Raw genomic sequence first — 265,310 nt, forward strand, 5'->3', positions numbered from 1 at the left:
GAAAAAAAACTGGGTTTATTGTTTGGATTTGGTGACACTGTACCCAGCTCAGAGACTGGCCTTACGCCATTTGAAATTTTGTATGGCAGGCCCTACAGAATACCAGAGTTACAGAAAATAGCTGGGCCTGATAGTGACGATGAGGGATTAGTTGATTATATGAGACGTGTGTTGTCCCCCATAAGAATGTCATACACGCTAACACGATACCAGACTCTCCTATTTCTGTGCAGGGCCCTGAGCACTACAGCTGAAGGGAACTAACATAAAAAAGTTCCAGATTCCCTCTGTCCCTTGTTGAACTGAACTGAGACTGTGAACTGTCACCTTCAGCTCCTAAGCCCAGACAAACTGAACCTTTTGAACCGCGTTATATATATATATATATATATATATATATACAGTGGTCCCTCGCTATAACGCGGTTCACCTTTCGTGGCCTCGCTATTTCACGGATTTTTTTTTTGGCCAATTTTGCATGTTTTTGTTTTTACAGTGCATTGTGTCCCGCGGCCTCATCAAGCAGGCCGGTCACGACACTGCGAAGGGAGAGCACGTGCATTGTGTTCTGCGTGTCTGTTTATAAGAATCTTCTCGCCCAGAAGAAAAAAGAGCGCCAACAACTACCCATAACTGTGTTCTTCACTCGGAAAAAGACACCTGCAGCGAGGTGTGAGTCAGTGGAAAAAGACGTGACAGCGCAGCGGCGCCAGGACGAAGAGGCGCGATAAATACTGATCAGTCACTATTAATAATTTCTTATGTGTCCAACCTCGTACGTTGATCGTTAAAATTAAATTTGTTAGTTCTAAAAGCCATCATAATTATTTATAGGAAAATGTTCTATTTTTATTTCTCAAACAAATGTTTGGGCCTGAAAACAGGTTGGTCTTATTTTTCTACTCAGGTTTGAACTTTGAGAGTGTTTACACACGAGAGAAAAGTGAGAAAATGTTCATGCCTGATTGAGAAAAGTGTATAAAGTGTGTAGTGAGGGGTTTTACAGCTTTAAAACGTCTATAATAATTGTAAAAAATAACGCTGGCCACTTTGCGGATTTCGCATACCGCGGGCTATTTTTAGAATGTAACTCCCGCGATAAACGAGGGACCACTGTATATCATATATATCAATGATTTATGTAAAGTCTTGGATCTGTTTAGAGCAGTCCTCTTTGCAGATGATATGAACTTATTTTGTTCCAGAGATAATTTGCAACAATTATTAGATGATCTGGGATCAGAGATGATAAAGTTGGTTCGATTCGATATGAACAAACTGTCACTAAATTGGTCTAAAACTAAAATAATGTTATTTGGAAACCATTAAGAATAATTCATAATGCAGGTTATCGGTATCATACCAATCCACTGTTTATTAAATCAAAGATTTTAAAGCACCATGATTTCATTTAAGACTGTTCAATTGATGTATAAAGTCAAAAAATAAGCATGTACCTCTCAGAATTCAAGGATATTTTATGCAAAGAGAAGGAATATATAATTTAAGGGGTTTGTATCTTTTTAAAGTTGCGGGTGCAAGGATGACCAGGAAATGCTCCTATGTCTCTGTTTGTGGCCAAACAAATTTGAATAAGCTACCTGAGAAACTCCAACGATGTCCAAATATCAATCAGTTTAAATATTTATATAAAGAAATGGTGTTTGACGGGTATGTATCTGATGGAAACCGCTGAATTGTGTTGTGTGTTGAATGTGCTTCATCTAAATTCTTACTATTGTATGTACTGGGGTAACTAGAATGATATAGGAGCTATTCATACTCTGACGTTATTGAGGAGCACTGTGAGTATAGACTTTATTACGAACGGTAGCTGGACCTCATGGCTCTTCTTTGGATTGTGGTATCACATCCTGCTACAACTACCCCATTGTTGTTTTTTTTTTTATTTACTACGCGTTATGATTTGTTGTATGATTCCTCTTGCTTGATCAATGGATCAACGGATGATTTCCACCACAGTTGATGGCTTATTGCTGGACCGTTACTATGTTATGTTATTGCTATCGGAGGCTGAATTATGTCACCCCATCCCAACAGGGAAAACTGGTGGTTAAGTACACTGTAAGCTTTTTTATGTTTCTACAATGATGATGTTGTGAGTGTAGACATTAAAATTCGATAAACAGGGAGGAAGAATGACAGGGTTTTCTCTATATTGTCAATATATATTGTCAAATATTAATGTCTTTACTTTAATGTACTCTCTGTGATCGTGTCTTTGATTCTGTTCTCTATTTTTCATATATACATGTATGCATGTGTGACAGTTCATGCACCATTATTCCTTTAAATAATTACTCATTGTCAAAGCAATCACTGTTCAAGTGATCATTAAAACTGCCACACGAGAAAGTGAGCAGATGATCTTTGGCTTAGTCAGTGTGCAGACTGTTTTGCTAGAATGTGCAGACTGTTTTGCTAGGGTCATGTTTTTGCTAAGCGCAGATGTGCACCTTTAATTAATGGTTCAGTCTTGAGGAAAGAGCATTGTAACCAGAACACCAGTTCAGGGCTGGACATTATTATGGGAAGCTTAGGAGACTGAGGGCTCAAAGCCATAACAGTTTTCATATCAATGTGAGACCAGACTGTGTCTTTCCATTGTTTTGTGATATTGTCACTCCTATATGCTGTATGTAACTATATTCAATAAAAAGGAGAAGCAAATGGGCAGGGCCTTCAGAGCAGATGACAGTTCTTTCTGGAGGAGCTCCTCGTTTGTCCTCTCCTGATCAGGAAAAGAAATTCAGTGTCTCTTGCGTGATCATTTTGTCTGTGTTTGTGTGTGTGTGTAAACTGGGTTGTTCTTTCCAGGTCCAACTCCGAAAAACTCTGACAATATTAAATTGAATACACCACAAAGACAAGATATTTAATGTTCAAACTGGTAAACTTTGTTGTTTTTGTGCAAATATTTCCTCATTTTGAAATGATGCCTGCAACATGTTTCAAAGACATTGGGACGGGGCAACAAAAGATTGGGAAAGTTGATGAATGCTCAGAGAACACCTGTTTGGAAACAGGTGAGTGTCATGATTGGGTATAAAAGGAGCATCCCCAAAAGGCTGAGCTGTTCACAAGCAAAGATGGAGCGAGGACCACCACTTTGTGAACAACTGCATGAAAAATAGTCCAACAGTTTAAGAACAATGTTTCTCAAAGTTCAATTGCAAGGAATTTAGGGATTCCATCATCTACAGTCCATAATATAATCAGAAGATTCAGAGAATCTGGAGAACTTTCTACATGTAAGCGACAAGGTCGATTGTGACAAGGTCGATTGTGAAATTGTATAAAGGATCTTACCGCGTGGTCTCAGAAACACTTCAGAAAACCATTGCCAGTTAACACAGTTTGTTGGTACATCTACAAGTGCAAGTTAAAACTCTACCATGCAAAGTGAAAGCCATACATCAACAACATCCAGAAACGCCGCCGCCTTCTCTGGGCCCGAGCTCATTTGAAATGGACAGACGCAAAGTGGAAAAGTGTACTGTGGTCTGATGAGCCCACATTTCAAATTGTTTTTGGAAATCATGGACGTCGTGTCCTCTGGACAAAAGAGGAAAAAGACCATCCAGATTGTTACCAGTGCAAAGTTCAAAAGCCAGCATCTGTGATGGTATCGGGGTGTGTTAATGTCCATGGCATGGGCAACTTACAACCCCTGGCAAAAATTATGGAATCACCGGCCTCGGAGGATGTTCATTCAGTTGTTTAATTTTGTAGAAAAAAAGCAGATCACAGACATGACACAAAACTAAAGTCATTTCAAATGGCAACTTTCTGGCTTTAAGAAACACTATAAGAAATCAGGAAAAAAATTGTGGCAGTCAGTAACGGTTACTTTTTTAGACCAAGCAGAGGGAAAAAAATATGGACTCACTCAATTCTGAGGAAAAAATTATGGAATCATGAAAAACAAAAGAATCAATTCAATCAATTTTTTTTATATAGCGCCAAATCACAACAAACAGTTGCCCCAAGGCGCTTTATATTGTAAGGCAAGGCCATACAATAATTATGTAAAACCCCAACGGTCAAAACGACCCCCTGTGAGCAAGCACTTGGCTACAGTGGGAAGGAAAAACTCCCTTTTAACAGGAAGAAACCTCCAGCAGAACCAGGCTCAGGGAGGGGCAGTCTTCTGCTGGGACTGGTTGGGGCTGAGGGAGAGAACCAGGAAAAAGACATGCTGTGGAGGGGAGCAGAGATCGATCACTAATGATTAAATGCAGAGTGGTGCATACAGAGCAAAAAGAGAAAGAAACAGTGCATCATGGGAACCCCCCAGCAGTCTACGTCTATAGCAGCATAACTAAGGGATGGTTCAGGGTCACCTGATCCAGCCCTAACTATAAGCTTTAGCAAAAGGAAAGTTTTAAGCCTAATCTTAAAAGTAGAGAGGGTGTCTGTCTCCCTGATCTGAATTGGGAGCTGGTTCCACAGGAGAGGAGCCTGAAAGCTGAAGGCTCTGCCTCCCATTCTACTCTTACAAACCCTAGGAACTACAAGTAAGCCTGCAGTCTGAGAGCGAAGCGCTCTATTGGGGTGATATGGTACTACGAGGTCCCTAAGATAAGATGGGACCTGATTATTCAAAACTTATAAGTAAGAAGAAGAATTTTAAATTCTATTCTAGAATTAACAGGAAGCCAATGAAGAGAGGCCAATATGGGTGAGATATGCTCTCTCCTTCTAGTCCCCGTCAGTACTCTAGCTGCAGCATTTTGAATTAACTGAAGGCTTTTTAGGGAACTTTTAGGACAACCTGATAATAATGAATTACAATAGTCCAGCCTAGAGGAAATAAATGCATGAATTAGTTTTTCAGCATCACTCTGAGACAAGACCTTTCTGATTTTAGAGATATTGCGTAAATGCAAAAAAGCAGTCCTACATATTTGTTTAATATGCGCTTTGAATGACATATCCTGATCAAAAATGACTCCAAGATTTCTCACAGTATTACTAGAGGTCAGGGTAATGCCATCCAGAGTAAGGATCTGGTTAGACACCATGTTTCTAAGATTTGTGGGCCAAGTACAATAACTTCAGCTTTATCTGAGTTTAAAAGCAGGAAATTAGAGGTCATCCATGTCTTTATGTCTGTAAGACAATCCTGCAGTTTAGCCAATTGGTGTGTGTCCTCTGGCTTCATGGATAGACAAAGCTGGGTATCATCTGCGTAACAATGAAAATTTAAGCAATACCGTCTAATAATACTGCCTAAGGGAAGCATGTATAAAGTGAATAAAATTGGTCCTAGCACAGAACCTTGTGGAACTCCATAATTAACTTTAGTCTGTGAAGAAGATTCCCCATTTACATGAACAAATTGTAATCTATTAGACAAATATGATTCAACCACCGCAGCGCAGTGCCTTTAATACCTATGGCATGCTCTAATCTCTGTAATAAAATTTTATGGTCAACAGTATCAAAAGCAGCACTGAGGTCCAACAGAACAAGCACAGAGACGAGTCCACTGTCCGAGGCCATAAGAAGATCATTTGTAACCTTCACTAATGCTGTTTCTGTACTAACGCTCCAACACATCACTAGTATTTTGTTGCACCACCTCTGGCTTTTATAACAGCTTGCAGTCTCTGAGGCATGGACTTAATGAGTGACAAACAGTACTCTTCATCAATCTGGCTCCAACTTTCTCTGATTGCTGTTGCCAGATCAGCTTTGCAGGTTGGAGCCTTGTCATGGACCATTTTCTTCAACTTCCACCAAAGATTTTGAATTGGATTAAGATCCGAACTATTTGCAGGCCATGACATTGACCCTATGTGTCTTTTTGCAAGGAATGTTTTCACAGTTTTTGCTCTATGGCAAGATGCATTATCATCTTGAAAAATGATTTCATCATCCCCAAACATCCTTTCAATTGATGGGATAAGAAAAGTGTCCAAAATATCAACGTAAACTTGTGCATTTATTGATGATGTAATGACAGCCATCTCCCCAGTGCCTTTACCTGACATGCAGCCCCATATCATCAATGACTGTGGAAATTTACATGTTCTCTTCAGGCAGTCATCTTTATAAATCTCATTGGAACGGCACCAAACAAAAGTTCCAGCATCATCACCTTGCCCAATGCAGATTCGAGATTCATCACTGAATATGACTTTCATCCACTCATCCACAGTCCACGATTGCTTTTCCTTAGCCCATTGTAACCTTGTTTTTTTCTGTTTAGGCGTTAATGATGGCTTTCATTTAGCTTTTCTGTATGTAAATCCCATTTCCTTTAGGCGGTTTCTTACAGTTCGCTCACAGATGTTGACTCCAGTTTCCTCCCATTCGTTCCTCATTTGTTTTGTTGTGCATTTTCGATTTTTGAGACATATTGCTTTAAGTTTTCTGTCTTGATGCTTTGATGTCTTCCTTGGTCTACCAGTATGTTTGCCTTTAACAACCTTCCCATGTTGTTTGTATTTGGTCCAGAGTTTAGACACAGCTGACTGTGAACAACCAGCATCTTTTGCAACATTGCGTGATGATTTACCCTCTTTTAAGAGTTTGATAATCCTCTCCTTTGTTTCAATTGACATCTCTCGTGTTGGAGCCATGATTCATGTCAGTCCACTTGGTGCAACAGCTCTACAAGGTGTGATCACTCCGTTTTAGATGCAGACTAACGAGCAGATCTGATTTGATGCAGGTGTTAGTTTTGGGGATGAAAATTTACAGGGTGATTCCATAATTTATTCCTCAGAATTGAGTGAGTCCATATTTTTTTCCCTCTGCTTGGTCTAAAAAAGTAACCGTTACTGACTGCCACAATTTTTTTTCCTGATTTCTTAAAGTGTTTCTTAAAGCCAGAAAGTTGCCATTTGAAATGACTTTAGTTTTGTGTCATGTCTGTGATCTGCTTTTTTCTACAAAATTAAACAACTGAATGAACATCCTCCGAGGCCGGTGATTCCATAATTATAGCCAAGGGTTGTACACATCTGTGATGGCACCATCAATGCTGGAAGGTACATCCAGATTTTGGAGCATCCAAGCAACGTCTTTTTCAGAGACGTCCTTGCTTATTTCAGCAAGACTGTTGTGTGGGCCGCTGAAGAGGAGGTACTGCTGGCCCACCACCACCAGATGGCGCCCTGCTTGAAGTGCGGGCTTCAAGCACGAGAGGGCGTCATAGCAACCAGGAGTGACAGCTGTCACCCGTCATCAGCACCAGCTTTCACTCATCCACATCACATCACCACCACCATAAAGGCCGGACTGCAACTCCACCTCCCCGCTGAGAAATCAGCTACCTTGGAGGTAATTTTCTCTGCTGAACAAAACATTGAGTAATAGTCTGAACTTCTTTGCAGCCGTTTTCCTGTGGTGTTTGCCTTATCTGTGGGATTGGCGTTTGGTGTGATCAGTGATGGCTTTGCTTCACACTCCAACCAGATAAGTGGTTAGACAGGAGCTGCATGAGTGTATGATTGGAGGTGGAGGTGCTCCCTCCCATAAGAACACAGACGGTGGAATTACTGAGTGTGCAAACTCACACTCATCAAAACTGTTTCTGTTCTCTGCCAGCAGTACCCGGTCTGACAGCTGAAGACGGTGGCCACCTGGGGCTCCAGGACTTGGCGGCTCCGGTGTTCTTCAGATCCGTTGGCGGTGAGGGCCGTGTGGGATCCGGCTCAGTTCAGGACGGACGTCTTCTATCCTCAAGCCTGCCCACACATCACTCAACATTTAATTGTCTGTGGTACCAAAACTGTATTTGTCTGTATTCCATTGTGCACTTCACAACATTAAATTGTTACTGTTTGGCTTATCCATTGTCCGTTCATTTAACGCCCCCTGTTGTGGGTCCGTGTTCCTACACCTTCACAACAAAGACAATGCCAAGCCACATTCTGCACGTGTTACAACAGCGTAGCTTCGTAGTAAAACAGTACGGGTACTAGTCTGGCCTGCCTGCAGTCCAGACCTGTCACCCATTGAAAAAGTGTGGCACATTATGAAGCGCAAAATACAATGACAGAGACCCCGGACTGTTGAACAACTAAAGTAGTACACCAAGCAAGATGTACGACTAGAAGGAAAGGTGATGTAACACAGTGTTAAACATACCACTTTTTTGAAACGTGTTGCAGCCATCCATTTCAAAATGAACAAATATTTGCACAAAAACAACAAAGTTTATCAGTTTGAACATTAAATATCTTGTCTTTGTGGTGTGTTCAAATGAATATAGGTTGAAGAGGATTTGCAAACTATTGTATTCTGTTTTATTTACATTTTACACAACGCCCCAACTTCATTGCCATTGGAGTTGTAAAAACAGACCCACAAATTACACAAAATACACATTACAGTCCATGAACTTCATTATCATTTTGCAGTAATATTTTGTCTGTATATTTTATTTTGTAACATTGTTAAATGTAAAGAGTGTCACCTCGGTGGAGTGTTCAGTTTGAAATTTATACTCTTGTGTTTCTGACTTCTCTCTTTTGGTTTGTGACAGAAAATGATTCCAGAATTCATGAGAGCAGCTTCATGTTACAAAGAGGGTGTCACATAATCTTAAAGTCATAAAGGATCATTTCTGATCAAATAAATTCAGTTCCAGTGGAGCAAATAAAAAGATGAAACATTGTTATTTATAATTTAAGAGAGAAAATGTGTAAATGAGTCATTTAGTTCTACTTGATTCATGAAGAACAGAGAAGATTCATGATCTGTTGTGAAAATTCATTCAATCGAAAAAACTGGAAGAGCACTCAGACAGCACATACTGTAATACACCAGAAAATAACAAACCAACTTTTATTGTTTTTATGTGTCTGTATTCTTTTTTCAATGTTTTTAATTCTTACTCACTTTATAACCTCTGATCCTGAAAAATAAACCTTTATGATGAGCAGATTAATCTGATGTCCTTAAAAAATATGATTGGATTAAACTGTTGAGGTCCAGTCAGACTGGAGGTTACCGGTGGTCACAACCCGGTTATGATCTCCCTGACACAGGTTCAGTCAAAATGTTTCAGGTGTGCACCCCTGAGCAAGCTGTTTCAAACTACTTTCCACCATCTTGGTTGATTTTGTTCAAGTGAGCTGCAAGCTGACATCATGCTGCCTTTCTTTACTCTGATTGGCAGTCACTGTGTTCTTCCCAGCATCCTCGCGGTGATCAGTGGGAGCCCCCATGGGATCTCTGGCATCACGACCAAATGTAGATCATGGTGTCTTATTGCATGAATTTCTCTCCTTCAGGGAGTGGAATTCGACATTGTTCCCAGACAGCGTGAAGAAAGGAAATAAAATAAAGGAATAAAATTATAGTGGTGCCAAAGAATTTTTTTATGACTTAAATCTTTAAAATCCCAGAGATCTGTAACACCTGTAACAGAAGAATGAAAATCCAAGTTTTGAAGGTCCTGCTCCTTCTTGTCTCATTGTACAGTTGTCAGACTTGGGTGATAACCAGTGACTTAAGATGACAACTCATTGTCCTTGGTACAAGATCCTTGGGTACTGCTGGAGTGATGATGCATCAGTCGAGCAGTTACTGATAGAGACTCAGATGAGAAGCATCACTGACATCAAGAGGGAACATCAGCTACAACATTTTAGCCACGTGGCACTTTTCTCTGAATATAAAGCATCAAACAGATACCTCAGTGTTGAAGACCCAGCGATGAGAAGACAATGGACACGCCCACATGTCACCTCACATGCAGTTTCCCAACCCTTTGGACCCAAAGTACTGCACATTTTGCATTTCTCCCTGTCATCACTCCATAAAATTAGACAAATCAGGAATATTCCATTGTTCAGCCACCTGGTGATTGGCTGAACACACCTTGGTGAGCTGGTCTGAGTAGATCGGGGACAAGTGGAAAAACATGCAGTCCTCTGGGTCCTGAGAACCAGTACTGGAAACACCTCTTAAGAGAGGTGGGAAATGACCAGTTCTCTGCCTGGGTGGTTGCGATCCAGGATTTAGGATGGCCCTGCAGTCTGATGTGGTGGCATGTGGCACCAGTGCATGCTTCCAGACCCAATTAAAATTAAAAGAAAAAGAGCATCACAGGATGTGGACAGGGTGAAACATGCTTTCTGTAAGTCACATTTTGAAAAATAATCTTCTTCATATGGGATCATTTGGTCTTTCTTTGCATCATAAGATGAACTGTTTCTCCACAAAGAGTGAGACAGCACAATTGATGCAACTTGTGATGGACGTGCACCAGTGCACGCTCGTAGACAACATTTGTACTGGACCATGGATCAGGATAGAATCAAGCAGCAGGATCACAGTAACTGAAGCTTTTATTTGAAAATGTGCAGAAAGGTGAAACGTTTGTCATTCTTCCTGCTGGTTGGGTTCAGTTTAGTAGTTTGTGGAGTTGGAGGCTTCTGAAGCTGAATCCTGGGGACCCAGTCCATGTGGAGCAGATGGGTCAGCTGTGCAGGAAATTGTCTGACTGCAGGATTTTCACACAGAAGGACAGAAAAAAACATCGTTGGTCACATGTTTGAGAGTGATTGAATGGCATCACACAAAATAACATGGTCAATGCTTAGACCACGAAAAGTAGCAGAAATGTTTGGACAGGATCCTGTTCATAATCTGTTAATCAAACAAAATTTTGGTTAAAAATAAACTTTTACTAGAGATATAGTTAGAACAGTCTACTCAAACAGTAGTTGAGCAAAAATTCTGTATGAATCAGCCTGAATGCTGATATATTACTCTATCAATAACATAATTCAGTGTTTCTGTTATGTGTCGGACGCGGGCGGAGGACCGGCCAGCGTTTGAAGGACCCAGTATAAAATAAGCAGAGCACGGTACAAAGGATAACAGAATTTAATAACATAACAGTGAGTGCTGAATTACAAACAAATAAGTGTGCGGTCTGGCGAGGTGGAAAGACGGTGCGCTCCCAGCAGCACAAACGGTCCGGAGCCAGAACAGTTCGGACCCAAGGACCCCGCCGACACCCCCCAGGTGGCCGCGACCAACCGAGTCTGTGAAAGAAGAAACCATCATGTGAGTCCACCACTCCACACACAGAGAGACCACTCAAAGGTGTACATAAACAGCAAACACTTCCTGGCTTAATCACCAATCAGCTTCCCACCCTGCAGGCATGGAACACCCAGTTCAATTCTCCACTGCAGTGGAAGCTGATTAAACGACTAACATAACAGCTCAATATAATAAGGTGTGAGGGACACCACATTTACTGACTGTACTCATGTTAGTCACAAAACCTAAAGCACCTCAGGAAGTGTGCTGACGAGCGTGAGACCTCACCCCCTCCTCTTTCACAGACCATGGCATCAAACCTGGTACGGTCTCTGCATCCATGATGATGAGATGGCTCTCTAGACGACGATCTCACCCATCTGGTCACAAGGTCGAGTCTCTGGCAAATACACACTGTGTACTCCAGACTTAAATGCAACCATGCCCCAATCCATAAAGATGCACCACAGCTGTGAGTCCTGACGAGCTGCACATGACAAGCTTCAGGTGATCAGGGTGAGGTCCTGATAACTCAGCCACACAGCCACTCAGTCCTGAACGCATGCCACCTGGAAGGAAAAACAAAAGACAGAAACAAAAAGCAGCCAGGCACCCCAGCCATACAACAGTTTCAGTGTATTAAAATTTTATAATTGCATGCCTAAAAATAACAGCCACATGGGGTGTGCAGCCGGTACATTCTGAGTGCTGGTGTCACCAATGGAACAGTCTCTCCCAAGAATCGGTCCCCCTTGCCTGCACTGCACATGTTTCATCAGCCGCGGTTCACGGATTATCACCTTGTTTCTGTTTAAAACTGCACTCCAGTCATCATCTATCTCAGCGACAGATATCTGAAGCTTTTGGACAAGAGTCATTTCCACATAAATTCAGCATTATTTCATCAGAAAAATAGAGGAAGCGATGAGCGTGCTGCAGCTACACGAGCTACTAAGTGATGCATTCACTGCGCGTCAGTCATTTCAATGCGTCACCAAGTATCATCTTGTTTCTGCTTATAATGGCCTTGTTTCTGCTTAAAACTGCCTTTAGAATGATATAAGAGGTTTTACCTTGTCATCTGATCATTAATAATCCCATTAATCCATTTGATTGCTTTGTGTGAAGAGACTCTGTCTCAGAGCTCTGAAATGATGCATGTACAGCGGAGGCAGGGCAGATCAGTTTTTAGGGGTGGACCGCTCAGTCTGCGACACCGGTCCGAAGCCTGGATAAATGAGTAAGTTGTGTCAGGAAGGGCATCCGGTGTAAAACAAGCTAACCCAACTTTGCGAAGTACAAATCGAATTTCCATACCGGATCAGTCGAGGCCTGGGTTAACAATGACCACCACCTGTGCCATTACCCAACAGGGTGCTGGCAGAAGTTGGGCTACTGCTGGGTAAAGAGGAAGAGTTGGAAAACATGTCCAGAGACATCGGGAGAAGAGGAAGACTAAAAGGCTGGAAGTGAGAGTAGACTTGGAATGTTGGCAGTTTGACTGATAAAAGGAGAAAATTGGCTGATATGATGGAAAGGAGGAAGGTAGACATATTGTGTGTGAAAGAGACCAAGGGGAAGGGAAGTAAGAGCAGGAGCATAGGCGGTAGGTTCAAGTTGTGTCATGGTGTAGATAGGAAGAGAAATGGTGTTGGGGTGCTTTTAAAGGAAGAATATGTTAAGAGTGTGTTGTAGGTTAAGTGAGTCTCTGACAGGGTGGTGAGTGTGAAGTTGAAAATTGAAGGGGTGATGATGAATATCATCAGTGCATATGCCCCACAGGTAGGTTGTGAGATGAAGGAGAAAGAAGATTTCTGGAGTGAGTTAAATGAGGTGGTGGAGAGTGTGCCCAAGCATGAAAGAGTGGTGATAGGAACGGATTTCAATGGGCATGTTGGTGAAGGGAACAGAGGTGATGAGGAAGTTATGGGTAGATATGGTTTCAAGGACAGGAATGTGGAAGAACAGATGGTAGTTGATTTTTGGCAAAAAGGTTGGACATGGCTGTGGTGAATGCCTAATTTAAGAAAAGGGAGGAGCACAGGGTGGAGAAAGAGTGGAGAAAAATGCACTCAGGTAGATAGAAGCTAAAAGAAATTGGAGACTGTAAGGTGGTGGCAGGGGAGAGTGTAGCTAGACAGCATAGGGTGGTGGTTTGTAAGATGACTTTAAAGGTGAAGAAGAGGAAGAGAGTCAGACCTCAACAAAGGATAAGATGGTGGAAGCTGAAGGAGGAAGACTTAGGCTGGGCTTACACTGTGTGAGTTTTGGCCCTTTTTCAGCCGATTTTTCACTCTTGTGAGAATTTTTTGGATCGTGCTGAGTTTCAGCTTAATCGTGCATCCTGCGTCATGCAGTCTACATGGAGTAATGAGCTGCGTTCAACATCTCACGACCACCTCCTGATCGGGAATCGTATGGTCGGATGAAAATCAAGCCTGTTTGATATTTTAGTCTGCCGTTGTGACTCGTGAGGGTTCCGCAATGTTGAAGCAGTGCTATTAGCGTCTAAGCGCTGATTACCTATCAGCGCACACATTGAGTGGAATCAGGTGGGGGAGACTGAACGTCTATGCGCACGCGCGCACACACACAGCAGACAACAACAGGATTTACGACAGATGTGTAAGTTGCCCATGCCATGCGCATTAACACACCCCGATACCATCACAGATGCTGGCTTTTGAACTTTGCACTGGTAACAATCTGGATGGTCTTTTTCCTCTTTTGTCCAGAGGACACGACGTCCATGATTTCCAAAACAATTTGAAATGTGGACTCATCACACCATAGCACACTTTCCACTTTGCGTCTGTCCATTTCAAATGAGGGCGGGCCTAGAGAAGGTGGCAGCGTTTCTGGATGTTGTTGATGTTTGGGTTTCGCTTTGCATGGTAGAGCTTTAACTTGCACTTGTAGATGTTTTGACGAACTGTGTTAACTGACAATGTTTTTTTGAAGTGTTCCTGAGCCCACGTGGTAAGATCCTTTGCACAATGACGTCGGTTTTTAATGCATTGCCACCTGAGGGATCGAAGGTCACGGGCATTCAATGTTGGTTTTCGACCTTGCCGCTTACGTGTTGAAAGTTCTCCAGATTTTCTGAATCTTCTGATTATATTATGGACTGTAGATGATGGAATCCATAAATTCTTTGCAATTGAACGTTGAGAAACATTGTTCTTAAACTGCTGGATTTTTTTCCACGCAGTTGTTCACAAAGTGGTGATATTTGCACAAAAACAATAATGTCTATCAGTTTGAACATTAAATATCTTGTCTTTGTGGTGTATTCAATTGAATATAGGTTGAAAAGGATTTGCAAATCATTGTATTCTGTTTTTATTTACATTTCACACCACGCCCCAATTTCATTGGAGCTGGGGTTGTATTCTGTTCTCTGCTGCACTATTCTCCTCTTGCAAATTTTTGTTCCTGATAACCAACCATGCAGTGGGAATGACGATAATACCTGGATTTAATCATTTCAATACATTTATATTTTATTTACTAACAGCTGGCAACAGGGACACTTGATATCAAGGACAGACAAGGGTTATGAAACTGGTGATGTCAACCGCACAACCTCCATCATCTCTTGATGTATCTCAGATTTTGACCTTCAAAAGTGTCAAAATTTGAATTTATTTGGTAACATTTTTGAGTTAAACCTTGGAGACCTTTAAATTGATAAGGATTTTTTTTGATGTTATTACTATGTTATTGGTAATAGATGGGGGAAATATGACATGGACTTGTAGTTTATTTGTCACTGTAGTAGCTGACAATAATATACTGCTGTTTCATGCAGGGGGGAAGGTAGTTTGGAGTCAAATTCACTTTAAAAACTGACAAATTAATGAGAGGGCATACTTTTATCAAATTTAATAAGCTTTCCTGAGGACTAATATGATAGCTGTAGAATTGTGTGTTGAGAAGGTGAATTATCCGCGGTGGTTTATATTATTTCAGAGCAGCGGTGGCGGGGCACAGCTCGGTTTTTGGCCCAGGACAGGACAGGCTGCACCAGGCTAAAGGCTAAAGGAGCTCAGCCTGTAATCCCCGGATGAGACCATCATGGCTGCCGTTCGCTGAGCTGTCAAGCTCTCCACAAAAGAAAAGGTAAAAACCGAGAGGAACACTCAAATTACCCAACTTTTACTCCCCGTTCGGACCTTTCGGTGCGTGTATCTGCAGTAACAACTCGATGCAAGCTAAAAACGGGGGCTCTGGTTTTAACTTTGTGGCGGCGCGTTTTAGTCTTCAAGTTATTTCGCCTCCTTTGTAAAGCGCTTGTGCGTCACGTTAATTCAAATCATTCAAACGCTATTTCAGACGGCGTTTCCAGCAGCTGGTTAATAAGCCTCTACAAACTTGCTCGTGTGGTTTTACGAGAAGGAGAAAACGCTCAAATGCGATAAACCGCGGCATAGTTTGACCTTTAACTTCCCAGTTCCCGAGGCGTTTTGCTGCTACTAAACCCGTCTCATCACTTTGTTATGGGCAAGTCAAACTGCACAATGGCCGCACGATTCGGCGGTTAATCCGTGAAAAAGTCGAATTCCACTCTGTTTATTGACGATGTACTCGGTTTGAGAACATTTTTTGAAAAGTTCGTCGTCCTCCATAGTGGCAAAAGTTAGTAGGTTGTCAGCAGAGGTTTAGCAGTTTCTCTGCACCTGGTGCATGATAAGAAGCTCAGCTGCTTGTTTTTGTAGATGACTATGAAGAATGAATGTACATGCAGAAGTAATCTGAAACATCCAGCAACAGGTGGACCAGTGCACAGTGGAACTGTGAATGTGTGTGCTTTACTGTGAAATAAGCAGACAGCAGTCATGCCTTAAACTTTCACAGCAACACCAAATGTAGTTTAAACTGTGCAGGGATCATTAATCACTCAGTTTAGATTGGGTAGATATGTAGAAATCAGTCGGTAGAAAATAGTGATCAAATCTGTCTGTTGAAGTCAAAATTGGCTGATTCCTGTCATCAAAATTATCAGCAGAACTGCACTATGTTTTACATCCCCAGATCAGAAAATGCTGGGACAACTTGGAAAGTGCAAATTAAAAAACTAAACCATGCAAAATATACACCTGTCCCTGCTTTTAAAGCCTGCAGCACATTAAAGTCCAAAATTTGAGACGGGAGCAGTTTATTCAAAATATTAGGATAAAATCACTTTTACTGTTTTCTTGAGGAGTCAGGAGATGGAGACAGGAACATCAAAACCGTACATTACAAACATTACATTACAAATTGTAATGGTACTGTATAGCCGTGGTCACAACCCGCCGTACTTGCACGTGCGTGCAGTCTTCCTGCAAAAACGTGGGCTATATTTGGAGATCCATACGTCGTAAGTACTGCCTCAGTACAAATTTAGGAGCACGCAGACACATGCAGACACGCCGTAGAGGTTTTAGTGCATGCAGAACTTTCGCTGCGGTCAGGCTGCGGATTCACCAGCAGTACAGATGACGCACGTTGTGAATACTGCTTCAGTACGGATTCAAAGCAGCACATTTTCATTCAATTACTATTGAATTAACCAAATCCTTACGGAGGCAGTAGGCTACTCACCACATACTATGGAATTAAATTGTAGGTATCAGATCTTGAAGATTATGATACACATATATAAATTAGAATTAAGTTGACATTTAAAAAGCTGGTAATCAAGTGTGTAGTGACTATATTCCTCTATCAGTGTTTCACACCTTGTGTGACTTTTCACTAACAGGCTGGACATGCTCATACATTGCCGACACCGAAAAACACCTGCCGCTCCGGTCCCGCTCATAACACACACATCAAAAAAAAAGCCAACCCCACACACAGACACTGCTTTATTGTCAACTGTCTTTATCGTTACACTCCTACAGACGTGCGTTGAACGTACTCCCTCCCTCCTCTTGCTACTGTCTCCATACGTTTTCACAAAAACGTAGTGGCCGTGCCATCCACAGAAAATGTATGGCGAAAAAAAAAACGCACGGTGGGTTGTGACCGGCGCTTATGGTAAATCTGTGTCAAATAATCAGTTCTCAATTATTGAGTGACCATGCTGGATGGAGACTAGCGAGGGAAGCCACCAAGACACCCGTGATAGCTCTGAAAGAATTCTAGGCTTCTGTGCATGTGAGTAGAAAAATTGGGAATGGTGCAACATTTTTCTGTTGCATCCCTATTCATAGCTTCATGTTGAGGTGGAGTAGGGAAGGATTGTAAAAACAGGAAATCGGAGCTAGGCTCAGGTTTCCCATCTGCCTTCTGGCAAGCTACATCATGTTTTGCATGTTCTTAAGAAAAGCTTCCACAGCTTCATTGTGAAGCTTTATAACTTATGATGCATCAGACATAAGTTCCAGTATGCACAGTTTCTATAATCACAACCACAGAAGCCTGTAAATCCTTCAGAGTTGTCTGGGTGCCTTGGTGGCTTCCCTCATTAGTCTCCTTGCAGCATGGTCACTCCATTTTTAAGAACTGACTAGTAGACATAGATTTAATTCAGCCACTACCATACTATTTGTATTTCTTAATGATTGATATAAATTAAGTCTAAGACATAGTCAGTGACTTGGAAAATGTTCATGTGCTCAAAAAAAAAAGATGCAAAAGTAATTATTTAATCCTTAGATAAAGAATAAATTGCCCCCATCCCAATCTTTGTTGGAATGTGTTGTGGGCCTTAAATGCGGGAACGGACACTAATTAACAAACAAAATGAAGCTGACCACACAAAACATGAAATATTTTGATTCACGTGGTCTGTAATGAAATAGAACACAAAGTAAATGTAAAAATCACTTCTTTTTTTAAATTTGCATTTTCTATATCATCCCACCACAGTGAAGTTAGTTGGATGTTGAACATTTGGATATTTGTTGTTTTCATTCAGCGCTCGTGGCAGGCAGCCTCGGGGCTGCCAGTAAATTTAAATTACTGTCTGAATTACACGGTTGTTTTTTTTTTTTTCTTCAATAGCTTGTATGCCAGATGACCTAGATACCCCAAATCAGTGCATGATGGTTCTGAGATGTGGAACCAATCAGGCACACCTCAAGTTAAAATATTTCTCTGCACTGTCTATTTTATATTAATATTTAAAAAAAATCCTTTGCTTTTCTATAGAAAAGTCAATTTTTCTTCAGTAGCTTCCATATAATGCGACCTAGAGACTCCAAATTAATGCAGGATGGTGCAGGGAAGTCTGTTAAATTGTGGTTTGCCTGATTAGTCCCACATAGCAGAACCATCTTGCATGGATTTGGGGTCGCTTAGGAACTATTACATGGAAGCTATTGAAGAAAAAATGACTTTTCCATAGAAAACCAAGGGATTTTTTTTTTCAAATATTAATATAAAATGGAAGATGCAGAAAAACCTTTTAAGTTGAGGTGTGTCTGATTAGTCCCCAAAACCATTCTGCATGGATTTGGGGGTCTATGGGCCCCATTATTTGGAAGCTACTGAAGAAAAAAAAAAAGACTTTTCTATGGAAAAGCAAAGGATTTTTTTAAAATATCAATATAAAATAGAACTACAAAGATGCTCAAATGACCTGCAATTCATGAAGGGAAATTTTAGGTAATGTTAGTTTGGAGGTTGATGATTATATAAAGAAGTGCAGGTTGTTGAGGGACAAATTGTCCAGAAAAGAAAAGCAGCAGTGGTAATGCAGGCGGAAAGAAAGTCCCTTGCCTTGTTCTTCACGTTGTGCCCTGGACTATTTCGGTGGTAAATCGCATTGTGACACCCACCAACACGATGGAGAACTTCAAAAAGGTCATGCCCATGTCAGTGTGATTGTGTAGCCACAGAATTATGGAGTTGTAGAAGCAGAAACCTCCCTTTATTAGCAAAGCAAGTGCACGCGACTCCAAAAAAAGACTTTGGGTGAAAGTTAAGATAAAACTGTCAATATAATGTGAAGAACCGCACTCTCAAGCTTATTCACCTAAATTTTTATCTTTATTGATCTGTGTCTACTGCAGAAACCCGTTTCGGCCCTAAGATGTCATCAGTATGTGACGCTAAAAGTGTGTCACACACCCCCTAACCCGTTTCAGCCCTATAATGGCCCAGTCACATGGCACACGATGATTCCTCAACAAAGGGGAAAAAGTAAAAAAATGTCACATTCCGTTGCGAAAAGGTGGACGAAAAAGCTTTATCACGGAATAGCCTGCGAAGCAAGAGCGCAAAAGGGACGAAAGAGGAACTAAGCAAAACTGAAGCTAACGATCTCGACGCTTTAAATGAAACGCGCCTGGAGCCACAGCTGGAGCAGTGTGTGTCTGCATCTCTGAGTTCCAGGACTCTGTGCTGGGATGGAGCTCATAGCACCTGAGTCCTGGAGAAACTGCAAACAGAAGCTGTGGAGATCTGTGTGCATGTTGGTGGACCCACCTGGTCTGGTTCCTCGTCCAGAGCAAAAGAGGGATCATCTCCTTTGTCATCAAAATCCTCACTGTCTGTCGACACACTGCGCACTCCGTCTTGCTCCAATTAATAAAAAACAAACAAAAAACCCAAGAAACTCTGGTGTGGCGTGGTCACTGCTCTATCACTGTATTACTTTACTATGCTATATATATATATATATTGATTTATAACAGAAAACTGTCCAAACAGGGAATAAATATAAGTGTAAAGATGATTGAATATATCGGAGCAGTTAAATTGGTCAGTCCATGTGAATGCGCATTGACTCCCCATGTGCAGTTATTTCCACCAGCTGCAGCTGATCCACAGTGTGAATTCTGCCTTCCAGAACAGCTCTTTATATAATCATTTGAATCATCTACCTGTTGCCACATGTACATAAGGGCTGGATTGTCATTTCTACATTCATATTGATATATTTAATAAAAAATAATAACCGCACGCAGGAGCTGCTGCTGCCACTGCGTTCAAGTACCGTTGGAAAATACACAACTTTTTTGTTGTTTCAAATTCAGCAGTTGCTTGTGGCAAAATAATTAATTGTATCCACACAAAATAATTAATTCTTCCCTATATAAGGTGCCTGAGCCCAGTGAAGCTGACCCCCCCCACCCAGATAAAAAAATCCAAGCAAACAGGCTGAGTTTGCCCTGTAATTTCCGACAGTACATGAACTCAGCAGCAGCCTCAGCGCTCACAAACCAGTTTCTGCACTGTGTGAAAACATTCAGCTAGCTGGTCGAACAAAGTCAAACTAAACAATGTTACAAAAACTAAACAAACGGTTAAAAAACGTTGAGAACGACAGCAAAACGAAGCATGAGCGAGTTGAGGTTTTCGTTGCACTTCGTTCAAATTTTTCAACAGTTTAAAAATCCTGACGAAGCGCCAGCTGCACGAAGGTTAAACAATGTCAACGAAAGTCCAGATTTCTTGTTTTGTTCGGGCTTTGTTGCCCTTCATTAAGTGCTGTGTGACTGGGCCATGAGCTGTCATCAATGTGTGATGCTGAAAGTGTGTCACACACTGATGACAACTTAGGGCCGAAACGCATTTGCGCAGTAGACACGGATCAATAAAGATAAAATATTTATGAGAATAAGCTTGAGGATGTGGTTCTTCACATAATACATGTATTGCAACATGCTTATGCGTCGGCAGCAGCGAAAGGCCCTGTCACACCTTGACCATTTAGCCAGCGTATGCTGACCATATTAAAACTGCTGGCATACACTGGTGTACATCTAATATGTTATGAGTAAGTTTTTTTTTTTTTTTTATAAGTTAAGAGCATGTTGAAGCTTGCAGATATAAGTCGAAATACGCTGAGCACCTCAAAAAATTTTGGGCATGCTGAAAATTTTCAACGCATGCCAGCGTGTGACAAAAGTCCAGCACACATGGGACTTAAGTTGTATGTAAGTTATGCGATTGTTGGCACATGTTTCTCGTAATTTACTCATAAGTCTATATATGTCTGTTAATGCTGTCCGTTGATTGGCTGAAAGCTGTAGTCCTCTTGCTGACAGACTTTCATTTCTACCTATTCGTTTCAGTGGGATTCAGTGTGTTTGTCTATATGTGGTTCTGCGATAAACTGGCAGCCTGTCCAGGGTGTACCCCCCCCTTCGCCCAATAACTGATAGGCTTCAGCTCCCACGTGACCCTTAACTGGAATAAACCGGGTATAGAAAATGAATGAATAATTTTTGTGTATATTTCAGTTTCACTGTCCGATACTGTGCTGTTGCACATCCCTGTATGTATGTATTAGGGGAGGTGATGGTCTAGTGGTTAAGACGTTGGACTTGAGACCAGAAGATCCTCGGTTCAAATCCAAGCCTGACTGGAAAATCACTAAGGGCCCTTGGGCAAGGTCTTTAATCCCCTATTGCTGCCGGTGTGGAGTGAGTGCCTTGTATGGCAGCACCCTAACATCGGGGTGAATGTGAGGCATTATTTGTAAAGCGGTTTGAGCTTCTGATGCAGATGGAAAAGTGCTATATAAATGCAGTCCATTTACCATTTACCTTCACGTTGTTTCAACAATCATTAAGAACTACAAACGGTATGGTACAGTTTTTTAAAATCTGTCTGTCTGTAAATGCATAGCATGTCCATAGCTGTAAATAGCTGTAATTTTAAAATAGTTCTTGCAATGTTTTTGTTAAAGCACACATTTGGCGTCTTGATTGTTTCATTTTAACTCCCCTGTGTTGTACAGAGGCAAAATTCTAAAAGCAATGACACTGTCCAAATACTTACGAATGTGACTGTATTTCTTTTGTTATCAAAGCTTAGTGAGCTTTTGATAATATGAGGTAAAATTAAAGCATTTGGGGGTACCTCTGTGTCCGTATTTTCCGGAGTATGCCTCTGTTGATGGTGTTTTTTTTTTTTGCTAGTTTGGGGGACCCTGTGACATATACTTCTGTGTAATTTATAAGCCATAATAAGAAAAATCACAGGTTCATTAAAAATAATAATTATACAACCCCAATTCCAATGACGTTGGGACATTGTGTGAAATGTAAATAAAAACAGAATTCAGTGATTTGCAAATGCTCTTCAACCTGTATTCAATTGAATACACTACAAAGACGACAAGATATCTAATGTTCAAACTGATAAACTTTATTGTTTTTGTGCAAATATTTGCTCATTTTAAAATGGATGCCTGCAACATGTTTCAAAAAAGCTGGGAAAGCAGTATGTTTACCACTGTGTTACATCACCTTTCCTTCTAACAACACTCAATAAGCGTTTGGGAACTGAGGACACTAATTGTGAGTGTCATGATTGGGTATAAAAGGAGCATCCCCAAAAGGCTCAGTCGTTCACAAGCAAAGATGAGGCGAGAGGATCACCACTTTGTGAACAACTGTGTGGGAAAAAATAGTCCAAAAGTTTAAGAACAATGCTTCTCAACATTCAATTGCAAGGAATTTAGGGATTCCATCATCTACAGTCCATAATATAATCAGAAGATTCAGAGAATCTGGAGAACTTTCTACACGTAAAAGGCAAGGCCAAAAACCAACATTGAATGCCTGTGACCTTCGATCCCTCAGGCAGCACTGCATTAAAAACCAACATCATTGTGTAAAGGATCTTACCGCGTGGACTCAGGAACACTTCAGAAAACCATTGTCAGTTAACACAGTTTGTCGCTACATCTACAAGTGCAAGTTAAAACTCTATCATGCAAAGCGAAAGCCATATATCAACATCCAGAAACACGGCCGCCTTCTCTGGGCCTGAGTTCATTTGAAATGGACCGACGGAAAGTGGAAAAGTGTGCTGTGTTCTGATGAGTCCACATTTTAAGTTGTTTTTGGAAATCATGGACATCATGTCCTCTGGACAAAAGAGGGAAAAGACCATCCAGATTGTTACCAGCGCAAAGTTCAAAAGCCAGCATCTGTGATGGTATGGGGGTGTATTAGTGCCCATGGCATGGGCAACTTACACATCTGTGATGACACCATCAATGCTGAAAGGTACATCCAGGTTTTGGAGCAACACATGCTGCCATCCAAGCAACATCTTTTTCAGGGACGTCCCTGTTTATTTCAGCAAGACAATGCCAAGCCACATTCTGCACGTGTTACAACAGCATGGCTTCGTAGTAAAAGAGTGCGGGTACTAGACTGGCCTTCCTGCAGTCCAGACCTGTCACCCATTGAAAATGTGTGGCGCATTATGAAGCACAAAATACGACAACAGAGACCCCGGACTGTTGAACAAGTTAAGTCGTACATCAAGCAAGAATGGGAAAGAATTCCACCTACAAAGCTTCAACAATTAGTGTTCTCAGTTCCAAAACACTTATTGAGTGTTGTTAGAAGGAAAGGTGATGTAACACAGTGGTAAACATACCACTGTCCCAGCTTTTTTGAAACGTGTTGCAGCCATCCATTTCAAAATGAATAAATATTTGCACAAAAACAATAAAGTTTATCAGTTTGAACATTAAATATCTTGTCTTTGTGGTGTATTCAATTGAATAGAGGTCGAAGAGGATTAGCAAATCATTGTATTCTGTTTTATTTACATTTTATACAACGTCCCATCTTCATTGGAGTTGGGGTTATAACAAACAAACCCACAAATTACACAAAATACACATTACAGTGCATCAACTTCATTATCATTTTGCAGTAATATTTTGTCTGTATATTTTATTTTGAAACATTGTTTTGATATATGCATTCTGTTGTGTGTAGCCCTTGCCGCACTCCTGCCTTTTTTTTTGTGTGTGTTGTGGAAATGCTCTCTGTTCTCAAAACTAGAGCCCGACTGATATATCAGCCAGCCGATATAAGCCCTTTCCAAAGTACTCACTATCGGCCGAAATCTTGCAGATAGAACGTCGATAATTTCTCATAAACAAAACAGTTACTGAAATAATGTTTGTGTCGGCAATGTAAAATGTCCCTGCACCATTTGTCCAGTAGATGGAGTTCTGACTCCATTCAACTGAGAGCTGCTTACACCCCTGCTTAAATGTGTTTATCACCAGCCCCCATAGTTCGCCGTCACACTGCACTGATTGGCTGACAAAAGCATACAAGTAAGTTTATAAGGATGTTGTTTGTAAAAACTTTGCGATTACATTCACCCCACATTTCTCCCATTTCAGTTCAACTCAGTTTGATTAACTCAGTTTATGTAGTAATATGTCAAATGTGCTTCATTGCATCGGTCACGCTTTTTTTTTTAAGCCCACGTTGTGTAGACCTTATTTCCAGCATGAAAAACTTTTGTTTTTCATGCTGGAAATGCTAAGAGGTTGAAACATTCAGATTACTGCCGTTCGCCATTAACCCTCTGGGGACGGCTGGGACCAAGCTTTACTAAATTGTAAATAACTTTTTATTGATATGAGATAGAAACATACTTTTTTTTTGTTTTGCTGAAAAGTTAACTCCGCGGACTTTCAATCCACCATCGGCCATCTTGGTACTCCTCATAGAAGATGTGTGATGACATGCGCAATGTGAGTGTCCAATTGGAATTGGTTCTCCGTCACATGGTTTTCCAAAATCCAGTCGTACAGCAGATTTACCTCACATGATATGACAAAGATCATTTTCAGGAGTGATATCTTACTAGTTGGCCCATTTGAATAGCCCCCTAACTGCTCCAATTGCATTTTTGCATTTTTTGAACTTGAAAATTCTTCTCGGTTATAAAGTTAATCAATATGAGGACAAAGCTTCAGCTTTTAGCTCAAACCTTTTTTTTGTTAAGGGTCCAAACATTTTATTCATAAAAAAAATATATATATATATATCGGCTGATTTATCGGCTAACGGCAAATCAGCTAATTTATCGATTTTCGGCATTTTTTTCCAAATATCGTTATCGGCATCGGCCTCAAAAAAATCCCTATTGGTCGGGCTCTACTCAAAACTAAAGCAAATGGCACTCAGGTTTGCAGATGTACAGCGGGACACACTGCTTCTTTGTCAAATCAGATGGAGAGCAGGGGGTCTTAGCCCCCAATCCAAGTAAAGGTCCATGATACAAACCTGTAGGTATCGATCATATACCATGTTCCATATGTGGAGTCAATAGGATAAAACTTAAATCAGGGAGAGAGTTTTTGGATCTTTTGGTTGAGGGTGACCTGTTACAGAGGTCTTAATGAAGATCTAAAATTTAGTCATTTTGTCTGAAGACTGTTTGTGGTGTATGTATGTTATACTTCAGTGTATGAATTCTGTGCATGTTGGGTGGGGTATTTATTTGTCATTGTAACAAAGTCCGTCCGATTTATTTTTTTAATTAATCTTTTTTTTTTTTTTTTGGACAAAATTTAACACTGTTTCAGGCTGCAATTAGCAGATTGCTTTGCTGAATGTCTGCACCTGCTGCTAAACTCATATTAAAACCTGACTTGATTCAGCTGTTGTATGCCACATCATGTGGTCAACTGTTTCTGTTTTGGATTGTTTTATTCAGTTGATGAGACTGCTCTTTTGGACATGCTGAGAGTTTGTGAGATCCTCAAGAAGTTACTGGGCATCATAGCCAACCTACACAGATACTGTGAGTGCTCTGTGGAGTGGAAGCAGAGACTCTTGAGTTTTTCCCAGTAGAGACATTCACTTATCTTGACAGTGAAAAACGTGTCTGGGTCCTCGTCTTTTGAGATCGAGAGACGCCTGGAAAGAGCTTATGACCAGTGACCTCATAGAGGCGTTTGTTGATGCTGATATTTTTGCAGGAGAATGAAGGTCCGAGTCTTTAGGCTCCTGGTGCTGCCTGTCTTGCTGTGTGGTTGTGAGACTTGGATGCTAACCAGTGAGCCAAGGTGAGGACTGGATGTCTTTGGTACTTTGCCTCTCTGGGTACTGCTGGAATGCCTTTGTATCAAATGAGCAGTTACTATGAGAGACTGAGATGAGGAGTATCATTTGCATTGTGAGGGAGCAGCAGGTTTGAACTTTTGGCCATGTGGCACATTTCTCTGCATGATCCAGCACACAGGTGTCTGACTGCAGAGGTAGCTGGAGAAGGCTGAGGGATGCCCACATTTCACCTGGGTAGCTGACTATTTTCCAAATGTAGCAATGGACCTGTTGTCTGCCTGGGTGATTGCTATCGAGGACCCAACGTAGTTCCGTGGTGTTGTAGATGTGATGAAGTGCAGCACCACACATGCTCCCAGACGACTTGAATGCTCAAAGTGACAACACCATTTTGTGCGCTTCCCGTCCCATCTCACACACACACACACACACACACACACACACACACACACACACACACACACACACACACACACACACACACACACACACACACACACACACACACACACACACACAGTAGCAGACCACTTGCACAGATCAACAGGCTGTTCTGACCACAGCCGCCGAGCATATGGAAGAGGGAGACGGCTCCACTGCTGCTCAGTTCTCCGCCTTGACCCACCACACATTTAGTTCACAGCCGCGGTCTCAACGTTTAAACACACAAGTTAAGACTCAACCCCATTCTTAATTTCTGCAATCTGGCTGCAATTCCTGTAAGTCCATAATCATCAGTGCTTAGTTTGATCTGCAGAAAAATCTTTTGTTGTCTGACGTTATTGCTTTTCTTTGAAAAGGGATAGATGGATGGTTGTAACAGAGGTGACATCAGGTAGTTCAGATTATCTCTGCAGTATGTTGCACCATCTGCTGGATGAAAGTGATACTACAGGACCACCTAAATCCCACCAGTAGTTGATTTTCAATTGTATCAATATCATAAAACTAAATATTGTATTGATTTTCCCACCCGACTCCTAAGGTTTAAAGATAACTGACGCAAACAGTTATCTTTGAGAGGGCATAAGATGCTACTGTTTAGCATTTTTGTTGATAAATTTATTGTATTATTCATTCATTCATTCATTCATTTTCTTCCACTTATCCGTGTTCGGGTAATGCTGGTAGAAGATCAAGCAGCTTATTTATTAATATTCTGAATTGTGTAGTTATTGATACAACAAATTATCTTAGCTCTTGTTTAAATGAGTATTTGTATTCTCAAAAATTGTAACTTGTGTTTACTCATTTTGCCACTTTATAGACTAAATGTTTGTTAATGGTGTATCATTGTCATTACTGTCAGTTGAATGCCTTTGCCATTCGATGTTTCAACCTGGTCTCACGGCAAGTTGTGATTCAGCAGCAGGAAATATACATTAATCCAGTGATTCTCAGCCGGGCTGCCGTGATCGATCGTCAGGGGTGCTATGGGCAATTATCAAATATCACCATTATCGGGTGTATGTGCTGTAATAGTGTGGCAGATGGTGTAATGCTCTTTTATTCCAGTAGATGGCAGCAAAGCACGCAGTAGCGCTGAGCCATGTGCCGACAAGGAGGCGTGATCGCCATTTTAATTCCGGGCAAGTTAGTGATTTGTGTGCATAGAAGTTCACTTAGTCTCGTCAAGAAACAGGTGGAATATGCCGGAAAGCTGCGCATGTTGGCAAAGTCACAAACGGAGGAACAAGGGAGACAATATTTCCTTCCTTAAGTAAGTGGTTTTGGTTATTGTTGTCACTTTGACCGTGATATTTGGATGATAAACAGCTGTATGTCTCCTGCCGTATCTGTGTCGCCTGATGACACGGATCATTAATTTCACTTATGTCTAGTTGATATTTTCCACTGCTAGACCAATGTCTAGTTAAAATTCTTGTCGTTAGTGACTAAAAATTGTTCGACAAGACTGGGGTGTTTTTTTTTTTGCACCTTTAAAATAATGAGATTAATGACCCGCACTGTGCTGCCACACACACAGAGATGTGCACACACACACCGCTGACTTCATGAATGAAACTCGGTCATTAAAGGATAATTGTGTAAAAATATAATATATATAAATGTATTGTAATGGTTTTAGGAGCCGCACTGCGTTGAACACAGCAGCAGCTCAGCCGAGCAGCGCAGCTTATCAGCGCAGATCCGTGTAACTTTCAACACTAATATTTGAGAATGTGTGGGTGTCAGAGTAAGTTTAATACTTTCTTGACATAATTTAATGTAATATAATTTTACTGGCTCAATATCGTATATACGTATTTTGCGAGCATTTTTCTGAGTCTGTTCAGTCGCGAATCTCCATTGAAAATGCATTAACTTCCGGGTACTTCGTCAATATTTTGCCCAGTTAGGAGACGTCATGTCGCTGTTCATGAAGGGACGTTTTCGTTTAGTGTGCAGCATTTGGAGTGCGCTCTCTAGTTCTTATATACAGCTCCATGACTATAGTATACTATGTTACGTCATATCTGTACCCCACGTGTTGCTAACGCACCGTGTAGAGACAGTCGAGTTAGTGGTGCGTGACACGTGACACATGACAGTGGTGTGCCGCAGGATTTTGTAAATATAAAAAGGGTGCCGCGGCTCAAAAAAGGTTGAAGATCACTGCATTAATCTATTAGTTGGTGATATTGTGATGAAAAGTGCCTCATTTTTGTCACGGCAGCACAAATTCATTCTAATTCATTCTGTGATGGTTAAGGTTATAGTTGGGGGGTAGGAGTAGGGTTAGGAATAGTGAGTTAAAAAAAAGACCCCGTCACGAAAATTTGACTCATTTTGTCATGGGAGCACAAAAAAAAAAAAAAAAAAAGAAACGTGAGACTGGGCTGGGTGTTTCGCAGTTGTGACATTTCTCGCCATCTGGCGGTCCGTGACTCACACGAGAGATCGTTTCAGCAGAAACCCACCTCGTGAAGTGTGGACAACAAGACATCGGAGCACAGCAGAAGTTTATCATTCCTCCTCTAGATAACCTTCTCAACTTGAGAGAATGTGTCATCATCATAATCGCTCGTGAACTCGCTGAATCAGCGCCATTCACATCCTCGCTTTGCCGTTGTTTACATGCGCTGTGAGACAGCGAAACTCTGCTGGCACCGCGGTGTATTCTGGGAAGTGTAGGCGGCCGCCAGGGGCATTATGGGAAATGACGAAACACTGAATTGTCAGTGTCATTTCAAGCCTGTGTCATATGGAATTGAAAAGTTTCAGCTGCTTTTCTGTGACATTTTACAACATGGACAAATGTTACACTCTTGACATGAACAACAGCTAACTTTTTTCCACAAGTCACAGAAAATGCCTTGGAGTTAATTTCTTTCTGTTATTTAGAAATACAAACAGTATGTTACTGTGTAGTAAATCTGTCCGGAGTTGACAGTTCACTGAAACTGAGTGACTGTGCAAGAAGGCGACTACTGAGGTAAAATGTCAAGATACCCAGACAACTCTAAAGAAGTTACAGGCTTCTGTGGCTGTGATTGAAGAAACACCATGGTGCAATTTGTTTTTGTTTGTTGCATCACCAGTTCTGCAGCTTCATGGTAGAGTGAAATAGAGGATTTTCTTAAAAGAAGGTGAGAAATGTCAGATGCATTGGGAGACGTGAGCCCAGATTTCTTTTCTTGTATTAAAATCCTTTTTTGCTTCAGTAACTGGTGATGTAACTGTTAAAAGTTGCACTGGCTCCAGTTTCTCTAATCACAATCACAGAAGTCTATAACACCTTCAGAGTTTTCATGGGTGTCTTGATGACTTCCCTCCGTTGTCTCCTTCTTGCACAGTCACTGTTTTTGAGATCTGCCATTTTCAGAGAGATGTACCAATTCCATAGGGAACTGTAAGCTTTGTGTATGTGATTTATTTATGAAATGGTTTATGTATCCATCCACTGACTGGCGGTGACAGTGATGATTTCTATTTAAAATAATCCTTTATATTTAGTTTGTTCAATTTCTTATGGGCTCTAATGGAGGGACTTTGGATTTAAAATAGCCTTAACTCCTAAATAGTTAATACAGTAGTGTTGTCAAACTCTTTGAGTTAAGGGTCAAATTGTACACTACATGTACATCTTAATTTGATTCACTACAACGCCTTTGGGCTGTTTCGAGTGAAATGACAAATATTGTCCCGATCCAGTCACTTCAGGACCTGACTGTATATGATGTGTTTGTCCTCCGCCCGTCTGCATTCAGCGAAGAACATTAATTGGGTCAGAGGCAGTGGTGGGCACAGCTAACCAAAAAGTTAGCTTTGACAGCCCAGGGTTCTCCCCAGACAATGGAACAACTGCGCCATGCCGTTATACTGCCATCTAACGCTGCTATAGTGTAGTGTCATCTCATGAAGTTTTAGCGGGAGCCTTGGTGGGAATCCATCGGCTTGCAAACGTGCTTTTGCAGGAAATTTCACACGAACAACTTCAGCTCTTTATTTTATCCTGTACACATCCAGATGACACAAACCATGTCAAAATGCAAACATTACACGAAGCCAGATGATCATAGGACAATCTCTGTATTTTTTGTTTCATCTTGGCGGGACCACAACCCGTACGGGGTGCAGCAATCGCTGCGCCATCTGGGGAGGAGGCACGCTGGCTCCGAGTGTACGGAGGTGGGTGAACAGCCGACTCGATCAGTGCTGTCTGCTGTGGGATCGATCAGATCAGCGGCTAAGAATGATGCTGCCTCTGTGAAGATAATGGCAGAACGGAATTCGAAATTGTTCAGGTACTGAAGAATTTCGAATTCACTTTGAGATTTTGGGGCTGGATATCGGCATGCATTATTTCCATTCTTCTATGTTTTAAAGGACATGTCGCACTGAAATCATAACATTTCTCAGTGTTTCCAGCAGCGTTTCTTAGAAGAAAACGTCTAAACGCATACTTGAATGCTGCTAACGTTAAAAATGGAACCACAGATTAATTACAAAGTTTACATAGTGTGATATCGTGTTAGGATGACTCATTTTTTTTAAGTGATAACTGTTAATTTTGATGCAGTCACGGAAAAAAGAGTAGCCGCTTTCCAGTGTGCAAAAACTTAGTGCACGTGTGGACATTGCGAGAGTGCGATGCGTGCTGCTCTGTTATAGAACAGTATCACGTCAAGACAGACTCTCAAAGTAAAATAAAGATAAACCCTACCAGCTCCAGTGAGAAGAAGAAGAAAGAAAAACCTGAACAGTCGTCCACTTGTGATTTCCAAAGTCCGCTCCATCAAAAAAACAGTGTCGTGGAGACATACCATTTTTCAAAACTTTAATTTTCCTGATGTTGCATTTGAACTTTTACCCATAGTTCACTTTTTTGAAATTTATTTCATTGTATCATGAGAAAACCTCCCGCACCTAGCACCACATCACTTTAAAAAAATACGAGTTTACACAATACTATTTAAAATAATGTAACAAGAAAATAATTAAGAAGTATCAAGAAATAACAAGAAAATATATACAAAAAAAAAAATTGTCTGCAATTTGATGGTAAGAAAATTGACAATAAGGAGTACCAAGTTGTGTGCTTGAAAAATGACAGAAGAACATTACAACCTGGCATTTTGGCAAGTGACAGTGGAACTGCTGCAGACATATATATACCACTACAGGACCTGCTTGATGAGTACAGTGTATGGAACAGTATTCAGATGATCATCTCTGACACAACAGTCGGTACTGGTCGCAAAAATGGTGTTGTAGCCAGGTTTCAGAGAACATTTCGAGACAAGGGATTCAATGAACCTCAATACATCAGCTGCCAACACCACATTCTTGATCTTGTTCTGTGACATGTGTTAGATTTCTTTTTTTCTATATGGTCACGGTCACCTAACATTAACTGCGAGTTTATTGATGAGATTTCGGAACAGTATGATGATTTGCAAAATGCATACATGGGCACAGAAGGGATATCAGAGTATGAGAACCTTTGCTGGAGAGATGATTTTAAATTCCTTTTTGAGCTTTGTGAAGCATACAAGTTTTACAAAACACAGGAAAAATGGTCTCGCATCATATGGCACAAGCTGCCATCGCTTCACAGGGCCAGGTGGAACTCACGAGGAATTTTTGCACTTATTGCATTTTTCCTTCTTCCAAATTGACAAGAACAGCTGAGGGTAACTTGTGATTTCATTGAAACTACATGGTCGCGGGCCTGGTTTGCTAACCAACACTATTCAGAGACGGATTATGAAGTCCTGCTGTCAGCAATATGCAAACTTAAGTGTCCCAAAGCTATGAAATGCTTCTTTACTCACTGGAAAAAGGAACCATCTACTTGCAAAACAGACAAATATCTTAACAGCAAATTTATTAACACTAATACACAAATCTGAAACACTATTAAAAACACTACAAATCAGTGCTTAATTTGTAAAGTGGGAGGTCCCAGAGCGCAGAGGATGGGTGGCTCCGGTGCAGAAAAAAAAAGGGGGGGGGGGGGGCTTGCGAACAACGCTGTGCGCCACACCGAAAATAAATTGGGCATGTATTGAAATCCGGATAGAGTACAAATTCCTCAGTGGTCCCTCGTTTATCGCGGGAGTTACGTTCTCCGCGTTCACACCGGGCGCGACGCGAGCGACTGCAGCCACAGGTTGCCATGTAATTCCTATGTAAGGACGTGTTTTGGCCCCAAACCGCGCAGCGCGACGCGAGTGAAGCAATTTTGAGCGTTTTGCATGTTTGTAGCGCGATATTGCGTCACGTCATGCTGTGTTGCCCTCCTCCCCAAGTTGAAAAATCTGAACTTTTTCGTCTCGTCGCGCCGCGATGACCAATCAGGGACTGAATATGTAGTGACGTGGAGATGTCTGGAGTTTGACTGAAGATGTGAACATGTCCTGTCTCTGGTAGCAGCCTGTGAGCAGGACTTATGTCTCTTTTGTCCTTTATTTCACAATCATGACAGTTTTTGGAGCGAGCAGCAGCCCCACAGCAGCGGGGAGCGGAGTTTCTTTTTCTTTTCTTTTTTTTACGTGTGCACGTGAGGGAATCATCCATGGAGATTATTTTACTTATTAACTACACAGATGTATAATAAAGCAAATGGTGACTGGTTTCTAAAGACAATCATGACAGAGTTTTTGGAGCGAGCAGCAGCCCCACAGTAGCGGGGAGAGGAGTTTCTTTTTCTTTTTTTTTTACGTGCGCGCGCGAGGGTCCATGGAGATTATTTTACTTATTAACTACACAGATGTATAATAAAGCAAATGGTGACTGGTTTCTAAAGACAATTATGACAGAGTTTTTGGGGGAAGAGCGAGCTGCAGCAAGAAGTGGAGTTTCTTTTTTTTTTTAATTGTTTACATGTGCGCGCATGAACGGGACAGTTGGTCCTCAAACTGGGTCCCGCAGAGGCGGAAGGACCGCTGAAAGCAGCTGTCATCCAGATGCAGCTCCTGCAGCAAATAATGATACTCTCTGTATTGGGAGCTTTTCACAACAGCTCGCTCCGTGTGATCAAGGTCCGTCATGATGACTTTACGCCGAGCGGAATGGAAGCTCCTCCTATTTGATGACGCGCCGGGGCGAATTTTCGCAGCGAAAGTCCACCCAAGCAGAGCGACACACCGGGCGAAGGAGGCGCATCTGTCGCCACACGACCCCCGCGAATTTGTAGCGTCTGATCGCGCCCGGTGTGAACGCGGTGGAAATCCGTGAAGTAGCGCTATTTTTTACACTTATTATAGATGTTTTAAGGCTGTAAAACTCCTCACTACACACTTTTCTCAAACAGGTATTAACATTTTCTCACTTTTCTCTCGTGTAAACACTCTTTTTTCTTCTGTGCGAGAAGATTATAAACAGACACACGCAGAACACAATGCGCGTGCTCTCCCTTCACTCACTGCCTCCGGGGGTACGGATGCGGGACCCGCAAAGAATCCAAGTCCTCTCTCGGTGGCCACGGAGCTCTGCGGCTACGGTCAACATCCGGATCAAAACAGCGAGCGTAGCCTCTGGACCTGTTGCCAGATTTGGCGCAATTCCGCACAGCAGACAGGAGGGCGGTGATATTTTGTTAGTTAAGAGTGGTGGCGGATCACGGATCCAGTATAAATAGCTGGCGGAGCGCGCGTCCGAGGTTCCGGAGCGCGCGTCCGAGGTTCCGGAGCGCGCGTCCGAGGTTCCGGAGCGCGCGTCCGAGGTTCCGGAGCGCGCGTCCGAGGTTCCGGAGCGCGCGTCCGAGGTTCCGGAGCGCGCGTCCGAGGTTCCGGAGCGCGCGTCCGAGGTTCCGGAGCGCGCGTCCGAGGTTCCGGAGCGCGCGTCCGAGGTTCCGGAGCGCGCGTCCGAGGTTCCGGAGCGCGCGTCCGAGGTTCCGGAGCGCGCGCCAGCTTGCTCCCCCTCAAATTAAGCTCTGCTACAAATGCTATATGTACTCATTTTCCTCATGTGTATTGTATGTAAGACTGACATGTTATAATAAAGAGTGTTTGAGCTGCGAGGTGTTTTAATGTGAAATATGAAACTGTCTTAGGTGCGGGAGGTTTTTTCAAGATCTGGCAAAACCAAAGTCATTTTTGTGAGTTTTAGGTAAAAGTTTATCATTTATAACCCCAGGCTAATAAATTTGTGATTTGTCATAACCCTAGCGTGCACGGTCATGGCTGGATAAAATAGTGTCCAGCGACAAAAACAGTAGCGTCACTAGGGCTGCAGCTATCAATTATTTTAGTAATCGAGTAGTCTATCGATTATTCTGCCGATTAATCAAGTAATCGAATAAAAAGTATTATTGCTTTTTAAAACATTAACAGTCTAGGGCTCTCCCTAAGCAATGGCACAGTGTCGCTGCGTAGGGATGGGTATTGATAAGATTTTATCGATATCGATGCCATTATCAATTCTGCTTATCGATCCGATTCCTTATCGATAGCTCTTGTGAATTTTGTACTAAAAGTAGGCTTTACAGATTTTCTATGTATTTCATTGAGTCTTAAAGTAAATAAATATGAAATTGGTCACTGTATCCTTGATCTCTGGACATAAATAAAAATAAACAAAATGGTGTTTTGTTATAAATTCAGACTGGATTCTATCGTTCTAACTTGACTCGTCAGCGAGCCGTGCAGCGTTTGGAGCTGTGTGAACAGAACAGAGGATGATTCTCATTTCTTTCTCGCAGCAAGACACGAGTCCCAGTTAGTAACTTTAATCTGCACAAAAGTGACTCACGATTGACATATTCAGGGAGGAAAGTGGTGAAAAACAAAAAAAGCTGAAACCCAAAATTACCCCCCAACACCACCTGCACGAAAATGTTTCAATTCTTGAAGCTCTGAAATGCAATCTGGGACTATTCCAGACGATAAACTGGAGTGAGTGCAGCATCCATTTAGGTGAGAAAAAACACAACTTTCCTTATTCAAATTCATTCCAGTAGTATTCTGCTCTTACTAGGATGCAGCAGTTTTCTAACTTGGCAGATAGTTCTGGAGGAAATCACTGAAGAAATTAACAAATTGAAAATATGGTTTGACTGAAACAAAATGGCATTAAACTTAAATAAGACAGGGACGAAATGGAGGTGTAACAGTCACTAGGTGTTCACAGGAATAATTTATTACCTCCGCCAAGGAGGTTATGTTTTCGGTCGCGTTTGTTTGTATGTTTGTCAGCAGAATATCTCAAAAGGTTTTGAACGGATTTTGATGAAATTTTGTGGAGTGGTTGGAAATGACAAGAGGAACAAGTGATTAAATTTTAGTGGTGATCCGGATCACGATCTGGATCCCGATGCTAACACGTTAGCATATCTATGGCCTTTTCAATGTTAAAAGTTAGCATTAAGCAGTTGCAGCTGTCATCACGTTCGGGTGCATTTGTTTTCAAATTGTAATATTTCTTAAATTTATTTTTGTTTATATATTAATAATCTAATGATTATTATATACAATTTTAGAGAAAGAGACAAAGAAATAGATCACTGTGCCAAGGAGGGAATTTCTTTAGGGTCAGTGACCCTATGGCCTTGTTTAGAGAAGTGTTTCATAAATGTTAAAAAATTCATATATTTGCAGTTTAGTTGAATTGAATTTTGTCTTTTATTTGTTTTTGTCTATAAGCACATGCAATATCAATAACAGTGCTCAGATGACAGTAGCTTCTGGGAAAGGTGCAAGTTGCAGTAAACTGTGATGCCAAGCGCTAAGGATACATGCTATCCAGTCACAGCAGATGAAACGTTTTTACTACTGAGCAAACATCATTGTTAGACTTTTTTTAGGTTCAATGATTCCACGGCGTGTAGATGTTATGGCGTCAGTGACCCCATGGCCTTGGCGGAGGTTTGCACTCTCTGAGTGCTTCTAGTTTCTGTATGTATGTATTTATTTATTTATGTTCATTGTTAGTTGCTTTTATATTTTCTGTTGTGTTTCTATTCAGGTTGTTTTTGTCTCTTTCTCTAAAGTTGTATATAATAATTATTAGATTATTAATATATAAACAAAAATAAATTTAAGAAATATTACAATTTGAAAACAAATGCACCCGAACGTGATGACAGCTGCAACTGCTTAATGCTAACTTTTAACATTGAAAATATCATAGACATGCTAACGCGTTAGCATCGCTCCCGTTTTTAAGTTATAAAATACATCTGTCAACTGTTTCAGAAGACCATAACAGGTCGGTTTAACATAGAAAAGGTAAATAATACTCACAGACGTATGCTCTTTGGGGTTTTAGCAGGGGAAAATTAAGCGAAAGAAAGAAAGAATAAACGAAGCAATAGATCGAAGCATTGCTTCAATCTGCGAACCACTGCTTCGATTGGTTCAAGGTTCAAAGCAAAGCCACGCTGCAGAAAAGTTGATTACGGACCCGCTGCAGGGTCTGTAATCAATGTAGAGAAATTATCATTTTCCTGACAAACACCCCCCAAAAAAGCGGCCACTCTGAAGGACCAATAACAGAATCGTTAAGCACAAACCTTATTGATGTCGGTGGATCGAATCATTTCTTAACGATACCCGAAAGGAACCGGTTCTCGATACCCATCCCTATCGCTGCGTCATCACGGAGATTGTCAAATTTAGTGTGTCCCTTTGTGTTTTCTTGAGTAATTATTTATTTTTTCACATCTTTACAAGTTTTGGATCTTTCCTGGTGTCAGGGGCTCAGCCAAAGTTTTGACATTTTGCTGAAATGGTGATGGGTTGTGGCTGCCTGTTTTTTGTTTTCTCCAACTTGAAAATTTTAACCATTTTTATTTCTTTATTTTTTTTTAAGGTTGGTGGACTGGGTCCCTGCGTGAATTTCCTTTTAACAGTTTTTCTCTGCGATTCAACCAATGCATTTCATTTTCAGCTGGAGGATGAACATGCAAGCCTCTCTGGTTTTTTTACTAGGCAGGTTATATTTTGCCGGATACGGCAAACACGCACCTAGTGATATTTGACCAGATCTCCTTGCTGATTGGCTAGTTCAAATGACATCTTCATATAGTTTATTTCAACATGGCGGCGCCCTCGGCAAAGTTAAACTGGATGATATTTCGCCGTATGCGATGCCGGCAAAACAGTGCGGGTTTCACTGTTTTGCCAGCCGTCTAAATTTATTCACGACGGAACGGCCGCAGTCGGGCGGGAACTTAAAGGAGATCGTGTTTAAGATTTCCAAATTTCACATTCATGATAGTAGCTCGATATTGGTGATTTTCACTATTGAAATTGGCATATTTTACCATTCACTATTTTCAGGGGTGGCTTGATCGAAGGTTTTGCAGACATGACACTGACAGAGAAAAAAACAGGATAAACACACATGCCGACGTGGACTTCTGCATTTTCGTTTTTATTCTGTCTTGAATTTGCAGGTTTTGTTTATCATCCCCACCCTACACAGAAAATTACCAAGACTGCAAAAATGATTTCCACCGTGCCCGAAATTATTTCCACCATGTGGTCAAAAGCGCCGGTGAACATAATTTTGGGCATGATGGTGGAAATAATTTTTGCCACACGGTGGAAATAATTTCAGGCACGGCTATGCCACCTTTTTGAGCTGCTTATGATAACTCTGAATCTCAAGGACAAGGTGAGATTTTCACAGTGAATGCCCCCAGCCTGGTGATGTTGTGACTTGGGAATTCAAAATTTTTAAATTGAAAATGATGCAGATGAAATGTGTATAAAAAAAAAAAAAAAAAAAAAAAAAGTAGAATCTCTCACATTTTAAAGATTTTTTCTGTACATTCTTTTTTCTTTCAAATAAGATTGTTGCACATTCATAACATACAGTGTGTCACTGAAAAGCAAACATTTTAGATTAATTTAACTAATCAACAATTCAGCACAGAATCAGACCAGAAACAGTACTAAACGATTTTCATTTTTGTCTTAGGGCTTCAGGACCCCCCAGTCAGGGGTCAAATTAGTACGTGCATGTGCTGGTTTGTGCACGTATTAGTCGAGCGATGTGCGTAATTTTATACTGCATTAGCACTGGTGCAGGTAACTTTATCCAAGTTCTATCAACTATAAGCACCAGTAGACTGAACCACTAAACGAATAAATAAGGAGAAAAACAATTTCCAGTGTGTTGTCTTCATCTTCCCTGCGCTTTATGACTCTCACACATGGAGCGAGTTGCTGTGCTCTATTTGTTGTGGAAAGCTGACAAACATCTCCAGCGGTGCTGTCCCTGGGTTCACAACATCCTCATGAGGCGCTCCCAATTCAGGGACTTTCATTATTTGCTGCAGGAGCTGCAGCAAATAGCTGGAGCTGCAGGAGCTCTAGTTTGAGGACCTCCTGTCCCATTCGCGCGCGCACATGTAAACAAATCAAATCAATTTTATTTATATAGCGCCAAATCACAACAAACAGTTGCCCCAAGGCGCTTTATATTGTAAGGCAAAGCCATACAATAATTACGGAAAAACCCCAACGGTCAAAATGACCCCCTGTGAGCAAGTACTTGGCGACAGTGGGAAGGAAAAACTCCCTTTTAACAGGAAGAAACCTCCAGCAGAACCAGGCTCAGGGAGGGGCAGTCTTCTGCTGGGACTGGTTGGGGCTGAGGGAGAGAACCAGGAAAAAGACATGCTGTGGAAGGGAGCAGAGATCAATCACTAATGATTAAATGCAGAATGGTGCATACAGAGCAAAAGGAGAAACACTCAGTGCATCATGGGAACCCCCCAGCAGTCTAAGTCTATAGCAGCATAACTAAGGGATGGTTCAGGGTCACCTGATCCAGCCCTAACTATAAGCTTTAGCAAAAAGGAAAGTTTTAAGCCTAATCTTAAAAGTAGAGAGGGTGTCTGTCTTCCTAATCCGAATTGGGAGCTGGTTCCACAGTAGAGGAGCCTGAAAGCTGAAGGCTCTGCCTCCCATTCTACTCTTAAAAACCCTAGGAACTACAAGTAAGCCTGCAGTCTGAGAGCGAAGAATTAACAGGGAGCCAATGAAGAGAGGCCAATATGGGTGAAATATGCTCTCTCCTTCTAGTCCCCGTCAGTACTCTAGCTGCAGCATTTTGAACTAACTGAAGGCTTTTCAGGGAACTTTTAGGACAACCTGATAATAATGAATTACAATAGTCCAGCCTAGAGGAAATAAATGCATGAATTAGTTTTTCAGCATCACTCTGAAACAAGACCTTTCTAATTTTAGAGATATTGCGCAAATGCAAAAAAGCAGTCCTACATATTTGTTTAATATGCGCATTGAATGACATATCCTGATCAAAAATTACTCCAAGATTTCTCACAGTATTACTAGAGGTCAGGGTAATGCCATCCAGAGTAAGGATCTGGTTAGACACCATGTTTCTAAGATTTGTGGGGCCAAGTACAATAACTTCAGTTTTATCTGAGTTTAAAAGCAGGAAATTAGAGGTCATCCATGTCTTTATGTCTGTAAGACAATCCTGCAGTTTAGCTAATTGGTGTGTGTCCTCTGGCTTCATGGATAGATAAAGCTGGATATCATCTGCGTAACAATGAAAATTTAAGCAATGCTGTCTAATAATACTGCCTAAGGGAAGCATGTATAAAGTGAATAAAATTGGTCCTAGCACAGAACCTTGTGGAACTCCATAATTAACCTTAGTCTGTGAAGAAGATTCCCCATTTACATGAACAAAATAAATATGATTCAAACCACCGCAGCGCAGTGCCTTTAATACCTATGGCATGCTCTAATCTCTGTAATAAAATTTTATGGTCAACAGTATCAAAAGCAGCACTGAGGTCTAACAGAACAAGCACAGAGATGAGTCCACTGTCTGAGGCCATAAGAAGATCATTTGTAACCTTCACTAATGCTGTTTCTGTACTATGATGAATTCTAAATCCTGACTGAAACTCTTCAAATAGACCATTCCTCTGCAGATGATCAGTTAGCTGAGGTTTCTTCCTGTTAAAAGGGAGTTTTTCCTTCCCACTGTCGCCAAGTGCTTGCTCACAGGGGGTCGTTTTGACCGTTGGGGTTTTTACGTAATTATTGTATGGCTTTGCCTTACAATGTAGAGCGCCTTGGGGCAACTATTTGTTGTGATTTGGCGCTATATAAATAAAATTGATTTGATTTGATTTTACAACTACCCTTTCAAGAATTTTTGAGAGAAAAGGAAGGTTGGAGATTGGCCTATAATTAGCTAAGATAGCTAGGTCAAGTGATGGCTTTTTAAGTAATGTTTTAATTACTGCCACCTTAAAAGCCTGTGGTACATAGCCAACTAATAAAGATAGAGTGATCATATTTAAGATTGAAGCATTAATTAATGGTAGGGCTTCCTTGAGCAGCCTGGTAGGAATGGGGTCTAATAGACATGTTGATGGTTTGGAGGAAGTAACTAATGAAAATAACTCAGAACAATTGGAGAGAAAGAGTCTAACCAAATACCGGCATCACTGAAAGCAGCCCAAGAGAACGATATGTCTTTGGGATGGTTATGAGTAATTTTTGTCTAATAGTTAAAATTTATTAGCAAAGAAAGTCATGAAGTCATTACTAGTTAAAGGAATACTCGGCTCAATAGAGCTCTGACTCTTTGTCAGCCTGGCTACAGTGCTGAAAAGAAACCTGGGGTTGTTCTTATTTTCTTCAATTAGTGATGAGTAGTAAGATGTCCTAGCTTTACAGAGGGCTTTTTTATAGAGCAACAGACTCTTTTTCCAGGCTAAGTGAAGATCTAAATTAGTGAGACGCCATTTCCTCTCCAACTTACGGGTTATCTGCTTTAAGCTGCGAGTTTGTGAGTTATACCACGGAGTCAGGCACTTCTGATTTAAGGCTCTCTTTTTCAGAGGAGCTACAGCATCCAAAGTTGTCCTCAATGAGGATATAAAACTATTGACAAGATAATCTATCTCACTCACAGAGTTTAGGTAGCTACTCTGTGAGTGAGATAGCCCTGTGTTGGTGTATGGCATTGGAGAACATAAAGAAGGAATCATATCCTTAAACCTAGTTACAGCGCTTTCTGAAAGACTTCTACTGTAATGAAACTTACTCCCCACTGCTGGGTAAATGTAAATGTTATTAAGAAATGATCAAACAGAAGGGGGTTTTCAGGGAATACTGTTAAGTCTTCAATTTCCATACCATAAGTCAGAACAAGATCTAAGGTATGATTAAAGTGGTGGGTGGACTCATTTACATTTTGAGCAAAGCCAGTCGAGTCTAACAGTAGATTAAATGCAGTCAGCATCTGTGTGGATGTTAAAATCGGCCACTATAATTATCTTATCTGAGCTAAGCACTAAGTCAGACAAAAGGTCCGAAAATTCACAGAGAAACTCACAGTAACGACCAGGTGGACGATAGATAACAACAAATAAAACTGGTTTTTGGGACTTCCAATTTGGATGGACAAGACTAAGAGTCAAGCTTTCAAATGAATTAAAGCTCTATCTGGGTTTTTGATTAATTAATAAGCTGGAGTGGAAGATTGCTGCTAATCCTCCGCCTCGGCCCGTGCTACGAGTGTTCTGGCAGTTAGTGTGACTCGGTGTTGTTGACTCATTTAAACTAACATATTCATCCTGCTGTAACCAGGTTTCTGTAAGGCAGAATAAATCAATATGTTGATCAATTATTATATCATTTACTAACAGGGACTTAGAAGAGAGAGATCTAATGTTTAATAGACCACATTTAACTGTTTTAGTCTGTGGTGCAGTTGAAGGTGCTATATTATTTTTTCTTTTGAATTTTATGCTTAAATATATTTTTACTGGTTATTGGTGGTCTGGGAGCAGGCACCGTCTCTACGGGGATGGGGTAATGAGGGGATGGCAGGGGGAGAGAAGCTGCAGAGAGGTGTGTAAGACTACAGCTCTGCTTCCTGGTCCCAACCCTGGATAGTCACGGTTTGGAGGATTTAAGAAAATTGTCCAGATTTCTAGAAATGAGACCTGCTCCATCCAAAGTGGGATGGACGCCGTCTCTCCTAACAAGACCAGGTTTTCCCCAGAAGCTTTGCCAATTATCTATGAAGCCCACCTCATTTTTTGGACACCACTCAGACAGCCAGCAATTCAAGCAGAACATGCGGCTAAACATGTCCGATTGGGGAGGGGCCCAGAGAAAACTACAGAGTCCGACATTGTTTTTGCAAAGTTACACACCGATTCAATGTTAATTTTAGTGACCTCCGATTGGCGTAACCGGGTGTCATTACTGCCGACGTGAATTACAATCTTACCAAATTTACGCTTAGCCTTAGCCAGCAGTTTCAAATTTCCTTCAGTGTCGCCTGCTCTGGTCCCCGGAAGACAATTGACTATGGTTGCTGGTGTTTCTAACTTCACATTTCTCAAAACAGAGTCGCCAATAACCAGAGTTTGTTCCTCGGCGGGTGTGTCGCCGAGTGGGGAAAAACGGTTAGAGATGTGAACGGGTTGGCGGTGTACAACAAAGAAAAGAAAAAAACAAAAAACTGGATGCCGCTGCGGTTCCTTGCTCTCTCTCCCCTCAAACTCTGTCATCATTGTGTTATAAACCAGTCACCATTTGTTTTTATTATAAATCTGTGTAGTTAATAAAATTATCTTTACGGACAATTAGTTGCGCGCGCACGTGAAAAAAAAAAAAAACTGGCTTCCGCTGCGATTCCTTACTTAACCCAGGAGAGGTCACTTAAAGTGATAGTTTTTTCTGGCCATAATTTGTGCATACATTTTCCTTTAATTGAGCCCCCCATTTAATAAAACATGCTCTCAAATTAATAAAATGTGCGCACGTTGTCCTGGCCATGATAATTTGTGTGCACGTTTTCCTTTAATTGAGCCCTCGAATTCATAAAACGTGCGCACGTTTTCCTTTCATGCAAAATTAACTCCATAATATGTGCTAAACTGTCATAGTCATGAGGGGGAGACGCTTCGCCCTCATCATCCTTTTTAATGTGCCTTTTTAATGATGCCATGCTGGGCAGCTGGAGTTCTCTGTATGTCCTTGTGCGCCAACACCATGATATACCCTGACCAGATCCATTTCTAATGGGGAAATGTATTACACTGTCTGCTGGTTTGTTGATTAATAGTCAGCATTTATGTGCCAAGACAGTATTGAATAATTGAGTGCACGTTTTACAAATTGTGGCCACGTTTAAGTAGATCGTGCCCTTGTTTTACTCAAACGATGCTTAAAACGTGCGCACAGTATAATAAAACGTGCGCAGAATATAATAAAATGAGCGCCCAATATAATAAAATGTGCTCACAATATAAGAAAATGAGTGCATAATATAATAAAACGTGCGCACATTCTCTCCACATGCAAAACATTTTGCGATGACCGTTGTAATTGTAGTTCCTTGCTCTCTCTTCCCTCAAACTGTGTCATAATTGTGTTATAAACCAGTCACCATTTGTTTTATTATACATCTGTGTAGTTAATAAATAATCTTCATGGATGATTCATTCGCCCACGCACGTGAAAAAAAAACTCTGCCGCTGCTGCTGCTCTCCCCTCAAACTCTCCCCAGAGACGAAGAGTCTGACACATCAGAGGAGGAGTTTTAAGGTTGATATAAGACTGACTTTTGGTTGTGCATGTAACTTTTTTTTTTGGTGCAAGTAACTTTTTTGTTACTAGCACCAGTGCAAGTAGGTTAAAAAATGTATTTTGACCCCTGCCGAGTGGAACCGTTGCGCACGGTGATAGTTCCCAACAGCACCGCTATACTAAAAATTTCTGGGGAGAACCCTGGATAACCGTTAATCCGCTAGCTGAAAAGTTAACTTTTATAAAGCTAAACTGATAAATCCCTATAAAATTTAGCGAAAGTTACCGATAAAAGCTAAATCGATAACTTTCAGTATTGACTTCAGCACACTGGCAACTACTGACACAACAGTGAGTCAGTGCTTCTCTCCTATCAGCCTTCAATCAGCAAAAGAGACCTGGTGATCAGAGAGAAAGAGGGGGAAAAAAATAATTTCTCTCCACACCATACAGACCTGCCGGTCATTTCACTGGAGTCTTGCACAGGCAGACAGTTTTGACTTATGGTTATAATTTTAAACAAACTAATTCTGGACAAGTTATTGAAATGAACATCACGTCTGTTGTTTTACAAAGTGAAAATATCAGCTATATGTTTTAGTTTTAAAGTAATGTACTAATTTTGAAGGTTTTAGCGTTTACTTTAGACACACATGCCGCAATGCATTATGGGTACATTAGTTTCCTGATGTCAGTGGTTGGTTGGTCGGTAACACACAGTTAAACGTGTGGTGGGTTTTACTAATAAATCTGTATTTGTAGATATGTCATTTTTTCATGTTAAAAAAAGGCAATTTGAAAACTGAAAATCACTTTTAGCGAATGTGTGGCTGCTCACACTGCCATGAACACTGCCATCTACTGGCATGTGCTTTTGTTCAAATGAGCTTTTGTTCAAATCTGTATCTCAGGGGTCACCAGGCTGTATTACATGTTATTTGACACTTTCTAAGCTGGTCATGTGCTGCATGTTTCAGAGGAGAAACAGGTTATTATTGTGGAGGACTGTGTGGGATTTTTCTGTGTAGGCTCTCAGTTGTCCAGGTGGTTTCCATAGTAGAGAAGCTTGAATCGTCGACTGGACTGGGTTGCTTGATGCGAGGACATTTCGCTTCAAACTGCAGAAGCTTCCTCAGCTAAAATTCTTGCTCTGGAAGTCTGACCTCTGTCTGACTCTTGTAGAGAAGAATAAAACAGAAGCCAACAAAAGCTGGAGTTTTAAACCTAACCACACCCCTCCTACTGAGAGGCAGACTGCTATAGGCTAGTGACTAAACAATAGCTCTAATTAGCAACTATTGTGCTCTAGTTAGCACACCTAATGACAGGACAGCTGTCCCTCTAATGATGGGATGGATGCCTTTCTGATGGCTCCCTTGATGACGTGAATGACTCATTACCATGAACAAAAGACTGAAATGCCTTTGACCTGAGTACCCCATTGTAAACAGGGGATAAAGTGTGTCTCAGACCCCCTCCCCAGTTAAGGCTGGGTTTCAAATGTTTCACAAAGACATCCTCCCTAGTTACAAAGAGAGCAATGTAGTGTTTTCTGTCAGATGTCAGGAAAACTGTAATGAACACTACATAGGTGAAACGAAGCAACCTTTACACAAAAGGCTATACCTGCACCGCAGAGAGGGCGCCAGTGGACCTCAGTCTGTGGTTCATCTCCACCTTAAAGACACTAATCACACGTTTGAGGACAAGGAAGTTAAACTGTTAGCCAGAGAGAAGAAATGGTTTGAGAGAGGGGTCAAGGAGGCATTCTTTGTGAAACGTTTGAAACCCAGCCTTAACCGGGGAGGGGGTCTAAGACACACTTTATCCCCTGTTTACAATGGGGTACTCAGGTCAAAGGAGTTTCAGTCTTTTGTTCATGGTAATGAGTCATTCACGTCATCAAGTTAGCCATCAGAAAGTCATCCATCCCATCATTAGAGGGACAGCTGTCCTGTCATTAGGTGTGCTAACTAGACCACAATAGTTGCTAATTAAAGCTATTGTTTAGTCACTAGCCTGTAGCAGTCTGCCTCTCAGTAGGAGGGGTCTGGTTAGGTTTAAAACTCCAGCTTTTGTTGGCTTCTGCTTTATTCTTCTCTACAAGAGTCAGACAGAAGTCAGACTTCCAGAGCAAGAATTTTAGCTGAGGAAGCTTCTGCGATTTGAAGCGAAACGTCCTCGCGTCAAGCAACCCAGTCCAGTCGAAGATTCAAGCTTCTCTACTGTGTGGGATTTTAGTAAATCATAACAAACGCCTAAAAGTAATACTTGCTGCAAATAAGATGAAGGGAAGTCTGCTGAACAATTGTTGATTGTGTAAATTCATGTTAATCTCTTTATTTTACCACTGAGTGCACTCTCAGTAACCCCCTAATCGGTTATCTAATCTGTCTTCCAATAGGTGGCTTATGCAGAAACTCTGAACTGTTAGGTTTAACATACTTTTCTAGCCTACTGCTAAATGTCAGGTGTGACCAATGAAAATGTTAAATCACATCTGTGATTTTTGGTCACACTTTGAATCATAAGAATTAGATATGGGGGGGGGGGGAATCCACTGTTAATTATATTAATTTGGTTGTTGCATTTTGGGGGGGGGGGTGCTTTTCAATTTTATAGCATTTTGTTTCTGCACATGGAATTTTTGTTTGACATGTTTTCCTTTGTGCTATTCTTTCAGAAACCTGAAAACCCATGGACTCGATGGATATTTGTGCAGCTACCTCCATGGGAGATAACTGGTGTGGCAAGAAGAAGAAGAATAGGGACTGGCACAAGCGGCCCCTCCTCAGGAAGAGCACTGCTCAGCCCCCAACTATGCAAAGCAAAGATAAGCGTGGACCAAAGATAGCAGAAGAGAGGGCACAAAATGCATTGAGGCCTTCATCAAAGAAGTCTCCCCATGAAGCCCAACACAGTCCATACAGGACAAATGACAGTGGAAATACACTCAGGTTCACATGTTCTCAGTGCAAGGATAACTTGGAATTTGTTCCCAAAGACTTACTCAGGCACTTTGAGGAAAATCACAGTGGAAGTCTACCTAATTTTCCTTGCCATTTGTGTACTTTTAGTACGCATGAGTTTTCCTATCTTCAGGTTCATGTGTTAAGCCACAAAGACAGTCTTTCTAATTGCAGCATTTGTAATGATCACGTTCAGCGCACATGGTCTGACTTCATCACACACCTGACTGTGAGTCACTGCCAAAATGGCAAATATTCATGTAATTTGTGTTCAAAATTCTCCACGTGTGACGTGAAAGTATTTTTAGAGCACATTCATACACATAACGTGGGTGTGGAAGGTGCTAATGATCTGCTGTTTAGCACGAAAGACTTTGAGGATCATTTGGTGCCCAAAACAGCCGCTTACAGCTTTTCTTGTCAGCACTGTGGCTATGAGGCAACTCATAAATGGTTGATTACAAAGCACATCAACACTGTGCACGTTAGCTGTCATGGTAACAAGAAAAATAAGATGCATTCCATAACAATCAAACCAGACAACTCAATTCCCCAAATTAGGCCTCGATTAACAAGAAGTGCGGTTAGAGAATGCTGGCTGACACAAGACTGCCTTTCTCTCCCTGGGAGAGAATTTTTGGATAAATACTGCCATCTGTCTGATAGACAAACGACACTAGAAGAAACTCAGCAGTTTTTAATGAAGTCTGTAACCGGGCAAGCAGGTGACCGGAAATGGACCAAGGCTCTTCAGAGTGTTCTGTCAAATGTGCCTCAAGACATTAACATACATTCAAAGGCAGAGAATGGCATTACAACCGACTCTGGATTTTCAGACAGCAGCAAGGATCTTGCTGTCCTTACTGTAAAGAACAAGATAACTGTAGCACAGAATGGCACTGCCTATGCCAAAAGGTTCAAAAGGATGGCATCTGAAGAAAAAGAAACCTTTTCTCCTGAAAGTACTGTTGCTGTTGCTCATTGCGGGTTTGACCAAAATGGCTGTCAGTCAAGTTTGACAGAGCAAACACAGGGCTCGCAGTTTCAAACTAAACTAAATGATCAGCCATCAGAGTGCACTCAAATGCAGGAAAACCGAGAGAATCGGGAATTAAAGTGTGAAAAGGTCATTGAGGAGCACAGTCAGAAATATGAAGCACCTAAAAACATACATTCCCATGATGATGCTGTTAATATCTCCAGTGAGCTGAAGTTGACAAATCAGACAGAAAATCAGAATGTGGTTAATAAAGTTCAACCCAAACATAAGAGAAAAAATCTAAGATGGAAAAGGAAGAAGAGATCCAAAACGATGGCTAAAGGATCATCAGGGTTGAGTTTGAAGCTCGTGTTGAAGAAGAATCCTGTCAAGGAGAAGCAGTGGGTGTCACAAAGTCCTGTTCTGCCAGATGACCACCATGATCTGCCAAACTCTCAAACAATGTTAGAAGAGACTGCACAGGCCCTCAGTTGTGCGATGACGTCAGAAGTATACAGGAAGATGTGGTCCAAAGATTCTAAGACCTACAAACATAGCCCTTCCAAAGCTATGACTTCAGCAATGCAATCTAAGCTGGAGGCAGGATGTGGGCTCATGTGTGCTACAAAGACGGAAAAGTATAAAAATATTGATGAGGAGAAGCCTGCCCTACTTGAACGATTGCCATCAACACATCCAGAAATGTACAGTGACACAGAGCTTTCACCTCTGCTCATTGGACGGGAGACTGATGGGAATAGCTCAACGGGCAAGAGAATTCGGATAAATTTGAAGCGCGAATCGGAGGCTGCAGCAGAGTTGTGCCCTGAGAATATGCAGCTTCCAGCCTCAAATGGTGATGCAGACTGTCATATGTCAGCTGAGAAAGCTTCAGCTGCTGATGGGGTGTCTTCTCAAAGCAACAATGCCAAGTGTTCCCCCCTTTCCCAACCTGTTACTACAACACAAGGTAAGACAGCAAATTATGGTTTTTAGATTGCCATATTTCCCAGGCAGCTGCAGTTCCTTGACAAATTTTCTTGCTTTAATAGGTTTATTAGATTGATAATGCAGATGTCAACTCAGGTAGTTGTGTAGAGGGCTACAGTTTAATGCACAAAAGCCTGAAGGCATGGTCAAAGGGTCATTTGCTTAAATTCAACATCATGTTTAACATGTCATCAAAGGAAGGAATTTTCACTTGGGGTTGGGAAGAAAAACCTATACTTACAATATTGCCATATTTATTTTATATGAGAATTGATTTTTAATGTCCATAATTCACTTGCTTGTAATAGTGTCACTTTCATTCAGCAGTTTGTTCTGTATAAAAAATGGCAGACCATGAGACATTTCCCCAGAGATCATGTTGAACACTAGTGAAATTCAGTGATGAGTCTTCTGGATATTCCCTGATTTCCAGTTTTTTGGCCAAAGTGGTAGAGAATGTTCAAAATAGAGCAAAATTTCATATTTACAATCATTTTTTTCTATTTTTGCTTTGGATATAGCTGCGGCTGTATTGTAGTTGTATTGGGTTAGTTTGCCCATTTATGGATCACCAAACACAAAATTGCTGGTAGATAAAAGTCTCCTAGACCCGTTATCAGGGAGTTCTGGTTCCATCATGGAGTTTTTGGCATGTTCAAAACCCCAGAGTCATTTTGTCATCTGGGCTAAGTGTCTCGGTACAGTTTGTTATGAACTTTTTATAGCTGCAGCATTTAATATAGAGCAGCATGGTGGCTTAGTGGTTAGCACTGTTACCTCAGAGCAAAGAGGTCATGGGATTGATTCCCACCTGTGGCCTTTCTGTGTGGAGTTTGCATGTTCTTCTCGTGTTTGGTTTGTTCCCTCCAGGTGCTCAGGCTTCCTTCTACTTCCAAAGACATGCAGGTTAGGTAGATTGGCAACTTTAAATTGTCTGTAGGTGTGTGTGCGAGTGTGAATGTGTTTGTTTGTCTATATGTGGCCCTGCGACAGACTGGGTCCTGTCCAGGGTGTACCCTGCCTCACGCCCTATGACTGCTGAGATAGGCTCCAGCCCCCCGTTACCCTTAACTGGAGTAGGCATTTGAAGATGAGTGCATGAGTGAGCATTCAATGTTTTGAGAATATTATTTGAAGTATTGTTTAAAATTGTTATTATATACACTGCAGCTATCCACTAGTCCAGACACTTTTATCATTATAAGTGTATGACCGCAAACTGATTACATTACTGCAGGAATTAACATTGCTGTTAGTATGATGTTGGTATTGCTGTCGTCTTGTAATTTTAACAGTGGTTGATAAACCTGTTGGTGCATTACTGCCACAACTGGAGAGGAGAGTGCAGCAGTAAACTGACAAAGTATCATGGTACTATAAATGTCCTGCAGTAAAAATATAAGTAAAATTGGTATAAAAAAATACTCATAGTATTAAGTTTGTAGACTGGCCAGTTTTAGAACAATATATATTGTATACAAAAGATAAATATGTATGGGTGAGTATGTATATTTGCCTGATTGGCCTGTTACTTAGCAACAATAACCACAGGAACCCCCCACACAACCCCTCTCCATTAGGGTGCCTACATACTGAGAGTGTTGACAACTAGCAATTTGAAGCCGTATTAGTTCAGTCCTTGTTAAATCACCAGAGGCTTCCTGACTGACCATCTCCGATTTGCTTCATACGTGCACAAACTAATGTTATTACTCACACTTAACACCACACAAAATTTCAGACGTATATCTTTATTGGTTTTTGAGATATTAGGGTTTTAAAATGGGGCATGACACTGATTTTCCTGTAAAAATAAGTGGTACAGTAAAAGATGCTAAGTTCAGTAAGTCATTGCTTTGAACTATTCATGCCAGATGCATGAAATTTTCAGGTGTTCTTAGGAACTAGGTGCCTTTAACTACTACATATTTGGCAGTTTATAGGTTGCTCAAAACTATAATAAAAATACGAGGTCTGTTAGAAAAGTATCCGACCTTTTTGTTTTTTTCAAAAACCATATGGATTTGAATCACGTGTGATTGCATCAGCCAAGCTTGAACCTTCGTGCGCATGCGTGAGTTTTTTCACACCTGTCGGTTGCATCATTCGCCTATGAGCAGGCTTTGTGTGAGCAGTGGTCCACCCCTCTCGTCGGATTTTTATTGTGAATAAATGTCTGAACGATTTGGAGCTTTGCTGCATCAATTTTTTTACAGAAACTGCGAGAGACCTCCAGGTGGACACCATTTGGAAAATTCAGATGGCTTTCAGGGACAGTTTTATGGGGAATACACAGATTAAGGAGTGCTCCAGCCGGTTTAAAGACCGCCCACAGCTGCTGAGAGCGTGCCGCGCTCCGAGCGCCGATCGACAGGCTGAATCAACCAGATCATTTCCAACGTGAAGGCTTTGTTGATCTGGGACGTCGTCTGACTTACACAAAAATGGCAGGAGACGTGGACATCAGTACTTTTTTGGCACATTCCACTGTTACAGGAGTTTTTTTCATGGAAAGAAAAGCGGAGGATTGCACCACCGTGCCGCTCATGGCGCGGCACAAAACCACCTCCGTGTTGGTCTCACAGGATGGCTTTGAGATGGCTTTCAGACGGCTGTCGGTGGGTTTTCAGTTGTGTGACTAACCGAGAAATTGTGGATGAGCTGGACATGCCAGAACATATCCTGTGAGGCTTCATCACAGTGTTGCTTTGCGCCATGCGGCACCGCCGCGACGCGCGGAATTCCTCCGCTCCTCTTTCCATGACAAAAACTCCTGTAACAGTGGAATGTGCCGAAAAAGTACTGATGTCCACGTCTCCTTACCATTTTTGTGTAAGTCAGACGACGTCCCGGATCAGCAAAGCCTTCACGTTGGAAATGATCTGGTTGTTTCAGCGGGGTGTCAGCCTGTCGATCGGCGCTCAGAGCGCTCTCAGCAGCTGTGGGCAGTCTTTAAACCGGCTGGAGCACTCCTTAATCTGTGTAATCCCCATAAAATCGTCCCTCAAAGCCATTTGAATGTTCCGAATGGTTACCACCTGGAGGTCTCTCACAGTTTCTGGAAAAATTTGATGCAGCAAAGCTCAAAATCGTTCAGACATTTATTCGCAATAAAAATCCGACGAGAGGGGTGGACCACTGCTCACACAAAGCCTGCTCACAGGCGAATGACGCAACCGACAGGCGTGAAAAAACTCACACATGCGCACGAAGGTTCAAGCTTGGCTGATGCACTCACACGTGATTCAAATCCATATAGTTTTTGAAAAAAATAAAAAGGTCGGATACTTTTCTAACAGACCTCGTAATTTGTGCTTTGCAATTATTTTGACTCGTCAGTAAAAACTTGATATTTATTTGTAACATTATATTAGGCTTGGAAATGGCTCCTACATCAAAAACTGTAACTTATTGTGAAAATTCCTCACTACGTTTGTGGTATCGAGAGAAAACCTTCAATACCACTGTCTCAAGCACAAAGTACCTTTTACACAAAAAGTACTTTGTGCTTTCTACAATGCATCGGTAATTTTATTTTGCGCTCTGACTGCCGGGATAGGCTCCAGCTCCCCGCGACCCTTAATTGAGCTAAGCAGTTGAAGATGAGTGTGTGCTTAACCTGGTACATGTCGGGACCAGAATTTCATTTTATTTCTTTTTTCAGGCCTGGTGGTACTCACGACACCCTCCAAAATCACAAAGTGATTTCTGTGGAAAAATGTGAGGTGTTTAGCTCAGAAAACCTAATTGAAGTGCTCATGCTCTCTCCGATTGTTCTGTCTGAGTTATTTTTATTAGTTACTTCATCCAAACCATCAACATGTTTATTAGACCCCATTCCTACCAGGCTGCTCAAGGAAGCCCTACCATTATTTAATGCTTCGATCTTAAATATGATCAATCTATCTTTGTTAGTTGGCTATGTACCACAGGCTTTTAAGGTGGCAGTAATTAAACCATTACTTAAAAAGCCATCACTTGACCCAGCTATCTTAGCTAATTATAGGCCAATCTCCAACCTTCCTTTTCTCTCAAAAATTCTTGAAAGGGTAGTTGTAAAACAGCTAACTGATCGTCTGCAGAGGAATGGTCTATTTGAAGAGTTTCAGTCAGGTTTTAGAATTCATCATAGTACAGAAACAGCATTAGTGAAGGTTACAAATGATCTTCTTATGGCCTCGGACAGTGGACTCATCTCTGTGCTTGTTCTGTTAGACCTCAGTGCTGCTTTTGATACTGTTGACCATAAAATTTTATTACAGAGATTAGAGCATGCCATAGGTATTAAAGGCACTGCGCTGCGGTCGTTTGAATCATATTTGTCTAATAGATTACAATTTGTTCATATAAATGGGGAATCTTCTTCACAGACTAAAGTTAATTATGGAGTTCCACAAGGTTCTGTGCTAGGACCAATTTTATTCACTTTATACATGCTTCCCTTAGGCAGTATTATTAGACGGTATTGCTTAAATTTTCATTGTTACGCAGATGATACCCAGCTTTATCTATCCATGAAGCCAGAGGACACACACCAATTAGCTAAACTGCAGGATTGTCTTACAGACATAAAGACATGGATGACCTCTAATTTCCTGCTTTTAAACTCAGATAAAACTGAAGTTATTGTACTTGGCCCCACAAATCTTAGAAACATGGTGTCTAACCAAATCCTTACTCTGGATGGCATTACCCTGACCTCTAGTAATACTGTGAGAAATCTTGGAGTCATTTTTGATCAGGATATGTCATTCAAAGCGCATATTAAACAAATATGTAGGACTGCTTTTTTGCATTTACGCAATATCTCTAAAATCAGAAAGGTCTTGTCTCAGAGTGATGCTGAAAAACTAATTCATGCATTTATTTCCTCTAGGCTGGACTATTGTAATTCATTATTATCAGGTTGTCCTAAAAGTTCCCTAAAAAGCCTTCAGTTAATTCAGAATGCTGCAGTTAGAGTACTGACGGGGACTAGAAGGAGAGAGCATATCTCACCCATATTGGCCTCTCTTCATCGGCTTCCTGTTAATTCTAGAATAGAATTTAAAATTCTTCTTCTTACTTATAAGGTTTTGAATAATCAGGTCCCATCTTATCTTAGGGACCTTGTAGTACCATATCACCCCAATTTAGCGCTTCGCTCTCAGACTGCAGGCTTACTTGTAGTTCCTAGGGTTTGTAAGAGTAGAATGGGAGGCAGAGCCTTCAGCTTTCAGGCTCCTCTCCTGACCCTGAACCATCCCTTAGTTATGCTGCTATAGACGTAGACTGCTGGGGGGTTCCCATGATGCACTGTTTCTTTCTCTTTTTGCTCTGTATGCACCACTCTGCATTTAATCATTAGTGATCGATCTCTGCTCCCCTCCACAGCATGTCTTTTTCCTGGTTCTCTCCCTCAGCCCCAACCAGTCCCAGCAGAAGACTGCCCCTCCCTGAGCCTGGTTCTGCTGGAGGTTTCTTCCTGTTAAAAGGGAGTTTTTCCTTCCCACTGTAGCCAAGTGCTTGCTCACAGGGGGTCGTTTTGACCGTTGGGGTTTTACATAATTATTGTATGGCCTTGCCTTACAATATAAAGCGCCTTGGGGCAACTGTTTGTTGTGATTTGGCGCTATATAAAAAAAATTGATTGATTGATTATTTATGTAATCCTGCCACAGTCCTGCATTCATGGTTGAACACCTACCCCCCCCCCCCCCCCACCCCAGTCTTTTTCTGTATCACTTGTTCGGGTGTCGACGGTAGAAGTCGGCCAGGAGGGCCGGATCCAGGATGAAGCTCCTCTTCACCCAGGAGCGTTCTTCGTGTCCATACCCCTCCCAGTCCACCAAGTACTGGAACCCCCGGCCCATCCGACGGACGTCCAGGAGCCGGCGCACCGTCCAAGCCGGCTCCCCGTCGATGATCCAAGCAGGAGGCGGCGCCGGTCCGGGAGCACAGAGGGGTGAGGTGTGGTGAGGTTTGATGCGTGACACGTGGAAAACCGGATGGATCCGCAGTGAAGCCGGGAGTTGGAGCTTCACTGCGGCAGGACTGAGGACTTTGAGGATTTTGAAGGGGCCAATGTACCTGTCCTGAAGTTTCGGGGAGTCCACCTGGAGGGGGATGTCCTTCGTGGAAAGCCACACCTCCTGCCCGGGCTGGTAAGCAGGGGCCGGGGATCGCCGGCGGTCTGCATGGGTCTTCGCCCTCGTCCGGGCCTTCAACAAGGCATAACGGGCGGAGCACCACACCCGACGGCACATCAGCAGGTGGGCCTGGACCGAGGGCACACCGACCTCTCCCTCCACCACGGGAAACAACGGGAGCTGATACCCCAAACACACCACAAATGGGGAGAGGCCGGTGGCAGAAGACACCTGGCTGTTATGCGCATACTCGATCTAGGCCAGATGGTTACTCCAGGCGGTCGGGTGCGCAGATGTGACGCAGCAGAGGGTCTGTTCCAGTTCCTGGTTGGCCCGCTCTGCCTGTCCATTCGTCTGTGGATGGTACCCGGACGGGAGGCTCACGGTGGCCCCCAGTTCCCTGCAGAAGCTCCTCCAGACGTGTGAGGAGAACTGGGGACCACGATCAGAGACGATGTCGGAGGGTATCCCATGCAGACGGACGACGTGGTGGACCAGGAGGTCTGCTGTCTCCTGGGCTGTTGGGAGCTTCGGGAGGGCCACGAAGTGGGCCGCCTTGGAGAATCGGTCCACTATCGTGAAGATGGTGGTGTTGCCCTGGGACGGCGGGAGGCCTGTGACGAAATCCAGGCCGATGTGGGACCAGGGGCGATGAGACACCGGCAGCGGCTGGAGGAGTCCTTGGGCCTTCTTATGTACTGCCTTGCCCCTGGCACAGGTGGTGCAGGCCTGGATATATTCCCGGACGTCGGCCTCCATAGACGCCCACCAGAAGCGCTGCCAGACAACTGCCACGGTCCTTCGCACCCCTGGATGATAGGAGAGCTTGGAACTGTGACAGAAGTCCAAGACTGCAGCTCTGGCCTCTGGTGGGACGTACAGACGGTTCTTCGGACCGGTTCCGGGGTCCGTGCTCCGTGCCAGGGCCTCCCGGACGGTCTTCTCCACGTCCCAGGTGAGGGTGGCCATGATAGTGGACTCCGGAATGATGGGCACCGGTGGATCCGACAGCACCGTTTTGACTTCGTCTTCGTGTACCCGGGACAAGGCATCCGATCTCTGGTTCTTGGTCCCGGGGCGATAGGTGATCCGGAAGTCAAAACGTCCGAAGAACAGTGACCAGCGGGCTTGCCTGGGGTTCAGCCGCTTGGCGGTCCTGATATACTCCAGGTTCCGATGGTAAGTGAAAACCGTGAATGGCACAGACGCTCCCTCCAACAGGTGTCTCCACTCCTCAAGAGCCTCTTTCACCGCAAGGAGTTCTCAATTGCCGACGTCATAGTTCCGTTCAGCCGGGGTCAACCTGCGTGAAAAGTAGGCACACGGGTGAAGAACCTTATCGGTCTCTCCGCTCTGGGATAGCACGGCTCCTATCCCTGAGTCAGAGGCGTCCACTTCAACCACGAACTGGCGGCTAGGGTCGGGCTGCACCAAAACTGGCGCAGTAGAGAACCGTCGTTTCAACTCCTTGAACGCGGCTTCACACCGATCCGACCAGGTGAAGGGGAATTTTGGAGAGGTCAGGGCTGTCAGGGGGCTAACTACCTGACTGTAGCCCTTAATGAACCTCCTATAGAAATTAGCAAAGCCGAGGAACTGTTGCAGCTTCCTACGGCTTGTTGGTTGGGGCCAATCTCTCACCGCTGCAACCTTGGCCGGATCAGGGGCGACGGAGTTAGAGGAGATGATCAACCCCAGGAAGGACAAAGACGTGCGGTGAAACTCGCACTTCTCGCCCTTCACAAACAGTCGGTTCTCTAATAACCGCTGCAGGACCTGATGTACATGCTGGACATGGGTCTCAGGATCCGGAGAAAAGATGAGAATATCGTCCGGATATACGAAGACGAATCGGTGCAGGAAGTCCCGCAAGACGTCGTTAACCAAGGCTTGGAACGTCGCGGGGGCGTTGGTGAGGCCGAACGGCATGACCAGGTACTCAAAGTGTCCTAACGGGGTGTTAAATGCCGTCTTCCATTCGTCTCCCTTCCGGATCCGAACCAGGTGATACGCATTTCTACGATCCAGCTTAGTAAAGATTTTGGCTCCATGCAGGGGGGTGAACACGGAATCCAACAATGGCAACGGGTATCGGTTGCGAACCGTAATCTCATTCAGCCCCCTGTAATCAATGCATGGACGGAGTCCGCCATCTTTCTTGCCCACAAACAAGAAACGGAGTTCCGGATCAGCCCGGCAGCTAATGAGTCCCGGATGTAGGTCTCCATTGATTTGCGCTCAGGTCGTGAGGGGTTGTACAACCTGCTGGACGGGAACTCAGCGCCTGGAACCAAATCAATGGCACAATCGTACGGACGGTGCGGGGGAAGGGTGAGTGCCAGATCCTTGCTGAAGACGTCAGCAAGATCGTGGTACTCAACCGGCACTGCCGTCAGATTGGGAGGGACTTTGACCTCCTCCTTAGCCTGTAAACTGGGCGGAACCGAGGATCCTGAACACACCCGATGGCAGGTCTCGCTCCACTGAACCACCACGCCAGACGGCCAATCAATCCGGGGATTGTGCTTCAACATCCATGGGAAGCCCAAAATCACGCGGGAGGTAGAAGGAGTCACAAAAAACTCAATCTCCTCCCGATGGTTTCCAGACACCACCAGAGTTACTGGTTGTCTTGTGTGTGATTAAAGGGAGGAGGGTGCCATCTAGTGCCCGCACCTGCACTGGTGAAGGAAGCGCCACCAGAGGGAGCCCTACCTCCCTTGCCCATCTGCTGTCTAGCAGACTCCCTTCTGACCCCGTGTCCACCAGTGCTGGGGCTTGAAGGGTTAAATCCCCGTTCAGGATTGTAACTGGGAGTCGTGTGGCAATCTGTGTGTGTCTCACGTGAATGTTTTGACCCCCCCTTAGCCCAGTCTCTGAGGGCGGTTGTTGTTTTGGCCGTTTGGGGCAGTTTTTCTGTGTGTGCTCCTTTGAGCTGCAGAGAAAACACTCCCCGCGGATCAGCCTCCTCATTTTGGCCCTGTGCGTTTCCCTAATAACGTCAGCAGGGGGAGCTGTTGCCCCACAGAGCGCTGCAGCTGTGGAGCGTGGGGAGGGCGGCCCCTTTTCGAACCCGGAAGGGAGAGGGGCGGCGCGTATCCGGTCACGTCCTTCGCCTCGCTCCCGACGGCGTTCCTCCAACCGATTGTCTAACCGTATAACAAGATCGATAAGCCCATCTAAATCCCGCGGTTCCTCCTTAGCTACCAGCTGCTCCTTCAGGACCAACGACGGTCCGTTTATGAAGGCGGCGCGGAGCGCAACGTTATTCCAGCTGGACCTCGCAGCCGCGATGCGGAAGTTGACTGCATAAGCGGCTGCGCTCTCGCGTCCCTGTCTCATTGACAGCAGCACAGTTGAAGTGGTCTCTCCTCTGTTAGGGTGATCAAACACTGTTCTGAACTCCCCCACAAACCCAGTGTATGCTGATAACAACCGTGAGTTCTGTTCCCAGAGCGCCGTAGCCCAGGCGCGTGCCTTACCCCGAAGCAGAGCAATCACATAAGCTATTTTACTATAATCTGACGCGTACATGACGGGACGTTGTGCGAAGACGAGCGAACACTGCATGAGAAAGTCCGCGCACGTCTCCACACAACCTCCGTACGGCTCAGGAGGGCTTATGTATGCTTCAGGGGATGGTGGGAGGGGTTGTTGAACCACCACTGGAACGTTCATATCCTGCACAGGGTCGGCAGGAGGAGGAGCTGCAGCAGCGCCCTGAGCGCTCGCCGCCATCTGAGCGGAGAGAGCCTCCACCCTGCGGTTCAGGAGGATGTTTTGCTCGGTCATCTGATCCAACCGAGCCGTAAAGGCGGTGAGAATGTGCTGCAGCTCACCAATCACGCCTCCTGCAGACGCCTGCGCTCCCTGCTCTCCCATTGGTCGTTCAACAGCTGGGTGACGCCCCTTGGAGTCCATGACGCTGGCCGAGATATCCTGTTGTGAAAGTGTAGTGACACGGACCCACGTGAACAGGGGGCACAACAACAGGGGGCACAAATGAACGGCCAATAGATGAGCCAAAAGGTAACAATTTAATGTTGTGAAATGTGCACAACGAACATACAGACAATCTCAGAATATAATTACAGTCAATCCACATGGTGATGTGTGGGCAGGCTCGAGGATAGAAGACGTCTGTCCTGAGAAGAGCCGGAACCACACGATTTCCACCGCCACAGAACCTGGTGAATACTGGAGCCGCCAAGAGAACAAAGACAGTCAAGTGTGGGTGTGTGTACACCCAGTAACAACAGCGGTGGGAATGCCACCTCCACCTCTCACTCAATACGTGCTGCAGCGATCCCTCAGAGGAAAAAGAGTGCCGTCCTGTACAGCCTCCACAAACTAAGGACCGGTACTCCTGCAAACACTCACAATAGAAAGATTTAGAAAATACCAAAAAGGCTGAGGATATTACCTCCAATGAAGTATGATATCTCGGCAACGAGGTGGAGATGACGTCTGGTCTTTATGGAGTGAGAGGACGTTGAGTAGATGGGTGACAGCTGTCAAGAGGTAATGAGTGACAGCTGTCACCCCCGGCTGCGTCCATGGCGGCAGCGCCCTCTCGTGCCTGAAGCCCGCACTTCAGGCAGGGCGCCCTCTGATGGTGGGCCAGCAGTACCTCCTCTTCTGGCGGCCCACCCACAACAATATCTTTGAGAAGTAAGCAAAACTTGTTTCTTCTTAAAGAATTTAAATGTCAGCACCTCCGATATCCTGCAACTATTGTGGTACAGATGATTAAAGGTGCCCTTAGATTTTCTGTAATTCAGAATATGCATGAACAGTACCTCAGGAAGCAAACTAAACCCACAGAAGATTTTTACAATTGTTATTTTCTTCTTAAAGTCCGACTTAAAGGTGCAACCCCAATTCCAATGAAGTTGGGAGATTATGTAAAATGTAAATCAAAGCAGAATAGAATGATTTGAAAATCCTCTTCAACCTATAGTCAATTGAATACACCACAAAGACAAGCTATTTAATGTTCAAACTGATAGACTTTGTTGTTTTTGTGCAAATATTTGCTCACTTTGAAATGGATGCCTGCAACACATTTCAAAAAGCTGGGATGGGGCAACCAAAGACTGGGAAAGTTGCTGAATGCTCAGAGAACACCTGTTTGGAAACAGGAGTGTCATGATTGGGTATAAAACAAGCATCCCCAAAAGGCTGAGCCATTCACAAGCAAAGATGGGGCGAGGCTCACCTCTTTGTGAACAACTGCATGAAAAAATAATCCAGCAGTTTAAGAACAATGTTTCTCAATGTTCAATTGAATTTAGGAATTCCATCATCTACAGTCCATAATATAATCAGAAGATTCAGAGAATCTGAAGAACTTTCTACACATAAGCGACAAGGCCAAAAACCAACATTGAATGCCGTGACCTTCGATCCCTCAGGCAGCACTGCATTGAAAACTAACATCATTGTGTAAAGGATCTTACTGCGTGGACTCAGGAACACTTCGGAAAACCATTGTCAGTTAACACAGTTTGTCGCTACATCTGCAAGTGCAAGTTAAAACTCCCATGCAAAGAGAAAGCCATACATCAACAACATCCAGAAACACCGCCGCCTTCTCTGGGCCCAAGCTCATTTGAAATGGACAGACGCAAAGTGGAAAAGTGTGCTGTGGTCTAATGAGTCCATGTTTCAGATTGTTTTTGGAAATCATGGACATCGTGTCCTCCAGACAAAAGAGGAAAAAGACCATCCAGATTGTTACCAGTGAAAAGTTCAAAAGCCAGCATCTGTGATTACCCAGGGGGCCAAGGGGGTTTTCAGTGCACGGCGACCCGTAAAGCAGTGGCCCATTTTTTTTTGTTTCTAGGGACCCTCTGCAACATATCTAGCCGGGCCACCCCTCTGGGAAATTCACAGGGGGCTCTGTGTGAGCGGAAACATTGATTTACCTATGAAATTTTGCTTAATACAAGATTTTTGGCCCTTTTGGTCAACTTTATATTATATTTATAGTAAATAGTACTACCAGTGTGCTACTTCATGTGTATTAATAGGGAAGAAAAATTTTTGAAAAGGTAAATATTTGTTTAAATGTACTAAAATGGTCATATTTAGGCAAAAAAAATTCAAAATTAGGCATCATTTTGAAATTTGAGACTCCTATTTTTTGTTATAGGTCTTTTAAATATGCATAAAACTGGACATTTAATACATCATTTTCTTGCCACATGTCTCCCCTTACCTTACAAATATAGTTTAAAAGACCATGACTATCTAGATTCAGAAGAAATAGATTAAAGTTACCCCTACCCCCTAATTCCACTTTTATGCGGAAATGCAAAGAAGTTGAAATTTGTATTTTTTCTTAACATGTATTTTATTTTCCATGTTTTTATATCACGCTATGTCTAATGCTGCAAAGTGGTCTTGGATTACTGTCTATCATGGTTAAACATAACTCTTGAGAAAAAAAAAAAAATATATAAAAAAATGGCTGTTAGTTTCATACTTGAAAAAGAGCTTTAATTTGATGTTTTAAATAAGTATTTCTGTATCACTTTGTTTCCATGAAAATCAAGTACTTTTTAAAGATATGATAAAATGGAAAAGGTGTATTTTTGTTCATAGTTTTATACAAAAGACCATATTTACTTAACGCTCATGTTTAAATCGGCTGACCAAAACATGCCAGTAATTTCCAACATCCTTTTTACCATACCTTGTTCTATTCTTATACTGAAATTGTTTGCAATAATTATAAATCATGGTTTCTCAAATGATAGCTTTATTTTAGATACATAAATGTCATACAGCATTTTAAATTTTACAATATGTGTCAATTTAAAAGTGTTCATTTTAGGTTGCACTGTTGAAATATGTAAAAAACTGATTAATCAAGCTCATCAATGTCATCTTCCTCAGAAGCATATGCGGTCCTCGTACAAGTTCCTGATTGACCTCGGCAGTTACACCCACTGTAGCAGGGAACTTTGTTTTGACAGCAACTGCATTTTCCCCTACAACTTTTTTTGCATTTGCACTTGATTATCTTTTCCAGGCCTGTTGGAAATGTCTGTTTTTCAAGTTTTACTGGGTGAAGTTTATTTTCAGCATCTACTCTATAGCCAAATTGTGTGAAATCTGCCGGCAGTGGTCTTGCAAGGTGGCTCTGTTTGGTTATAAAAGTTGACAATGCTGCCCTTTTTACATGCTGTAATAGTGCATTATTTGTTGATCGATATCCAAGAAGCGTTCCAGATGATCCCGAGAGAAATTTCTGAATGCGTAGAGTTGATAGTGTGTCATTCTTTGTACCTCCACTAGCTTGAACAACCAAAGCTTCACTGGATTACAAGTTCTTCTGGCAAAGGCAGTGTTGTGGAGAGATCTTCACCATACTCTGCAAAGGGACGGCCATCAATATTCTGTAATGCTGTCCACGTTCTTTTTTTCCCTAGACCATACAGGAAACGTGTGTCATCTTTTCCACTTATCGCATGAAAAAATGGAAGCATAAGGCATTTATCCTTTCCTAGCCCTACTGCAATTTCATGAAGTGGTATATATGATGCAGTCTGTGTTCTCACCCATAGTTCTTTAATGCTTTCATACTTTGCACAATAGTAAATGCCTAGAACTATGACATCTGTGTCATTTGCATACACCAATATTCTTCTAGCCCCAAGAACCTCTGCACAGTATAGAACATGCAAAATGATTCTCTGATCTGCTTCCTCATGGGTTCATTGTAATGCTTGTACAACACAGGGTTCTCGGTTTTGCACTATATGCACAGTTGTTTCGTCTTCTGCAAAACCTCCAGAAATGTAAAGCTCAAAGGGAAACACTTGACTGGACTGTGTAGACCATGATTCAGCTAAGTACTGTAAAAGGGCAGGCTAGTTCCCCTCTGATTCAGAGAATTTCTTGAATGAAGGAGTAGGTAAGTGTGCTTTCACATCATATAACTTAACAGTTGCTGCTCCCCTTCTTTCCCTTTCAGATCCCTTCAGAGAAGGATGATGATCATATCTGTCACAACAGAAATGTACACTAGTGGCATTGTTTGGTAGTTGTGTGATTAGGTTTGTCCGGTACCGCTTTTCAATATCAAGGAAAGTCTCCCCTTGCTGAAAAGACCACTTGTGTATCATGTGCATAGCATCCACTATGATATCTGTCGTTTCTTCGTTGTCTGGAAGAGTATCAATCCTTTGCACATTGCTTGCTTCTAGAAGAACAGCCACCAGGGATGACTTTGTGCCATGTCTTGGATTGCCAGACAGATCAAAAAGGGATGGAGGTATGTCAGTAGACTCAAATTCCCCGATCATCTCATCCATATCAACCTCTCCGCCACTCATCATCACCTGCGATATTCTGTGTAATATCCCTAGCTCAGGAGGTTTCGGTCCAGATACCTCTGATCGTTTTCCTTTCCTTTACCTTGGATCTCAAAGGAAAAAAAATATGGACTCACTCAATTCTGAGGAAAAAATTATGGAATCACCCTGTAAATTTTCATCCCCAAAACTAACACCTGCATCAAATCAGATCTGCTCGTTAGTCTGCATCTAAAAAGGAGTGATCACACCTTGGAGAGCTGTTACACCAAGTGGACTGACATGAATCATGGCTCCAACACGAGAGATGTCAATTGAAACAAAGGAGAGGATTATCAAACTCTTAAAAGAGGGTAAATCGTCACGCAATGTTGCAAAAGATTTTGGTTGTTCACAGTCAGCTGTGTCTAAACTCTGGACCAAATACAAACAACATGGGAAGGTCGTTAAAGGCAAACATACTGGTAGACCAAGGAAGACATCAAAGCGTCAAGACAGAAAACTTAAAGCAATATGTCTCAAAAATCGAAAATGCACAACAAATCAAATGAGGAACGAATGGGAGGAAACTGGAGTCAGCTGTGACCGAACTGTAAGAAACCGCCTAAAGGAAATGGGATTTACATACAGAAAAGCTAAACGAAAGCCATCATTAACACCTAAACAGAAAAAAACAAGGTTACAATGGGTTAAGGAAAAGCAATTGTGGACTGTGGATGACTGGATGAAAGTCATATTCAGTGATGAATCTCGAATCTGCATTGGGCAAGGTGTTGATGCTGGAACTTTTGTTTGGTGCCGTTCCAATGAGATTTATAAAGATGACTGCCTGAAGAGAACATGTACATTTCCACAGTCATTGATGATATGGGGCTGCATGTCAGGTAAAGGCACTGGGAAGATGGCTGTCATTACATCATCAATAAATGCACAGGTTTACGTTGATATTTTGGACACTTTTCTTATCCCATCAATTGAAAGGATGTTTGGGGATGATGAAATCATTTTTCAAGATGATAATGCATCTTGCCATAGAGCAAAAACTGTGAAAACATTCCTTGCAAAAAGACACATAGGGTCAATGTCATGGCCTGCAAATAGTCCGGATCTTAATCCAATTGAAAATCTTTGGTGGAAGTTGAAGAAAATGGTCCATGACAAGGCTCCAACCTGCAAAGCTGATCTGGCAACAGCAATCAGAGAAAGTTGGAGCCAGCTTGATGAAGAGTACTGTTTGTCACTCATTAAGTCCATGCCTCAGAGACTGCATGCTGTTATAAAAGCCAGAGGTGGTGCAACAAAATACTAGTAATGTGTTGGAGCGTTCTTTTGTTTTTCATGATTCCATAATTTTTTCCTCAGAATTGAGTGATTCCATATTTTTTTTCCCTCTGCTTGGTCTAAAAAAGTAACCGTTACTGACTGCGAACAATTTTTTTTTCCTGATTCTGCTTTTTCTCTACAAAATTAAACAACTGAATGAACATCCTCCGAGGCCGGTGATTCCATAATTTTTGCCAGGGGGGTTGTGTGTGTGTGTGTGTGTGTGTGTGTGTGTGTGTGTGTGTGTGTGTGTGTGTGTGTGTGTGTGTGTGTGTGTGTGTGTGTGTGTGTGTGTGTGTGTATATGTATATGTATGTATATGTATATATATATATATATATATATATATATATATATGTGTGTGTGTATGTATGTGTTATGATGATGATTTCATTAGTATTTTTGCAACCAAAAATAAATTGCAATACACATTGTAAACCAATTTTTATTTTAAAATGCAATACCATAAACATGTAATGGAGAAAAATACAAATATTCAACTTCTTTGCATTTTCACGTAAAAGTGGAATTAGGGGGTAGGGGTAACTTTAATCTATTTCTTCTGAATCATGGTCTTAAGGTAAGGGGGGACATGTGGCAAGAAAATGATGCATTAAATGTCAAGTTGTATGCATATTTAAAAGACCTGTTACAAATAATATGAGTCTCAAATTTCAAAATGATGCCCAATTTTGAAGTTTTTTTGCCTAAATATTGCCATTTTAGTAAATTTAACAAATATTTAACTTTTGAAACATTTTCTACCTTACAAATACACATAAACTGGCACACCGGTAGTACTGTTTACTATGAATATAATATAAATTTGGCTAAAAGAGCTGAAAACCTTTTTTAAGCAAAATTTCATAGGTCAATCAACGTTTCCGCTCACACAGAGCCCCCTGTGAATTTCCCAGAGGGGTGGCCCGGCTAGATATGTTGCAGAGGGTGACTAGAAACAAACAAAAAAAAATGGGCCACTGCTTTACGGGTCGCCGTGCGCTTTTTTACCCCTAAAATGGATCCTGGCCCCCTGGGTAGATGGTATGGGGGTGTGTTAGTGCCCGTGGCATTGGCAACTTACACATCTGTGATGGCACCATCAATGCTGAAAAGTACATCCAGGCTTTGGAGCAACACATGCTGCCATAATCAACGTCCTTTTTAGGGACATTTGTGTTTATTTCAACAAGACAATGCTAAGCCACGTTCTGCACATGTTACAGCAGTGTGGCTTTGTAGTAAAACAGTGCGGGTACTAGACTGGCCTGCATGCAGTCCAGATCTGTGGGCCATTGAAAACGTGTGATGCATTATGAAGCGCAAAATACGACAACAGAGACCCCGGGACTGTTGAACAACTGAAGTCGTACATCAAGCAAGAATGGGAAAGAATCCCACCTGTGAAGCTTCAACAATTAGTGTCCTCAGTTCCCAAATGCTTATTGAGCGTTGTTAGAAGGAAAGGTGATGTAACACAGTAGTAAACATACCACTGTTCCAGCTTTTTTTAAACATGTTGCAGGCATCCATTTCAAAATGAGCAAATATTTGCACAGAAACAATAAAGTTTATCAGTTTGAACATTAAATATCTTGTCTGTGTGGTGTATTCAATTGAATATAGGTTGAAGAGGATTTGCAGATCATTGTAGTCTGTTTTTATTTACATTTTATACAACGTCCCAACTTCATTGGAACTGAAGTTGTACACTGTAAACACTGTTTTATGGTTAAAACAAACAACTGGTGGATGCAGTTGCCAGAATAATTCTGTTTTAAACATGAATTCATTTTCTATACCCACTTACTCCAATTAATTTAGAGCCTATCCCAGCAGTCATAGTGGGTGAGGCGGGGCACACCCTGGACAAGACGCCAGTCTGCCGCAGGGCCACAGACAGACAGGCAAACACATTCACACTCATGGTCAATTTAAAGTTTCCAAGTCACTCAACCTGCATGTCTTTGGAAGTTGGAGGAAACTGGAGCATGGAACATGGAAAGTCCACACAGAAATACCACAAGTGTGAAACAATCCCACAAAATTCTTGCTGTGAGGCAACAGTGCTAACCACTAAGGGACTGTGCTGCCAACAAACAAACACTAAAAATAGAAATACCTTTTCAGAACAACTTGCACATTTTACAGTGTAAAGATGTTGTCATAAAAAAATTATATTGTAATTGGTAAAATCAACATCTTTTTTCTTTTCTAAATTAACATTATCATGCTATTTTACATCTGTATAGACCTTAAATGCAGTTTTGACTTATGCATTGAATGAAGATTATGTTGTTCTGGTCCTGTTTTTCTCTGGGCCACCACAGGAGGTTTGGCATGGGGTCCATGTGTTGATCTGGTTTTTCTAACAACCTGTCAGAGAGGTCACTGTCACTTGCATCGTCCAAGAGTGACAAGAAATTGAGAGAGTACAAATTAACACACTTTAGACTCGTATTTCAACTTTTTACATGAACAGCGGATATTATTCAAGATGGCACCAGAGGCTTTGTCATCCGTACAGTTTTCATCCCTCCACTATCGCTGCATGATGATTTTGCTTAAATCACCTCATAAGTCATTCACACAAAGCTTCATGGGACGGAATAAAATTCAAAGCCAACTGGGACGTTAAACTGGCGAAATTCAATTGCCGTTTTTCCACAAAAACGGCAATTTAGTGTTGCAAACATAAAAATTCCAGTTTAGTACTTTTTGTAGTCTGTGCAAAGCATTTAAATTTACTTCATTCTCAACAACATGCTATGAGGCTAAGCGAGGGGATGTGCAACGGCCTATAAGGAGTGCTTCAGTGCAAAACTCCGCTGCTTAACATACAAACCCAGAAAAAACACATTTTAGATAAATTTATGAGTTATTGAAGCAAGTTACTTTTATTTAAAAAAAAAGTAATTAATAGGGTTTTCTTTATCCCTCACTTTTCTACAGATGTGCTGAAATCATAATTGATTTCCAGAATAATTATATTGGTATTTTTCATTGATGCTATTAAATATATCTATTAGTGGCCTGGTCCTGATGAGATCAATAGAGTTTACATTTTTTTGTGAAGTGAGCACCTTTTTAATGAATATAAAATTATTTTCACAGCCATGATATATGATATAAAAAGCCTGAAAGGTAAAGATAGAACTTACCTATGTATGGGTTGTTTTACAGTCAGGTTACACAAATATGTTTCACTGGCTTCAAAAAAATTGAAAGTGGTTACTTTGGTTAAATTATTCATCCATATCTAACTACTGACTGGGGTACTTAAATGCCCAAAGTTTCAGACCTGTCCGATGTTTGCATATATGAGCTCACAGATATGGTCGACTATACTTTTTTTTTTCACTAAGATAATTGTGTAAATTCTGTAAGATTAGTGCATCTACTAAAACAGTTGATGTTAGGTATGTACTCATAGTCCATCAGTATTTGAGAATGCATAAACATAACAGCAGTATTTCCGGAGAGGACAGTTTTTGACAGATGGAGAGTTACACCCCAATATTAAAGACATTTGAGCGAATTAGGTACACATCCTTTTGTGGCATCACAGATAGTGATTACCTCTTTCAAACAAAAAGTTATTATTCACATGACATTGATGCTTGAGTTTGAAATGCACTCTATTTCCCGGAGAGGACATTTTTTGACAGACAAGACATGTTATTTTTGAATGCCTGTTTCAAGTCATTTCCCCACTGGGCAATGATCCTGGGAGTTAGATTGTTATACAGTAGGCTGTGATAGGGAAATTAGTCCATTTAGTGGTTACCTACTAAATAAATAATAGTTCTGGCAGCCCATCAAAATTAGACATCATGGAAATGACAGATATTTTGGTAAAAATTAGTATAATTAGTTCTGCTGGTAAACAAATGGAGATAGGGATGGGTATAAGGGTTTTATCTTTATCGATCCAATTCCTTATTGATTCCCTTATCAATACCTCTTGTGAAGTTTCTGTGTACTAAAGTAGGCTTTACAGGTTTCCTATGTCAACAACATTTTGTTGAGTCTTCAAGTAAATAAATATGAACTTGGGCACTGGATCCGTGATCTCTGCTCTCTGGACATAAATAAACTCTACATTCTGGATTCTTGATCTTAGGACATAAATAGAAATAAACAAAATCTGTAATTTTTGTCAAAAGCGTTTCCTTTCAGACATTAATGGCACAAATGTAACTCCATACCTATGAGCTGAGCTCTTGCAGCCGACTGCACTGCTCGCCAGGATGTAATTGATAAAGAACGCAGGACGTCTGATTTTGGGAGGAAAAAAATGCTTTGGTCAATTGTAGTTTGTATTACAACATTTGGAAAGAGGTGTCATTTGATTTTAAAACAGTGATTCGCAATGAAATGATTAATTCCGAACGGACTCTAACTTGACTTGGCATAGAGCGATGCAGTGTTTGGAGCTGTGCGAACGGAACAGAGGACGAGTCTCGTTTCTTGCCTGTAACAAGACGAGTCCCAGTTAGTGACTTTAATCCGCACAAAAGTGACTCATGATTGACATGTTTAAATGGCTTTGAGAGGGGTTAAGAAGCAGACTTGTCGCTTCTGCAAAGCAGCGAAGCGAACCAACGAAGGAGCGGGTTGGAGCACTGCTTCATTGGTTCAAGCTTCAAAGCGGAGCCGTTACAGAAGCGGTTCATTATAGACCCGCTGCAGAGTCTGCAATCAACGTAGAGAAATGTTCATTTTTCCGACAAACACCCTCAAAAACAACGGCCGCTCTGTAGGACCGATAAGGGAATCGATAAGCAAAAAAGACTATTGATGTCAGTGGATCAAATCATTTCTTAACTGTTCTCGAAAAGAACCGGTTTTCGATATCCATCCCTAAATGGGGATATCAAACAAAATGACCTTTGCTGCTCATAGACCAGTAGTAGTTCTCCATGTATGGCAAACTAAACTTTGTTGGTCATTTCCACCTTGCCATTAAACCAAACGTTATCTTTAAAATCTGCTTATGTATGTTATGTGTCGGAGGCAGCTCGGAGAACCGACCAGCGTTTGAAGGACCCAGTATGAAATAAGCAGAGCACGGTACAAAGGCTAACTGAATTTAATACATAACAGTGATGTGATACAAAAACAACAAAAGAGTGAGCGGTCTGGCGTGGTGGTGATACGGTGCGCTCCCAGCAGCGCTAACGGTCCGGAGCCAGAAGCCGTTCGGACCCAAGGACCCCGCCGACACCCCCCAGGTGGCCGCAACAAACCGAGTCTGTGAAAGAAGGAACCATTATGTGAGTCCACACTCTACACACAGAGAGACCACTCAAAGGTGTACATAAACAGCAAACACTTCCTGGCTTAATTACTAATCAGCTTCCCAACCTGCAGGCATGGAACATCCAGTTCACAAAACTCCACTGCAGTGGAAGCCGATACATGACTAACATACAGCTCAATATAATAAGGTGTGAGGGACACCACATTTACTGACTGTATAAACGTTAGTCACAAAATCTAACGTACCTCAGGAAGTGTGCTGACGAGCGTGAGACCTCACCCCCTCCTCTTTCACAGACCGTGCATCAAACCCTGGACGTTCTCTGCATCCACTGATGATGAGATGGCTCCCGAGACGACGATCTCACCCGTCTGGTCACAAGGTCGAGTCTCTGGCAAATACACACTGTATACTCCAGTCTTAAATGCCACCATGTTCCAATCCATATAGATGCACCACAGCTGTGAGTCCTGACGAGCCGCAGGTGATCAGGGTGAGGTCCTGATAACCTCAGCAACACAGCCACTCAGTCCCAAATGCAAGCCACCTGGAAGGAAAAACAAAAGACAGAAACAAAAAGGCAGCCAGGCCCCCCAGCCATACAACAGTGTACCCTGATTGTAAAACAGCCAGTATAAGCTCAAACATGACGTTCTGTGCACTGGAAGCTGCTTGCTATCAGTTCTCTCACCCCCCCCCCCCACACACACACATATTTTTCTCCTTTCTGTATCTGCAGGATACATCCGTTGTATCCATTGTTTAAAAAAAAAAAAAAACAACTCAACAGTACAACTTTGACACAAGTCTATTCTGTTTTCAGTGCTGGTTCACACTATACTGCTCTGTGGTCTGTTGGCATCTTTCTGCCTCACTCAGACAGTCTGAACTCTACTGAATTATAGATTGGATTCAGACGTTATTATACTTTATTCTCTTGTGTGATGCAGCTTTTTCCCCCCTCAATATTTTAAGAAACTCTGGAAGATCTGTGAAGAATTAACAGGAATATTTTATTTTACGGAGTTTCACAAGCTGCACAGCGACTGAAAGTGTTCCGTGTCCATATCTGCAGCCACAGTGTGCTCTGTTATGTACTGACTCATCTGTTAATGTTCATGCATTTGCAATTAAAACAAATTCTAGATTTTCAGATGTAGTTATTGTTCTGAAGATGCTTAAGCAAACTGGTAAATAATTGTAATGCTTTCTCCCAGTGGAATTGCACAGAGAAAGGCTCACGTTGACTATGATCATCAGACTCTGAGATGTGCGTGCATTTTTCTGTGTTGTGGAAAAAAACGCGTCATTTGGTGCATTTTAAAAAGTAATTAATTGAATGCTGACGTCAGGTTAGTTTTCCATTTCTGTGCAAGCGTCTAACACCAAAAAACTGCGGTGTGGTTCAAAATAAACAAAATTTTATCATATTTTTTCATTAAGCTTGTTTTTGCCTTCATTTGAAAATGATTTCATGATAAAGTATATCAGTGACTAGTTATCACCAGTTGTGTAAAAAATACTTTGTGCTCAGCACCAAAAAGCGAAGAACTGCAATCCACTAGATGTTTTCTTTCTTCACCAAATAAGCAGGGATATTTGGTGAAGAAACTGCTACCTCATTAAATATGGCAGATGTTTATCATGCTGCATGGAAAGTCTCTGAAAAAGGACATGCATTATAGTTTTTGCCAGTTGTATTAATAAGAATTTTTTTGTTTTTTATATTTGTTACTGTGGTGATACACAAGCAAACTAGACTTTCCATATTGTACATTCATTCACCATATGGAAAATGGGCAAGGCTTGGGAGATCACTGCCAATGAGGCCTGCTCAGTATTGAGCTTTGAGGAATGACTACTCCATCTGATTATTCTTAAATCCTGTAGGTAACACTTTGCATCAGGTAAGATTTTAGTTTTAGGTAGAACTTGGAGATGAATGCATTCATCATTTTGTTAAAGGGATGGGTGGTACACTGTTGTCAGTCATCATCAGTGTGATGTGAACCATGTTGTGCATCACATCACATTGCACATCTGCAGTCCTGTAGTCCAAAAACTTCATCATTATCAGCGCAAGGCTGTAAACATAATGTTACTGTTTAAAGTGTCATTGATAAATGAGGTTTATCTAATGTTAGTTAGTGTAATTGTGGCTGGAAAACCCCTTGGTGCTTAGTGCCACCAACAGGGCACCAGTGTCTACCAACATATTGACAAAGCTACAAACAATATAAATACTGTATAAAACACTGTAAATATTATTTTGCAAGTAAAATTCCTGCATTGATAATGTTACTTATGTAAAATTACAATGGTGTTAGCATCAAAATATGCTTAAAATACCAGCTGTGAAAGCTTGCTACCTAGCCACGTAGCGTAATCAATTATTAGAGAATAGAGCCTTTATTGTCATTGTACATACATACATACATACATACAGTGAAATTTGTCCTCTGCATTTAAACCATCCTGATTTCGGTTAGACACAGTCCAACCACTAGGTAGCAGTGGACAGCCACAGTCCGGTGTCAAGGACCGAATGGCCCCCCCCCCTAAAAATTGGATCAAATGGATCAATGGGATTATTAACCATCAGATGACAAGGCAAAACCTCTTAAGTCATTCTAAAGTCAATTTTAAGCAGAAATGAGGTGATATTCAATGACTCTTTGAAATGACGGACTGCAGTGAACACAGCAGCTAGCTGTGGTGCTCTGGTCACTTCCTCCATCTTTTATGATGAAATAATTCTGAATCTATGTGGAAATGATTGTTGTACAAAAGCTTCAGATATCTGTCGCTGAGAGAGATCATGACTGGAGTGCGGTTTTAAGCAGAAGCAAGGTAATAATCCGGCTGAACCACGGCTGATGATGCATGCGCAGTGAAGGCAGGGCGGACCAATTTTTAGGGGGTGGCATTCGGTCTATGACACCGGCACCCGGGGCCCAACTCCAGATATAGAGATGGTACCTTGGTCAGGGTCAGAGAAGGAGCAGACCCTAAATAAGCATTTTTTTTATATTTATTTTTATTTTGGGAGGAAACCAGAGTGCCAGGAGGAAACCCACACAGACACGGGGCAAACATGCAATATCATCTTTTTAAGAAAATCCTCCCCTATACCACTTCATCATGCGGTATAACTGGTGATGCAAAAACACTTTGGATTTCTTTATAATTGATGTAAATAATGTTCAAGACATATTCAGTGACTTGGAAATGTTCATGTATCCATCCCCTGACTTGTTTGAAGAAAGTTGGCAATAAAAACTGATGATTTACATCTGTTCTACCAAAGGGGACCATTACTTATGCAACCAATCATCTTGGCTTTCATATTTGGGTGATTCTTTAACTACGGGCACTATTGGCCTTGTAAATGTAATTTCCACCACACCATTGCCTTACAATATAAAGCGCCTTGGGGCAACTGTTTGTTGTGATTTGGCGCTATATACATGTGCTCTGATGTCACTGTTTATCTCCATAGAAACTACCCAAACAATCTTTCATGCAAACTGTTTAAAGGGACATTACAGTGTTGTGGTGGAAATTAACGGCAATAGTGTGGGACAACTACAATTTGTTTAAAAAAATCACAACAGTTGTATGACATTGAATACCCCAATTATGTTTTGATTATTTTACTGATATTTTATTCAGATATTTTAAAACATTGGAAAAAAAATGTTTCTTTACCATTCATTTTTATCATTGAAGATCAAAAGTCTGGGTGTGGGACAAGCAGAAAACGGCAATATTTGCATATAATGATGCCGAAAAAAGGTGAAAACGTCATCATAGACTACTAGAACAAAGTTCTTAACCCACTTTCATTGTAAAGATAACTATAAAAGTGTGAAATTTCCCCTTTTTTCTGTTTTTCATACAGTATGATCAAAGGACATAATAAGTGCCCGTAGTCTATGAATCACCCATTTTTAGTTGGCGGCGGTAATAAAATTTGGAAGTCTTAAACAATAAAATGCTCCAAATATATACATGCTGCTAAATAAGCAACTTTACAAACCACATTCATCTTATTTTTGGGTTTTGTGGACAAATGTCCGTAGGACTAATGGCATCAAGATTCACCCCTGGTGTGCTTTGTGGTGCCTGTTAATTTTCTGAAAGACCATTCAAAGAATTTTCCTATAATTTGGTATAAACAGTCCTCATCGAACTGTCTGCTCATGGTAAGTCGGACGTCCTGCTTAAATCCCTGTGAGCCCTCCAGAGCATCCAAGAATGTTAAACAGTGCCATTTTCCACACCATTTGAGTTATTGCAGAATTTCTATTCATGGATTTTTTTCTGAAACTTGGTACAAACAATTCTTAGGGGACTGTCTGGTCATGGTAAGTTGGACTCTCAGATTGGATTCCTGTGAGGCACCCCTAGGGCCCAGAAAAATGCCATTTTTCACACCTTTCAATTTATTCTAGAAAATCTGTTCCATAACCTTTTCTCTAATTTTGCATAAATTTTCTTTTGGAGGTTACCTACTGACAAGAAAAGTGTCATTGTCCTTTAATCGTTCTAAGGGCCTCCTAAACTTGCCAAAATGACACCATGAATACTTCCCAATTTATTACTGAAAAACTCCTCAGTTGAGGAGTATATAGCAGCAGTTGAATATTCAGTAAATATTTTCTGTTCAAGCAGTAGCGTAACTCACTCCCACCCTTTATCTTGCAGATGACACATGCTCTGAAGATTCGAGCCTTACTCTTTCTTTAGAGATGAAAAACCAGAGTGTTGAAGAGTCGCAGGAGAGGGAAGTACCTGTTGATGCCTGTCCAGGTCTCCTTGGCAACACTCACTCACCATCTGGGAGACCCATTCAGCAAGAGACTTCACCAGCATCTGCGGATCACTGGCAGCCAGTCCCCAAACATGTGGAGAGGACCCTGAAGTTAATAGCCATAAATCCCTCTCAGTTGATTAAACGTCCGTCAAGAGACCAGCCAGTTGTGGTGCTGAACCACCCAGATGCAGACATCCCTGAGGTCACCAAGATCATGGAGGTTGTTAACAGGTACAGAGAAGATGTGCAGAAGGTTGTGCTGTCTGACAGAACACTGAGTGCTCTCTCAGCCCTGGAGGGAGAGGTCTCTGGGAAGAGTGGTGCGACAAGTGACCAAACGGAATCTTTTGGGAGCACACTTGTCAAAAACTCTGTGCAAGAGCGGTTCATCTTGAAATTAAAACTTCGAAGGTTGAGCAGGAAAAAGTACGAAGTAATTGATGGCATCTACCCATGCAGAGATGTCGTGATGAAGTTCCGATGCTGGTTTTGCGGAAGGGTCTTTGAAAATCAGGAAATGTGGATGGTCCACCGGCAGCGACATCTGATGGAATGGAAAAGGCCAAACTATGAAAACTCTTAAATGTCACACACTGGAAAACAAAGTGGTCTGGAAGAGCACTTTGCAGGATAACAAAACAATTTAAAGGTGATCATCTCCTCACTAAAAATGTCTTAATAAAAAATGGCTAACTTTGAGGAGATTGAAATCTTTGTCTTGCTTCCTGGAGGGTTCTCATACTCAGGGTGATTTAAAGATTTATCTTTGTTTCTCTCCCAGTCTGAGTAGCTGGATATGAACATTTTGTAGATTATTTCTAAAGCCACTAGAATGTGGAATAGATGATTTAGTTCTTTCTATGATTTGTATTTTGTCTAGGCAATAGCTTTATTTAAGGTGAATTAAGTACACTGTCACATGGAATCTTTTCTAAAACACTGTAACATGTATATTTGCCATACCATCAGATTTATGTACGGGTAGGCTAGAGTGTGGTAGCGCTCATATAACGGGACGCGTAGACCCACATGCTACGCAGATATACCAAAACTGTGTGTTTAAAACAAAAAGGATAAGCTGTTTTACTGTTTATTTATGACTTGCATTTAGCCTGGATATGATTTGTTTATGACTGGCCATTGGAAGAATCAATTATGTAAAATTCTTGGTGTCAGCAAATGATATTGAGATATAGTATTCTTACTATGGAGTGCATTCAGTGAGAGCGGATGGCTCTTGGAACACAACTTTAATTTTAAAAAAGGAAACCTGTGGTATATGATGTCAATAAGAATACAGAAAATCTTTATTTGGAAATCTGGATTTTTAAATATAATGAAGCCTAGATATTTCTTCCCTTGATGAATCTCCTGTCTTTTAACTTGAAATGGTATTTTTTTTAAAATTGCACTATGAAAAGAGGATTTATATTTCCCGTTACCTCACCTTTTCAGGCTTAAGCCTGTGACAATCTCAGCTGGTGTCCTACTGTTGCTCAACAACATCTCACAGAGCCGCGGTGACTCTGTGTTCCCCACCATGGGGTCGTCATTTGTGTGTCAGTCCTGGACTATTGGACAGATGTCCCCAAAACTGTGCATGTACCCCTGCTTGTGGATTGCACACATCAGTGTCATTAATTCTGTGTATATATTATCTCTACATTTTCAATAAAAAAGATTTAGAAATGTATATAGTCCAACTAAAGGTACTTTAAATTATCACCCGTGAGGTTTGTTCACCAAGTGCCTACAGTGATATTTGTTATGCAACAAAGCTGCATGAGTATGACAGCATTACATTTTGGACAGACAATAAATGAAAGCTCGTGGTAGCATTCTGTGCAAACTGAAAATGAGGGTTGAGTCACGAAACTTGAGACAAGTTTTATTACAACGTACTCTACATCCTTGCATGGTTTTGACTCCCCACAGTACTCAAACTACAACATTCCTTGCATTAGATTTGATACATTGTTTGTTGACTGAATATTTTAAAAATGAATAAAATGAGTTAAGAACTGAGTTGTTGCTGTTTTGGATTTACAATGGAGTTATCGTGCAGTCCAGGTTAACACTGAAGAACAATTCCAGTAGTCCAGTCAACATGGGCTCTCCTCATTATCTTTGATAACATACTAAAAGGTTGTGTTTCTTCCTTGAGCTTTGTCATTATGATGTATATTTCGGTGAGAAATTATACCGTTTCCAGTATACACAATTATGCTTGATGTGTATCTAAATGGCCACAACACTTTGAAACTAAAAAGTGTAAGATCTTGATGTAACTCTTGAATGACCTCTGTCTAATAATGAGTATTATAGACCCCCGTCACACATAGCTCAACTGAAAAGTCGACCCACATTTGGGAAGCACCGAGGTGCGTTTGGAAAATGTCACAGCATTTTCAGAGCAGTCTGAATAGGGAGGGGTGTTATTTTGAAATCTATACATTTTTGCATGGAATATGGAAATATACATGGAATAAAATTTTTGGGTCATTTGGTTCCAAAAACCCATATGGACAGAGCGTTTGAAAATTTCAAGTAACGTGTGTGTCGTATATGTGCTGTTGATGTAGAAAACCACTCTGTTGCTTATAATTAGTTCATTGTGGCCATGTCATTCTTTACATGTGATGATTATACTCAGCTGATGTTCCTGAAATAAAAACTACATAGATTTTGTTTGTTGCAATTGATCGTAACATATGTACTGAAATTAGGTTTTTTGTCAGTTACGCTTAAAAAAACACCAGATAGGCTTATTGTTATTATAGAAGTTGAATATATACTCAACAAAAATATAAACGCAACACTTTTGGTTTTGCTCCCATTTTGTATGAGATGAACTCAAAGATCTAAAACTTTTTCCACATACACAATATCACCATTTCCCTCAAATATTGTTCACAAACCAGTCGAAATCTGTGATAGTGAGCACTTCTCCTTTGCTGAGATAATCCATCCCACCTCGCAGGTGTGCCATATCAAGATGCTGATTAGACACCATGATTAGTGCACAGGTGTGCCTTAGACTGCCCACAATAAAAGGCCACTCTGAAAGGTGCAGTTTTGTTTTATTGGGGGGGGGATACCAGTCAGTATCTGGTGTGACCACCATATGCCTCATGCAGTGCAACACATCTCCTTCGCATCATCCGTGAAGAGAACACCTCTCCAACGTGCCAAACACCAGCGAATGTGAGCATTTGCCCACTCAAGTCGGTTACGACGACGAACTGGAGTCAGGTCGAGACCCCGATGAGGACCACGAGCATGCAGATGAGCTTCCCTGAGACGGTTTCTGACAGTTTGTGCAGAAATTCTTTGGTTATGCAAACCGATTGTTTCAGCAGCTGTCCGAGTGGCTGGTCTCAGACGATCTTGGAGGTGAACATGCTGGATGTGGAGGTCCTGGGCTGGTGTGGTTACACGTGGTCTGCGGTTGTGAGGCTGGTTGGATGTACTGCCAAATTCTCTGAAACGCCTTTGGAGATGGCTCATGGTAGAGAAATGAACATTCAATACACGAGCAACAGCTCTGGTTGACATTCCTGCTGTCAGCATGCCAATTGCACGCTCCCTCAAATCTTGCGACATCTGTGGCATTGTGCTGTGTGATAAAACTGCACCTTTTATTGTGGGCAGTCTAAGGCACACCTGTGCACTAATCATGGTGTCTAATCAGCATCTTGGTATGGCACACCTGTGACGTGGGAAGGATTATCTTAGCAAAGGAGAAGTGCTCACTATCACAGATTTAGACTGGTTTGTGAACAATATTTGAGGGAAATGGTGATATTGTGTATGTGGAAAAAGTTTTAGATCTTTGAGTTCATCTCATACAAAATGGGAGCAAAACCAGAAGTGTTGCGTTTATATTTTTGTTGAGTATATGTATACTTGGGGTCAAGCAACATTTGGAGCCAAATTTCAAGTCTCTAGGTGCAGCGGTTCTCAAGATATGACATTTTCGTCTATATTTTGGGTGATTTTTGAACCTGATATCTTCACTGGCTCCATCCATATGGGTTTTTGGAACCAAATGACCCAAAATTTATCCTGCTATGCGTTATTCCGTGTGTATTTTCATATTCCAGGCAAACATTTATAGATTTCCAAATTTTTTGAAATAACACCCCTCCCTAGTCTGAACAGTCAAGCACAGTCGTGCGGCTGCCTCGAATGTTTTGCTTATGTTCAAAACAGTCATGGTGCAGTCAAGGTGGAACAACTGTCGAACGGTACTCTGACCAGAAGTGCCGTCTGACTGCATTCTAAACAATCCAATGTTGTGAAAATGCCATTTGTGACATTCTGATTGCGTTTGTGGGCACATTCGGCATGCTTCTGCCTTCGCCGAATTTCATGAATGTGACCTGTAGTGGTGCGTTCAGGCACATTCGGGAAATTCGACTGCACCTGGAGCACTTCTGGAATATATTCTGCCAAACTGTAATCGGACTGCAATCTTACGTCTTGTAAGTGCATTCTTATTGTTCGTACTGCATCCTGGCAGCTGTCCAGGTACTCTTACTGTGTCCCACCTACATTTGTACTGCTTTTGGAGGCTCGCGCACAGCACACGTATGAATCAGTCGGGGCAGGTCGGAATGCAGTCTGGATATTCGGACAGCTGTCCTCCGCAATTCCCTCCCAGATGTGGTACGATTTTTTTTTTTTTTTTACATTCTGCCTGATTCGGCTTGGCTAGTGCGCATTTGTACTATGTGAGACGGGGGTCTTAACTGGGATGTAGAAATGCAGAAAAATAATCTTAAATCATTATACAACCAAGGTTGGGTGATCTAGCAAACATTTCACACTTGAGGGCTTGATGAAATTTTTGAAACATTGCAGTCCAAACATGGTGCCAGGTTGTCATTTTTGCTTTTGTGCATTTTCAGTTGCTGACAAAAAGTCTTAATCTTTTTGAATCATGAATGTCGGCTATGTGGAAGTCATATGCTTCGTATCAGAGCAGCAGTGAATTTAATACATTTTTGTTTTTTGCCACCACGCCATGATCTCCATCAGTGTCTTGATTCAAAATTCACTGGTGTTTCAGAATTGCTGTTTCCATGATGACATGACATCACAACAGGAAGACACATGGGCACTTTCAGCATGTTGTAGAGGGCGATGAAAGGATTCTATAATGCTTTTTATAAATATTTTTCAGACCATGACATAAATAATAACTATTACTGGACTACAAGTGGTGTGGCGGCAAACAGAGCGTGTTGATGTGGTTAGGACTCGGGGTCGGCGGTGAGGGTTGTCTAGAGGTTGATGGGATAGCACAGCTTGGTTGTGTCCTTGTTGTTACTCTGACTGTCGATCAGAACCAGAGGATTCCTCTGGTGGGTCTCAATGATGTGGGAGACACTGCTGAAATACTGAAATGAAAAAAGGGGGATAATTTAATCAACAAAACATTTAAAGAAATGTTGCTTGTAATTATGCTGAAAACTGAATTTGTCTTTTCACATAAAATGCTGCAAAACTCAAATACACTGTAAAAACTAAAAATCGCCAGAAATGGGATTCAAATATTTGTACGGCTAACAACATTTTGTTTATGAAACCCATCATTTCCACATTTTCTATTTAGAATTAGTGCAATGAATTAGTCTTGGGCTTTGGCAAAAAACAGGTATGTACCCTGTAAAATATAGTGTAAATTATTTGGACCATCACCTCCAGCCTGTTGACATAATAAGTCAACAACAATAAATGTAGTAATCTTGTAAGTGCAAAAAACAAAAAATGGGAGGCATGTAATAAGTACAAACAAATTAAAACAGGTCTGTGCTTGTTGCAGAGTATAATCTCACTCATGATGGTAAATGAGGAGCAGGTGTGGTTGAAGTTACATGTACAGCTGTGTTCAAAATAACAGCAGTGCTTTTTAAAAAAAGCAAATCAAGCTCAAAATCCTTAAAATACTTTTATGTCCATACACACAAATGAATTGGGAACACTGCACATTCTATTCCAAATCAAAACATGAAGAAAAAATATTAAATGTGCTACTTTTATAGAAAGCGAAGAAAAAGGAATATTAGGCTGCCCTCCATCAGGAGTACAGGTCCTGGGTGGAGGGTAGGTTGGCACCAGTAGTCCTCTCCGCAGTCCTGATTGTCCTCTGTAGTCTGTTCCTGTCCACATTGGGTGTTGAACAAAACCAGACAGTGTTTTGACTGGTGGAGGACCAACTGGGTTATGGCTGAGTAGAAGTTCACCAGCAGCTCCTGTGGCAGATTGAACTTCCTGAGCTGCCTCTGAAATTACATCCTCTGCGGCCTTCTTCACCACTATGTCTATGTTGGCCGTCCATTTCAGGTCCTGGGTGATGGTGGTGCACAGAAACCTAAATTTATCCACCACACAGTGCTGTTGTGGATGGTGATTGGGGTGCAAAGATGGGGCAGCTCCTCATGATTTCCACTGCTATCTCCACAGTTTTTAGAGCATTAAACTGTGGATTGTTTAGACCACACCAGAGGACCACCTCCTGTCTGTATGCAGACTCGTTACCGACTCGGATAACGCCAATGACCACTGTCATTTGCAAACTTGAGGAGTTTGACACATGGATCACTCGAAGTGCAGTCTTGTATATTGGGAGAATACGCAGTGGGGACAGCACACATTCCTGGGGGGCATCGCTCCTTACGGTCCAGGTGCTGGATGTTATTTCCCCAGCCTTCCTTGCTGCCTCTTGTCTGTGAGAAAGTTTGTGATCCATTGACAGGTGGAGGCTGGAACAGAGAGCTGGGACAGTTTTGACTGGAGGACCTACGGGAGAATGATGTTAAATGTCGAACTGAAGTCCACAAACAGGATCCTCGCATATGTTCCTGCAGTGTCCAGATGTTGCAGGATGTAATACAGCCCCCTGTTGACTGTACCATCAACGGACCTGTTTGCCCAGGGTATCCAGCAGGGGTCCTGGGATGGTCTTCAGGTGGTTTAACACCAGTCTTTTAAAGGATTTCATGACCACAGATGTCAAGGTGGCAGGCCTTTAATCCATGGACAGGGAGTTTTTTTGGAACTGGAGTGATGGTGGAACATTCGAAGCGGTATGGGACTGTGCATACTGTTGAAGTTGAATGTATATGGGGGCCATGATAGTAAGTATGTCATAATCTATGTATTACGGGGGTGACACCCCATTCAGTTGTGTTGCAGGCGCTGCAGCGAGCCTCTGATGTGCACAATGATGCACGGACTGGCATTGACAGACGATGCTTTCAGTTTGTGCAATGTTCACGTCCACTGCACATGATGGATGAATGCCACACGTTGCATATCAACATATCCTTTACGCTACCTGAATGGGATCCAGTGGAGGTTCATGTACATATGTGGCAGCGGGACATGCTGGCAGAATCTGACGTGCCCGATCCATATTGGGGTTCCTTCGACCATGATCAGATTGTTCCGACTGCTGTTATGCACATGTGCAAAACATTTGAAGCAGCAGCGTTAATGGGCCCGCCGCGTAGACTGCTCTGAGACCGCTGTCCGACATTCTCAGACTGAACCTCTACACTTTTCCGATGTGGGCCGATTTGTCATTCTGACACTATTCGGCCTCATTCGTGCTGTGTGTGACAGGGGGTCTAATAGAGCACATTCAGCAGCTCTGCCATTTGAAGATTCTCTGCAGAGTGTGGGGATGGGCTCCTGTAGTTGGTGATGTCCTTCAGGCCACGCCACAGTGAGAAGGAGTCACTGGCTGAGAAGTGACTTTTCAGCTAATGGTGTCAGTTCATCCAGGTTTGATGCAGCAGCTTCAAAAACAGTCCAATCAGTGTAGTCAAAGCGGGTCTAGTTCCCGCTTTCCCTAGGAGGTCCATCTTTTCACAGTTTTAACCACAAGCTTCACACATTTAAGCTTCTGTCTGTACACAGGGAGGGGATGAACCACGCAGTGGTCAGACAGTCCTAAAGTTGCATGTGGGACAGAGCGATATGCGTCCTTAATGACAGTAGAGCAGTGATCCAAAATGTTTGTGTCTCTGCTGGGACACATGACATGTTTGAATTTTGTGAGCTTATATATTTTCTGTTATTTCTGTGGTTGCTTCACTTTACCACCTCAAAGATGTACCATCTCAAATGAGTGTACCTTGCTTATTTCAGAGTACCACTTGGTGACCAGGACAAAAATCGGGTGCCTCACCAAGTTGGAACAACTTATGTCATATTCAGTGTTATGACACAAGTTGTTTGAGATGTTACATCTTTGCAACACTTCCTTCACTTGGAAGTCGTAGACATGTTAATTACTCTCAGCCTGCCACGCCCTGTTCCTGTTCTCCACACCTCTTCGGTTTTTCCTCCTAATCACTTCCTTTTTATGAGCTGCACAGTTCCCTTCACCTGCTGCGAGACTGTTGCGCCGTGTGCCGCTTTCAAGCTTTCTTTTATCTTCAGAGTATTGTGCCCAGTTTTTTTGCGACCCTGTGTACTGACCTGTTTGCCTGTTTTTCGTATCCTGCCTAATGTTACTAATGTTATTTGTGCCTGCCTTTTTGTGTACCGAATTCTGCTCAGCTTGACATTACACTCTGGAGCCAACCCTCCTGAATCCAGCATTTGTGTCCAACTGCCTCGAGCCTTTATGAGTGACAAAAACACTTGCAATACCCCAGCCTATCATCTGCTATACAACCGGTTCCCCACAGTGAAGAAATACCCATACCTATTTTCACCAAGCTCACAGACATTGATGAGGATGTTTACTTCTTCCATGTCTTCATCCACTTATAATGATGAAGAAGAGGATACAGCGCATGTGGCATGGGATGCACATTGAGTTTCTCTACATATCCAGTCCTACTACTGATTGTATTAACGTGACCTTTTTGTGTATTTTTTGTATGTGTGACCGCAGGACCTTTGTGGCCGGGACGGCAGTGGGATTGAACCCGGACGGCTCGCACTATTCATCCCGCTACATATCTCCCCACTATTTTTGACTTCGTCCCGAAGTCACAGGTGCATTGTTCTGTGACTACCCACATCCTGTTCCTGATGCCAGATTGCGACCGCAGGACCATTGTGGCCGGGGCGGCGGTGGGATCGAACCCGGACGGCTTGCACTAAAGACCATTCCTCTACCAGGTCAGCCAAAGGGGAATTCCCCGTTAGCCAAGCTAGCGGGAACGTCTTTTCAATCAGGACCCGGGACCTTCATCCTGCTACACATGCTTTTTGATTAAAGCTGTAAATTTAATTATGTGAGAAAGACACAAAACAAAGAAAAAATTAGTTTTTCATTGGTACTTTACCTGTGATGAGCATAATGCTTGTATTTTTTCACTTATTTAGTATTTGTATACTGTGGACAGTAATGCTCAGAAAGGGTGCAAGCATAAAAGTAGTTTTGTAAATGCATTCTTAAGGGGAGTAGCTGCCTTCTATTGCAGTTGTTATTCCACATATGGGTGCTTAAACACAACATAAATTTTTTAACTTTCGGCATTTGTTTTTATATCTCAAAAATGTGATGTGATTGGCAAAAGTTAACATCAAATTTGGATTCAGTGCACCCATATGATCCAAAATCCGCTGAAATACTCCATGCAAGAAAAATCGTGTTGAACCGTGTTATTGTTGATTAAAAAAAAATAGATGAGACTAAAATGTTTTGCATGAAATAAAAACATAAAATCTCTCTTCAGTTTCATTGACTAGCTTTTACGCTTAGAAAATGTTTCTAAAATGTGTTGCATTCAGCAGAGTTGGCGTAGACGCTGCCCTGATGGATAAACATCACTATATATAAAACTAGCATGTTGCCTGTGGGGATCCATGGGTTCTAGATTGGGTAGTGTCTATAAAATAGGTAGATGAAATTTTTCAAGGGTGGTAATAAATTATGCAAAGTTTCTATAATGATTTTAACTGAAAGTGCAGGAAATTAAAATGTGAAATTTTTGTGAATAATTGTATTTATTATTTGGCATGTTTAGTTGATGTCATGTTTAAACTACATTTGAGATATTTCCGTTCAGAGCTTGTCTGGTTACCAGGACTGATTAATGGTGACATTAAGGTCCATTGTTCACTGTTGTTACCTAATATCCCTAATTTCCTCAAAAAAAAATTTGTTCTATCAACCTTCCATTTTGGGCGGCTTTTAATATTTAGTTGTACTGCGGGTGCATTTGAGAAATAGAGAGTCGCAATGAACAAAATACAAACAAAATAAAAAGTCATGCAAAAGTACCTCCTCTACTGCCTTCTCTTTTCCCAGTGCGTACTGCCGCGTAGTTTGTAGAAAGCGGATTGGGATGTTGTACACTCTGCTTTTGTACAACACTACTAACGTGTAGGGCTGCTGTGTGTCTTGACCAGAGCTCTTCCTCACCATAAATGCTCCATCCTGGAAAAGGAAGAGCACAAAATCACACCCAGCTGTAGGTGCATATAATTATGCAATTGCTCTTTGTTTCCAAGGTAATACAAAACACAGTTTTGTCAAAACTGTAGATGGTTCTGAACTCAAGAAACAGATTATGTACCCATTTGGGATTCCCTTTAAATGTTTCCCTTTTCTCTCTTTCCGTTACTGTGAGACCTTAATGTTATCTGTTTACATTCATTCCTTATGACATCACAAAGCTCTACATTCTTTGAACATAATTTTTTTGAAGTTCAGACATACACAATGCAGCAGATAGCTGGAATCTGTGGTGAGAAATGTCCCAGCATTGTACGCGTTGCTGTAAATGTGATTGCAACAAATGAAAAAGCAAGTTTTCAAATAAGTATAAACAGGCAAAATGGAAGGAAAAGTAAGTACCATACTCTGCTAATGTTATATTTTGAGATGTTTTTTCCTATAATGGCTTCTGTAATGTTTTGATAGACTCAAATTACTTGGGAAATTTACAATACATGTAAATATGTCTCTTTGGCTGCTCCCTTGTTTTCACAGCAGAACCACATGTTGAGTTGGTACAAGTTTACATCGGACGCCCTTCCTGACACAACTCCACATTATATGGAGAAATAGGGAGGGGTGGGGTTTGGACTGGGAACTTTCTGCACTGAGACCAAGTGCACTAACTACTTGGCCACCACCGCCTGCCTAAATTTACAATATATGGACTAGGTTAAATAGGAGGTATGTGCTTTGATAAAGGCCGCACTCGTTATCTTTTCTCAAAAAGTTATTTTTGTCAACCATATGTACACAAGGTGAAGTGCAGATTGAAAAGATCTTCCTGCTCGCTTGGCTGGTGAGAAATTCCCCTTTGGTTGACCTGGTAAACCCTTGGTCTCAAGTATGACCAGTCTGGTATTCATTTCCACGGTGACCACAATAAGATGCGTCATCTGGTTACACACTAACTGGTTTGGTTTGTCACAAGGATTATTCAAAACATGAAGCTTAGAGAAGTAGTCCACAAACCCTTTATTTATTTATTTATTTCTGATCCAGTTCCAGCTGTGGATAGATGATCTACTTCAACCATTTATTATATTGTCATTAACTTCTCATGAAATCAAGCATAAATAAATATAACATGAGCCTGAGTGCCCCTCCAATTATACATACTCGTATTGTTGCCTGGTAAGCACAGGAGGAAGAATGACCTTTAAAAGAAAAACAAACAAAAACAAAAGATGATTTAGCTATCTAGCTATCTTAGCTAATTATAGGCCAATCTCCAACCTCCCTTTTCTCTCAAAAATTCTTGAAAGGGTAGTTGTAAAACAGCTAACTGATCATCTGCAGAGGAATGGTCTATTTGAAGAGTTTCAGTCAGGTTTCAGAATTCATCATAGTACAGAAACAGCATTAGTCAAGGTTACAAATGATCTTCTTATGGCCTCAGACAATGGACTCATCTCTGTGCTCGTCCTATTAGACCTCAGTGCTGCTTTTGATACTGTAGACCATAAAATTTTATTACAGAGATTAGGATATGTCCTTCAATGCGCATATTAAGCAAATATGTAGGACTGCTTTTTTGCATTTGCGCAATATCTCTAAAATTAGAAAGGTCCTGTCTCAGAGTGATGCTGTAAAGCTAATTCATGCATTTATTTCTTCTAGGCTGTACTATTGTAATTCATTATTATCAGGTTGTCCTAAAAGTTCCCTGAAAAGCCTTCAGTTAATTCAAAATGCTGCAGCTAGAGTACTGATGGGGACTAGAAGCTTTCAGGCTCCTCTCCTGTGGAACCAGCTCCCAATTCGGATCAGGGAGACAGACACCCTCTCTACTTTTAAGATTAAGCTTAAAACTTTCCTTTTTGCTAAAGCTTATAGTTAGGGTTGGATCAGGTGACACTGAACCATCCCTTAGTTATGCTGCTATAGAATTAGACTGCTTGGGGGTTTCCCATGATGCACTGAGTGGTTCTTTTTATTCACCTCTTTTTGCTCTGTATGCACCACTCTGCATTTAATCATTAGTGATTGATCTCTGCTGTCTTCCACAGCATGTCTTTTTCCTGATTCTCTCCCCTCAGCCCCAACCAGTCCCAGCAGAAGACTGCCCCTTCTTGAGCCTGGTTCTGCTGGAGGTTTCTTCCTGTTAAAAGTGAGTTTTTCCTTCCCACTGTCGCCAAGTGCTTGCTCATAGGGGACGTTTTGACCGTTGGGGTTTTTCTGTAATTATTGTATGACTTTTGCCTTACAATATAAAGCGCCTTGGGGCAACTGTTTGTTGTGATTTGGCACTATATAAATAAAACTGATTTGATTTTGATTTGATTTGATTTAAAAAAGCTTCAGTCAAAATAGCAAATGATCTTTTTACTCTCGTTTAACACTGTATAAAATGCATGTATATATGGTTTTATAATAAATGTGGTACTCCATTTAATTTACAGAAATACATTTTTACAGAAAGAATGTTTGTTGTGTCTGGATTCATTATCACGCATAAAACATTTCAGCTTTTTGCAGATGATGTGGTGCTGTTGGCTTCATCGTCCTGAGACCTCCAACACTCACTGGATCGGTTCACAGCTGAGTGTGAAGCAGCTGGGATGAGGATCAGCACCTCTAAATCTGAGGCCATGGTTCCCAGCAGGAAGCCACTGGATTGTCTACTCCGAGTAGGGAATGAGGTCTTGCTCTAAGTGAAGGAGTTCAAGTCTTCTTCATGAGTGAGGGGACAATGGAGTGGGAGATTGGCCGGAGAATCGGTGCAGCAGGGGTGGTATTGCATTCCTCTACCGTACTGTTGTGACAAAAAGAGAGCTGAGCCAAAAGGCGAAGCTCTCGATCTACTGGTCAATCTTCATTCCTATTCTCACCTATGGTCATAGGGGTTGGGCCATGGCCGAAAGAACTAGATCGCGGGTACAAACAGCTGAAATGGGCTTCCTTAGGAGGGTGGCTGGTGTGTCCTTTAGAGAGAGGGTGAGAAGCCCTAACCCTCTCTTGCTTGCCTCTACTGGTGGTTGGCTCTCACTGCGGTATTGTATCACTTCCTGTTCCGGAGCACAGCGGTGTTTTTCTGTATCTGTTAGCTGTTTAATCTGCGCAGTTAGATTGATCTAGTTACCTAGATTACGATTTGTTTCCCAGTGTAATCTTTACGTGCCTTAACTAAAGCAGTCCTTCTGCTGAATCACCTCTAAATTATTTACACATTATTCACTTTGCGTGTTTTTAGGAATCCGCTAGCTTAGCGTAGCTACTAGCTCTTAGCCAATTTAGCATGGCGGCTTCTCCTGTCTCTCCCGCACTTTTCTGCTCTGGGTGTGAAATGTTTAGTTATTCCTCGGCCTCCTTTAGCAGTAATGGTACTTGTAATAAGTGTAGCTTATTCGTAGCTTTGGAGGCCAGGCTGGGCGAATTGGAGACTCGGCTCCGCACCGTGGAAAATTCTACAGCTAGCCAGGCCCCTGTAGTCGGTGCGGACCAAGGTAGCTTAGCTGCCGTTAGTTAGCCCCTGGCAGATCCCGAGCAGCCGGGAAAGCAGGCCGACTGGGTGACTGTGAGGAGGAAGCGTAGCCCTAAACAGAAGCCCCGTGTACACCGCCAACCCGTTCACATCTCTAACCGTTTTTCCCCACTCGACGACACACCCGCCGAGGATCAAACTCTGGTTATTGGCGACTCTGTTTTGAGAAATGTGAAGTTAGCGACACCAGCAACCATAGTCAATTGTCTTCCGGGGGCCAGAGCAGGCGACATTGAAGGAAATATGAAACTGCTGGCTAAGGCTAAGCGTAAATTTGGTAAGATTGTAATTCACGTCGGCAGTAATGACACCCGATTACGCCAATCGGAGGTCACTAAAATTAACATTAAATCGGTGTGTAACTTTGCAAAAACAATGTCGGACTCTGTAGTTTTCTCTGGGCCCCTCCCCAATCAGACCGGGAGTGACATGTTTAGCCGCATGTTCTCCTTGAATTGCTGGCTGTCTGAGTGGTGTCCAAAAAATGAGGTGGGCTTCATAGATAATTGGCAAAGCTTCTGGGGAAAACCTGGTCTTGTTAGGAGAGACGGCATCCATCCCACTTTGGATGGAGCAGCTCTCATTTCTAGAAATCTGGCCAATTTTCTTAAATCCTCCAAACCATGACTATCCAGGGTTGGGACCAGGAAGCAGAGTTGTAGTCTTACACACCTCTCTGCAGCTTCTCTCCCCCTGCCATCCCCTTATTACCCCATCCCCGTAGAGACGGTGCCTGCTCCCAGACTACCAATAACCAGCAAAAATCTATTTAAGCATAAAAATTCAAAAAGAAAAAATAATATAGCACCTTCAACTGCACCACAGACTAAAACAGTTAAATGTGGTCTATTAAACATTAGGTCTCTCTCTTCTAAGTCCCTGTTGGTAAATGATATAATAATTGATCAACATATTGATTTATTCTGCCTAACAGAAACCTGGTTACAGCAGGATGAATATGTTAGTTTAAATGAGTCAACACCCCCGAGTCACACTAACTGTCAGAATGCTCGTAGCACGGGCCGGGGCGGAGGATTAGCAGCAATCTTCCATTCCAGCTTATTAATTAATCCAAAACCCAGACAGAGCTTTAATTCATTTGAAAGCTTGTCTCTTAGTCTTGTCCATCCAAATTGGAAGTCCCAAAAACCAGTTTTATTTGTTATTATCTATCGTCCACCTGGTCGTTACTGTGAGTTTCTCTGTGAATTTTCAGACCTTTTGTCTGACTTAGTGCTTAGCTCAGATAAGATAATTATAGTGGGCGATTTTAACATCCACACAGATGCTGAGAATGACAGCCTCAACACTGCATTTAATCTATTATTAGACTCTATTGGCTTTGCTCAAAAAGTAAATGAGTCCACCCACCACTTTAATCATATCTTAGATCTTGTTCTGACTTATGGTATGGAAATAGAAGACTTAACAGTATTCCCTGAAAACTTCCTTCTGTCTGATCATTTCTTAATAACATTTACATTTACTCTGATGGACTACCCAGCAGTGGGGAATAAGTTTCATTACACTAGAAGTCTTTCAGAAAGCGCTGTAACTAGGTTTAAGGATATGATTCCTTCTTTATGTTCTTTAATGCCATATACCAACACAGTGCAGAGTAGCTACCTAAACTCTGTAAGGGAGATAGAGTATCTCGTCAGTAGTTTTACATCCTCATTGAAGACAACTTTGGATGATGTAGCTCCTCTGAAAAAGAGAGCTTTAAATCAGAAGTGTCTGACTCCGTGGTATAACTCACAAACTCGTAGCTTAAAGCAGATAACCCGTAAGTTGGAGAGGAAATGGCGTCTCACTAATTTAGAAGATCTTCACTTAGCCTGGAAAAAGAGTCTGTTGTTCTATAAAAAAGCCCTCCGTAAAGCTAGGACATCTTTCTACTCATCACTAATTGAAGAAAATAAGAACAACCCCAGGTTTCTTTTCAGCACTGTAGCCAGGCTGACAAAGAGTCAGAGCTCTATTGAGCTGAGTATTCCATTAACTTTAACTAGTAATGACTTCATGACTTTCTTTGCTAACAAAATTTTAACTATTAGAGAAAAAATTACTCATAACCATCCCAAAGACGTATCGTTATCTTTGGCTGCTTTCAGTGATGCCGGTATTTGGTTAGACTCTTTCTCTCCGATTGTTCTGTCTGAGTTATTTTCATTAGTTACTTCATCCAAACCATCAACATGTTTATTAGACCCCATTCCTACCAGGCTGCTCAAGGAAGCCCTACCATTATTTAATGCTTCGATCTTAAATATGATCAATCTATCTTTGTTAGTTGGCTATGTACCACAGGCTTTTAAGGTGGCAGTAATTAAACCATTACTTAAAAAGCCATCACTTGACCCAGCTATCTTAGCTAATTATAGGCCAATCTCCAACCTTCCTTTTCTCTCAAAAATTCTTGAAAGGGTAGTTGTAAAACAGCTAACTGATCATCTGCAGAGGAATGGTCTATTTGAAGAGTTTCAGTCAGGTTTTAGAATTCATCATAGTACAGAAACAGCATTAGTGAAGGTTACAAATGATCTTCTTATGGCCTCGGACAGTGGACTCATCTCTGTGCTTGTTCTGTTAGACCTCAGTGCTGCTTTTGATACTGTTGACAATAAAATTTTATTACAGAGATTAGAGCATGCCATAGGTATTAAAGGCACTGCGCTGCGGTGGTTTGAATCATATTTGTCTAATAGATTACAATTTGTTCATGTAAATGGGGAATCTTCTTCACAGACTAAAGTTATTTATGGAGTTCCACAAGGTTCTGTGCTAGGACCAATTTTATTCACTTTATACATGCTTCCCTTAGGCAGTATTATTAGACGGTATTGCTTAAATTTTCATTGTTACGCAGATGATACCCAGCTTTATCTATCCATGAAGCCAGAGGACACACACCAATTAGCTAAACTGCAGGATTGTCTTACAGACATAAAGACATGGATGACCTCTAATTTCCTGCTTTTAAACTCAGATAAAACTGAAGTTATTGTACTTGGCCCCACAAATCTTAGAAACATGGTGTCTAACCAGATCCTTACTCTGGATGGCATTACCCTGACCTCTAGTAATACTGTGAGAAATCTTGGAGTCATTTTTGATCAGGATATGTCATTCAAAGCGCATATTAAACAAATATGTAGGACTGCTTTTTTGCATTTACGCAATATCTCTAAAATCAGAAAGGTCTTGTCTCAGAGTGATGCTGAAAAACTAATTCATGCATTTATTTCCTCTAGGCTGGACTATTGTAATTCATTATTATCAGGTTGTCCTAAAAGTTCCCTAAAAAGCCTTCAGTTAATTCAAAATGCTGCAGCTAGAGTACTGACGGGGACTAGAAGGAGAGAGCATATCTCACCCATATTGGCCTCTCTTCATTGGCTTCCTGTTAATTCTAGAATAGAATTTAAAATTCTTCTTCTTACTTATAAGGTTTTGAATAATCAGGTCCCATCTTATCTTAGGGACCTCGTAGTACCATATCACCCCAATAGAGCCCTTCACTCTCAGACTGCAGGCTTACTTGTAGTTCCTAGGGTTTGTAAGAGTAGAATGGGAGGCAGAGCCTTCAGCTTTCAGGCTCCTCTCCTGTGGAACCAGCTCCCAATTCAGATCAGGGAGACAGACACCCTCTCTACTTTTAAGATTAGGCTTAAAACTTTCCTTTTTGCTAAAGCTTATAGTTAGGGCTGGATCAGGTGACCCTGAACCATCCCTTAGTTATGCTGCTATAGACGTAGACTGCTGGGGGGTTCCCATGATGCACTGTTTCTTTCTCTTTTTGCTCTGTATGCACCACTCTGCATTTAATCATTAGTGATCGATCTCTGCTCCCCTCCACAGCATGTCTTTTTCCTGGTTCTCTCCCTCAGCCCCAACCAGTCCCAGCAAAAGACTGCCTATCCCTGAGCCTGGTTCTGCTGGAGGTTTCTTCCTGTTAAAAGGGAGTTTTTCCTTCCCACTGTAGCCAAGTGCTTGCTCACAGGGGGTCGTTTTGACCGTTGGGGTTTTACATAATTATTGTATGGCCTTGCCTTACAATATAAAGCGCCTTGGGGCAACTGTTTGTTGTGATTTGGCGCTATATAAAAAAATTGATTGATTGATTGATTGATCCATGAGGAGCTCGGAGTAGAGCCGCTGCTCCTTCGCATTGAAAGGAACCAGCTGAGGTGGTTCAGGCATCTGGTAAGGATTCCCCCTGGGCGCCTCCCTAAATCAAATCAAATCAATTTTATTTATATAGCGCCAAATCACAACAAACAGTTGCCCCAAGGCGCTTTACATTGTAAGGCAAAGCCATACAATAATTACGGAAAAACCCAACGGTCAAAACGACCCCCTGTGAGCAAGTAAGTAAGTAAGTAAGCTTTATTTATATAGCACTTTTCACAGACCAAGGTCACAAAGTGCTTCACACGATATAAATAGACAATAAAAACAACACATACAAATATAGAACAATAAAATAAATTAAAAAAAAAGCACTTGGCGACAGTGGGAAGGAAAAACTCCCTTTTAACAGGAAGAAACCTCCAGCAGAACCAGTCTCAGGGAGGGGCAGTCTTCTGCTGGGACTGGTTGGGGCTGAGGGAGAGAACCAGGAAAAAGACATGCTGTGGAGGGGAGCAGAGATCAATCACTAATGATTAAATGCAGAGTGGTGCATACAGAGCAAAAAGAGAAAGAAACACTCAGTGCATCATGGGAACCCCCCAGCAGTCTAAGCCTATAGCAGCATAACTAAGGGATGGTTCAGGGTCACCTGATCCAACCCTAACTATAAGCTGTAGCAAAAAGGAAAGTTTTAAGCCTAATCTTAAAAGTAGAGAGGGTGTCTGTCTCCCTGATCCGAATTGGGAGCTGGTTCCACAGGAGAGGAGCCTGAAAGCTGAAGGCTCTGCCTCCCATTCTACTCTTAAAAACCCTAGGAACTACAAGTAAGCCTGCAGTCTGAGTGCGAAGCGCTCTATTGGGGTGATATGGTACTATGAGGTCCCTAAGATAAGATGGGACCTGATTATTCAAAACCTTATAAGTAAGAAGAAGAATTTTAAATTCTATTCTAGAATTAACAGGAAGCCAATGAAGAGAGGCCAATATGGGTGAAATATGCTCTCTCCTTCTAGTCCCCGTCAGTACTCTAGCTGCAGCATTTTGAATTAACTGAAGGCTTTTCAGGGAACTTTTAGGACAACCTGATAATAATGAATTACAATTGTCCAGCCTAGAGGAAATAAATGCATGAATTAGTTTTTCAGCATCACTCTGAGACAAGACCTTTCTAATTTTAGAGATATTGGCAAATGCAAAAAAGCAGTCCTACATATTTGCTTAATATGCGCATTGAAGGACATATCCTGATCAAAAATGACTCCAAGATTTCTCACAGTATTACTAGAGGTCAGGGTAATGCCATCCAGAGTAAGGATCTGGTTAGACACCATGTTTCTAAGATTTGTGGGGCCAAGTACAATAACTTCAGTTTTATCTGAGTTTAAAAGCAGGAAATTAGAGGTCATCCATGTCTTTATGTCTGTAAGACAATCCTGCAGTTTAGCTAATTGGTGTGTGTCCTCTGGCTTCATGGATAGATAAAGGTGGGTATCATCTGCGTAACAATGAAAATTTAAGCAATGCTGTCTAATAATACTGCCTAAGGGAAGCATGTATAAAGTGAATAAAATTGGTCCTAGCACAGAACCTTGTGGAACTCCATAATTAACCTTAGTCTGTGAAGAAGAGTCCCCATTTACATGAACAAATTGTAATCTATTAGATAAATATGATTCAAACCACCGCAGCGCAGTGCCTTTAATACCTATGGCATGCTCTAATCTCTGTAATAAAATTTTATGGTCAACAGTATCAAAAGCAGCACTGAGGTCTAACAGGACAAGCACAGAGATGAGTCCACTGTCTGAGGCCAAAAGAAGATCATTTGTAACCTTTACTAATGCTGTTTCTGTACTATGATGAATTCTAAAACCTGACTGAAACTCTTCAAATAGACCATTCCTCTGCAGATGATCAGTTAGCTGTTTTACAACTACCCTTTCAAGAATGTTTGAGAATTTTTCCCTAGGGAGGTGTTCCAGGCACGTCCATCTGGGAGGAGACCCTGGGAAGACCCAGGACTAGGTGGAGAGATTATATCTCCACACTGGCCTGGGAACGCCTCGGGATCCCCCAGTCTGATGTGGTCAGTGTGGCCCGTGACAGGGAAGTCTGGGGTCCTCTGCTGGAGCTTTTGCCCCCGTGACCCGATCCTGGATAAGCGGTTGAAGATGAGTGAATGAGTGAAAATATTTCAGTTTTGTTGTTATGACAGTGCTACAACCCCTGGCAAAAATTATGGAATCACCGGCCTCGGAGGATGTTCATTCAGTTGTTTAATTTTGTAGAAAAAAAGCAGATCACAGACATGACACAAAACTAAAGTCATTTCAAATGGCAACTTTCTGGCTTTAAGAAACACTATAAGAAATCAAGAAAAAAAGATTGTGGCAGTCAGTAACGGTTACTTTTTTAGACCAAGCAGAGGAAAAAAATATGGAATCACTCAATTCTGAGGAAAAAATTATGGAATCACCCTGTAAATTTTCATCCCCAAAACTAACACCTGCATCATATCAGATCTGCTCGTTAGTCTGCATCTAAAAAGGAGTGAACACACCTTGGAGAGCTGTTGCACCAAGTGGATTGACATGAATCATGGCTCCAACACGAGAGATGTCAATTGAAACAAAGGAGAGGATTATCAAACTCTTAAAAGAGAGTAAATCATCACGCAATGTTGCAAAAGATGTTGGTTGTTCACAGTCAGCTGTGTCTAAACTCTGGACCAAATACAAACAACATGGGAAGGTTGTTAAAGGCAAACATACTGGTAGACCAAGGAAGACATAAAAGCGTCAAGACAGAAAACTTAAAGCAATATGTCTCAAAAATCGAAAAATGTACAACAAAACAAATGAGGAATGAATGGGAGGAAACTGGAGTCAACGTCTGTGACCGAACTGTAAGAAACTGCCTAAAGGAAATGGGATTTACATACAGAAAAGCTAAACAAAAGGCATCATTAACACCTAAACAGAAAAAAACAAGGTTACAATGGGCTAAGGAAAAGCAATTGTGGACTGTGGATGACTGGATGAAAGTCATATTCAGTGATGAATCTTGAATCTACATTGGGCAAGGTGATGATGCTGGAACCTTTGTTTGGTGTCTTTCCAATGAGATTTATAAAGATGACTGCCTATGGGGCTGCATGTCAGGTAAAGGCACTGGGGAGATGGCTGTCATTACATCATCAATAAATGCACAAGTTTACGTTGATATTTTGGACAATTGAAAGGATGTTTGGGGATGATGAAATCATTTTTCAAGATGATAATGCATCTTGCCATAGAGCAAAAACTGCAAAAACATTCCTTGCAAAAAGACACATAGGGTCAATGTCATGGCATAGGGTCAATGTCAATGAGCAGATCTGATTTGATGCAGGTGTTAATTTGGGGGATGAAAATTTCCAGGGTGATTCCATAATTTTTTCCTCAGAATTGAGTGATTCCATATTTTTTTCCTCTGCTTGGTCTAAAAAAGTAACCGTTACTGACTGCCACAATCTTTTTTTCTTGATTTCTTATAGTGTTTCTTAAAGCCAGAAAGTTGCCATTTGAAATGACTTTAGTTTTGTGTCATGTCTGTGATCTGCTTTTTTTCTACAAAATTAAACAACTGAATGAACATCCTCTGACGCCGGTGATTCCATAATTTTTGCCAGGGGTTGTATGCATAAAGTCTACTTTGGCAAGTGACCTGAGAGCAAAAATGGTGCCAGGACTGTTCTTGTAAAGAAAAGCTCTGTAAAGATTATACGAGGGCTGTCCGTAAAGTATAGGTCCTTTTATTTTTTCAAAAACTATATGGATTTCATTCATATGTTTATACGTCAGACATGCTTGCACCCTCGTGCGCATGCGTGAGTTTTTCCATGCCTGTCGGTGACGTCATTCGCCTGTGAGCACTCCTTGTGGGAGGAGTCGTCCAGCCCCTCGTCGGAATTCCTTTGTCTGAGAAGTTGCTGAGAGACTGGCGCTTTGTTTGATCAAAATTTTTTCTTAACCTGTGAGACACATCGAAGTGGACATGGTTCGAAAAATTAAGCTGGTTTTCAGTGAAAATTTTAACAGCTGATGAGAGATTTTGAGGTGATTCTGTCGCTTTAAGGACTTTTCACGGTGCGAGACGTCGCGCTGCGCTCTCAGGCAGCGTCATCAGCCTGTTTCAAGCTTAAAACCTCCACATTTCAGGCTCTATTGATCCAGGACGTCGTGAGAGAACAGAGAAGTTTCAGAAGAAGTCGGTTTCAGCATTTTATCCGGATATTCCACTGTTAAAGGAGATTTTTTTAATGAAAGACGTGCGGACGGGTCCGCGCGTCGGGACGCAGCTGACGCGGCGCGGCGGCACAGGAAAAACACCTCCGTGTTGATAACCATTTGTAAAATCCAGGCGGCTTTTGATGGCTTTCAGTGGAGTGAGTATATGAGAAATTGTTTATCAGCTGGACATGTTCCAACTTGTCCTCAAGGCTTCCAACAGAGGTGCTTTTCCTGTGGCGGAGCGTCGCGGAGCCGACGCTGCAATCCGCCTGCACGTCTTTCATTAAAAAAATCTCCTTTAACAGTGGAATATCCGGATAAAATGCTGAAACCTATACTTTACGGACAGCCCTCGTATGTTACAATTTTTTTCCAAGTTGATTTTTAGTGAGTAAATGTTAAATTAATTATTGAGATGCTTTGACAGAGATAATTAAATGGGACTGAACCATCTTATTAGCTGAGTTGTTTTCACCTAGTTTCCTCACACTGTAGCCAAACAGCGTAGAGGCTCATCTCCTCAGCTTTGGTGTGTGAGTGTGACCAGGCAGTTAACACAATGGGAAACATTAATGATGTAGTTGTAGTGTGGGTACCTGGTGATACAGGCATTTCGGGTAATGAGACAGCGGACCGGCTCACACATCAGGGAACTCAACTAAATTTGTGGGCCCAGAGCTCAATGTAGGGGTGTCAACTACTGTGCAGAGGACCGCCCTCTGCCCTGTGCTTGAGTGACTGCATGCAGGCAAGACAGCTCATGGAAGGACCAAACGTAAGGTTTTCCAGGGAGCTAGTTGGCCTGCCTAGAAGTATAATACGTACAGTGGTTGGCACTCTCACAGATCAGACATATAATGGTAATGAGACTCCAACAGGTGATTACATGTACAGCCTGTGGGGAGGAACCTGAGATGTCTCTCCACTTTTTGGGCTAGTGTCCTGCAAGGGGGTAGACTGAGGCAAAGGTTTTTGGGTTCCTTTATTTTGGAACCTGACCAGATTAGGAAACTAAAGTTAAGAAACCTGGTATCCTTTATCAAAGGTACCAAAAGGTTAACTAAGAAGGTTCATTTTGGGGGGAGCAATGGGCCCATTTGTGGCCTACACTCGGCTGGGCTGATAGTCCACCCCCTCTTCCCTAACCTAAACTAGTTTACAGGATTTCTTCAAGGATGACCGTGTAACAACAATGTTAAAAAAGTAAGTCCCTTCGACTGTTCCTTGTTTTCACTCCGGGTCGCCACACTGAGGTGGATCTTCATGTTGAATTGGCACAAGTGTAAATGCCCTTCTTGACACAACTCCATATTACATGGAGAAATGTGGCAGGGGTGGAGTTTGAATCAGGAACCCTCCGTACTGAAACCAAGTGCACTAACCACTTGGCCACCACCCCGGCAATGCCTGTGTCATAATGTTATGAGCGCGATAGTGAGAGTCTCACTTTATTTGACTGAATCAAGAGATGTTCAGCAGTCTTGCGATCACATGTTCTTGCATACCATGGCTTGTTATAGACACCTGCCTCCTGAAAACATGACAAAAGACAAAAATAAATACATAAATAAATAGATTAATTAAAAATGCTATATAAACATAATTAAAGTAGCATTTTGTTAGATAATGTGCTAATTCCTTATTTTATGTTAGTGATCAAGTATTTGCTTTTGTAATTTGTTTAGAAATGCTTGAAATCTGGTTTAAAGTTTAACCCCTTAACACCTATTGTCGCATATATGCTACAATATTTGACTCAAATATGCAACATACCAAATTGACCAGTATGCCTGTTGTCGCAAATTTGCAACATACCATTATTATTATTATAACATTATAACATAAATTATTACGAAAATACCAAAATTACTATTTATTTTTTGTGCAAAAGTGTAATTAATTATCTCAACATTATTTACCATCTACTTAAAGGCAAAAACACACACAAAACATTTTTTTATATACAGCTATATAAATTCAGGCGTTAAGAGGTTAAACATAAGAGTTAAGTTTCACTTCCATCAGGGAGGGCTCCCCCTGTCTGTGAGAGCCAGTAACATTAGAATTGTGAGACTAAACCACACCCACTGTAACACCCACATTGTATAAAAGTGTTGTACAAGCCACGTTCATGGACTTTCACAAGATGGAGTCAGTCTGTGGAGACCCAGGCCTGTTTTTCAACATGACTTTCAATAAATTCAAAATGAGGAATATAACGATTTGGTTTTTGGTAAAGGGCAATATATTACATAAAGAACTGGGAAAGATTACAATTTGTTACAATTTAGAAGTTAAGTGTTCGAAAGGCTCACCTTATCTTCATCTAACAGTCCAATGTCAACACCAACACGCCCTGTTTCAGTTTGGCTGGAGACTACAAAACACACACTGGAATTATGAGATTGTAGTTTAGAAAGTAGCTTTAAGGATTGTATCTTTAAAACCTACATCACATAAAGAAGCTACCAGTCAAACTTACTGTGGGGCTTGAACAACTGTGGAATAGGAATGCTGTAAAACAGGCAACAAATGCAATGAAAACAATGTAAATGCCAAACTGTTTCAATGCAACCAGAACATTAGAGCATATGGTTGAGCGTGAAACTGTGTGCTGTGTTTCTTACATTGGTCGTTTCATGTCGAGTGAATGTGTTTTGGGATGAGGATTGTGGTCCGTGTGGATCACTGGAAGTGTTCGGCCTGCAAAATGAGACACGATGAAACCATATTTGATATTTCTTAAATTAAAATTGAAGACAGGACAATGTGTTACACTCATTATTAAGCGCCTTGGGGCAACTGTTTGTTGTGATTTGGCGCTATATAAAAAATTGATTGATTGATTGATTGATTAAGGGACACGCATCACATCAAGGCCTCAAACTCTCTTTCATGCAGCGTGAAATGAGATTCCATCTGTAGATGTCTACCACCATGCCTTGCCAAATCACATGTACGGACACGACATAAGACAACGCTTCCTGATTGCATCACTACATCACAATCAGAGACAAAACTGGATCTACAAAGACTCCAATGTGGGGAATCAATCAGCTCTCTGATCGTGCCTGAATCTCTCCAGAACAGTGTTGCCATAGTTACTTTGAAAAGATACTTTATAGTTACTTCATTAGCAGCTGTGCACAACTTTATAACTAATGTAATGTAACCAATAAGGTAACTAGTAATCTAAGTTGGCTACTCTTAAGATGAAGTAATCAGCAAAGTAACTAATCAGCAAAGTAACTATTGCAAAGTAACTAATAGTAATGTTACTTTGCTGAGTACTAAATCTTAAAAATAACCAAGTTAGATTACTAGTTACTTCATTAGTTACATTCAGCAGCTCCCGATTAGTTGTCCGCAACTGCTAATGAAGTAACTGTTTAAAGTAAGTGTAAAATGTAACTGTAAAAAGTAACTAACTAATAATGTAGCTTTTCAAAGTAACTGTGGAAACACTGCTCCTGAACGTCTCAGTGGTAAACAGAAAGGCCAGCAAAGGACCAACATGGATAACTTGGTGTCCACTGTTCCCAAAATACTGCCCTCAGCCAGTGTCTATGTTAACCCATGATGTTTCATTATGTACATTAAGAGTATACTGAAAGTCATATTTTCCTGTTTTTGCCGTTGCAACAAACCTGTTTTGCATTAAGGAAATAGACTAAGAGTGATATCTTTCACTCGCTGGAAAGCAGCACACAACACAGTGCTGGTGTCGTTGCTAGTTTCCACCCAGTAAAGTTGACATTTTCATATACACCGCTCACATTCTTTAAATAGCACATACAGTGGCTTGCAAAAGTATTCAGCCCTTTGGTATTTCATGCATTTTAAGTTGTTTATGACATTTCAAATACAAAAAGTAAACCAGGCTTCTTAAAATAAAAATTTCTAAAATGATCTTCCTTAGACTCGAATTGAAAGTAAATCTCTACCACTTGATATAAATTAATTAAAAATATAAAAGCCAAGATGATGGGTTGCATAAGTAATCAGCCTCTTTGGTATAATACTTGTAAATAATCAGTTTAATTGCCAGTTTTCATCAGACAAGTCAGGGGATGGATGCATGAACATTTCCAAGTCGCTGAATACAGTGAGGAAAATAAGTATTTGAACACCCTGCGATTTTGCAAGTTCTCCCACTTAGAAATCATGGAGGGGTCTGACATTTTCATCTTAGGTGCATGTCCACTGTTAGAGACATAATCTAACAAAAATAAAAAAAATCCGGAAATCACAATGTATGATTTTTTTTTTTAATAATTTATTTGTATGTTACTGCTGCAAATAAGTATTTCAACACCTGTGAAAATCAATGTTAATATTTGGTACAGTAGCCTTTATTTGCAATTACAGAGGTCAAACGTTTCCTGTAGTTTTTCACCAGGTTTGCACACACTGCAGCAGGGATTTTGGTCCACTCCTCCATACAGATCTTCTCCAAATCTTTCAGGTTTGGAGTTTCAGCTCCCTCCAAAGATTTTCTATTGAGTTCAGGTCTGGAGACTGGCCAGGCCACTCCAGGACCTTGAAATGCTTCTTATGGAGCCCCTTCTTAGTTGCCCTGGCTGTGTGTTTGGGGTCATTGTCATGCTGGAAGACCCAGCCATGACCCATCTTCACTTGTCTTACTGAGAGAAGGAGGTTGTTGGCCAAAATCTCGCAATACATGACCCCATCCATCCTCCCTTCAATACGGTGCAGTCGTCCTGTCCCCTTTGCAGAAGAGCACCCCCAGACTATGATGTTTCCACCCCCATGCTTCACGGTTGGGATGGTTTTCTTGGGGTTGTTCTCATCTTCTAAACATGGTAAGTGAAGTTGATTCCAAAAAGCTCTATTCTGGTCTCATCTGACCACATGACCTTCACCCATGCCTCCTCTGGATCATCCAGATGGTCACTGGTGAACTTCAAATGGGCCTGGACATGTGCTGGCTTGAGCAGGGGGATCTTGCTGCCCTGCAGAATTTGAAACCACGACAGCATCATGTGTTAGTAATGTAATCTGTGTGATTGTGGTCCCAGCTCTCTTCAGGTCATTGACCAGGTCCTCCTGTGTAGTTCTGAGCTTTCTCAGAATCATCCTTACCCCACAAAGTGAGATCTTGCATGGAATCCCAGACTGAGGGAGATTGACAGTCATCTTGTGCTTCTTCCACTTTCTAATAAATAATCATAACAGTTGTTGTCTTTTACCAAGCTGCTTGCCTGTTGTCCTGTAGTCCATCCCAGCCTTGTACAGGTCTACAGTTTTGTCCCTGGTGTCCTTAGACAGCTCTTTGGTCTTGGCTATGGTGGACAGGTTGGAGTGTGATTGATTGAGTGTGTGAACAGGTGTGTTTTATACAGGTAACAAGTTCAAACAGGTGCAATTAATACAGGTAAAGAGTGCAGAATAAGAGGGCTTCTTAAAGAAAATTAACAGGTCTGTGTGAGCCAGAATTCCTGCTGGTTGGTAGGTGTTCAAATACTTATTTGCAGCAGTAACATACAAATAAATTATTAAAAATCATTCATTGTGATTTCCAGATTTTTTTTTTTTGATTGTGTCTCTCACAGTGGACATGCACCTAAGATGAAAATTTCAGACCCCTCCATGATTTCTAAGTGGGAGAACTTGCAAAACCGCAGGGTGTTCAAATACTTATTTTCCTCACTGTATTTCTTGAACTTTAATTACATCAGTTATGAACAGTATGGCACTCTATAGCAAGTCTGTGTGGAGTAGACATTCTCAAAAACTGAGTGACTGTGCAAGAAGGTGAAGAGTGAGGAAAGCCACCAAGACACCCATTTTGTATCCCCAGTTAAACAGCTTTGTGATGACGTGGTATAGAGGAGAGTTTTATTAAAAAGAAGACCTGAAAGTTCAGCTACAATTTGCCAGAAGGCACATCTGAGATGCAAGCCTAGATTTAATGCTTTGTATTATTTGTATGTATTTGAAATGCCATAAACAAATTAAAATACGTGAAATACCAAGGGGCTGAATACTTTTGCAAGCCACTGTAAGGGTCCCATGTGGGCGTTTTTATCTAAAACTGAGATATGGTCAAGTGCAAAGCTGGCATATTCATAGTTTCCACCTCCAGAAAGTGAGTGTTAGTCCAACAACAACAACAAAAAAAAGAAAACAAAACAACAACAAAACACATCTAAATTCCAATACAGTGTATTTCTAGTATATGGTATATGGTGGGTCTATGGCGGCATGTAAATGGTAAATGGACTGCATTTATATAGCGCTTTTCCATCTGTCTCAGACGCTCAAAGCGATTTACAATGATGCCTTACATTCACCCTGATGTCAAGGTGCTGCCATAGAAGGTACTCACTACACACTGGGAGCAACTAGGGGATTAAGGACCTTGCCTAAGGGCCCTTAGTGATTTTCCAGTCAGGGTGGGATTTGAACCAAGGATCCTCTGGTCTCAAGCCCAATGCTTAACCACTAGACCATCACCTCCCCCAGACCATGACCTTCTCTAATACATACATACATACAGGGATGTGCAATAGCACAGTATCAGACAGTGAAACTGAAATATACACAAAAATTATTCATTAATTTTCTATACCCCGTTTATTCCAGTTAATGGTCACGTGGGAGCTGAAGCCTATCAGTCACTGGGCGAGAGGTGGGGTACACCCTGAACAGGTTGCCGTTTATCGCAGGGCCACATATAGACAAACACATTTTCATGCTCACTCACACCTACGGTCAATTTAGAGCCACCCGACAAATGTTAACATTAAAATAAAATATCTAATGGAAAATCTCCCAAAAGGGAGTGGTCAGGACATTAAACATGTTTTGAAGACAAATGTGACAACCTGTGCTTTGACACAACAGCTTAAAACTAGCCGGTTACCCGCCCCAAGGCAGCTGTGATTCAGACTGAATCAAATGAAAACTTCATCTTCACCAACAAAGCTATCACCTCCCACCGATCCAGATTCCAGTTCCAGAGAACTCCTACGATGCGACTAAAGCTGCCTCAAGAAGAGACAACTGCTGCTATTACTACTAGTAATGCTGCTACTACTACTACTACTACTACTACTACTACGCCATGGCTACTGGCAAAAATGGAGAGGTAAAAAGTTAAAAGGAAACTTAATTCCACAGTTTTGTGCACCACAATGACTGGTGACCCTCTGACTGGCTTCAGTACACAATTTGCACTTGACTAATGAAGATGATACAGTCAACACTTTTTCATCCATTATCTTGACTGCAACTGGAACTTGACGTGCCCTAAAACGCTTGTGACATGCTGTTAATACAGTACCCTCAATGTCACAGTATCACTAAACTAGAATTAATTTAAAAAATATTAAACATTACTTTGATTAGACGAAGGCACAAACCAGAAATGGCACAAAACAATCCGGAAATGGCACAAAAAATCTGCCCATTGGGGAAAAAGCCACAAACCGGACAACATGGTCATAAAAAGCCACAAACTGATGGGAGACGAAGCCACAAACCAGAAATGGCACAAAAAAAATCTGCCCATGGTAGACAAAGCCATAAACCAGACAACACTGTCGTAAAAAGTCTCAAACCGATGGTAGGTTCTGTAACATTATTCAATTTTAAATTATTGTTTGATGATATATACACAGATAGTGAAGAGCTTCGCTCATTAATGTCAGCAACATCCAACATATAATGTGTGAAATACAAAGTGTTCCAATACTTTTGGAGGGCACAGTGTCCTAACCTTATGATGAGTGCAAAATGAGTGTGGTATTATTACTGTTTTATATAAGAATGTTTAATTTTCACTGTTGCTGCACTTTGTGTGAAATCATAGTCATATCGTATATCATATTGATATGACAATATTGAGATATGATAATTTGGCCATGTTGTACAGCCCTACTGTCAACTAGCTGAAAACTTTAAATATTAATTTACATCTACATTAAAAAAAAAATGCTTAAAGCGGCATGTAATTAGGGGAGACTGGGGGCAGAGCTCCCCCAGAAGCTGAAAGGTTTTTAGCCATTTTCCTGCTCCACCAAAGCATTTACTCAAAAAAAAAAAAAAAAGTCTGACATGGTGAGATGCTGAAGAGCTTCACTCTTCAGCATATACATATTAGTTACTTTTAGCAACTATCAATATCACTATCAATATTACACTAAAAACCACATCTGTCCTGACCTGAACAGAACAAACAACCTCCAAACCTTCAGTTTAATATGACTAATAATGTACACATGTTGTACATCCATTTGCACACTATATGTCAGTGAATGCATGTATTTTGTACTTACATTCTTTTGGTTTTAAATCTGGCTTCTGCAAAAAAAAAAAAAAAAGTCACGTTTAACCATTTTAAGCATCAAATATTGTTAGTTTAGCATCAACAGAATACAGGGTGTCTAAAAAAAAAAATGGACCCAAAAGTATATTGACAGCACAGAAAAAACAATCAATATTATCAGACATTTTCTGCATGACCATGTGGCTGAAGCATGTCATTTTTCTCCCCACTCCACAGTTTTTAGTTCAGTCTTTCCTTTTTGATATTTTAGTCCTTTATCTTTTATACTACATGATCAATGTAACCTCCTTGCCTGAAGTTTCCTAAGAAATAAATCATCCGTCTCCAGTTTTCCAGAAACTTAGCAAATTCAAGTCTCCTTGCCATTTGCTGGGGAGTATGTTTGCGCTGAGACTGAATTTGTATGGAAAGAGATGCAAGTCAGCCCTTAGGATGCGTTGCACAGAACTCAACGATTTTTGTTCTCTGAATTAGGGTCAACTGCGACATTTTTCCTGGACTTTAACATCTTGCAGAACAAACTTTAATGAGAAATGAAATGAGAAAAACACCATTATTTCCCATTAAAACCATTTCCTGGCATTCATATTTCAGAGTACTTTTGGGTACATTTTTTGACCTATATACAGAAAGGAGTCTAATCAGTCCTAAATCAGTCCTAAATGTAATCAGTCCCTTTGTGTTATTTAGAACAAGCATTCAGGATTAGCTGAATTAGCTCAATGCTTTATTACAAAATAGTCATACCGGTCTTAAATGTGGTGGTTTTGGTGACCTACTGAGAAAAACAGAGAATATGTAAGACATAAGAGGTTTATAACACTGAGGTTTTAGCAGAGTTGTCAGATACTTACTCTCTGGGCAAAGGTTTGGGTCGCACTGGGGGACGGTCATTCGTCGATTGAGAGCTGGAACCTAGAAGAGCACACGGTAAAATTAGAGGTTGCTGTGACGTAACATTTTATTGTAAGAACTAATAAATAAAATACTCTGAAAAGACTTTTTAAAAATTCATTTAGCTTATATGCACTTTTTAAAATACAGTAAATATTCAACTTCAGTAAAGTCAGTGAGGGGCAATTTGTAGAGGGTGCACATTCAGCAATGTTGTATTTTATTTTATTTTTGTTAAACAAGCTAGAATGATCCATAGAACCTCTCAGTTGGATGTGTTATGAAATTAAAAGAAAAAGAAAACCAGCCACGTGTGGCATGACACAATACTCACTGTTATCATCTGGATCACAAATTTCATACTCATCATCACCTGGGTGTTCCTGGACCTGGATCACCACAAATCCATGTTTCAGTTTCCAACTTTGCAAAGATCTCATTTAATATGATCTTCTGTTGTAAGTACTTACATGAGAAACAGGGGATTTGTTCATATTCATTCTAGGGAAAAATAAATTATTATTATTACTAGCAATTTTTGCATTTGTTAGTAGTTTTTTCTCATACAGTTTGTTTTGTCTTCCTCCTCCTCTCACTACACTACACAAAAAAGAACCGATCTGGAAAGGATAAGCAACAAGTTAGGGTAATAACAGATGTGGATGGTAAAGTGCTGACAAGTGATGAGAGTGTGTTTAGAAGGTGGAGGGAATATTTTGAGGAGCTGATGAATGAAGAAAATGAGAGCGAGAAAAGGCTGGATGATAATGAGAGAATAAATCGGGAAGTGCAAGAGATTAGTAAGAATAAAATGAGGGTAGCTATGAAGAGGATGAAGAGTGGAAAGGTACCCACTCCAGATGACATGATGTTAAGCGTTTGGGAACTGAGGACACTAATTGTTGAAGCTCTGTAGATGGAATTCTTTTCCTTTCTTGCTTGATGTATGACTTCAGTTATTCACCAGTCTGGGGTCTCCGTTGTATTTTGTGCTTCATAATGCGCCACGCATTTTCAATGGGCAACAGGTCTGGACTGCAGGCAGGCCAGTCTAGTACCCGCGCTCTTTTACTATGAAGCCACGCTGTTGTAACACATGCAGAATGTGGCTTGGCGTTGTCTTGCTGAAATAAGCAGGGACGTCCCTGAAAAAGACATTGCTTGGATGGCAGCATGTGTTCCTCCAAAACCTGGATGTACCTTTCAGCACTGATGGTGCCATCACAGATGTGTAAGTTGCCCATGCCATGGGCACTAACACACCCCCATACCATCACAGATGCTGGCTTTTGAACTTTGCGCTGGTAACAATCTGGATGTTTTTTTCCCTCCTTTGTCCAGAGGACACGACGTCCATGATTTCCAAAAACAATTTAAAATGTGGACTCATCAGACCACAGCACACTTTTCCACTTTGCATCTGTCCATTTCAAATGAGCTCGGGCCCAAAGAAGGCGGCATCATTTCTGGATGTTGTTGATGCATGGCTTTCACTTTGCATGGTAGAGTTTTAACTTGCACTTGTAGATGTAGCGACAAACTGTGTTAACTGACAATGGTTTTCTGAAGTGTTCGTGAGCCCACGTGGTAAGATCCTTTACACGATGATGTCGGTTTTTAATGCAGTGCCGCCTGAGGGATCAAAGGTCACGGGCATTCAGTGTTTATTTTCGGCGTTGCCGCTTATGTGTAGAAAGTTCTCCAGATTATCTGAATCTTCTGATTAAATTATGGACTGCAGATGACAGAATGCCTAAATTCCTTGCAACTGAACGTTGAGAAACATTGTTCTTAAACTGTTGGACTATTTTTTTCATGCAGTTGTACACAAAGTGGTGATCCTCGCCCCATCTTTGCTTGTGAGCGGCTGAGGGATGCTCATTTTATACCCAATCATGACACTCACCTGTTTGTAATTAACCTGTTCACCTGTGGAATGTTCCAAACAGGTGTTCTTTGAGCATTCATCAACTTTCCCAGTCTTTTGTTGCCCCGTCCCAGCTTTTTTGAAACGTGTTGCTGGCATCCATTTCAAAATGCGCAAATATTTGCACAAAAACCAAAAAGTCTATCAGTTTGAACATTAAATATCTTGTCTTTGTGGTGTATTCAACTGAATACACACTCAACAAAAATATAAATGCAACACTTTTGGTTTTGCTCCCATTTTGTATGAGATGAACTCAAAGATCTAAAACTTTTTCCACATACACAATTTCCCTCAAATATTGTTCACAAACCAGTCTAAATCTGTGATACTGAGCACTTCTCCTTTGCTGAGATAATCCATCCCACCTCACAGGTGTGTTATATCAAGATGCTGATTAGACACCATGATTAGTGCACAGGTGTGCCTTAGACTGCCCACAATAAAAGGCCACTCTGAAAGGTGCAGTTTTATCACACAGCACAATGCCACAGATGTCGCAAGATTTGAGGGAGCGTGCAATTGGCATGCTGACAGCAGGAATGTCAACCAGAGCTGTTGCTCGTGTATTGAATGTTCATTTCTCTACCATAAGCCGTCTCCAAAGGCGTTTCAGAGAATTTGGCAGTACATCCAACCAGCCTCACAACCGCAGACCACGTGTAACCACACCAGCCCAGGACCTCCACATCCAGCATGTTCACCTCCAAGATCGTCTGAGACCAGCCACTCGGACAGCTGCTGAAACAATTGGTTTGCATAACCAAAGAATTTCTGCACAAACTGTCAGAAACCATCTCAGGGAAGCTCATCTGCATGCTCGTCGTCCTCCAGTTCGTCGTCATAACCGACTTGAGTGGGCAAATGCTCACATTCGCTGGCGTTTGGCACGTTGGAGAGGTGTTCTCTTCACGGATGAATCCCAGTTCACATTGTTCAGGGCAGATGGCAGACAGCGTGTGTGGCATCGTGTGGGTGAGCGGTTTTCTGATGTCAATGTTGTGGATCGAGTGGCCCATGGTGGCGGTGGGATTATGGTATGGGCAGGCGTCTGTTATGGACGAAGAACACAGGTGCATTTTATTGATGGCATTTTGAATGCACAAAGATACCATGACGAGATCCTGAGGCCCATTGTTGTGCCATACATCCAAGAACATCACCTCATGTTGCAGCAGGATAATGCACGGCCCCATGTTGCAAGGATCTGTACACAATTCTTGGAAGCTGAAAATATCCCAGTTCTTGCATGGCCGGCATACTCACCGGACATGTCACCCATTGAGCATGTTTGGGATGCTCTGGACCGGCGTATACGACAGCGTGTACCAGTTCCTGCCAATATCCAGCAACTTCGCACAGCCATTGAAGAGGAGTGGACCAACATTCCACAGGCCACAATTGACAACCTGATCAACTCTATGCGAAGGAGATGTGTTGCACTGCATGAGGCAAATGGTGGTCACACCAGATACTGACTGGTATCCCCCCCAATAAAACAAAACTGCACCTTTCAGAGTGGCCTTTTATTGTGGGCAGTCTAAGGCACACCTGTGCACTAATCATGGTGTCTAATCAGCATCTTGGTATGGTACACCTGTGAGGTGGGATGGATTATCTCAGCAAAGGAGAAGTGCTCACTATCACAGATTTAGACTGGTTTGTGAACAATATTTGAGGGAAATGGTGATATTGTGTATGTGGAAAACGTTTTGGATCTTTGAGTTCATCTCATACAAAATGGGAGCAAAACCAAAAGTGTTGCGTTTATATTTTTGTTGAGTGTAGGTTGAAGAGGATTTGCAAATCATTATATTCTGTTTTTAATTTACATTTCACACAATGTCCCAACTTCATTGGAATTGGGGTTGTGCAAGGATAGTGTGACAGTAGTGAGATGCACAGTAGGAATGACAGATTCATTTGTGGGGTTATACCAGACCTGGCACCAGACACAGATTTGTGGAGGAGCCTTGCATTGCTCTGAAGGGAGCACTTTTTTAAAGGCCAGAAGTGTAAAGTCCTATTTAATCAGGGGGTTCTCCCCTGGGATATTTAAAAACTTGAACTGTTGAATATGCATTTATAACATAGTTTGAGATGGAAAGAGCAATCTTCTCATGTCTGACTCACGTGAACAAAGTACAGGGCTGTAGAGCAAGCATAGGTTAAATGCATGTAAGCGCAGTTTAAATGCACCTCTAACATTGGGCTACTGAATAGGATTTAAAAAGTTCATGCACCTCCTTTATGCACTAAATACAAGTATAGGCTAAACATTCTTAAGAGACTGTTTATTACTGTTACCAGCAGGGCACGCGACTCATACCCAACATGAGTTATCCGTAACGGTGAAATTCACAGTTTCTTTCACTGTCTCTTTCACTCTCTTCTAGGACCCTCCATGGTCCTTGATTAAAGAAACGGCGTATATCTATATTTTAGTTTTTTATTTAGTTTTTTCACTTCTCACTCTCTTTCACAGCTAGTTCCAGTAGTCAACACAAATAATTTCTGTTTTATGTTTCTGTTTTACCCAGATCATTTTATGAACCAATCAAATCATTCACCATTATTTTAGTAAAAATCAGATGAAGCACAGTGAGTTTTTCCAATATTATTGTGAATCATCTATATTGGAATTTGTACAAATTGTAATCATGGTAGCCTGTGATTTTTTTTTTTTTTTTTGGTGGTTGGTGACTGACTGACAGGCTTGTCTGTCCAGGGCAGTTCCAACTGACTCAGAGGGTGGGCAAGGCACCCTAAGGCCAGCCCATGATGCCAGTTATGGATTACACGAAGGATCACCTTTGAGTCTTTTCTTGTTTGCAGTGGTGATGGACAGGTTGATGGATAAGATCCGATAGGAGTTTCCATGTACTATGATGTTTACAGACCGTTGTGATCTGTAGTACGAAAAGAGAGCAGATTGAGTCTAGTCTGGAAATGTAGAGATATGCTCTGGAGAGCAGGAGAATGAAAGTCAGTAGGACTGAGTACATGTGTTTGAATGAGAGGGAGCCCAGTGGAATAGTGCAGTTACAAGTAGTAGTAGTAGTACAAGAGGTGGTGAAAGTAGATGAGTTTAAATACTTAGCGTCAACTATCCAAAGTAATGGAGAGTGTGGTAGAGAGGTGAATAAGAAAGTACATGCAGGATGGAGTGGGTGGAGAAAGGCGGCAGGAGTGATTCGTGGCAGACGAATATCTGCAAACGTGAAGGGGAAAGTTTACAAGACAGTAGTGAGACCAGCTATGTTGTATGGCTTAGAGACGGTGGCACTACAAAAAAGACAGGAGGCAGAGCTGAAGGTGGCAGAACTGAAGATGTTGCAATTCTCTTTGGGAGTGACGAGGATGGACAGGATTAGGAATGAACATATCAGAGGCTAGCTCTGTTTGGAGACAAAGTTAGAGAGGCAAGATTGAGATGGGTTGGACGTGCAAAGGAGTGACCCAGGGTATATAAGGAGAAGGATGCTGAGGATAGATCCACCAGACAGGAAGAGAAGACGGAGGCCAAAGAGGAGGTTTAAGGATGTGCAGCTGGTTCGTGTAACAGGAAGATTCAGAGGACAGGTTGAGATGGAAATGATTGATTGGCTGTGGTGACTCCTAATGGAAGCAGCCGAAGGAAGAAGAAGATGCTGTCTGCAAAGAAATAGACATTAAAGTAAAAGTAAGAATCACTGCATTTTTTTAAAATATTGCATGTTCCCTATCATTCCAACTTTTCCTGATTTGGTGTTGTAATTATGCAAGAAGAAGCAGAAACCAGCCAAATAAGACCAAAAAAAAAAAAGAATTGGCGAACCATGAAAAATTCAATCCACTGTTGGGAGGGACACACGGTCAGACAGGCGTGAACGATCCCGCGACAACAGTTTTGTGCACTCTCGTATGCGCGTGCATGAACACAGTGGGAGGACATACATCGTGCGCACACAGCAGCAGCAGCGATTATATGCTGGACATATTATTTATGCTGTGCATTAATCAACAAAAATGTGTCAGCACAAAATAATGTGCGTGCACAGAACATCATAAGAATGAATGTACTGTTTAAATGTAAGACAGTCATGTTACTGGCCATGATTATGTTCTCACTGTATAAACAACAACAACCCCCCCCCCCCCCCCCCCCACACACACACACACACACACAAAAACACAACTGCACTTTTTAAGATTTAATTCTTGTTATACAATACAAGAATTATCTTCCTCCTGGACATACATAAGGAAGTAATGAACTGACATGGATGACTTTTTCTTCCTTTTATTTTTTACATGAATGACCTGATGCGCTCATGTCATGGACACATGAGCCGGCTCCACATGTCCCTCTGTCCAGCATGCACTGAAGCGCTGGTGACCGCATTGCAAAGGTTATATGTGATGTGATTTATTACAATGTGAGGAGAGCCCGCCGATGCACCCGCCTCGTGGTGGCGTCTCGTTAGGTGATATTCTACATGGCATGATATGTATTCCCCAGCAGTGTGTAGTGATTATGCAGTGGTCAGGTGCAGCTTTGACTGCATGCACATCGCTGTGCACACTGAGATGTGGCTGGGGCGATCCAGTTTGTTTTTATTTTTCCCCATGTCGTCATCATTTGCAGACACACGTGCAGCACTGTGCCTTGCACATGGGTGAGTGGAGCACATGTGACAATATCTACCCTATCCCTATCTTTGCGTTGTGCTGACGTGGTGGTCAGCTGTGATGTGGAGCGGTGCACGCTGCAGGTCCGCAGCACTGGCCACGGCCGGTGGTCAGCCCCATCCCTGCTTGATTTTGAATGTCATCCAACCCATGACGTGAGTACATGTCAACCATGGTCCCCTGACAAATGCATAAATCTAGTGTGTATGTGCATATGTGACCATGTCAATCAATACATGATCGGCATACGACACCCCCACCTTCCCATTGAAACAACATGCTCACATAGATGGACTCACAGCTACAACCTGTGGGTTCATTGAGCTGACCACGCTGATTTTTCTGTGAGGCTGTCAGTCAGGCTGACATGACAGACAGAACGTGTTGATGCTGCAATCGCGTGTCACGTGACATGCCTGCCTGGTCGGCTGGCACACTGGCACTGTGACATGCAGCTGGGCTGGCTCTTATTGTCATCTCTGTTGTGGTGGTGTGGGTTTGCGATATGCCATGGTGTTCCGCAGCTGTTAGCTGTGCCATCATGGAAATGACAGCCATCTAGCTTTGTGGACTTTGGTGACGATGATCACACTGCACTGCAGCCACATCTGTGACCTCAGCCGCACCTCGACTATAGGCTCGTGGTGTGGGGGGATTGACAAACTCACATGCCATCTGTATTGCGGCAGGGGGGCACACCGCACACTCGCATGCCATTTGTGTTGGGGACACACACACCGCACACTCACGTGTAATTTGTGTTGCTCGGTAACACACTCATAGGGCACTTAGAAAATGTATGTCTATTTGCACAGCCAGCTTGAAAGTAGTTCGACACTGCCAATAATTTCGTGCAGCTCCTTGGCCGCGGCATGATATGTCCAACCTGTGTATGACATGATGTACGAATGTTGCGAACATGATCAGATGGCAGTGTGACCTCATCTTGCCTGCCGTTCGAATGGGTTTCCTGCACGAGCGGCACACGAATATAGAGTGCATGTTACGTGCCTGAATGGATGTGGTGACTGCTGTACCAGGCGTTTGAGTGTAGCTCTGATTTTCCACGAGTGCCTTCATGCGCCATTCTGCCTCAATGGTGTTATGTGTGAAGGGGCCATTACAACATTAATCAAAATAAAGGCTTGAAAATAAAGGTTTTGAAAAGTAATTCCCAATAAAGGATGCACATCATCATGCTATGCGCAAGCCATATCCAAAAGCTGAGGCTGATCTGATGAATAGTCAGAGAGATATGCGAGCCACATACTCCCACTCACACAGATGCTTCTTATTTTATAGATAGATAAAAACATTCTCACTGACTTTACATATATACTGTTTCACTAAATTATAATATGTGCAGTGGAGAAAATTCAGTTTGGAAGGTTTTAGCTGAGGTTTATGTAAAGTTTATCTGCAACTGTGACTTCCTCTCCTCCATTTGATGGTGAAGGTAATAAACATTCTCATTGTGTCTATTGTCATGGTTTCGAGTCCTACCTGGGGTTTGCTATTGGTGGTAAACAAAGTGGCAATGCTGCAGGGGCTGGACACGGTCTGTAGGGCAGATATGACCCAATAATAATGACATTATACACTTTATTAGTTAAAATATAGAAACAAAACCAGCTCACAAACAGAATATTCAAACTGACCTGTTTGCTGGTGCACACCTTTCCTTTAAAGTCACCAGAAAAAGGTAAAAAATATTAATACGACATTTAATAACTTTGAAAAAAATCACTTAAGCCCTTATAAAATGTACTTTAAGAAACCTACCTGTTGGTCGGGAACTTCATAAAAATCTGAAACAGAAACAAAAAGAATGAATGAATGAATGATCAAATACATGAATGAATAAATAAATAAAAAGAGTAAATACAGCATCTTGAAAGTATTCACAGAAATCACATGTACACAAGTATTCACAGCCTTTGCTCAATACTTTGTTGATGTACCTTTTGGCAGCAATTATAGCTTCAAGTCTTCTGCCCATTCCTCTTTGTAGCATCTCCCAAGCTCCATCAGGTTGGATGGGGAGCATTGGTGCACAGCCATTTTCAGAGATGTTCAATTGGATTCAGGTCTGAGCTCCGGCTGGGCCACTTAAGGACATTCATCAGTTTGTCCTGAAGTCACCCCAGTCTGAGGTCAAGAGCCTTCTGGAGCAGGTTTTCATCCTGGATGTGTCTGTACACTGCTACATTTATCTTCCCCTCAATCCTGACTAGTCTCCCTGTTCCTGCCACTGAAAAACATCCCCACAGAATGATGTTGCCACCACCATGAAGCATGGTGGTGGCAACATCAGAGATGGTGCCTGCCTCCTCCAAATGTAACTGTTCTGGTTTTGCCCCAGTGGTCCGTTTGCCTGTGGTTTTTGGTTCTATATATATTTTTTGGGTTGTCATCTGTCTGTTGCCTGTGAATCCTGTCCTTGTAGTTTACACACTATGTTCTACTTTCCAGAGGTGTCAAGTAACGAAGTACAAATACTTCGTTACTGTACTTAAGTACACTTTTTAGGTATCTATACTTTACTCCATTACTTATTTTTCTGCCTACTTCCGACTTCTACTTATTACATTTTCACACAAGTATCTGTACTTTCTATTCCTTACATTTTTAAAACAAACAGCCTCGTTACTCTTGGCTTCAGCGCCGGTGGATGTGCGCTGACAGCGCACATCCACCGGCGCGGCTTTACCGAGGTGCCAGCGCGGATTTATCTGACCATGGGTCCGAAGAAGGCACTGACGGCGGAGGAGGGAGACGATATCAAGAAGTCCCTGGACTTTTTGTCTGAGGAAATCTCTGTTGTTAAAATGCAGCAGAAATCCATTATGGAGCTGGTGGAAGAAGTGAAGGCTCTCCGGATCCAGAATGCCGAGAAAGACCGGCGTCTGGTGTACCTGGAGAACCGTGTTGCAGAGTTGGAACAGTACACAAGGATGAACGACGTTATTATTACAGGAATTCATATTAAACCTCGATCCTACGCACGGGCGGTGTCAGAAGACAGCGGAGGGGAGGCCAGCGAGCAGGAGGCCAGCTCAGTGGAACAACAGGTGGCTGACTTCCTGCAATCTAAAGGTATTCAAATGGACTGTAATAACATTGAAGCGTGCCACCCCCTGCCCAGGAGAGAGGATGGAGACAAGCGAGCTGTTATAATGAGGTTTGTCAACAGAAAACATAAAATGGCATTGTTAAAACAGGGACGGAAACTTAAAGGAACAAACATATTCATCAATGAACATCTGACCAAAAGAAACGCAGACATCGTCAGAAAAGCTCGTCTCTTAAAAAAGCAGGGAAAAATTCAACAGACATGGACATCCAACTGCAAAACATTCATCAAACTGAACGGAACACCAGAACAAGCGAAGGTTATGGTAATCAGGAACATCAAGGAACTGGACAAATACGACCAATAAGGTATGAGGACACAAACACATCACAACACCATGACACAGACCAGAGGAACCTATTCATCTACTACATCATCTACATCTGGAGACAAGAAGGATATAACTGGCAGGATTGCTGATCATGGAAAACTAGAACTGAGAACATTTAAATACACAGACCACAATGTACTGGACTTGGAGCACGATATAGACCCCGACAATAATTTCTTCTCAAATATTAATGACAGTTGTTGCTATTATACAGATGAACAGTTTAATCGGATCATTAAAACGGATAACAAATTATCAATAATCCATTTCAACAGCAGAAGTCTGTATGCAAACTTTAACAACATTAAAGAATATTTAAGTCAATTTAAAAAAAAAATTAACATAATTGCTATATCAGAAACATGGATCAATGAAGATAAAGGAATGGATTTTGAACCAGTCGAAGCAGTGGTTTGCAGATTGAAGCAATGCTTCAACCTATTGTTTCGTTTATTCTTTCTTTCTTTCGCTTAATTTTCCCCCGCTAAAACCCTAAAGAGCATACTTCTGTGAGTATTATTTACCTTTTCTATGTTAAACCGACCTGTTATGGTCTTCTGAAACAGTTGATAGATGTATTTTATAACTTAAAAATGGGAGCGACGCTAACACGTTAGCATGTCTATGGCATTTTCAATGTTAAAAGTTAGCATGAAGCAGTTCCAGCTGTCTTCACGTTCGGGTGCATTTGTTTTCAAATTGTAATATTTCTTAAATTTATTTTTGTTTATATATTAATAATCTAATGATAATTATTATATAGAATTTCAGAGAAAGAGACAAAAAGAACCTGAATAGAAACACAACAGAAAATAAAATATAAAAGCAACTAACAATGAACATACATACATACAGAAATAAATAAGTGTTTCCTGTGAACACCTAGTGACTCTTACACCTCCATTTCATCCCTGTTTTATTTAAGTTTAATGACAGTTTATTTCGGTCAAACCATATTGTCAATGTGTTAATTTCTTCAGTGATTTCCTAGAAAACTGCTGCATCCTAGTAAGAGCAGAATACTACTGGAATGAATCTGAATAAGGAAAGTTTTTTTTTTTTTTTCTCACTAAATGGATGCTGCACTCACTCCAGTTTATTGTCTGGAATAGTCCCAGATTGCATTTCAGAGCTTCTAGAATTGAAACATTTTCATGCAGGTGGTGTTGGGGGGTAATTTTGGGTTTTGGGTCTTGGGCCACATGTAGAACGAATCAGTTATTAAATTAAGCTTTCAATTCATATAGTGGCATCTACCTTTTTTTTTTTTTTTTTTTTTTTTTTTAAGGTTACTTTATACTTTTATACTTTAAGTAGGTTTTTAAGCACATACTTTTTCACTTTTACTTGAGTAAAAAGGTCAAGTTGATACTTCAACTTTTACCAGTGTTTTTAAACTGCAGTATCTATACTTCTACTTAAGTAACAAATGTGTGTACTTTTGACACCACTGCTACTTTCTGCTTTTGTCTCCTTCTTCAGGTATGTGTGTGGGTGTGTCACCTCTTGTCTGTCATGTGTCTTCTGTTCCTCGCTCCCGGTGAGTGGGTGTGTCTTCGCTGGTCTGTCATGTACTCCTGTCTCCCTACACCCTGCATGTGTGTGTGTGTGTGTGTGTGTGTACGTTGTCTCTGTCTGTCTTTTGTGTCTGGTGTGTGTTGCCATCCTCGGTGTATGTTGATCATGTGTTTTTGGTTACGTGTCTGCCCCCAGTCCGTCTTTCCACCTGCTTCCTGTGCTCAGTTTATTCTTTGTTCCATATCCTTGTTCTGTTTTTTTTCTGGGTTTTGGTTTTGAGTGAAGTTTGGTTCTGATTGTCATTATGTTTTATCACCCTGATTTGTCATTTTCAGTTTTCTATGGGTTGCCTTTTGTCACCTCTGTGGATGTTTTTGATTTCCATGTTATTTCTTGTCTGCTGCGGTTTAGGCTGGTGATTGTAGTTTATTTCTTACTAACCTTTTGTTGTTTGTATTATTATTATTATTATTCTATCACTGGTTATTTGTCTGTTTAATTAATTGTCTTCCTGTGTTCCGTTCTTTCACGTGCCCCTTTAGTTCCACCTCAGTGAATGTCACACACCTGTTGTCACTTTCATCTTTGTTATTTAAGCACTTCCTTGTTGCCTATGTTTTGACAGTGTTCATTGTGACTGTCTCTCTGGTCTCTGCACTTCCGTGTACGTTCTGTGAGTATATGCCATCATTCAGTATTTCCAAACTCCCCGTGTTTTTCTTGCCTTTGGTTGTTTGACTCCATACGATTTTGTGTTTTTGGACTCCGTTCCCTGAGCCCCCCATTTTACACACTATGTGGATTTGGTCACTTTGGCTACACTTGTATAATAAATCACCTTGGATTCTCACATAAATCCCACATCTGGCTGCCTGCAATACTGGGATCATTTTCTGACTCTTAGTGAACTTAACTGAACAATCATGCCTGGCATTCACTCCAAAGACTTCAATCTTTGTCTTATCAGACCAGAGAAGTTTGTTTCTCATAGTCTGAGAGTCCTTCAGGTGCCCTTTCACAAACTCCAGATGGGCTGCCATGTGCCTTTTACTAAGGAGTGGCTTCTGTTTGACCACTCTACCATACAAGCCTGATTGGTGGATTACTGCAGGGATGGTTGTCTTTCTGGAAGGTTCTTCTCTCTCCACAGAGGAATGCTGGAGCTCTCACAGAGTGACCATAGAGTTCTTGGTCACCTCCCTGACGAAAGCCCTTCTCTCTGATTGCTCAGTTTAGATGGGCAGTCAGCTCTAGGAAGAGTCCTGGTGGATCCCAACTTCTTCCATTTATGCATTACGGAGGCCACTGTGCTCATTAGGACCTTCAAAGTAGTGGAAATGTTTATGTATCCTTCCCCAGATTTGTGCCTTGAGACAATCCTGTCTCGGAGGTCTACAGACAATTCCTTTGACTTCATGCTTGGTTTGTGCTCTGACATGCACTGTCAACTGTGAGACCTTATATGTAGACAGGTATGTTCTTTTCCAAATCATGTCCAGTCAATTGATTTTACCCCAGGTGGACTCCAATTAAGCTGAAAAAACATCTCAAGGATGATCAGTGGAAAGAGGATGCACTTGAGCTCAATTGTGAGCTTCATGGCAAAAGCTGTGAATACTTATCTACAGTGGGGTAAAAAGTATTTAGTTAGTCCCTGATTGTGCAAGTTCTCCTACTTAGAAAGATGAGAGAGGTCTGTAATTTTCAACATAGCTACACTTCAACTGTGAGAGACAAAATGAGAAAAAAAAAAAAAAAAATCCAGGAAAACACATTGCAGGATTTTTTTTTTTTTATGAATTTATTTGTACATTATGGTGGAAAATAAGTATTTGGTCAATAACAAAGATTCAACTCAATACTTTGTAACATAATCTTTGTTGGCAATGACAGAGGTCAAACATTTCCTGTAAGTCTTCATCAGGTTTGCACACACTGTAGCTGGTATTTTGGCCCATTCCTCCATGTAGATCTCCTCTAGAGCCATGATGTTTTGGGGCTGTCGCTGGGCAACACAGACTTTCAACTCCCTCCACAAATTCTCTATGGGGTTGAGGTCTGGAGACTGGCTTGGCCAATCCAGGACCTTGAAATGCTTTACAGAGCCACTCCTTCATTGCCCGAGCGGTGTGTTTGGGATCATTGTCATGCTGGAAGACCCAGCCACGTTGCATCTTCAGTGCTCTCACTGAGGGAAGGAAGTTTTGGCTTAAAATCTCATGATACACGGCCCTGTTCATTCTTCCCTTAACACTGATCAGTCGTCCTGTCCCCTTTGCAGAAAAACGGCCCCAAAGCATGATGTTTCCACGCCCATCCTTCACAGGATATGGTGTTCTTGGAATGCAACTCAGCATTCTTCTTCCTCCAAACAGGACGAGTTGAGTTTTTACCAAAATGTTCTATTTTGGTTTCATCTGACCACATGATATTCTCCTAATCCTCTTCTGGATCATCCATATGCTCTCTGGCAAACTTCAGATGGGCCTGGACATGTACTGGCTTAAGCAGGAGGACACGCCTGGCATTGCAGGATTTGAGTCCCTCTCTGCGTAGTGTGTAGCCTTTGTTACTTTGGTCCCAGCTCTCTGCAGGTCATTCATCAGGTCCCTCTGTGTAGTTCTGGGATTTTTGTTCACCGTTCTCATGATCATTTTGACCCCACGGGATGACATCTTGCGTGGAGCCCCAGATCGAGGGAGATTGTCAAAGGTCTTCTATGTCTTCTATTTTCTTACAATTGCTCCCACAGTTGATTTATTCACACCAACCTGCTTGACTACTGTAGATTCACTCTTCCCAGCCTGGTGCACATCTACAATTTTCTTCCTGGTGTCCTTCGACAGCTCTTTGGTCTTGGCCATGGTTGGGTTTGGAGTCTGATTGTTTGAGGCTGTGGATACGTGTCTTTTATACAGATAACGAGTTCAAACAGATGCCATTAATACAGGTAACAAGTGGAGGACAGAAGAGCTTCTTAAAGAAGAAGTTGCAAGTCTGTGAGAGCCAGAACTCTTGCTTGTTTGTGGGTGACCAGATACTTATTTTCCACCGTAATTTACAAATAAATTCTTTAAAAATCCTACAATGTGATTTCCTGGATTTTTTTTCCTCATTTTGTCTCTCATAGCTGAAGTGTACCTATGTTGAAAATTACAGACCTCTCTCATCTTTCTAAGTAGGAGAACTTGCACAATCAGGGACTGACTAAATACTTTTTTACCCCACTCTACATGTGATTTCTTAGTTAGTTTTAATCATTTGCAAAAAAAAAACAAAAAAAAAACAACCAAACAAACAAAAAAACCCTAAACTTTTTTTCACATTATGGGGTATTGTGTGGAGAATTTGTAGGAAAAAAAATTCATCCATTTTGGAATAAGGCTGTAACATAACAAAATGTGGAAAATGTAAGGCTCTCTGATTACTTTCTGGATGCACTTTAGATTTCAGTGAACAGTAATGACCAAACTAAAATCTATGGTAGTTTACCAGGAGTGGGTGGTTGACCGGGTGAAGGTTTTGGCAGCACAGGGTGCCTCCCTGGTCTTCTCACACCATGCATCAGGTGATCTGAGGAAGAACAACAGAAGGATTTTAATAACCTCTGCCAAGAAGGTCTTGTTTTTGTTGCAGTTTGTCAGTCAGCCAAAGAGTCAGGTAGCAAGATATCTCAAAAAGACATAGATTTTGATTAAATTTGGTACAGAGGTCAGCCCTGAGCCCAGGACAGTGGGCCTCATTTACGAATATGAGTGCAGAAATGTTCTTACTCTCCACATAAAAGAAGTGTGTGCAGAAAAATCACCGCTGGATTGTGTGCAGAAAAATCACCACCGGATTGATGACATGTGCGTACCCGCCAATTTTGTTCCCACCACCATGCGTACATTTGTGAATCAGAATCACTCTAAACTGACAGGCACGTGCATGCCAGGTGCAGTCTATATACAATATGGCCACACATCTACAGCATTTTTCCATACAAGGACAATCCGTTTGTTGTGCCACGAAGAGCAGCGCTATGCAGAATGAAGACAGATGTTGGTTGTGAATAAGACATGGCACCACAATTAAATAGAGACAGAAGAATTTCACAACAGCAGGAAGTGAAATAATTGCGTCAAAGCTGGAGGCAAATAAAGACTGGCCGAAAAGCTCTGTGGCCTAAGGTTTTGACAAGAAAAAGTTATTGACAAAAAATGAATTGCAGACCAAAATTGCTATAAACATGAGGAGGAAGTGACATCATCATGAAGTGGTATTTGTTGGAGGAATGACTCACAAAGTGCTGATCTACCAAGAACCATCACTCACATCATTTATTTATAATTAAATGATATTTGCAAATTTTGTGTTTTCTGAAAATAATAAGTGCAGAACAAAATACTATGTAAATGACTATGGCATTGTTGTTGGCAAAAAGTTAATTAATTAGTTCAAACAACATGTTTTTATATACCCCAAATGTTCTTTAAAATAAATCCAATTCATAAATTTAACTCAGCTGCAGATTTAATGATGGTAGTAATTGTTGTGAGTGACTGATCAATTATAGGTTATATATAATTACATATTATTATAATTATATAAACATTTCAATAAAGGAAAAACTGTGACATTGCAATATGAACATTCTCATATACTCCACTGTACATAGCCAACTAACTGAACTGGTATAGGTGATGATGACAGCATGTGATGAAGATGAAAAGTTCACGGTTATGTAATACATTAGTGAATTAAATTATTTTGTTTAATAATATTAAATTTTTAAATAATAAAGCCTTCAAAACACAAACAGAATTAATATACTATGTATTTAGTTAAAAAGGTGTGTTTTTACCCAAGGCCATCAAATATGGTTATCGAAGGCTTTGTGTCCATCCATCCGTTACTCTTATAACTGCCAAAGTCTTTGAATTCACAGGGACCATTCTTGGGACACAGACTTTGGACAAGTTTGAAGATGGCTAAACTTGACCTATTTTAAGAGCTATTTTAAAAAGCAACATTCTGTTTCATATTTTTATGCTATGAATCATGCATAAAACTTTTGTTTATTTTACATCACTGGCTGGTCTCACTCTGGTGCTTTAAAACGGCTTTGTTTATCTGTAAATATAAAATGTTTCTCATATATTTTGTAAAAGGCTGTGAGAAATAAACACTTCTAAAACTGAAAATGCTTTTAGTGTAACCTGATAACACCTCTGGGGTGATTTACAAGACATTTCGTGGACGCTATCATGGTCACGTCACCGGCTGGTCTAGCTAGCTGCTAACCTTGCTTCATTTGTGTGTAAATATAACATCTTTCTCATATGCTATGTAAAAGCTGCTGACAAATAAACACTTCTAAAACAAAATGGTACTTTTGTAACCTGATAACACCTCGAGTGATTTACAAGACATCTCGCGGACATCAGTGTGCACGCTAACTTCCGCTAACTCAAAGTTAACTATCACGCTTGTCAAAAGCTCATGTATGTGCACACGCACGCTCTCCTGCAGATGCCATTAAAACGTAAAAAAAAAAAAATATTGTTTAAGATTTATTGATTGATTGAGTTTCTTTTTCAGCATTAGTATAAACATACAGAGGTGAATGTGTCAATGATACACTGATAACACAACAAAGAATAAATGCTTACTTCCATTGTGGTCCTTGAGAAATTATCACATCACAAAATAGAGGGGCTTGATTGAACATGTACAAATTATACATAAGACAATAGCATCTTTAATAATTAATGTAAATAACAATAAATGTATATATAAGGAATGCGGTCTTGCCCCAAGTGAAAGAGTTTAAGTGCCTCGGGGTGTTGTTCACAAGTGAGGAGACAATGGAGTGTGAGATTGGCCGGAGAATACACGCAGTAGGGGCGGTATTGCCTTCACTCTGCTGTACTGTTGTGATGAAAGGGGGCTGAGCCAAAAGACGAAGCTCTCGATCTACTCGTCAATCTTCATTCCTACTCTCACCTATTGTTATGAGGATTGGGTTGAAGTGTTTGAAAATGAGTGATGAGTGACTGTGTGTGTGTGTATACACACACACACACACACACACACACACACACACACACACACACACACACACACACACACACACACACACACACACACACACACACAGTTTTGCTCAAAAGTTTACATACCCTGGCAGAATTTTTGCTTTTTTGGCCATTTTTAAAAGAATATGAATGACAACACAAAAACGTTTTTCCCACTCATGGTTAGTGGTTGGGTGAAGCCATTTATTGTCAAACAAATGTGTTTCCTCTTTTTAAATCAAAATGACAAGAGAACTACCCAAATCAACATGAACAAATGTTTACATACCCCTGTTCTTAATACTGTGTATTGCCCCCTTTAACATCAATGACACCTTGGAGTCTTTTGTGGTAGTTGTGCACGAGGCTCTCTGATGGTAAAGCTGCCACTGAATATGTTTTGGACTTTATTTACATCAATTACAAAGAAATACAAACAATATGGCACTCTATGGTATTTCTGTGTAGGCTCTCAGTTGTCCAGGTGGTTTCCATAGTAGAGAAGCTTGAATCTTTGACTGGACTGGGTTGCTTGACGCAAGGTCGTTTCGCTTCAAATTGCAGAAGCTTCCTCAGCTAAAATTCTTGCTCTGGTTGTCTGACTTATGTCTTGACTCTTGTAGAGAAGAATAATCAAGAAGTCACAAAAGCTGGAGTTTTCCCTCCTATCGAGCGGCAGAGTGCTATAGGCTAGTGACTAAACAATAGCTCTAATCAGCACCTACTGTGCTCTAGTTAGCACCCTCATAATGACAGGGCAGCTGTCCCTCTCCTGATGGCTCCCTTGATGACTCTGCTGATGACGTGAATGACTCATTACCATGAACAAAAGACTGAAACTGCTTTGACCTGAGTACCCCATTGTAAACAGAGGATAAAGCGTGTCTCAGACCCCCTCCCCAGTTAAGGCTGGGTTTCAAACGTTTCACAAAGAATGCCTCCTTGAACCCTCTCTCAAACCATTTCTTCTCTCTGGCTAATATTTTAACTTCCTTGTCCTCAAACATGTGGTTAGTGTCTTTAAGGTGGCGATGAACTGCAGACTGAGGTCCACTGGTGCCCTCTCTGCGGTGCTGGTATAGCCTTTTGTGTAAAGGTTGCTTAGTCTCACCGATGTAGTGTTCGTTACAGTTTTCCTGACATCTGATAGAATACACTACATTGCTCTGTTTGTAACTAGGGATCCTGTCCTTAGGGTGAACCAATTTCTGTCTCAAGGTGTAAACCGGTTTAAAGTAAACTTGGATTTTGTGCTGTCTGAAGATCCTCTGTAGTTTTTCCCCTACTCCTGCTAAATAAGGGAGAGACACTCCTCTTCTTCTTGTCTCTGTCTCCTGTCTATCTGGTCTCTTTGTTCTCTGGGACTTTTGCACTTTGTCCAGGGACCATCGTGGGTACCCACATACTGTGAGGGCTTTCCGGACAAGTTGTTGCTCTTTAGCCCTTCCCTCTGCAGTTGTGGGCACCTGTAGGGCTCTGTGTTGAAGCGTCCTGATCACCCCGAGCTTGTGTTCAAGGGGGTGGTTTGAGCCAAACAGCAGATATTGGTCAGTGTGAGTTGGTTTTCTGTAAACCTCTGTCTGGAGTTGCATGTTCTCTCCAATCGTAACATCACAGTCCAAGAAGGCTAAATGGTTGATTCTGGTATCCTCACGTGTGAACTTGATATTGGCGTCCACCGAGTTGATGTGTTCTATAAAGTCCTCAACTTCCTGTTGCTTGATTTTAACCCATGTGTCATCAACATATCTGAACCAGTGACTGGGAGAGATGCCCTGAAAGACGTCAAGGCTGTCTTCTCCACTCGGTCCATGTACAGATTGGCCACAATGGGGGATACCGGAGACCCCATCGCACAACCATGAATCTGCCTGTAGTAATTCCCCCTAAACAGGAAATACGTGGTGTTAAGACAGATCTCCAAGAGTTGGCAGATGTGGTCTGGTGTGAGTTTGGTCCTTTCAAGTAGAGACACATCCTCCAGCAGTCTCTGCCTCACAGCTGAGACAGCCTCAGCGGTGGGGATGCAGGTGAACAATGAAGTCACATCAAATGACACGATTGTTTCATCTGCCTCCAGCTGCAGGTCCTTGATCTTGTTCACAAAATCTTGTGTGTTCTCCACATGGTGGTCTGAGTTACCCACTAGAGGAGCCAAAATCCACTTGAGGTGCTTATGGTAAATCTGCATGGAGTAGACAGTTCTCAAAAATTGAGTGACTGCAAGAAGTAGAAGAGTGAGGAAAGCCACCAAGACACCCAGACAACCCAGAAGAAGTTATATGCTTACGTGGCTATGATTGGAGAAATTATGCACAGTGCAAGCTTTGCATTTTGTATCACCAGTTATCCATCTTCATGATGAAGTGGTATAGAGGAGGATTTTCTTAAAAAGAAGACCTGAAAGTTTAGCTACAAATTGCCAGAAGGTACATCTGAGATGCAAACCTGGATTTGATCTGCTCTACTCCACTATGAAGCTTAGAGTAGTGATGCAAGTAGGGCTGGCTTTCCTCACTCTTCTCCTTCTTGCAGTTTTTGAGAACTGTCTACTCCGTGCAGATTTACCATAGCGTGCCATACTGTTTGTATTTCTTTGTAATTAATGTAAATGAAGTCCAAGACATATTCAGTGGCAGCTTTACCATCAGAGAGCCTCGTCCACAACCACCACAAAAGACTCCAAGTTGTCATTGACGTTAAAGGGGGCAATACACAGTATTAAGAACAGGGGTATGTAAACATCTGTTCTATGTAAACTTTGGATCAGGGTCATTTGGATAGTTGTCTTGTCATTTTGATTTAAAAAGAGGAAACACAGTTGTTTGACAAAAATGGCTTCACCCAACCACTAACCATGAGTGAAAAAAAGTTTTTGTGTTGTCATTCATATTCTCTTAAAAATGGCCAAAAAAGCAAAAAAAAAAAAAAAGTAAGTCCCTTCGGCTGCTCCCTTGTTTGCACTCGCGGTCGCCACAGCAAATCCAAGGTGGATCTGGATGTTGAATTGGCAAGTTTTACGCCGGATGCCCTTCCTGACGCAACTCCACATTACATGGAGAAATGTGGCAGGGGTGGGATTTGAACCTGGAACCTTCTGCACTGAAACCAAGCGCATTAACCACTTGGCCGCCACCACCCCCCCCCTCTCTCTCTCTCTCTCTCTCTCTCTCTCTCTCTCTCTCTCTCTCTCTCTCTCTCTCTCTCTATATATATATACATATACGAGGGCTGTCAATAAAGTAACGGTCCTTTTTATTTTTTTCAAAAACTATATGGATTTCATTCATATGTTTTTACGTCAGACATGCTTGAACCCTCGTGCGCATGCGTGAGTTTTTCCACGCCTGTCGGTGACGTCATTCGCCTGTGAGCACTCCTTGTGGGAGGAGTCGTCCAGCCCCTCGTCGGAATTCCTTTGTCTGAGAAGTTGCTGAGAGACTGGCGCTTTGTTTGATCAAAATTTTTTCTAAACCTGTGAGACACATCGAAGTGGACACGGTTCGAAAAATTAAGCTGGTTTTCAGTGAAAGTTTTAACGGCTGATGAGAGATTTTGAGGTGATTCTGTCGCTTTAAGGACTTCCCACGGTGCGAGACGTCGCTCAGCGCTCTCAGCCGCCGTCGTCAGCTTGTTCAAGCTGAAAACCTCCACATTTCAGGCTCTATTGATCCAGGACGTCGTGAGAGAACAGAGAAGTTTCAGAAGAAGTCGGTTTCAGCATTTTATCCGGATATTCCACTGTTAAAGGAGATTTTTTTAATGAAAGACGTGTGGACGGGTCCGCGCGTCGGGATGCAGCCGACGCGGCGCGGCGGCACAGGAAAAACACCTCCGTGTTGATAACCATTTGTAAAATCCAGGCGGCTTTTGATGGCTTTCAGTGGAGTGAGTATATGAGAAATTGTTTAACAGGCAGGACATGTTCCAACTTGTCCTTAAGGCTTTCAACTGAGGTGTTTTTCCTGTGGCGGAGCGTCACGGCGGCTGCGTCCCGACGCGCGGACCTGTCCACACGTCTTTCATTAAAAAAATCTCCTTTAACAGTGGAATATCCGGATAAAATGCTGAAACCGACTTCTTCTGAAACTTCTCTGTTCTCTCACGACGTCCTGGATCAATAGAACCTGAAATGTGGAGGTTTTCAGCTTGAACAAGCTGACGACAGCAGCTGAGAGCGCAGCGCGACGTCTCGCTCCGTGGGAAGTCCTTAAAGCGACAGAATCACCTCAAAATCTCTCATCAGCCGTTAAAATTTTCACTGAAAACCAGCTTAATTTTTCGAACCGTGTCCACTTCGATGTGTCTCACAGGTTTAGAAAAAATTTTGATCAAACAAAGCGCCAGTCTCTCAGCAACTTCTCAGACAAAGGAATTCTGACGAGGGGCTGGACAACTCCTCCCACAAGGCGTGCTCACAGGCGAATGACGTCACCGACAGGCGTGGAAAAACTCACGCATGCGCACGAGGGTTCAAGCATGTCTGACGTAAAAACATATGAATGAAATCCATATAGTTTTTGAAAAAAATAAAAAGGACCGTAACTTTATTGACAGCCCACGTATATATATATATATATATATATATATATATATATATATATATATATATATCAGCATCTTGATATGGCACACCTGTGAGGTGGGATGGATTATCTCAGCAAAGGAGAAGTGCTCACTATCACAGATTTAGACTGGTTTGTGAACAATATTTGAAGGAAATGGTGATATTGTGTATGTGGAAAAAGTTTTAGATCTTTGAGTTCATCTCATACAAAATGGGAGCAAAACCAAAAGTGTTGCGTTTATATTTTTGTTGAGTGTATTATTGAGTAATTCCTATAATAATAATAATAATAATAGTGAAACAGGGCTGCACGGTGCCTTCGTGGTTTGCCCTATTTGCCTCACAGCAAAAAGGTTTCAGAATAGATCTTCTCCCTGTGTTTACATGGGTTGTGGGTTGCCTCCAGGTGCTCCAACTTCCTCCCTCATCCAAAGACATGCAGGTTCGGTGAAGTGGAAACTTTAAACTGACTCTGAGTATGAATGTCTTTGTTTATATGTGGCTCTGGGGCAGTCTGGTGTCCTGTCCAGAGCCTACGCTGCCTCTCACCGTCTGACTACTGGGATAGGCTCCAGCCCCCCATGACCCTTGACTGCAGTAAGTGGGTACAGAAAATGACTGAATGAATAACTGTGAAACAGCAAGCAACTACAAGCAAACACAACATCATAAAGGAGTGTCCCTTTATCACAGTACTGGTTTGGCAAGATGTTCATCAAAAGTTTGGCAACACTTTCAGACACTGAGTTTTCATTATTTAAATCGTCATGTATAAAGTATCTACAAAATAATTACAAGACAGTGGGAATTTATACCTGCAAGAAACAAAGCACAAAATTTATCACATAATCAAATTTTACTTCCTGCTGTCCACATGAGCACAAATACATTATAAAATATATGTGTGCGGTTATGATTATGTCCCACTATCACAAATACGCTCACAGTAAAGCTAAGATGAACTCTGAATACTTACCCCTGAAAGTACAGACAAATAAGGCATTCATTTACTTTGTTAAAGCAGTGAGGTAGGAATGGCATAGTTTCTCACTCTTAGAGGGTACTTTTAGTGTGATAAATAATTTCTGAATTACTCAAATATCAAAATTTTAAGAACCTTAAAGTCAGGACATATACTCGGGGAGCTATAACCACTACCTTTGCACCCCCCCCCCCCCCCCCCCCCCCAGGACTAAACCAAACCAACTTTTTTAGGTTCCTTAGATGACCCCAAAACACAATCAGGATGTTCCCAAAAATAACAACTTAAATATCACAGAGATTCAATGATAAGGGTCTGTTGGTGGCCATTTTGGATGCCATTTTGAATCTTAAACCCATGAATGAATTTAGTTTAGGCACAAATGAATTTGCTGTGACCTGCAATGGTCTTCCCATTGAATCTGTTGCTTAAAGGTGTTTTAGTGGAAAACCCTATTTTGCTGGCCATCTTGGATGCCATCTTGGATAACTGGCTTGAGGCCAGTTTTTATTTTTGGGAACATCCTGATTGTGTTTTGGGGTCATCTAAGGAACCTAAGGAAGTTGGTTTGGTTTAGTCCTGGGGGGAAGGGGGGTGCAAAGGCAGTGGTCATAGCTCCCCTAGTGATACTGCTAAATTGGTAGTTTCAAACCATGGCTAGATTTAAGAGCCTTAAGCCTGTTTTATGATATGAATATGTCAGCCGATGTGTGGCTTACCAGCAGGTGGACTTTCTTCAGGTTCTATGTAGTTATCATCATTACCGCCATCTGGTTCAATGTAGTCTTCCTACAAGACAACAAAATATCATGAAAACACCGGCTACGTGGGAAGTATAATTTCTTCAACAAAGTGTTATTATGGTCACAGTCTCTAGAAGTGCAACTAAATCTCATGGCATTTATGTATTTATTTATTTTTGACAGTGATAATCAAATAATGACATCAGTTAATTATTTTGGGTCTGTGTGACACCACAATTTTGAATTTGAAATAACACAATGGAAACACATGGTTTGACTGAAATGGACTTTCAGCATTGATGATATTCACATACAGAATGAGTAAATGGTTTTGGAATTACAGCCAATTTACATAAGATCCTGAATGGTAAGGGGGTCAAATGTAATTGGACAGTGGGCTGTTGAACGGATGTGTGGTGCAGAACAGAGTTTCCCAGTCCTGGTCCTCGGGACCCCTATTTAAAGTTTGTACTGGATTGTTGATATCAAAGCAACAGTGATGCATCAAAGCTGGATTAATTTCTGAAGTTATTTTTTTCATTGCACTGAGGGTGGATTGGAATCTTTAAATGGTCTGTAGGTGTGCAAGTGGGTGTGAATGTGTTTGTTTGTCTGTTTGTGGCCCTGTGACAGACTGGCGTCCTGTCCTGGGTGTACCCCACCTCGCACTCTGTGACTGCTGGGATAAGCTCCAGCCCCCCGTGACCCTTAATTGGACTATGAAGTTGAAGATGAGTGTGTGTGAGATCAGTTACTCACAACAATTATTACCACCATTAAAACTGCAGCTGATTTAAATTTATAAGTTGGTTGAATTTTAAAGGGCATTCAGGGTATATAAAAATCTATTGTTTGAACCAATTAATTTACTTTTACTAACAAAAATGTTATGTTCATTTACATAATATTATGTTCTGCACTTGATATTTAGAGAAAACACAAACACCGCAAATATCATTTTAATAATTATAGTTAAATGACACAAGTGATGGTTCTTGGTAGATCAGCACTTTGTCATTTCTCTAAGGAATACCACTTCATAATGATGTCACTTCTTCCTCATGTTTATGGCTATTTTACAACCCCTGGCAAAAATTATGGAATCACTGGCCTCGGAGGATGTTCATTCAGTTGTTTAATTTTGTACAAAAAACGCAGATCACAGACATGACACAAAACTAAAGTCATTTCAAATGGCAACTTTCTGGCTTTAAGAAACACTATAAGAAATCAAGAAAAAAAGATTGTGGCAGTCAGTAACAGTTACTTTTTTAGACCAAGCAGAGGAAAAAAATATGGAATCACTCAATTCTGAGGAAAAAATTATGGAATCACCCTGGAAATTTTCATCCCCAAAACTAACACCTGCATCAAATCAGATCTGCTCGTTAGTCTGCATCTAAAAAGGAGTGAACACACCTTGGAGAGCTGTTGCACCAAGTGGACTGACATGAATCATGGCTCCAACACGAGAGATGTCAATTGAAACAAAGGAGAGGATTATCAAACTCTTAAAAGAGAGTAAATCATCACGCAATGTTGCAAAAGATGTTGGTTGTTCACAGTCAGCTGTGTCTAAACTCTGGACCAAATACAAACAACATGGGAAGGTTGTTAAAGGCAAACATACTGGTAGACCAAGGAAGACATCAAAGCGTCAAGACAGAAAACTTAAAGCAATATGTCTCAAAAATCAAAAATGTACAACAAAACAAATGAGGAACGAATGGGAGGAAACTGGAGTCAACGTCTGTGACCGAACTGTAAGAAACCGCCTAAAGGAAATGGGATTTACATACAGAAAAGCTAAACAAAAGGCATCATTAACACCTAAACAGAAAAAAACAAGGTTACAATGGGCTAAGGAAAAGCAATTGTGGACTGTGGATGACTGGATGAAAGTCATATTCAGTGATGAATCTTGAATCTACATTGGGCAAGGTGATGATGCTGGAACTTTTGTTTGGTGCCGTTCCAATGAGATTTATAAAGATGACTGCCTGAAGAGAACATGTAAATTTCCACAGTCATTGATGATATGGGGCTGCATGTCAGGTAAAGGCACTGGGGAGATGGCTGTCATTACATCATCAATAAATGCACAAGTTTATGTTGATATTTTGGACAATTGAAAGGATGTTTGGGGATGATGAAATCATTTTTCAAGATGATAATGCATCTTGCCATAGAGCAAAAACTGCAAAAACATTCCTTGCAAAAAGACACATAGGGTCAATGTCAACGAGCAGATCTGATTTGATGCAGGTGTTAATTTGGGGGATGAAAATTTACAGGGTGATTCCATAATTTTTTCCTCAGAATTGAGTGATTCCATATTTTTTTCCTCTGCTTGGTCTAAAAAAGTAACCATTACTGACTGCCACAATCTTTTTTTCTTGATTTCTTATAGTGTTTCTTAAAGCCAGAAAGTTGCCATTTGAAATGACTTTAGTTTTGTGTCATGTCTGTGATCTGCTTTTTTTCTACAAAATTAAACAACTGAATGAACATCCTCTGAGGCCGGTGATTCCATAATTTTTGCCAGGGGTTGTAGTCTGTGATTCATTTTTTGTCAGTAACTTTTTCTTGTCAAAACCTTAGGCCACAGAGCTTTTCAGCCAGTCTTTATTTGCTTCCACCTTTGATGTAAATTATTTCACTTCGTGCTGTTGTGAAATTCTTCTGTTTCTATCTAAGTGTGGTGTGCACACATGTGCACGCGCCTGTCAGTTTAGAGTGATTCTGATTCACTAATGTACGTGCGGTGGTGGGAACAAAATTGGTGGGTACACTGGCTATGATTTTTTGCACACACTTCTTTTATGTGGAGAGTAAGAATATTTCTGCGCTCATATTTGTAAATGAGGCTCACTGTCCTGGGCTCAGGGCCAATTTCTTTACCAAATTTAATCAAAAGCTATATTTTTTTTAGATATCTTGCTGACTGACTCTTTGGCTGACTGACAAATTACAACAAAACACGACCTTCTTGACAGTGGTCATTAAAATCCAGTTGTTCTTCCTCAGATCACCTGATGCATGGTGGCAGAAGACCAGGGAGGCACTCCGTGCTGCCCAGACCTTCACCCGGCCTAACTACCATAGGTTTCAATCCATACAACCTTAGGAATTATCAGCTGTCCAGTGCTGGTGTCGTGTGTGGGGTGGAGAGGTGTAATCTGATTTTAGTTTGGTCATTACTGTCCACTGAAATCTAGTATATCATATGACAATATTAACATATGAGCAAATTCTTCCTATATTTATACAAAGTGTGTTAATAGGAGGAGATCCAAAACCAAAAATCATATCTGTTTAGAATTGAATCGGTTAATGTCAGCAGGAAAAAACAGATTGTGAAATGAGTGTAATATTTGTTAATGTGCAATATCTGCTGCCACTGAAATAGCCACAGTGTTGTACATAAGTTTCTCTTTTTTCATGTATAATCTCTTTTTTGCTACTTCACACTTATCATTTTTTTTAAATTTGCACTTTGAAAACACCTTTTCCATTCTGTTAAATTTGATGTATATTTAAGTCTGCGTGTAGTTTTCTCAGATTTATATTTGCTCTGAAAGGCTTGCACCTTACCTTTCGTTACAATGACAATAAAGTGTCTGTATCTGTATCACATTTTTAGACCAACACACCATGTGGCAAAATGCTGGGGCAAGCCATTATTGTGCTTGCTCCCCAACCTGACTATCCCTGCTTCAGGTTTGACCAGACCCCATTCTCCTTTTATTATTATTATTATTATTATTGTTATTTTATTTTTCAAAATCACAGTATGTAGCAGGATGAAGGTCCTGGGCCCTGATTGAAAACATGTTCCCACTAGCTTGGCTAACAGGGAATTCCCCTTTGGCTGACCTGGTCTTTAGTGCGAGCCGCCCGGGGTTCGATCCCACGGCCGTTCCAGCCACAAAGGTCCTACAGTCACAAGTGGTTTTCACTCAGTCATCTTCAACCGCTTACTCCAGTTAAGGGTTGCAGGGAGACTGGAGTCTATCCCAGCAGTCATAGGGCGTGAGGCGGGGTACACCCTGGACAGGACGCCAGTCTGTCGCAGGGCCACATATAGGCAAACAAACACATTTACACCCGCATGCACACCTATGGACAAGTTTCCAATCCACCTAACTGGCATGTGTTTTGGATGTGGGAGGAAACACCCAGAGGGAACCCACGCAAACACGGGGAGAACATGCAAACTCCACACAGAAAGGCCACAGGTGGGACTCAAGCCCATGACCGTGCTACTGTGCTATTACAGTGGTTTTACAATGTAAAATTTACAGTATTTTCTGTAAATGCATTTCTGTGTTGTTGTTTTTTTTTTTTTTTGTTATTTATTGTTGAATTATTCTGGCAACAACAGTTGCCAGTTTTTTTTTCTATAAAAATAATGGATTAAAAAACCACAGTGAATAAGCAGTGGATTTGTAAATTTGATGAGGTGTTAAGGTTACTTTACTTCATCACTTCCTGTCGGAGTGGGTTCAGGAGGGAGTTCTTTGCAGGCTTTGTCTGGGCGGCGGGGCTTTTTGGGAGGTAGCTGGGGTCGGTTATGGCAGCTGTCTGTAAAGGAGAAGTAGAGGCAGAAACAGGATGTTGGCATTTGCATTAAATACTGAGCTGAAACCTTCCATTCCATTCCATGCACTGTGGCTTTGTTGTTGTCATTCTGCTCACTTATCGGCCAAAATGAGTCAGTTCCATTTCTGCAATACTATAAGTGACTGGAACCCCCCCCCCCAGGAATTGATGAAATTTGTGTTGTGTGTTTTGTGGAACCAATGGGCATTCTCTCATCATTTAATCGGGCAAAAATAAATAAATAAATGAATAATACAAAATAAATTCATTATTTTTTCAGTAACATTTTTCATTTTAAGTGGCAACATGATCATTGTTTGTGGAGTTATTGTACTGACCAAGATACTCTCCAATTGGGATGGAAATAGAAGGTCCGATGGTGAAGTCGCTGTGGCTGGGAGGAGGCTCGTAGCTGCCATCCTGGTTCTCACGCGGATCCTCATACATTTCGTTATCCTTGAGAAAACACATCAAATATCTCTTACAAACAAAGTGGTGGGAAATACTCTGGCCTCACAAATGTCTTGGTTGAACTAGTGCAGCAGATAACAGAATATTTACAGAGGAGTCCTTCAAATGGTGATACAAGTATACCTTAGATATTACTCCTTTGATAAAACCACCGGGCCACTTGAATTTTCAATAGGCAGCCATGTAGGGGTCAATTGAAGAATTACATGGGGTCAAAATATAAAATGTTCCAGTCATATTGAAAATTATACCATTATTTGTCTGATTGTAAAGATTCCAAAAAGGTATAGATTGGACTATCTATGACTGAATTCTATAGAGTTATGGGGTAAAAACAACAAGAATGGTGACAGTTCAGTTTCAGTTAGTACAGGGGTCAAAAGCTAGAGTTGCTCCAATTTTGTTCAAAGGTGATGCAAATTATTGGTTGAGTTAATACGGTTTCAAAAAGGAATAGTTTGCACCATGTATCATGCTTAGTTATCACGTTACTGGGTATCATATGTCACATGTCATAGAATTCAATGGACGTCAACATAATTTGACCTTTACTTTAGAGACCAAGCATTCAACACAGTCAAAACTATTCCATTTATTAATCCAACTAGCTCAATCAACAGTTTGCACCATTTTTTACTAAAATTGGAGCAACTTTAACTTTTGACCCCTGTACAAACTGAAATTGACCTTTGTCACCATTCTTAAGGTTTTTTCCCGATAACATTCAGTCATAGATAGTCCTAATGATACATTTTTGGGAATCTTTATGATCATACAAATAATGTGGTATAGTTTTCAATATGATTGGAGCATCTTTTACGTTTGACCCCTGTGTAATTCTTCAATTGACCCCTACATGGCCGCCTATTGAAAATTCAAGTGGCCCATTGTTTTTTTCAAAAGAGCAATGTCGAAGGAGAATTTGTGCTGGATTTGGTGCTTGTATCACCATGTGAAGTATTGTTTCAGTTATTTGCTGCACTAAACTTACATAATCAAAGTCAGACAGCTCATCATCCTCCCTCTCATCATCTGTAAATACAAGGTTTTGAAGAGATGTTAGGAACAAAATGGAAATCTGATTAGATGCATGGCTCTCAAATCCTTATTTCCAGTCAATGGTAAAGTCGTTGGTTTGATTAGAATTCTGATACAGATTCTGGATCATTTAAGCTTTGGGGCCTCTGTGGAACCTGGTGGAAATAAATGCTCTCTGAGTACTTTTGCCATTTCTGTTTTAAATTAATGCATGTCCATGTTCAGGTCAGGTTGGAAAACCAGGTTTCACCCAATGTGGTATGAAGCTGAATGTTTTTTTTTTTTCTCGGGTAGAGATTTCTGTCACTTTATTCTACTGTTTCTACTAGATTGAGGTTTACAATATATTCTGTAGTGCCCCAGTGACACTGGTAAGCAAAATGTATTTGTGTGACCACCTATTACTAATATGTGGCCACAAGTTAATAATGCAAGACCAAGCAATAATAGTTTGTTAAGCCGTGGCCATAAATGAATAATGCACAATTGTGGTTGCATCTAAATAACATGTGGCCACAAAATATTACAGCAGCCACATCATCTCCACTTTTCAGATATACAGTTGCTTCATGATGCATTCAAGTACACCTTGTAAAGCCTTTGATGTTCCCATTATTTAAAATGGGAAAGTCAATGTTCATTAATGTTCTTTGTTCCATTGCAGCATTTAAGTGATTTATTAACATTTCATTCAGTTGCATAATATAGTAAATGGACTGCATTTATATAGCGCTTTTCCATCTGCATCAGACGCTCAAAGAGCTTTACAATTATGCCTCACATTCACCCCGATGTCAGGGTGCTGCCATACAAGGCGCTCACTACACACCGGGAGCAATAGGGGATTAAAGGCCTTGCCCAAGGGCCCTTAGTGATTTTCCAGTCAGGTGGGGATTTGAACCCATGATCTTCTGGACTCAAGCCCAACACCTTAACCACTAGACCATCACCTCCCCCATATGTGAGTTTGAAAAAAAAAAAATGCTAACATCATAGCTTGATTAGCTTTTTCAATTGACTTTTTAAAGTTAAACAACTTTTCCAACATGCTGGATAAGAATGTAGTGGCATCTTGTGATAATCTGATTTTATGCGTTTGTACAATTTTCAATATCTGAGAATATATAACCAAATGGAATATTGTTATTTTACTATACGGTTATTAAACGTAATTATTTTTAAATGAATGCAATAGAATTTCAAGGTGCAGTTGAACATGTTCCAAAGGTGTTGCGTACTGTTTATGCTACATTCGACAAATTTCAAGCTGCTGAACTGTTTTTTTGTGAAGCATGACACTGGGCATAACTGGCTGGGATTGCAGAATATTATTTTATTCCACCAGAAGAAGTAGAACTAAATCCTATAAACAGGGTTCTCACCGGGATTTTTTAGCAGAGTAATGGGATGGAAAAATCACCTTAAAAAGTCAGAGCTTTGGGAGCCACATAGGCTGCACCCCGGTGGGCCAACCAAAAAAGAAAGTCACAGGTTCATAGTTGTTTGAATTTGATCCAATCACGTATTTTATACCAAGCACATTGCATAAAATCACAAAAGTTAATGTGCATCTTTTCACTAATTGTTAGGGTTTGAAATTTTGTCTGGTTTTCTGTTGTATTTTTTGGTCAATTTTGTTATTTCTTTTTGGTTCATTGCTTTTCTGTGTGTTCATTCTCTTGCTGGGTCTGTCTGCCTGTCAGATCAATCTGGTCAGCCATGGACACAGCGGGCTCAGATCCATTCCAGCTGGTAGTACGCCATCATAGTTGGCAGCTTGCACAGCAGGAAGACCAGGTCACTGCGCTTTGCTGCGGGTTTAGAGAGCTAGCTAAATGCCAGGACTCTTTCATGTCGTCTGTAAGCACTCAGATGAGTCAGCTACTGTCAAGACTGAATCCTCAGGGTACTATGGACACGGCTTCCGGTAATTCCAGTGTACCACTACCGGGGCTGTCAGCACCCTCACCGGCTTCCGTACTTGCACCTGTGGTCTGCAACCAACTGTTAGGACCAGAATGCTTCTCCAGCGAGACTGGTGATGTCAGACCATTTATTACACAATGTGAGTTGCATTTCGAACATTATGTCATTAATGTTTCCGTCCGACTGGACGAAGATAGCATTCATGATAACTCACCTGACCAGTCGAGCTGCAGTGTGGGCTACGGCAGAATGGGATCGGCAATCCTCCACCTGTGCTTCAGTTCCTGCCTTCACAACGGCACTCCACTAGGTGTATCAACACACTCCTCCGGGAGGCGAATCTGCACGCTCCCTCATGAGGCTTAAGCAGGGCAGCCACCGAATTGCTGATTATGCCCTTGACTTTCGTATCCTGGTGGCCAAAAGCGAATGGAGCCCAGCTCCACTCCTTGACATTTTCTTCCAGGGGCTGTCGGACATGGCCCAGGACCAACTCGTTGCTTTCGACCTCCCGGAGGACCTCAATGACCTCATTGCGCTGGCCATCCATACTGATCAATGCCTGCTGGACCGACCTTAAGGAGGAAATTGACAACCAGATCGCCAGACGGACACAGCTCCGAACCGTTCATCTTCCTCCACTCACGTCCGGACCGGATCCCTTCCTCACAGAGCTGAAGAGCCTATGCAGCTGGGATGCACTTGTCTGTCTTCAATGGGGCGACAGCGCCGCGAGGATGGATTCTATTACTACTATGGACAGTCAGGACACGTAATTTCCAATTGTCAGGCCAGGGGTCGCACCGTGTGGCCAAGGTCAGAGTTACGGGTGAGTCTTAATTCCATCACTTCTGTCTCAGCTCAAAATATTATCCCGGTTAAATGAATTTCTACAGTAACCGTATCAACTGTTGTAGATTCTGGTTCAGATGCCATTCTGATTTTGTCTTCTTTTGCCAGGTCCCTACAGCTTTAGCTGTTTAAGTGGTGGAGCCCTCTGGTGGTACGTGCTGTGGATGGCCATAAATTCGGTCAAATCACCCATCACACTCAGGCTGTAAAAATGATTATTTCCGCGACTCATTCAGAATCCATTAGCTTCCACGTCTTTGATATGACTCACCCGACAATTCTGGGGCACCCTTGGTTACAGCGTCATGGTCCCAACTTTGATTGGCCGAAGGGAGAGATAATTTCCTTGGGCCCGGCTTTTGAGAATGTTTGTTTATTCATTTCAGAATGTACACCGCCGGATTTGAACCTGGACCTCATAGGGGTACCGACGTATTATCATGATCTCGCACCTGTATTCAGCAAAGTTGAGGCTAAATCTTTGCTGCCCCATCGTGGATACGACTGCGGTATTGAGCTCCTCCCCAGAGTGAGTCCGCCTCAGGCAAAACTCCCTGTCGGCCCCTGAATGCAACGTAATGATCAAATACATCCAGGAATTGCTAGCAGCTGGTTTGATCAGATGATCGTCATCACCTGCAGGGGCGGGGTTCTTTCTTGTTGAAAAGAAGGACAAGTCCCTCCGCCCCTGCATAGATTACCGCAGCCTAAACGACATCACTGTAAAGAACTGTTATCCGCTGCCACTTATTTCATCTGTATTCATGTTATTAGAAGGAGCCAAGATATTCACAAAACTTGATCTGGGCAACGCTTATCACTTAGTCAGGATAAAGCAGTGAGATGAATGCAAAACAGCCTTTAATACACCTACAGGGCATTACGAATATTTGCCATTTGGACTCACAAACACACATGCCTCGTCTCAGAATTTGGTGAATGATGTTTTGTGGGAGTACCTAAACAAATTTGTTTTTGTGTATTTAGATGACATCTTAATCTTTTCCCCGATCTTGAAAGTCACTCCCGGCATGTGCGCACTGTCCTTCAAACCTTACTGCAAAATGACCTCTTTGTGAAAGCTGAGAAAAGCGAGTTCCATAGACCTATGGTGTCATTCCTGGGCCATGTTACCATGGAGTTGGAAATTAAAATGAATCCGGAAAAGGTAGCGGTGGTGCGGGATTGAGCCGTTCCTAATTCTTGAAAAGAAGTACAAAGATTCCTGGGTTTTGCTAATTTTTATCGCAAGTTCATGCACAATTTCATGCACAATTTCAGTACAGTCATAGGTCCACTGTATGAAGTCACCTTGTCCCTCCGCCTGTTCGTCCGGATGCCGGAGTGCAACGAGGCGTTCAGAGTCCTAAAGGATCGCTTTACCATGGCCCCCGTGCTGCTCCTTCCTGACCCCACTCATCAGTTCGTGGTCGAGGTCCATGCCTCTAATGTGGGTGTAGGAGCGGTCTTATTGCAGAGAAGTCCATCAGACAACAGGCTGCATCTGTGCACCTTCTTATCTGTTTTATTTTTCGGTCTGTTTTGTTATTTCTTTTTGGTTCATTGTCTTTCTGTGTGTTCATTCTCTTGCTGGATTTCTCTGATTGGGTCTGTCTGTCTATCTTTCTTGTCTGTCCCTGGGTTCTTGGTGGTGGGCGCCTCTCTTTCTCTCTCTCTCTCTCTCTCTCTCTCTCTGGCCATGCCCTTGTTCTGGTGCTTTCCATGCACACCTGTTACTGATTTGCTGCTCATGACCTGGGTTATATAAGGCTCACTGGGTGCAGTAGTTCCTCCTCAGATTGATGCACCTTGTGCCTTCTCTCCAGCTCTGTTTTTTGTGTTTCATAGTCCTGCCTGCCTTGTACCTGACCTTCTGCCTGTTTGAACAACCACGCCTTAGCTTGATGATTTTTGTACTGCTGTGTTTTTGGACTATCTTCTCGTGTAACGCCCTCTGCGAGTCACACCAATAAAGCCATTTACTAATCAGAGCTGTTTGTTTGAGCCTCACATTTGTGTCCAACCGTTTTTGACCAACCTGCCTGTCACTAATAGGTTATAAGAATAATGGAGGTTTGCAAATGTATTCCTAAAATTTGCTTTATTTCGATCTAAGTGTTTTAGTATAACCAGAAGGAGTTCATTGATGTGTGATGTGATTTTGGTGGCAATACAAGCAAAAAAATAAAATGTTATTGAGTTTTTATTAAAATGTATTACCAAAAAATTACTACGGTTATATGAAAGTCCATTGTTTCAATGTAAGTGTTGTAGTACAACAAAGAGGGAGTTCATTGGTGTGTGATGTGGATATGGTGGAACTACAAGCAATAAATAAAAAGTTACTGAGATTTTATTCAAATTTATTAGAATAAAAAAATCCCTGAATTTATATAATAGTACATTTTGACATTCTAAGTGCTGTAGTACAACAAAGAGGGAGTTCATTGGTGTGTAATGTGGATATGGTGGAACTAGAAGCAATAAATAAAATGTTACTGAGATTTTATTCAAATTTATTGGAATAAAAAAATCCCTGAAATTATATATTAATACATTTTTCCAATCTACATGCTGGAGTACAACCAGAGAGAGCTCACTGATGTGTGATGTGAGTTTGGTGGCACTGCAAACCATAAATGTGATGTTATTGAGTTTTTATCAAAACATTTCCTTTCGCTGTGGTAATTTGTTGACGGTCCCTGAGCTCCAGTCTCACAGCTGGCTGCATGTCAAGATCAATGTAATTCACAAAGAACAGATGGCATCTCATTTTGGGGGAAAATGATTTTGGCTGGTTGTAGTTTCTTGTATGTTTTACAACTTTGTAAAGAGGTATCATTTGATTTAAAACGGCAATTGACTTTGAAGTTATTGATTCCAGAAGGTTGAATCTTTGAATATCTTTCCAACTTTACTTGACTGCTGTTGTTTTCTCGTAGTAAGAGTTTTTATATTTATTAGTGATTTTCTACAGCAACCAAGCTTCAAACATGCTCGAGCAGACAAGCGAACACGTGGACATTCGGAACTGGGGAGGAAGTAGAGTGGAGAGGGACAGTCTCATTGGTTGGATCTATGAGCGGCGTGAAGGAGGTTGTTGCCCCAGCAGGGGCTGAGACGCACAGCCGGTAGCAGATTGTAACAGATGGTAACAGTGTCAGAGAGCGACAGCAATTGGAGAAGTGCTGAATCTCACAAAACCAACTCACAAACGATATTATTGTTTATCCTTTACACGAGGGACCGTAACTTCAGCTTGCCAGCGAGTCGGTAACAGTGCAGAGAGTGGCAGCATTTGCAGTAATGGTGTTTAATCGGTCAGGTCCCACAAAACATGGAGGATATTATTATTACTATTATTATTATTATTATTATTGTTATTTATTTATTTTAAAAATTCTTTTCTTTACATGAGGGACCGCAACTTCATTTTATGAACCGGCGAAGCAGGAGATATTAATGGTTCAGTCCATGCCAGAGAACAGTCACTGGCTGCCCCATGAGAAAGGCACATTACTGAGGAACGAATAAAAATTGTCTGGTGTGAAACAGCGGACGAGCGCAGCGGGGGTCCTGTTGTGTGGGCCGCTGAAGAGGAGGTACTGCTGGCCCACCACCACTAGATGGCGCTTTGCTTGAAGTGCGGGCTTCAAGCACAAGAGGGCGTCGGAGCAACAGAGAGTGACAGCTGTTACTCATCATCCACATCACCATAAAAGCCGGACTGCAACTCCACCTCCCCGCTGAGAAATCAGCTACCTTAAGAGATAATTTCTCTGCTGACTTGAAACTGTGTCTTAGTCTGAACTCTTTTGCAGCCATTTTCCTGTGGTGTTTTCCTTATCTGTGGAATTGGCGTTTGGTGTGATCAGCGACGGCTTCGCTTCACACTCCAATCAGATAAGTGGTTAGACAGGAGCTGCACGAGTGTGTGATTGGAGGTGGAGGTGCTCCCTCCCAAAAGAACACAGACTGTGGAATTACTGAGTGTGCGAACACACACTCATCTACACTGTTTCTGTTCTCTGCCAGCAGTACCAGGTCTGACAGCTGGAGACGGTGGCCACCTGGGGATCCAGGACTTGGCGGCTCCGGTGTTCTTCAGATCCGTTGGCGGTGAGGGCCGTGTGGGATCCGGCTCGGTTCTGGACGGACGTCTTCTATCCTCAAGCCTGCCCACACGTCACTCTACATATAACTGTCTGTATTACCAAAACTGTATTTGTCTGTATTCCGTTGTGCACTTCACAACATTAAATTGTTACTGTTTGGCTTATCCATTGCCCGTTCATATAACGCCCCCTGTTGTGGGTCCGTGTTCCTACACTTTCACAACAGGATTTCTCGGCCAGCGTCATGGATCCCGAGGGGCATCAACCATCGCTTGAACAGCCAATGAAAGAGCGAGGTGCACAGGCGTCAGCAGGAGGCGTGTTAGGTGAGCTGCAGCGAATCTTAACCGCTTTCACTGCTCAGTTGGACTTAGTCACCGAGCGGAATGTGATTCTCAATCGGAGGATGGAGGCTTTCACCGCCCAGGTGGAAGTGCAGGCCCAGGGCGCTGCTGCAGCACCTCCTCCTGCTGACCGGAGGCCTGAGACAGACATTCCGCTGGTTGTTCAACGAACCCCCCCACCTTCCCCTGAAGCATACATAAGCCCTCCGGAGCCGTACGGAGGCTGTGTTGAGACGTGCGCGGACTTCTTAATGCAGTGCTCGCTCGTCTTTTCACAGCATCCCGTCATGTACGCGTCAGACGCTAGCTGGGTGGCTTACGTTATAAATTTGCTTCGAGGAGAGGCACGCGCCTGGGCTACGGCGCTCTGGGAGCAGAATTTACGGCTCCTAACGACATACGCTGGGTTTGTGAGGGAGTTCCAACAGGTGTTCGACCACCCTCATAGAGGCGAGACCGCTTCAAGTGTGCTGCTGTCGATAAGACAGGGGCGTCGGAGCGCAGCGAAGTATGCAGTCGACTTCCGCATCACAGCAGCGTGAGCCAGCTGGAATGCTGTTGCGCTCCGCGCCGCCTTTGTAAACGGACTGTCTCTGGTCCTTAAGGAGCACCTGGTGGCGAAGGACGAGCAGTGGGATTTAGACGGGCTTATCGACCTAGTTATACGGTTAGACAACCGATTAACAGAACACCGACGGGAGCGAGACGAAGGGCGTGGTCAGGCACAAGCCGTCCCTCTTCCTCCCGGGTCCGAAAGGGAGCCGACTTCCCCACGCTCCACAGCCAGGGCACTCCACGTGACAACAGCTCCCCCTGCTGATGTTGCTATTGAAACGAGCAGGGCCAAAAGGCAATCAGATCAGAGACAAAGGAGGCTGGTCAGTGGGGAGTGTTTTCACTGCAGCTCAACCGAGCACACGCAGAAAAATAGCCCCAAACGGTCAAAACAGCAGCACTCGTCCTTAGAGACTGGGCTAAGGGTGGGTCATAATACCCACGCGGGGAAACCCTGTAAATCTGCACGCATCCCAGTCATGATCCTGAGTGGGGATCTAACCCTTCACGCCCCAGCACTGGTGGACACGGGGTCGGAGGGGAATCTGCTGGACAGCAGATGGGCAAGGGAGGTCGGGCTCCCTCTAGTGGCTCTACCTTCACCTTTGAAGGTACGGGCACTAGATGGCACCCTTCTTCCATTAATCACACACCAGACACAGCCAGTGACTTTGGTGGTGTCTGGTAATCACAGGGAGGAGATTGTGTTTTATTTAACACCTTCTACTTCCCGTGTGATTTTGGGTTATCCTTGGATGATAAAGCACAAACCCCGGATTGATTGGCCGTCTGGGGTTGTGGCTCAGTGGAGCGAAACCTGCCACCGGGAATGTCTCGGATCCTCTGTTCCGCCTGGTGTGACAGCTAGTGAGGAGGTTAAAGTTCCCCCCAATCTGACGGCGGTGCCAAGTGAGTACCATGATCTTGCTGACGTTTTCAGCAAGGATCTGGCGCTCACCCTTCCCCCGCACCGTCCATACGATTGTGCCATTGATTTGATTCCAGGCGTTGAGTACCCGTCCAGCAGGCTGTGCAACCTCTCACGTCCTGAACGCGAATCAATGGAGACCTACATTCGGGACTCGTTAGCTGCCGGGCTGATCCGGAACTCCACCTCCCCGATGGGTGCAGGTTTCTTTTTTGTGGGCAAGAAGGACGGCGGACTCTGTCCATGCATCCATCGGGGAGGTGGAGTTCCGGATCAGCCCGGCAGCTAACGAGTCCCAGATGTAGGTCTCCATTGATTCGCATTGATCCGGAAGGGAGACGAGTGGAAGACGGCATTTAACACCCCGTTAGGTCACTTTGAGTACCTGGTCATGCCGTTCGGCCTCACCAACGCCCCCGCGACGTTCCAAGCTTTGGTAAATGATGTCTTGTGGGACTTCCTGCATCGGTTTGTCTTCGTATATCTAGATGATATACTCATTTTTTCCCCGGATCCTGAGACTCATGTTATGCATGTACGTCAGGTCCTGCAGCGGTTGTTGGAGAACCGGCTGTTTGTGAAGGGCGAGAAGTGCGAGTTCCACTGCACTTCTTTGTCCTTCTTGGGGTTCATAATCTCCTCCAACTCCGTCGCCCCTGATCCGGCCATGGTTGAGGCGGTGAGAGATTGGCCCCAACCCACAAACCGTAGGAAACTGCAACAGTTCCTCGGTTTTGCAAATTTCTACTGGAGGTTCATCAAGGGCTACAGTCAGGTAGTTAGCCCCCTGACAGCCCTGACCTCCACTAAAGTCCCCTTCACCTGGTCGGATCGGTGCGAAGCTGAGTTTAGGGAGTTGAAACGCCGGTTTTCGACTGCACCAGTTCTGGTGCAGCCCGATCCAAACCGCCAGTTTATAGTTGAAGTGGATGCCTCTGACTCAGGGATAGGAGCCGTGCTGTCCCAGAGCGGGGAGTCTGACAAGGTTCTCCACCCATGTGCCTATTTTTCCCGCAGGTTGACCCCGGCTGAAAGGAATTATGACGTCGGCAATCAGGAACTTCTTGCGGTGAAGGAGGCTCTGGAGGAGTGGAGACACCTGTTGGAGGGAGCTTCGATTCCATTCACGGTTTTCACAGACCATTGGAACCTGGAGTACATCCGGACCGCTAAGCGTCTGAACCCCAGGCAAGCCCGCTGGTCACTGTTCTTCGGGCGTTTTGACTTTCAGATCACATACCGCCCCGGGACGAAGAACCAATGGTCTGACGCCCTGTCCCGGGTGCACGAAGAGGAAGTCAGGACCGAACTGTCAGACCCGACTGAAACCATCATCCCAGAGTCCACTGTCATGGCCACCCTCACCTGGGACGTGGAGAAGACCGTCCGGGAGGCCCTGACACGGAAACCGGACCCGGGGACCGGCCCGAAGAACAAGATGTACGTCCCACCAGAGGCCAGGGCTGCAGTCCTGGACTTCTGTCATGGTTCCAAACTCTCCTGCCACCCAGGGGTGCGAAGAACCGTGGCAGTTGTCCGGCAGCGCTTCTGGTGGGCGTCTCTGGAAGCCGACGTCCGGGAGAAGTTTCAGAAGAAGTCGGGTTCAGCATTTTATCCGGATATTCCACTGTTAAAGGAGATTTTTTTAATGAAAGACGTGCAGGCGGATTGCAGCGTCGGCTCGCAGCCGCCGCGACGCTCCGCCACAGGAAAAACACCTCTGTTGGAAGCCTTAAGGACAAGTTGGAACATGTCCAGCTGTTAAGTAATTTCTCATATACTCACTCCACTGAAAGCCCTCAAAAGCCGCCTGAATTTTACAAATGGTTATCAACACGGAGGTGTTTTTCCTGTGCTGCCGCACCGCGCAGGCTGCGTCCCGACGCGCGGACCCGTCCGCACGTCTTTCATTAAAAAAAATCTCCTTTAACAGTGGAATATCCGGATAAAATGCTGAAACCGACTTCTTCTGAAACTTCTCTGTTTTCTCACGACGTCCTGGATCAATAGAGCCTGAAATGTGGAGGTTTTCAACTTGAAACAGGCTGACGATGGTGCCTGAGAGCGCTGCACGGCGTCTCGCTCCGTGGGAAGTCCTTAAAGTGACAGTATCACCTCAAAATCTCTCATCAGCCGTTAAAATTTTCACCGAAAACCAGCTTAATTTTTCGAACCATGTCCACTTTGATGTGCCTGACAGGTTTAGAAAAAATTTTGATCAAACAAAGCGCCAGTCTCTCAGCAACTTCTCAGACAAAGGAATTCCGACGAGGGGCTGGACGACTCCTCCCACAAGGAGTGCTCACAGGCGAATGACATCACCGACTGGCGTGGAAAAACTCACGCATGCGCACGAGGGTTCAAGCATGTCTGACGTAAAAACATGAATGAAATCCATATAGTTTTTAAAAAAAATAAAGGACCTATACTTTATTGACAGCCCTCGTATATGGATTTGATTCATATGTTTTCACGTCAGACAAGCTTGAACCCTTGTGCGCATGCGTGAGTTTTTCCACGCCTGTCGGTAACATCATTCGCCTGTGAGCACGCCTTGTGGAAAGAGTGGTCCCGCCCCGTCGTCGGATTTTCATTGTCTGGAAATGGCGGAATGATTTGGGTTTTTTTTTCCCATTAGCACCTGGCACCTGGAAACTATTCAAAAAATGTATCTGGCTTTCGGTGAAAAAATTTTACGGGCTTCACAGAGAATAAGGTCTGGTAGTACAGCTTTAAGGACCCCTTTAAGGACGCACAGCGCGCCGCGCTCCGAGCTGCGACGACATGGCACAAGCCACCGGACCATTTCTGAGCTGATGGCTCTGTGGATACGAGACCGTCGTGTGCTCTTTCTCTGGTTACCACAAGAGCTAGACATCAGCCATTTTCCGGCAGATTTCACTTTTAACGAGATTTTGTCATGAAAAGCCATGCGGAGGCTTTGCGCGTCACGACCGATTCGCTTTGGAAGCGAGACAAAGGAACACCTCCGTTTCGGCATGCCAGAGGACAAGTTTGGACATGTCCAGCTCTCCACAGTTTCACTGATACTTACTGGACTGGTAAGCACTGAAAGCCGAGATAGACATGTCCAAACTTGTCCTCTAACACGCCGAAACGGAGGTGTTCCTTTGTCTCACTTCATCAGCGAATCGGTCGTGACGCGCAAAGCCTCCGTGCGGCTTTCCATGACAAAATCTCTTGTTAAAAGTGAAATCTGCCGGAAAATGGCTGATGTCCAGCTCTTGTGATAACCAGAGAAAGAGCACACAACAGTCTCGTATCCACAGAGCCATCCGTTTAGAAATGGTCCGGTGGCTTGTGCTGTGTCGTCGCAGCTCGGAGCGCGGCGCGCTGAGCGTCCTTAAAGGGGTCCTTAAAGGGGTCCTTAAAGCTGTACTACCAGACCTTATTCTCTGTGAAGCCCGTGAAATTTTCACCAAAAGCCAGATACATTTTTCGAATAGTTTCCAGGTGCCAGTCTCTAACAGCTTCTGAAAAAATTCTGATGGGAAAAAAACCCCCAAATCATTCTGCCATTTCCAGACAATGAAAATCTGACGACGGGGCGGGACCACTCCTTTCACAAGGCGTGCTCACAGGCGAATGAAATCACCGACAGGCGTGGAAAAACTCACGCATGTGCACAAGGGTTCACGCTCATCTGACGTGAAAACATATGAATCAAATCCATATAGTTTTAAAAAAAATAAAAAGGTACGATACTTTATGGACAGACCTCGTATTTTTAAAATAATGGTTAAACAAACAAACAAACAAAAATGCTTAAATTGCAGGACTGTATCTGGAGAAAGCGATGGAACTACTTTCACGGGATGGGACTTTTTGGGCTGCGGCCAAGGTACAAAATTCAAAAGGTGCAGTTCTTATCCATAAATGTCTTCAGGATGTTGGTGGCGCGTGATCATCTCAAAGATAAAAAGTGAAATGTGGAATATGCGGAGAGATTGGTATTTAGGACCATAAATATTTGGCTGGTGACAAATGTTTTGTTTTTGTGAATGGTACATTGTTGTAACTTCTATTATTGTCATATTACAATTGAAGGCAAATAAAAACAAGGTGCAGTCAGAAAGTACAACACAGACAACTTACATATTTAACACTCATCGTTATTAATTGAGTGGCATTCAGTCAAGAAACACATTCATCTGGATTAAAATCAATCCTTCCATCACATTTAGTTCACATTGGTGCCAAATTGTTTGACTTAAACATTTGTAATAATAATAATGATAACAATAATTTATTTATGCAGTGCTTTGGCAAAATACAGAGTGCTTCACAACAGTGAGTTAAATAAGAATAAGACAAATAGAGTTAATTCAGAGATACAAGGTCTGTTAGAAAAGTAATGGACCTTTTTATTTTATGCAAAAATATATGGATTTGATTCATATGTTTTTACGTCAGCCAAGCTTGAACCTTCGTGCGCATGCGTGAGTTTTTTCACGCCTGTCGGTTGCGTCATTCGCCTGTGGGCAGGCTTTGAGTGAGCACTGGTCCACCCCCCTTGTCGGATTTTTATTGTCAGGGAAATGGCGGAATGATTTGGGCTTTGCTCCATCAGAATTTTTTCAGAAACTGTTAGAGACAGGCAGCTGGAAACCATTCGGAAAATTCATTTGGCTTTCGTTTAAAATTTTTTGGGCTTCACAGAGATTAAGGAGTGTTACTACCGCTTTAAGGACGGCCCACAATGGCGCACGGCGCGCCGCGCTCCGAGCCGCGATCGACAGGCAGAAACGACCATTTCATTTCTAAACGGATGGCTGTATGGCTCTGGGACCATCGTGTGCAATTTCTCTGGTTATCACAAGAGCTGATGATGCTTCCACAAAAAATGGAGAAAAAGATGTGGAGCATGCACATAACCGGTTTAATGAGTTAATCAATGTAGCATCAGAAGTGAAAACTTCAACTACACATCAGCACACAGAGTAAATAAAATGTTTTTTTTTTAATCCAACCTGTTGCATTCTTTCAACCGGATTCATCATCACAGCCTGACATAAGACTGGCCTTGTTTTAGATGACTGTCTGGAAATGCTTTAGCTGCTTATAGCGGTAATTGTTTGTGAATGAACATAGCATTTTTAAAGATGTCCCTCTGTGTTTGTCAGTTGCTCAGCCACCACTTTGTCCCGCCACCAACAAGAAGAAAAAAAAACTAATTTTAAAAGCTGAAAGGCCTTTCTGCACTTATTTTATTAGCATCACAGTGCTCCATTTATTCACGATCAGCGTTCACCATGGGCATTCTTTGTCTCATCAACATTCATGAAAATAAATCCCATTAAGGATCCACCAAAAAAAAAAAAAAAAAAAAAAATACACTGTTAACAACAACATTATTCATTATGAGCGGCTGAGTCTAGAGATGTGGGAGTATGACATCATCATTTCAGAAATGTTCAATATAGGTCGTATCACAGGTTACTTAACCATTTAGAGCAGGGTGGACATCGACAATGCAGATTAAGTGTTTTGTACAAGGATACAGATACAGTATCCAGCCTGAAGCTGGAATCGAACCCTTTTCTACATATGGGTAGTTCAGCTACTATACCGCAGAGCTGCCTGGTTCTATCAAATACTCCAATGGCAGAATTTTGTTTTATATAAGTATATATAAGTTTGACTTTGACCCGTGTCCTTGACTTTGAACTAATTGTTCACAAAATCAAATCTCTTTGTCCTTGGCTGACCCTCAAACATTTTACAAAGTCCAAACTGAATCAAAAGTAAATACTGGTGTAAATTTGTGCAGATAGTCAGTTTGAGGGTAGTTACATCCAAATTAGGTGGAGTTTAGAAATCATTGCACTTTAACTGCAGTTGTGTTTTACTCCCTCAATTTACTGACATTATTTGCTTTGTACTTGAAAAAAAAGTACTTAAAAGTATTTATCACTGTGACTGTGTATGTGCTGGTTAATTCACAGAGCCAATAGGAAGGATGTTACTTACCTCTGTAATCTCTTGCAGGTACTTTTGGAAGTGGTTTGCTTCTCAGTCTGTCATATATCAGAGAGACACTAATTACACATTGAGAATGTGAGGATAGTTTTAAGGCTATTTGAAAATGTTAATGCAATATGATGAAAACATCGTCAGCTTATATCTTGTGTGAATACACATAGCAGTTAACAGACTAATGTGCACATTTTTCAGCCAGGGTGAGAATGTACAGTTTGTGTGATACGTGTGTCATCGCAGTATCATGGGGTTTCATTTCACAAAAGGAAAGTCAGAGACCGACCAGATGTTTCACTATATTTTTAGATCCTATCAGTCGAATAGTTGTGAAAGAGGAATTAACATTCACTACTGGTGTGTGTCGTTTACGAGATGATGGAGGAGCCACCTGTGTGTGATGTAAAAAAAAAAACTGCTTTATTTAAACTGCTGTTCCACAAAATTTCACAGGAATCCAAAACCACTTTTTGAGTTTGCTTGTGCACAAACTGACAGCTTGCAGAGGAGAAAACATATATATATATATATATATATATAACATTTTTATCTTGTAATATTAAAAACCAAGAAAATCTGACATACCTTCTTATTTTATTCAGAAAGCCGCCATCATTTTTCCTGATGCCCTGAACAATCTTCTGCAGTTGCCTAAAAACACAAAACAACACCGAGATCTGTCTTCAGTTTTCCACTGTGTACAACAGTCCTGCTTGCAACATGAAAACACTTTTCTGTTCAACTTTTGAAGAAGTATGTGATCATACATATTTCATTCCCAGCTCTGGTAACAGTATAGCGCTCAGACAGCAAAAATGTAGTTGAGTGGGTGAGTGAGTGATTTGTCCCACCTCAGCCACCTTCTGTGGACAATAACTCAAAAACAATAATTGTTAATATGTATATGTCACGGACATGACGAGCGAAGTTCTTCAGCATCTCAGCATGTCATTTATGTACTTCAGACTTTTCGTCTCCCATCGGTTTGTGGCTTTTTACGACAATGTTGTCCGGTTTGTGGCTTCGTCTACCATCGGTTTGTGGCTTTTTACGACAGTGCTGTCCGATTTGTGGCTTCGTCTACCATCGGTTTGTGGCTTTTTACGACTTTTTACGACAATGTTGTCTGGTTTGTTGCTTTGTCTACCATCGGTTTGTAGCTTTTTACGACAATGTTGTCCGGTTTGTGGCTTCGTTTACCATCGGTTTGTGTCTTTTTACAGCTTTTTATGACAATGTTGTCCAGTTTGTGGCTTTGTCTACCATCGGTTTGTGGCTTTTTACGACTTTTTACAACAATGTTGTCTGGTTTGTGGCTTTGTCTACCATCGGTTTGTAGCTTTTTACGACAATGTTGTCCGGTTTGTGGCTTCGTTTACCATCGGTTTGTGGCTTTTTACAGCTTTTTATGACAATGTTGTCCAGTTTGTGGCTTTGTCTACCATCGGTTTGTGGCTTTTTACGACAACGTTGTCCGGTTTGTGGCTTCGTCTACCATCGGTTTGTGGCTTTTTACGACTTTTTATGACAATGTTGTCCAGTTTGTGGCTTTGTCTACCATCGGTTTGTGGCTTTTTACAGCTTTTTATGACAATGTTGTCCAGTTTGTGGCTTTGTCTACCATCAGTTTGTGGCTTTTTACGACTTTTTACAACAATGTTGTCTGGTTTGTGGCTTTGTCTACCATCGGTTTGTGGCTTTTTACGACTTTTTACAACAATGTTGTCTGGTTTGTGGCTTTGTCTACCATCGGTTTGTGGCTTTTTACAGCTTTTTATGACAATGTTGTCCAGTTTGTGGCTTTGTCTACCATCAGTTTGTGGCTTTTTACGACTTTTTACAACAATGTTGTCTGGTTTGTGGCTTTGTCTACCATCGGTTTGTGGCTTTTTACGACTTTTTACAACAATGTTGTCTGGTTTGTGGCTTTGTCTACCATCGGTTTGTAGCTTTTTACGACAATGTTGTCCGGTTTGTGGCTTCGTTTACCATCGGTTTGTGTCTTTTTACAGCTTTTTATGACAATGTTGTCCAGTTTGTGGCTTTGTCTACCATCGGTTTGTGGCTTTTTACGACTTTTTACAACAATGTTGTCTGGTTTGTGGCTTTGTCTACCATCGGTTTGTGGCTTTTTACGACTTTTTACAACAATGTTGTCTGGTTTGTGGCTTTGTCTACCATCGGTTTGTAGCTTTTTACGACAATGTTTGAAGTGCTTGAAGTGCGGGCTTCAAGCACGAGAGGGCGTCGGCACGAGAGGGCGTCGGCACAACAGAGAGTGACAGCTGTCACTCATCAACAGCACCAGCTGTCACTCATTCAACTATCATCATCCACTTCACCATAAAAGCCGGACTGCAACTCCACCTCCCCGCCGAGAAATCAGCTACCACTCAGGTAACCTTCTCTGCTGTACCTTACCGTGACTAAATATTGTTCTGTGTGCAGCCGTTGTTCCTGTGGATACAGTCTTCTGCTGGATTGGCGCATAGTGTGGGTTTGCGACGTCTTCGCCTCTCACTCCATCCAGAGAAGTGACTGACAGGAGCTGCACGGGTCTTCCTATTTTGGAGGTGGAGGTTCTCTCTCCCGGAGGAACTGAGTACTGAGAGATTACTGGGTGTGTATTCACACACCCACCATTAACTGTTTCTGTTTCTGCCAGCAGTACCAGGTCTGACAGCTGGAGACGGTGGCCACCTGGGGACCCAGGACTTGGCAGCTCCGGTGTTCTTCAGATCCGTTGGCGGTGGAAGCGATGTGGGATCCGGCTCTTCTCTGGACAGACGTCTTCTATCCTCGAGCCTGCCCACACGTCACCTTTTGTACGATTGACTGTACTTCTCAACTGCAATTGTCTGTATTCCGTTGTGCAATTCACAACATTAAATTGTTATTTTTGGCTTATCCATTGTCCGTTCATTTACGCCCCTTGTTGTGGGTCCGTGTCACTACACTTTCCCAACAGGATTTCTCGGCCTGCGTCATGGATTCCGAGGGGCGTCAACCATCGTTTGAACAGCCAATGGAAGAGCAAGGTGCACAGGCACCAGCAGGAGGTGTGTTAGGTGAGCTGCAGCACATCTTAACCGCTTTCACTGCTCAGTTGGACTTGGTAACCGAGCAGAATGTTATTCTCAATTGGAAGATGGAGGCTCTCACCGCCAGGGTGGAAGCGCACGCTGAGGGCGCTGCTGCAGCACCTCCTCCTGCTGGTCATATGCCAGATACAGACATTCCACTGGTCGTTCAACGAACCCCCCCCTCCATCCCCTGAAACTTATGTAAGCCCTCCGGAGCCGTACGGAGGCTGTGTCGAGATGTGCGCGGACTTCTTAATGCAGTGTTCGCTCGTCTTTTCACAGCATCCTGTCATGTATGCGTCAGATGCTAGCCGGGTGGCTTACGTTATTAATCTGCTACGAGGAGAGGCACGCGCCTGGGCTATGGCGCTCTGGGAGCAAAATTCACGGCTCCTAACGACATATACTGGGTTTATGAGGGAGTTCAGAACAGTCTTTGATCACCTCAATAGAGGCGAGACCGCTTCGAACGTGCTGCTGTCAATGAGACAGGGGCGTCGGAGTGCAGCGGAGTATGCAGTCGACTTCCGCATCGCGGCAGCGAGGTCCAGCTGGAATACTGTTGCACACCGCACTGCCTTCGTAAACGGACTGTCTCCGGTCCTGAAGGAGCATCTGCTGGCTAAAGAAGAACCGTGGGATTTTGACGGGCTTGTCGACCTGGTTATACGATTAGATAACCGATTAGAGGAACATCATTGGGAGCAGGGCGGGGGGCGGGGGGCGGGGGGCGTGGCCGGGCACGAGCCGTCCCTCTTCCTTCTGGGTCCGAAAGGGTGCCGCCGTCCCCACGCTCCACAGCCAGAGAGCGCCGTGTGGCAACAGCTCCCCCTGCTGATGAAACTATGGACACAAGCAGGGCGTCCTCTGGTGGTGGTAGGCCAGCAGTACCTCCTCTTCAGCGGCCCACACAACAGGACCCCCCCCTCAACCGGCGCCTCCCGGCGCCCGACCAGGCTTGTCCAGATGCCGTCGGTAGAAGTCGGCCAGGAGGGCCGGATCCAGGACGAAGCTCCTCTTCACCCAGGAGCGTTCTTCAGGTCCATACCCCTCCCAGTCCACCAGTTACTGGAACCCCCGACCCTTCCGACGGACGTCCAGGAGCCGACGCACGGTCCATGCCGGCTACCCGTCGATGATCCGGGCAGGAGGCTGCGCAGGTCCGGGGTTGCAGAGTGGTGAAGTGTGGTAGGGCTTGAGACGTGACACATGGAAAACAGGATGAATCTGCAGTGAAGCTGGCAGCTTCAGCTTCACTGCCTCGAAGAGATTCTGGCAAACCATCCGACGCCTCAGGAGGTGGAAGCAGCTCTCCACCGGCACTGTTTACAGTGCGGGTGGGGAGCTGTTGACCCTGACTGGGGATGTTGTTGGGCGGTGGAAGGAGTACTTCGATGATCTCCTCAATCCCATCGTCACATCTTCCGAAGAGGAAGCAGAGACTGGGGACCCAGAGGCGGACTCATCCATTATCCAGGTAGAAGTCACCGAGGTGGTTAGAAAGCTCCTCAGTGGCAAGGCTCCTGGGGTGGATGAAGTCCGTCCTGAGTACCTTAAGTCTCTGGATGTTGTGGGACTGTCTTGGCTGACACACCTCTGCGACATCGCGTGGCAATCGGGGACAGTGCCTCTGGATTGGCAGACCGGGGTGGTGGTCCCTCTGTTTAAGAAGGGTGACCGGAGGGTGTGTTCCAACTATAGGGGGATCACACTCCTCAGCCTCCCCGGTAAGGTCTATTCCAGAGTACTGGAGTGGAGAATTCGACCGATGGTCGAACCTCGGATTCAGGAGGAGCAGTGTGGTTTTCATCCTGGTCGCAGCACACTGGACCAGCTCTACACGCTCCATCAGGTGCTCAAGGGTTCATGGGAGTTCGCCCAACCAGTCCACATGTGTTTTGTGGATCTGGAGAAGGCGTTCGACCGTGTCCCTCGGGGCGCCCTGTGGGGAGTGCTCCAGGAGTACGGGGTCCAGGGTCCTTTGCTAAGGGCTATCCAGTCCCTGTACGACTGCAGCAGGAGCTTGATTCGCATTGCCGGTAGTAAGTCAAACCTGTTTCCAGTACACGTTGGCCTCCGCCAGGGCTGCCCTTTGTCACCGGTTCTGTTCATTATTTTTATGGACAGAATTTCTAGGCGCAGCCAGGGTATAGAGGGGGTCTGGTTTGGGAACCACAGAATCTCGTCTCTGCTGTTTGCGGATGATGTGGTTCTGTTGGCTTCGTCAAATCAGGACCTTCAGCGTGCACTGGGGCGGTTTGCAGCCAAGTGTGAGGCGTCCCGGATGAAGATCAGCACCTCCAAATCTGAGGCCATGGTTCTCGACCGGAAAAAGGTGCTTTGCCCTCTTCAGGTCGGTGGAGTGTCCTTGCCTCAAGTGGAGGAGTTTAAGTATCTCGGGGTCTTGTTCACGAGTGAGGGATGGATGGAGCGTGAGATCGATAGACGGATCGGTGCAGCGTCTGTAGTGATCGGTCGCTGTATCGGACCGTCGTGGTGAAGAGAGAGCTGAGTAGGGGGGCAAAGCTCTCGATTTACCGATCGATCTACGTTCCGATCCTCACCTATGGTCATGAGATTTGGCTCATGACCGAAAGAACGAGATTGCGGGTACAAGCGGCCGAGATGAGTTTCCTCCGCAGGGTGGCTGGGCGCTCCCTTAGAGATGAGGAGCTCGGTCACTCGGTAGGAGCTCGGAGTCGAGCCGCTGCTCCTCCACGTCGAAAGGAGTCAGTTGAGGTGGCTCGGGCATCTTTGCCGGATGCCCCCTGGATGCCTCGCTGGAGAGGTGTTCCGGGCACGTCCCATTGGGAGGAGGCCCCGGGGAAGACCCAGAACACGCTGGAAGGATTACATCTCTCGGCTGGCTTGGGAACGCCTTGGGGTTCCCCCGGAGGTCTGGGTGGCTTTGCTTGAGCTGCTGCCCCCACGACCCGACTCCGGATAAAGCGGAAGAAAATGGATGGATGGATGGATGATTATGTGAGAAATTGTGGATGTGCCTGGACATGCCAGAACATGTTCCGTGAGGCTTCATCACGGCGTTGCTTTGCGCCATGCGCGGAATTCCTCCGCACGTCTGTCTCAATGTGCTGAAAAAGTGCTGATGTCCACGTCTTTTCACAATTCCTGTGCTAGTCAGACGACGTCCCGGATAAAACACAGCATCCAGTTTGGAAATGAACAGCACATTCCACTGTTACAGGAGTTTTTGTCATGGAAAGAGGAGCGGAGGCTTCGCGCGTCACGGCGGTGCCACATGGCGCAAAGCAACGCCGTGATGAAGCCTCACGGGACATGTTCTGGCATGTCCAGGCACATCCACAATTTCTCAGATAATCACTCGATGGAAAAACCACTGACAGCTGTCTGAACACCATCTCAAAGCCGTCCTGTGAGACCAAAACGGAGGTGGTTTTGTCTCGCTCCAGTAGCAAATCCATCGTGACGTGCGAAGCCTCCGCTCGGCTTTCCATGACAAAATCTCTTGTTAAAAGTGAAATCTGCCGGAAAATGGTTGATGTCCAGCTCTTGTGATAACCAGAGAAATGGCACACGATGGTCACGGATCCAGACAGCCATCCGTTTAGAAATGAAATGGTCGTTCAGCCTGTCGATAGCGGCTTCAGAGCGCAGCGTGCCCCACAGCCACTGGGGGCCGTCCTTAAAGCGACAGTAACACTCCTTATTCTCTACCAAGCCCGTAACATTTTCACCGAAAGCCAGATAAATTTTTCTAATGGCTTCCAGCTGCCAGTCTCTAACAGTTTCTGAAAAAATTCTGATGGGGAAAAAAGCCCAAATCATTCCGCCATTTCCTGGCAATGAAAATCCGACGAGGGGGCTGGACCACTCCTCACTCAAAGCCTGCTCACAGGCGAATGACACAAACGACAGGCGTGGAAAAACTCACGCATGCGCACGAGGGTTCAAGCTTGTCTGACGCAATCACACGTGATTCAAATCCATATGATTTTTGAAAAAAATAATAAGGTCGGATACTTTTCTAATAGACCTCATATATGCAGGAGCTCAGTAGCCTGCCTACTGCTATAAACAGAGCCCAGACTCCTGGGCTATCTGCTGCTGGCTGCTGGCTAGCACACATAGCGTGGGTGTGCATGCCAGCTTGGTTGTATAACCAAGCAGATTCAATCCACATGAATTTTGATAAAACTTATACACAATCACTATGATATAATACTTATCAGAATACAGCCTATTCCTTCTTGGAATGAAGGTTTTCACTCTTAGCAGAAAGCTTTCAACCACAGTCTGTAAATTAAACTTTAAAAGTTGACTGGATAAAATATTAAGCTTTGTCTTTTCTTGCAATTTGTACATGTATTTCTAAACATTTGCACATTTTCTAAAAATAAAGGTGTAGAGTGTACATGATGTGTATCACTTTCCTAGCGTTGATCATAATGTATCAGGCAACCACATGTTTTCTGTATCACAATGGCACTCTGCAGATCATTTGAAAAAGTGATGTAGTTCTAACTGCTGATGGGGCAGCACCCTTTCAATCAGCCAGTAAGCGGGCATAGAGCCTGTGTTCTCCAATGGCGCGTTGTATATAGGCTGCTCATTATGATGTAAATATCATAAAGTAAATTGTGTTATTTTTCAACTCTTCACAACCTGCTGTCCTATTATAATAGTGCACTAGCTTTGGGGTTGATCTAATAGTTTTGGTATGTTGATGTTTCATGGCTCAAACCGTTTTTAGTGGTCAAACATCTTTTTTTTTTTACAATTGAAAAGATTGTTTGTTCTCTAAATATACCAATGAATGCATAACTTTAAGAAATATGCAAGGCAACATTTACACCATTTAAAGATGGAATGCCTCAAAGTGTGCAAAAAGAAACCACTACTTCTGCTGATAATGTGGCTGGCCTGAATATGGCAGAACCTGCGATCTTCCACAGTTAGTTAGTCAGATGCTCCAGAGTTTGTAACCCCAATCAGCTGTATATCCACTTTCCTGACAGAAGGACAAGGAACATTGTCTATCAAGAGGCTCTTCAGAACTACTGGTCATTAAAAGCTACATTTAAATATATATTCAACATCTCAAATCCAAAATTAACATTTGCTTAAAAGCCATTTTATTTTTGTAGCATTCTTATAAACTAGATTTGCAATGTATCAACAATCATAAAGGTCATAACATCAGTTCTGATGAATGATTATGAGCATACTTGATCTGCAATATAAATTCTGAAGAACTTCATTGTTGTTTCTTGCATGCAGCAAAATTCAGTTTTCTCTCTTGGTTTGGGGATTCCACCTATTTTGGGTTTTAAGTTCAAACCTTTGCCTATTCAGACTACATATATACTTATAAGATATCTACAATTATGACAAAATATAAACTTTGGAATATTTTGTAGATTATATCTTAAACAGGTTAACCTGGGCAACGCCGGGTACCCCAGCTAGTGAATAATACATAGAAGCCCTTTTTATCTGCTCTGATGTGTTCTTAAAATGTCTACAGCCAATTATGTTGTAGTTTCCAAAGCTGATTATGATTTATATCCACACAAGCAGGATGTTGCAGTCACAGTGCATTTTGTATTACTGCTTGAATGTAGAAACACACACTCATCTTCAATCGCTTATCCAAGATCGGGTTGCAGGGGGCTGGAGCCTACCCTGACAGTCACAGTGCGTGAGGTGGTTTACACCCTTGACAGGACACCTAGTCTATGAGCCATCAATTTTGACCTACTCTGAAAAAAGAGAATGTTTGAACCAACTTAAAAAGTGTCACAATTTGTAAAAACCTAAATGAATTAAGTTGTTTGAACTTAAGTTTGAAAGTTAAATCAACTCTACCTTATAAACTTAAGTTCAAACAACTTAATTCATTCAGATTTTTTACAAGTTGTAACACTTATTTAAGTTGGTTTAAACATTCTCTTTTTTCAGTGTAATCGGTACCAAATGACACTTAGAATCCAGCCTCAGTGTACTGTGACCTACACAAAAATGTATGATAACCATCCCAGGGTGGTAGTTATAGCCAGCTAGGGGTCAATGAAGAATTACACAGAGGTCAAAATGTAAAACTGCTTCAATCATATTAAAAACTACACCATATTATTTGGCTCATCACAATGATTCCAAAAAGGTATAGTTTGGACTATCTATGACTGAATGTTCTGGAATTATGAGGTAAAAACAGCAAAAATGGTGACAAAGGTCAGTTGTAGTTTCTACAAGGGTCAATAGTTAAAGTTGCTCCAATTTCAGTAAAAAATGATGCAAATTATTGGTCAAAAATACAACAACAACAACAAAAAAACGGATTAATAAATGAAGTAGATTTGACTGTGCTGAATGTTTGGTCTCCAAAGTTAAGGTCAAACAAGGTCAACGTCCATTGGATTCTATGACATGTGACATGTTTCCCTGTAACATGATAACTAAGCATGACAGATGATGCAAACTATTCCTTTTTAGAACCCTATTAACCTAAACAATAATTTGTATATTTTTTACTGAAATTGGAGCAACTTTAACTTTAGACCCCTGTACAAATTTAAACTGACATTTGTCACCATTTGTGCTGTTTTTACCCCATAACTCCAGAACATTCAGTCATAGATTGTCCAAACTCTACCTTTTTGGAAACATTATGATCAGACAAATAGTGTAGTATAGTTTTGAATATGATTGGTGCATTTTTACATTTTGGCCTCTGTGTAATTCTTCATTAACCCCTAGCTGGCTACAGCTACCACCCTGGGATGGTCATGATACCTTTTTTGTAGGCCTTGGTACACTGAGGCTGGATTTTAAATGTCGTTTCATCGCCTTAAGTGGTACCAAAAACCTGCTTGGCCCATGGACTAACCAGCATTCACACCCACACACACGCCTACGGACAATTTAAAGTTTCCAACCCACCTAACCTGCATATCTTTTGGATGTGGGAGGAAGCAGGAGCACCCAGAGGGAACCCACGCAAACATGAAAACTTCACACAGAAAGGTCACGGGCGGGAAGCGATTCCCATGACCTGCTTGCTTAAAAAAAGTGGTTAGATTAGAGTAACGCGTTACTAAGTAATGCGTTACCGGCATCACTGACGAGCACATATGTTGCTTGTGCTCCTTTGGTGATAATGACAGTTTATTTCCATAGTTTGACAGCTTTTATTGTTTCACATAATAGAAGTAAAGTTAATTAGCTGAACATGTTCTGCTTATGACAATAAAAAAAAAAAAAAGCTGACCTCACTATGCACAGCCACAGTAATTAAGCAATCGACACCAGACTTGCTATGTTGACTGGGGCCACCAAAGGGGAGGTCACTGGTGCCCTTAGGTTGATAGCATGCGTCCATGAACAGACACACACACACACGGTCAGCCTTATATATTAGATTACGACCTGCTCACTGGAGCCCTTATTTTTGCAGTTCATGTGGTACTCAGTTCAGGTACCAAGCATCACGCTTGACTTACAACATAGTAGCAGCTGTCTAGTGTGCACTTTATTTGCGCGCCGTGCACCAGTTAAGGCATGTTTTTTTTTTCAGTTAAAATATCCCTGCTGTGTAACGGTGTGCCAGAGCATTGCAGTGATATAACATGCTGTCATCTTTAATCAACATTCACTTGAGTCTCATGAATGTCACAAATTGCTCTCTGAAAATTAATGATGACAGCATACACACAATGTAATGCAACTAACTACACGTTAACCAAAGTGACATCAAATATACAATGACATGGATAAAATTCTTCTTAATTACTCGCGCGTAGAACAAGTAACTAAGCTAGTAAATCTACAATTTCAATGAAATAGAGACACCACTTAGTGGATATTAAGTGTATTAACACCACGTGTCTTGATCTTATTTCTTTCCTGAAAACATGGATGCAGAAGGTCAAATATAAACCAAATTCTTACCGAATCTTTGCCGTGGCAGGAGCAGTGAGTTTACTTAATGTATCCATTTTAATATTTGGTCCAAAACCTGACATTTTCCAAACATAAATCCTGTCTTGCGTGATCTCTGCAGTGCCCCGTGCTTCACTTTTGAGTGAGCGTTGAGTTTGAAACCATGTCCTGTTAGTCACGGGGCGGGGCGGGGGGTGGTGGGCATTTTTCATTCTGGCTGTCTCTGTCAGAAAAATCACTTCTCTTTTCCATTTTCCTCTCTCCACGTACACAAATACAGAGTGCAGTGACGACACTTTTGACAAAGCTCTTACACCACGTCTCATTTAACTCTTAAATACTCCTGAACAGAGCACAGCTATGAGGAAAAATATGGGTGATGATTCCACATTGCTAACAAAGCTCCTTTTCTATCAGACTATAAAAGTTTTGGTCGTGTAAAAATTAAATTACACTTTATATCTGGTTGTATTTATCTTGCTTGAAATAACTCCATCATGTCAAGTACAAGCGGCCGAGATGAGTTTCCTCCGCAGGGTGGCTGGGCACTCCCTTAGAGATAGGGTGAGGAACTCGGTCACTTGGGAGTAGCTCGGAGTCGAGCCGCTGCTCCTCAGTCAGTTGAGGTGGCTCGGGCATCTTTTCCGGATGCCCCCTGGACACCTCGCTGGAGAGGTGTTCTGGGCACGTCCCATTGGGAGGAGGCCCCGGGGAAGACCCAGGACACGCTGGAGGGACTACATCTCTCGGCTGGCTTGGGAACGCCTTGGGGTTCCCCCGGAGGAGCTGGGGGAGGTGTGTGTGGATGGGGAGGTCTGGGCGACTTTGCTTGAGCTGCTGCCCCCGCGACCCAACTCCGGATAAAGCGGAAGAAAATGGATGGATGTCAGTGACTCACTGACATCACTACATTATTACGTTCTGTTATTTGTTTCCAGTAGTTTTTCACATAGCCTCCTCTTGAGGAGGTAAAAGGCCTGGTGACGGTCTGATGATTGGCTTGACCTGTGCAGAATCTCTCACAACCAGTCTCACCTTTATTCTTTGATCCTGATTCCTTTCTACCTGATCCTGTTTTTGAACTTTGATCATGACTTTATACCTGATCTTTCCTTGAATCTTTGATCTTGATTAAGGAGTAGACCCAGCCTTTGATCCTTTATTATCCCCCTGGTATGAAATACAGGGTGATTTAGCTATCAGCATGCCCGTCGGCCCATCTGTCTGTCCGTTCGTCTGTCTGTCAATCCTTTTACGCTTGTTAGTATCACGGCCTGCCTTTGTCTGCCTCTCTTCTTTCCTTTTTTCTTAACTGTGTGTGTACATTGTTAGTTTTTCCCCCAGATGGCGCGCTGCAGAGGTGAGGAACACCTGCTGCTCATCATCACCACACACCTGATGTGCATGAGCAGCTCATCAGCAGCGGGTTACTTAAACCCAGGCTTTCAGCTTATTCACGGCCGGATTCTTTGTTTTCCATGCCATGAAGCCAGTTTGTTTTTCCTGAGGCCAGTTTCTTCCAGGAGCTTCTCAGAGCTTCACTGAGATTCAATGACCTTGACCTCGTCTTTCCTGCCGCTTCTATGCGCTCTGACGTTGGAGCTTTCCGCAGCTCGTTTCAAGGTAATCTGGCCAACTCTAATTCCTGTATTAGAGCTTGTTGTTTTCTCTGGTGTTTCCAGACACTATCCTGCGTGGCTTCCATGTCGCAAATGCTCCTGGCTCAATGGCTGTCTGCACCACGGCTCTCAGCTACAGAGCGCATAGCTCTGCCATGCTTGTTCTGCAAGATTCCGCTCTCACATAGCTCCTGTCCGTGACTGTGCATGATTAAGAACTGCTTCCAAGAACTGCTTCCAAGAAGTCAAAGAACTAGTACCAAGAACTATTTCCTAGAACTATATGAACTCTGATACTGAACCACTAAGAACTTTCCAAGTCATTTCTAAAGTCAAGTCCTGCTTAATTGGAACTGCGTCACAAGACGCACCTGACCTTTGACCTCTGAAGATAACTCATGAACTGTGAACGATTCCTGAACAATAATCCTTATTTCTTAGACTGTGAATATTGTTTCCAGAACTGTGAACATTCCTGTTTTGAGCCTTCTGTGAAATGTCTGTTGTTAAAGGTTTCAGTGTTATGAGTACCAGCCCTCACCTCTTTTGTCCTCCGTTCTCCTAGTGCCTGTTCTTTGCTGTATGCATCCCACCTGGCCCTGGCTCCAGAACCTTACACTCCAGGATTCCTGCTTGTTCTCAGACTCCCAAGTCTGTCCGTGGGTGCACTGCAGCTCCCAGATGTTCCACCGCTACAAGCGGGCCCTGTCTTAGCTCAGCAGGCCGTCTAACCAGCGCAGAATTGTTCACTTGTTTACTGTAAATAAAGCTCTTTTCGTTCACAACCAGTTCTGTTCCTTGCTCCCAGCCTTTAAGTCCATCACCTGTAACGGTCCGGTCCTGTCCAGACCATTAACCATAACAGTTCGTGCGATATCTCAAGAACCAGTTGACCAATCCTCCAATAATCCTCCAGTACTGGTGATATTGGACTGGTGGTATTGGATTGGTGGTATTGGTAATGGTGACTTTTTGGTCAATTTCAAGGTCACAGCAAGATATTCAAGAGCTTGTCATTGCCACCCTTGTTAGCATGGTATCTCAACAACCATTTGAGCATAGGGGTGTACTTGTACTTGTACTTGATTCCTCGACATTTTATATTACTGATTTGTGGGGACCGGGGGGATATGTCATCTCCTGATTACTCTTGTGTTTGATCTGAATTCCTTTATACTAGAGCCTGCCTTTGATCTGTGACTCCTCAATATCCAATACTGTTTTTGATCTGTGATCCTTGAACTTTCATCCAGATTATTTTATACTTGATCTGGCCTTTAACCTTTGATCTGATTTAAAACAGTAGATCCTGCCTTGTCCCTTGATCTTTGATCTTGATTCCTTTCTGCCTTATCCTGCTTTTGATCGTGAACTTCTTCTCAAATACATATTATTTTATTATTATGTCATGTTTTGATTTCCTGTTTTCTGTTTCTTCAGCTTTGTAAAACTTTGTAAAAACCTTGTAACTATTAGAATGGCCTAAGCAATGGGTCACCCCCCTGAGTCTGGTCTCCTTGTGGTTTCTTTCTCAATATTATCAGAAGGAGTTTTTCCTTACCACTGTCACCTGTGTGCTTGCTCTTGGGGTTGATAAGGTTAGACCTTGCTTGTGGGAAGTACCTTGAAGCCGCTTTGTTTTGATTTGGCACTATATAAATTAAATAAATTGAAATTGAATTGATCTTTGATTCCTTTATACCTAATCCTGCTTTTCATCTTTGATCTTTAATCCTGATTACTTTATACCTAATATTTCCTTCAACCTTTGATCCGATTTACACAGTAGATCCTTTCTTTAACCCGGATCCATTTATACCTGATTCTGTCTTTGATCTTGATTCCTTTATGGCCGACATTGCCTTTATATTTGAAGCCCTGTTTAAACGGTCTGTTGCACACAGTCTAAAGTTCATAGTGCAAGATCTTTTTATTTTGGACATGTCCACCTCTACTTTGCTATTTCCAGGCTTAGCACAAAGTAAGGCACAAGGCAAAAAGAGGTTGATTTTAGTTTCTTAATTAATGGTTTCTGTGTTTTGGGTGTAACATGAATTAAACCAATCAGAAAAGCTGGCTGCATTGCAGTTTAGATACATTAGTTTGCAGAAGTGAGACTTTTCCTGGAGAGGAAACAGATCTGCTTGTGTGCAAATTAATTCTACTTGACAAGATTATTTACGGATCATTTACCAAAGCTCCCTGGTTGAAGCAGGCATTACATGTGGTGGTGGCTAATAAGTCCTTGTCTGCTGGCTTCATATGAGTGTCCACACAGTGCTGTACAATGACAGGAGACGCGGAAACCATTTGTCTGGATATGAGCAAATTCTTTATACTTTTATACCTTTATACACGTATTTATTTACTTAAGAGCTCTGCACAAGAATTCCAATGTACCCAAACCTTGTATACAAGTACAAATGGCAAATAAAGTCTCTAAATCTGTAAGTCTAAGTATGAATAGTATAAATTGTCTGTGCCTCACCTGAGACCAGGTTTTTGGTGGCCTATGACGCTATTGATTTCTGCTGCCTCATGATAGCAATGAACTATCACTTTGTCTGATCACACCTTATATTAACACCAATGCAACTGTGGATGCACAGATGAGCACAAGTACTACTACACCAATTAGCTAAACTGCAGGATTGTCTTACAGACATAAAGACATGGATGACCTCTAATTTCCTGCTTTTAAACTCAGATAAAACTGAAGTTATTGTACTTGGCCCCACAAATCTTAGAAACATGGTGTCTAACCAGATCCTTACTCTGGATGGCATTACCCTGACCTCTAGTAATACTGTGAGAAATCTTGGAGTCATTTTTGATCAGGATATGTCATTCAAAGTGCATATTAAACAAATATGTAGGACTGCTTTTTTGCATTTACGCAATATCTCTAAAATTAGAAAGGTCTTGTCACAGAGTGATGCTGAAAAACTAATTCGTGCATTTATTTCCTCTAGGCTGGACTATTGTAATTCATTATTATCAGGTTGTCCTAAAAGTTCCCTGAAAAGCCTTCAGTTAATTCAAAATGCTGCAGCTAGAGTACTAACGGGGACTAGAAGGAGAGAGCATATCTCACCCATATTGGCCTCTCTTCATTGGCTTCCTGTTAATTCTAGAATAGAATTTAAAATTCTTCTTCTTACTTATAAGGTTTTGAATAATCAGGTCCCATCTTATCTTAGGGACCTCATAGTACCATATCACCCCAATAGAGCGCTTCGCTCTCAGACTGTAGGCTTACTTCTAGTTCCTAGGGTTTGTAAGAGTAGAATGGGAGGCAGAGCCTTCAGCTTTCAGGCTCCTCTCCTGTGGAACCAGCTCCCAATTCAGATCAGGGAGACAGACACCCTCTCTACTTTTAAGATTAGGCTTAAAACTTTCCTTTTTGCTAAAGCTTATAGTTAGGGCTGGATCAGGTGACCCTGAACCATCCCTTAGTTATGCTGCTATAGACTTAGACTGCTGGGGGGTTCCCATGATGCACTGAGTGTTTCTTTCTCCTTTTGCTCTGTATGCACCACTTTGCATTTAATCATTAGTGATTGATCTCTGCTCCCCTCCACAGCATGTCTTTTTCCTGGTTCTCTCCCTCAGCCCCAACCAGTCCCAGCAGAGGACTGCCCCTCGCTGAGCCTGGTTCTGCTGGAGGTTTCTTCCTGTTAAAAGGGAGTTTTTCCTTCCCACTGTAGCCAAGTGCTTGCTCACAGGGGGTCGTTGGACTCAAAACTTCTTAATCACCCTCAAACTTCAACACTTTAAAAATGTATTTTTGATGTCCACTTTTCATTCCAGCCCATATGGAGGGTATATAATATGGATAGTTAAGCTAACATCATTGGTCTCTTTTTAAAAACATATCCATGTGTAAGGCCAGACATTGTGAGTCATGGAAACACTATGTTGCAATCCTGCTCATTTTCACATTTAACCCAAACGACAGAACAAACACAAGAGTGCACCTTCAGCAGGATGAGCCACTTCAGTGTGGTCACCGTGGGGATTTTTGTAAAATTCATCTGCTCAACCACAGAACATCAGGAGAAAGCAGCAGGCTGTCTCGGATAAGTCCCTATGAGGACATAACGTGTTTTGGAGATTGTGGGTACTTAAATATTTCTTTTACGTGGCTGAGTCATGTGGCTTTGCTGTACACAAAATATAAATATAACACAATGCTAAAATGCCCTCAGCCATATGAGCATTGTGTTCTTTATAATTTGCAGTTGTTTAATTAATTATTAAGATCCTGTTGTCTTACATACAATTTGTACATGTTCAAAAAAGCCTCTCTATCAGTTAATAAATCAAAAACAATACTCATCATCTCACTCATCTTCAACCACTTATCTGGGATTGGGTTACAGGGGCAACAACTCCAGCAGAGGACCCCGGACTTCCCTTTCCCGGGCCACAATGACCAACTCTGACCTCTGACTAGACTCTAGAGACTGGGAACGCCTCAGGATCCTCTAGTCACTAGAGGATCCCGAGGCGTTCCCAGGCCTATGTGGAGATATAATCTCTCCACCATGTCCTAGGTCTTCCCCGGGGTCTCCTCCCAGATGGATGTATCTGGAACACCTCCCCAGAGAGGCGCCCAGGAGGCATCCTTACCAAATGCCTGAACCATCTCAGCTGGCTCACTTCAACGTGAAGGAGCAGCGGCTCTACTCTGAGCTCCCCACGGATGACCGGGCTTCTCACCCTATCTCTAAGGGAGACACCAGCCACCCTCCAAAGGGAGCTTGGCCACTTGTACCTGCCATCTAGTTCTTTCGGTCATGACCCAACTCTCATGACCATAGCTGAGAGTAGTTACGAAGACTGACCAGTAGATTGAGAGATTCACCTTTTTGCTCACATTTCGTCACAACAGTACGGTAGAGGGAATGCAACACTGCCCCTGCTGCACTGGTTCTCTGGCTAATCTCACGCTCCATTGTTCTCTCACTCATGAACAAGACCACGAGGTACTTGAACTCTTTCAATTGGGGCAAGACCGCATTCCCTACTCACAGTGGGCAATCCATGAGTTTCCTGCTGAGAACCCATGGCCTCAGATTTAGAGGTGCTGATCCTCATCTCAGGCACTTCACACTCGGCTGCGAACTGATCCAGTGAGTGTTGGAGGTCACAGGCCGATCAAGACAACAGGACCAACAGAACATCATCTGCAAAAAGCAGTGATGAGACCCTGAGCCCACAAAACTGGAAACCCTCCTCCCGGCTACATCTCGATATCCCATCCATGAATATCACAAACAGGATTGGTGACAAGGTGCAGCCCTGGCAGAGGCCAACCCCCACCAGAAACGAGTCCGACTTACTGCCGAGCACCCGAACACAGATCTCTCTTTGTGGGTACAGAGATTGGATGGCCCTGAGAAGGGAGCCCCTCACTCCAAACTCCAGCAGTACCTCCCACAGTATCTCGCGGGGTACCTGATTATATGCCTTCTCCAAGTCCACAAAACACATGTAGACTGGATAGGTTTAAAGGCTTTAAATTTAATTTAACAATTTCTGTTAAATTAAATTTATTTTACTAGGAAATGGAGTGGGCTGCGGCCTTGACTTTATCTAAATTCTGGGTCTTATAGTGAAGCTTAGGGCTAGTGGCCGGCGATCACCTTTTAGTATTTCTTTTGTTCTTCTTCTTGCTTAATGCTGACAAATTATACTGTATTTGTTGTCTTTCTGATGCCTGATTCTCTTTTTTTTTTTCTCTGTTTGAGGTGCGGCTCCATCCAGAGATGGGTGTGGTGTCTGTTTCTGAAACCCTCCTGTCCTGTGCACGGCAACATTTCGTGTATCTTTGTTTTGTGAATTGTTTTGTAATTTGTGACTCAAGCATGGATCTGGCAGAGGGTCACCCCTTTGTGTCTGGCCTGCTTGAGGTTTCTTCCTCAAATCATCAGAGGGAGTTTTTCCTTACCACTATCACCTGTGTACTTGCTCTGAGGGTTGGTAAGGTTAGATCTTACTTGTGTGAAGCACCTTGAGGCAACTTTGTTGTGATTTGGCGCTATACGAGGGCTGTCAATAAAGTATAGGTCCTTTTTATTTTTTTTTAAAACTATATGGATTTCATTCATATGTTTTTACGTCAGACATGCTTGAACCCTCGTGCGCATGCGTGAGTTTTTCCACGCCTGTCGGTGACGTCATTCGCCTGTGAGCACTCCTTGTGGGAGGAGTCGTCCAGCCCCTCGTCGGAATTCCTTTGACTGAGAAGTTGCTGAGAGACTGGCGCTTTGTTTGATCAAAATTTTTTCTAAACCTGTGAGGCACATCGAAGTGGACACGGTTCGAAAAATTAAGCTGGTTTTCGGTGAAAATTTTAACGGCTGATGAGACATTTTGAGGTGATACTGTCGCTGAAACCGACTTCTTCTGAAACTTCTCTGTTCTCTCATGACGTCCTGGATCAATAGAGCCTGAAATGTGGAGGTTTTCAGCTTGAAACAGGCTGATGACGGCGCCTGAGAGCGCTGCGCGACGTCTCGCACCGTGGGAAGTCCTTAAAGCGACAGTATCACCTCAAAATCTCTCATCAGCCGTTAAAATTTTCACCGAAAACCAGCTTAATTTTTCGAACCGTGTCCACTTCGATGTGCCTCACAGGTTTAGAAAAAAATTTTGATCAAATAAAGCGCCAGTCTCTCAGTAACTTCTCAGACAAAGGAATTCCGACGAGGGGCTGGACGACTCCTCCCACAAGGAGTGCTCACAGGCGAATGACGTCACCGACAGGAGTGGAAAAACTCACGCATGCGCACGAGGGTTCAAGCATGTCTGACGTAAAAACATATGAATGAAATCCACATAGTTTTTGAAAAAAATAAAAAGGACCTATACTTTATTGACAGACCTCGTATAAATGAAAATAAATTAAAATTAAAATGGGCATACTCCCAGGCCCCTCCAGGATGCATGTGAGAGTGAATAGCTGGTCAGTTGTTCCATGACCAGGACGGAACCTGCATTCTACCTCTTCAGTCAGAGGTTTGACTATCGTCCGAACCCTCCTTTCCAGTACCCTGGAGTAGACTTTATCAGGAAGACTGAGTAGTGTGACGCCCCTGTAATTGGCACACACTCTCTGGTCCCCTTTTTAAAATATGGGGACCACCACCCCAATTTGCCACTCCTTAGGCACTGTCCTAGACCTCAACGCAATGTTGAAGAGATGTCTCAACCAAGACTAGGGATGGGTATTGATAGGATTTTATCAATAATGATGCCATTATCTATTCCGCTTATCAATCCAATTCCTTATCGATTCCCTAATGGATACCTCTTGTGAATTTTCTGTGTCCTAAAAGTAGGCTTTACAGGTTTTCTATGTCAACAACATTTTATTGAGTCTTAAAGTAAATAACTGTGAAATTGGTCATGATTGACATATTTTAATGAATTTGAGAGGGGTTAAGAAGTGGATTTGCCGCTTCTGAAAAGCAACAAAGCAAAGAACCAGTGAAGCAGCGGGTCGGAGCACTGCTTCATTGCTTCAAGCTTCAAAGCAGAGCTGCAATGCAAAAATGGTTGACTGCAAACCCACTGCAGGGTCTCCAATCAACGTAGAGAAATGATCATTTTCCTGACAAACACCCTTAAAAACAACAGCCACTCTGAAGGACCAATAAGGGAATCGTTAAGCAAAAAAGGCAATCGATGTCAGTGGATCGAATCATTTCTTGAAAAGAACCGGTTCCCGACACCCAACCCTATCCAAGACAGTCCCTCTGGACAGATCTCATCAACCCCTGGGGCCTTGCCACTGCAGAGTTGTTTGACTACCTCAGTGACTTCCACCATGGAAATTGATGATAATCCCCCATTAGCTTCCAGCTCTGCCCCTACAATAGAGGGTGCTTTGGGCTGATGCAGGAGTTCCTCAAAGTGTTCCTTGTAGCACTGATTTACATCCTCAGTTGAAGTCAGCAGAGTCCCATCCTTACTGTAGACAGCTTGAATGGTTCCCCGTTTTCTGTATTGGAACTGCCGTGGTGACTGAACAACAGCACCTACCTTTTCATCAGTTTCACATCATTATTTGTCCATCTTAATGATCTGTTATTCAGGTAATTTGATGAAATTGTGATGCATTTTCTAGCCATTTTGGACAAAAAAATGTTTCTACTGTAAATGATTTGAGTGCAAACTAATACTTATAACATAATTAACATTTATGTAACTTATCTGACCTATGTAAGTTACGTCAGGTACGTTTACATATACCACTCATACCCTCAGAGGCTGATCATACCGTGCTAATTCTCAGGAACAGACCAATGAAGTTGCTGGTTTCAATGCAGAAGAGTACTGCTCATGGTCATTTTATTGGTTCTCTGAAAACCCTCCAGTAAATGGCAACAAGACCAGAAATGTTGTTTATAAAGAAGCTTTAACACTGACGTCCAAGCTAATAGATCCATTTCCATTTTTCTTTACTAGTTCTTTTGTATTATCACTTTACAATTTTCGATCCCATAGGGATGGGTATGAATGCATTAGTTTAATAATAACTGTAAATATATTGAACTGAACTGTTTGACATAAAGATCGTAAAGACCAGCGTTAGATTTAAAGCATTTTACCTTCATGTCTGAGAGCATGGACTTATCCCAAACATTATACCCCCTTCACATATAACAGAATTGAAGCCGACTGGCGCACGAAGGAGGAATTGCATGCCACTCATGAAAAATCGGAGCTGCCTCAAATGCCTCGTACACCTGTCGTCACAACCATTCATGCACAGCAGCGGCCAAAAGACAGCGAGTGCCCATTCGACCCCCCTGGCAGGTGTCGGCCAAATTCCAGGTGTCACACACGAACATCCAACACCACTCACTGGACACTTAGAAGACGCAGGTGTATTCACAATCCCAGCACAAGAGTAGAGAACAGGTGACCACATTTGAGCTGTCTGTGAAAATTGTCTAACTGGAACACAAGTGTGGCGAAACCTAGCAACACATGGGTGTGACTGTGCCGAACTCCCACCCCAACACACACACCACGAATCCAACATTGTCAGGTGTGGCTGAGAGTTCCGGAGTCCGCTCACTGTCCAGCACAGTGTGCTGCTGGGACAGCTGACCACTGTGTACTACAACTCAGCTGGTGAACACGCAATGCACATATGTGTGTGTGGGCGCTCATGCCCTCATGACATGCTGATAATTATGTGCAGACACAATCACACGAGGACCGGCCAGCGTTTGCGCGCGTGGCATGGTGTGAAAGTAATGAGCCAGCCGGGCAGGCTGATGCCACTTCCACCACTTAAATTGTAGTTTACATGACAGACAGAAAGAGCGGTAATTAAATAAAACAAATAAGGGTAAAGGCGTGAACTCATTCATGTGTGATCACTTTGCTGTGGACATACAGCACCTGTCAACTGACTGCTGCATCAGCGCCCTGCAATGTTGGATGCCACCATGAGGCACGTGTAACTGCGGGATTTCCCCACATTGTCATAATCACATTTGCAGCAAATCACTGCGCGCTGGCCACACCATGCCGGCTGATGTGTTCATGAGACGGAAGCCCAGCAATTCATAAGACGAGAACCCAGCTGATGTCTTCATGAGTTGAATGCATCAGGTAATTCATGTAAAACATAAAAGGGAGAACAGAAATCCACACAATTTCAGTACTTCCTGGTGTACGTCTAGGTGGAGGCTATGTCCGCTCTTTATAACAGGTGTTTTTAAAGTTTTTTGCTCCGCTGCTGTGTGCACGACTTTTCACGTGCTCGCACTGTGTTCATGCACGCAAACACAAGTGTGCATGAAACCATCGCTGCGGTATCGTGCATGCCATGTCCAACTGTACGAGGTCTGTTAGAAAAGTATCCGACCTTATTATTTTTTTCAAAAAACATATGGATTTGAATCACGTGTGATTGCATCAGCAAAGCTTGAACCCTCATGCGCATGTGTGAGTTTTTTCATGCCTGTCGGTTGCGTCATTCGCCTGTGAGCAGGCTTTGAGTGAGGTGTGGTCCACCCCTCTCGTCTATTTTTTATTGCGAATAAAGGTCTGAACGATTTGGATCTTTGCTGCATCAATTTTTTTCCAGAAACTGTGAGAGACCTCCAGGTGGACACCGTTCGAAAAATTAATATGGCTTTCAGAGATGATTTTATGGGGATTAAACAAATTACGGGGTGTTATTGTCCCTTTAAGGACGGCCCACAACTGCTGAGGGCGCGGCGCGCTCCCTGCGCCGATGGACAGGCTGACACCCCGCACAAACAACTAGATCATTTCCAACGTGAAAGCTTTGTTGATCCGGGACCTCGTCTGACTTTCACAAAAAGGCAGAAGATGTGGACATCAGCACTTTTTCATGGAAAAAGAAGCAGAGGGACACGCCTCCGTGCCGCTCTTGACGCGGCAGAAAACCACCTCGGTGTTGGTCTCTCAGGACGGCTTTCAGACGGATTCCGGTTGCTTTTCTGTCGTGTGAATATCCAAGAAATTGAGCTTGAGCTGGACAAGCCCCAACATGTCCTGTGAGGCTTCATCACGGCGTTTCTTTGTGCCGAGCGGCTGCACCACGACGCGCCGAACTCCTCCGCACATCTGTCTTAATGTGCCGGAAAAAGTGCCGATGTCCACGTCTTTTCACAATTCCTGTGCTGGTCAGTTTAGAAATGAATGGCACATTTCACTGCTACAGGAGTTTTTGTCATGGAAAGAGGAACAAAGGCGGAGGAATTCCGCGCGTCGCGGCGGAGCTGCATGGCAAAAGAAACGCCGCGATGAAGCCTCACAGGACATGTTCTGGCATGTCCAGCTCATGCACAATCACAATCGGATATTCACACGACTGGAAAGCAACCGGAATCCGTTTGGTTTTGTCCCGGGTGGTTTTGTCCCGCGTAATGAACGGCTCTGTAGCGTGTCCCTCGGCTTCTTTTTCCATGAAAAAGTGCTGATGTCCACATCTTCTGCCTTTTTGTGAAAGTCAGACGAGGTCCCGGATCAACAAAGCCTTCACGTTGGAAATGATGTGGTTGTTTGTGTGGGGTGTCAGCCTGTCCATCGGCACTGGGAGCGCACTGCGCTCTCAGCAGTTGTGGGCCGTCCTTAAAGGGGCAGTAACACCCCGTAATCTGTTTAATCCCCATAAAATCGTCCCTGAAAGCCATATTAATTTTTCGAACAGTGTCCACCTGGAGGTCTCTCACAGTGTCTGGAAAAAAATTGATGCAGCAAAGCTCCAAATCGTTCAGACATTTATTCGCAATAAAAAATAGACGAGAGGGGTGGACCACACCTCACTCAAAGCCTGCTCACAGGCGAATGACGCAACCGACAGGCATGAAAAAACTCACGCATGCGCACGAGGGTTCAAGCTTGGCTGACGCAATCACACATGATTCAAATCCATATGGTTTTTGAAAAAAATAATATGGTCGGATACTTTTCTAACAGACCACGTATGTCCCTCCCAACAGCAGGTGGTATGTTTTGCAGTTCCCCATTTCATATTTCGTTCTTGGATTTTCTTCCTGGTTTCTGTGTCTTTCGTGTTATGTGTGAAGGGGCCCTTAACGTATCCACCACATCAGAGAATCACAATCGGTCCTGGATAGCAACCATCCAGGCAGACAACTTGTCCATCCCCACCTGTCAAAAGAAACCATGAAAGGGTGTGGGGCATAAATGGCTACTCATTGGAAATATTTGTAGGAGGTCTTGAGGTTAACTGTGGCTTTAATGAAATCACTGAGTGAACATTCATGGGTGACAAGGAACTTCTGAGCTCATCAAATAATTGCTAGAATGTATTACAGTTTGTTCCATGTTCGGATTGTAATGTAATACATTGGCGATGGATCCCAGTGCAGAGAACTACATTGACTGGAAAGCAAAGAGGTTTACTGTTTGTTTATTAATTTATTGGACACCACCGTGGCTTAGTGTTTACCAGTATTGCCTCACAGTAAGAAGGTAATGGGATCGCTTCCCACCTGTGTCCTTTCTGTGTGGAGTTTGCATGTTCTCCCCATGTTTGTGTGGGTCCCCTCCGGGTGCTCCGGTTTCCTCCCACATCTAAAGACATGTAGGTTAGGTGAATTGGAAACTTTATATTTGTCCAGGTCTCCCTTGTAAAAGACATCTTGATCTCAATCGGACTAACCTGGTTAAATTAAAATTTAATTAATGAATACAAGCACAGACATCTGTCTGCACCCGTTTGAAGGATACAAAATTGTCAGCATTTTTCAAATAAAGATAAGCACAGTGTTGGAATCAGTACATCCACACTGAAGATTTAGGCTGTAAATATACCACAGCACTCACAGACTGGTCTTGTTCAACCTTTTAAAAGCACTGTATAGTTGTGGTAAAATTATTAAACTTGTGCTGTTTCCTAAATGTTAAGATATTTATTGTAGATTTTGGTTATTTTATTTCTCATCATATCCTTTCACATTCTTTATTATATATGGTGCATTACAGAAAGTATTCGCAGTGCTCCACGTTTCCCACATTTTATGTTATAGCATTATTCCAAAATGGATGAAATAAATTTTTTTCCTCCAAAAATTCTACACACAGTACCCCATAATGACAATGTGAAAAAGTTTTTTTTATTTTAGATTTTTTTGTGAAGTGATTAAAAAACAACAACTAAGACAACAACTAAATCACATGTACATAAGTGTTCACAGCTTTTGGCATTAAGCTCAAAACTGAACTCAGTCCATCCTGTTTCCACTGATCATCCTTGAGATGTTTCTACAGATTAACTCAACCACTTGGGGTAAATTCACTCCCCATTCAACCTGATGGAGCTTGAGAGGTGCTGCAAAAAGGAATTGGCAAAACTGCCCAAAGATGGGTGTGCCAAGTATGTGGCATCATATTCAAGAAGACTTGAGGCTGTAATTGCTGCCAAAGGTGCATCAACAAAGTATTGAACAAAGGGTGTGAATACTTATGTACATGTGACTTATTAGTTTTTTTATTTGTAATAAATTAGCCAAAATTAAAAAAAGAAGTTTTTCATGTTGTCAGTATGGGGTGTTGTGAGTAGAATTTTGAGGGCAGAAAATTATTTCCTCCATTTTGGAATAAACTGTAACATAAAATGTGGAAAAAGTGAAGCACTGTGAATACTTTCCGGATGAAATGTAATTTTTAGTTTGTATGTCATAATTCTGAGCAGAACTGTACACAACAGATAGAACAAACATTAGCAATTGTTTAAAAATTGTAATAATCACGCATTTCACAGGACACCGGTGAAAATACAGAATATTTGGGAAAAAAATACAACCATAATAGAAAATGACAAATAAAACAGAATCAGTCAGTGTTCAGTCCTGCGTCCTTTTTTTTGGTACTATTCTTGTTTAAAGGTTGAACTTTCGTTCTTCCATTTCTCATGTTCACCAGGTGCTGGTTCTTACGTAGATGGAGAAGGAAATGATCCATTTTTAATCAAGAAGCAGGCCGTGTAAAGATACCTGGGACATTCCACCATATAGTGTCTGTGTTTTTGCTACTTTCACCTTATACCCTAAAACTAAGTATACATCCAAGTGGTAAACATGTGACAGTGTACATCTGTGCTAAGTGTGGATGGGGATCATGTGAAATGTGGGTGAGGATGACATCAACACTGTAAGACGGGTACTGGACAACCAAACAGATATTGTGGTTTTCAAAAAGCAGAAGTAGCTGTAGAAATCTGACAGCACAAAGAATGAATATGAGAAGACTGAATACACGGTGCTTCATTGGCTTCCTGTTAATTCTAGAATAGAATTTAAAATTCTTCTTCTTACTTATAAGGTTTTGAATAATCAGGTCCCATCTTATCTTAGGGACCTCATAGTACCATATCACCCCAATAGAGCGCTTCGCTCTCAGACTGCAGGCTTACTTGTAGTTCCTAGGGTTTGTAAGAGTAGAATGGGAGGCAGAGCCTTCAGCTTTCAGGCTCCTCTCCTGTGGAACCAGCTCCCAATTCAGATCAGGGAGACAGACACCCTCTCTACTTTTAAGATTAGGCTTAAAACTTTCCTTTTTGCTAAAGCTTATAGTTAGGGCTGGATCAGGTGACCCTGAACCATCCCTTAGTTATGCTGCTATAGACTTAGACTGCTGGGGGGTTCCCATGATGCACTGAGTGTTTCTTTCTCTTTTTGCTCTATATGCACCACTCTGCATTTAATCATTATTGATTGATCTCTGCTCCCCTCCATAGCATGTCTTTTTCCTGGTTCTCTCCCTCAGCCCCAACCAGTCCCAGCAGAAGACTGCCCCTCCCTGAGCCTGGTTCTGCTGGAGGTTTCTTCCTGTTAAAAGGGAGTTTTTCCTTCCCACTGTCGCCAAGTGCTTGCTCACAGGGGGTCGTTTTGACCATTGGGGTTTTTCCGTAATTATTGTATGGCTTTGTCTTACAATATAAAGCGCCTTGGGGCAACTGTTTGTTGTGATTTGGCGCTATATAAATAAAATTGATTTGATTTGATTTGATTTAATTAGAGCAGGTGTGGAAAGTGAAGCCCACACTGAAGACAGGGACACTAAGCAACATGACAGAGCCCAGCAGGGTCTAGGATCAAAGTGTGAGATCCCTGTTCAGCTAAGACACTATACAGAACCACCAAACCCAGCAGACTGCTGTCAAACCTGAATACAAGGAGAAACACATACAACCCCTAGATGGTACGAATTCTACCTTTACCAAAGACGTTTTGTATTTTTAGCTATTTGTCTTCCCATCTGACTGTCAGCAGGATAACTCAGAAAGTCATGATCACATTTCAGCAAAATTCGGAAGAGAGGTAGGAAATAATATTCAAAACATATTACAGTGCCCTCCAAAAGTATTGGGCCCCTTGGTAGTTCACACATTTGAATTAATTTATACCATTTCAAATACAAAAAGTAAAGGAGAGTCCAGTGAAACCCCCGGCCTCCTCTCTAGCTCCACCCATGCCAGGAAGTGTTTGACATTTGAACATTTTCTGTTTCACTGTGACTGATAAATTGGCACTTCCTGTTTGAGTGTGAGCTTGCCACTGAATTCCCACGAGATTCCATGGGATCTCGTTTGTCAATCCAGGAAGTGTTTGAAATTTGAACATTTCCTGTTTTACTGTGGATTTGAAAATTGGCACTTCCTGTTTAGGATGCCCTGTACCATGAGTGAGCTTTGCACCACTGCATGACACTTCGCAACACTTGGCTCATATAAATATAGAAGCCAAGATGATGGGTTGCATATGTAATGGGCCCCTTTGGTATAATACCAATCAGTTTCATTGCCAGTTTATTTCAGACAAGTCAGGGGATGGATACATGAACATTTCCAAGTCACTGAACATGTCTGACTTTATTTACATCAGTTATGAAGAAATACAAACAGTATGGCACTGAGTGACTCTGCAAGAAGAAGAAGAGTGAGGAAAGCGACCAAGAGACCCAGACAACCCAGAAGACATTACAGACTTCTCTGGCTGTGATTGGAGAAATTGTGCATAGTGCATATTTTGCATTTTGTATCACCATTTATACAGCTCCATGATGAAGTAGTGTAGATGCGGATTTTATTTCACCAAAACATCAAATCCAGGTTGCATCTCAGATGCATCTTCTTTCAGGTCTTCTTTTTAAGAAAGTCCTCTATACCACTTCATTATGAAGCCATACTCTTTGTATTTCTTCATAATTGATGTAAATAACATTTAAGACATATTCTGTGACTTGGAAATGTTTGTGTATCCATCACCTCACCTGCCTGTCACTAAAACCAATTATTAAATTTCTGTGTTGACAGTGTGGGTGAGCCAGTGGTCTGGTATGTCCTCAGGTGATGTAATTCAACCCTGTTTGAGGATGTTGTGAGCTCTCAAAGATGGCCATGACCCAGATGTATAATTGCTGTCACTAGAAAGATGATTGAATTTGAGTATGGTTAGTTTAATAACTGTAGCTATACAGACTTAATACACATTGAGCATATCCTAAAATTTAAACAGAAATCAAACACAATAAAGTAGAGTTTCCATGTGGATGGCACTCACACCAACACACTGGACCATTTTTTAAATATGGTCCAGACTGCATTTTAACATAGACTGCATTGCCGATATTCACGCTTGCGTTCAGTGGGTACTCGCAGAGCTAGGATGAAGCTGATGGCTGAATTATTGGGTGCTGCACAGCACGTAAGTGGAATTGAATCCATAAGAATTAAGAATTTTCTTTGCCAGTACCTTTCCTGGTACAGAAAGCATAACATCATATTCCTGACAAAAAGTGTCGTAATGTGTTGACTTTGAAATTATTCCAAGCTCTGGTTTCCCTCAGATATATTCATTAGAAATTTAATCTCTATAGAACACTATTTGGCATAAAAATAAACAAGACAACCAACACAAGGAGGAGGTTTGCAGAAAGAGGATTGGGGTGTGGGGTGGTGCATTACTTACGGTTGATGGATGAGACTGAACTTGCTTATGTCACTGTCTGACAGATTCTGTGAAAACATGAGCGAAATCAATAGCAATTAGGCAGTGAGCACAAATGATAGTAATTGTTTTATTACTATCGAAACAGAAGCAATTAAATCTCTCAGAGCTTTACCTCAGTTAATCCCCCCAATTTATTACAATATCTTGATTATTACGGCACTGGCGGAAACATGTACATTGCCAGCCATAGTGACATGTATAACTTTGGTTGCACAACCTATAAAAAGGGATGGACATGATTTTTTAAAAGAGTATATATAAAATATTACAGCTCACTTTTCACATGCAAAATTTTGATTTGTTGATATGTGTTTTCACCATTAATTGTTTGCATGAACAGAATATTGTTATTCAAATTTAGTGATGATTGTAGCAGAGCTAAGACACAGACAGATGTTTACATAATCAAAGGTGCATTAATGTTCTCGTTTTCAAAGAACTGTGTCTCCAACCCTTCCTAAAGGTGCCCTGACACGTGCACAACTTTAATTTGCACACTTGCACGCCCTTCGTCGTGACGATCTCCACCCGCTGTGTTCCCAGCTGGATGCCACAATTTGTTCCACTGGATGCCCCATGTTGTGCGCTGGATGCTGTGTACATAAAATAATTATTTTGTAGTGGATTAATAATTTTTTCTCAGAGTTTGGCTGTTGAAAAGACGTCTAATCGCTTCCGGAATCACAAAGGACCCCTTCAGCAGCAGCTTTTTCTCTCTCTCGTGCGCTGAATGAGGTGGAGAAAGCATTTGGAACTGTCTAAAACTGTAATAATTTTTATATTTATGTTGTAATAGCTCAGTAAAACAGTTGCATGGTCATTCCTTCTTGTGAGCAGCTGTAAAATTTTATGATAGATTTAACATCTTGTTATAATTGTTCAGATGAGCTGCGCTGTGATGCAGTGTGCTGACGCAATCACTCACACTCATGCAGTGTTTTTTAAATGTTTGCGTAATGTTCACGTAATTAATGTGTGATGGAGATTGTGAACATTTCAAAATTTTCTTTGTGCACTTACACAAGCTGCATGCAGTTTACAACAGTTTACAAGGAGTCAGATCAAACTCATGCAAGTGTCAGGGCACCTTAAGGTCTTCAACAAACAGGATGGGCTAAACCCAGTTCAGTATGAATTTTTTACACAGTTTAATATTAACCTGTCAAAAATCAGAGATGGTTCAGGCCCTAGCACAACAGTCCTCTTATAATCAAAAGACCATGGTGGAGATGGTGACAGGAAATATCAACTCCCAAGTACTCTATGATCAATTTATAGTCTGTCACATGTCACACTCCAGAAGGGATCTTTAAAAAACATTCTTTCTTCAAGTCTTATCAGTAAAGCAAACTCAGTCCATCAGGCAGACACAAAAGACCCTCACTGCACTGGAGCCACCGCTCCACCTACAGGAAAAACACCGCCACACTCCACTGTGCAAATAACCTCTTAACCAAAGAAGAGGAATTATAATTTCTTTACTGTTTGTTATAATTAAGCACAAAGTTTATATCCCATTTTAATCTGTTACACATGCTTTTGTTTTATGTGATGATGGGTTGGCATCGCAAAAAGTGTTTTTTTAAATCAATTTCCTACTTAGGATGTATTTAGAAAACATATTTTGTTTGATAAAAAGAAGAAAAGAAGCTATCTTATTCATTATCTGATATGTTCTCTTTTTCATGACTTCTCTGAGAAGAAATTTAATGCCAAATGGGTGGAGCTTATGACCATGCACCCTTTAAAAGGGCCCTGAACAAAGTATTCTCTCTCTTCTCTGCCATTTTTCTATCTTCTTCTTGGCTCCAGCCTCTCAGGTGTTTTGTGCACAGCCGCCTTTTTCCAGACTCTCTAAGTCCAACCTCGTGGCTTTTGTTTAATTTGTTATTTTGTTCATTGTTTCACTGTTTCTTTTTGTTCCGTAACTCTCTTGGTTAAATGCGCCAGTTTTTAATACTTTTAAGGCTTGAGTCCAGTTCTCTGCATTTTAAAGACCATTTCCTGGCAGAGTTTTTCAGATTAAGAGTGAATTTGTGAAGTATGCATAGAGCTTCTTTAACTTTAATTTCCTCCACAACTTTCTTTGCCAAGACTTGAACTTTTTACGAATCGATCTTCCACAAGTTTTTGAAACCGCCAGAGCATTTTTGAGAAAAAAAACCTAAACCTACATCGGTGGGTCAATTAGAACCAACTTCGATCGATCCACAGAACCATTGTTTGACCTGTTGGCAAAGCGAGCCCAGCCCACAACTTTAATCATTTGGGAGACCCGGTGGCTTTACCTCGACACAGGTCAATGGAAAGGCTGCCAGGGCCCACCAGAAAATCAGACTGAACTGGATTGCTCACCATACCCAATCCAACGGACCCAGATAAATGAACCAGCCAAGTGTTCTGAAGGTCATTGTCATCAAGGATGCAAAGTGGCTATTAGTTTGTTAATTTTCTTAATATTAATAATAATAATTTGGGAACCCAAAATTCACCATTAAATACCAATCAGGTTCGATCTTATTACATTTATATTTAATGCCTTTGTTCTTCTCTGTTTCATTCCTTTTAAACATCTCATTATCCACAGTTTGTCTCAGTGCTAAAATTATGGATCATTGTTCATATTCTCACAATCTCAGTCACCTGTGTGTATCCCTGTACATACGAGGGCTGTCAATAAAGTTACGATCCTTTTTATTTTTTTCAAAAACTATATGGATTTCATTCATATGTTTTTACGTCAGACATGCTTGAACCCTCGTGCGCATGCGTGAGTTTTTCCACGCCTGTCGGTGACGTCATTCGCCTGTGAGCACTCCTTGTGGGAGGAGTCGTCCAGCCCCTTGTCGGAATTCCTTTGTCTGAGAAGTTGCTGAGAGACTGGCGCGTTGTTTGATCAAAATTTTTTCTAAACCTGTGAGACACATCGAAGTGGACACGGTTCGAAAAATTAAGCTGGTTTTCAGTGAAAATTTTAACAGCTGATGAGAGATTTTGAGGTGATTCTGTCGCTTTAAGGACTTTTCACGGTGCGAGACGTCGTGCAGCGCTCTCAGGCGGCGTCATCAGCCTGTTTCAAGCTGAAAACCTCCACATTTCAGGTTCTATTGATCCAGGACGTCGTGAGAGAACAGAGAAGTTTCAGAAGAAGTCGGTTTCAGCATTTTATCCGGATATTCCACTGTTAAAGGAGATTTTTTTAATGAAAGACGTGCGGACGGGTCCGCGCGTCGGGACGCAGCCGCCGCGACGCTCCGCCACAGGAAAAACACCTCTGTTGAAAGCCTTAAGGACAAGTTGGAACATGTCCTGCCTGTTAAACAATTTCTCATATACTCACTCCACTGAAAGCCATCAAAAGCCGCCTGGATTTTACAAATGGTTATCAACACGGAGGTGTTTTTCCTGTGCCGCCGCACCGCGTCGGCTGCGTCCCGACGCGCGGATCCGTCCACACGTCTTTCATTAAAAAAAAATCTCCTTTAACAGTGGAATATCCGGATAAAATGCTGAAACCGACTTCTTCTGAAACTTCTCTGTTCTCTCACGACGTCCTGGATCAATAGAGCCTGAAATGTGGAGGTTTTCAGCTTGAACAGGCTGATGACGCCGCCTGAGAGCGCTGCACGACGTCTCGCACCGTGAAAAGTCCTTAAAGCGACAGAATCACCTCAAAATCTCTCATCAGCTGTTAAAATTTTCACTGAAAACCAGCTTAATTTTTCGAACCGTGTCCACTTCGATGTGTCTCACAGGTTTAGAAAAAATTTTGATCAAACAACGCGCCAGTCTCTCAGCAACTTCTCAGATAAAGGAATTCCGACGAGGGGCTGGACGACTCCTCCCACAAGGAGTGCTCACAGGCGAATGACGTCACCGACAGGCGTGGAAAAACTCACGCATGCGCACGAGGGTTCAAGCATGTCTGACGTAAAAACATATGAATGAAATCCATATAGTTTTTGAAAAAAATAAAAAGGACCGTTACTTTATTGACAGCCCTCGTATGTAAATAGTAAGTCCCTTTCGGCTGCTCCCTTGTTTGCACTTGGGGTCGCCACAGCAAATCCAAGGTGGATCTGCATGTTGAATTGGCACAAGTTTTACACCGGATGCCCTTCCTGACGCAACTCCACATTACATGGAGAAATGTGGTAGTGGTGGGATTTGAACCCGGAACCTTCTGAACTGAAACCAAGCGCATTAACCACTTGGCCACCACCCCTGCTCCTGCAAATATAATGTATGTAAATAAATGTGCAAATATAATGTAATTTATTTTTCTTGTGTCCAGTTAAAGACAGATGTTTGTGTCCGGAACTTATGACTTTCATTTCAGAGACTAATATTGATTAATATTAAAATTAATATTAACCTGATACCCTACATGTCCAAAATAGTAGGTGGTGCCCGATTTTTAGGTGGAATTAAATTTCATGGTTAATTAAATATTGCCTGATTTTATTAAATATTTTTATTGTGTGCCTGTAGAAGGCAACTCAATATGGATTACAAGTTCTTACATATTGTATGGTTACGCCCTGGAGAAGTGCTTTCGGTATTAATAATATTAACGATAATATTAATTATTCATTACATATAATTTTGGTGTGCTGTGTGAGGCCACCCAGTATTACAATTAATAACTGAATTCCTTACATTTTATGTAGCCTGGTGTGGCATGATATAAATATATTTAATATTTGCTTAATGAAAATTCAGTAAGGTATATCTTCTATTATACATTCAAATCTAAGGTAGAACTTTACTAGTGTATACTAAGGTTTATCTAAATATCTAAAAAAAAAAGTAGAGCCACTTAGGTGCCTGGTCTTGAGAACCAGGGATGTTAGGTTGAAAAGCTTTTTTATCCATGGGAACTCTCCCTAGGGCAGCACGGTGAATTAGTGGTTAGCACTGTTGCCTCACAGCGAGAAGGTCGTGGGTTCAATTCCCGTGGCCTTTCTGTGTTCTCCCTGTGTGTGCATGGGTTTCCTCCGGGTGCTCCGGTTTCCTCCCACATCCAAAGACATGCGGGTTAGGTGGATTGGAGTCTTTGAATTGTCCGTAGGTGTGTGTGTGGGTGTGTCTGTGCTTGTTTGTCTGTTTGTGGCCCTGCAACAGACTAGCGTCCTGTCCTGTCCTCGCGCTGTATGACTGCTGGGATAGGCTCCAGCCCCCCATGACCCTTAATTGGACTGAGCAGTAGAAGATGAATGAATGAACTCTCTCTACCCACCTAAGCGACTCAAGAATATGGATAGCTCATGTTTAATGGTGCTCCACTGCGAGGCATATTAATGGTTAATATTAATAATATTTAAATTTGCTACATGTTTGTGAACAGTTGTGACTTATACCCCCATCACACATACACCGATTGAGGCCGAATGGCGTCAGAATGACACATCCGGCCACAGTCCAGAAGTATTGAGGTGTGGTCTGAAGATGGATAATAGTAGTCTAAAGCCCCTATCACACATAGCAAAAATGTGCAGGAACCACCACAATTGGACGCAGTTGGGAGGAAAAGGGGCGTGGTCAGCAGTGTCACATTGCAGCCAGACTACCTCGTCCACACCTGCAAGATCACATCCAAAGCGTATGTAGACAACAGGTACATGATACAGACTGCCATCAGATGGCCATAAAGGTGCCGAAGACTGCCCGATGTCCAAACGTCTAGATGGCAAACAGGGGACCGGAGTGGGAGGGACCACTGTGTTCCTCCCTTTGCACAGTCCCTGCTGGTACTGGACATCACAGTACAACCAACGTATGGACCAGACTCACGCCATATGTGTCAAAGCCGGTATGGTGCGGTCACTCACTCTCTCATGCAGTCACATCTGCGCTCTTCCTCAACTTCCCAGCTGTGCACACGTGTGCATGGGGCACATGCTGAAATGATTACTCAGCTGTATGTGTGTGTGTGTTCATAATGGTGGCATGAGCAAAGCCTGATCCAGATCTGATCCTGATTACAGGTTTTGTGGTCATTTAAATTTAACATTGAAAACCCCATTTAATGTATATTTTACATTATATCTTAATCAAACACGTCTCAGTCACTGTCATTTGTGAGAATAAGCTGCAAACTGGCACTCTCAAAGAAGAGACTAAGTTTGAACCACATCTGATTTGTATTGCGGATATTTGATTCTTTTTTAACACTGAAAAGCCCTTTTGATTTATATTTTGTGTTATATTTTAGGTTATAAAAAGTCGCTTCTAAGAGGAAGTTGGCCCAGGTTTGTCCTCGTCTAGTTGTTAATAAATTTGCCAAAGAAAAAAAAAACTTTTTCATTTTGTCATTATGGGATGTTGTGAGTAGAGTTTTGAGAGGAAAAAAGTAATTTACCTCATTTTAGAATAAGGCTGTGAAGCACTGTGAATACTTTCCATATGCACTATAAATGAAGGCGAAACTTGCATTTATTTGGGCTGTCATTTAATTAATATGGTTTTCCTTGTGTTGACTTGTATAAGGCTGGGTTTACAGTAAGGTGTTACCACCTGTCATTGGTCCCCTGCTCTTATGTAGATTATTCAAGTTGCCAGTTACAGTCTTGCTTAATCTAATTGACAAAATTTGTACCCGTTTGATAGATATTAATATATATTTTAGTTGTTATTGCACTTTTTGCTGTTTTGTATCATGTTATTGTTTGTTGGCTTTTAAATATATATATATTTTTAAAATTGTAGTGCTTACACTAATGGTTCAACTGACAATTGGAAAGAAACATTACCTAAATAATGTATAGTTTTGACCCTACCTTAATTGGAAAAACCCCAACAAATTATAAATTGTGCAGCAAATTCTTTTTTTTAAAAGATATTCCTTTTGTTCTGCAATCATTCCAACTCAACAAAGGAAAAGTTCAGCCTGATATTGCCATGGGTAAAATTTTCAGGTCATTCAGACTAACAGTTTTTTTTTTTTTAAATTACTGGAGACAACAAGACACAGGGTGTTTTTAAAAATCATCTTACTGTCCTTGGAGCAGATGACAATAATGCACTTTTTCATTCCTAACAGGAGATGGCAGCATCTCACTGAGGCCAGGTTTGACTGCAGAGTTTGACTTGGTAACTTAAGCCTGATGTTTAACCTAAACTTCACCGGATACACAAGGTCAGCACGTCCATGGGCGCTCGCTCACACATTAACATCCATCAGTGCGCACCCTTAGTTAGTATTGATGGTCACAAGCAGCTCAATTATTCAGCTGCTGCAGGAGGGTAAATAATCATTTATGGCAACAGATGGGAAAATACCATGTTGTTCATATAGCTCATTTTATGCAGCAGTTTAATCCTATGTTTGATCAACACCCTGCCAGTGAAACCAGTTTAGGAAGCAACATCATAAAGGACTCGCAGCAGAAAAGACAAACCCTGAGTTTGAAGTGCTGACCTTCAGGGGATGAGCGTGCTCCTCTACCCATCAACACAATACTGTGCAATTTTCAAAATTAAATACTTAAAAAAGTCAGCTGCATTGTAATTTTTGTTGCATTTTAATAACTGTTTTGCGGTAAAGTAATTGTGATTTGCAAATGAAAGGAAAACGATTACCATAAAATATGCAACAAATGATATATTCTCCTCTTCATTTGTTATTCATTGCTTCAGGTCGTTGCTCTGTCTCTTTCAGGTTTTTGTTTGTCTGTATGTAATGAAGATCCATAACAACAAATGTTTGCGAAAATTTGGATTCATCCTTTTCAAAATAAACAAGGTATGATGTAGTGTGTATCTGAACAACTAAGTGAAGTTTGAGAAGAGGTATGGGCGTAATATGGCTCGTTTAGATATGAATAATACATGGAAGCCCTTTTTATCTGCTCTGATGTGTTCTTAAAATGTCTACAGCCAATTATGTTGTAGTTTCCAAAGCTGATTATGATTTATATCACAGACTCCACAAGCAGGAAGTTGCAATCACAGTGCATTTTGTATTACTGCTTGAATGTAGAAACACACACTCATCTTCAACCGCTTATCCAAGATCGGGTTGCAGGGGGCTGGAGCCTACCCTGACAGTCACAGTGCGTGAGGTGGTTTACACCCTTGACAGGACACCTAGTCTATGAGCCATCAATTTTGACCTACTCTGAAAAAAGAGAATGTTTGAACCAACTTAAAAAGTGTCACAATTTGTAAAAACCTGAATGAATTAAGTTGTTTGAACTTAAGTTTGAAAGTTAAATCAACTCTACCTTATAAACTTAAGTTCAAATAACTTAATTCATTCAGATTTATTACAAGTTGTAACACTTATTTAAGTTGGTTTAAACATTCTCTTTTTTCAGTGTAATCGGTACCAAATGACACTTAGAATCCAGCCTCAGTGTACTGTGACCTACACAAAATGTATGATAACCATCCCAGGGTGGTAGTTATAGCCAGCTAGGGGTCAATGAAGAATTACACAGAGGTCAAAATGTAAAACTGCTTCAGTCATATTAAAAATATTATTATTATTTATTACATATACATATTATTTGGCTCATCACAACGATTCCAAAAAGGTATAGTTTGGACTATCTATGACTGAATGTTCTGGAGTTATGAGGTAAAAACAGCAAAAATGGTGACAGTTCAGTTTCAGTTTGTACAACTTTAGACCCCTGTACAAACTTAAACTACATTTGTCACCATTTGTGCTGTTTTTACCCCATAACTCCAGAACATTCAGTCATAGATTGTCCAAACTCTAACTTTTTGGAATCATTATGATCAAACAAATAATGTAGTATAGTTTTAAATATGATTGGTGCATTTTTATATTTTGGCCTCTGTGTACTTCTTCATTGACCCCTAGCTGGCTATAACTACCACCCTGGGATGGTCATGATACCTTTTTTTGTAGGCCTTAGTACACTGAGGCTGGATTTTAAATGTTGTTTCATCGCCTTAAGTGGTACCAAAAACCTGCTTGGCCCATGGACTAACTAGTATTCACACCCACACACACACACCTACGGACAGTTTAAAGTTTCCAACCCACCTAACCTGCATGTCTTTTGGATGTGGGAGGAAGCAGGAGCACCCAGAGGGAACCCACGCAAATATGAAAACTCCACACAGAAAGGTCACAGGCGGGAAGCGATTCCCATGACCTGCTTGCTGTGAGGCAACAGTGCTAACCGCTAATCCACCTTGCAGTCTGCATATAGAAACATTGGTGTAAAATAAGAGCTGCGTTTCCACTAGGAATTAGCTGGGGCCACAGTGAGGCCCTTTAAGGAGAGCTTGTGATCGAATCACTTGTAAATCACTTAATATGAAAGGATTTATCTTATTCAAAAAAACGAACTTTGGCCTCACGTATACACACTCACTGTCTTAAAGGAAATAAAAAAAATCTGTATAATATCAAACTTAGCCTTTTGACACGGAATAAAATATCAAATAGTTGGGCCCAGCGGATACTCTGGCACTGCACTCACTTTGAATTATTCATAGGATTGTGCATGTTTGTTGGCTCAGATGAGACACAACAGCACTACAAGCTGCAGCCTCTTCCTTATTTTATACACTGGTAGCTCTCGCCCGTGGTGGTAAACAGACAAAAATATCACAACTTAATGTTTTAAAGAGTTTATCTATATGTAAACATGGCTCCTACTACTTTTCTGCACATTTCCTATCTTTATGTTTTTGTAGCTGCAGTTATGTGATTTCTGTAAATTAATATTTCAAGCAAATCAACTTCTACAGAAAGGTACTTCTGTAAAAAAGTACTTTTGATAACCACAGTAATAAACTTGCTTTTTCCAGTTAAGGGGTGCAGTGGAGTGAAGTATGGGGGTGGAACCTATCTCAGTGGCCATTGGGTGAAAGGTGGGGTACACCCTGGACAGATCTCTTGTGTATGTCAGGGCCGACACAAACAGACAGACAAACTTATTTACACCCATACTGTCAACTTAGAGTCACCAGTTCACCTAATTTGCATGTTTATGGAAGCGAAAGGAAGCTGGAGCACCTGAAGAGAACCTAAGAAAACATGCGGAGAATATATAAACCCCACAACGACCAGGTCGGAAGCGATCCTGGGACCTTCTTGCTGCGAGGCAACAGTGCTAACCACTAATCCACCACGCTGCTCCATAGTAATAATAATAACAACAACCAATAGTAATCATAAAAATATAAGATAATACAACCTTTATTGTTATTGTACATACTATATACAACAAAATTTATCCTCTGCATTTAACCTATATTACGGTTAGACACAATGTAACCACTAGGAGCAGTGGACAGCCACAGTCCGGCGCCTGGGGAACAACTCCAGATGTTGAGACGCTGCCTTGGTCAGAGGCAGAGAAAGGAGCAGACCCTGAAGAAGCATGTTTTTGATTGAGGAAACTAAAGTGCTCAGAGGAAACCCACACAAACATAGGGAGAACATGCAAACTCAACATAGAAAGGCTCGGAAGTGATCCCACGACCCTCCTTTTGTGAGGCATCAGTGCTAATCAATAAACCACCGTGCCACCAATAATAAGTATAACAACCAGTTTGCAGTTTTTAAACCTTGTATTACTTTAAATTAAATACACCATTCACAATTACATTTAAGTTAAGTTAGACTGATACAAGTCCCGAAGCCCCTCAGGTCAGTGCTTATCTATGTATAACTTATTGTTAAGGGCCCCTTCACACATAACACCAAGAAGGGTGAACGAAGCAGAAACCAGCCGAAAAAGGGCGAAGAAAACCAAATTGGAGAACCGCAAAGTATTCTAGCCGCTGTCGGGAGGGACACATGGTCGGACAGGTGTAAACGATTCTGTGGCGACGGTCTTGTGCATGCTTGTGGGTGTGCACACAAACACGGTGTGAGCACATGGGATCACATGCTGGACATACTGTATGTACGTAAATCAATGAAAATGTGTAATGACAAAATAATACAGTACAGATTTAGCAAGGAGGTGGCAAAGGCTAAATCCATGTACAGTTCACGTCTGCAGCAAAGGTTCTCTGCCAACAACTCGGCCTCTGTGTGGAGGGGGTTGAAAGAGATCACCAACTACAAGCCCAAAGCACCTCGTTCTATTGACGACCTGAAGCTGGTCAACGACCTGAACGTCTTCTATTCACGCTTTGAAGACAAGGACTCACACCTCCCCACCCCCACACAACTGGATATTCAAACACTCTGGACCTCCCCCCTCTCACTGCTGCCCTCCCCACTCCCCCTGTTGCCCTCTCGGTCCAAGAGGAGGACGTGAGGAGACATTTCAAAAGGCTGAATCCACGTAAGGCCCCGGGCCCAGACTGTGTCTCTCCTGCCACCCTGAGACACTGCACTGATGAGCTGGCCCCAGTCTTCATGGGGATCTTCAACACCTCCCTGGAGTCATGCCATGTTCCAGTCTGTTTCAAGTCCTCAATCATAGTTCCAGTCCCCAAGAAACCACGCGTCACTGGACTTAATGACTAAAGTCCTGTGGCTCTCACGTCTGTAGTCATGAAGACCTTCGAACGCCTGGTTTTATCCCACCTGAAGTCCATCACCGACCCACTCCTGGACCCACTGCAGTTTGCCTATAGAGCCAACAGGTCTGTAGATGACGCCATAAACCTGGCCCTGCACTCCATCCTGCAGCACCTGGACTCCCCAGGAACCTATGCTAGGATCCTGTTTGTGGACTTAAGCTCTGCATTCAACACCATCCTTCCAGCTTTGCTCCAGGACAAGCTTTCTCTGCTCCACGTGCCCAACTCCACCTGCAGGTGGATCACAGACTTCCTGACGGACCGGAGTCAGCGTGTGCGGCTGGGAAAAAATGTCTCGAACACTCGGGCTCTCAGCACAGGATCTCCACAGGGCTGTGTCCTTTCCCCTCTGCTCTTCTCCCTCTACACTAACTGCTGCACCTCCAGCCATGACTCTGTAAAGCTCATCAAGTTTGCGGACGACACCACCCTCATTGGACTCATTTCAGATGGGGATGAGTCTGCCTACAGGAGGGAGGTGGACCGGCTGGTGACCTGGTGCAGCAGCAACAACTTGGAGTTCAACGCCCAGAAAACAGTGGAGATGATCGTGGACTTCAGGAAAGCCACAGCCCCCCCGCCCTCCCTCGCCCTCACCAACAGCCCCATCACCAATGTGGTCTGTCACCGCTTCCTCGGCACCACCATCACCCAGGACCTCAAGTGGGAGTCAACCATCAGCTCCCTCATCAAGAAGGCCCAGCAGAGGATGTACTTCCTGCGGCAGCTGAAGAAGGCCAAGCTGCCTGTCCAGCTGATGGTGCAGTTCTACACGGCCATCATCGAGTCCATCCTCTGCTCCTCCATCACGGTGTGGTACGCCGGGGCCACAGCCAGGGACAGACACAGACTGCAGCGCATTGTGGCCTCTACTGAGAAGGTGATCGGCTGTAGCCTTCCATCTCTCCACGACCTGCACGTCTCCAGGACTCTGGGCCGAGCAGGTTGGATCACAGCTGACCCTTCTCACCCTGCACACGGTCTATTCAAACTACTCCCCTCGGGCAGGAGGCTACGGTCCATCCAGACCAGAACCTCCCGCCATAAGAACAGTTTCTTCCCCTCTGCCGTTAGACTCATGAACTCCTCATAACTCAGTCACCTTAAGCTTAACTCAGTCACCTTAAGCTTAACTCTGTCACTTTATCATTTTATCACGGGTCACTTTAGACAATGTACTTTGGTTTTTAATTGCGCTCCTCCCACTGCACTGTTTTTTCTGTTTCTCTGTTTTCCTGTTGCACACAGCCTTTCATATTTCATATTTCTTTTTTTATCTTATATTTTATCTTATTTTGACACATATGTTATATTTTATCCTAGCATTTTATCTCTTCTTAATGTTGCACCATTGTACCGAAGCAAATTCCTAGTCTGTGAATCCTGTTCATTGGCAATGGCAATAAACTTCTTCTGATTCTGATTCTGATTCTAATGAGAGCGCACACAACATTATAAGAACAATGAATGTACTGTTTAAATGTAAGACAATCATGTTACTGGTAATGATACTGTTCTCACTGTAAAAAACAAACAACAACACACATGCAGAAAAAAAAAAAAAAAAGCAATGTTTAATATTTAATCCCTGTATAAAGAGTGGACAATACGAGAATTATCCACCCTCTATTCCCTAACGTACATGAACCATGGCCATGGATGTAGGTAATTTCCTGACATGAATGAAGCCATGGACTCATATCATGAACACATCAGCCGGCTCCGCGTGTCCAACTGTCCAGCACGCCCTGAGGCGCTGGACAGCTGGACACATGGCCAATGATTCCGAAAGGCCATGGCACGATATGTCCGACCTGCATTCGACATGCCGTGCGAATGTTGTGACCACGATCAGATGACAGTGCGATCTCATCTTGCCTGCTGTATGAATGGGTTTCTGGCGAGAGCGGCACGCAAATGTAGAGTGCATGTGCTGCGCCCAATTGTATGTGGTGACTGCTGTACGGTGACTTCCTGTTCGAGTGTGGCTCTGATTTCTCATGAGTGCCATTCGAATCCTCCTTTGTGTGCCATTTGGCCTCAGTCATGTTATGTGTGACGGGGCCCTAAGCGAATGAAAGTCTATGACGGGGTGGCCAAGTTCGGTCCTCGAGAGTCACATTCCTGACACTCTTAGTTGTCTCCCTGCTCCAACACACCTGAATCCAATGAAAGACTTGTTAGCAGACGTTTAATGAGCCTTTCATTGGATTCAGGTGTGTTGGAGCAGGGAGACAACTAAGAGTGTCAGGAATGTGGCTCTTGAGGATCGAACTTGGCCACCCCTGGTCTATGACATCTCCTGGATGGGATACCAGTCCATCATAGGTGACTTCCCCAGCCAAGCTTGGTACCCTTTTACAGTTGGGTGGACTAGGAAAATGTAGGTGAAACACACAGTGTAAATTGAACCCTGGTCTATATGTTGGTGGTAAAATGGTAAAAGCACTGCATTTACGGAGAACATTTCTATTAGGCAGTGGTGGGCACAGATAACCAAAAAATTAACTTCGATAGCAGATAATAAGATAACTGAAAAGTTATCTTTGATAAAGATAAACCGATAGACCACCCAAAAATGTATCGGAAGTTACAGATAATTGATAACCAATAAATTCCGGTGTTGTCTATGGGACATTTGCAGTAACTAAAGAGCTGAAATTGATTTTTAACACGATCGCTTTTGAAAGCATCAAAAGCGGTAAAAAACCTAAATAATAAGCAAGAATGATTGACCATGCTACCCCCTGCAGGAAGTAGCACAGACAAATCCTGATAGCACCCACGAAATCAACTCCTTACTAATCATAATCATTTTTCTTTCAACATTCTGCTGTAAGCTCTTGGTTACAACAGCACTCCAACGACAGAGCCATAGCCATAAGACCAGCTCCCTATCAATTTCAACACTCCGGTCAGGCGGAGGTCTTGAAAAATAAAGTCATACTAATGACTAGAATAACTCCATTAATGTAAATTCTGTCATTTGTACAAAGTTAAAATATAATATATATCTTTTAATGTTGAATAAGGCACTAATTCTGAGGTTTGGTAACAAACACAGACCGCAAAGCATTCTGGGTAAAAGTGCTAAACAGTGATTGGTTCAGTAATCCATTATGTAAACCAACATGTTAATGTGACGTGTGTCATGTGTTGGTTTAAAGATAAATGTGCTTTTGTAAAATATTCCATTTTTATTTGTAAAAACAGACATTACGGAGCCCTGGAAGTGTCATCGCAATTGCATGTTTTAAAACTTTTATGATGTTGTAAAACGTGCACTCAATATTAGTAGGTAAGTAAGTAAATTTATTTATATAGTGCCTTTCACAGACATAAGGCCATGTACACACGTTGTCGGGTATTTGTAAAACCGAATATCTTACCCTTTCAGTTTGGGGAAAAAACTTCATCCACACTACGTCGTTTAAAAAAAAAATCCATCCACATCGAACCTTATAAATGTGTTATAATTAGTCTGCCAAACCTTTGGGTGGCGGTACTGATTAAAATTCTATCCAATCAGGATTATTCTCTTGTCGTCACGTCCACAAAAACTAAAAACATGGCGCCAACCTCGTTCGTGTGGACCGATAAGGAGTCGGAATTACTTCTAACCGTAGTTTTAGAATACAAAGTTAACAAATATATGCACACAAAAAGTGCCTGGACAATGGACAATACCAACACTTTGACAGCAGCCATGTACCCTGACATTTAATACTGCCATGAACACTCCTGGCCAGTAGATGGCAGTAGCGGCCTTGAAAAAATGTCAAACAAAATTCCAGATAATCCGTGTCTACTACATTTAAGATGCGTGGAATTTAACAAATGCAAATACACTAACGTCTATAAACCCAGAGAATATATTCACGACAGTTTTAGGCACTAGAGTTTAATGGTGTTATCTGTGGACCCTGAACAGAGTGTCTGAAATGCATTTGTCCTGTCGTGAATGTCTGAGATTACCTTATGCTACCCATAATGCATTGCTGCCTGGCACAGCATGTGCTCACAAAACCTTAAAAATTAGCACAATACTTTAAAACGAAAACATATATCTGATATTTTCACTTTATAAACTTCAGACATGACAATAATTTTAAATAACTTGTCTAAAATGAGTGGTTCAAATTTGAACCATAAGTTAAACATGTATACCTCTGGATGAATTGGTGACATTGTGATTATATTAGTATGGTGTTAAAGCAAATTACTTTTTTTGGTCACCAGTTCTCCTTTGCTTTCAGATGATAGAGTGGTTTCTGATTGCAGAGGGTAGAACATGTCTATTAGGAAACTTTTAACAGGTAGGTCTCAACAGTTTTAAAAATGTTTTTGACTGTTCAGCTTAGGTTAGTAAGTTATCGGACGGTAATTCATCGGAAGATAATTAGTCCAATGATGGTTTTTAAATTTATCTAAAAAGATAATCCGATAATGAAAACATTATCTTCGATAATTATCTGTTATCGGATTATCGGAAGTGTGCCCACCACTGCTATTAGGGTTGCACAATACCACTTTTTTCCAGACCGAGTACAAGTACGGGTACATACATTTTGGTACTCATCGATACAGAGTACCGATACAAATACTTAATGATGCCATTATAGTTTTATGATGACTTTGAAAACATTTTTTATTCATCAGCTGTTCCTTACTTTTTGACTGTAACTGCTCCCAATATCATTCGCTTTAACTTAACTTTTTGGCTACAACAAATTGTCCTTTAACATTAACTGTGTGTTTCTTAACAAACATGATACAGCTAGACATCTCACTGAAATGTAACCTGTGGACTTCAGCACTACAAAATATACAACACCAGGAACTGAACTGAAACTCTCCATCAATAACTTTATGTCTGTGAGGACTAAAAGCCTCTTTTGAAAATGTGAGGGGCAGATTCATTTTTGATGAAAAGCAGGTCCTCTGTATTATCAGCTGTGAGCCTGTTTCTGTTTTTATCTACAATACTGAGCTAAACAGACTTTCACTCTCCGCACTTTTTTTTTAAACTTTTAATTAAATAAGTAAATGCAAAGCCTCTGCTCCTCTTTCCATGACAAAAACTCCTGTAACAGTGGAATGTGCCGTTCATTTTGAAACTGGACGCTGTGTTTTATCCGGGACGTCATCTGACTAGCACAGGAATTGTGAAAAGACATGGACATCAGCACTTTTTCGGCACATTGAGACAGACGTGCGGAGGAACTCCGCGCATCACGGCAGTGCCGCATGGCGCAAAGCAACGCCGTGATGAAGCCTCACGGGACATGTTCTGGCATGTCCAGGCACATCCACAATTTCTCGGATAATCACTCGATGGAAAAACCACCAACAGCTGTCTGAACACCATCTCAAAGCCGTCCTGTGAGACCAAAACGGAGGTGGTTTTGTCTCGCTCCAGTAGCGAATCCATCGTGACGCCCGAAGCCTCCGCTTGGCTTTCCATGACAAAATCTCTTGTTAAAAGTGAAATGTGCTGGAAAATGGTTGATGTCCAGCTCTTGTGATAACCAGAGAAGTGGCACACGATGGTCACAGATCCAGACAGCCATCCGTTTAGAAATGAAATGGTCGTTCAGGCTGTCGATGGCGGCTTCGGAGCGCGGCGCGCCCCACAGCCGCTGGGGGCCATCCTTAAAGCGACAGTAACACTCCTTATTCTCTACCAAGCCCGTAACATTTTCACCGAAAGCCAGATAAATTTTTCTAATGGTTTCCAGCTGCCAGTCTCTAACAGTTTCTGAAAAAATTCTGATGGAAAAAAAGCCCAAATCATTCCGCCATTTCCTGACAATGAAAATCCGCCGAGGGGGCTGGACCACTCCTCACTCAAAGCCTGCTCACAGGCGAATGACGCAGCCGACAGGCGTGGAAAAACTCACGCATGTGCACGAGGGTTCAAGCTTGTCTGACGCAATCACACGTGATTCAAATCCATATGGTTTTTGAAAAAAAATAATAAGGTCGGATACTTTTCTAATAGACCTCATATTATACAACCCCTGGTAAAAATTATGGAATCACTGGCCTCGGAGGATGTTCATTCAGTTGTTTAATTTTGTAGAAAAAAAAGCAGATCACAGACATGACACAAAACTAAAGTCATTTCAAATGGCAACTTTCTGGCTTTAAGAAACACTGTAAGAAATCAAGAAAAAAGATTGTGGCAGTCAGTAATGGTTACTTTTCTAGACAAAGCAGAGGAAAAAAATATGGAATCACTCAATTCTGAGGAAAAAATTATGGAATCACCCTGTAAATTTTCATCCCTAAAACTAACACCTGCATCATATCAGATCTGCTCGTTAGTCTGCATCTAAAAAGGAGTGAACACACCTTGGAGAGCTGTTGCACCAAGTGGACTGACATGAATCATGGCTCCAACACGAGATATGTCAATTGAAACAAAGGAGAGGATTATCAAACTCTTAAAAGAGAGTAAATCATCATGCAATGTTGCAAAAGATGTTGGTTGTTCACAGTCAGCTGTGTCTAAACTCTCGACCAAATACAAACAACATGAGAAGGTTGTTAAAGGCAAACATACTGGTAGACCAAGGAAGACATCAAAGCGTCAAGACAGAAAACTTAAAGCAATATGTCTCAAAAATCGAAAAATGCACAACAAAACAAATGAGGAACGAATGGGAGGAAACTGGAGTCAACGTCTGTGACCGAACTGTAAGAAACTGCCTAATGGAAATGGGATTTACATACAGAAAAGCTAAACGAAAGCCATCATTAACACCTAAACAGAAAAAAAAACAAGGTTACAATGGGCTAAGGAAAAGCAATCGTGGACTGTGGATGACTGGATGAAAGTCATATTCAGTGATGAATCTCGAATCTGCATTGGGCAAGGTGATGATGCTGGAACTTTTGTTTGGTGCCGTTCCAATGAGATTTATAAAGATGACTGCCTGAAGAGAACATGTAAATTTCCACAGTCAGTGATGATATGGGGCTGCATGTCAGGTAAAGGCACTGGGGAGATGGCTGTCATTACATCATCAATAAATGCACAAGTTTACATTGATATTTTTGACAATTGAAAGGATGTTTGGGGATGATGAAATCATTTTTCAAGATGATAATGCATCTTGCCATAGAGCAAAAACTGCAAAAACATTCCTTGCAAAAAAGACACATAGGGTCAATGTCATGGCACAGGGTCAATGTCAACGAGCAGATCTGATTTGATGCAGGTGTTAGTTTTGAGGATGAAAATTTACAGGGTGATTCCATAATTTTTTCCTCAGAATTGAGTGATTCCATATTTTTTTCCTCTGCTTGGTCTATAAAAGTAACCGTTACTGACTGCCACAATCTTTTTTCTTGATTTCTTATAGTGTTTCTTAAAGCCAGAAAGTTGCCATTTGAAATTACTTTAGTTTTGTGTCATGTCTGTGATCTGCTTTTTTTCTACAAAATTAAACAACTGAATGAACATCCTCCAAGGCTGGTGATTCCATAATTTTTGCCAGGGGTTGTAATACATAAGATATACCTTACTTTTCATGCAAACTAGTGGAGCAATCCTGATAAGTTACGCACTCTTTGTTTGAGCATGTGAGATTGTCATCACAGGCTCTCCGTCTGCTCCTGCTTTCACTGATCGCTGTGTGTAATGGGGCAGGGCGCACTGAGTACTCATTGGAGCACCCACGGGGCTATTCAAACGGGCCAACTAATAACATATCACTCCTGAAAACAATCTTTGGCTTTTCACGTGAGGTAAATCTGCCCTACGATTGGATTTTGGAAAACCATGTGACGGTGAACCAATTCTGATTGGACACTCACATTGCGCACGTCATCACACAGCTTCTATGAGGAGTACAAAGATGGCCGATGGCTGGCTTGAAAGTCAGCGGAGTTAACTTTTCAGCAAAAAAAGTAAGTTTCCATCTCATATCATTCAAAAGTTATTTATAATGTAGTAAAGCTTGGTCCCAGCCGTCGTATACGATGGCGTCAGCCCCAGAGGGTTAATGCTGCTGGTTGGTGGGCACCCGCTGTGCACACATGCACACTGTGCTGGATGGATGATGTCAGCACTTTGGCTTCATTCTTTTATTTTATTTTTGTCAGAGTGCTTCACAGTGCCGTGTGTCCTGTCCTGTCACAGCAGAGCTGTGCCATGTAATGGAACTGAGTTTTATGCATGGGTGGGCTATGGCCGCACAGTACACCTATGCACGCATGGTGGATGCGTTGTACCCAGCCACAGAGGAGTGCACAAACTGGATTTTGTCTTTATTTATTTATTTTTCTGAGGACTGTAGTCTAATGCTGCCAGCTGGGGCAGGGACAGTGGACTTCACCTGTGTGGGGAGCGTGGATGAGGTGATCCAAATTTATTGTTTTTATTTTCATTGCTTGTAAGTACTTCAGTGGAATGATGTAGTGGAAAGATGCAGCTCAGTGGACATAATTTTGTAAGTCCGTGCGTGGTTGTTCACGCATTTCTTCACACCCTCTCTACTTTTAAGATTAGGCTTAAAACTTAAAACTGATTTGATTTCTTCTTTACTTTATTTAGTATTTTCAGTATTTTTTCTACCTAAAGGTGGGGTAATTTTTGCATTCTTTTTCACATAATAACATAATAGTCCACATCCATCCTGAGCACTATGTATGGACATTTCAGCCGCGGCAATGGCGCTCAACATCCATGAGAGTGCTGTGTGGTATTCACGTCCAAATCCTTGCGCCTGCAAAGACTGCGCCAGTGCCGTTAGACTAGTATGTCAGTGTCTCTCACACTGCTCTAGATTTGTGGCCACATTTTTTGGCGCCACTCCGAATGGCATTCAGCAGACAGTCAGCCATCATGTGTGCACATGTTGGGAGGACTAATTCAGTGAGATTCCATGTGAGAAAATGATGACGTTTTTGCTGATTTTGTGTCTGTCTTCTCTCCACCAGTTGTGCGTCAGTGAGATATTAGCCTAAAACAGGAAGCACTTGTGCCCTAAAGAATTAGACATTCTGTTTCCTGCAAAAGTACTGGCATCACCGAACGCCTCTGTCCAGGGACATCTTAACTCATAAGCTCTTCCCAGGCATCTCTTGATCCCAAAGACAGAGGACCATGCAACATGAATGTCACTGCAGAGAAAACTGCATCTCTTGAAAAATATGTTTCTTTGTGAGAAAGATATTTTTGATGTCTTCTGTAAAGCCTAGATCACACAGAGATAAGACTGTCAGCAATGTATCAGAGTCACAGGCAGTCTCTGTTACAGTCCCCTCAAGAATACAATCATGTTGTGTTGTATGTGGTACAAATTTATAAGACTGTTGTCCGTTTTGCCGTCACTCCCATGGGAGCTGTCTGTGGTGATGAACTGCGGTGTTTTTTGTCAAAGAAGATGGAAGACGTATTTGCAACAAAATGTGCATGTCTCCAGCAACATGTGTGCCACAGCAATGCATATAAGAAGATATGCTATGGACCAGCCCTGACTCAGTTTGTCCACGTTGCACACCCTGACATATTTGTCTCACAGACGTGTCATAGCCTGAACCATGCTGAGCATGTTTCGCTTGCAAAGTCTGGGTGAGCGCTCTGATCCATGACCAAAGATGGGCTGCTAGTGCATTTATGACAGGACACGCAGAGGTGTTCTAACCAACTGGGGAAAGGATTGACAGATTTTTAAAAGGGATATGTCATGTGGCCATCCCTCTGCACCACAGAGGTCTGACTGCAAACAACACAGGTCCACTGACCAAATGTCACTGACACAAATATTTAATGTAATATTATTTTTACTAATTGGATAATACAGTCTTCAGTTCCTTAAGCAGCATTTGGATTAAAAGTGGATCAGTTTTTTCACCATACTGATGAACGTAAATTATCATTGTCACTCGCGCACCAAAGGCACAAAATATTTGTTGTTCTTATCATGCATGCAGCATGCATCAATTTTTTAATTTTTATTTTTGTGCATGTGAGAGACAGTTTTTAATGTAGGAAATTGGAGTGAAATTATCACCAGAAATCTTCATTATTTTGCTGCTTTTAAATGTACTATATACTGAATGAATGCATCCATGAAGTTTGTGGCTTTTACCTTCTGTAAAATGAGCAGGAATTGAGTGTTTGTTTTTGTTGAACCTGGACCTTTAACAGCTTTTGTTTTTAAAATTTTTCCTCCATTTTTCCTCTAAAAAAAAAAAAAAAAAAAAAATCATTTTATTAGGAAACTGAGCGGGCTGTGGCCTTCACTTTAGTGAAGCTTAGGGCTAGTGGCCGGCGATCACCTTAGTATTTCTTCTGTTCTTCTTGTTGCTTAATGTTGAAAAATTATACTGTATTTGTTGTCTTTCTGATGCCTGATTCTGTTTGTTTTCCAGAGATGGGTGTGGTGTCTGTTTCTGAAACCCTCCTGTCTTGTGCACAGCAACATTTCCTGTATATTCGTTTTGTGAATTGTTTTGTAATTTGTGTTTGTAGCATGGCCCAAGCAGAGGATCACCCCTTTGAGTCTGGTCTTCTTGAGGTTTCTTCCTCAGAGGGAGTTTTTCCTTACCACTGTCACCTGTGTGCTTGCTCAGGGGGTTGGTAAGGTTAGACCTTACTTGTGTGAAGCGCCTTGAGGCAACTTTGTTGTGATTTGGCGCTATATAAATAAAATCAATTTTGGAAAAAAAAGAAACATTTTATTTAGTTTTTAAATTTGTTATTTTAAATTATTTTTGTCCTTGTCAAGTTTGATTGATGTGTGACATGTGCCTCTGGGTTTTTCTATATGCATGGACGAGGACTAACTTGAAGGACCATTTTCTCAATTTTGGCTGTTTGACTCTTTTTCTTTTTATGAATGAATGAATGAATTAATTTATTCAGCACACACAGACCCAAAATAACAAAATAATCTCACAAAGTAAATATATCTAACAATGCGCCCATGTGCGCAAAAGGGTGTAGGCAGAAGTACGAGGTCTGTAAGAAAAGTAACAGACCTTTTTATTTTTTTTTAAAAACTATATGGATTTGATTCATATGTTTTTACGTTAGACAAGCTTGCACCTTCATGCGCATGCGTGAGTTTTTCCACGCCTGTCGGTTGCGTCATTTGCCTGTGAGCACGCCTTGTGGGAGGAGTGGTCCAGCCCCCTCATTGGATTTTCATTGTCAGGAAATGGCAGAATGATTTGGGCTTTTTTCCATCAGAATTTTTTCAGAAACTGTTAGAGACAAGTAGCTGGAAACCATTTGAAAAATTTATCTGGCTTTTGGTGAAAATTTTATGGGCTTCACAGAGAATAAGGAGTGTTACTACAGCTTTAAGGACGGCCCACAATGTTGGGACATGCCCAGCTCTCCACAATTTCTCTTATACTCACTGGGCTGGTAAGCATTGAAAGCCCAGATAGGCATGTCCCAACTTGTCCTCTGGCACGCCGAAACGGAGGTGTTCCTTCTCGATCAGCGAATCGGTCGTGACGCGCGAAGCCTCCGCTCGGCTTTCCATGACAAAATCTCTTGTTAAAAGTGAAATCTGCCGGAAAATCGCTGATGTCCAGATCTTGTGATAACCAGAGAAATTGCTCACGACGGTCCCAGCTCCACACAGCAATCTGTTTAGAAATGATGTGATGTTTTCTGCCTCTTGATGGTAGTTCGGAGCATCCTTAAAGCTGTAGTAACAGTCCTTATTCTCTGTGAAGCCCGTAAAATTTTCACCGAAAGCCAGATAAATTTTTCGAATGGTTTCCAGCTGCTTGTCTCTAACAGTTTCTGAAAAAATTCTGATGGAAAAAAAGCCCAAATCATTCCGGCATTTCCTCGCAATGAAACAATGACGAGAGGGGTGGAGCAGTGCTCACTCAAAGCCTGCCCACAGGTGAATGACGCAACCGACAGGCGTGGAAAAACTCACGCATGCGCACGAAGGTTCAAGCTTGGCTGACGTAAAACATATGAATCAAATCCATATAGTTTTTGAAAAAAATAAAAAGGTACGATACTTTTCTCACAGACCTCGTAAAAGCTTATAAACACCCCCTCCTTTAACCAAAATAGTAAATATGTATATAAAAATATACATATACCCATGATAACTATTACAAAACATAAATTCATCACTGAACTAAAATGTAAAAACACCAACATACAAATAGCAGTGCACCATGCACAAACCCAAAACATAACAAAATTGATAAGCCTAATTCATCACATTTTTCATCACATTTTATGCCCTTCTCCTCACAACAAGTGTTTTTCTCCTCAACCTCTTTCTGCCAGCAGCTGATATACCCATGATGACACCACTGTGACACATCAACCGCCCCCCCCCCCCCCCCCCAAAAAAAAAAACAGAACTCATATAAAATTGTAAAGGTCCAGCAAACTTCGGTCTGTGTACAATCATTGCCCAAACTTTCAGTTATCTTGGCCACTTTGCATAAAGTCATGTTCTTTTAAAATTATGCTTCAAATGATATGATTTGTTGGTGAAATAGGCCTCCAGGCAGAAAGTCGTTTCCTTGGTTGACCAAGACAGGAGAAATTTCTTGACTTGACACTTGTCAGTTGAAGTTGTTTTAACATATCCTGCTGACAAAAAAACCCCAAACCATAAAAGTGCAATAAAACATAACCTTACTGATGCCAGCAATTAGAGTGCATACTACTGATTATTGTTGCTATAAACAAAAAGTGTAGAATGAATAGAATACATTTTTTTAAATGACTAACATGGGAGGGGTGATGGTCAAGTGGTTAAGCATTGGTCTTGAGACCAGAGGGTCTTCAAACATACTGGGGAATTCCTAAGGGTCCTTAGGCCATGTCCTTAATCCCCCAGTTGCTCCTGGTGTGCAGCTGAGTGCCTTACAAGGCCGCTCCCTGACATCACTGTGTGTCTGAATGGGTGAATGCGAGGAATCATTGTAAAGCACTTTGAATGAGATGGAAAAGTGCCATATAAATGGACTGCATTTAATGTGAGGACTGGTGATTTATTGTTTTCTGTACTCGATTATTCCGTTTAACAATCACAGGGGAGCTGGAGCCTATCCCAGCAGTCATTGGTCAAGAGGTGGGGTGCATCAGTAGAACTCATGGCCAATATGGAACTTAATTCTGCTGAGAAGGAAATGATCTTTTCTGAATTGTTTTTAAAGTGGTTTATGGGCCACCAAAACTGTACACTGGCCACTACATTTAGGGGTTTAGTGGCCCATTACGTCAATGCTTATAAATATTCACGTCTATCCCTACAAATCATCATTCACCCAAGCACCATCTGTCCACAAATATTCAGCCAAACCTGCCCACTGCTTCATTTTCTGAGATACCATTTACAAAAATGGACAGACTTTTTACTAACTGTAGGTCTGTCCCTTGCTATCCATCAGCAGGTTAATGCGACACTGTCATAATTCAAATCAGCTCCATGGTCATCCAGACTCAACCAGCACATGATACTGGTCATTTATCACTCAGGCTGAGATTGATGGAGAAACACAGGCTAGATTTTCACGCTCAGCTGTAGCTCATGTACAGCAGTGTTCAGAATAATAGTAGTGCTATGTGACTAAAAAGATTAATCCAGGGTTTGAGTATATTTCTTATTGTTACATGGGAAACAAGGTACCAGTAGATTCAATAGATTCTCACAAATCCAACAAGACCAAGCATTCATGATATGCACACTCTTAAGGCAATTGGGCTATTAGTAAAAAAAAAGTAGAAAAAGGGGTGTTCACAATAATAGTAGCATCTGCTGTTGACGCTACAAACTCAAAAATATTATGTTCAAACTGCTTTTTTAGCAATCCTGTTAATCACTAAACTAGTATTTAGTTGTATAACCACAGTTTTTCATGATTTCTTCACATCTGCGAGGCATTAATTTTGTTGGTTTGGAACCAAGATTTTGCTCATTTACTAGTGTGCTTGGGGTCATTGTCTTGTTGAAACACCCATTTCAAGGGCATGTCCTCTTCAGCATAAGGCAACATGACCTCTTCAAGTATTTTGATATATCCAAACTGATCCATGATACCTGGTATGCGATATATAGGCCCAACACCATAGTAGGAGAAACATGCCTATATCATGATGCTTGCACCACCATGCTTCACTGTCTTCAGTGTGAACTGTGGCTTGAATTCAGAGTTTGGGGGTCGTCTCACAAACTGTCTGCAGCCCTTGGACCCAAAAAGAACAATTTTACTCTCATCAGTCCACAAAATATTCCTCCATTTCTCTTTAGGCCAGTTGATGTGTTCTTTGGCAAATTGTAACCTCTTCTGCACATGTCTTTTATTTAACAGAGGGACTTTGCGGGGGATTCTTGCAAATAAATTAGCTTCACACAGGCATCTTCTAACTGTCACAGCACTTACAGGTAACTCCAGACTGTCTTTGATCATCCTGGAGCTGATCAATGGGTGAGCCTTTGCCATTCTGGTTATTCTTCTATCCATTTTGATGGTTGTTTTCCATTTTCTTCCAAGCGTCTCTGTTTTTTTGTCCATTTTAAAGCATTGGAGATCATTGTAGATGAACAGCCTATAATTTTTTGCACGTGCATATACGTTTCCCCCTCTCCAATCAACTTTTTAATCAAAGTATGCTGTTCTTCTGAACAATGTCTTGAACATCCTATTTTACTCAGGCTTTCAAAGAGAAAAGCATGTTCAACAGGTGCTGGCTTCATCCTTACATAGGGGACACCTGATTCACACCTGTTTGTTCCAGAAAACTGACAAACTCACTTTTCTACTTTTTTTTACTAATAGCCCAATTTCATAGCCTTAAGAGTGTGCATATCATGAATGCTTGGTCTTGTTGGATTTGTGAGAATCTATTGAATCTATTGGTACCTTGTTTCCCATGTAACAATAAGAAATATACTCAAAACCTGGATTAATCTTTTTAGTCACATAGCACTACTATGATTCTGAACACTACTGTACATTGTACCAAACATTCCTACCAAAGCTCATCATACATGAATGTCATTGTGCTGCTGTTGACATTTTTATACCGAAAATCAAAGAAGTAATGTAATTTATTGAAGACACATGCAAAGGCTGTCCTTTACTTTGAGTGGGCTTTGTTTTTACAGTCGATGTCATATGCAGAAGTTGAAAGTGAGGCCCGTACGCAGCAGCCACATACAGACAGCATCACAGAGATGGAGCCTGACAGATGTTTTGATCTTCTGCATATCACTTTTAGTCTGTCTACCTGTGTCATCCAGTGCGGCATCAAAAAGACAGAGATCCTCTTTATCTACAATATGCTGACTGACTGTCACTGCCATCCACAGTCGAGCACACTAACACCCCACTTCTCACTCACTCACACTCACACACACACACACACACACACACACACACACACACACACACACACACACACACACACACACACACACACACACACGCACACACACACACACACACACACACACACGCACACACACACACACACAGATTTACATTCATTCTTCTGACTTAATAAGGATCAGAGTTTGTAGGTGAAATGTGAAGAAGATGCATTTCCTTGTCCCAGGGCACCACTTTAAGACTGTAATTTCCACTTAGTTGTAGATATTTACTTGAGAATTTTATGACATTTGCACCGTCTACTGCATGAATACATGAATATGCAAAGCGAGCCAAAGGCCGTGCTCAGCAGCAGCAGACTCCCTGGATGACACTCAGACACCAGACTGCGCATGGACACAAGCCCAGTCCAATATGGGTCAAATTGAAAGACAGAAAAAAGTTTGTTCCTTTTTTTGTTGCAGTATCTGCAGTAAAGACTTACTGCTGTGCTAAAAAATTAACAAACTGTGAAAATGAATTTTCCACAAAACGTAATGGCTTCTATTGCAGGTAATCACAATATGTTCTCAGCAGATTTAATGAAACTTTGTCGGTAAAGTGTCTTTATTGATAATATTTTTAAAAATAGTAGCACACTATTTGTAAAAGGAATATATGTTTATATCAATGGCATCATTTCCCCAAATGTAGCAATAATAACAGCAGAAAATTCAACTTACCTGTTTTGGCCCAGTTTTTCATAAATATAGGTTGAAAACTGTAATATATATATTAAACGTTTCAATGTATGAAAAGTTTTGTTTATGACTCAGAAAATGTAGCAGTTAGTCTTACAAGCCCTGAGACCTATTGTTGTAGGTGCTTATACACAGATTCCAAGTGGATTATAAGTGGATGACAGTCTGGCTATGTTCAGACTCCCAGTCAAATATAACGCAAATCCAATTTACAAGTCACATGGAATCTGAACCCATCCACCCCCACCGCAATTTTGAATTGGGCAACTTCCATATGTGCTCCTGAATCACATTTTTTTATAAGGCAAAGTCAATCTTGTTGTCACTCTCGATATATATATATATATATATATATATATATATATATATATATATATATATATATATATATATATATATATATATATATATATGTAGAAAGAGAGAGAGATATCCTGTAGACAGTGCTTATTGGTCACTACCAACCACAAATATGCAACATGTATATCACAAACATTAATGCATATTGTTAAGAAAAATGAGTTTTATCACAAATAAGTGGTAGCCACTAGAAATGGAAATTATGATATCATGTTTTTTCATTACCACTAATGTGTAAAGGCCCTGTCATACCTTGAGAATTTAGCCTGCGTATGCCGACTGTATTATAAATGCTGACATACGCCGGCGTATGTCTAATAAATTAATGCAGCTGTCACACCTTGACGACTTAACCAGCGTATACTGGCAGGCCCGTTTCCACTGAGTGGTTTGGGTCGGTTCTGCATGGTACCATACATGTCAGAAAGGTGAAATCTAGCTTGGTTTACATTACCATCACAGGTGGGACACTTAAATATTGACAAGCATAACATCGAACGTGCACATGGTGTCGCATGGTGTAATTTTAACATTATTTTATTTTTTTTTTCTTTGTGGATCATGGGATAATTTCATCATGTGCGGACAGAATTGACTGATGCCTGTGGTAACTGAGATGTTAATGAATGAGGTGCTGTGCTTCTTTCAACTTGTGCAAAGAGAGAGGCCCAGCGGAGGGAGTAGAATCTCTGCTGTCAGCGGAGATTTGACTCCCTCCACTGTCACCCACCACCACAGGCACCCAACCAATAGATTATACCTGTAGCAGACTGTGCTGCTGCCACATCAGTCCAGCCACACTACGTGCTGCAACTCAACAACTGATTCACGACATCTGGCGCAGAAACCATTATTTGATGGAGCAACTGTGGTGCAAAGTGCCGGTGTCACAGAGGGACTTTTCTTCAGCCACGACAAGGAATTAAAGTATTTTCAGACGTTGTTTTCAAAAATCAGGAGGCTTTATATGGATACGTGGTCATCAGACTGTGATGATGAATCCCACTGAAACAAACAGTAAGACTCTATATTTACTCCATGTCATGTGTGATGGTATAATATTTGAAACAGTCTGCAGCTTTCAGCCAATCAATGGACAGCATTTATGGACATATTTCGACTTATTAAATTACAAGAAATGTGTCAACAATCGCATAACCTACCTCCAACTTATGTTCCGCATGTGCGGGGTGTTTGAGTCATACGCTGGCATGTGCTGAAAATTTTCAGCATGCCCACGTATTTCAAAGTATATCATCGTGCTTCAACATGTTTCATTGTGCTCTTAACTTACAAAAGAATTACCCAAAACATATTAGACACATGCTAACATATGCCAGCATTTTTTAATGTGGTCGGCTTTTGCTGGCTAAATCATCAAGGTGTGACAGGGACTTAATATTCATAATCACATGCATGGGGAGATGCCTTTGGGTAAGACTGAATTCTCTGAATGCATGTTCATTCGCTTGTCTTTGTTATGTGTCGACGTGGGTTGAGGAGCGGACCTGCGTCAGACAGAACCCAGCGCTAAAAATAACCAGAAAGCGGTTCCAACAACAGAAACAATTTATTTTTCACCTGTGCATAATAATGTGTACAAAACTAAAAGAACGTCCTTCTGGTGGAGTGACTGTTGGCGCGCTCTTAAGCGCCCAAAAGGATAGAAGCCCGGCGTTCCTGGACCCACTACCACCAGACAAACACCCCCCAGGTGGACACGACAAACTGACTCTCTGTGAAGCAAAGAAGAGGTGAGGTAAGTCAGCAGTTACAACAATATCTTTCAAAAGACACACGCTATCAGCAACACATTCAGGTCTGTATTTTTTAACTTTATGCAAATGAGTAGCTTCTCACAACAAGTGGAGGATCACTTATCCGCACGCCACAGCAGTGAGAAGCAAACTGCACAATTCCCATCACAATTCCAGTATACTGCCTCACAAAACACCAAGTTACTATCAACAATTAGTCGAACACTTAATCACCTTTAATGTGTGCTGACAGCAAGTGTCCTCACCCTTCCTTGCTTCACGGGCTCGATGTGTCAAACCCAGGCGCGGTCCTCAGCGTCTCACAAACGGACATCACAAGGTCGAGTTCCCGGCAGTTCTGCTTGAATCACACATGCCTTAAATGCAGAACGCCATCCAATTATCTGCTTCAGCTGAAAGTCTTTAAGGTTGCATGTGAGCACCCGTCACAGGTGCTACACATGATGTTGATGAGGGTGAGGATTCTTCAGCCAGCACCTTCTCCACAGACAAATCAGTTCTCATGCCACCTGAAGAGCAAAGAAAAGAAAAGAACACCAAAACATCCAGCCACACCCCCCAACACACAACAGTCTTTTCAAATTTAAAAAACACCATAACCACTTAAGTATTTTTAATGACATTTTTCTAGCTCGAAAATAAACTACCACTCCATTTGCTCAAGTGCAGTCTCAGTAGCAGATATGGACATGATAAGAGCGACCTGCTTTTCATTTACCGCAACACTTTTGGTTTTGCTCCCATTTTGTATGAGATGAACTCAAAGATCTAAAACTTTTTCCACATACACAATATCACCATTTCCCTCAAATATTGGTCACAAACCAGTCTAAATCTGTGATAGTGAGCACTTCTCCTTTGCTAAGATAATCCATCCCACCTCACAGGTGTGCCATACCAAGATGCTGATTAGACACCATGATTAGTGCACAGATGTGCCTTAGACTGTCCACAATAAAAGGCCACTCTGAAAGGTGCAGTTTTGTTTTATTGGGGGGGGGATACCAGTCAGTATCTGGTGTGACCACCATTTGCCTCATGCAGTGCAACACATCTCCTTCACATAGAGTTGATCAGGTTGTCAATTGTGGCCTGTGGAATGTTGGTCCACTCCTCTTCAATGGCTGTGCGAAGTTGCTGGATATTGGCAGGAACTGGTACACGCTGTTGTATACGCCGGTCCACAGCATCCCAAACATGCTCAATGGGTGACATGTTCGGTGAGTATGCCAGCCATGCAAGAACTGGGACATTTTCAGCTTCCAAGAATTGTGTACAGATCCTTGCAACATGGGGCCGTGCATTATCCTGCTGCAACATGAGGTGATGTTCTTGGATGTATGGCACAACAATGGGCCTCAGGATCTCATCACGGTATCTCTGTGCATTCAAAACACCATCAATAAAATGCACCTGTGTTCTTCGTCCATAACAGACGCCTGCCCATACCATAACCCCACTGCCACCATGGGCCACTCGATCCATAACATTGACATCAGAAAACCGCTCACCCACACGACGCCACACACGCTGTCTCCAACGTGCCAAACGCCAGTGAATGTGAGCATTTGCCCACTCAAGTCGGTTACGACGACGAACTGGAGTCAAGTCGAGACCCCGATGAGGACGACGAGCATGCAGATGAGCTTCCCTGAGACGGTTTCTGACAGTTTGTGCAGAAATTCTTTGGTTATGCAAACCAATTGTTTCAGCAGCTGTCCGAGTGGCTGGTCTCAGACAATCTTGGAGATGAACATGCTGGATGTGGAGGTCCTGGGCTGGTGTGGTTACACGTGGTCTGCGGTTGTGAGGCTGGTTGGATGTACTGCCAAATTCTCTGAAACACCTTTGGAGATGGCTTATGGTAGAGAAATGAACATTCAATACACGAGCAACAGCTCTGGTTGACATTCCTGCTGTCAGCATGCCAATTGCATGCTCCCTCAAATCTTGCAACATCTGTGGCATTGTGCTGTGTGATAAAACTGCACCTTTCAGAGTGGCCTTTTACTGTGGGCAGTCTAAGGCACACCTGTGCACCAATCATGGTGTCTAATCAGCATCTTGATATGGCACACCTGTGAGGTGGGATGGATTATCTCAGCAAAGGAGAAGTGCTCACTGTCACAGATTTAGACTGGTTTGTGACCAATATTTGAGGGAAATGGTGATACTGTGTATGTGGAAAAAGTTTTAGATCTTTGAGTTCATCTCATACAAAATGGGAGCAAAACCAAAAGTGTTGCGGTAAATGAAAAGCAGGGCGCTCTTATCATGTCCATATCTGCTGTCGGCATGTCCAGTCGGGCCCGCATGTTCTGCCAAAATGCATGTCCTGTGGATGGCACGCCGCAGGGCAGACAATGCATCATGTCGAACAGAGCTCATGTGGGTGGGTGACATTCAGATCACCCGCTGCGTGTTATGATCTGATGGTAGCCTGTCAATGTGCGCTGTGTGCGTGTGGTTGCTGCAACCCATTGCAAGAGTGATATATGTTTTTATGTATGTCCACGTGATGACAGCAAGCAGACACATGCGCGTCACAGTGGACAGTTGTAAGTTCATGTCCGTCCAAACACAGTACATGTTCCCCAGCCATGACGTCCAGAACCACAGACCACCTGTCAGTTCAGCGCACACACCAACATGTCACTGTGTCTATTTGCAAAGCCACACTCGTGGGGCACTTAGGCAAATTTCACATCCAGCTCGAAAGTGATTGTCTGCTGACTGTTGTCATGCTAATAGCGCGAATGGCCACATATTTTCTAAGTGCCATGCGAGATGTTCTTGCGTGTCACCTGGAATTTGGCCGACACCTGCCATGAGAGGGTTCGATGGGCTCTCACAACGCACACTCTGTCTTTCAGCCGCTGGTGTGAGCAAATAGTTGTAGCAGGTTACGAGGTGTTGGAGGCTGTTACGATTTTACATGTATTGCATATGATTCCTGCTTCATGCACAGTTCATGCGCACTTCGACCAAACTTTGCACTATGTGTGAAGGGGCCCTTACATAATACATTAAGAAACTGGTGTAACCAAAAGTGTTCACCTTTGGAATTTTTCCTCATCTCATCTCATTTAGGTCAAGAACAGTACATTTTAAAAGTTGGCATTCAAAGGTGATGAAATCTTTGGTGACATGTTTGCCATAAGAAGTCATTTTTATAACAGCTTCAGCTAAAAAGATGATTTACTTCCAAAGATATTTGCAGATAATGTATTTCCATCTATAAATCCCCCGCCTTATTCCACAATCACTGTTTGCACACACAAAAGTCAGAATGCTGCACAAAGTTCAACAAATGTGAACTTTCAATGCAATACGCCTCTTTGATGTGTGCCGCCTTCCTAATTAAATCAAATCAAATCAAATCAATTTTATTTATATAGCGCCAAATCACAACAAACAGTTGCCCCAGGCACTTTATATTGCAAGGCAAGGCCATACAATAATTACGGAAAAACCCCAACGGTCAAAACGACCCCCTGTGAGCAAGCACTTGGCAACAGTGGGAAGGAAAAACTGCCTTTTAACAGGAAGAAACCTCCAGCAGAACCAGGCTCAGGGAGGGGCAGTCTTCTGTTGGGACTGGTTGGGGCTGAGGGAGAGAACCAGGAAAAAGACATGCTGTGGAAGAGAGCAGAGATCAATCACTAATGATTAAATGCAGAGTGGTGCATACAGAGCAAAAAGAGAAAGAAACACTCAGTGCATCATGGGAACCCCCCAGCAGTCTAAGTCTATAGCAGCATAACTAAGGGATGGTTCAGGGTCACCTGATCCAGCCCTAACTATAAGCTTTAGCAAAAAGGAAAGTTTTAAGCCTAATCTTAAAAGTAGAGAGGGTGTCTGTCTCCCTGATCTGAATTGGGAGCTGGTTCCACAGGAGAGGAGCCTGAAAGCTGAAGGCTCTGCCTCCCATTCTACTCTTACAAACCCTAGGAACTACAAGTAAGCCTGCAGTCTGAGAGCGAAGCGCTCTATTGGGGTGATATGGTACTATGAGGGCCCTAAGATAAGATGGGACCTGATTATTCAAAACCTTATAAGTAAGAAGAAGAATTTTAAATTCTATTCTAGAATTAACAGGAAGCCAATGAAGAGAGGCCAATATGGGTGAGATATGCTCTCTCCTTCCAGTCCCTGTCAGTACTCTAGCTGCAGCATTTTGAATTAACTGAAGGCTTTTCAGGGAACTTTTAGGACACCCTGATAATAATGAATTACAATAGTCCAGCCTAGAGGAAATAAATGCATGAATTAGTTTTTCAGCATCACTCTGAGACAAGACCTTTCTAATTTTAGAGATATTGCGCAAATGCAAATAAGCAGTCCTACATATTTGTTTAATATGCGCATTGAATGACATATCCTGATCAAAAATGACTCCAAGATTTCTCACAGTATTACTAGAGGTCAGGGTAATGCCATCCAGAGTAAGGATCTGGTTAGACACCATGTTTCTAAGATTTGTGGGGCCAAGTACAATAACTTCAGTTTAATCTGAGTTTAAAAGCAGGAAATTAGAGGTCATCCATGTCCCTATGTCTGTAAGACAATCCTGCAGTTTAGCTAATTGGTGTGTGTCCTCTGGCTTCATGGATAGATAAAGCTGGGTATCATCTGCGTAACAATGAAAATTTAAGCAATGCCGTCTAATAATACTGCCTAAGGGAAACATGTATAAAGTGAATAAAATTGGTCCTAGCACAGAACCTTGTGGAACTCCATAATTAACCTTAGTCGGTGAAGAAGATTCCCCATTTACATGAACAAATTGTAATCTATTGGATAAATATGATTCAAACCACCACAGCACAGTGCCTTTAATACCTATGGCATGCTCTAATATCTGTAATAAAAGTTTATGGTCAACAGTATCAAAGGCAGCACTGAGGTCTAACAGAACAAGCACAGGAATGAGTCCACTGTCTGAGGCCATAAAAAGATTATTTGTAACCTTCACTAATGCTGTTTCTGTACTATGATGAATTCTAAAACCTGACTGAAACTCTTCAAATAGGCCATTCCTCTGCAGATGATCAGTTAGCTGTTTTACAACTACCCTTTCAAGAATCTTTGAGCGAAAAGGAAGGTTGGAGATTGGCCTATAATTAGCTAAGATAGCTGGGTCAAGTGATGGCTTTTTTTTAAAACCTAGTTACAGCGCTTTCTGAAAGACTTCTAGTGTAATGAAACTTATTCCCCACTGCTGGGTAGTCCATCAGAGTAAATGTAAATGTTATTAAGAAATGATCAGACAGAAGGGATTTTTCAGGGAATACTGTTAAGTCTTCAATTTCCATACCATAAGTCAGAACAATATCTAAGATATGATTAAAGTGGTGGGTGGACTCATTTACATTTTGAGCAAAGCCAGTTGAGTCTAATAATAGATTAAATGCAGTGTTGAGGCTGTCATTCTCAGCAACTGTGTGGATGTTAAAATCGTCCACTATAATTATCTTATCTGAGCTAAGCACTAGTCAGACAAAAGGTCTGAAAATTCACAGAGAAACTCACAGAAACTCCACGACCAGGTGGACGATAGATAATAACAAATAAAACTGGTTTTTGGGACTTCCAATTTGGATGGACAAGACTAAGAGTCAAGCTTTCAAATGAATTAAAGCTCTGTCTGGGTTTTTGATTAATTAATAAGCTGGAATGGAAGATTGCTGCTAATCCTCCGCCTCGGCCCGTGCTACGAGCGTTCTGGCAGTTAGTGTGACTCGAGGTCGTTAACTCATTTAAACTAACATATTCATCCTGCTGTTTCCAGGTTTCTGTAAGGCAGAATAAATCAATATGTTGATCATTTATTATATCATTTACTAACAGGGACTTAGAAGAGAGAGACCTAATGTTTAATAGACCACATTTAACTGTTTTAGTCTGTGGTGCAGTTGAAGGTGCTATATTTTTTTTTCTTTTTGAATTTTTATGCTTAAATAGATTTTTACTGGATATTGGTAGTCTGGGAGCAGGCACCGTCTCTACGGGGATGGGGTAATGAGGGGATGGCAGGGGGAGAGAAGCTGCAGAGAGGTGTGTAAGACTACAACTCTGCTTCCTGGTCCCAACCCTGGATAGTCACAGTTTGGAGGATTTAATAAAATTGGCCAGATTTCTAGAAATGAGAGCTGCTCCATCCAAAGTGGGATGGATGCCGTCTCTCCTAACAAGACCAGGTTTTCCCCAGAAGCTTTGCCAATTATCTATGAAGCCCACCTCATTTTTTGGACACCACTCACACAGCCAGCAATTCAAGGAGAACATGCGGCTAAACATGTCACTCCCGGTCCGATTGGGTTGGGGCCCAGAGAAAACTACAGAGTCCGACATTGTTTTTGCAAAGTTACACACCGATTCAATGTTAATTTTAGTGACCTCCGATTGGCGTAACCGGGTGTCATTACTGCCGATGTGAATTACAATCTTACCAAATTTACTCTTAGCCTTAGCCAGCAGTTTCAAATTTCCTTCAATGTCGCCTGCTCTGGCCCCCGGAAGACAATTGACTATGGTTGCTGGTGTTTCTAACTTCACATTTCTCAAAACAGAGTCACCAATAACCAGAGTTTGATCCTCGGCGGGTGTGTTGTCGAGTGGGGAAAAACGGTTAGAAATGTGAACGGGTTGGCGGTGTACACAGGGCTTCTGTTTAGGGCTACGCGTCCTCCTCACAGTCACCCAGTTGGCCTGCTTTCCCAGCTGCTTGGGATCTGCCGGAGGGGAACTAACGGCGGCTAAGCTACCTTGGTCCGCACCGACTACAGGGGCCTGGCTAGCTGTAGGATTTTCCAAGGTGCGGAGCCGAGTCTCCAATTCGCCCAGCCTGGCCTCCAAAGCTACGAATAAGCTACACTTATTACAAGTACCATTACTGCTAAAGGAGGCCAAGGAATAACTAAATATTTCACACCCAGAGCAGAAAAGTGCGGGAGAGACAGGAGAAGCCGCCATGCTAAACCGGCTAAGAGCTAGTAGCTGCGCTAAGCTAGCGGATTCCTAAAAACACACGAAGTGAATGTGTAAATAATTTAGAGGTGATTCAGCACAGGGAGTGTTTTAGTTAAGGCACGTGAAGATTACACTGTGAAACAAATCGTTATCTAGTTATCTAGATCAATCTAACTGCGCAGATTAAACAGCTAACATATACAGCAAAACACCGCTGTGCTCCGGAACAGGAAGTGATACAATACCGCAGTGAGAGCCAACCACCAGTAGAGGCCTGGTGGTTGGCTGGTGGTTAATTACAAGACTGTTGCTACGCAACACCGGCACAATAATGGAGATGATGCATACAGAATTTGTTTTGCTGCAAGAATATATGTATTTACATGGCAGCTTTGCAGTGTGGATGCACTGTGGTTTTGGCACCATGTAGTTCTCTATGAACATTGTGGTGCAAACGCAAAAGCTACAAATGCTTTTATGCACTTATTTTCAGAGCTGTTGTCAAAAATGATGCCTTGATTATAAAATAAGGTCACAAAGTTTGATAGTACTGACAGAAAAAAAATGTTCAGCACTGTACAAGTTTGCCAATATAACTCCAGTTTATCAAACTTTCTTTCCTTTTTATTTTAACCCTATAGTCTTTACAGTCAAGTAGCCACATAATGTAGAGAAAACAAGTCTTTTTCTTTCTTTCTTTAGGAATGCAGCTGGCAGTTTATCCATCATTTTTTTCCTCTGTGATTGATCAAATAGCCTGAGTAAAGTTGAGTAAGCTGTATTTTCCAATCACATAACAGAATTTAAAGCTCAGTTTGTTGTATCGACTCCATCTCACACAGAGTTGGTAGCACAGAGCGCGATAACGCTGCACAGATGGGAAGCCGTATACCTGATGTGTGTTTCCAGCTGCACAAATACAGAAATACTGTACACTGCGTATAATCCGCTTATGATTTGACAGTTTTCTGGCAAGTTACTGAAAAATGTGGTTCTTTTCTTTAAGTGAACTGGGAGGATTTTAAGCCCTGACTGAACAGAAAGCTGTGTTTATTTCGACATCACTACAGGTAAAAGTCCAGCGGATGATCACAACACAGACTATCACAGATGCGTTTATATAGGTTTATGGACAACACGTGACATAATTTTGTCTTCATGCTGGCAGGAAAGCAGTACATAAAATGAATAAACTGGAGTGGTGCTAACACTGATTATAAGTTGTGTACATCCAGTGTATACTTTAATTTCAGAGACAATGAAAATCATATATGACGGGTCAAAGTGATTAAAATTAATTGAAATATTGAATGTGGTAATGAAAGCAGTAAAACTTTGAATGTGGTGAAAATGAAAGCAGTAACATCTGATTAATATTGCCCCTTTGAAAATTAGAATTGTTAAATTTGGATTCCATTAAAAATCACATTATGGTAAATATTAATCTTGCAAATATTATGTCTTAAAAATATAACATTGGCTAATTTAATTCACTGCCTCGATTTTAGCACCTCCACTTTACCCACTTCAATTGTATCATTCACTGCGTCAACTATGCAATTTTGCTGACTTTTGGTAGATCGAAATACGGCAGCAGTCACTGTGCGACAGCAGACATTTGTAGTCCAGAGCCACTGCGCATGTCGGAAAACAGTCCAGTGGCCTGGGATTTTGTATTAACCATGAATTTTGCAAAAACTTGCAATTTGTACCCTGATTTGAGCGCTATCGCTGTGAAATTGAAATTATATCACATGTTGTGATAAGATCTTGAAAAAACTATGTTTAAAGCATATATATTGATGTGATTTAATACTTACCAACTTCAAATAACAACGATGCCGGTTGAATCAGTGCTAAAGTCTTTAGCAGACTTACGTTAGATTTGGGCGCTCTTTGCCTGAGACTCCCAATGGCGCCACCCTGCGGTCAGTGAAATGCGCAGTGGCTCTGGACTACAAATGTCTGCTGTCACACACTCGTCGCACAGTGGCTGCTGCTGTATTCCGATCTACCGGAAGTGAGCGAAATTACACAGTTGACGCGGTGAATGATACAACTGAAGTAGGTAAAGTGGAGGTGCTAAAATTGAGGCAGTGAATGAAAACATTCAACATTATATCGAGTACAGCAAATGATACAAGTGAAGTGGGTAAAGTGGAGGTGCTAAATGTTGTTTTTAAACGTCACTTATTTTCATGTTCCTTCCATTTTTATCAAGTCCAGTTTTACCCTTTTTTACCACATTCAGTATTTACTGCTTTCACTTTTAACCACATTAATTGTTTTACTGCTTTCATTTTTACCACAATCTATGTTTTACTGCGTTCATATTTACCACATTCAATATTTCAATTAATTTTGACCACTTTGACCCTTCATAACCATATTTGAAAATGCAATATATTAAATATTACAATAATCAGTTTCTTCTTTCTGTTTGAAGAAAGTGAGTGCACAATGTACTGTTATATTTAGTCTCAGAACAGATGTATTAGAAAAACTGTAGCGAGTCAGCCATGATGCCAATATTTCCCTGTGGTTAACATAAACAACAACAACAATAATAACAATCATAATAAGAAAGAAAAGTCCACTTCCAAATCCCATCACAAAAACATTCTCGAACACCACTATTATAAAAGAGTTGTAAATCTGTGGCCTGGATACCTCAAATGCCACACAAGGATAATTATGCTTGATGAATTTTTAAAACACAAAGAATTTCATAACTTTCTTAAAGCTCAGAAGAACAATTTTTATGCACAGAGTGGGAGCAAAGGACACAGGCCTAATTCAGTATGTACAGTACATTACAATGCATGTACAATAAAGCAGAAATGTGTTTTATGATGTGAACAGTTTTTATTATAAAGAACAGAGTACTGTCTTGGGATCTGGCTGTGCTTATGCCAGATTTTATTGTAGTATAAACACTTTCAGTTCTTTCATTGTGTAACAGTGTCTGACGGGTTTGTTATTAATTAAGAGTTGACTGAAATTCCTTTGAAGGATGTAGATTATGTCAGAATATATGTACCTGTTAGCCTTAAATCGATTAACATTATATTATATTACATTATATTAATTTAACTAATACTGTCATCCAAAGGGTAACATGGGTAATCACTGGAATGACTAGTCATATTTATTCATTCACATGCCATTTTTATTTAGTCACGTTTTACTCGACTACAAGTCTGTTCATTTTAGCCTCGTTTTAGTCAAGAGAACTGAATGTATTTTATACCCCTATTTTATACACTTATGCCACGTTCATACCAGACGCCACACGACATCACAAATTTGCGTCCCTCGCCTGGCGATGAACGCGCCACCATCGCCCAGTGTGTCGCTCTGCTTGGGCGGAAACCTTCACTGTGAAAATTCACCCCAATGCATCATCAAATAGGAGGAGCTTCCATTACGCTCGCCATCAAGTCAACATGGCAGACCTTGATCACACGGAGCAAGTTGCTGTGCTCTATTTGTTGTGGAAAGCTGACAAACGTCACCAGCAGCGCCGTCCCTGGCTTCATAACATCCTCATGAGACATTCCCAATTCCGGGAGTTTCATTATTTGCTGCAGGAGCTGTGTCTGGATGACGGCCACATTCAGTGGTACTTCCACCTCTCCAGGACCCGGTTTGAGGACTTCCTGTCCCATTTGCACACACACATGTGAACAATAAAAAAAAACAAAAAACAAAAAACAAAACAAAACTGGCTGCTCCTGCAGTTCCTCGCTCTCCCCTCCAACTCTGTAATAATTGTGTTATAAACCAGTCACCATTTGTTTTATTATACATCTGTGTAGTTAATAAAATTATCTTCACGGACGATTCGTTCGCGCATGCACATGTGAGCAATTAAAAAAACTGGCTGCTGCTGCAGTTCCTCGCTCGCCTCTCCAACTCTGTCATAATTGTGTTATAAACCAGTCACCATTTGTTTTATTATACATCTATGTAGTTAATAAAATTATCTTCACAGACAATTCGTTCGCGCGAGCACATGTGAGCAATTAAAAAAAACTGGCTGCTGCTGCAGTTCCTCACTCTCCTCTCAAACTCTGTCATAATTGTGTTAAATAAAGTAATATCAGTCCTGCTCACAGGCTGATTGCCAGAGACAGGACATGTCCACATCAAGTATAAACTCCAGACATCTCCACGTCACTACATATCCAATCCAGACAAAAAAGTTCAGATCTTTCAACTTGGGGAAGAGGCCAACGCGACGCAATGCAATGCAATATCGCGCCACAAACATGCCAATCACTCAAAATCGCTTTATTCGCATCGCTTTATTCGTGTCCATTGCGTCGCATTGCGTGGCTTGGACTTTTGTGGCGCCACAACACATCCTTCCATAGGGATTACATGGTAACCTCTCACCATTGTCACTCACGTGGCATCTTTTGTGAACGGGGCATTAGGGTTGGGTATCGAGAACCGGTTCTTTTCAAGAATCATTAAGAAATTATTTGATCCATCGACATCAATAGCCTTTTTGCTTAACGATTCCCTTATCGGTCGTTTAGAGTGCCCATTGTTTTTTAGGGTGTTTATCGGGAAAATGATCATTTCTCTATGTTGATTACAGACCCTGCAGCGGGTCTGTAATCAACTGCTTCTGCAGCGGCTCTGCTTGAAGCTTGAAGCAATGAAGCAGTGCTCTGACACGCTGCTTCGTTGGTTCACTTGGCTGCTTTTCAGCAGCGACAAGTTCGCTTCTTAACCCCTCTCAAAGCAATTTAAAGATGTCAATCGTTAGTCACTTTCATGCAGATTAAAGTGACTAACTGGGACTCTTGTCTTGTTGTGGGCAAGAAACAAGAATCATCTTCTGTTCCATCTGTACAGCTCCAAATGCTGCACCACTCTGCCGAGTCAAATTAGAGTCCGGTTGGAATTAATAACTTCACCAGCGAATCACCGCTTTAAATCAAATGACACCTCTTTCCAAATGCTGTAATACAGACAACAAACCAAAACCTTTTTTTCTCCCAAAATAACACGTCCTACGTTTTTATGAATTACATCCTGATGTTCAGCACAGCCGGCTGCAAGAGTTCAGCTCAGAGGCTATGGAGTTACATTTGTGCCATTAATGTCTGAAAGGAAATGCTTTTGAGAAAAACTACTAAATTTTGTTTATTTCTATTTATGACCAGAGATCAAGGATCCAGTGACCAATTTCATATTTATTTACTTTAAGACTCAATAAAATGTTGTTGACATAGAAAACCTGTAAAGCTACTTTTAGTACACAGAAAATTCACAGCAGGTATTGATAACGGAATCAATAAGGAATTGGATCGATAAGCAGAATTGTTAATGGCATCAATATCGATAAAATCTTATCAATACCCCCGCCCCTAGTCACACTATGAGCCCAAATGCCATACGAATGAGGATTCAAGCCAGATTCGGGTAAATTCAAGCTGCATTCAAACTTCTCGTACAGCATTCTTACAGTTGCACTCATGTTGGAAAACAATCGAACGGTGGTCGAGGTGCAGCTGTAGCTCAATGTGACCACAGTCATAATACGAGGTCTGTTAGAAAAGTATCCGAACTTTTTATTTTTTCTTTCAAAAACCATATGGATTTGAATCACGTGTGATTGCATCAGCCAAGCTTGAACCTTCGTGCGCATGCGGGAGTTTTTTCACACCTGTCGGTTGCGTCATTCGCCTGTGAGCAGGCTTTGTTTGAGCAGTGGTCCACCCCTCTTGTCGGATTTTTATTGCGAATAAATGTCTGAACAATTTGGAGCTTTGCTGCATCAATTTTATTCCAGAAACTGTGAGAGACCTCCAGGTGGACACCGTTCGGAAAATTAATATGGCTTTCAGGGACGATTTTATGGGGATTATACAGATTAAGGAGTGTTACTGCCGCTTTAAGGACGGCCCACAACTGCTGAGAGTGCGGCGCGCTCCCAGCGCCGATCGACATGCTCAGACCCCGCTGAAACAACCAGATCATTTCCAACGTGAAGGCTTTGTTGATCCGGGACCTCGACTGACTTTCACAAAAAGGCAGAAGTCGTGGACATCAGCACTTTTTCGGCACATTCCACTGTTACAGGAGTTTTTTTCATGGATAGAAAAGTGGAGTGACACGCCACGGAGCCGTTCATTACGCGGGACAAAACCACCTCCGTGTTGGTCTCACAGAATGGCTTAAAGGTGGATTTCAGATGGATTCCGGTTGCTTTTCAGTCATGTGATTATCCAATTGTGATTGTGCATGAGCTGGACCTGCCCCAACATGTCCTGGAAGGCTTCATCACAGTGTTGCTTTGCGTCATGCAGCTCCACCGCGACGCGCGGAACTCCTCCGCACGTCTGTCTCAATGTGCCGAAAAAATGCTGATGTCCACGTCTTTTCACAATTCCTGTGCTAGTCAGACGACATACCGGATCAAGACAGCGTCCAGTTTAGAAATGAACGGCACATTCCACTGTTACAGGAGTTTTTGTCATGGAAAGAGGAGCGGCTCCACCGCGCGTCATGGTGGAGCTGAAAGCCATATTAATTTTCCGAATGTGTCCATCTGGAGGTCTCTCAGTTTCTGGAAAAAAATTGATCGTTCAGACATTTATTCGCAATAAAAAAACACCGAGAGGGTGGACCAGTGCTCACACAAAGCCTGCTCATAGGCGAATGACGCAACCGACAGGTGTGAAAAAATTCACGCATGCGCTCGAAGGTTCAAGCTTGTCTGATGCAATCACACGTGATTCAAATCCATATGGTTTTTGAAAAAATAAAAAGGTCGGATACTTTTCTAACAGACCTCGTATTTGTACGGCAATTCAAATGCAAGTCGAACAATTCGGAGAGAATCCAAGGGGCTGTTTGAATTGCTCAAGCACTTCAAATCCTGGCCGAATGTCTTGACTGTGCCTGCACTCACCTCCCCGTCACACTAGAGCACGAATAAGCCGAGTGGCGCACGAATGGATGTTCGAACTACAGTCGGGCAAATTCGAGCTGCATTCGAAATCCTTGTACATCATTCTTGAGTACATGCCACACAGTCGTGCACAATCACATTGGCAGCATGACTGTAGTACACAGGCACATGACTGTTGAGCTACATTCGAAGTGGGGAAATGGCTCCGACAATTTCATTGCCTTAGGCATCCCTCCTACACCTTTCAGTCCGACCAGTATAACAGCTGATCAAAGTGCTGCACTTGCATCTGGCTGGATCTGGCTCTGTGTGTGCATGGTCAGAACAGTTTGGCTGGATCATCCACACACCCTGATCTGTGTGTGTGGTCAGAACAGCCGATCGAAGCACTGTGCGTGTATGTGCTCATAACAGCTGATTGAAGCACTGTGCATTCATCTGGCTGAACAATCCACACACCCCGATCTGTGTGTGTGATCAGAACAGCTTATTGAAGCACAGGTGCGTGTATGTGCTCATAACAGCTGATCGAAGCACTGTGCATTCATCTGGCTGAACAATCCACACACCCCTCTCTGTGTGTGAGTGTGGTCAGAATAGCTGATCAAAGTGCTGTGTGTGGGTGTGCTCATAACAGCTGATTGAAGCACTGTGCATGCATCTGGCTGGATCATCCACACACCCCTCTCTGTGTGTGCGTGGTCAGAACAGCTAATCAAAGCGCTGTGTTCATCTGGCTGGATCATCCACACACCCCGATCTGTGTGTGCGTGGTCAGAATAGCTAATCGAAGCACTGTACGTTCATCTGGCTGGATAATCCACACACACCGATCTGTGTGTGTGTGGTCAGAACAGCCGACTGAAGCACTGTGCGTGCGTGATCTCATAACAGCTGATCGAAGCACTGTGCGTGCATCTGGCTGGATCATTCACACACCCCGCTGTGCGTGGTCAGAACAGCTGATTGAAGCGCTGTGCGATCATCTGGTTGGACAATCCACACACCCCACTCTGTGTATGTGGTCAGAATAGCTGATCGAAGCACTGTGTGTGGGTGTGCTCATAACAGCTGATTGAAGCGCTGTGCGATCATCTGGCTGGATCATCCATACACCCCGCTCTGTGTGTGCGTGGTCAGAACAGCTAATCGAAGCGCTGTGCATTCATCTGGCTGGATCATCCACACACCTTGGTGTGTGTGTGTGTGGCCAGAACAGCTGATCAAAGCACTGCATGTGCACATAATAGCTGATCGAAGCGCTGCTGTGCTCATAACAGCTGATCAAAGGGCTGTGTGTGTGTCAAGCTGGAACTTCTGATCACCCACTGTGCGTGTGTGTGTGCACATATCAGCTGATAAGTTTACCTCCTGTGCGTAAACTCATCTGTCAGCAGGGCATCTGCCGTCCGCTAAACAGCTGATGTTGAGAGAGGGAGAGAGAGAGAGTGCATGCAACGGGGGGGACACGACATCCACCCGTGGGATACAGCAGGTCTTTAGAAAAGCGGACCACAGCGCTCCCTCTGCCACGCCCCTCCCTTTACTTGCCTTCCACCCAGACTTCGCGTGGCATTGGCGGTGCATTCTTCATATTCCTGTTGCATTCTGCCAGCGTTGTAGGGTTTTGTGCTATGTTCTTTTTCATCTTTGTCTTTTTTATTTTATTCTGTTTTTTTGTGTGTGTGTGTGTTTCGTGCTGTGTTGTGTCTGCATTCGACTTGCACTCTGGGTAGTTGACCTGGATTCAGGAGCTGCTGCACTTTGAATGTGTGAAATGTTCAAAACTCATTCTGGGTATTTGTACGGCATGCATACATGGCTGTACGAATGTCTGTCCCTCACAAATGCGACTTGAATCGTGGCTGTTTTTCCCATTCGGGCTGATTTTGTGCTTCATTCATGCTCATTTGTGCTAAGTGTGATGGGGCCCTTAGGCTTGACATTTTAGTGTTTTTGATCAAAAACACATTAGATTACAACATATTTCTGATGACCATATTAATGGATGTAGCATTTGCTGCTGTGTTGAAAAATCTAAAATAAATGGTAAATGGGCTGCATTTATATAGTGCTTTTCCATCTGCATCAGATGCTCAAAGTGCTTTACAAATAATGCCACACATTCACCCCGATGTGAGGGTGCTGCCATACAAGGTGCTCACTACACACAGGAAGCAACTAGGGGCTTAAAGACCTTGCCCAATGGCCCTTAGTGACTTTCAGTCAGGCTGGGATTTGAACCGAGGATCTTCTGGTGTCAAGCCCAACAACTTAACCACTAGACCATCACCTCCTGCACACTCTAGTTCTAATCTTAGCCTCAGAGAGCTGATCAGACACTTTAACACCGTGAGAGTGTAAATGTTAACTAACCCCCTGTATCTTTAATCTGAGCCTCAGACATCTGATCAGACACTTTAACACTGCGACAGTGTATATGTAAACTAACATACTGTATCTTTACAGTTTCCATTTACCATTTATTTTAGATTTTACAACACAATTTGTTTTTAACATTATTTATGACTAATATATAACAAATAACAGTTCTGTCAGCATGGTTCCATACTACAACTGATCAAGATGGCAAAGTGATTCTCTGTTCAAGCTGCCTTACAGTTGATATTGGAAGAGACGGAGGGTTTTGACGGCGATGCAGAGGAAGATGTAAATATCCAGTACACACAGAGTGAAACTCTGCCCCTCATGCGTGGTCTAGTCTGGTATGAAAATGGCCGAGTTCAATTGGCGCTAATGTGTTGTGTTGTGTTGTGTTCAGACAGATGTTATGTGTAAACTGACCTGAGAAGCTTAAATTTCTAATGAAATTCAAATAAATAGTACACTAGTTTTGGAAAAACCTGCTTCTTTTGTACATTTATTAATTATTTTCCAGTTATGCCTGTTTTATGATGCATTTCCTTATTGTTACATTTTAATTAAAAAATAAGCAGAAATGAGTGGTGTTTCTATTCATAAATGTGATTTAATAAAGGTAAAAAGAAACAAATTTAACATATGTGGTGTTTATAACTTGTAACTGGGATTAAGTAAACATCTGCTGAGTATTTAAAAAAAAAAGGTTTAATTATGTTGAATTAAAAGCCCCAAAATGCAATGGGTCCACCAGACCCAGCAGGACTCCCTGTGTAACAAACAAACAAACAAAAAAACAAAACAAACAACAACAACAACAAAACGAAGACCCTATAAGGGTTAATCAACATTTTAGAACACTGATGCGGTATGTGCGGTGCCAGCACATACAACCTAGACTTGATTTGAATTTGATCCCAAGTGACTTACAAATGAGGAATCACAATCAAGCCACGGATTGAAGGTGAAATTCAGCAAAATGATGAATATCATCTTTACATACTCATAAGAACAACACAGTGCGAAAATGCAAGTTGATATCAGAGAGTGAAAGGTACAGCGATAAAAGAAGTGCATGGTAAGTGCATGTTAGGGTTGTTAGTAGAGAAGGTATTCTCAGAAGAGCTGGATTTTCAAGAGCATCTTGACAGTAGAGAGGGACGCAGCTACTCAGATAGCATTTGGTCCACCATTGGGGGAACCACAAACGAGAACTGTCTGGATTGTTTTGGGTGTAGAGATGGTTGTGCCAGACACTGCTTCTTGGAGGACCTCAACAACCGAGAGGTAGCGTAATCATTTATGAGAACATTTCAGTAAATGGGTGCAGACCAAGTCATCACTTTGTAGGCAAGCATTAGTGTCTTGAATTTGATGTGAGTAGCAATGGATATCCAAAAAACATATGGGTGAGGTCCATAAACAGTGAGGTAGGGTGCCCCTTTGGGTCCAAACCCAGACACTCTGACACATTCTGGATCATCTATAAAGGCTTCACTTTGCATGGTGGGAGGTCTGCTAGCAGTGAACACGTGCACAGTCCACGCCTCAGTTAGCTCGTTTCTGTTCGAAGAAGTGTAAATCAGTGGCCGATGCCATGGGTTAAACTGTTAAACAGCCTCAAACATGTTTCAGGTAGGAGTGTGTCTGACCCTGGTAGCTCAGCCACAGAATGTTAAATGGCTGTCCTCCTGATAGAGAGATAAAACATTTATGGCCAGGTTTTATTAATTCATTCCAACAATTAATGATGGATGTAGTGAAATTCTTCAATCTGAGAAGTATTCTTGCTATTTAAATGATTTATTTGCTTGATGCATTTAAAAACAAAACAAAATAAAATAAAAAAAATGTTGGGGTGAAAGCAAAAAAGCTCCATGCTCACGCTGCAGCTGTCAGGGGAGCAATTTCTTTTCTTTGAGGCTTATTTTCTATACAATGGTGGCTTGTTGCTTTTAGGTTAAGTAATGTGTATGTCTGAAGACATTTTGTGGGCTTATGTATGTACTGGAGAAGTACGTCCTACTATACTGTACAGGCCCAGATGTCCGTTGGTGCTACTGCTTATCTCTGAATACCTTAGTGTCAAGCGCGTGAGAGTCTATGAGTCCCCTCTGACAGGACGTCAGTCCATTCCAGATTACTTCCTAGTGCAAGGCCAATACCGATTTACTGCTGGGTGAACTGAGACAATCCAGATGATGTGTCTTGTTCAAGGACACAGACAGGTGGTGTAAATGGGAAACAAATGCAACTCTACCTTTAAATATTTATATTATAATTAAGTACTTAAAATATAATTAAATATTTTTGATTTAAAAGAGGAGTAACAGGAAGACAGAGGTTGGGAATGAGTGGAATACTAGTAGCCAGTAAACCAGTATTGATCAGTATGTCTGGTATTTACCGTATTTTCCGGACTATAAGTCGCACTTTTTTACATGTTTTGGCCGGGGGTGCGACCTATACTCCGGTGCGACTTATAAATGAAAAATATACCGGTAGGATCTCAATTAATTTACTGTAACAAAACAATTTTACGTGACAGAGTCGATCTATGTTTTAAAATGGCCACCAGAAAAGGAAATGCAATGCATCATGGACACTGTAGTATGGCGGTCGTCCTATAAGTCACGCTGGTCGCGATAACCAATCAGAGAACAGAACGTTGGACGCGTATTCCTCACCTCACCTACAGCGTGTGAAGCTGACAAATACGGTGCTTGCTGTTATTCCGGCATGGCGAACAAAACAGCTTCAACCCTTGGATATCAGTGTGAGCAGAGTGTTTAAGTTGACGCTGAGAGCTGCGTGGGAGCACCGGGTGAGCGACGGCGGAGGATTAGTGTGTGCACTTGGAAGGAGCTGGCGTCGAAGATTGTGAATAGCGTTTGAAGCAGACGAACATGGTGTTTATTCCGGGACGGCTAACAAAACAGCTTCAACCCTTGGATATCAGTGTGAGCAGAGTTGACGCTGAGAGCTGCATGGGAGCACTGAGCGACGGCGGAGGATTAGCGTCTGCACTTGGAAGGAGCTGGATCGACAACGCTGGGTGGTCATGAGCTGCGCAGGTAGGTGCTGCATGATTTAGGCACTTGGACATTCTTTCAAAGTTGTTTAAATGGCCTTCTGCTTGCAATCAGAAGAAAGGGCACCAAAAATGCAACAAAATGACAGCTCATTTGTCAAAATCGGATAAATAACACCAGAGATATTGAGATTTGAAGGGGTCATTTTCGTGCCCTATTTTCTAAGCTTATTTACATTACAATAGAGGAAAAAATTGTGTCAAATAATAGGAATTTCTGGCTGAAAGGAAAGGTAGATTATATCTCATTGACACTTAATAGGTGTTCTGTGTCTTATGACCTGAGGGGAGCAGCAATGCACTGACCGTGCCTAGCTTGCCAACAACCAAGAAGAAGAAGAATCAGAGGGTATCACTTCAATACATCATAGTTCCGCTCGACCAATCAGAAAGCAGTAACCATAAACCAGTGAGCCAGCCTGCCCAAAATATGCTCAACAAAATAAATCCCCAATCAATCCTTCATAATGAAGCAAAACTGAAATAAAATCCTCACGAAAATAACATTTTAAGATATCAATAAACTTATCTGAAGCATTTATCGGCTGAAAAATGTGCAGATGTTCATGTATAGAACAATTATTTTCCGGGCATAGCGAGTAGACGACAACATATTTTCAGCGGGAGGTCGCTACCATGGCTACCGGCGGGGATCCAAAATATTAGTGCGGAGGCACAGATTCATATGATACTTCGCTAAAATGATGTTTATTACATAAACTAGACCAAGCAAAGGTATTTAATCACCAAGGAAGTCACGCAGGTGGTGAATTTAACATGGGAACTCCACGTTCGATTTGGAAATCAGGCACATTTCAGAAATCTGAATGGATTTTTACCAGACAAAGTGCGTAAGAATTCGCAGGTCTCCTACATCAAAATAGCGGCATTTCCAGTAGAATTCATGCAGAACCAGCCTCTCCAATCCGCATTTTGTGAACGATACGAACCGCGAGCTTGAAAATTTGATGACGTCATCACGCGAGGCTAAGTTGCTGGCTGACGCGGCTGATGTCCAAGTGCCTACATGGTTCGGCTCGCAATGTGGTCCGCAAAATACAAACATATCTGTTGGTAAAAATGCAGCTCACGAGAGGGCACTCAAGGCTTGTGTGACTGTTCCTGCGACTTCTGACTACCATAGAAAAATAAAAATTTCAACGTTACTGATAACTTAACAAGACAACGGAGAAGGCCAGAAAAAATGCCACCAAAAAGAAAATCATACTCTGCAGATTGTAAGTTACGACTGGTGAAATATGCATCTGAAAACGGTAGCCGTCACAATATTATCATCTGAACTTTTCATGTTAAGTTAACATACCTGTATGTCCATGGGACTTATAGTCCAGTGCAACTTATTTATGGTTTATTTTTCTTTATAATGGATAAAGTGGCTGGTGCGACTTATACTCCGGTGCGACTTATAGTCCGGAAAATACGGTATATTGTGTATTTATATTTATATTATTTGCACATTGTTTTCGTTTTACTTTCACTTTTGATACTCTGTGTGTTTCTTACCCTGTGTGCTGCTATACAATGCTGCTGGAACCTCAGTTTCCCTGTGGGAGTCTTCCCAAGGGATCAGTAAAGTTCTATAATCTAATCTAATCTAATCTATCTAAAATATTGGTAGACCAACTCCTGTCACAGTGCACATATTGTACACATGTTAAATTTAATGTGAGATTTGTGTGCAAAATTATCTTGAACTGAGGATATTCAACAAACAGTTTAGAATTAAGTTTCAAATAAACCTATTTTAATGCATTGTTTTGAATAAAAACACTAATGAGCATTTCCTTGTAAAGACTGGGGATTGGTAATTGGTGTCATACCTAGAATGCGTGTGTGAAGCTCAGTCAAGCTTCTTTCTGGCATGTGTCCCACATGCATTCAGGTAACTCATCAAAACGTTTTGAGCCACAGAAAGTTGACCAAAACCACACTGATGACTTCTGACAACTTTCTTAAACTGGAAGTTCATGTCCTTCCATAAACTTGTCGGGGTTTGTCCTGGGATCTCTTACGAAGTTCAGTCACTATATTGACGAGGTGAGCTTCATAGATAATTGGCAAAGCTTCTGGGGAAAACCTGGTCTTGTTAGGAGAGACGGCATCCATCCCACTTTGGATGGAGCAGCTCTCATTTCTAGAAATCTGGCCAATTTTATTAAATCCTCCAAACCGTGACTATCCAGGGTTGGGACCAGGAAGCAGAGTTGTAGTCTTACACACCTCTCTGCAGCTTCTCTCCCCCTGCCATCCCCTCATTACCCCATCCCCGTAGAGATGGTGCCTGCTCCCAGACCACCAATAACCAGCAAAAATCTATTTAATCATAAAAATTCAAAAAGAAAAAATAATATAGCACCTTCAACTGCACCACAGACTAAAACAGTTAAATGTGGTCTATTAAACATTAGGTCTCTCTCTTCTAAGTCCCTGTTAGTAAATGATATAATAATTGATCAACATATTGATTTATTCTGCCTTACAGAAACCTGGTTACAGCAGGATGAATATGTTAGTTTAAATGAGTCAACACCCCCGAGTCACACTAACTGCCAGAATGCTCATAGCACGGGCCGAGGCGGAGGATTAGCAGCAATCTTCCACTCCAGCTTATTAATTAATCAAAAACCCAGACAGAGCTTTAATTCATTTGAAAGCTTGACTCTTAGTCTTGTCCATCCAAATTGGAAGTCCCAAAAACCAGTTTTATTTGTTGTTATCTATCGTCCTCCTGGTCGTTACTGTGAGTTTCTCTGTGAATTTTCAGAAACTTTGTCTGACTTAGTGCTTAGCTCAGATAAGATAATTATAGTGGGCGATTTTAACATCCACACAGATGCTGAGAATGACAGCCTCAGCACTGCATTTAATCTATTATTAGACTCAATTGGCTTTGCTCAAAATGTAAATGAGTCCACCCACCACTTTAATCATATCTTAGATCTTGTTCTGACTTATGGTATGGAAATTGAAGACTTAACAGTATTCCCTGAAAACTCCCTTCTGTCTGATCATTTCTTAATAACATTTACATTTACTCTGATGGACTACCCAGCAGTGGGGAATAAGTTTCATTACACTAGAAGTCTTTCAGAAAGCGCTGTAACTAGGTTTAAGGATATGATTCCTTCTTTATGTTCTCTAATGCCATATACCAACACAGTGCAGAGTAGCTACCTAAACTCTGTAAGTGAGATAGAGTATCTCGTCAATAGTTTTACATCCTCATTGAAGACAACTTTGGATGCTGTAGCTCCTCTGAAAAAGAGAGCTTTAAATCAGAAGTGCCTGACTCCGTGGTATAACTCACAAACTCGCAGCTTAAAGCAGATAACCCGTAAGTTGGAGAGGAAATGGCGTCTCACTAATTTAGAAGATCTTCACTTAGCCTGGAAAAAGAGTCTGTTGCTCTATAAAAAAGCCCTCCGTAAAGCTAGGACATCTTACTACTCATCACTAATTGAAGAAAATAAGAACAACCCCAGGTTTCTTTTCAGCACTGTAGCCAGGCTGACAAAGAGTCAGAGCTCTATTGAGCCGAGTATTCCTTTAACTTTAACTAGTAATGACTTCATGACTTTCTTTGCTAATAAAATTTTAACTATTAGAGAAAAAATTACTCATAACCATCCCAAAGACGTATCGTTATCTTTGGCTGCTTTCAGTGATGCCGGTATTTGGTTAGACTCTTTCTCTCAGATTGTTCTGTCTGAGTTATTTTCATTAGTTACGTCATCCAAACCATCAACATGTCTATTAGACCCCATTCCTACCAGGCTGCTCAAGGAAGCCCTACCATTATTTAATGCTTCGATCTTAAATATGATCAATCTATCTTTGTTAGTTGGCTATGTACCACAGGCTTTTAAGGTGGCAGTAATTAAACCATTACTTAAAAAGCCATCACTTGACCCAGCTATCTTAGCTAATTATAGGCCAATCTCCAACCTTCCTTTTCTCTCAAAAATTCTTGAAAGGGTAGTTGTAAAACAGCTAACTGATCATCTGCAGAGGAATGGTCTATTTGAAGAGTTTCAGTCAGGTTTTAGAATTCATCATAGTACAGAAACAGCATTAGTGAAGGTTACAAATGATCTTCTTATGGCCTCAGACAGTGGACTCATCTCTGTGCTTGTTCTGTTAGACCTCAGTGCTGCTTTTGATACTGTTGACCATAAAATTTTATTACAGAGATTAGAGCATGCCATAGGTATTAAAGGCACTGCGCTGCGGTGGTTTGAATCATATTTATCTAGCAGATTACAATTTGTTCATGTAAATGGGGAATCTTCTTCACAGACTAAGGTTAATTATGGAGTTCCACAGGGTTCTGTGCTAGGACCAATTTTGTTCACTTTATACATGCTTCCCTTAGGCAGTATTATTAGACGGCATTGCTTAAATTTTCATTGTTACGCAGATGATACCTAGCTTTATCTATCCATGAAGCCAGAGGACACACACCAATTAGCTAAACTGCAGGATTGTCTTACAGACATAGGGACATGGATGACCTCTAATTTCCTGCTTTTGAACTCAGATAAAACTGAAGTTATTGTACTTGGCCCCACAAATCTTAGAGACATGGTGTCTAACCAGATCCTTACTCTGGATGGCATTACCCTGACCTCTAGTAATACTGTGACAAATCTTGGAGTCATTTTTGATCAGAATATGTCATTCAAAGCGCATATTAAACAAATATGTAGGACTGCTTTTTTGCATTTACGCAATATCTCTAAGATTAGAAAGGTCTTGTCTCAGAGTGATGCTGAAAAACTAATTCATGCATTTATTTCCTCTAGGCTGGACTATTGTAATTCATTATTATCAGGTTGTCCTAGAAGTTCCCTGAAAAGCCTTCAGTTAATTCAAAATGCTGCAGCTAGAGTACTGACGGGGACTAGAAGGAGAGAGCATATCTCACCCATATTGGCCTCTCTTCATTGGCTTCCTGTTAATTCTAGAATAGAATTTAAAATTCTTCTTCTTACTTATAAGGTTTTTAATAATCAGGTCCCATCTTATCTTAGGGACCTCATAGTACCATATCACCCCAATAGAGCGCTTCGCTCTCAGACTGCAGGGTTACTTGTAGTTCCTAGGGTTTGTAAGAGTAGAATGGGAGGCAGAGCCTTCACCTTTCAGGCTCCTCTCCTGTGGAACCAGCTCCCAATTCGGATCAGGGAGACAGACACCCTCTCTACTTTTAAGATTAGGCTTAAAACTTTCCTTTTTGCTAAAGCTTATAGTTAGGGCTGGATCAGGTGACCCTGACCTTGGTTAATCGTGTGAGATTTCAGACCGTATAATATTGGGGTAATGGTGGCAAAATATTAGACCATTTCACATTTGGATGTATTACTCTGCACCCTGACTGGTGTTCAGTTGAGATCTCATTCCTGTCGAATATCATTCCTGTCCTCCGTGCAACTGCACATGCTCATTCATGCACAATATTGTCAGGACACGAAACTGTAGATTTATGCAACGAGATGCACAATTCGACAGGACACCAGCTGCGCACGTTGCTAGCTGTTAGTGCTGTTAGCTGAGAGCGAGAGAAAGTCGCATACCGACGCCACCACCTAAATGGGTGAATTTAAGCTATCATGCAAAAGTATAGGAGTGGATTCTGATACAGAATTACCATTTCACATTTGATGGATTTGATGGATTTTCACATTTGATGGATGACTCCACGCCCTGAACACTGTTGGAGTGACGCTGCCTGTGCTTGAGTCGACAGTAAGGGCCCCTTCACACATAGTGCAAATTTGGTCAATTTGCGTACAACTCCAGGGCGACACACGGCCATAGAGTCGTATGAGCGCACCACAAAACATCACACAGACGGGCAGGCATGCACGATGCCGGTGCGACAGTTCATCCATACTATGGTGTCTGTCGAGTACAACCCCTGGCAAAAATTACGGAATCACCGGCCTCGGAGGATGTTCATTCAGTTGTTTAATTTTGTAGAAAAAAAGCAGATCACAGACATGACACAAAACTAAAGTAATTTCAAATGGCAACTTTCTGGCTTTAAGAAACACTATAAAAAATCAAGAAAAAAAGATTGTGGCAGTCAGTAACGGTTACTTTTTTAGACCAAGCAGAGGGAAAAAATATGGAATCACTCAATTCTGAGGAAAAAATTATGGAATCACCCTGTAAATTTTCATCCTCAAAACTAACACCTGCATCATATCAGATCTGCTCGTTAGTCTGCATCTAAAAAGGAGTGAACACACCTTGGAGAGCTGTTGCACCAAGTGGACTGACATGAATCATGGCTCCAACACGAGAGATGTCAATTGAAACAAAGGAGAGGATTATCAAACTCTTAAAAGAGAGTAAATCATCACGCATTGTTGCAAAAGATGTTGGTTGTTCACAGTCAGCTGTGTCTAAACTCTGGACCAAATACAAACAACATGGGAAGGTTGTTAAAGGCAAACATACTGGTAGACCAAGGAAGACATCAGAGCATCAAGACAGAAAACTTAAAGCAATATGTCTCAAAAATCGAAAAATGTACAACAAAACAAATGAGGAACGAATGGGAGGAAACTGGAGTCAACGTCTGTGATCGAACTGTAAGAAACCGCCTAAAGGAAATGGGATTTACATACAGAAAAGCTAAACGAAAGGCATCATTAACACCTAAACAGAAAAAAACAAGGTTACAATGGGCTAAGGAAAAGCAACTGTGGACTGTGGATGACTGGATGAAAGTCATATTCAGTGATGAATCTCGAATCTGCATTGGGCAAGGTGATGCTAGAACTTTTGTTTGGTGCCGTTCCAATGAGATTTATAAAGATGACTGCCTGAAGAGAACATGTAAATTTCCACAGTCATTGATGATATGGGGCTGCATGTCAGGTAAAGGCACTGGGGAGATGGCTGTCATTACATCATCAATAAATGCACAAGTTTATGTTGATATTTTGGACAATTGAAAGGATGTTTGGGGATGATGAAATCATTTTTCAAGATGATAATGCATCTTGCCATAGAGCAAAAACTGCAAAAACATTCCTTGCAAAAAGACACATAGGGTCAATGTCATGGCATAGGGTCAATGTCAATGAGCAGATCTGATTTGATGCAGGTGTTAATTTGGGGGATGAAAATTTCCAGGGTGATTCTATAATTTTTTCCTCAGAATTGAGTGATTCCATATTTTTTTCCTCTGCTTGGTCTAAAAAAGTAACCGTTACTGACTGCCACAATCTTTTTTTCTTGATTTCTTATAGTGTTTCTTAAAGCCAGAAAGTTGCCATTTGAAATGACTTTAGTTTTGTGTCATGTCTGTGATCTGCTTTTTTTCTACAAAATTAAACAACTGAATGAACATCCTCTGAGGCCGGTGATTCCACAATTTCTGCGAGGGGTTGTAGGAACAGCAGCTCACAGTTGCTGCAGCTGCTCGCATTGTGTTCCATGAGACGAGCTGCACCACATTGCGCTGCTGATTTGGAGGAAAATGAAATAAAACCAGCTGTATAATTAGTGAATATCACTGGGTTGATATAAATAATACATAAAGGGGGATGCAAGACAGAACCCTGCAGTTAAATAATCCTGATTTAAAAAAAAACACTCACAGGATATGAACCCACACACTCTGATTACCAGACAGACACTCTACCACTGCACCATAATCACTCTCTTGCAACTCTTGATTAATGCTTTTGTTTCTTCTAGAATGGATTATTGTAATATTCTATTTTCAGGGTTACTGCAGTCCAGCATCAGGGGTCTTCAGTTGGTTCAGAACGCTGCCGCCAGACTTCTGACACGTACCAGAAGGTCTGAACATATCACACCCATTTTGGCATCTTTGCACTGGCTCCCTGTCTCTGTGAGAGCAGATTTTAAGGTTTTGTTATTGACTTATAAGGTTGTTCATGGACTGGCACCATCTTATCTGGCTGATCTGGTGGAACTCTATGATGGAATTGAATTAGAATGGGAATAAGCCCCTTGTGTCTGATGATTTGCGGACATTCATGCTGTTATACAGTTGCTAATGCTTTGCCCGTAAAGCTGTATTTGCGACCGTATAACCAGCATGAACGTCTGTAAATCATAAGACACAAAAGGATTATTCCCTAATTTTATTAACTTACAAACAAAAGAAAAGAGACTTACATTTTGGTGTTCCACTGTTGCTTAACAGTCCAACACAAACTTTAAATTGCAGTCCAAAATTGCGATGTTGTAGTTTGTGATGCACTGCATCATGCCTTACACTGACTTTGTGTACTTCCAAAAGAAAAAAAAAGACTTTGTGCAGTTCCTCTGTCCAGTGAAAAATCACATCAGAAATTTGTCCAGCTTTTCATCCTAACAGTTCTTCATGCCTCCAGACGGCTTAGAGGATAGTGGATTTTTTTTTTTTTAGTGTGTGTTGGAAAAATTAGCACCGTCAATTAGCTCCATCAAATGGTCGTCCACCAGCAAAACAAACTCCGCAATGTTTACCTAAACGCCACCCCTGGTATTGTGAGTGTGCGCGGTGGTTGGGGTGTGCAATAGTACATTTCATACAGCACCGAAATTGCAAGCTAAGAAAAAAGCTAAGAAACACGACGACATGCACGAATAATCCATGTCACGCAGGGGTCGCAATACATTTTTTAACCTACTTGCACTGCTGCTAGTAACAAAAAAATTCCTTGCACCAAAAAAAGTTACTTGCACAACCAAAAGTCAGTCTTCTATCAACCTTAAAACTCCTCCTCTGATGTGTCAGACTCTTCCTCTCTGGGGAGAATTTGAGGGGAGAGCAGCAGCAGCAGCAGACAGTTTTTTTTTTCCACGTGCACGCGAATGAATCGGCCATGAAGATGATTGGTGACTGGTTTATTACACAATTATGACAGAGTTTCAGGGGAGAGAGAGCGAGGAACCCTATGGAGCCCTGGAAGTGTCATCGCAAAATGTTTTGCATGTGGAGAGAATGTGCGCTCGTTTTATTATATTATGCGCTCGTTTTATTAGATTGTGCGCTCATTTTGTTATATTGTGTGCATGTTTTATTAGATTGTGCACTCATTTTGTTATATTGTGTGCACGTTTTATTATATTGTGCACTCATTTTATTATATTGTGTGCACGTTTTAAGCATCGTTTGAGTAAAACAAGGGCATGATCTACTTAAACGTGGACACAATTTGTAAAACGTGCACTCATTTACTCAATATTGTCTTGACACATAAATGTTGGCTGTTAGCCAACAAACCAGGAGACAGTGTAATACATTTCCCCATTAGAAATGGATGTGGTCAGGGTATATCATCATGGTTTGGGCGCACAAGGACATACAGAGAACTCTAGCTGCCCAGCATGGCATCATCTGGAGTTTAAGTACATTAAAAAGGATGCTGTCATCCCCGTCGTGAGGATGACAATTTATGTCATATTATGGAGTTAATTTTGAACGAAAGGAAAATGTGCACATGTTTTACTAATTCGAGGGCTCGAATTATCACAGCCAGGAAAACGTGTGCACGTTTTACGCACATTTTACACACGTTTTATTAATGTGAGAGCACATTTTATTAATTCATGGGCTCAATTAAAGGAAAATGTGTGCACAAATTATCATGGCCAGAAACAAATATCACTTAAGTGACCTTGCCAGGTGCTTGCTCACAGGGTTCGTTTTGACCGTTGGGGTTTTTCCGTAATTATTGTATGGCCTTGCCTTACAATATAAAGCACATTGGGGCAACTGTTTGTTGTGATTTGGCGCTATATAAATAAAATTGAGTTGATTTGATTTGACCTCTTCTGGGTTCGGTAAAGCGGCAACCAGTTTTGTTTTGTTTTTCACGTGTGCGCGCCGCTGGCAATGTTTGTCAGCTTTCCACAACAAATAGATCACAGCAATTCGCTCCATGTGTGTGAGTCATAAAATGCAGGGAAGACGAAAACAGTAACACACTGGAAATTGTTTTTTTCCTTATTTATTCCTTTATTGGTTCGTTCTACTGGTGCTTATAGTTGATAAAACTTGGATAAAGTTACTTGCACCAGTGCTAGTGCAGTATAAAATTATGTGCACCGCTTGAATAATACATGCACAAACTAGCACATGCACGTACTATTTCGAGCCCTGTCACTTGACATACAACCCACCAATCAAATGACAAGGATCCACTCAGCTGTTATATAATTATTGTTGATGCACATTCAGTACAATGCACCAATTACTGTATATTCATTTAAATTAAATATTTTTTATTTAAATGTATTCAGACATGCATTTGAAAATCTTTAGAAATAAACTTGCTTCATTCATCCATTAGTTTGGATGTAGTAGTTATAGCAGCCAAACACATTCACTCTTTGAGTAGACCTCATAGAAATCCCACAGAGTATGTCAAACTGAGTGCAACGACACAAAAGAGAAGTTACAGCTGACTGACTCACTTCCACATTAGGAAGGCCAGCTGATTACACACTGTGTGTGGAAAGTCATACCAGTGAGTTTGCATGATTCTTGTTTCATATCCTGTAGAGTCTCCTCTGACTTTCAACTTTGGAATTTTTTAGTTTTTTTTAACTCTGCTGTAAAACCCATTAACATTTATGGGGACATTCCTCAGTGTATTCATATTTAAAGTGCCTTCTGAAAGTTTTACAGTTTCATTTATGCATCTACTATGGAGCAATGAGAATAATGTGCATCAGTAAACACGTTTTAAAAGACGTCTCTGTTTATCTTCAGCACAACTGACAAAATCGCTTGAAGAAACGTTGTTCTGGTTTTAATTCTATAATCACAAGAACTGCTTGGGAGGATCTGTCTGTTTTGATGTAATGTGAATAACAAACTGAACATAACTGTAATCCAGATATGACCTTGACTGGAATTAAAGGGGCATTCGATAATATTTGTTTAAATGTGAAATGGCGGCTCCCCCAAACCAGACTTTAATACAATGCCAAAGGGACAAAGAGTAGGATTTAGAGATCAGTGTTTTTTGCTTGAATAATGGATTGTTTTTCAAATCAAGCCTGACATGGCTATTTGCTAATTATTAACTACCAACCCACTTGTATGATTTGTCATTGTAAGGCAAAAATAGCTGTTAGTGCTAGGAGCAGAAAACATCAAGCTACTGCTGTAATATCATGCAGACAGAGGAAAATGTTTTTTCTTTTTTTGTGTGTGTGTGTGTGAAATGCGTAAAAGATTCTGATCCAGTGGCCATTACTAGTTTCCCACCAATGCTGTTGTCAGTTTCCTGTCCACCACCCATGTTGGTGTGATGACCAAGTGTATAGTCCAAGAGCCCTTCAAAAGCATTGGGCTGCTTGATATTTCACATATTTTAATTTGTTTATGCCATTCAAGTACAAAAAAATAAATCAAGTCTTCTCAGTGTAAAAATTTGTAAAATTATCTTCCTTAAACTCAAACTCAAAGCAAATCTCTAAGACCTCATATAAATTAATTTAAAATATTGAAGCCAAGATGATGGGTTGCATAAGTAATGGGCCCCTTTGGTATAATACCTGTAAATTATTGCTAGTTTTCTTCAGACAAGTCAGGGGATGGATACATGAACATTTTCAAGTCACTGAATATGTCTTTGACTTTATTTACATCAGTTATAAAGAAATACAAAGAGTATGGCACTCTATGGAAATCTGTATGGAGCAGACAGGTCTCAAACCTGAGTGACTGTGCAAGAAGGAGAAGAGTGAGGAAAGCACCAAGACACCACCAAGACACCCAGAAGACGTTATACGCTTATGTGGCTGTAATTGGAGGACTTGGGCATAGTGCATGTTTTCCATTTTTCATCTGTCATGATTTGCCTCGGATCTGGGCTCATGTTCTGCTTTGAGTTTTGTCTGTGTCCATGTCCTTCCTTTGTAATCCTTTGTCTTTGGTTTTCTGTTATCATTATCTTAGTCACTGCTTGTATTTATCTGGTCATTATATTTTTGTCACTTGTTAAGCTCCTTTCTTTTTTCCCACAGCCTTTGATTTTCTTGTTGATCTCTTTTCAGTTCTCACCTTTGTTTTTCTGGGTTTGTCTCTTTGGATTATTTCAGATGTGGATTTCTGCTCTCTTTGTATTATTTTTAGGCTTATCTCTCATTCTGTTTCAGTTTGCGTTGTGTTTATCTTACTGCACTACCTTGCACCAGCTTCCCTCACCTTCATTCTGTTTCAGTCCGTTTTGTCTTACTGCACTCTCTTGTCTCCTCTCATCTTTGTTTTGTCTGTTCATGCCCCTTTGTGATTGTTCACTCACACCTGTGTCTTGTTTTCCTCTCACCACCTGTGTTATTTAAGCCCTTCGTGTTCCTCATGTCTCTGCCAGTTCGTTGCGATTCTCAAGTCCACATTCCAGCCTTTTTGTCTTTGCTCTGTTTTACCTGTGTTCCATTTTTGACCTCGCTCTTGCCTCAGCCATGAACTTTGTTTCCTTGTGTATTGAACTGTTAGTTTTTGACCATGCCTTTGCCTGACACCTGCCTGTACTGCTGCATCTCTGACTCCGAACCCCAGCCTGATTTTGAGATAAAGCCTTTTTACTCTCACGCCATTGTCTGTGAGTTTTGCATATGTGTCTGTCCACCTTCTCTGCCACGCCTCCTCGAACCCTGACAGTATCACCAGTTATACAGCTTCATGATGAAATGGTATAGAGGAGGATTTTCTTAAAAAGAAGACCTGAAGGTTCAACTACAATTTTCCAGAAGGTACATCTGGGATACAAGCCGAGCTTTGATGTTTTGGTGAAAGAAAATTCACCAAAAGGAAAAGGAGTATATATTTTGAAAAACTAAGTCCCTTTGACTGCCCCCTGGTTGTCAGCGCAGCAAATCCAAGGTGGATCTGCATGGCAAATTGGCACAACTTTTGCACCGGATGCCCTTCCTGGCGCAACTGCACATTACATGATAAAATGTGGCAGGGGTGGTGTTTGAACTAGAGGTGGGCGAATCGATCCTAATATCGGTACCAACGCTAGTAATGATATTGAACGATCCTCGTGTAAAAAGATCGATACTCAAGCTTTTTTTCTGTCCCACATGCACTGACTGCTGCGCATGCAGATTCATCAAAGTCTACTCTGTCTGTAAGGGCAGCGCTGCGCTGTGTCACACAGCACGGAGCAGTGCACCCTTGTATTGTGGTTTGTCAGCCCTCCCCCTCAGGAGATTTTGTTTTAAGTTGGGTTGAATGATATTTTTTTAAACAAAAATGTTGATTGTGATAATAAAGTATTTTGTTGTCACATACAATGTTTGGCAAAATTCTATCCTAGGTCTCCTTTTGATCTATGAAGCTTAAATATGAAAAAGTATTGGTATCGGTATCGATATCAGCGATACTGGGCCTGTATTTACTTGGTATCGGATCAATACCAAAATTCCCGGTATCGCCCACCTCTAGTTTGAACCAGGAACTTTCCTCACTGAAACCAAGTGCACTAACCACTTGGCCACCACCCCTGCAACAAAGAAGTTGCATTTTATGTTAAACTGAAGTGCAGAACCGCAGGAATGGGAGAAAGTGTGATGTCGTAACTCACCAGAAATCTTAGTCCGTTAATTTTCAGTCTGTTTACAGTAGCTGCACATTCTTGCATTTTGTTCTGGGGACAGAAAAGACACACAGACTCTGTTTTCACATGCGCTCTACACAACGATTACTCAGCTTAAAATAGTTCCACTTAAAGATTTGATCTTAACACCAGTGTGATTTCGGATTGTTTTATTTTTTTTGGTACTTACGCTACACAAGAAGAAGGCCACTTGTTCCTGGTCCCAGCTTTCACACTCCTCTTTCGATGGCAGGTTCATTTTGGTCTCAGCAGGTAACCTTTTAGCAGCACTGTGCTTTGAGCATTCCAACTATTTGTGACCCGTCACGGGCTGGTGACTCAACTCATCAGTCAACTTCAACAGAGAGAAGTAGCGCACATGCAGGGTGGTCACTCCATTAAAGCCAGCATGAAGCAGTGCTTAGCATTTTCACTTATCAGATTTTGTGCCTCAGACTGCCTCCACAAAAGGGAAGCACAAGCTTCCTCAAAGTCATTGTATGTTAAGTAACAAAGGTGTCATAATAGAATGTGGCTAAACCGTTATGAAGAATAACAGGACCGCTCTCAAAGCATGCACTGGTGTCATGTGGTGACACATCTGCCAGACTATGGAACCATCCTGGATCCTGGAGGGCAACCACCCAGACAGCTGTCTGGTCCGTCCTCATCTCTCAAATGTAACCATTTATCTGCTGCAGCCATGTGAAACATTGGTGACACATTGACCTTCTCCAGCTGTTGGGGTCCTCAGTACTGAGGACTCCAAAACATGACTTTGGCCATTATTTTAAGAAGGTGACAATATGTATCTGGATCATGCCAATAGAAATACGCCACATGGCCAAAACGTTGTAACTGTCATTCGCTGACAGTGCAAGGGGTACTCCTCATGTGAGATTATTACCTTGGCTTTAGCAAAGCGGCAACAGCAGGGTATGCTGTGGCTCAACAGATATCCTTCAAATTTGGTGGAACTGTTTCTTGGAGTAATTTGGTCAAAGATCAAAGAAAACAGGAAAGCATGGTTTGAAAACATCATGCCTAAAGAGGTGGTGGATGATGCACGATCATGGTCAATGACATGGACATCACAATGCCAATTTCAATAAAATGTCTGTTCACCACAAATAAAAATATCGCAAATAACTAACCTGACTGTGTCCATTTATCATACATAGAAGGTTCCGGGTTCAAATCCCACCTCTGCCACATTTCTCCATGTAATGTGGAGTTTCGTCAGGAAGGGCATCCGGCGTAAAACCTGTGCCAATTCAACATGCAGATCCATCTTGGATTTGCTGTGGCGACCCCGAGTGCAAACAAGGGAGCAGCCGAAGGGACTTACTTACATGTATTCCATGTAATTTAATTTAATTTCAGGTGGGCCTTTAATCAACTTTAATCAATTTCCAGCACTCTGGAGTAGACGTAGACCCTGGAGGCTGAATAGTGTGATGATCATATACGAGGTCTATTAGAAAAGTATCCGACCTTATTATTTTTTTCAAAAACCATATGGATTTGAATCACGTGTGATTACATCAGACATGCTTGAACCCTCGTGGGCATGCGAGAGTTTTTTCACGCCTGTCGGTTACGTCATTCGCCTGTGGGCAGTCTTTGAGTGAGGAGTCGTCCACCCGCTCGTCGATTTTTTTCATTGTTTAGGAATGGCTCAGAGACTGTTGCTTTGTTTGATAAAATTTTTTTAAAAACTGTAAGGCACAACTGAGTGGACACCATTCAATAAATTCAGCTGGTTTTCGGTAAAAATTTTAACGGCTGATGAGAGATTTTGATCTGGTAGTGTCGCTTTAAGGACGGTCCACGGCGCCTGACGGCGATCTGCGCTTCGAGGCGGCAGCGTCTCGCCGTTTCAAGTTGAAAACTTCCACATTTCAGGCTCTGTTGACGCAGTAAGTCGTCAGAGAACAGAGAACTTTCAGAAGAAGTCGGCATGAGGAGTTTATTCGGACATTCCATTGTTAACGGTCATTTTGTAATGAAAGAACGTGCGGGCAGGGTCGCATGTCGGGCTGGACCCGACCGCGGGGGGTCGCGGCAGGAAAAACACCTCCGTTGGAAATCTTAACGGGCAAGTTGGAACATGCCCAAGCTGTTAAACAATTTCTCAGTTACTCACTTGTTGAAAGCCATTAAAAGCCGCCTGAATTCTACAAATGGTTTTCAACACGGAGGTGTTTTTCCTGTCGCGGCGCACACAGATTTGCCGAGTCGTCACGGAAACGACTCGGCGAATTTGCGCGTACGTCTTTCATTAAAAAAATGTCCTTAAACAGTGGAATGTCCGCATAAATTCCTCATGCCGGCCTCTTCTGAATCTTCTCTGTTCTCTCACGATGTCCTGGGTGAATTAAGCCTTAAATTAGGATGTTTTCAGCTCGAAACAGGCCGACGACGGCGCCTGGAAGTGCTGCAGGACGTCCCGCTCCGTGGGAAGTCCTTACACCGACAGAAACACCCCATAATCTCTCATCAGCCGTTAAACCTTTCACAGAAAACCAGCTTAATTTCTCGAATAGTGTCCACTCGGATATTCCTCACAGGTCCAGAAAAAATTTTGATAAAGCAACGCGCGCCGTCTCGAGCAGCGTGTGAAACAAAGGAATTCAGCCGAGAGGGCGGGACCACATCTCACTCAAGGCCTGCCCACAGGGAAATGACGTCACCGACAAGCGTGAAAAAACTCACGCATGCGCACGAGGGTTCAAGCATGATTGGTGTAATCGCATGTCATTCAAATCCATATAGTTAAAAAAAATAATAAAAGGGTCGGTTTATTATCTAAGAGACCTCGTAATTGGCACACACCCTCTGGTCCCCTTTTTAAAATATGGGGACCACCACCCCAGTTTGCCACTCCGTTGGCACTGTTCCATACCTCAATGCAATGTTGAAGAGACGTCTCATCCAAGACAGTCCCTCCACACCCAGAACCTTCAGCATTTCTGGAGGGATCTCATCAACCCCTGGGGCCTTGCTACTGTTGAGTTGTTTGACTACCTCAGTGACTTCCACCAGGGAAATTGATGTTAATCCTCCAGCTTCCAGCTTTGCTCCTACTGCAGAGGGTGCTCCCGTCTGATGCAGGAGTGCCTTAAAGTGTTCCTTCCAGCGGCAGATTGCATCATCATTTGAGGTCAACAGAGTCCTAAACTTACTGTAGAAAGCTTGGATGGTTCCCCGTTTTCCCCTCCTGAGGTGCCTCACATTCCACCAGAAGCACCTTGGTGCCAAAGTCCTTCGCCATGGTTACGCCAAACACCCGTTGATTTTCTAATACATGTTGCTCAAATGCTGTGCAGCACTGTCACGGATGTCTCATGCCACTCGCTGCTGAAATGATGACACGTTTGCACACAGTGTTCAGCTCTGATTTTCCTGCTATTATGTGAATAGAGGCTATCGAAATTCTTCTGATTGTACCCAGTAAGGAACAGCCTTTAACAACATTTAAAACACCAAACTCCCATGGTGCATTGCAGCACAATGTCCATTGTTTATTGCTTAACTAAAATTGCTAATTTCTCTAAAAATAGTTATCCTATCAACTTTCCATTTTTGCAATTATACCAAATGGCAAATGTCAGCTCTCCTCTATTTTTGCGGGATCGAAGCCAAACTCACGCACACAGAGGTCACCTGGTTATTATAATATATATAATAATATATATAAGCAGAGGGAGAGAGAGAGAGAGAGAGAGAGAGAGAGAGTCTATAGGCCAAGCAGGTTTTCAGTATCACTTAACCCTCTGGGGTCGACCCCATCGTATACAATGGCTAAGACCAAGCTTTACTAAATTATAAATAACTTTTTAATGATATGAGATTCAAACTTTTTTTGCTGAAAATTTAACTCCGCAGACTTTCGAGCCAGCCATCGGCCATCTTTGTTCTCCTCATAGAAGCTGTGTGATGATGTGCACAATGTGAGTGTCCAATCGGAATTGGTTCACCATCACACGGTTTTCCAAAATCCAATCGTAGGGCAGGTACCTCACATGAAAAGCCAAAGATCATTTTCAGGAGTGATATGTTACTCGTTGGCCCTTTTGAGTAGCCCCCTGGGTGCTCCAAATTGGTCTCCAATGCACCCTGCGCCATTACGCACAGCGATGAGTGAAAGCAGATGGAGCAGATGGAGAGCCTCTGATGACAATCTCACGTGCTCAAACAAAGAGTGTGTAACTATCAGCATTGCTCCACTAGTTTGCATGTGAATGTTACTGGATAACTCTGTTGCTTTCTCGGTGTAAAGCACTGTTTACCATATCAACGGAGTGAGGGGGAGTGCCGCTTCTCAGACTGTAAGGAGCCAAAGTGGGCCAAAGTGTGAATGAAAGCTGCTTTAGGAGCAGCACATAACACTCCAAGACACAGTAGAAGTAGAAAATTGTGATGTAACCTTTGTGTAATAGCAGACAGAAATTGCTTTGAGATGAGACAAACAAAACACATAGACCATTTTGTATATATTGTTCAAAATGTGCATTTGTGTTTATTGTTTGAACCTTTTTGTTGTACAGTCTTTCACACAAGACCTCAAATTACCTTTATAAAGTGTCAAAACAGTTGTTTATTATAGTTTGCTGTATGTTTTGAATAAATGTGTGTGGAAAATTATTTCCTGCTTTACTTTTTCCTTTCTTATTTCGATTTGTAAACCTTTATTACACTTATAAAACACAACAAAAGCATATATATTATGAAAGCACAGGTTGTCCTGAAAAAACAAATAGGCATAAAACTTGATTGTGGGATGCAGGAAGAGCTGTTAACAGCAATAATAAAACATTTACACAAGGTGAGTGAACTGTCCAAAAAATGCCCTCGGACCCCAGAGGGCTAAGGTAACAAACACACAATTAATTCTCAGTATATCATGAAGAAGAAAAAGAAAAGGAAAAGAAGACAAATGTATGTTGTAAAACTTTTATCCCAAGTGGCATCTATAGCCAAGTAGGTATAAATGAAGTATTACACAAGGATCAAAAATTTTAAATACTGAAGCGCGTACCACATTATCAGTCTCACAGTAAAGAATCTGATTAAGTCTTACCTATAACATTTGTATTATATGCTGAAATTTATTGACTTATTGGGTAACTACTGCAACAATGGTGACAAAGAGTTGCACCAGTTTTGTGTAAAAAATGTCAATTATTCTGTCATGATTAGTTATTGTGTTTCCATTTACCAAAATTGGCCGATTTGCCAAAACTAGATCAACAATAATTTTTGACAAACTGAACTTGGCCTTGTTCAGCATCTTTTGCTATTTTTAGGTGATCACTCATTATTGTTATGTCACAATTCTTGCGCCACTTGCTTCCAGTGGTGCTTTAATTTAGACTGCTTCAGCAGTTTTCTTCCGGTTCCTGGTCTCTCAGGTTTACCCTTCACATGCATGTTCACTTCCTTGTTTATTGATTCATGCTGTTTTTAACCATTCACCAGCCATCAACCCCCTGCCAGTACATCTTTCTGTTACAAGTCCTGCTGCGTTTTTCCTCCAGGATTGTTGCCTCTGTAAGGACCCAGAGACACCAGGACTAAACAGTCTGCAGACTAACCCACATATGTGCAGTCTCCTTGCCATCATGTTGTAACCACAATTTTGTATCTGTGGCACCCTGACTCTCCATGGCTTCATGTGAAGTAGCACAAACACCTCAGGAGCACTGACCAAATTTAATTCAATAAATTTAGTATTATTATGACTTCGTGGATTATACAGTCTTGAATTAATTCAGCATCATTTGTGTTTAAAACAGGTTTGATTTCTCACTTTATTACTGAATGTGAATTACTGTCAGGGCACAAAATGTGCCAAATATTTCCTTCTGCTTCCCTGAACATCTTATTTCCGAGCACCATGAGTGATTGATAAATACATTATTGCATATATTGTACGGGCTGGACAGGCTTTATATGGATTTAAATGGGGAGATGGTGTATGTATAGTAATTATGACAAGAAATCCTCAATAATTTTCTACATCAGAACATGCCACCTCGAGGAAGTTATTTTCATATTGGACGTTACATAATTGTCTCATTAAAAAATTGCAATGATGAATTTATGTCACACCAGTTGTGATATTTTAATTCATGTGAGATTTTATGTGATATTTTCATAAAAGCACAAGTCATATGTGACAAGGTCTTAAATCTTTTTAAATGTGTAGTTATATATGATTGATAATTTATTATTAATAATGTATATATGAATTTAAACAATAAAATCCATTTGGCTTCTTTGCTTTAAGGCCTTTTGAGGTCAAACTAACTTCGATAAACTACATCTCATATATCACAAGATGACATTTTATGAAATACCTTTGCCTTCATTTTCTATTTTTATTTACAAACAACAAATAAATCTAATAGGCACTTTGGACTCTTTGGACTTTTTCATGTCAAAACACTTGTAATGTAAACAGACAAATATCCTCCATATAACACAAGGTCTCAGGATATGGAGCATAGCGGAGGTTCTATCAGATACACTCAGGTTTTAGCTTTCCTCACATTCACTATTTAATAACACCTGCATATCTAATCACAAGCAGCTGATCTGATATTCAGCATCCACAATGACCAAGAGGAAATGTCGAAACCAGTTAAAGATGGCAATCCTGACTCATCTCTCGGTTGTCTGCAGATGCTGTCTGAGGCTTTGCCTCCTCCACCCCTCCTGGTTGGTTTCTGTTGTGCCTCTGAGCTCTGCTACTTCCTGTTGGTCCCAGTCTGTCACTGACCTTGCCTCTGCCTCCTCCTGTTGTCTTCTTTGCTTGGTTCCTCAATCCACCATGGCCTCCATCCTGCGCCACACCCTCCTCCACCCCACCAACACCAGCTGGCCCCTGCCCAGAGCCAAGAAGAGGGAGTATGCTCTACCCCTGCCTTCTTCCAGCAGCAGGATTCAAGTTCAGTATACCACTGACACCATCAGGAATGGGGACCAGCCCCCCGCCCCCCAAAAATACTCATCTATACAATTTGTACAATCTCATTTATAAAATTTAAATCTATGGAATAAATGTTCAAGTCTCTTATCTCCCGAATCTTAATGGCAGAAGTGCTCTTCATGCAGACTTAACAAAAATATCAAATTTAAGCATTTAGGAATTACAGCCATGTTTATACACAGTTTCTCCATTTCTTGGAAGAGATTTATGGAGTCATGAGGCTACTGGTCAGAAGTCTTCGGTGATGCCGATATCACTGCAGGAGAACAAAGGTACAAGTCTTTAGAGTCCTGGTTAACTGTATTGTAGTAAGACTTGGATGATAACCAGTGACAGAAGGTGACGACGGGATGTTGTTGGTACGACCTGACTTCTGAGGTTAATTGGCCAGGTGGAAATGCCTACTTTCAGTGAGTAGAAACCCTCCACCATATTTGTTCCATCTGTCTTTTCAACCCTTTCAGCCTGTCATGTTTTTTGTGATACTGTCTCAAAATGCGTCAGTCACGACTAATTAGGTGAGATTCATTTTTTGAGAGAGTGTGTGAATGCGTCTGTCTGTATGTGGTCCTGTGATAGACTTGTGTTCAAGGTGTATTCTGCCTCTCGCCCACTGACAGCTGGGATAGTGTCCAGCAGTGGTGGGCAGAGTTCCGCTAATTAGCAAAGCTTACTTTCCCATAAGCTGATTATCTTTTCAGCTGTTTTTGAAAACCATCGGCGGATTAATTAGTTTCTGCTAAATTTAGTTCCACTAACATTTCTTTGCTGGCATAGTGAGTAAGACCGAATGGAAACAATTGTAAACCCTAAAACATTAAGCTTTGTCTATTGGGTGCTTAGCAACAGCCAGGCCACTGTAAGGACCGCAGCCCGCCACCAGCAGAAAGAGGCAGACCAGCTCCTGGGGAAAAAACAAACAACAAAAAAACAAAAGAAGAAGAAGAAGAAGAAGAAGAAGAAAACAACAATAAAAAAAAGCCATTTACTTTCAACATGCAGCAGCGCAGACACTGGCAGAAGAGGTAAATCGCAATGTCATTTTCACTCATGGTCAAAACATAAGGCTTCACCAAACTAACTACATTCCTTGAACTATAAAAACTCAACAAATCTATAACACTAACAACAGTCCTAAACTAACATGAACTACAAACACAAAACTCCCATAATGCATTGCTGCAATGCATTATGATCGACAGTGTGCCTGCTTTAAAAGACATGTACATGCAAACCTTTACTTTTTTTAAGTGAAAAAACACTTATTTTTGGAGTTAAAACAGTCTCATTAATACCTGCAAATGCACAGAGGGTGAATTACAAATCATCCTTGATTTGCACACGTGTTTGTGATCCACAAACACAAATTTCCGATTTGTAACTTGTGTGTTGGTTCTTACAAATAGACGTGTTTCATCATTTTTTTTCCATTTGTAAAAAAAACAAAACAAATAAAAATAAGAAGCATTTGCAAAGCTGAAAATTGTGATTGTGAAGTGTGACTCAGCATGTTTGCCGCTTTTCCCACTCCCATTCAGTAGATGGCAGTGTTCTATGCGTTTTGACTGGGGGGGGGGGGGGGTGTTGATAAGACGGTTCTGATTTCCCATAATGCCTTTTAACGCTCAAACCTTCTTTATCCTTTCTTCTTCATTACTTAAAGGTGCAATATTTTCACCTGTCATTTTGTAAAAATGACAGAGTTGCTGTTAATGTGTTGACAAACTGTCCAGAATTAGTCTGTTTATAAAAGAAACCATGAGTGAAAGTGCCTTGCATTTGAGCTACACTGCCACTGTGAAAGATAAGTGAAATATCTTTACAACAACCACAGGGTGTTTAAAGGTACAAGTACTGCATTAAATGTATTCTGCAGTGCAGTTGCTGATAGTGTGCCAAGTCAGTATTGAAAGTTAGTAGTTAGCTGTAACTTCAACTTTTTTTCAGAGTTTATTGGTTTAGAGTTCTAAAGTTTTTTTTCAGTTAGCGGTTTAGTGGTTATTGAAGCTAACATTTTGGTTAGCTGTGACCACCACTGGTGTCTTAGTTAGAATAAGGAGGTATAGAAAATGAAAGAATGAACATGTTTTACGTTGTCTGTGCTCGATCACAAGTAAAACGTTGCTGGGATGTGTCCACATTAGATCAAACTTTAATCAAATTGAACAGCTGAGCTTATTAAAAACACTTATTTGGCCATTCTAATGAAGGGACCACTGAGCCTCAGAGGAACTTTCAATGACAAATCGCCTGCATTGCTCTTGAACTGATTGCCTTTGCCACCGACTTGGCCATTTGCCTTTTGATTTCATCGGGTTCCTCTTGGAGTGTAGTGGAGCCAGCAAGTTCATATAAAGCTGAGTGATTGGAGGCTAAATAGTCAAATAATTAGTGAAGTCTGGCCTGTGAGACCCGTTAACCCTCAAACTCCATGTTAATGAGATCAGTGTAATATGTTTGGTCTTGCAGACAGCGGCAAGGTATGCTTATTAAAGAGACAAGAGGAGTCAAGATGCTGTTAATTAGATGACAAATCATGGCTGTGTACAGAGATTTTCTTGTCAAATCAACAAATTATTCCTATTTGCTCTGCTGAAGCTGAGGATTATTGTACGCAATTACATCATAGTGACATAAAACTCTTTCGTTACATTATTGACCGCTGCAGCAGACAAATTAAAACAACACGAGGCAATTCCTCTGTAGTAATTACCCTTTTGGAAACAAAAGGAATGGACAAGTTACAGTGATGGCATCTAATTTCACTCCACGTTCCTGACCGTTGGCATTCCTTTCCCCAGATAAATGATCCTAATCATTGATGGGTTACACACCCGTACGTGGAGGTCCCGAGAGAAACACACCCACAAAAACGGTCATTTAGTCACTGAGCTAATTAAAGTGGTGCAGCAGATGGTGCAGACTTGGTCTGGACATAATGAGACGGTGAGTGGCGAGACAAACCGGACATGGCAGGACAGCTGTGAGGGGTTTGTGAGGTGACCAAAACTTGGGCATCTCCCCGGAGAGAGGCTTCACTCCAGCACAGAAAAACAGTATTGAACTGCAACTGCTCCTAAACTTCTCAGTAACTTTTTAAACACTCAAGTGAATCGAGCTGTGTTTACCAAATGTGTGCTTTTCCTGTAAATGAACGATGGCAACAGGCTGTTTTGATGCCCCCCCCACTCCATTGTCAATCACTTGATCTCGACAGTTGATTTTTGGTAAACACCAAATCCCCAACACCTGCAGCCGACTCCAACTGACACATTGTTCCACCATCAGGCATGTTTCACTGTGATATAAAAGAGCTGCGTGACCACAGTGGGTGTTTTTCTGGTTTCAAGTTAAGTGGGACACAGCAGCAACAAAATAAAGAAATTCCTAGAGGTGCACAAGGTTTTGGCATCTCTCTTCTCCAAAGAGATGCTGCATGCTCGCACTGTGCCTTTTGTGAAGAAAAGGCCGAGATCAGTGGATAACCGGTGTCCACGGGCGTGATGGAGTGAAGTTTCAGGATGGTCCAACTGTATCGGTGGAGAGGAAATGGGCCACAGCAGGAGAAGCTTTCTGACCCAGCTGGCCAGGTTCAAAGGGCTTTATAGTGGAAGACGTCCTCAGGTTGGAAAATGTTTGCCCTTTGGTTGTTGACATGACCAAGCAATGCTTTTGAATTTGAAGGTTGAGAACATACAGACATATGATTTGTAATACTTTACTCACTGAATGTCTTTTGATTAGACACCATGGTTGTGCTGTGATGGCTTCCAAGGTTGTTGCGTGGCAGAAAAAATTAAACATCACAACAATGAGGAAACACATTTATAAACCTGCTTGTCAGATATTGAATTTAAATACATTTTTAAAATTACAACCTTTCTTACTGGCTTATGAAACACAGCAAAAGCAGGCACAAGACAAGACAAGACAAATATACCTTTATATGTTTTATTCAGGGCTGCAATGATTATTTCTTATCAGTTATGATGCTGAATGTTTTTACATAGAAAGTGTTTGTCACATAAATAAATAAACTAGAGCCTATGACCTTGACTATGACCTATGACCTTGAAAATGGAATCAGCTCTTGCCTATCAGGATATGAAACTTCAGTAAAAATTTCACAAGGATATATGAAAAAATTGTGTGCTCCAGGCTGTTCACAAACAAACAAACAACAAACAAACAACAAGTACACTGTCAAGTCTTGTCAAACGGTCTTATGGTCTTTTTTGGTCTTCACAATGGTGAATGGCTCATCATACTGTGGGATAAAAATCAAGATTTCAGATCATATTGGAGGAGCGTACATGCCTGTGAGATCACTGCTGTACTTCTGTTTTTGCCACCAGGCGGCGGCCATCCTTGAAGCAATATCACAACAATAACGGGGAAGCTGTATTTCCGGTTTTTGCCACCAGGCGGTGGCATGTTATAACAGAAAGCTGTAATTCTGGATTTTGCCACCAGGTGGCGTTTCATTTATTTTCCCCAAATTTGTGAAGTTTGACCCAATTATCAATGATAAATATCATTGGAAGTACTCCAAAAAAAAAAAAAAAAAAAAGATGAAAAAATGAAAAATACTCAAAATTAAGGTGAACAAAGTAACAGACAAACAAACATATAAACAAACAAACCAACAACAGCGCAACAGAGTCTTGTCAAATGACTCAACAAGACTAACAAACAAAGGTAAAAACAATCTCCTCCAACTTCCCTGGTTGAGGTAACAAACAGTGTTACAGCTTATGATAACTAATATAATAATAATGATAATAATAATAATAATAATAATAGTATAATAATAATAATAATATGGTGACCTTGCACCACACACATGAAAGTTGAGCGGCACTGGCACGGTTTTTGCAGGTGCAAAGATTTGCGTGTGAATACCACATGGCACTCTCACCGATGTTCAGCGCCACACGCTGAGATGACCTCACCTTTGTGCCACACAGTGCTCAGTTGGCTGCAGTCTATTACATAGTTATTATGTGAAAGAAAATTGTGAAAATTCCCCTGACCATTAGGTGGAAAAGGCACTGAAAAACAAAAAACTAAAGCAGAAGAAAAGAATGAACAACCACTCACAGACAGAATGAGCTGCGTCTCTCAAGTTCCACTGACGTCCTCGCAGACAATGAAAATAAAAACAATAAACCTGGATTGCCTCGTCCACATTCCTCATACAGGTGAAGTCCATGGTCCCCTACCCCGGCCGGCAGCATTACAGTGTGGTCCTCAGAAAAATAAATAAAGGAAAAGACTAAATCTGGTTTGTGGACCACGTGTAAAGGGTGCGTGTACAGCTGGACTGTGCAGTCACAGCTGGGTCACACACAAAACTGAGTTCCCTAGATGGCACGTCTCTGCTGTGGCAGGACAAGATGCACGGGACCATTATCCTTTAGATGTGCTCCAATAAAAATAAAAGAATGAAGCCTGTGTGCTGACACGTCCATCCAGTACACTGCACAGTGGGGTGTACTACGCCAACCAGGAACATAAACTTAAATCACTTCTGTCCTTGGAATAATAAATAAGAAAAATTAAACAATAAATCCGGTTTATGCAGGTCATCCATGGCTGGACATATCCTGTCCAGCCATGTCCAATATGAAGTGTCACTTGCACCCCATTACTCCGAGACCACGACTGATGTGCGATCAAAAAATGGCCTCTGCTCGCCATCCCTCTCACTGGCTCTGGTCTCTTTCACCGGGGTTGCAGGGTGGTCACTGTGGTGTCCTTATGGTCGGAACAAAGATCCTCCTTATCGCCATCATTTCTCCATCACTCCCCATCAGTCTCCAACAGGTGTGCGAGTGCTGTGAACTGTTTAAAACACTTGCAGTCGTTCGACCGGTTAAAAGATACATGGGTCTCATAATCGTTCTTGTTAACTCTAACAGGTCCCAAACTGGTCCTATGGGCCGTAATAGACACTTAATTGACTCTGCATGTGGTTGCTCCACTGATCATGGATATTAACATATATTTCACTTGCAAAATTCAGTCACAATGCACGCTTGGTGTAAATGCAAATAAACAGATCAAACTGGAGACCAGCAAAGACCTGCGAGAGTTGACACATGTCATAGTCTTGTATGTCTTATATGGGGCTCAGTCCGGTGTAAACAGGGTATTAAATGTTGAGGTTTACACTGGTGAGTGCTTGAGCCGCCTGACACCAGAACCTCTGCTGAAACTGCACAACTGCAAAACACCAAATAGACCCAATGCTGGGAGCAAGGAACAGAGTGGGTTGTCAACAAAACATATTATTTACAAGAAGGAAAAATAATAATGCTGCGCTGGGGGTGCCTGCAGAGTGGAGAGTCAGCCCTCTCGTGGCGGTGGAAATTAGGGAGCTGCAGGTTCCCGAGCCAGTGTTAGATGAACTGAATCTTGTAATGTTCAGAGCCGGAACCAGGTGGGACGCACAGAGCCGAGACCAGGAATGAGGAGAACGGAGTAGATGGTGAGTGATTGCACTTGTAACACTGGAAGCCTTTACAGTTCACAGTTCACAGGAGGCTTAAAACAGAAATGTTCACAGTTCCTGGAAATAATGTTCTCCTCTTAGAAAATAAGGTTGCAGCTCAGGAATTAGTACACAGTTCATGAGTTATCTTCAGAGGTCAAAGGTCAAGTGCTGCACATCTGTGACACAGTTCCAACTAAGCAGGACTTGACGATGCCAGAGTTCAAATAGTTCTTGAATATAGTTCTTCGGAACAGTTCTTAGTCAGCACAGTCACAGGCAGGAATATGTGAGAACAAGAATCCCACAAAAACATGAAGGAAACTTACTGGAGTGAAGCAGAGCAGCACGCTCTGAGCTGAGAGCCGGAGAGTTGTAGTGAGTGTAGGTGTCACACAGGTTAGTGTCTGGGAACACCAGGAAAGACAACACGCTCTAATACGGAATTAGAGAGCTGGCCAGGTTACCTTGAATATAGGTCTGTCGTCTTAGAGCATGGAAGAAGCAGGAAGATGAGGTCAAGGTCAGGAGTCTCAGAGGAGCTGGAAGCCTCCAAGACTCCAATTTTTAACCAATTTGTAACCAATTTTTCATCAACGAGCTTCAGGGAATACCGGGAGTATCTGGACCCTTGAAGGATCTAGGAAGTATTTGGCAACGGCTGAGCTGAAACTCCAGGGTTTATTAGCCTGCTGCTCATCAGCTGCTCATACACAGCAGGTGTGTGGCCGTGATGAGCAGTGAAGCACAGCAGGTGTGACTTGGCTCTGAGTACGCCATCTGGAGACAAACTCACAAACTACATTAAAAACAGGACAGGGAGGCAGACCATGGCCTTAAAGTCTTCAGTTTCCCCTAACCTGCATGCCTTGGATGTGGAAGCTATGCAAGCATAGGGAGAACATACAAACTCCACACAAAAAGGGGGCATTAAAAAATGTCCAAAGTTATTGAATAATAAGAAAAATAAATAAGTTCTCACAGTGACATTAAAATGCAGGCAAATATAGTAAACTACTTTCAAAAGGTCAGGAAACACCAACATTATGTACAGTTGCGCTCAAATGTTTACATACCCTGTCAGAATTCAGTTTTTTTGGCCATTTTTCAGAGAATATGAATGATAATACAAAAACTTTTCGTTTACCTCATGGTTAGTGGTTGGGTGAAGCCATTTATTGTCAAACAGCTGTGTGTTACTGTGTTTAAATCATAATGACAACAGAAACTACCCAAATGACCCTGATCAAACAGTTACCCTGTTCTTAATACAGTGTTTTGCCTCCTTTAACATCAACGACAGCTTAGAGTCTTTTGTGGTAGTTGTGGACTGAGGCTCTCTGATGGTAAAGCTGCCACTGACTATGTCTTTTACTTTATTTCCATAAATTTGCCATATTTATTTCTAAATCAAAAATTCTGCCGGGGTATGTAAAAACTTTGAGCACAACTGTACGTATGTATGTACGATACACCTTCAATGGAGTGTGTAATTATCAAAAAAAACAGACAGAAAAAGAAGAACTTTACAAAGATTGAAGATTATTAACTACTATCAGATTTCAATTAAAAAGTCCTGCACATTTTAACAGTGTTGTTGTTGTCCATTCCGCTGCTCTCGTTTTGTTTGGCGTTGCCCACAGCAGATACAGCCAGATCTGCATTGGTATTTGGCACAAGTTTTACGCCAGATGCCCTTCCTGGAACAGCAACTCCCGTTTACCTGGCGAACACACACTGCTGGCATTCCAAAGAGGTCTCCCATCCAAGTACTAACCAGAGCCTGCACTGCTTAGCCTCTGAGATCTGACGGGATCAGGCTTACACAGAGCAGATGGGCTGCCTACTAAAGTCAGATAATAGGGGGTTAAAATAAACATGAATCATTTTAATGGCCTTGCCATTGCGCCATCTGAATAAAGAATGGTTTGACATGTAAGTGGTTTTTAAAAAAATCTTGGCAGGGCAAGGTGACTGGTGCTTTGAATTGGAAGGTCATTAGTCTCAGTCACGCAGATGACTAAATATTATGTGATTTAAGAGGTTTGCAATAGAGATGTTCACATTGATTATATACTGTTATACAACAGCACCAAAAAGAGTTGAGATCTGTAGTTGAGCAGAGGTGTCCAAAGGTGCACATTCAGAACCTTTTCCAGGTGGAACAGATTGCACCCCCCACACACCTTAGGATACCAAACTCACCGAGGAGGCAGGAGTTTCCCTCTATGGTATGCCCAAATGAGCTTTGAGATTCTTGCAAATTTTCCGGTTGTGGGAATAAAGAAGGAATCAATTATCTTATTTTATCATAAACTAATGATATTGTTAGGCTGTATGAACTAATTCAGATTTCTATTACATTTCAATCTGTAGACGTAAACACGATATTACCAAATATCTCTCAAGCCTATCCAATAATATACAATGTTCAACTATGCTAAACGCAGCATTAGGATCTAGCAATCGCAGCATGTGATGATATCTGAATCCATGGCAAGCAGATCATTCATGGCTTTAGTAAGCGCTTTCTCTGTGGAGTGGTTCATTCTAAATGCAGCCCTGCAGTAGCTCAAACAGTTCATTATCAGAGTAAGGTATCAAGGTAATCCAGAAGCTGCTGTGAATGTTGTGAAAGTGTAGGGACACGGACCCACAACAGGGGGCGTAAATGAACGGACAATGGAGGAAGTCAAATATCAACACTTTACTGTTGTGAAACAAGCACAACAATCACAACCTAATAATAATTGTAGCGATAAGTCAATCACAACGGTGTCGTGTGGGCAGGCTCGAAGGTAGGAGACGTCCGTCCAAGCCGAACCGGAACCACACGATTTCCTCCGCCACCGAACCCCGGGAATACTGGAGCCGCCAAGTCCCGAACTCCAGGTGGCCACTGCCTCCGCTTGTCCGATCCGGTACTGCTGGCGAGGAACAGAACAGTCAGATGTGGGTGCGTCTGCACCCAGCAACACGTGGGGTGAAACACCACCTCCACCTCTAGTCAGGAAAAACACTGCAGGAATGTAAGTACTTATCCGTGTAGCAATCTCCTGCTGTTCTTCTCTCTGTACAAAGGCAAAAGTATTTTCTAGTCAAAGAATAATTCGCTGGCTGGATATGTTACCTTCTGGGTCGAACGATATCTCGGCAAAGAGGTGGAGATGTCGTCTGGCTGATATACCGACACTGATCCGACGAATGGTGACAGCTGTCAAAGATGATGAGCGGCAGCTGTCACTCTGGCTGCTCCTGTGAGGCGGCAGCGCCCTCTGGTGCCTGGAGCCCGCACTCCAGACAGGGTGCCCTCTGGTGGTGGTGGTGCCAGCAGTACCTCCTCTTCAGCGGCCCACACAACAGTGAAGCCAATTTTTCCAGAATTTAAGACAACAGGATTGATTCCATATTAGCCTGTAGTGTTTCAATGAACTCAGATCTAAATTATGTTTCTTAAGAATAGGTTGATCACTGCCCATTTAAAACAGGTCAGAAGAGAACCCATTGTTAGTGATAAGTTAATAATATTCATCATAGTGGGACCAAGTGTCCATATGTTCAGTTGACATCAGGTTAGAGTACATGAGTTGCAACTGCATACCCAGCAAAATAATGTCAAAATTGATAAAGCTCAGCTTCCCAGCAAGTATGGTGCCTACATCAGTTACAATATCTAGTAGTGTGACTGAAGCATACTTTAAAATAATGCAAGAATTCTTGAGCAGCAACTGACGAACAAATTAGAGGTGGTTGCCCTTAAATAAATGTAGCCAGTGTCAAAGACGAACTTTGAATTATGCTTATTTTTACTAATTAAGTTGGTGTAAATCAATCCATCCTCTTTGTTTGTATCATAAGCAGTATGACTAAATATGTAGGCAGGTGGGCAAGCTTCATTCAAAGGCAGGAGAACATTTGGTTTCAGCCAGGTTTCACATAAACCGATCATATAGAAAGATGTTTCAAAATTAGATAATTAATCACCATTGATTTAGAGGACAATAACCTTATATTAATGAACCCCAAACTGAGAAACTTAACTGGATTTGGTAAATGATCCAGTTGAAAAAGAGAGTTATTTAGTCTCAATGTAGGTCAGATGTCTCAGTTTAGATTTAGCTTTACAAAGGTCCATGCAGGCTGAAAGTGAAAAAATTTGAAAATTTTGATGTATTGCACAAACAACTGATACGGTATCATCAATTCTAATTGTGCCAGACATGCTCATGGGCACTAAATTTGCAGATCATGAACCACTATGTACTTCATGGGTATGTCAATTGACTTATGTAAAAATCTTTAGATGAATGTATGTTGACATATGGTGGCACATTGGCTTATTGGTTAACACTGTTGGCTCTCACCAAGATGGCGCTGGGATAGCTTCCAGCTGTTGTTTTTCTGTGTGGCATTTGCATGTTCACGTGGGTTCCCTCTGGATGCTTCGGTTTCCTTCCACGTCCAAACGCATGCAGGTTAGGTGAATTGGAAGCTTTAAATTGGCCATAGATGTGTGTGCGAGTATGAATGAGTTTGTCTGGCTATAGGTGGCCCTGGTGTCCTGTACCCTGCCTCTCACCCTATGTCTGCTGGAATAGGCTCCAGCCCCCCTTCCCCCAGTGATCCTTGATTGGAGTAAGTGGGCATAGAAAATTAAAGTTGACATATGTTGCATTTGTTTTACTCATTCATTATTTTGGATATCTGTGTTAACAAATTATGATTCTAAACTTTGGTATGCCAATCATGCAGTGTAAAATGCGTCAAAAGGTTTCAATATTTAATAGTAATTTTTTTTTCATATTATTGCTATATTCAGTAATATAATAAATCATTTCATATGCTTCCTATTTATTTAATTTTGCTCACTTTAGGGTTCTTTAAAAGGCTGTAAGCCATTAAAAGTCACAGTGGTATTCATATACTGAATTATTATCAAATACCTTCTGAACTTATAATTATCAAAAACTTTCTGAATTTATAATGGGCGATGAGGCACGGGCAGTGGCTGGAGTAGTCCCGAAGCCCTGCGATGGTCCGCCTTGCCCCTGGCGCAGATGGTGCAGGCCTGGATGTAATCCCGGACGTCGGCCTCTAGGGACGCCCACCAGAAGCGCTGCCGGACAACTGCCACGGTTCTTCGCACCCCTGGATGACAGGAGAGCTTAGAGCCGTGACAGAAGTCCAGGACTGCAGCCCTAGCCTCTGGTGGGACGTAGAGTTTGTTCTTCGGCCCCGTTCCGGGGTCCGGGCTTCGTGCCAGGGCCTCCCGGACGGTTCTCTCTACGTCCCAGGTGAGGGTGGCCACGATAGTGGACTCCGGGATGATGGGTTCCGGTGGATCCGACAACTCCGCCTTGACTTCATCTTCATGTACCCGGACAAAGCATCCGATTTCTGGTTTTTGGTCCCGGGACGGTAGGTGATCCGGAAGTCAAAACGGCCGAAGAACAGTGACCAGCGGGCTTGCCTGGGGTTCAGCCGCTTGCCGGTCCTGATATACTCCAGGTTCCGGTGGTCAGTGAAAACCGTGAATGGCACGGACGTTCCCCAGATGTCTCCACTCTTCAAGAGCCTCTTTCACCACAAGGAGTTCTCGATTGCCGACATCATAGTTCCGTTCGGCCGGGGTCAACCTGCGGGAAAAATAGGCACACGGTGAAGGACCTTATCGGTCTTCCCGCTCTGGGAGAGCACAGCTCCTATCCCTGAGTCCGAGGCATCCACTTCAACCACCAACTGGCGACTAGGATCGGGCTGCACCAGAACAGGTGCAGACGAGAAGCGCCGGTTTAACTCCTTGAACGCGGCATCGCAACGATCCGACCAGGTGAAGGGGACTTTTGGTGAGGTCAGGGCTGTCAGGGGGCTAGCTACCTGACTATAGCCCTTAATGAACCTCCTGTAGAAATTAGCAAAGCCGAAGAACTGTTGCAGCTTCCTACGGCTAGTGGGTTGGGGCCAGTCTCTCACCGCCGCAACCTTGGCCGGATTAGGAGCGACGGAGTTAGGGGAAATGATAAATCCCAGGAAGGACAAAGAAGTGCGGTGAAACTCGCACTTCTCGCCCTTCACAAACAGCTGGTTCTCCAACAACCGCTGCAGGACCTGACGTACATGCCGGACATGGGTCTCAGGATCCGGAGAAAAGATGAGTATATCGTCCAGATATACGAAGACGAATCGGTGCAGGAAGTCCCGCAAGACATCATTAACCAATGCTTGGAACGTCGCGGGAGCGTTTGTAAGACTGAACGGCATGACCAGGTACTCAAAGTGACCTAACGGGGTGTTAAATGCCGTCTTCCACTCGTCTCCCTTCCGGATCCGAACCAGGTGATACGCATTCCTCAGATCAAGCTTGGTGAATATTTTGGCTCCATGCAGGGGCGTGAACACAGAATCCAACAAGGGTAAGGGGTATCGGTTACGAACCGTGATCTCGTTCAGCCCCCTGTAATCGATGCATGGACGTAGCCCGCCATCCTTTTTCCCCACAAAAAAGAAACCCGCACCCATCGGGGAGGTGGAATTCCGGATCAACCCGGCAGCCAAAGAGTCCCGGTTGTAGGTCTCCACTGATTCGCGCTCGGGTCGTGAGAGGTTGTACATCTACTGGACGGGAACTCAACGCCCGGAGCCAAATCAATGGCACAATCATACGGTGGTGCGGGGGGGGTGAGCGCCCGGTCCTTGCTAAACACCTCCGCAAGGTCATGGTACTGCACCGGCACCGCCCCTAGATTGGGCGGGGCTCTGACCTCCTCCCTGGCCTGGGAACCGAGGAACCGAGGAACCTAAACATACCCGATGGCAGGTCTCGCTCCACTGACCACTACCCCGGACGGCCAATCGATCCGGGGGTTGTGTTTCAACATCCAGGGAATCCTAAAACCCCACGGGAGGTGGCTGGAGTCACAAAAAACTCGATCTCCTCCCGGTGATTTCCCGACACCACCAGGGTTACTGGTGGTGTCTTGTGAGTGATTGGAGGGAGTAGGGAGCCATCTAGTGCCCGCACCTGCACAGGCGAGGTAAGCCGACACAAAAGAGAAGTTACAGCTGACTGACTCACTTCCACATTAGGAAGGCCAGCTGATTACACACTGTGTGTGGAAAGTCATACCAGTGAGTTTGCATGATTCTTGTTTCATATCCTGTAGAGTCTCCTCTGACTTTCAACTTTGGAATTTTTTAGTTTTTTTTAACTCTGCTGTAAAACCCATTAACATTTATGGGGACATTCCTCAGTGTATTCATATTTAAAGTGCCTTCTGAAAGTTTTACAGTTTCATTTATGCATCTACTATGGAGCAATGAGAATAATGTGCATCAGTAAACACGTTTTAAAAGACGTCTCTGTTTATCTTCAGCACAACTGACAAAATCGCTTGAAGAAACGTTGTTCTGGTTTTAATTCTATAATCACAAGAACTGCTTGGGAGGATCTGTCTGTTTTGATGTAATGTGAATAACAAACTGAACATAACTGTAATCCAGATATGACCTTGACTGGAATTAAAGGGGCATTCGATAATATTTGTTTAAATGTGAAATGGCGGCTCCCCCAAACCAGACTTTAATACAATGCCAAAGGGACAAAGAGTAGGATTTAGAGATCAGTGTTTTTTGCTTGAATAATGGATTGTTTTTCAAATCAAGCCTGACATGGCTATTTGCTAATTATTAACTACCAACCCACTTGTATGATTTGTCATTGTAAGGCAAAAATAGCTGTTAGTGCTAGGAGCAGAAAACATCAAGCTACTGCTGTAATATCATGCAGACAGAGGAAAATGTTTTTTTTTTTTTGTGTGTGTGTGTGAAATGCGTAAAAGATTCTGATCCAGTGGCCATTACTAGTTTCCCACCAATGCTGTTGTCAGTTTCCTGTCCACCACCCATGTTGGTGTGATGACCAAGTGTATAGTCCAAGAGCCCTTCAAAAGCATTGGGCTGCTTGATATTTCACATATTTTAATTTGTTTATGCCATTCAAGTACAAAAAAATAAATCAAGTCTTCTCAGTGTAAAAATTTGTAAAATTATCTTCCTTAAACTCAAACTCAAAGCAAATCTCTAAGACCTCATATAAATTAATTTAAAATATTGAAGCCAAGATGATGGGTTGCATAAGTAATGGGCCCCTTTGGTATAATACCTGTAAATTATTGCTAGTTTTCTTCAGACAAGTCAGGGGATGGATACATGAACATTTTCAAGTCACTGAATATGTCTTTGACTTTATTTACATCAGTTATAAAGAAATACAAAGAGTATGGCACTCTATGGAAATCTGTATGGAGCAGACAGGTCTCAAACCTGAGTGACTGTGCAAGAAGGAGAAGAGTGAGGAAAGCACCAAGACACCACCAAGACACCCAGAAGACGTTATACGCTTATGTGGCTGTAATTGGAGGACTTGGGCATAGTGCATGTTTTCCATTTTTCATCTGTCATGATTTGCCTCGGATCTGGGCTCATGTTCTGCTTTGAGTTTTGTCTGTGTCCATGTCCTTCCTTTGTAATCCTTTGTCTTTGGTTTTCTGTTATCATTATCTTAGTCACTGCTTGTATTTATCTGGTCATTATATTTTGTCACTTGTTAAGCTCCTTTCTTTTTTCCCACAGCCTTTGATTTTCTTGTTGATCTCTTTTCAGTTCTCACCTTTGTTTTTCTGGGTTTGTCTCTTTGGATTATTCAGATGTGGATTTCTGCTCTCTTTGTATTATTTTTAGGCTTATCTCTCATTCTGTTTCAGTTTGCGTTGTGTTTATCTTACTGCACTACCTTGCACCAGCTTCCCTCACCTTCATTCTGTTTCAGTCCGTTTTGTCTTACTGCACTCTCTTGTCCTCTCATCTTTGTTTTGTCTGTTCATGCCCCTTTGTGATTGTTCACTCACACCTGTGTCTTGTTTTCCTCTCACCACCTGTGTTATTTAAGCCCTTCGTGTTCCTCATGTCTCTGCCAGTTCGTTGCGATTCTCAAGTCCACATTCCAGCCTTTTTGTCTTTGCTCTGTTTTACCTGTGTTCCATTTTTGACCTCGCTCTTGCCTCAGCCATGAACTT

General features: G+C 42.0%; 2 protein-coding genes across 4 annotated transcripts; one reads left to right on the forward strand and one right to left on the reverse strand.

Moving 5' to 3' along the window:
* The first annotated feature begins 15,074 nt into the window (after positions 1-15,074).
* On the forward strand, positions 15,075-76,600 carry LOC117523475 (zinc finger protein 518A). Its single transcript, XM_034185031.1, has 3 exons — positions 15,075-15,153; positions 46,470-48,704; positions 74,467-76,600. The coding sequence occupies exons 2-3, from the start codon at positions 46,484-46,486 to the stop codon at positions 75,156-75,158; spliced, it is 2,913 nt and encodes a 970-aa protein (XP_034040922.1). The 5' UTR covers positions 15,075-15,153; positions 46,470-46,483; the 3' UTR covers positions 75,159-76,600.
* Positions 76,601-78,569: 1,969 nt separating this feature from the next.
* blnk (B cell linker) lies at positions 78,570-243,188 on the reverse strand. Of its 3 annotated transcripts, none has more exons than XM_034185163.1 (24): positions 242,940-243,188; positions 242,738-242,800; positions 180,006-180,052; positions 151,479-151,544; positions 150,888-150,934; positions 136,130-136,170; positions 135,006-135,123; positions 134,546-134,649; positions 130,042-130,111; positions 121,207-121,287; positions 114,515-114,540; positions 114,391-114,413; positions 114,236-114,292; positions 106,605-106,635; positions 106,469-106,523; positions 106,095-106,155; positions 105,988-106,018; positions 105,231-105,254; positions 99,557-99,639; positions 99,412-99,443; positions 99,245-99,306; positions 98,377-98,460; positions 84,825-84,980; positions 78,570-79,977 (listed from the first exon to the last, which is right to left on the reverse strand). In XM_034185163.1, exons 1-24 carry the CDS (start codon positions 243,006-243,008, stop codon positions 79,861-79,863), a joined length of 1,548 nt encoding a protein of 515 aa, XP_034041054.1. In that variant the 5' UTR covers positions 243,009-243,188; the 3' UTR covers positions 78,570-79,860. The 3 variants fall into 3 exon arrangements, with proteins under 3 accessions (XP_034041054.1, XP_034041055.1, XP_034041056.1); XM_034185164.1 differs by having other exon boundaries at positions 99,557-99,632; positions 105,230-105,254; positions 242,940-243,187; XM_034185165.1 differs by lacking the exons at positions 180,006-180,052; positions 242,738-242,800; positions 242,940-243,188 and adding an exon at positions 161,906-162,037.
* Positions 243,189-265,310: the final 22,122 nt, after the last annotated feature.

This window comes from Thalassophryne amazonica, chromosome 13, assembly GCF_902500255.1.
Source record: "Thalassophryne amazonica chromosome 13, fThaAma1.1, whole genome shotgun sequence".
NCBI classification, from domain to species: Eukaryota; Metazoa; Chordata; class Actinopteri; order Batrachoidiformes; family Batrachoididae; genus Thalassophryne; species Thalassophryne amazonica.

Bases quoted from the DNA above. Each gene is read 5' to 3' on its own strand.
- LOC117523475 (XM_034185031.1), top strand. From the start codon at position 46,484: ATGGACTCGATGGATATTTGTGCAGCTACCTCCATGGGAGATAACTGG. The intron at 48,705-74,466 runs GTAAGACAGCAA...TTTATCTTGCAG, and splicing joins ACCTGTTACTACAACACAAG to ATGACACATGCTCTGAAGAT.
- blnk (XM_034185163.1), bottom strand. From the start codon at position 243,008: ATGAACCTGCCATCGAAAGAGGAGTGTGAAAGCTGGGACCAGGAACAA. The intron at 99,307-99,411 runs GTAAGTTTGACT...TGTGTTTTGTAG, and splicing joins ACAGTTGTTCAAGCCCCACA to TCTCCAGCCAAACTGAAACA. The intron at 79,978-84,824 runs GTACTTTTGCAT...TTTTCATTTCAG, and splicing joins AAGAGAAGGCAGTAGAGGAG to TATTTCAGCAGTGTCTCCCA.